The sequence below is a fragment of the Macrotis lagotis genome, chromosome 4 (assembly GCF_037893015.1).
Source record: "Macrotis lagotis isolate mMagLag1 chromosome 4, bilby.v1.9.chrom.fasta, whole genome shotgun sequence".
In the NCBI taxonomy this organism is placed as follows: domain Eukaryota; kingdom Metazoa; phylum Chordata; class Mammalia; order Peramelemorphia; family Peramelidae; genus Macrotis; species Macrotis lagotis.
Window position 1 is genome coordinate 200,777,716 of NC_133661.1, and position 288,358 is coordinate 201,066,073.

The 288,358-nt window shown below is 39.0% G+C and overlaps 10 protein-coding genes, 2 non-coding genes and 1 pseudogene across 16 annotated transcripts in view; 7 read left to right on the plus strand and 6 right to left on the minus strand.

Moving 5' to 3' along the window:
• Nucleotides 1-342, minus strand: part of CCDC32 (coiled-coil domain containing 32) — an 11,296-nt gene extending 10,954 nt beyond the window's left edge. Inside the window, exon 1 of one of the 2 annotated variants that reach the window (XM_074235107.1) lies at nucleotides 248-342. The gene's annotated coding sequence lies outside the window, so the exon portion shown is untranslated. The other variant, XM_074235106.1, reaches the window with a different exon arrangement.
• Nucleotides 343-10,549: 10,207 nt separating this feature from the next.
• Nucleotides 10,550-24,077, plus strand: RPUSD2 (RNA pseudouridine synthase domain containing 2). The gene is made up of 3 exons (XM_074235108.1): nucleotides 10,550-11,099; nucleotides 14,198-14,494; nucleotides 15,880-24,077. The coding sequence occupies exons 1-3, from the start codon at nucleotides 10,557-10,559 to the stop codon at nucleotides 16,603-16,605; spliced, it is 1,566 nt and encodes a 521-aa protein (XP_074091209.1). The 5' UTR covers nucleotides 10,550-10,556; the 3' UTR covers nucleotides 16,606-24,077.
• A 9,107-nt stretch (nucleotides 24,078-33,184) lies between these two features.
• On the minus strand, nucleotides 33,185-33,266 carry TRNAS-GCU (transfer RNA serine (anticodon GCU)). The gene has a single exon. It is a non-coding gene; the product is annotated as a tRNA-Ser (tRNA).
• A 496-nt stretch (nucleotides 33,267-33,762) lies between these two features.
• Nucleotides 33,763-143,345, plus strand: KNL1 (kinetochore scaffold 1). 2 transcript variants are annotated; one of them, XM_074235109.1, is made up of 26 exons: nucleotides 33,763-33,829; nucleotides 56,666-56,736; nucleotides 57,187-57,226; nucleotides 62,612-62,671; nucleotides 63,876-63,937; nucleotides 71,577-71,629; nucleotides 71,885-71,918; nucleotides 74,344-74,381; nucleotides 92,802-92,854; nucleotides 95,474-103,042; nucleotides 104,925-105,063; nucleotides 116,397-116,464; nucleotides 117,870-117,968; nucleotides 124,235-124,350; nucleotides 126,090-126,180; nucleotides 126,670-126,786; nucleotides 127,346-127,433; nucleotides 129,379-129,453; nucleotides 129,823-129,862; nucleotides 130,307-130,408; nucleotides 132,409-132,509; nucleotides 136,309-136,377; nucleotides 136,763-136,872; nucleotides 137,066-137,184; nucleotides 140,738-140,860; nucleotides 141,626-143,345. In XM_074235109.1, the coding sequence occupies exons 2-26, from the start codon at nucleotides 56,702-56,704 to the stop codon at nucleotides 141,723-141,725; spliced, it is 9,501 nt and encodes a 3,166-aa protein (XP_074091210.1). In that variant the 5' UTR covers nucleotides 33,763-33,829; nucleotides 56,666-56,701; the 3' UTR covers nucleotides 141,726-143,345. The 2 variants fall into 2 exon arrangements, with proteins under 2 accessions (XP_074091210.1, XP_074091211.1); XM_074235110.1 differs by having other exon boundaries at nucleotides 33,784-33,816.
• Nucleotides 120,948-123,029, plus strand: LOC141520272 (BCL2/adenovirus E1B 19 kDa protein-interacting protein 2 pseudogene; annotated as a pseudogene).
• Nucleotides 143,346-161,108: 17,763 nt separating the features above from the next.
• RAD51 (RAD51 recombinase) lies at nucleotides 161,109-201,868 on the plus strand. Of its 2 annotated transcripts, none has more exons than XM_074235113.1 (10): nucleotides 161,109-161,306; nucleotides 170,814-170,918; nucleotides 174,355-174,492; nucleotides 180,229-180,346; nucleotides 181,329-181,420; nucleotides 187,486-187,580; nucleotides 196,616-196,729; nucleotides 198,079-198,208; nucleotides 198,628-198,749; nucleotides 199,513-201,867. In XM_074235113.1, exons 2-10 carry the CDS (start codon nucleotides 170,832-170,834, stop codon nucleotides 199,634-199,636), a joined length of 1,020 nt encoding a protein of 339 aa, XP_074091214.1. In that variant the 5' UTR covers nucleotides 161,109-161,306; nucleotides 170,814-170,831; the 3' UTR covers nucleotides 199,637-201,867. The 2 variants fall into 2 exon arrangements, with proteins under 2 accessions (XP_074091214.1, XP_074091215.1); XM_074235114.1 differs by lacking the exon at nucleotides 161,109-161,306 and adding an exon at nucleotides 161,362-161,484 and having other exon boundaries at nucleotides 199,513-201,868.
• On the minus strand, nucleotides 162,453-162,580 carry LOC141523208 (U6atac minor spliceosomal RNA). The gene has a single exon (XR_012478399.1). It is a non-coding gene; the product is annotated as a U6atac minor spliceosomal RNA (small nuclear RNA).
• A 703-nt stretch (nucleotides 201,869-202,571) lies between the features above and the next one.
• RMDN3 (regulator of microtubule dynamics 3) lies at nucleotides 202,572-228,819 on the minus strand. Of its 2 annotated transcripts, XM_074235112.1 has the most exons (13): nucleotides 228,712-228,819; nucleotides 228,377-228,570; nucleotides 225,321-225,513; nucleotides 224,751-224,894; nucleotides 215,532-215,802; nucleotides 214,216-214,318; nucleotides 211,695-211,755; nucleotides 207,968-208,043; nucleotides 207,730-207,807; nucleotides 207,398-207,496; nucleotides 207,127-207,180; nucleotides 203,706-203,786; nucleotides 202,572-203,269 (listed from the first exon to the last, which is right to left on the minus strand). In XM_074235112.1, exons 2-13 carry the CDS (start codon nucleotides 228,561-228,563, stop codon nucleotides 203,216-203,218), a joined length of 1,401 nt encoding a protein of 466 aa, XP_074091213.1. In that variant the 5' UTR covers nucleotides 228,564-228,570; nucleotides 228,712-228,819; the 3' UTR covers nucleotides 202,572-203,215. The 2 variants fall into 2 exon arrangements, with proteins under 2 accessions (XP_074091213.1, XP_074091212.1); XM_074235111.1 differs by lacking the exon at nucleotides 228,377-228,570 and having other exon boundaries at nucleotides 228,712-228,732.
• An 8,919-nt stretch (nucleotides 228,820-237,738) lies between these two features.
• On the plus strand, nucleotides 237,739-241,639 carry GCHFR (GTP cyclohydrolase I feedback regulator). Its single transcript, XM_074235119.1, has 3 exons — nucleotides 237,739-237,896; nucleotides 239,492-239,586; nucleotides 240,457-241,639. The coding sequence occupies exons 1-3, from the start codon at nucleotides 237,861-237,863 to the stop codon at nucleotides 240,578-240,580; spliced, it is 255 nt and encodes an 84-aa protein (XP_074091220.1). The 5' UTR covers nucleotides 237,739-237,860; the 3' UTR covers nucleotides 240,581-241,639.
• DNAJC17 (DnaJ heat shock protein family (Hsp40) member C17) lies at nucleotides 241,631-274,919 on the minus strand. Its single transcript, XM_074235116.1, has 11 exons — nucleotides 274,774-274,919; nucleotides 257,818-257,887; nucleotides 256,202-256,260; nucleotides 253,600-253,687; nucleotides 252,097-252,182; nucleotides 251,878-251,974; nucleotides 251,228-251,271; nucleotides 250,694-250,771; nucleotides 249,860-249,940; nucleotides 248,892-249,011; nucleotides 241,631-241,906 (listed from the first exon to the last, which is right to left on the minus strand). Exons 1-11 carry the CDS (start codon nucleotides 274,849-274,851, stop codon nucleotides 241,784-241,786), a joined length of 924 nt encoding a protein of 307 aa, XP_074091217.1. The 5' UTR covers nucleotides 274,852-274,919; the 3' UTR covers nucleotides 241,631-241,783.
• Nucleotides 242,192-249,243, plus strand: C4H15orf62 (chromosome 4 C15orf62 homolog). Its single transcript, XM_074235117.1, has 2 exons — nucleotides 242,192-245,787; nucleotides 246,327-249,243. The coding sequence occupies exon 1, from the start codon at nucleotides 244,947-244,949 to the stop codon at nucleotides 245,469-245,471; it is 525 nt and encodes a 174-aa protein (XP_074091218.1). The 5' UTR covers nucleotides 242,192-244,946; the 3' UTR covers nucleotides 245,472-245,787; nucleotides 246,327-249,243.
• The window catches only part of ZFYVE19 (zinc finger FYVE-type containing 19), a 17,931-nt gene continuing 4,199 nt past the window's right edge, over nucleotides 274,627-288,358 (plus strand). Inside the window, exons 1-11 of the mRNA XM_074235115.1 lie at nucleotides 274,627-275,217; nucleotides 275,828-275,949; nucleotides 276,172-276,225; nucleotides 276,674-276,804; nucleotides 277,118-277,263; nucleotides 277,677-277,794; nucleotides 277,930-278,139; nucleotides 279,301-279,374; nucleotides 279,738-279,821; nucleotides 280,113-280,243; nucleotides 280,376-288,358. The exon at nucleotides 280,376-288,358 is cut by the window's right edge and continues 4,199 nt beyond it. Of these exons, the coding sequence (XP_074091216.1) occupies nucleotides 275,164-275,217; nucleotides 275,828-275,949; nucleotides 276,172-276,225; nucleotides 276,674-276,804; nucleotides 277,118-277,263; nucleotides 277,677-277,794; nucleotides 277,930-278,139; nucleotides 279,301-279,374; nucleotides 279,738-279,821; nucleotides 280,113-280,243; nucleotides 280,376-280,454 (1,203 nt within the window). The 5' untranslated portion in view covers nucleotides 274,627-275,163 and the 3' untranslated portion in view covers nucleotides 280,455-288,358. The remainder of the gene's footprint in view (nucleotides 275,218-275,827; nucleotides 275,950-276,171; nucleotides 276,226-276,673; nucleotides 276,805-277,117; nucleotides 277,264-277,676; nucleotides 277,795-277,929; nucleotides 278,140-279,300; nucleotides 279,375-279,737; nucleotides 279,822-280,112; nucleotides 280,244-280,375) is intronic.
• The window catches only part of PPP1R14D (protein phosphatase 1 regulatory inhibitor subunit 14D), an 18,942-nt gene continuing 12,136 nt past the window's right edge, over nucleotides 281,553-288,358 (minus strand). The window contains exons 2-4 of the mRNA XM_074235118.1: nucleotides 282,719-282,802; nucleotides 282,354-282,386; nucleotides 281,553-281,935 (exon numbers count right to left, since the gene is read on the minus strand). Coding sequence (XP_074091219.1) covers nucleotides 281,870-281,935; nucleotides 282,354-282,386; nucleotides 282,719-282,802 — 183 coding nt within the window. The 3' untranslated portion in view covers nucleotides 281,553-281,869. The remainder of the gene's footprint in view (nucleotides 281,936-282,353; nucleotides 282,387-282,718; nucleotides 282,803-288,358) is intronic.

Genomic DNA, 288,358 nt, shown 5'->3' on the forward strand with positions numbered 1-288,358 from the left:
GGCCTCCAGAGACCGGAAGCGTCATCCCCGAGATTCTGGCTCCAGGAACACGCGGACAAGCCGCGAGGGTGGGGAGGGGGCTAGGCCTGGGGCCCTCAGGCTGCCGGACCCGAGCCGGGAGCGGAGCCGAGAGTCCGGAGGCCGGCCACAGCCGCGGCTCCGCCCCCAGGCCCGGATGGAGCCGCGCCCCGGAGGACCAGGGCGGCCCGGGGCCGGGGCCCGGGCTCCCGGCCCCTCCCTCACCTACCCCAACGGCCCGCTCCGGTAGCCGCACAGTACTGGTCTCCACCTTCGCCTCCGCAGCCAAAATGACCCGACAGGCGGAGTCTCCCGCTGATGGGCACTGCGCTGCCTCCAATTGCCTCCAGGGCTGGTGACGTCGTGCTTGCGGATTGGCTGCAGGGAGAGGCCAAGGCGGGGCGGGGCTGAGATCGAAGGAGAGTCCGAGGTGGAGGGGGCGGGGATAACCGTTGCTCGGAGACGGAACGCACGTGTCCCGCCGCGGGTCCCTCCGGAAAGTGAGGCGTGAGGTTTGGGGCGGCGCAGTGGGATCCGGCGCGCATCCCCATAGCCGCGGGGCGTCCTTCTGTGGACCTGTGGACCTGCGCTAGGAAGGCGGGGTGCCCTGGATGAGCTCTGCTAACATTTCTTGTTATGGACACACGGACACACGCACACTATGCTTCTCTGCCTCTCTGCCTCGGTCTGTCTGTCTGTCTGTCTCTCTCTCTCTCCCCCTCCCCCTAGGACAGTTCTCGAAATTACTGGGGACTTAATAAATACTTGTTTGATCACTTGTACAAAAATATTTATAGCAGCCCTGTTTGTGGTGGCAAAGAATTGGAAATCCAGCGAATGTCCTTCAGTTGGGGAATGGCTTAGCAAACTGTGGTATATGTATGTCATGGAACGCTATTGTTTGTTCTATTAGAAACCAGAAGGGACGGGATTTCAGGGCAGCCTGGAGGGATTTGCATGAACTTTTGCTGAGTGAGATGAGCAGAACCAGAAGAACATCGTACACCCGCTCATTCCATCAGTGCAACAATCAGGGACAATTTTGGGCTGTCTGCAATGGAGAATACCATATGTATCCAGAGAAAGAACTTTGGTGTTTGAACAAAGAACAAAGACTTTTACCTTTAACTTAGGAAAAAAACAAGCTGATATCTTATTGTCTGATCTTACTATCTCTTATACTTTTTATTTTTTCCTCAAGGATATGATTTCTCTCTCATTACATTCAATTTGGATCAATGTATACCATGGAAACAATGTAAAGACTGACAGATTAGAGCTGTGAACTCATCCAAACCTTCTGGAGAGCTATTCAGAACTATGCCCAAAGGGCAACAAAAATGTGCATACCCTTGGACCCAGCAATGCCACTACTGGGTCTATATCCTTTAGAGATGATGAAAAAAGGTAAAAATATTACTTGTACAAAAATATTTATAGCAGCCCTGTTTGTGGTGGCAAAGAATTGGAAATCAAGTAAATGTCCTTCAATTGGGGAATGGCTTAGAAAACTGTGGTATATGTATGTCATGGAACACTATTGTTCTATTAGAAACAGGGGGGATGGGAATTCAAGGAAGTATGGAAGGATTTGCATGAACTGATTCTGAGTGAGATGAGCAGAACCAGAAAAACACTGCACACCCTAATAGCAACATAGGAGTGATGTTCAACCTTGAAGGACTCACTCATTCCATCAGTGCAACAATCGGGAGCAATTTTGGGCTGTCTGCAAAGGAGAGTGCCATCTGTATCCAGATAAGGAGCTGTGGAGTTTGAACAAAGTTGAAGGACTATCCCATGCAATTTAGAAAAACACAGATATTGTCTGATCTCTAAGGATAAGATTTCTCTCTCATCACACGCAATTTGGATCAAGGTACAACATGGAAACAAAGTAAAGACTGACAGATTGCTTTCCGTGGGGGAGTGGGGGGAGGGATGTAAGATTGGGGAGAAAATTGTAAAACTCAAATAATATCTTTAATAAAAATTAATTTAAAAAACTGACAGATTGTCTTCTTGGGGGTGAGGGAAGTAAGATTAGGGGAAAATTTGTAAAACTCTAAATAAAATTTTTAAGTACAATAAATAAATAAATGAATGCTTGTTTGAACATGATTAATATGAATATATGTTTAACATAAACATTAACTTAGATTGTTTTGAGGGAAAGGAAGGAGGGACAAAAATGTGAAACTCAAACCTTACCAAAAAATGATAGTTGAAAACTTCCTCTTATCAGGGAGGCATAATATAATAATAACTTCCTAACAACTCATGAATGCTATTGGAGTGTGCCTGTACTTTGTTTATAAACTTTCAGTCATGATGCAGTAGTCAGATGCTAATGCTTGTCAATTCCTTCTGAAAGAAAACCATGACATCAAGAAAGTGATGCTATGACAGGGGAGTGTATTGGATTTAAGTGAGGGGATGCTATGCTAAGTCACCAGCCTGACTTTCTCCTCCAGAGCTATCTGGGGTCAGTGACCAGATATGAATCAGGATGATCAGAGATGGCCATGGATATGAAGCAATCATTTCAGTGATTTGTTCAAGGTCATACAGCTAATTAAGTGTCAAATGTCTGAGGCCAGATTAGAACTCAAGTCTTCCTGACTCCAAAGTTGGTGTTCCATCCACTAGCTGTCCTTTAAAATGGCCTCCTGGAGTAGAGCTTGAATGGACAGAGATGTTGTAGATTCCTGTAACACGTAAGATCAGTACCTCTGAGGTCACTTCCAGCTTTGAAATGTCTCTCTAACCACTCTTCACATAGTTTTTTTTTTCAGCTTTGTTGAAAAGAAGGTTGTTTTGTACACTACTTGTAGTAGACTTTCAGACTTTCTTGTCTTCCTTTAGCATCATGAAAAACCCTGGTTTTTTATACCTCCTCCCTAACAATAAATATGCTTGTTGTATTTGTTTAGTAGCTGGAGTTGTGATCCTGTATGGGAAGCAAGGATGAGGCAAGTGAGGTCAGTTAAGTCATTCATCTTAGACTGAATTTAGGTCTCCTGATCATTTGTAGTCAGCATTCCCTGAACATCCTAAGAGAGGTAACTGTTATTGTTTGTCCTTCATTCTCAGAGGGCCATGATATCAGGGATGTTATACCATGTCATTCAAGTGAATTTAAGTGAGGGAGGGCTGTGCAAAGCCACCAACCTCACTTTCTTCTCTGAAGCCAATGGAGCAATATGACTGAGCATCTCTTGGGTGTCAGATTTGGCTTGGACTTGTTGGTTGGAGGTAAGGGAGTCTCGTGAAATGAACTGTAGACCAAAGGAAGGCAACTCTGTTGCTATGGAGATTGGTTGCTAATGGGAGGAGGTACCAAAAAAAACAAACCAAAAAAACCCCAAAAAACAAACCACCAAGGTTTTTTGACCAAAGTATAAATATGTTAATTCATTATGCCAAAGGAAAGTCTAAAAAAGCAACACCTGAGGGGGGTGGGGGATCAAGGGGGTAAAGGAATGTCTCAGGACATTGCACCAAGCCGGTGCATATTTGCTATCCTTTGACAGATGCCTACTTGGAATACTTTCCTTTCAGTTGTCTATGACCTACTTTTGAAATGACTCAGAGTACAAAGCTATGAAACAGTCCTTTCACTCAACTAATTCAAATAAAAAAAACAATCCTTTTGCCATATATATTTATATTTGCTGAATTATACATCCCTGTAGTAAGATAGCTCTGTGCCCTTTTTGTTTGTTCTGAGTTCTATGTTGGATTCTAAGAATCCCAAGGGCAAGAGCAATTTGTGTATGCATTTAAGTGTGTGTGTGTGAATATGTATATGTATGTATATACATATGTGATATCTCCTCATAGCATCTAGTATTTTCTACTCAGAAAAAAAAAATGAGTGATCAATAAATGTTGCAGACTGATACTGACTGACTTATCTACAGGTCTGCTTATCATTGCTATGGCAGCTTGCTTTTCAGGCAGAGAAACCTGGATTCTTCCTAAGAACTGTTTGCTTCTGTCATCTTGCTCTAAAGAGATAATCACCCAACCAGCAGCATGCCTAGGGCATGAAATCAGGTTAGCTGGCAGAGGAAAAGCCTGACATTTTACTCTAGATGTGAAAGCAGTTACCTGTAGGTACTCACTAAATACTTGTTGAATGAATGAAACCTACTCAGAAGCTGTCAAGAGAACTTAACTCCAGTACTTTTGCTAGAAGATCATGGAGGGAACAGAAGCAAAGTCTCTGCTTACTCTTTTTGGAGTCTCTTTCATATATTTTTTGAAGAGGTAGAGAATTTGATGTCTACATGAAAGGCCCTTCCAGTTGTACAATTTTATGATTCTATGCTTCCTTGATCTCTTAGTCAAGCTCCAAGGTTCCCCCCATCTCTAAAATTCTGATTGTAGTATGATTCCTCAATCTATTAATTCATTAACAGTAAGAGTATTAATCAGGCTGCCCAGTCATTTCAAAGAGTGAAATGTCACTAACATGAGAGTTAAGCCCTAGACAGTATTTCAAGACCTTCAGGCCAATTTCAAGAATTTTAAGTAACAATTGAAAATTAACTGGTTCTTTGAACATTTCTTAGATTCTAATAAAATGACAAACCTTACTTATGCTCACTGTGAAGTAGTTTGTTCCTTTTGACCACACCTACCCATATTTTAGATGAGATCAGACAATTCAACAAGCATTAATTAAACATCTACTGTGTACCAGGCTGGTTGGTTGTTTAAAATAAAGGAAAGAAAAGAAAAGGTAAAGTGACCCATTAAAAGCTATGTATAAGACAAATTGGAGATAATCTTAAAGGTAAGGCATAACTGAAACCTAGTTATTCTATGGATTCCTACCTCTCCATAAGGACAGAGATCTCCATGTTTTTCAAGTACTATATAATGAGCAGAATGCTATCTAATTTTAGAGGGAATATTATCCAGTTCTGGAAGGAAATCATGTACCTCTACTTTTAAATCTCTTTGGACCCTGCTTAACCACAATATTCTTTGCGCTTATAAATGATTGTTTATCATTGATTAAAAATTATATTGAGAGGCATAGCATTGAGAGAACTTTCCTCAAAAGGGGGAAAATTTTCAATTCCTTCAATCCTGGTTTTGAGCCTTTCCTCTGTCAAATACTGTCTGACCCTGGGCAAGTAACAACTCTCAGTGCTATAGGCAATTCTCTAAAAGTATAAATTGCAGAACTAATCTGGATTGGGAAGGAGGATGGTTTTTTGGGGGTAAGGGATGGTAGTGAGGGAGGTATACTAATGAAATCAGAAGTCCTATCCCTTTATGGGGCAGACACTGGGTTTAAGAGCTGAAGATGAAAAGAAAGGTTAAAAACTATCACATTCTAATGGAAGAGATATGTGTGTGTACATATATATATACATATATAAAGTTACATATGGAGTAGAAGGAGGGTAACTCTAGAGGAGAAGACTCTCATAATAATATCTGAGGGAAGAGGGTGCTAGAGGGTGGACTAGAGAAGGAAACCAAGGGTTCCAAGAGGTAGAAGTGAGGAAGGAGATCATTGCAGGGATAGGAAAGAACCAGTAACAATCACAAAGAGATGAGAGACAAAGTGATGTATGTGAAGAGCAGTCCCCTAGAGCTGGATCACGGAGTGGAGGGCAGTAGAGTTTAAGAAGACTAGGAAGGGAGAAAGAGGTCAAGTCTGTGAAGAACTTTTTTTCTTTTTCTTTTTTTTTTTTAAAGATTTTTCAAGGCAATGGGGTTAAGTGGCTTGCCCAAGGCCACACAGCTAGGTAATTATTAAGTGTCTGAGGTCAGATTTGAACCCAGGTACTCCAAGGCCAGTGCTCTATCTTTTGCACCACCTAGCCACCCGAAGAATTTTTTTTTGTTTAGGAAAGATTTTATTTATTTTGAGTTTTACAATTTTCTCCCCATTCTTGCTTCCCTCCCCCCACCCCCCCACAGAAGGCAGTCTGTTAGTCTTTACATTGGTTCTATGTTATACATTGATCTCAGTTGAATGTGATGACAGAGAAATCATATCCTTAAGGAAGAAAAATAAAGTATGAGATAGTAAAATTACTTAATAATATAACTTTTTTTTTTCTAATTTGATGGTAATAGTCTTTGGTCTTTGTTCAAAGTCCATAATTCTTTCGCTGGATACAGATGGTATTCTCCATTGCAGATGGCCCAAAATTGTCCCTGGTTGTTGCCCTGCAGAGATGAGCAAATCCATCAAGGTTGATCGTCAACCCCATGTTGCTGTTAGGGTGTACAATGTTTTTCTGGTTCTGCTAATTTTCCTCAGCATCAGTTCATGCAAATCCTTCCAGGCTTCCCTGAATTCCCATCCCTCCTGGTTACTAATAGAACAATAGTGCTCCATCACATACATATACCACAGTTTGTTAAGCCATTTTCCAATTGAAGGACATTCATTTAATTTTCAATTTTTTTGCCACCACAAACAGGGCTGCTATAAATATTTTTGTACAAGTGATGTTTTTACCCTTTTTCATAATCCAGTAGTGGTATTGCTGGGTCAAAGGGTATGCACATTTTTGTTGCCCTTTGGGCATAATCCCAAATTGCTCTCCAGAAAGGTTGGATGAGTTCACAGCTCCACCAACAATGTATTAGTGTCCCAGATTTCCCACATCCCTTCCAACATTGATCATTGTCCTTTCTGGACATATTGGCCAGTCTGAGAGGTGTGAGGTGGTATCTCAAAGATGCTTTAATTTGCATTTCTCTACTAATTAATGATTTAGAGAAATTTTTCATATGGCTATGGATCGCTTTGATTTCCTCAGCTGAACATTGCCTTTGCATATCCTTTGACTATTTGTCAATTGGGGAATGGCTTGTTTTTTTTGAAAATTTGGCTCAGTTCTCTGTATATTTTAGAAATGAATCCTTTGTCAGAAATACTAGTTGCAAAAATTGTTTCCCAATTCACTACATTTCTTTTGATCTTGGATGCAGTAGTTTTGTCTGTGCAAAAGCTTTTTAATTTAATGTAATCATAATTATCTAGTCTGTTTTGAATGTTCTCTATCTCTTCCTTGATCACAAACTCTTTCCCTTTCCATAGATCTGACAGATAAACTACTTCTTGATCTTCTAGTTTGCTTATAATATTGTTTTTTATGTCTAAGTCCTGTATCCATTTTGATCTTATCTTGGTATAGGGTTTGAGGTGTTGGTCTAATCTAAGTTTCTTCCATACTAACTTCCAATTTTCCCAACAGTTTTTATCGAAGAGAGAGTTTTTATCCCAATATCTGGACTCTTTGGGTTTATCAAAAGATTACTATAATCATTTCCTGCTATTACACCTAGTTTATTACACTGATCCACGACTCTATTTCTTAGCCAACACCAGACAGTTTTGAGGACTGATGCTTAATATAATTTTAGATCTGATAAGGCTAAGCCACCTCTGTGAAGAACTTTAAATGCAAAACAAGAGACTATATTTATCTTGGAGGGAATAAGGATGCAATGGGGGTTTTTTGGATGCTGAATGGAATGTGTTTGGCCAAACAAACTGTAAAGATTTAACCTTCAAGTCCATTTTGGTATAGATTTAGCATATTATCATGCTAGACTATAATAGTTTGTATAGTGTTTTTATTTTTTCTAAGCATGCTTTCATTTGCATCTCATCTGTTCTTTACAACAGCCCTATGAATCATAACATGCCCCTATTTTTATATGTATCTAATAGATAAGAAAATTGAGAAACAGAAATGTTAACTTTTTTAAAAAGAATCATTATTTTAACATTCATTTTAAGCTCCAAATTCTCTCCCTCTCTCCAATCCCTCTTCACCCAGAGAAAGACAAGCAATACTCATTATCTTGTAAATGTAATGCCCAGTATGATACTCATTATCAACCCAAAAGTGAAGTCATACAAAACATATTTCCATATTATCAATGTTGCAAAAAAGCAAGAAAATAGATATATAATAAAGTGGGGCGGGGCAAGTTTCCATCTGCACTCAGAGTTCATCAGTTCTCTCTCTAGAGATGGATACCACTTTTTAATCATTACTCTTTTGGAACTGTCTTACATCATTATATTGATCAGAGTTGCTAAGTCACAGTTGATCATGGGTACAATATTGCTATTATTATGTACATTGTTCTGGTTCTGCTCACTTCACTTTGAATCAGTTCATAAGTTTTTCTTTTTATTATTATTATTATTATTATTATTATTATTATTATTATTATTATACAAACATTTTATTTGTTTTCAAAATACATCCAACAGTTTTTTCTACCAATCTTTTTTTTGTGAGGTTTTGAGTTTTACAATTTTTCTACCTTCTTCCTTTCCCTCCCCCTCCCCCCAACAGAAGGCATTCTAATTTAGGTTTTACATTTATATACATGATAAAAGCATTGATTTAAATTGAACTTGCAAAAGACAACATAGTTTTCTCTAAAACCACTTCCTTTATCTTTTCTTGTAGCAATGTAAGTATTCCATTACATTCATGTAGCACAACTTGTGGTATAAACGTTCCTCAATGTTTGAGCTTCTATAAATATTTTGGTACATATAAGTCCTTTTCTCTATTTTCTTTGTTCTCTTTGGGGTTCAAACCTAGTAGTGTTATTACTGGGTCAAAGGGTGTGCTCCTTGGACATAGTTCACAGATCTACCAACAGTACCATATGAAGAGCTATATTTTCATATCCCTTCCATTAACTGACTTTTAAAAGTAAACTGATTCCCATTCCATTCCTTTAAAGAGGTGAGAGAACTATGGATATGAAACACATCATACAATATTCAGACTTTTCCAATAAATTGATTTTACTTACTTTTTTCTTTAACAGAATTTTTTTTCTCAAATACATGTAAAGACAATTTCAACATTTTAAAAAAAATTGGGGTTCCAAATTTTTACTCTCTTCTCCTAATTTACCCCCTCCCTGAGATAAGCAATTTGATAAAGGTTATACATGTGCAGTTAGCAAAACATATTTCCATATAAGTCATGCTTTTAAAAAAAAAAAAGCAAAAAATAGTATGTTTTGATCTGGATTCAAATTCCATCAGTACTTTCTCAGGAAATGGATAGCATTTTTAGGGGGATTCCTTTGGAATTGCTTGGATCATAATATTCCTGAGAGCTAAGTCAGTTACAGTTAATCATTGTACAATATTGTACAACATTCTCCTAGTTCTGCTCACTTAGTATCTGCATATATATATATATATATATATATATATATATATATATATATATATCTTTCCAATTTTTTTCTGGCACAATAAATGTTCCATTACAAGTATATACCATAGTCATTTTTTTTAAAGATTTTTTCAAGGCAATGGGGCTAAGCGGCTTGCCCAAGGCCACACGGCTACATAATTAGCGTCTGAGGTCAGATTTGAACCCAGGTACTCCTGACTCCAAGGCCGGTGCTCTATTCACTACACCACCTAGCCTCCCCTATACCATAGTCATTTCCCCAAGTGATGGACATCTCTTCAATTTCCATTTGAGTTTCACTTCTTTGCTGAAAAAGAAGCTGTAATAAATATTTTTGTATTTATAGATCTTTTCCCTATTTTCTTTGTTCTCTTTGGAGTACAGACCAAGTAGCTAGCTGTATTACTGGTTCAAAGGATAATCAGTTTGATGATCTTCAGACATGATTCCAAATCATTTTCTAGAATGGTTGGATGAGTTCACTCCAAGAGTCTATTTCCATATACCTTCCATTAACTGACTTTTTTTGGTTGTTTTTGCAAGGCAATGTAGTTAAGTGACTTACCCAAGGTCACACAGCTAGTTAATTATTGTCTCAGGTCCTCCTGACTCCAGGACCCCTATCCACTGTGCCACCTAACTTAGCCCCCCCTTTTCCATTAAATGACTCTTAAAAGTTAATTAGAATTAAAAATATATTAAAAATATAAAATTAAAAAAATATAAAAAAAAGTTAACTAGTTCCCCACTCCATTCCTTTAAAGAATGAGAATCCCATAGATAGGGCATATGCTATACATTTTCAGATCTTTCCATTATATCAATACGTTTACTGATTGTATCTCTTCATCTTTTTCTTTCTTCCTTTAAAAATATTGCTGTATACCATAGAAGCAATGTAAAGACTAACAGACTGCCTTCTGTGGAGGGGTGGGGAGGGAAGCGAGATTAGGGAAAAATTTTAAAATTCAAAATAAATAAATTTAAAAAAAGAAAAAAATTATTTGTTGTAAGAGGTGGAGTATTGGGAGAAATAAATATGTAAAAAAATACAACCCACATTTTTTTAAATGGAGAAAGCCTCCAACGTACTATCACGCTGCGATCTTAAAAGACCAAGACTGTCCTTACTCTAGCAGCAAAGGCCTTAACGACTTCCCAGGGCCCCTCCCTCAGTTGGCGCCCCTTACGTCACTGCGCCTGCGACAGCTCTCTTGGCGGCCTCCACATTCGGCCGTGGTGATTGGCCGGTGCGTAGGTGACGTCGTCTCCGCGAGCCGTAGAGAGCGGGCGCTTCCCACGTGGGCGAACCGCCGCCGGTCTATGTGGTCGCCAGGGTCCGGGCTTCTCTGCTCCCTGCTCGCCGCAGCTCGCCCTGCCGTGCGGACCTTGGCCTCGGCCGGCCTGCTGGGAAGCCCCCGCGGCTGCGGGGCGAGGATGGCGAGCTGTGGGAGCGAGGCTCCCGCCCGGAAGGACGGACCCTCCGCTTGCTCCGAGGCGCCGGAAGAGCCGGGCCGGCAGGAAGAGCAGGCCCCGGCGCCGGCCCCGGGCGGGCGGAAGAAGCGGCGCGGCCAGGTCGGGGAGCGCTTGGTGCCGGCCCCCAAGAAGCGGCGGGCCGGGGTCAGCTTCGGCGACCAGCACTTTGCCGAGACCAGCTATTACTTCGAGGGCGGGCTGCGCAAGGTGCGGCCTTACTACTTCGACTTCCAGACCTACTGCAAGGGCCGCTGGGTGGGCCGCAGCCTGCTCCACGTCTACAGCACCGAGTTCCGCGCCCACCCCCTCGCCTATTACGAGGCGGCCGCCAGGACCGGCCGCCTGCGCCTCAACGAGCAGCCAGTGCACGACCTCGGCGTTATCCTTAAGGTGGGGCCCCTGGGAGAGGAGGGGGAGACGGCGGGGACCCACGCAAATGACTCCCCAGCAAAGCCTCCACCCAGTGATCTCTCTGGCTCCATCTCCGATGGCTCCGGGGGATAGACCTGAGTTCACATGCAGCCCCAAACATTTAACTAACACTGTAGCCCCTGAATAAATCCCTTAATCTCTCAACTTTACCTTCCCTATGTGCATAACAAGGATAATGACACTGAGCTCACAAAGTGAGGGTTGTGAGGATGGCCTGAGACAGATATTTTCAAAGTTCCGTATAGATCCTAGCTATCATCATCATCATCATCATCATTATTATTATTACTTTTCATCCTTGTATACTTTTCCTATGTAAATGGGAGCAAGCTCCTTACAGACAGGGACTCTGCCTTTTTGTTCTAAATTAGCAGGAGCAATTTATCCGCTTAACTGGGTTAGGGAAGTAGTTAGCTTGACCTCTTTGAGAGTCCTTAACTGAGTTTCCCAGATTCCTAAAGGACAGACCATGGACAGATTGGCACTATTTTCCTAGTTCTTTTTGGTGTCGTTTTCCTTTCTAGTCAAGTCAGGAAGCACTGGGTGCTATGTGCTAATGAGCTAATTAATGCTAAATTTAGTTGGAAGATGTCTTCATTGTCCTTACCCAGTAGTTTCTAGCCACCAAACCCTAGCATCATGCTGGTACCCGATAATAATCTCATGAGTTTTAAAAGTAAGATTCATTTTTCTTGTTGAACATCCACCCTTTGATACCCCGTAATCGCCTGATTTGCACAATAACTAATATGTCTTGACTTTCTCTCCTTGCTTTTCTGCCCATTCTTTTTGAAGTCTTAATTATTCTTCACCCCTTCCTTTAAATGTGGCTGGTTATTCCCCATTGTCTGTCCTCAGCATCTCCTTTCTCTTCTCTATGCTTCTCCCATTGACTTCAGTCACAATCTCTATATGAATTACAGATGACCTCTAATCCATCTTGGGCATGTCACTTCCAAAATCAAGTCATTTCTTACTCTTCTCCTAAACTCACTTTTCTTCCCATCTCTGTTTCTGTCAGTAATACAACCAGTAATATAGGTTTGTCATATCAACCATTTTCATCCTTTGCTTCTTTCTTAGCTCCTACATTTAATTAGTGGTCAGGTTTTATTGATTTTATCACCAACATCCTATCTTTTCTGCCCTACCTTATCAGACCTACGAGTTAATATATACTTCCACTCTCCTTTATATCATTGCTAAAGTAATTTTCTGACTATGAAAGCCTGATCCTGCTCAAAAACCTTCATAGTGCCCCATTATCTACATAGGATAAGATACAAACTCCTTTTTCCCAGCATTATAAGGCTCACATGATCTTTTCCATTTTTACATTTTTTCCCTTTTTTGTATATTATTAGTACTACTACTACTTTTCTACTCTCTGTATATTGATACACAGTGTTCTTATACCTGAATAGCTTCTTATACCTTTGCCTGTAAAATACTCTCCTTCAGGGACTTGTTCAATTGCTGCCACCCAATCCTTCCTGACATCCCCACGTGGTGTGATTCTCTACCTTCTATGTACTTATGTACTTATGTACATAGTACTTATAAGTACTATGTACTTATCACTGTTAAATTTTACTATAACTTTCTGTACACATGTCATAACTCTGTTGTAAATTCCTTAAGTGCAAGAAGTGTTTTTTCCAACTCTGTCTCCTGGACACCTGAGACTACATATGTCTAATTTACTGACTGCCCAATTATATATGTGATTTATTAATCTCCATTCATAATGAGGATTGTAGTTATTCCTCATGAGCATAGCATTCTCCTTTTTTGAAAATGTTTTATTAAATAAGCATCACTGTCACTATCTACTTCTCATTTCTTCCCCCACTTTATTTAAAAAAAAAGACATTCAAAGAAGTCAGTTTAGGAGCCATGCCTCATGTTCCACCAAGAGGAAATAAGCTCTGTAAGAGCTGCCACTTCCTTATCTGAATGTTGTATAAATTTCTCTAGCACCTATCAGAGTTGTATTTAGATGGTTCAGTGAATAGAACACTGGGCCTAGAGTCAGGAAGACCTGAATTCAAATCTGACCTTAGACACCAGCTGTTTGACCTTTCACCCTGACTACCTCAGTTCCTCATCTATAAAAAAGAGCTGGAAAAGGAAATGGCAAACCAATCCAGCATGTTTGCCAAGAAAAACACAAATGGGTGATGAAGAATCAGATAACAACCAAAATAACTAAACAGCATCAAATACATGAGTGAGCAGTTTGAGGAATTCCCTTGAGTTTTAGGACCCATGATCAATTTCTGTGTGCTGTAATTTCAGAGGACTGATGATGAAACATACCCCTTGGCAAAGTGGTGGGTAGCACACTGTAGGTTTGAACATTTTCAGACATTGGTCAGTCAATCTTGCCTTTATGAAGTGCCTACTATATACCAAGCCCTATATATCCAGGAATACAAAAATAAAATATGAATTGGTCCTTGAACTCAAGAGGCTTACATTCTATTGGGGGGATGTGTGATATGGTTATAAATGTAAGATTTGTTTGAATGTCTTTAGCAAAAGTCCTGTGAAGAAATGGAAGGGCAAGAAGTCACTAGGAAATGAGCACTGTGTAAAAAAAAAAGCATTAAAAAAAAAACAGGGGCGGCTAGGTGGTGTAGTGGATAAAGCACCGGCCTTGGAGTCAGGAGTACCTGGGTTCAAATCTGGTCTCAGACACTTAATAATTGCCTAGCTGTGTGGCCTTAGGCAAGCCACGTAACCCCCTTTGCCTTGCAAAAACCTAAAACAACAACAACAACAAAACCTTGAGAGATGGTATTTCATAGTTGGAAGAGTTCTGAACTTGCAGTTGAGAAGACCCAGAGCCGAGCCCTTAATCAAACATTTATTGGTTTTGTGTCCTCAGCTAGGTCTCTTACTCTTTAGTCTCCTCATCTGTAAAATGTAAGGGTTAGATTCCAAGACTTGTCATTCTGACTCTTAACTCCCAAATGGTAGTGATTGTTCTTGTGTCCCTGATTGCTCCTTTCCCATTTGGGTATTGACTTATTGATGCTGTATTTCTCTGGCAGGACAACGATTTCCTCCGGAACACTGTCCACCGGCATGAACCCCCTGTGACAGCAGAGCCCATCCACCTGCTAGCTGAGAATGATGAAGTTGTGGTGGTAGACAAGCCCTCCTCCATGCCCGTTCATCCTTGTGGTCGCTTCCGCCATAATACTGTCATCTTTGTCCTGGGCAAGGAGCACCAGCTTAAGGAGCTGCATCCACTACATAGGCTAGATCGACTCACCTCAGGGGTGCTCATGTTTGCCAAGACAGCTGCTGTCTCTGAGCGGATTCATGAACAAGTTAGAGATCGGCAGGTAGGGCTAGGTGGGCAAGCAGGGCCCTTTCCACTTAAAGTTCTTCTCAAAGGTCAAGATAGTTTGAGCCCACAGATGACCTGTGTTGGGCTGGGAAGAGAGTCTTTGAATTCTAAATCTCACATCACCTAGTCAAGGTCAGACTGAAATCTTTATTGTTTTCAAATGACCAGTGTTGGGAAGAGAGTCTTTGAACTTTAAATCTCAAATCACCTGGTCAAGGTCAGACTGAAATCTCGATATTGTTTTCATAGGACTCAAGGATAGAGAGCATAGGCTTATAAAGATTTAAAGTTGGAAGAGACCTACTAGGGGATCTATTCTAACTCCTGATTTTACAAATGATAAGATTCATAGGAGTATAATAAATTGCTCAACATCACATAATAAGTAAGCCTCTTCATCTGAACTGAATACTATTATAATGAACAATTTTGACCTTGGAAAAGAGATGAGAAAATGTACCTCTCTCCCTTTTTTGCAAAAGTGGGGGACTGTGGATATGAAATATTGCATGTACATTCAGATTCATTTGATTGGTTGCTGAATTTTTTGGATATTTTTCTTTTTTTTCTTCATTGCAAAGTAACAGAAATGTTATAAATTTTTTGCTTTCTGGGTAATGATAGTTGCTAATGGAGCAAGAGAGAAGGATATGTTTTGAAATAAATATAAAAGAAAGCAAAAAAACTAAACTTATTAAAAATAAATATATATTTGCTTTTAACATTCTTTTTTAATTTTGAGTTTCGAATTCTCTCCCTCTCTACAGTCTCTCCCTTACCCATTGAGAAAGCAAACTATTTCAATTATATATATATGAAACATAATATCCATATTAGCCATGTTGCAAAAGCTGCTTCAGTCTGCACCCAGAGTTCCTCAGTTCTCCCTCTAGAGTTAGATAGTATTTTTTTTTTTATCATGAGTCCTTCAGAATTGTCTTGGACCATTGATTTATCAGAGACCTAATGTGTTAACTTAATTATTATGGAAATGTTTTGCATGATTCCACATGTATAGCCTATGTTAAATTGCTTGCCTTCTTGATGTGGGAGAGGGAGGGAGAGAATTTGGAACTCATAATTTTTAAAATGTTAAAAATTGTTTCGTCATGTACCTGGAGAAAAAAATACTAAATAGACTTTTTAAAAATTTTTAAAAATATATAATGTGTTATGGTGCAGATAAGCAGGTGGGGAAGGTGCTAATATTTAAGGGAGATGCCCTGTAAGAGGAATAGGGAAGCTTAGATGGTAAGAAAACTCCATGATTAGACTCCTGGGACTGTTGAATCTGGATGTGGGAGAAGTAGACCCAGAATACTTGGGGGTGGCAATCTAAGAGCTGGAACGTCTTTGCTGACTTAGTCTTCTCCTCTGTAGCTGGAGAAAGAATATGTGTGCCGTGTGGAAGGAGAGTTCCCTGCTGAAGAAGTCACCTGCAAGGAGCCCATCTTGGTGGTATCCTACAAGGTGGGGCTCTGCCGTGTAGACCCACGGGGCAAATCCTGTGAAACTGTGTTCCAGAGACTAAGTTACAATGGTCACTCTAGTGTGGTCCTCTGTCGGCCTCTTACTGGTCGTACCCACCAGATCCGGGTACATTTGCAGTTCCTGGGCCACCCTATAATCAATGACCCCATCTATAACACAGCAGCTTGGGGTCCTGCCCGGGGCCGAGGTGGCCATGTCCCTAAGACAGATGATGAGTTACTACGGGACCTGTTGGAGGAACACCGGGCCAAACAAAGCCTGAATGTTCTGGATCTCTTTGAAGGGGATCTACCCCCAGATCTTAAATCCTCCTCAGACCCAGTTTTCAAGCAGGACTTGAAAGAGCCACCTGTACCCACCAAAAACCCAGAGGAGCCAAACCAAGCAGTATCCATTGATTTAGACACAAGAGAACTGGCCCCTGAGAAGGCAGCTGACTCAGGACTTAAAGACAAAGAGATGGACCCTCTCTGTGAGGAGTGCCGTTTGGTGAGACAAGACCCCTTGCCTCAGGAGCTGGTGATGTATCTTCATGCCCTACGCTATAAAGGACCAGGTTTTGAGTACTCTTCACCCATGCCTGCCTGGGCACAGGATGACTGGAAGGAAGACTGAGGGGAATGGTTCCTGGATTGCCTTCTACATTAGAGACAAGTGTCTCACAGCTTCTATGGCTAGACCTCTCTTAATGAGGGAAAGTGGAAGTTCACTGTTGGCACTCAGGACTGGAAAGGAGGAGTCTTGGGCTTTGAAGTTTGCTCTTTTTTCTAGAGCAAAGGGGAAATTATATACCTCATTTGCCATCCTACCTCCAGCCAAAGTTTTGGCATCTCTTCATTCTGAAAATGTTCCTTGGGCGGCTAGATGGCACAGTGGATAGAGCACCGGCCTTGAGTTCAAATTCAGCCTCAGACACTTAATAATTACTTAGCTATGTGGCCTTGGGCAAGCCAATTAACCTCCCCAATATCTTTCTTTTGGGGGTTGTTCTCTGCGCTTTCTGGTGCTTCTGCTTGGTTCCAAACTCTGTGGTTGTAACTTATTCCCTTCAAACTTCTTTACTGTGCAAGTAGAGGTTTTCTCCCTGCTGCAGAACGTTTTTGTCTCTTCCACTGTGATTTGGTTCCTGTTTTCTCTAGGTCAAGGACAAGGAAGGTCAGCTTGTGGGCCATATAAGGCTGTCTGTCTGACACTGCCATGGCATCTGCAGGCAGGACTTGAAATTCAATACATCTAGGAGCTTTTTAGGGGGTGAATTAATTAAATCTTTGGCCAAATATAGCAGAGGAGTGATGTTACAAATATCAAATGACCCTTGGCAGAAAAATGTTTACCTATCCCTACCCTAGGTGTATACCATCTAAATGCTATTTTAGTCAAGTAGGTAATATTTTTAATAAGAAATTTGGTTTTTATATTGTGATCCCTTCCCAGTTATGTCTTTCGGTTCCCCCAACACCAACCAAAAAACTTAAGTATAACTGCAAGTGACAGATAGTGTGTAATGGTGCCCAGGCCCCACATTCTCCACCAAGAAGAGATATCCCAACTACAGGCATCAGAAATCCACATCATTCATTGTATTTGATTTAAATTTTGTTATTATTTACAGTGATATAACTATTACACCCGTGGTTCTTCTGATTCTGCTTTCTTTACATGTTATCAGTTCATACAGCAATTCCCATGAGCTCTGAATTCATCATTATTTATGGTATAATAATATTCCACATATATCACAGTTCATCTTTTCCATAATCATTGGGCCCCTACTGTTGTTTCCTGTTTTCGTTTCTGCAAATATTTTGATTTGCTTGGGACCTAGGTATGTTCCTGGTAGAGGATTCATGTGGTCCACATGACCATATGACAAAGTAGAAAAATCCATGGATTTAGAGACAGGACCCAAATTCCTACTGTACTCATAAGATCTTTTTTTTTCTCATAAGATCTTGTATCCTATAAGATCTTATAACATCTCATAAGATCCCCTTATTGGGACTCAGTTTCTTCAACTGCAAAATATAGGTATTGGACTAGACATTCCCTGAATTCCTTTCTTAGTTCTAAATCTTTGCACACTGACTTTTCTCTCAGAATCCCAAATTGATTTTCAGAATAGTTGTACCAATTCATAGTTCCATCAATAGTAGGTTGGACTGTTTCCCACAGCTTCTCCCAAACTGACTAGTTGGCTCTAGTATTGAGTGTTAGATGTGTGGGTGTAGTTCGAGTTGGTAAAAGAGGTTATTCTTTGCCTCCTTTTTTACTAACCTTAATCCCTGAATGGGTGTTATATCAGACAAACTGAGATCTGCGAAAGACCTTAGCTTATAAAGACCAAGGTCTCCCATTGCATCTGGGACCATTTCCAGTCATCCTGATCTCTATCTTAGCACTGGACCCAGATGGCTGTGGAGGGGAGAGTGAGCCTGGTGACTTTGTATAGCCCTATCTCACTTAAATCCAATTCACTTGCAAGTTATGACCTTACTTTGATGTTTGGTCCTTGTTGAGAGTCCTTAATTTCATCAAATGTGAGCTATCCTCCCCTAATGCAGATTGCTATTACTCTGTGACTTGAGACATCAACAGTGAATTGAGTTGCAAAAAAAAAACCTCAGCCTTTTGATGAGCCTCATGGCACTTAATGTAGACAAGCATTTATTAAGCCTCTAATAACAGCCTCTAATAATATACTTAGGAGGACCCTTCAGAGTTCATACTTTGTTAGACAGCTTTTGGGAACCCATGATTACTTCAGCATCACAATGTACTAGGAGATTGCCACCAACCTAACTCAGTCCCTTAACATTTGTAGCCTAGACAAGAAGTAATCAAGCCATATGCTACTCCCTAGTACAGACTGAACTAGATTAAAGTATGGTTAGAAGATATTTAACAAAATTAAAATGCAATGAAATAGATAATGTCAATATATGGATTTCTATGTCAATACATGGCCTGTAGGGCTTAATGGCCCCTGTTTTTATTTTAGTTTAACACTACTGACCTGAACTATTAATTAAACTATTTGATTTCCCTGCTTCCAACTCCTCCTCCAATCCATCTAAAATGATCTTCCCTACATCAGAACTTACTAGGTTATTTCTCTACTCGGGAGCCTTTTCTGGTTCCTCTTTACTTCTGGCATAATAAAATGCAAATAACCCTGGCATTTAAGACCCTCCAAGATCTGGCTCTGACCTACATTTTGAACTTTATATCACATTACTGCCCATCATTCAGTATGCTCCAGCATAATTGCAATGTCAGCGTTTTCTTAAACTTTTTTCCCTGCCTGCTTATATTCTAACCTATTCCCTATGTCTAGAATTCACTCATTTCTGCTTCTCAAAATGCCTATCTTCAAAACTTGGCTAGTTACCCTAGAAAACTATTGCTGTATGTGATGCTAAAAGCACTGTGCAAGGTTATGGTACCAAGTCAAAGTAATCATGTAGATAACACACACACACACACATATATATGTACTATAACATGCAAATAAGATAATTTTGGGGAAGTTGGCGCACTAATCCATGGGGAGAAGGTATCAAAAAAATCTCCATGTATGTGGTTGTACCCAAGCTATGTTGGATCCTAAAAGGGTTGGAAAAGAAGGAGAATGTAGAGTTGAAAATGACCCCAGGTTTGCCAACCTGAGTGACAGAAAGGTAAGTACACTTATTCACTGTTCCCCAATTTGCTGGGACTCGCTCTTTAAAATTATATATTCTCCTTAGCATGAGTGTTTGAAGAAAAGTAAATTCCAAACATGGAAGACAATTTGAACAAAGATAGAACAGTGGGAAATGGGAATATCAAGGATGAGAATAGTAAGTCTAATGTGGAACCCAGTGAATGAATGTACATAATGTAAAATCAAGAATGTTAACCTAGAGCCAAATTGTGGGAGGCTTCATTACATAAAGATAAGGAACTTCCATTTCATCCTACAGTCAGTGAGGAACCACCGAAAGTTCTTGAGAGGAATGATATGGTCAGACTTGTACTTTATAAAGATTGGCAATTGTGTGGAAATTTAATTCAGAGGATAAATTGTAAGCAAGAGTAAGTGAGAAAAGCAAAAGTTGGCTAGTGAATCTGCCTGCCTCAAGTGTTTCTCCTTTTCAATTTAGCTTAATTTAGCCTTCAAAGGAATTTTCCTAATGTTCTGATCCAACCCTTTCATCTTCCTACTCAGTAAATTCCAGTGGCTTCCTGTTACCCTTAGGGTCAAATGCAGGCTCCTCTGCTTAGTGTCCAGAACCCTTCATTTCCTAAGCCTTCTAACTTTCCAGTCTTCTTACACTCTTACTTCCCAATGCATGCTCTCCAGTCTAGTGACTCTGACTTCCTAGCAGTTTCACAACAAAAGGACCCCCCCCCCCCAACTTCAGGCATTCTCTCTGGGAATTTACTTTTCTGCTCTGATGATTGACCTCCCTGGCTTCCTTTAAATCCCAACTAAACTCCTGCCTTCTATTGGAAGACTTTCACAGTCCCTCTTAATCTCTTTATATTTGTCTTTGTGTTGTTTCCCTCATTGTAAGCTCTTTGAAGGCAGGGACTGTATTTTGTCTCATTTTGTATCTCTAGCTCTTAGCAGTGTCTGAACCGCAGGAGACACTTTAAAAAATATTGATCAAGGGGCAGCTAGGTGGCATAGTGAATAGAGTTCTGACCCTGGAGTCAAGAGGACCTGAATTCAAATGTGACTTCAGATGCTAATTACCTAGCTGTGTGATCTTGGGCAAGAAGTCATTTAACCCCATTGCCCTGCAAAAAAAAAATCCTAAAAAAAATATTGATCAATCTAGGCATTTATAGTAATCTAAGTGAAGTGCCATGAACCTAAAGTCTGTGGTAATGGTTTGACCAGAGAGAAGGAGACAGGTGCACTATGGACTTAGTCCTATGGGTGACAGAGTTGGGAAAGGATAATGTAGAGCTGAAAATTACTCCCATATTTGCCAGCCTGAGTGACAAAAAGGTAAGTGCTTTATACACTGTGCTCCTCACAGTTCCCCAATTTGCTGGGGCTCTTTCCTTAAAACTATATATTCTCCTTAAAAATTTTATATTTACTTGTCTGTGTCCTTCTTGTCCTGCCATTATAATGTAGACTTAATGGCAAGAAATAATTTATTTTTGTTTTTATAGGTCCCTAATATACTACTGGGTAGCTGTAAGGCTCATTGAATAAAGTTCTAGGACTGGAATCAGAAAGGCCTGTGTTCAAATCCAACCTCAGACACTAGTTTTATGACTTAATTGTCTTAATCCACTGAAGAAAAATGGCAAACCACTTTAGTAATTTTGCCTAGAAAATTCCATGAATAGCATTGGTGTGTAATGGTCCATGAAGTCAAGAAGAATCAGACACATCTGAAAAACAATAACAACAAAGTATAGTATTGCATAAGGTCTCCAATTTGATTCCAGTTCAACATATATCTCTTAAGCCCCTATTGGATGCTAGCAAAAAAAAAAAATTGTGCTAGTTGGCAAAATAAAAATGAGTTCCTGACCCAAAGGAGCTTAATTCAATTGAAAGGATACACATATCTTGATGACTTCAGTTTCTTTATATGTCAAATTAGGGGTTTGGCCTTGCCACCCTTCAAAATCCTTTCCAACTCAAGCTATGTTACTAGATATACAGATATAGTCATAGAATCGTGTAATTTAGAGCTGGGTGACATTTTTTTTTAGTTTTTTGGCAAGTTAAATGGGATTTAAGTGGCTTGCCCAAGGCCACACAGCCTAGGTAATTAAGTGTCTGAGGCCAGATTTGAACTCGGGTACTCCAGGGCCAGTGCTCTATCCACTGCACCACCTAGGTGTCCCTGGGTGAGATCTTGAAGGAGCTCAGTGTATTATTTTGTATAAACCACCTCATTCATTATAGATGTGGAAACTGAAGCCCAAAGAGGTATGTTTTAAGGAGAGGATTCTAACAACTATAGGCAGTTCAGGACAGTCTTCCTTGGAAAGTAGCACATCAGCTAAACCTTGAAGGATGCAAGGCTGAGGTGGAAGAAAGGAGAGATCCCTGCCTTTGCAAAGATGCTGAAGCAGGGAGTTAGACTATTGAGTTCCAGGAATAGCAAGAAACCCTGCTCCAGTGCAAAGTGAATGAAAGGACATAATATAAAATGAGGCTGGCAAGGTAAACTGGAGCTATGTTATGCAGTGCTTTAAATGCCAACCTGAAAAAGTTTATATCTTATTCTAGCGGAAATGGAGAGATTTGGTAAGAGTGGGACGTATCCCCCTTTGTACTTTAGAAACATTTGAGAGCTGGTTCAAGGGTAGATTAGAAAAGGGTAATGTTGGAAGCTAGCCTTCCAAGAAGCTGATTTAATAATCCAAAATTGAGATGATTAGGTCCCAGATTAGAAGTGTTGGTCATGTGTGTAGAGAAAAGAGCAACGACATATTTTGAAGATAGAATCAAAACAATTTGGCAACTGACTATATAGGGGAAGAGCTAGAGAAAAGGGACATCAGAGTCCTGGAGGAATCAGGGAATCCTAAGTAAGTGGTAGAACCTGAGCTTAATTTCAAAGGAAAGGGGCAGCTAGGTGGCGCAGTGGATAGAGCATCAGTCCTAGAGAGGACTTGAATTTTGAAGAAAGCATAGGATTCTAAAAAAAAGGAGAGATCAGGAGAGTGGAAATGTAGGATCTTTTCAGGAGAGGAAACTTACAGTTAATGAGATCAAGACCTTTTGTATTCCTGTACTGGGGGTGCAGATTTCTTTAAACACCAAATGAAATGCATTTCCATAGTCAAAGTAGAATAGAGAATGTGTAACCTGAGGTTGCCCTTGCCTCCTTGTTTGCTTCTGTGATGTCCATCTCCTTTTTACTAAGAATATCTGAACCTCTAGAGTTGTATATGTAGCCAGTCCTGTACATGACAAAATCATCCATGGACCAAAGACACACCCCAAAGCCTAGCAGTTTGTAGGATGATAAATAAAAGATGTCAGGAGGAATCCTTAGCCCTTTCTCTTACATCTTAGTTATTAACTCCTACATTCTTCTTTTACTCTTGCTTTACATTTACTTCCACTTCCTAATTCAATTCAATTCAGCATGCAATTTTTTTGGATATTTTATTTTTTTCCCCTTGATTATATGCAAAAACAAGTTTCAACATTCACTTCCAGAACCTTGCGTTCCAAATTTGCTCCCTTCATCCCACTCCACCCCCTCATTGAGAAAGCAAGTTATTTGATATAGGTTAAAAAGGTGTAATCATGAAAAATATCCCCATAAGTCATGTTATAAAAGTAAACAACCTGATCAATATTGGAAGGGATGTGGGAAATCTGGGACACTGATACATTGTTGCATCAGCTGTAAACTCATTCAACCTTTCTGGAGAGCAATTTGGAATTATGCCCAAACGGCAACAAAAATGTGTATACCCTTTGATCCAGCAATACCACTACTGGGTCTGTACCCTGAAGAGATGCTGAAAAAAGGTAAAAACATCACTTGTACAAAAATATTCATAGCAGCCCTGTTTGTGGTGGCAAAGAATTGGAAATTCAGTGAATGTCTATCAATTGGGGAATGCCTTAACAGACTGGTATATGTATATCATGGAACACTATTGTCCTATTAGAAACCAAGAGGGATGGAAATTCAGGGAAGCCTGGAAAGATTTGCATGAACTGATGCTGAGTGAGATGAACAGAACCAGGAAAAACACTGTACACTGTAACAGCAACATGGGGTTGATGATCAACCTTAATGGATTTACTCATTCCATCAGTGCAAGAATCAGGCACAATTTGGGGATATCTGTGATGGAGAAAGAATTATGGAGTTTGAACAAAGATCAAAGACTTACTTTTCATTTAAAACCCCCCATTATATTATTATGTAATTTTGCTATCTCTTATACTTTATTTTTTTTTAAGGATATGATCTCTCTCTCTCTCTCATCACATTCAGTTTAGATCAGTGTATACCATGGAAACAAAGTAAAGATTAACAGACTGCCTACTGGGAGTTGGGTGAGAGGGAAGCAAGATTAGGGGAAAAATTGTAAAATTCAAGATAAAAAATGTTTTAAAAAATAAACATAACCCACCCCCTCAAAAACAGAAATTTCAAGAAAAAGTGGGGGAAAAGTATGGTTCAATCTATATTCAGATACCATCATCTCTGTCTTTGGGATGGATAGATTATCTGTCATAATCCTTCAGAGTTTTTTTGGGTCACAACATTGATGAGAAAAGGTAGGTCATTCATAGATGATCATCTTGTAATATTGCTGTTACTTTGTATACAGTACATTTTCCATTCAGCATGCATCTATGAAGTGACTGCTCTGTGTCCAGGTAACCCATGCTTGACAAAAGGTGATTGCAGCAGTACAGCATAAGCTTTTGGAGTGTAGGAATTTTGTTTTTGTTTTGTTTTTAGCCTCCAGCCTTACTCCAGTGCAACTACTATGGGCTGGACACATTGTTAGAATGCCAGGCATAACACTTGCCAAAAAAAAATATGTAGAAAACTCACACAGGGCAAGCGCTCACAAGGGGGTCAGAAAAAGTGATACCAAGACACCCTAAAGGTCTCATTAAAGAACTTTAGAATTGATTGGGAGACAGTGGCACAGGGCCACCCAGTATGGCATGCCCTCATCAATGAGGGCGCTGCATTCTATGACGAAGGCAGAATTGAAGTAGCTCATAGGAAATGTGGCATACACAAGTCTAGAGTACCCAGTCCAGGTGTTCACATGGACTATTTGTGCACAACCTGTGGTAGAGCATTCCAAGCTCATATTTGTCTGATCAGCCAAAGTAGGACACACTGTAATTTATCTCATACAAAGTGATGTCATTTTGGTCTTCTTTGATAACAAAGGTCAAGAACCAACCAACTATCTCTGTGTCCAGGTTGGAGACTAAAAACAAAACAAAACAAAATCATTCCTACCCCTCAAAAGCTTATGCTGTACTGCCTCATCCTCCTTTAGTCAAGCATTATTAGTCTTCCAGTATGTGTTGAATACCTTATCGGGTAGGTGTTAAAAACATACAGAATATATAAAAGGAGTTTATTATCCTTATACCTAACAAGAACCATAGAATGTTAGAGCTATAAGGGTTACTTTAAGAAGAATATTGATATGAGAAAATATTTTCAAAGCTGGTACAGAATGGTAAACAGCCTTGGATCCATGTCATCTGAGGATTATTGGAAGAAACAAGTTGTTTAAGATGAGTTAACAGATCACTTAGCAGTAAAAAATACCAGGGTGCCCCAAACAAACAATTTGATAGAACCATAGAATTCATTGATTGAGTCTAAAAGCTAAAGTAATTATGTCCCAGGTAAATTAAGCTCAAAATCTCATAGGTAGGATGAATTTGAATTCAGATCCTATAAATCCTGTAATCCTGTTTACAGGATGCTTAGATAAGAGAAGATTTATGAGAATATGCTGACTGTGTAAAATAAGTTGTTAAAATGCAAACTTGTTCTGCTTGATTCCATAGGACAGAACCAGAAAGAAGGGGTAGAAGACAAAGAGAGACAAAGTTAGGTTTGTTGTCAGAAAAAAAATTTTCAAACAATTAGAACAATCCAAAAATGGAATGAGATGCCTTTGGAGATGAAAGATTCTCTTTCATTGGAGAACTTTGGACACAGACCCTATGACCACTTATTAGTTATGGGGTAATAGGAAATGCTTGTCAAGTGTGGGTTGGATTAAATGGCATCTGAGGTCCCTTCCAAATTTAAATTCTATGACCTTCTTTGAGCCTCCCCTGGCTTTTGACACTCTTCTCTTGATTCTGTCTGAATACTCCTTTGTCTTCTTTGGGTAGATCACATATCATCATGTTCCCATCCACTAAGCTTGGCGATTTTTCCAGGAATTGGATCTTTTTATGTGACTCCAGTCTTCTTCAGTAAACTCACTAATTCCCATGGGCCAGATGTCCAAATGAATACATCTAACCTCAAATTTGAGGTTCATGTCACCAGTTGCGCCCTGGACCTCTCTACCTGAAAGTGCCAATGGCTTCTCAAACTCAGTATGTCCAAAATGGAGCTTATGACATTTCCGCCCAAACCCCATGTAGCATGATCTTTCAAATCACCAGAGTTTATGATCTCAGGGTCGTCTTTGTCTCTTCATTCTCTTTAACCCACCATGTTAGGTGAAAGTTACCAAGTCTTGTTAATTCTACCTCCACAATATGTCACCTATCTCCTCTCCATAGAATATCTTTTTTTTAAAAAATTGATTTTTTAAAGACTGACAGAGTGCTTTCCGTGGGGGGGGGGGAAGCAAGATTGGGGGGGAGGGGAATTGTAAAACAAATAATATCTTTAATAAAAATAAATTTAAAAAAACACTATGAAGAAGAGACAGGATATAGAATTTTCCAGGCAAGTCAAATCACCAGCATTATCTGAACCATTATCTCCCCTCAGATCCCACTGGAGACAACCTGGGACCCCGAACCCAAGAGCCTCTGGAATAGCAATGTTTTGAGCCCAGTGCCTACAGTTGACATCCTAACTCTTATAGAGATACAGCCTGGCAAGTGCCTCCCATGAGGACTGCAGTCACATCTACTGAAGACCTAAAAAAGAATATTCTTGTCATCTTTGGTATTGTTACATGGTTCAGTATCAGACACTGATGTTAAAGAAGAGAAATCACCAGCTGTTCTGCTGCTGCAACCTAAGGATCACAGGGCTTTTCCACCTTACCTGAAAGTATTATCTCCCCCAATAGAATGTAGGCTCCTCTCAAATTATCTTCTACTTAATGACTATGTATATATTTGTTCTCTTTATTGTCTATGCTCTGTATTTCTTACATTGATGTACTGTCTCCTTCATTAGAATGTAAGTGTCTTGAGTACAGAGATATTTCATTCTCTGTATTTCTCTTCCTAGCACTCAGTATAGGGTCTAGCACATAGTTGTTGACAAAGCTCTAGCTTTAGTCTGAAGAATCATTTCCAACCTATTCTTGTAATGTTATTGGCCAATCTTACCCAAAGCAAACCCTCTGCTCCAAGATCTCTTTGGTGTCCTTTATTGCCTCCATTTTTGCTCATGCCTGAGATTTGTCAACCAATTTTAATTTGGACAAGGACAGTGATTTTTAAACAAATAGATGAAATAGTCAACTGTTTCAAGTCCTATTCCAGATCAACTTTTTTAATAAAACAATTCTTATTTCAAAAAAAATTGATTTTTTTATTGATATCTTTTTTTTAGATCCCCCTATTATCTCTCTCTCTACTCTCCTCCAAAACCATTATTTTTTTCAAGTTTAGGCTCTTGTTACCTCTTACCTAGACTATTGTAGCAGCCTCCTAATTGGTCTCCATGCTTTCAAACTGTTCCCTCTTGAATCTATGCAACACACAGCTGTCAAATTGATATTCTTTAAACACAAATCTGGTCCTGTCACTTCCCTAGTGAATAATTTTCTGTGGTTCCTGATTGCCTCCAGAATAAAATAAAGCCTCAGTGTGGTATTTAAAGCCTTCCACAATCTGTTTTTTTTTGTTTACCTTTGTAGTCATGTTTCACAGTACCCTCCCATTCCACACAATTCTCTGTATCAATAAAATAGGCACAATAGGTACAGTACATAATTTTCCCTCTCACTTAAAGACCTTTGTTCAAAGTGATCCATGTCTAGATTGCTCTTCTTCCTTTTTTGGAACAATCCTAACTTCAAAAAATATTAATACTTCTTATTTAGGTGAGTATAGATCACTTAACAGTAAAAGTACCAGGGTACCTAAGCAAACAATTTCATAGAATCATAGATATAGAGGGGACTTTAGAGTTCATTGATTCAGTCAAACAGTTAAAGTAATTGTGGTCTAGGTAAGTTAAGGTCAAGAGCTCAAAGGCAGTTAAAAAAAGAGGTAGGATCTGATCCCAACTCCTGTACATCCAAATTAGTACACTTTGAACTGCATTACACTTTATCTCCTGTTACTATCACGTCTATGCTCTCAGAAAACAAGCACTTAGCCTGACATTCCCTAACACTACCACCCTCTCCAGTGCTGAGAAAATTTAAAAGAAGAAAATAGTGCCAAATTGAGAAAAAATAAGCATGAAGAGAGGATAATGCAGATAATGGATAAGAAAATACCTTTTCCTTTTACTGGTGAAATCAATGAATAGGTAGCCAGGGTTTTAATCTTTTTATAAATGGGAGCACATTTTATATTCAAATTAGTAGGCTTGCTGGAAACCCTAGTTCATCCAAATGTTCCTGTGACCTATTTGTGCCCAACCTGTGGTAGGGCATTCTGAGCTTATATTGGTCTCATTAACTACAATTTGGACACACTGTAGCTTGACTCTTAACAGAGTGATGTCATTTTGTTCATTTTTTGAGAAAGAAGGACAACCAACCAACCAGATAGAGGGGTAGAAAAGACTATTAGCTCTGGAGTCAGAAAGACCTGAGTTCAAATGTAGTCTTAGACATTTAGAACTACTACTATTACTATGAGCCATCAATTTCTATGATGTTTGACAAATATCATCTCATTTTATTTTTACAACTATCCTGAGAGGGAGGTGCTAATATTATCCTTATTTTGTAGATAAGGTAAGTCAGACAAAGGTTAAATGACTTTTCCAGGGTCACACAACTAGTAGGTATCTAAGGATGGATTTGAACTCAGGTCTTCCTGACTCTATGTCTATACTCTTACCACTATTGTAACCCTGAGCAAATTATTTGTCTGCTTCAATTTTCTCATCTGGGAAATGGTAATAATAGCAGTACCCACCTCCTGGGGTTGTTTTGTGGATCAAATGAGATAATATTTTTTAAGCACTTTACAAACCAAAAAACACTATGTAAATATCAGGGAGGAAAGAGGTTTTTTTGAACTTCCTTTCTTAATTGCTAGTTGTCTTTCTCTCTTAAATTAACTTTGTATAACTTTTTTTATGGCTTGTATTTATTTGTCTGTGGGCATATCATATTTCCTCTAAGGTTCACAATGGAAGATAGGCTCTGTTTCTTCTTGTATCCTCAGCACTTTACACAAGATACCCAGAGTAATGGATTGATAAATGTTGGTTGCAATAATTTTCCTTGATTGACTTGGTTCATAGGTCTAAGGACTTTCCAGGGTTTGCCCTTCCTAGGAAAGTGCTGGTTTGAGCTTTGCCTATTATATGACAAGGACTGAACCAAAGCAATCTGGAGAATTCATTTGTGGTTCTATCCCCTTCTCCCTCAGAGTCCATGTCCTCTCCCATGACTTAACTCTCCAGTTCTTTGGGATTAGAACATTGCTTCTCACTTCCTCTGAGACAGACCAAAAAGCTTTTACTGCATCCCTGTCCATACTACCTGTGGGTAATTCTGAAATGCATCAGGACCTTTCCCTCTCATATGAATGACCTACACGAGGAAGGTGACTACAAGAATTACCTACCAGGTATGACAGAGCCCTTCTGATCATGACCTGTTTCTTAGTTCCAGTATAATATACTCCATAGATTATCAGACAAGTGCCTAAAAGTCCCCTGGAGAAGCCTAGCCATAGTGGTCCCCACCCGGAGCTTGATTCCTCTCTGACTTTCTTTAAGGAACTTTTTTGAAATTCATCTTAAATAGTCCTTCCTACTAAATAAAGAGTGCTTGTCTTCTTGTCTTTTGTCCTTATCTCTTTCTCTAGTTTTCCTAATTAATGTCATCCGTTCTCATGGCATTAATAAAATCATTTTATCTCCTGAATGTGTCTGTCTTCTATTTAATCAGTTTTGTGGAAGGAAAGAATTTCTATTTGTTTTACTCATGCTCTACATAATTTTGTAGTGCAAAAACATTGTTAGTTTTTTTTAAAGGATGTGGATTCAGTATAGTTTCAACCCTTTATTAGCTTTGTGATGTTAAGCAAGACAAATGACTGAGTCTCAGTTGTCTCATGACTCAAGTTCAGTGAACATTTATTAAGTGCCAAGTATGGACAAGATACAGTGATAGAACAGACTCCACTGTCAACTTTGAATTCCATAAGGAAAAGACACTAGAAAACACATAGGTACAGACACACACACACACACACACACACACACACACACACACAAACATTCAACACACACAAACATCTAAGAGAGGAGGGAAAAAACTAGAACAAAAAAATTTGCTGTGAGGAACAAGAGATAGAAATAACTCATTTGGATTGAGGCAATAATTACTTCATTTGGAGAAAATCTGGGGAAGACTAACTGGAGGAACTAACACTTGAAATGGACCTTGAATGAATGTAGGAATGAAAAATCATTTCAAACATTTTGTATGACCTAGATAGACCCCTTGGGAATACTAAAACAAAAGCTAAAGCAAATCCATGCCCTCAAGGAACTAACCCCTTAGGGAAGTTGATGGGATAGTAAAAGGGGCCTGAAAAAAGTAGATTGATACACACTCCATCCAAGAATGATGGCAGAATTGATTTGATCATAGTTCATGGTACAAGCTAGGAAGCACAGGGCAACTAGGTGGCATGATGGAGAATGCAGGACCTGGAGACAGGAGGACTCTTCCTCCTGAATTCAAATCTGACCCCAGACAGGAAGTAGCTTTGTGGCCCTAGACAAGTCACTTAACCCTGTATGCTTCAGGTTCTTCATGTGAAAAAAGAGTTAGAGAAGGAAATAGCAAATCACTTCAATATCTTGGCCAAGAAAATCCCATAAAGGGTCATGAAAAATCAGAAATTACTGAGTAACAACAACTGAGCTGGAATAAGAGAAGAAAGAGTAGATGAGGTGATTAGAAAGGAGGAAGAGGGAGAAGCTAGGTGGCACAATGGATAGAGCAGCACAGCCTCCTGGAATGTTTAAATCTAGCCTCAGACACTTAATAATTACCTAGCTGTGTGACCTTGAGCAAGTCACTTAACCCCATTTGCCTTGCAAAAAAAAAAAAGGAGGAAGAGAGGCTTGGCTGGAAGTTTCAGTCAATTAATCATCAAGGCATGGCTTGTTTCCACTATGTAAACACCATGTTCCAAGCACTCTGGCTAGGTCCTGGGATTACAAATACAAAAATGAAACAGTCATTGCCCTGCAGGAGCTTCCATTATATCAGAAACAACTACACAAATAAATATATCCCGTTGTTTCTTTTATCTGCCCCTTCTAGTCTACAATTAAATTGAGGGGGAGGTGGATCTCCAGATCATTATTCTAATTTAGCTTGAAGAGCAAGAGTAGGATAAATAAGAGGACCAAGGTGTGCAGTTTGGATTATCCAATGTGAGCTCCTTGAGTGTAGGGACTGTCTTATTTCTTTTTTGCATCCTAAGGGCTTAGCACAATACACACTGATAGTAGGCATATAATAAATGACTGACTGGTTGAAATGTAGACTACTAAATCACAGATTAAAGCTGGGAAGGAGCCCACTACTCTCATTTTATAGAAGAGGAAACCGAGAACAAGGAATATTGAGCGTCATCCATCATACTTGAGGTCACACTGGTAATGACGGAACTGGGATTCAAATGCAAGTTCCTTTACTCTAAGTCCTGTTTTCTTTCTTGTGTAAGGGAAAATACCAAGAAATTAAGCCAGTCGGTGCAGAAAAAAATTTGCATTACTCATCTCATCGGTTTGTTGTGAGGCCCAAACGAGTTAACATGTAACAGCTTAGAAAATCTAAAAGAGCTAAATAAATGTAAGTTATTGTCATTTCTATATTCTTTAGGGGCATGATACTATTCTCCTTTAAGGCATCAGGAGGAGGAATGGTTTTTCTCCAGTCGGAAGATGGTCTATTGATTTGCAGCTGAGGAGCTTCCTGTCCTCTCTTCTTCATTCTCTCCTTGCAGGCTATTGTGCCTGATTGTTGGAATCAATAGAGGCCTGCCCTCTGGGAAGAAAGCCCCTTGCTTAGGTTTCTGGGATGCATTTTTGTGGCTCTTGGTTTCAGCTGGGAATGCTGCTTTTGTTTCTACCGTTTGATTAATTATTCTTCTATATAGAGTGTTCTGTAAAAATTATCCAGCTGTCCTAATAACCATTCTATAAGGATGAGAATTATCCTTGTGTTACAGAGTGATCTGGAAAGCTTTGTGAGGTTAAATCATTAGACTCTGGATTAAAGTGCTAGCAAGTATCAATCTTTTTTTTTTGTACTTAAAGATTTTATTTATTTTGAGTTTTACAATTTCCCCCCAATCTTACTCCTCCCCATAGAGCAAGTATCAATCTTAACTAAAACGATATGATCTAGACTTAGAGATCTAGAGATTGTAACTCCTAAATTTAGAGACCATGGACTCCAGTTCCATCACATAGATGAGAAAACAGAGGCAGAAACAATATTTAAGGGATTTCCCCAGAGCCACACCACACTCTCAAAGGTAGGATTTGAACTTGAGGCTTCTCCCTACTGCCAATATATGCAGTTTTTCCTCTCCTGTTTCACCACTTGTTCCTAACATGGTTTCCACCTACTGCAACATGAAGGAAAGGACATGTATGATCGCAGCTGGCACACTTACCCCACTCAGAACTGTCAAATTGGGGCTGGAGAGGGATCCTGATGGTGCCTGAAATATGAAGCCCCATGGTTACCTATAACCCCCCCAAGAGCAGTCTGCAAAATGGTCCCAGTGACAGTAATGAAGACATTCTATGTGTTAAATTGCTTATTCTCTGCAAGGAAAAAAAGCGGAGGGGAAGGAATGAAAATCACAGATTTTCTCAATTCTAGCTTAACCTCTCCCCTTTTTTCTATCCCTGGGAGCTAAGAAGCATTTTAGAATTGTCATTATTTACTTATTTTGTTCAACAAAAATTATAGATTGCATAGGATGTATGTGACATTACCAGTAGGAAGAAAGTGAGATAAATTGTTTATTAAAATAGTAGAAAATACTGTTGGCAATTTATCTCTAAGATAGAATAAATTGTCTTTTATCTTTCCATGTTAAAGATCAGCCAAATATTTTTTTGATTGAAACTTGAATCAAAACTGCAACAAGATGACGATGGGAAAGCTAAATAACCTTTTTTTTAATCTTCCTGTGTTTAAAGTATGACAGATACCTTTTTTTTTTTACTTAAACTTGAGGCAAAACTGTAACAGGAAGTTAAATTGTCTTATTTTTCTGCTTTGCAGAGATTTAAAGCAAAATTGCGGTCGACGAGGATGGGATTCGAACCCACGCGTGCAGAGCACAATGGATTAGCAGTCCATCGCCTTAACCACTCGGCCACCTCGTCACAGAACTCTACGGCTTCCTGGCAGCTATAGGGAATATACGCAGCTGAGCGGTGACGCACTGCTGCGGGAGTCGCCATGCTGTACGGAGGAATACAAAGGGCCTCAACACTTCATTACAGCCCGCAAGCGACCCCGTTTAAAAAAGAATCCGAGGAGAGTAGCCGCCGCCATACTGTACGGACCCCGTGAAGGAGAGAATGCTGGGTAATCAGAGTGAACTAAGAAAAGAAGGAGAAAAATAGATGAGAAGCGACGGAAAGGGAGAATGAGAAAAAAAAAAGAGCCGCTAGGCTATATAGGAAGAGGAGGGGGACGCAAGGTCGGGTTGAATGCCCGGGGCGGGGAGGGGGGGAAGGGGGGCCAGCTGGGCGGGGCCTAGGTTGCGGCGCTTCCGGGCGCGCAGGCGTGGTTTGTGCGCCTGCGCGGCGCGAGGCGGTTAGATTTGAACCGTCGCGCTGAAAAGGCTGCGGAGCTGCATGGCCACACGGAGCGAGCGCCCGCCGAGACCGAGCCCGCGCGCGAGCCTTCCCCGCGGCCCCCGGACGATGAGTAGGTCGACAAGGTGGGCACCTGAGGGTCGGGGGGGTTTGAGTTCCGGGGGGGCTGCCTGGGGCGGAGCGCGGGAGGGCGGCGCCGCCTCCTCGGTCACCTCCCCGGGCCCGCCCCGGCCGCCTCGCCTCAGGTGGGCCCCGAGGCCGGCGCCGCTTGGAGCCCGGGCCGAGCCGGAGAGCCGAGGAGGAATCTGGGGGAGTATCCCAACCAACCCGCGCTGTGCCCGGCCTGATGGGGAAACTGAGGCCCGGGGCGCCGGACGCGGCGGCTCGTCCCCTCCCTCCCAGAAGACCTTGTTCTTAGCCACTTTGCATACCTCCTACTTTATTTATACTGTCTTGACACCGCTACCCGGGTAGAATGAAGCTTCTTAAATGCGTGCAGTTGGACGGGAAGAGGCAAATGCTTGATAGTGCAGGTTGAAGAGAGTACTACTGGGCAATACTATTCTGGGAGACACATTTTTATTTATTTTTTTATTTTTTTTCATGTTTTTGCAAGGCAAATGGGGTTAAGTGGCTAGCCCAAGGCCACACAGCTAGGTCATTATTAAGTGTCTGAGGCCGGATTTGAACTCAGGTACTCCAGACTCCAGGGCCGGTGCTCTATCCACTGCACCACCTAGCCACCCCAGGTTTTTTTTTTTTTTTTAAAGGATTTGAGCTGCTTAAGTTTTCTGCTTAAGTAGCATGGGTAAAAGTAGTCGAGGCAGATTTAGGCTGTAAGGAATGTAAGGAAAAAAAGCCTTGACTGTTAGAACTGACCAGAAGTGCAAGGAGCTGCCCCCAGAGGTGTGGTGGTTTCCCCTTGTTTTTCTGATCTCCAGAAAACAAAACAAGGAGTAAGCAGATTGAAATTGTAAAGACAAGATTTTTGGCATTGATGTAAAGAAAAACTTTATAACAGCAATCTAAAAGTGGAATTAATCTCTCTCTGGACAGTGGAGATTCAAAGTCAGTGTTGGATTTACATTTGTTTATACTAATTTGGACTTTTTTTTTTTTTTAGTTTTTTCAAGGCAATGGGGTTAAGTAGCTTGCCCAAGGCCACACATCTAGGTAATAATTAAGAGTCTGAGGTCAAATTTGAATTCAGGTCCTCCTGACTCTGGGCCGGTGTCTATCCATTGCGCCACCTAGCCACCCCATTTTGTAAAAATTCTGCACCACCTAACTGCCCCCTGTTTACAGTAATTTGGAAAGGATTCTTGTTTGGAATGTTGTTAAGGTATGAGCTCAATGAAAAGGCCTCTGAAATTTTTCTTGAAATATGTGAAGGTTTGATCAAGTTGCTTGGTTAGTTAGAACTAAGTTTTTGGTAGATCTAAACTTAGCCATAAAATAGTCTAGCCTATGCCCCTCCTTTACCCTGTAGATAGTTGGAAAGTCTGGAAGTAAGATAAATTGAGATAGCAAGGGGGTACATAAGATTTGATAATGTTTTTGGCTTATTGCTTTTTTAAATTGACAGTCAAAAAGCTCAACCTTGAAAGCATATTGGTCAATGTAGTCTAATATGAGAAATTCTGGTTCTTTATTGATTCTGGCACAGTTAAGAGGGCAACAGTAGTTGTACCATAATATAGTAAGACTTAATATTTGTGATAATTCTATAAAATTAAGATGATATATTTTGAGTACCATTCTTCTGTTAGGTGTGCACAGTTGATGCGAGTTTGTCATTTTATATTGTAATTTTTTGTTATCAGTTTCTTCAGTAATAATATTTATACCATCCATATTAACAACAGACTACAAATAGATCTGGATCTTTTGGACAATAGAAATACTCTGAATATGTATTTGCATTGAAGAGAGATTGCCTGGCATAGTGAATGGAAGTGGCTTTTACCCTGGATTCAAGTCCTGCCTTAGATATAAACTGGCATTGTGATCTCAGGCAAATCTCTTTACCTTTGATAACTTCCAAATATTTTAAGAGGAGACAGGGTCTGCATAATAGAGTTTCCTTACCAGAAATTTCCTATACCAATGAAAAACAACTAGATGTGCATGCCTGCTGTTTTTAAGCATGTTTCTATTGTGTGTATGTGTACTTGGAAAAGAATAAATACTTGAGGGCTATATCCTAGGTTTGTTGTTCACTCTTGACGGTTTTCTCTCTCCATTTTAACCTTATTGTTTTAATTATTATATTCAAAAGACATGACTTGAGCACCTAGTGAGAAGTTACCATACACTATTTTCTCTCATGTGAGTAACAAGGATTTTTTCTGATCCCTGAAATTTCTCAGGTCTTTCCAAAACTGAAATCATGCATTAAAGATAAAATGACTTAAGCTGTTTCCCTGGTCTGGGGTTTCCAGAATCCAAAAGAAACTTAAAAAATTCCCCCAAAACAAGGAAAATGAAGCTTAAAGAACTTGAACTTAATTAGCATCCCTCTTCCTCCTCCTCCCATGTACCATGTATTTGGTGTTTTGTTTGTTTGATTTGCTAGGCAAAAGTTAAGTGACTTGCCCAAGGTCACACAGCAAAGTAAATAGTGACTGAAGTGGGAGGCCTGGTGCTCTATCCACTGCATCGCCTACCTGACCCTCTCCCATGTACTTGTTGCCAGGATGGACTGATGGACCATGAACCTGAGACAAGCTTATATCAGAACACACTCCTAGTCCTCATTCTATTCTCCCTTTTTCTAGTGTCATAGATACACTTGACTAGGATAAGAAAATCTACTCAGTTTTTTTTTTCTTTTTCTTTTCTTTTTCTTTTCTTTTTCTTTTTTTTAGTTTTTGCAAGGCAATCTGGTTAAATGACTTGCCTAAGGTCATGAAGCTAGGTAATTATTAAGTGTCTGAGACTGAATTTGAACTCAGGTCCTCCTAACTCCAGAGGCAATGCTCTATTCACTGTGCCATCTATCCTCACCCTTCTTGCTATTTAAAAATGATTTTTTTTTAGTTTTCAACATTTTTTTGTTTTCTATTTTTTTATTTAAAAATTTTTCTTTTGAATTTTTACAATTTTTTTTCCTATCTCACTTTCCTCCCCCCCACCCCCACAGAAGGCAGTCTGATAGTTCTTACATTGTTTCCATGCTATACACTGATCAAAATTGGATGTGTTGAGAGAAAAATCATATCCTTAAGGAAAAAAAAACTGGAAGAGAAAGCAAACTTACTTAATACATAAGATAACTTTTTTTTTTTAATTAAAGGTGATAGTCTTTGGTCTTTGTTTAAACTACACAATTCTTTCTTTGGATACAGATGGTATTCTCCATCACAGATATGCTAAAATTGTCCCTGATTATTGCACTGATGAAATGAGCAAGTCCCTTAAGGTTGTTCATCACGCCCACATTGCTATTAGGGTGTATAATGTTCTTCTGATTCTGCTCATCACACTCAGCATCAGTTCATACATATATTTTTGGGCTTCTCTGAAATCCCATCCCTCTTGGTTTCTAATAGAACAATAGTGTTCATAGCGTACATTTGAAACATACGTTCTGTAATATACATAACTATGATTTGTTCAGCCATTTTCCAGTTGATGGACATTCACTCAATTTCCAACTCTTTGCTACCACAAACAGGGCTGCTATGAATGGTTTGTGTTTTTTTTTTTTTTTTTTTTTTTTTTAGATTTTTCAAGGCAATGGGATTAAGTGGTTTGCCCAAGGCCACACAGCTAGGTAATTATCAAGTGTCTGAGGTCAGATTTGAACCCAGGTACTTCTGACTCCAAGGCCGGTGCTCTATTCATTGCGCCACCTAGCCGCCCCATATGAATGTTTTTGTAAAAGTGAAGTTTTTACCCTTTTCCATGATCTCTTCAGGGTACAGACCCAGTAGTGGTATTGCTGGATCAAAGGGTATGCACATTTTTATTGCCCTTTGGGCATAATTCCAAATTGCTCTCCAGGAAGGTTGGATGAGTTCACAACTCCACCAACAATGTATTAGTGTCTCAGATTTCCCACATCCTTTCCAACATTGATCATTGTCCTTTCTGGCCATATTGGCCAATTTGAGAGGTGTGAGATAGTACTTCAGAGATGCTTTAATTTGCATTTCTCTAAATCAGTAATGATTTAGAGCAATTTTTCATATAACTATAGATTGCTTTGATTTCTGAACATTTATTTTTTTAGGTTTTTGCAAAGCAAGGGGCTAAGTGGAAAGTGGCCACACAGCTAGGTAATTATTAAGTGTCTGAGGCCAGATTTGAATTCAGGTCCTCCTGACTCCAGGGCCAGTGCTCTATCCACTGCACCACCTGGCCGCCCCTGAACATTTATTTATTTATTTATTTAGGCTCCTAGTTTTTAATTTTTATTAAAGATATTATTTGAGTTTTACAGTTTTCCCCCAATCTTGCTTCCCTCCCCCCACCCCCACCCCACAGATAGCACTCCGTCAGTCTTTACGTTGTTTCCATGTTGTACCTCCATCCAAATTGGGTGTGATGAGAGAGAAATCATATCCTTAAAGAGAACAGAATTCTCAGAGGTAACCAGATCAAACCATAAGACATCTGGGTTTTTTTTTTCCGAATTAAAGGGAATAGTCCTTGTACTTTGTTCAAACTCCACAGCTCCTTATCTGGATACAGATGGCACTCTCCCCTGCAGACAGCCAAAAATTGTTCCCAATTGTTGCGCTGATGGAATGAGCAAGTCCTTCAAGGTTGAACATCACTCCCATGTTGCTGTTAGGGTTTTTCTGGTTCTGCTCATCTCACTCAGCATCAGTTCATACAAATCCCTCCAGGTTTCCCTGAAATCCCTTCCCTCCTGGTTTCTAATAGAACAATAGTGTTCCATGACATACGTATACCACAGTTTGCTAAACCATTCCCCAATTGAAGGACATTTACTGGATTTCCAATTCTTTGCCACCACAAACAGGGCTGCTATGAATATTTTTGTACAAGTGGTGTTTTTACCCTTTTTCCTCATCTCTTCAGGGTATAGACCCAGTAGTGGTATTGCTGGGTCAAAGGGTATGCACATTTTTGTTGCCCTTTGGGCATAGTTCCAAGTAGCTCTCCAGAAGGGTTGGATGAGTTCACAGCTCCACCAACAGTGTAATAGTGTCCCAGATTTCCCACATCCCTTCCAACAATGATCATTATCCTTCCTGGTCATACTGGCCAATCTGAGAGGTGTGAGGTGGTACCTCAGAGAAGCTTTAATTTGAATTTCTCTAATAATTAATGATTTAGAGCATTTTTTCATATGGCTATGGATTGCTTTGATCTCCTCATCTGTAAATTGCCTTTGCATATCCTTTGACCATTTGTCAATTGGAGAATGGCTTTTTGTTTTATCTGTGCAAAAACTTTTTAATTTAATGTAATCGAAATCATCTAATTGGTTCTTAGTGATGTTCTCCAACTCTTCCTTAGTCCTAAACTGTTCCCCTTTCCATAGATCTGACAGGTAGACTAGTCCTTGATCTTCTAATTTGCTTATAGTATTGTTTTTTATGTCTATGTTCTGTAACCATTTGGATCTTATCTTGGTAAAGGATGTGAGGTGTTGGTCTAATCTAAGTTTTTTCCATACTAACTTCCAATTATCCCAGCAGTTTTTATCAAAGAGCGAGTTTTTATCCTGGTGGCCTGACTCTTTGGGTTTATCAAACAGCAGATTACTATAATCCTCTCCTGCTTTTACACCTAGTCTTTAATGAGCTAGAAAAAAATTGTAAGTAAATTCATATGGAGAAATAAAAAGTCAAGAATTGCCAGGAGCTTAATGAAAAAAAATGCAAACGAAGGTGGCTTAGCACTACCCAATCTAAAATTATATTATAAGGCATCAGTCATCAAAACTGGTATTGGCTAAGAAATAGAGTGGGGGACCAGTGAACATTTATTTTTGTAAAATTTTGAGTTCCAAATTTTTCTCCCTCTCTTCCTTCCCCCTGTCCCCAAGACAACAAGTAATCTGTTACAGGTATTACATGTACAATCATGTTAAACATATTTCCATATTACTAATGTTTTGAAAGAAGAATCAGAACAAAAGGGAAAAATCACAAGAAAGAAAAAACATGAAACAAAAAATATGAAAATAGAATGCTTATTCTGCATTCAGATTCCATAATTCTTTCACTGAACATAGATGAGATTTTTTTCCATCACAAGTCTTTGAGAATTATCTTTGATCACTATATTGCTGAGAAGTGCTAAGCTAATCATAGTTATATTATATTTATATATTCATATTGTCTATCATTATACAGTGTAGCTGCTACTCTGTACAATATTCTCCTGGTTTCTGCTCACTTCACTCAGCATCAGTTCATGTTAAGTTCCAGGTTTTTCAAAAATCTACCTGTTCATCATTTCTTTTAGCATAATAGTATTCCATAACATTCACATACCACAATTTATTCAACCTTTTCCAATTGATGAACATTCCCTCGATGTTCAATTCTTTACGATCACAAAAAGGGTACCATAGGTATTTTTGTACATATGGGTTCTTTTCCCTTTTTTTAATGATCTCTTCGGGATACAGACCTAGTAGTGGTATTCTGGTCAGGTCTTAATAGTTCACTTGGCCACAGCCCTTTTAGAGTAAAAGCCTGCCAGGGGCTAGAAATACTGTTGCTGGCATAGCAGGTTCTGCAGATTCCAAGGAAAGCAGGTTCTGAACTGGTGGTCCCAGGTCATAGAACTCAAAAACAAAGAGAATGAGATAGTTGCTGTTGTTGTGTTTTGTTTTTTTGTTTGTTTTTTTTTTTTAGTTTTTGCAAGGCAATGGGGTTAAGTGTCTTGCCCAAGGCTACACAGCTAGGTAATTACTAAGTGTCTGAGGTCTGAGTTGAACTCAGGTACTCCTGATTCCAGGGCCGGTGCTCTATCCACTGTGCCACCTAGCCGCTCCCAAGAATGAGATAGATTACCAGGAGAGGACATCATGTATGTGGAGAGCTAAACCTAAGGGAATAATATAACTAGAATCAACTGGTGCTAGTTTTGACCACCTAAAAGACACTCGTAACAGAGACCTGGGCTGGTGAACATGACATGCTCTCATGGAAGGAGAGTGAGTTATAGCTCCTAAGGAAACTGAAATCAGAGAGGAGGGAGTCAGGAAGTGAGTAATAAAAAAAATAAGGTGAGGGCCAGCTAGGTGGTGCAGTGGATAGAGCACCGGCCCTGGAGTCAGGAGGCCTGAGTTCAAATGTGACCTCAGATACCTAATAATTACCTAGCTGTGTGATCTTGGGCTAGTCACTTAACTCCATTGTCTTGCTAAAAAACAAACAAAAAATAAGGTGTGTGTGGGGGGAGATGGGACTAAAATTACCAAAGATTCCAGGAAAAATAAAATCCTGAATTTTCAGCAATAAAAAAACAGTAACACCAGAAAGAAATATGCCTCCAGATCTAGTAAATAAGTTCAGGCATCTATGAATAAATACTCTAAAACAAAGGAAAGTGATCTCACTTTGATGACATAGGGACCCGTGGAATTTGAGGAGACTATAGAACCACAAAAGTTTCTGAGTGGTTTAAAAGAGAAATGATAAATATGTAGATTTATATCCTATACAACAAAAAATAATGAACAGACTAAAACAACTTGAATCTGTAATGGCAAGCCTTACCAAAGAAATAAAAGAAAAAATAGATTAGGAATGTAAACATGCAGAACTGAAGAATACTCCAGAAGAGAAGCAAACAACAATAAAAGAAAATTTCACTATGCAAGCAAAATGTACTAACTTGAATCAATGATGTGAAGAGATAAACTAAGCATTATAGATCTCCCAGAAAAAGATGACAGGATAAAAAATCTTGACACCATAATGAGGGGAATAATAGAACTGCCCAGGACTTCTAAATGTAGAAAATTAAATTTTAATAAAAAGAATTGACAAATCACCTTTAACTAAGGCAGCAAACTAGTAGTTAGACATTCAGTTTAGAAACAAGTCCCTGGGACGGCTAGGTGGCGCAGTAGATAAAGCAGCAGTGGATAAAGCACCGTCCCTGGCGTCAGGAGTACCTGGGTTCAAATCTGGTCTCAGACACTTAATAATTACCTAGCTGTGTGGCCTTGGGCAAGCCACTTAACCCCATTTGCCTTGCAAAAACCTAAAAAACAAAAAAACAAACAGAAACAAGTTCCTGCTAGCCTTCAGGAGAAAGACTTTCAAATACAAAGGCAAAAACATTCAGATTACATAAAACTATTCATCCCCACTAGAAAAAGGAAGAAGGAGTGGAATAATAGAAATCAGGATGCAGACCAGAGTGACCTAGCCTAAACACACAGGATCAAAAAAAAGATGTTTTGTAACATTTTTAGAAAAACAACCAAAACTGAAGAAATTATTTTTCTTTTGATCACCCCAAAATTCAGAAATGCAGGAGGAATGAATATATCCATCCGGCAAGGACAGTAATAGATTGACAATGAAGGGCCAAAAAGAGGTTTCTCTTTACAGGAACACAAGTAGACAGGTGAAGGAAGAACTCTGGGAGAGGTGACAATGAAGTAAACAAAGCGCTTATTATGGTTAGAACCCTGCCTAGAGATAAATACTTATTTTGTGGAACTATGGCCTGAAAGAGTACATAAAAAGAAGGGGGAAGGAGAAATTGGGAAATACAGAGGAATAAGTGATAATAATGGGTCTAATCAGGGGCTAGCAAGGAGGGGAAGGTGACTTCTGTGGTGGAAAGAAGGATTGAAAAAGGACTGAAGGAAAGGAGACCTTATGTTGGAGATAATCAAGCTTTTTTGGTTTGAAGCAGGATAATAGTCTTCCAAAAAGTGACTGAGAAGGAGTTAAACAGATACAGAAGAATAAAGATAGTGTCATGGAAGCCAAGGACAAAAAGAGTACCTGGGAATGGTTAACATGGTTGAAAAACTGCAAGATGTAAAAGAATGAGGATTCTTAAAAAAGTCATTAGATTTAGTAGATAAAAGATTATTGTTAATCTTGAAGAGTTGAAGTCTTAGTGATATACTTAGAAGACAAATTGCAAAGTATTGTGAAATGAGTGGAAGGTGAGGAAATGTAAAGAATGTAGATAACTCAAGAGTTTGACTGTGAAAGGGAGAAAAGATAAAGGTTGGGAAGAAAGGAACAGATAAAAATTGTTTAAGGATAGGGGTGACATGGATATGTTGATTGCTGGAGGGGAGTGCAGGGATGGATAAAGAGATACTGAAAATGAGAGGAAATGATCCACATTTTATGGTCTATACTGGATGAGATAAGAGAATATGGGTTCAAGAGCTGCCAATAGAAATGGCATTGGAGTTGACCCAATTCTACATTAGAGATTGGAGCAAAGAAGAGAGAATGGGGATGATGAAAATGTGTTTTGAGTTTGGAGAAGAGAGTTTGCAAATGGTAGTAAACGAGGTCCTCTGATGAGAGACTGGAGCTAGTGTAACTACATAGGAGTCCTAAGGAGTGAAAAATATTTTAAAAACCTACTGTGAAGAATGTGATGGAGATTAAGCAAGAATGGGAAAAAAAAGATTATCTTGGGGCCTGGTTGTTTGTCCTTCTCAAAGAGGACTATGATATCAGTAAGGTGATTGATTACATGGCTTTCAGGTAAATTGTATTTAAGTGGGGGAGGGCTATGCAAAATCACCAGCCTCATTTTTCCAGAACCATCTGGGTCCAGTGGCAAGATATTGTTGGTGTTAACTGCAATAATATAAGTGCTTAACTTAGACTGTGTTGCAGATATTACATAGTTAAAATTCTGTGCCTTTCCAAAAGTAAACTGTTAAACCTGGTGCCTTAGCCATACTGACCTTGTGAAGAAAAGTTTTACTTTTAAAAGTTTTTTTTGAAACAAAAGACAATATATTTTGACTTACCATTTTAATAAAAGCTCTGTGGTAGCTTGGTTTCATTTCCTAAAGTATGTAGTAAACCTCAGGGGGCTGTATAATGTCCATTTTGGACAGCCCTGGACTATAGAAAATGCTTTTCTTTCACCCATGAGAAACTGCCTCCTTATTATAGATAACTTACCCATCTGTAACTCAGGAGAGGAAAGGGTGACCTAAGGGGGAGAATTGTGGATTCAGGCATGGGTACAAGTTGAACCTCTGCCTAGGAAAGTACCATCTCCCTTATCAATGATACCCAAGCTTGAGAAGACCATGGTCAGAGCCTCCTTGATTTCCCTCCTCCCTTTCCTCAAATTCCAACTTTGATAACTTCACAAATGGAAAATCCTCAAGTCTGTGGGTACCTGACTGACATCCCCTTCCTTGCGCAGTCAATAATTGTTCTGCTTTTTGACTCTGCTTATTTTCTAAGCATTAATAAAGGTCTTTTGACTCCTTTTGACTGAGAGATAGTTCCATATATGAGATTCTCTCACTGACTCTGAACAGGAATCTCAGTGCTCTGAGACACTTGACAGAGCTTGTGGAATTTTCCATGACAATAAAGATCAGGACAACTGGAGGGTGGCCCTGAATGCAATGGAAGACCTTTGCCTTTTTAACTTTTAATTTTGTCTTTTTTCCAGATCTCAATTTGACTGAGGCAGCACCCATTCAGTGATTAAGGCTAGCTAACAAATATGGTAAAGAATGGCATCTTTTACATAACTAAAAAGGAAAAAAAAAATTAGTCTGGGAGGGAGAAGAGGGCTCAGGGCTTCCTGCCCAAATAGGAACAATTGCTATTTACACTTAACTCTGAGCCATCACAAATGGCTCAGGTTGAGATTGGATAATAAACTAATAGTTTAGTACAAATGTGTTACTTTTTTCAGTAATGTTCAGAAGCATGTAAGTAGCAACAGAGGCCAAATGTAAGGTTATCCAGATTTGAGAATTGGCAAGGTATGACTGGCAGTAGGACAAGAGAACAGCGAATTCAAGCATAGCTTATAGTTTGTGGTTGAATGGATTGATCAAGACTGGAGGGAGACCAGAATTTGCATGCTAGGTTGCCTCTGAGGTTTTTTCCAGTTTTATTTTACTTTATTTTTTTTAATTTTTTAGAAAGATTTTATTTATTTTGAATTTTACAATTTTCCCCTAACCTTACCTCCCTCTCCCCACCCCACCCCCACAGAAGGCAGTTTGCTAGTCTTTATATTGTTTCCATGGTATACATTGATATAAGTTGACTGTGAAATCATATCCTTAATTAAGGAAGGAAAAATTAAATAAAAGAGATAGCAAAATTACATAATAAGATAACAGTTTTTCTTTTTTTAAATGAAAGGTGATAGTTTTTGGTCTCTGTTCAAACTCCACAATTCTTTCTCTGGATACAGTTGGTATTCTCCATCTCAGATACCCCAAAATTGTTCCTGATGGTTGCACTGATGAAATGAGCAAGTCCATTAAGGTTGATCATCATTCCCATGTTGTTGTTAGGGTGAACAGTGTTCCTCTGGTTCTACTCATCTCTCTCAGCATCAGTTCATGCAAGTCCTTCCAGGCTTCCCTGAATTCCCACTCCTTCTGGTTTCTTTTTTTTTATGATTTTATTTGAGTTTTACAATTTTTCTTCCAATCTTACCTCCCCCCCAAAAAATCAATCTATCAGTCTTTATTTTTTTTCCCCATGTTGTACATTGATCCAAATTGAGTGTGTTGAGAGAAATCATATTGTAGGGTTCTGGTTTTTAATCCACTCTGCTGTTCATTTACATTTTAAGGGAGAGTTCATGCTATTCACATTCAAAGTTATGATAATTTATTCTTTATTGCCCTCCATGCTATCTTCCCTCTGTTTGTATTTTTACCCGGCTTCCCCTCCCTTTATCCGTATTCCCCAGTATTTTGTTTCTGGATACCACCCCCTTCAGTGTGTTTGCCCTCCTATATCACTCCCTCCCCTTTCTTTCCCCTTTCCCTTTTCCCCTTCCCCTCCTTTTGTTAGTTCCCCTTTTCCCCCCTCCCCCTCCCTTTCTTTGTTCCCTACTCCCCTTTTCCCCTTTTAATACTTGAAAGGTTAGATGTTTTATAAGTTAACTGAGTATGTGTAAGTTGACTTTAAGCCAAGTCTGATGAGAAGAACATTCAGGTGTGTCTCATCTCCCTTCTTCCCCTCTATTACCATAGGTATTTTGTACCTCTTAATGTAATGAGATTTACCCCATTCAATCAATCCCCTCCCTCCTCCTGTCTCCTTCCTGTCCCCCTTTTTAAGGAGGTAGTATTTTTAAAAAATCATTCTATCTGAGTCATAGAAAATTCTGAGTATCTGTCACTTCTAGCTAAGTATATTCTATCTAATAGAGTTAAAATTCCTGAGAATTATTAGTCTTTCTCCCAAGTGGGGTTAAAGCCAATTACATCTCTTTAGATAGCAGTCTCATGGATAGGTCATGAATGTCCATCACTTCTGGCTAGGTATATTCTCTCTGTTAGGGTTACAGTTCTCAAGATTTATGAGAATCTTTTTCCCCATGCTGGGATATAGTCGATTTCAACTTGTTGGATAGCATGTTTTTTTCTTTTACTTTTATTGCCCCCCCCCCTTTATTTTACCTTTTCATGTGTCTCTTGAACCTCCTGTTTGATGTCTATTTAGCTCTGGTCTTTTCATCAGAAATTTTTGGAATTCTTCCATTTTGTTAAGTGTCCATCTTTTTCCCTGGAGGAGAAGGCTCAGTTTTACAGGATAGTGGATTCTTGGCTGCATTCCAAGCTCCCTTGCTCTTCTAAATATCTTGTTCCAGGCCCTTTGATCCCTTAAAGTTGATGCAGCCAGGTCCTGTGTAATCCTTACTGTGGCTCCTTGATATTTAAATTCTTTCTTTCTAGCTGCTTACAGGATTTTCTCTTTTATCTGATAGTTTTGGAATTTGGCCACAACATTCCATGGTGTTATCATTTTAGGATCATTTTCTGCAGGGGATGGATGTATTCTTTCAGTAATTACTTTGACATCTGGTTCCATCAGGGCAATTTTCCATCACTAAATCCTGTAATATTAAGTCCAGGCATTTTTTTCTCTTCAGTATTTTCAGGAAGTCCAATAATTTTCAGGTTGCCCCTTCTTGACCTATTTTCGAGGTCAGTGGTTTTGCTGATGAGGTATTTTATATTTTCTTTTATTTTTTTCTATTTTTTGATTTTGTTTGACAGGTTCTTGCTGTCTCATGAAGTCATTAGTTTCTGCAGAATCCATTCTTTTCCTTTTGCAATTCCTTTTCCAATTGGTCAATTATACTTTTGAAAGAGCTTTCCATTTGACCATTTGAGGTTTTGAGAGAATTATTTTCTTTTTAGCATTTGCCCAATTGAGGATCTGAGAGATTTAGTCTCGTTTTGTGTTTGTCCAATTGTATTTTCTAAGGATTAGTTTTCTTGTTGCAAGGTATTAATCTTCTCTTGGGTTTCTTTTCCCAAATTTTCCAATTGATTTTTAAACTCCTTCCTTAATTCTTCAAGGGAGTCTTTCTGTACTGGAAATCAGATCATATTCTCCTCAGAGGTTCTAGGTCTCTCTCTGAGTTAGGGTCTTTTCCTTCCAAGAATTTTTCTATGGATTCACCTTTCCGCTGACCCTTCTTCATTTTCCTAAGCCCTTGAGTTGGGGAGGGGCTGGTTCACAGGGATTTGGTATTGGGATCACTAGAGGCTTTACTCACTGAGTACAATTTCTCTGGCTGGCCAGTAGGAGGTGCTGGTTGCTTTCTCTGTAGTGTCCATGACCTTGATTGAGGCCTTCTCCCTTAGCTTGAAGGGAGGAGTTGGAGCTATTGAATTCTTTTGCCTTCAATCAATGGTGGGCTTTATCCTGGGGTGAGGTCAACCTTTTCCATATTGTCAGCCGGGCTGGTTCTTCTGCTTACACACCTGTGCCTGAGGCAGAAGTAGTCTGCTATTATTTGTTCTGGAAGAGGCCTCAACTGCAATGGAGGCATGGACTCAGAGAGTTCCTCAGACCTGAGGAGCCCAGGGATGGTGTCCACAGCTCTCCTGCAGCAACTCTGCTCCCTAGTTGACTCAAGCCCCCCCAGTCTAGCCCCACCCCTGATCCAGCAGGTCTATCTTTTGGGCCCTCAGACTCCCTGGCTCCAATTCAGCTGCTAATCTGGGTGATGGAGGGGGGGGAACTGATCCTCCCTCTGCCTGCCGGAACTCACCCAAAGCTGCTGCAGAAGACAAATCCAGAGGTAGATGTTCTTTCTCCTGGCTTTTCTTTCTGGGATTTGTGGGTTGGATTTCTGTTAAGAGGTTTGTTTCATATGATAGATGGGGAAAGATCAAGAGATTTTAGAACTGTGCCTGTCTTCTCTCCGCCATCTTGGCTGGAAGTCCTACTTTATTTTTTTTTTCATAATTAGCATGTGTCTTATTTATTTAAAGATTTTATTTTTTATTTACACATTACTAAAATATTCTTGTTTTAAGACTAAACATACTATCCCCTCCCCCATAAAAAATATAAAACCTGAGAAATAAAGTAAAAGAAAGAGAAAAAGATGTTTCAGTCTGTGTTCTGATACCATCAACTCTGTCTTGGGTGGATCACATTCTTTTTTTCCCCTTTTTTTAAAATTTAATATTTATTCTCATTTTGTACAAATAATGGGGTTTGGGGGGTTTTTTTTTTTTACTTTTTTTACAAGGCAAATGGGATTAAGTGGCTTGCCCAAGGCTACACAGCTAGGTAATTATTAAGTGTCTGAGGCCGGATTTGAACCCAGGTACTCCTGACTCCAGGACCTGTGCTTTATCCACTGTGCCACTTAGCTGCCCCTCAAATAATATTTTTTTAATACGTTAATAAAATATTCTTGTTTAAGAGTAAACAAAATACTCCCTCCCCCAAAAAACTATAGACTCACTTGAGCGATAGAGGGGAAAGAAAAAAAATTAAAATTAAAATTAAAAAAATAATAGTAATAATTGTAGGTATGGCCAGGTGGCACAGTGGACGAAGCCCCAGCCCTGCAGCCAGGAGCACCTGAGCCCATATCCAGCCCCGTACACCCAACAATCACACAGCTGTGTGACATGCAAGCCACCCAATCCCACTGCCCTGCAAAAACCAAATTAAAAAAAGAAAGACCCAAAATAAAATAAAATAAAATAGTAATAATAGTAGGGGCAGCCGGGTGGCAGACAGAGCACTGTCCCTTGATCCAGGAGCACCCAGGTCCAAATCTGGCCTCAGACACCCAAGGATCACTCTGCTATGCGGCCCTGGCAGGCCACCCAGCCCCATTTGCCCCCCCCCCCAAATAATAATAATAAAAAATGTGCTTCGGTCTGTGTTCCAACACCACCAATTCTGTCGTGGGTGGATCACATTCTTTATAAGTCCATCACAAAAGTTACTTCCATATTTTTCTACTGTTGCCATTGCTGATCGCATCCCCCTCCCTTCGTATTTCTCCACTACCATGTACTATATTTTCTCTCTCCTTTCACCCTGACTCTGCTGTAGGGTAGTTGAATGGCCCAGCAGACAGATCCCTGGTCCTGGGGCCAAGAGGCCCGAGGCCCCATACCACCCCTTACCCAGCATCCACCTGGCCCTATGGTCCTGGAAAGGCCATCCAATCCCAGCCCCTTGCAAGAAGTAAAAAAAAAAAATATGTTATATCTAACCACTCTCCCCCCATGGTCCATCCTCTCCTCCATCATTCACATCACGCCTCTTCCCCCTGTCCCCCCCCCTTACTACAGATGCCTATACCCCATTGAGTATATATGCTGTTTCTTCTCCTAGCCACCTCTGATGAGAGTGAAGATTCCCTCATTCCCCCTTGCTTCCCCCCTTCCATATCATTGCAATAGCTCATTGTAATAAAGAAAAATCTTATTATATGAACTATCTTGGCCTATTTCTCGTCTCCTTTTTCTGTCTCCCATTACATTTCCCTTTTTTCTATTGACTCCCATTTTTACACCATATTTTATCTTCAAATTCAGCTTTCTCTGTGCTTCATCTATGGAATCTCCTTCTATGTGCTCTGTTAATTGAGAAGGTTCATCTGAGTATTATCAGTGTCATTTTTCTATGCAGGAATACATGCAGTTCATCATCATTAAGTCCCTCATATTTTCCCCTTCTCTTCCACTCTCTATACTTCACCTGAGTCCTGTATCTGAAGATCAAACCTTCTGTTCAGCTCTGGCCATTCCAACAACAACATATGAAATTCCCCTGGTTCATTGAAAGTCCATCTTTTTCCCTGGAAGAGGACATTCAGCCTTGCTGGGTAGTTGATTCTCGGTTGCATTCTAAGCTCTTTTGCCTTCCGGTATATTATATTCCAAGCCCTACGAGCTTTTAATGTAGTTGCTGCCAAGTCCTGTGAGATCCTTATTCCATGGTATTTAAATTGTGTCCTTCTGGCTGCTAGTAATATTTTCACTTTGACTTGGGAGTTCTGGAACTTGGCTATAATATTCCTGGGGGTTGGTTTTTTGGGGTCTCTTTCTCAGGGGCATCGGTGGATTCTCTCCATTTCTATTTTTGCCCTCTGCTTCTAGGATATCAGGGCAATTTTCCTGTAGTAATTCTTTGAAAATGATGTCAAGGGTCTTGTTGTGGCTTGCTTCCTTTGGGCCCACAGCGGCGACCTCCCTTGAGAAGGGGAGCTGAGAATAAGGAGTCAAGCCACTACTGCCTTATGCCTCCAGCTCAATTTTATTATTGCTTAGCTATTACATATATACTGTTAGGTCTTCCAGGGTAGAACAAAGAATAATGAGGTAATTGGAGAGATGACAGCAGGGTATATGGGCAGCGTCTTGCATTACAGGATGGGGGGTTATGTTAGGGAGGAGATGATAAGGCACAGCTGTATCTAATGCCCTTGGTCAGTGGGGCGGAATGTCCAGCTCCCAAGGACTCCGGCTCACCTTATCTCTCAGGGCGGCATGCCAACTCCTGAGACTGTCCAGGTGGCAGTTTACTTGGGATGATTTGTGTCATGGCTGTTAGAATAGCCTGTGTACTCACGTGGTCTTTTTGTGATCATGACTTTCAGGTATTCCAATAATTTTTTAATTATCTTTCCTAAATATGTTTTCCATGTCAGTTGTTTTTTCAATGAGAGGTTTCACATTTTCTTCTAATTTTTCATTCTTTTGGTTTTGAAGTATTGAGTCCTGATTTCTCGTAAATTCAGCAATCTCCCTGAGTTCTATTCTTTGAGGGATTTGTTTTCTTCAGAGAGCTTTCTTATCTCTTTTTCCATCTGGCCAATTCTGCTTTTTAAAGCATTCTTCTCCTCAATAACTTTTTGAATTGTTTTATCCATTTGTCCTAAGCTGGTTTTTAGCATGCTTCAGCATTTTTTTTGGATTTCCTTGACTAAGCTGCTGATTTCATTTTCATGTTTTTCCTGCATCTCTCTCATTTCTTTTCCCAGTTTTTCTTCTTACTCCCTCAATTGATTTTTTTTTTTAGTTTTTTTGCAAGGCAAATGGAGTTAAGTGGCTTGCCCAAGGCCACACGGCTAGGTAATTATTAAGTGTCTAAGGCCGGATTTGAACTCAGGTACTCCTGACTCCAGGGCCAGTACTCTATCCACTGCGCCACCTAGCCGCCCCTCTCATTTGGTTTTCAAAGTCTCTTTTGAGCTCTGTCATAGCCTGAGCCCAATTTCTGTTTTCTTGGGGACTTTAGATGCAGGAGCTTGTGCTTCCTCATCTTCAGAATGGGTGTTTTGATCCTTCTTGGGCTCACAGGCAAAGTATTTCTCAATGGTGTTCCTCTTTTTTTCTCTGCTTGCTCATTTTCCCAGCCTAAGCCTGTTTTGGGGGTGCTTCCTGAGCTTTTGGGACACTCCCACAAGGGTCTCTGTGTGTTAGGCTCTGTCCTCCCTCCTGGTCTGTGAATGACCATAAGCGTCCCCCTCTGCTACGGGGCTGAGGTGGGGGGCCCTGCTGTTCTGGGGTGGGGGGCTAGACTGCAATCAGGATCTGAGTGTGGTCAGAGCCCCAGAGTCCTATTCCCTGGGCAGAGGACACAGAGCTCTGCAGTCTCTCTCTTCACTCCCCTCCCTAGGTTCAATGGCTCATGCCCTGGGGGCTCCTGCTTACCAGCTCCACCTGCTTCTGTTTCCTGGATATGGACTGTCTTGGCCACACTGCTTGCTGTGTGCCCTGATGGCTGGGCTTCATGTGATCGCTCTGGCAGAGGTCCCCCATTGTTTCCCCAAGTTGTGCCGGTGCTCCTTGGGACGTAGCTCAGGAAACTCCCCCTCTGCTGTGTGCGTGGCTCCCAGCACCCTAGGGCTGCCTCCGGGAGGCTGAAGTTCTTTCTCTCTGGGGGCAGCCCCTCTGACCCCAGGGTACAGAGCCTTTCTGCTCTTTTCCGGGTTACCTTGAGTAGGAAAACTGCCTCACTGGATCCTTCTGTGGGTTCTGTCTCTTGAAAATTTAGAGTCCTTAGTTTATAAGTTTTATGAGAGAGCGCCTAAGACAGCTCTCTTGTTGCTATCTTGGCTCTGTCCTCTCCTCAATCTGGATCACATTCTTTATCATAAGTCCATCATAGAAGTTACTTCCATATTTTTCCACAGTTGCTGTTGCTGATTGTAACTCCCTCCATCCAAAACTTCCCACTACCATCTCTTATATATTTTCTCTCCTTTCATTCTGTCCCTCTTCAAAAATGTACTGTGGGGCAGCCAAGTGGTTAAGCAGACAGAGCACCAGCCCTGAGGCCATGAGGCCCCCAAGCCCACATCCCACCCCAGGGCCCCAGCAACCACCACCCAGCCCCATGGCCCCGAAAAGGCCACCCAATCCCAGCACCATGCAAAAAGTAAAAAAAGAAAATGTGTTATATCTGACTACCCTCTCCTATGATCTACCCTTTTCTCTATCACCCACATCCCCTCTCCCCCTGTCCCCCTTCTCTCCTTTTCCTTTAGATGTCTATACCCTATTGAGTGTGTATGCAGTTTCCTGTCTGAGCCATTTCTGATGAGAATGAAGGTTCCCTCATTCCCCCTTGCCTTCCCCCCCTTCCAATTCCATATTGAAATATCTTAGCCTATTCTACATCTTCTTTCTCTTACTCCCAGTACATGTTCCTTTCACCCATTGGATTCCATTTTTACAATATATCTTCAAATTTAACTCTCTCCTGTGCTTCATCTATAAAAGCTCCTTCTACCTGCTCTATTAAATGAGAAGGTTCATGTGAGTATTATCAGTATCATCTTTCCATGCAGGAATTCATGCAGTTCATCGTCATTAAGTCCCTCCTAATTTTACCCTTCTCCTCCACTTTCTATGCTTCATCTCAGTCCTGTATTTGAAGGTCAAACTTTCTGTTCAGCTCTGGTCATTTCAAAAGGAATATTTGAAATTCCTGTTTCATTGAAAGTCCATATTTCCCCCTAGAAGAGGATGTTCAGTTTACTGGGAAGTTAATTCTCAGTTACATTCCAGGCTCTTTTGTCTATTGGAATATTATATTCCAAGCCCTATGAGCCCTTAATGTAGTTGCTGCTAAGTCCTGTGTGGTCTTGACTGCAGCCCCATGATATTTGAATTGTGTCCTTCTGGATGCTTGTAATATTTTCTCTTTGACTTGTGAGTTCTGGAACTTGGCTATAATATTCCTGGGGTTGTTTTTTTTGGATCACTTTCTGGGGGAGATCATTGAATTCTCTCAGTTTTTATTTTACCCTCTGCTTCTGGGATATCAGGACAATTTTCCTGTAGGAATTTTTTTTTTAGATTTTTTTTCCCAACGCAATGGGGTTAAGTGGCTTGCCCAAGGCCACATGGCTAGGTAATTATTAAGTGTCTGAGGTCAAATTTGAACCCAAATACTCCTGATTCCAAAGCTGGTGCTCTATTTACTGCACCACCTAGCCGCCCCTAGGAATTTTTTAAAAATGAGATCAAGAATCTTTTTCCTGATCATGACTTTCAGGTATCCCAATAATTTTTAAATTATCTTCCTGAATCTGTTTTCCAAAGCAGTTGTTTATTCAATGAGATATTTCAAATTTTCTTCTAATTTTTCATTCTTTTGGTGTTGAACTATTGTGTCTTGATTTCTTGCAAAGTCATGATCTTCCTTTAGCTCCATTCTACATCAGAAGGATTTATTTTCCTCAGAGAGCTTTCTTATCTCCTTTTCCATCTGACCAATTCTGCTTTTTAAAAGCATTCTTCTCTTCAATAACTTTTTTTTTTTAGGTTTTTGCAAGGCAAATGAGGTTAAGTGGCTTGCCCAAGGCCACACAGCTAGGTAATTATTAAGTGTCTGAGACTGGATTTGAATCCAGGGCCAGTGCTTTATCCACTGTGCCACCTAGCCCCCCCCCCCAATAACTTTTTGAATTGTTCTATCCATTTGACCTAAGCTGATTTTTAACATGTTATTTTCTTCAGCATTTTTTTGGATCTCCTTGACTAAGCTGCTTCCTTTGTTTTCATGGTTTTTTCCTTGCATCTCTATTTCTTTTCCCAATTTTTCTTCTATCTACCTTACTTGATTTTCAAAATCTTTTTTTGAGCTCTGTCATCACCTGAGCCCAACTTCTATTTTTCTTGGAGTCTTTAGATGCAGAAGCTTGGACTTTCTTATCTTCAGATTGAGTATTTTGGTACTCCTTGGGACCAAAGTAATTGTCTATGGTCAAGTTCCTTTTTTTTTCCCCTATTTACTCATTTCCCTAGTCTGTGCCCGATTTTGGGGTGATTCTTGAGCTTTTAAGTATTTTTGTGATACCCCCACAAATACTCAGTGTGTGAGGCTCTGACTGCTCTCTTGGTCTATGAATGATCACAAACTCACCCCTCTGCCATGGGGCTGTGGGGAGAGGAGGGAGGGGGGTCCTTGCTCTATGGCAGGCCTAGACTGCGACCAGGGTCTGAATGTGGTCAGAGTCCTATTCCAAGGACAAAGGACAGACCTTAGCAGTCTCCCTCCTATCCCTTACCCTCTGTGGGCTGAGCACTCAGGGCACAGCTGCCTGGAAGCTCTTACTGGGCAACTCCACAGGCTTACTTCCATTTCCTGGATCTGGGCTTCCACTGAGTGATGCAACTGCACTTAGGGCCTGGGCTTTGCACTCACTCTGGCAGAGGTCTCCCTGCTGATCTTCCAAGTTGTGCTTGGTGCTCCATAGTTAAAAACATGGGAGAAAGTATCTGGCAAATGATGTTGAAAAGTAATCAGAAGGATGATTTTTTTAAGCTTTTCTCCCTAATCTGGAAATTTTTGGCAACATGGTAGGAAAAGTTGACACTGAATTGGAGTGGTAGGGAATGAAGGAATTGAGCTGGGAAGATACATAAGAAAATTTATCATAGAAATAAATAGTATTAAAATTGTGACAGTAATACTTTAACACAAACCAAATTTTTCTGTCCCTTAATAAGAGCAAATCATAAGAAAATAAACCTATATTGGAAATATAATTTTTTAAAATAACAACTGCTAAGGTACTTTCTGAGATCAATATATTGACTATCTCTGTAACCTTCTACAAATCTATAATAGAAGGTATTAATCAATTTTTGCCTCTATTTTAAAAATAGCTTTCACTTATAATTTTTTTTAAAATAACAATCATTGGTGCAATACATCCCATTTAGTGAGCTCACTCTTCTTTTGTAATAAGGGGAATTTGAACAAAACTCGAATAACATAGCTATCAGATCTCATAAAAGAAGCATTTTACACTTGTGGTCTCCATCCTTTTTGAAAACAAAGGAAGAACAATGCCACCATCTTCTAACCAAGGCAAGGGAATTAGCACTCCTCTTTTCCTTCTCACTGAAAATGGTCATTGAATGAACTGATTCACATAATTATGATGGCAATACTTCAGGATAACAATCATCATGAAATTATTAAATAGTTTTCACATAAAGTTTTTTGTTCATTTGTTTAGATTCTAGGAAGTAATCATTTTAATTTAATATACATTCCTCGATATATATTATTGTCATAATTTGAGTTTATATGCTACATTACCATCTAATTGAATCCATTGAAATGGAAATATGAAAATGAGCAGAATTCCATTCCAGTTTAGAGATTGAGTTCTTTGTGTTAGATTGCTCAGATTTGATTTCCTGTTGATGATGATGATACTGTATATAGTAAGATTGTATCTTTTGCCTCTCTATTTTTCTTTTTGCTTAAAAAAAGCAAAAACACTAGCTGTCTGAAAATCTGTTTATTCAGTATTAGCCTATTGTTATAAGAAGAATGTCTAATGTGGTATAGGAAAAAAAAGCTCTAGATAGTATAGTATGTTCTGCTTTAAGAAAATGATACATCTAGGTCATGTTCTTCATTGAATTGTTTTATAACCCAAACAATAATCCTTCATATTAGGCTAAATTTTTCATCTTGAGCCAATAAAGTTCTTTTCATCTCAGTTGGAGTGATAATCAACTTTATTTGAAATTTTAAGAAATTTCCTAAGGGATTCATTCAGTTCATTCAGTAAAAGTTTATAAAGGATGTATGTTGTCCTGGGCTATTTATTGGGAATATGAACTTGAAATACAATGTACTTGTCCTCAACCAGCTTACAGTCTAATAAGAAGAGATAAGACATCCTCACAAATAAATATAATACAAATTAGACCGAGGTAAATTCATAAGTGGTAATAATTCAGTAACAGAAAATATCAGCTTTGAGTGAGAATGGAGAATCAGTAAGGGCTTTATGGAAATGATATTATTTGAGTTGGTTCTTGATGCCATAAACTCTACTACTTGAAATCATTATTACCAATCAGACAGCATATTAGTGTGTTAAGATTATTGTCTTTAACATAGACCTTCTCTTTAGGTTTTTCTATTCTTATATTTCTTCATATATTACCTTGAATTATAGTTTATAGTTATGTCCTTAATGTGTTTCTTTATCATCTTTTCTCTTCTTCCTCTCTGTTTATTTTTGTACAGGGCAAACCTGTTAACCTGAAAGGTAACTCTTCAAAAATGGATGGGTTTTGCTCAGAACCTGGTGAAGAAAAGTAAGTTCGCTTATCTGAAAATATGATAGTTACTTTTATCACTTTTTTTCTAGAAATAGATGTTTTTTTAAATTAGTTAGGACTGTTACTTTTGGAATCTTTTTTTCTTTCAATTTTAGAGGCAAGAAAGAAAAAATCATGAAATCACAACCTTTTTTTAATGCTGTAGTATTTTATGTATAGACTTGCCTGATCAAAATATATTATGTTATTACATTGTCTTGGGAAACAGTATGTATTTTATGAATTTGATCTCATAAATTCTTGGTATAAATTTCATAGAATAGTGAGGTTCTAGTGAGGGTGTTAAGTGCTGCTAAACTTTCTTAATTTTAAAGTAATGCTGATCAGTTTAGAAACATACTATAGATGCAGTGCTATCACATGTTGAAAACAGTCCCTTATTACAAATATATGCAATGAATATTTCTTTTATTTTTCCTCTTCCAGTAACCATAAGGAACAGGTTGGCCAAAGGCGGCATTCTTCAGTAAGTAAAACCAGCTTCAATCATTTCCCTGGTTTTTCAACACTGTACATAACCTATAGACTTAAAAAAAATTAATCTTAGTTTTATTGATATCATTTGATTTTAAATCACTTTTTTTTCTGAATATATTCCAGCCCCATCTCCAACCCAATAAATGTCCCTTGTAACAAAAACTTAAAAGAAAAAGAAAAAACAATTCACTAAAAATAAACACCACATTGGACTTATCTGATAGTCTATGCAAATTTCATACTCACTTTTGCTATTCTAGTGTCCTTTTTTAGTTTCCCATGCTAAATTTGGGCATTATAATTACGCAACATTCAGTTTTTTTTGTTTTATGTTTTTTTCATTTACATCATTAAAATCATGTGTCTTATATAACAACTCTTTTGCATCTGCTGTACTTCTCTTAATTCTTGATAATCATAATTACTTATGCAATATTCTATTTATAAGGCAGTTAAATGATCAGTGGAGAGAGTATAGGACTTGGAGTTAGGCAGACACCTGAGTTCAAAATAGATAGTTTCTGTCTGAGCAAATTACTTTACCTTTCTCAAAGTCAGTTTCTTCATCTGGAAAATGAAAATGATAATGACACCTATATTATAGGATTGTTGTGTCTTTTTTTCCTTTTTAAAAATTTTTTTATTTATTTAAAGCAATGGGGTTAAGAGTGATTTACCCAAGGTCACACAGCTAGGTAATTATTAAGTGTCTGAGGTCATATTTGAACTCAGGGCCTCCTGACTCCAGGGCCGATGCTCTATCCATTGTGCCACCTAGCTGCCCCATGGATTATTGTATCTAATGAGATAAAAAAATAACACATGTAAAATTCTTTGCAAACCATAAAGCATTATATAACACTAGTGATGATGATGATGATGATGATGATGATGATGATGATGATGATGATGATGTTGATATGCTGTCTACTGGAATGAAGAAAGAGAAACAGATACAGCAAACAAATAACCATAATAATAATAATAATGTTGATGATGATGACTATCATCATCATCATCATCATCATCATATTTTTTACCACAATTTGACTATTACAAATGGCAAATAGGGGTTAAGTGGCTTGCCCAGGATTATATAACTATTAAATGTCTGAGGCTGGATTTGAATTAAGATCTTCCTGACTCCAACATTTACTGATGGGCATTCTAGTTCTGCAGTATCAGAAAAAGTGCTGATATCACTTAGAGAGCTAACAAAACAAATATGTGTGCAAATTAGTATTTGCCACTTTAAAGTAGTAAAAAAAAATGCTCAATTGAATCTCTTATGAACTGGTTTAGAAGATAACTATTTAGATTATTTAGGAAAGTCAAAAAATCATTTTAATAGTATTAGTTTTTCCATATATTTTCAATAATGAATTGTAGATTAGGATAGTAGTTATGTGTATTAGAACACAGGATGTCAGAGCTTGGGAGGGCCCTAGAACAGTAGTTATATGTATTAGAACACAGGATGTCAGAGCTGGAAGGCTGTGTTTTACAGAAATATAGTGTATAAAGACAGCATTATTAAAATTTTGCTAGGGGCGGCTAGGTGGCGTAGTGGATAAAGCACCAGCCCTGGAGTCAGGAGTACCTGGGTTCAAATCCGGTCTCAGACACTTAATAATTACCTAGCTGTGTGGCCCTGGGCAAGCCACTTAACTCTCTTTGCCTTGCAAAAACCTAAAAAAAAAAAAATTGCCAACAACCAGAGTTGAATTTCTTGGAAAGTACTTAGCCAAATTACCAAAAATTTGAGAAAATGATTTATAATATCTCTGTGATTTAAATGCTATTATTCTGGGAAGAAAAATATATGGTAATATAAAGCAGGGATAGAAGGCAGAACTCTTAGCAACTTTCTGAAGATAGTGAATTTGCCAAACCAATGGAATTTTTCTCTTTTTTTCTTTTAGAGGTTATGTATTTCCTTCTTTCTGTGTTTTTGGCAGCCATATCTGATAGGTACCTGAGCAGCTAGGTGGTGCAGTGAATTAGTCAGGAAGATCTCAATTCAAATCTAGCTTTGTGACTTTGGGCAAGTCAATTAACCCCTATTTGCCATCTGTAAAAATGGGAATATATTGGTAAAGGAAGTGGCAAATCACTCTTAAGATTTTGCGAAGAAAACAGTCAGACATGACTGAACAACAACAACAACCAGAGACTAACTGTGTACAGCTGATTGATTAGCCAATACCTTATTGTATCTAGTATTGTTTTTCTTTTTTTTAGGCTTTTTTTTTGGCAAGGCAGTGGGGTTAAGTGACTTGCCCAAGATCACACAACTAAGTAATTATTAAGTGTCTGAGGCTGGATTTGAATTCAGATCCTCCTGATTCCAGAGCTGGTGCTCTATTGAATGTACCAACTAGCTGCTCCTTTAGGATCATTTTTGAAAAATCATGCAATGCATTTTAAGAACGCTATGAATTTCTAGAAGCTTTGGATAGTTGTGGGGATGAGTTTTTCTGACTCAACCTTGTTGCTGTCAACTTCAGCTCAGACTATTCTGATTCTTGTCTGGGATTTCCCTTCCCTGAATGGAGAGCAGTTGGTGAGAAAAAAAAAGTAGTTAATAGCATCTTCTTATGCACCTTAAAAAGTTCATCTTCATTTTTTTTTCAAGGCAGTGGGGTTAAGTGGCTTGCCCAAGGCCACACAGCTAGGTAATTATTAAGTGTCTGAGACTGGATTTGAACTCAGGTTACACAGGTAATTATGAAGAATCTGAGGCTGAATTTGAACTCAAGTCCTTCTGACTCCAGGGTGATTCTCAATCTACTGCACCATCTAGCTGCCCCATATCTTCTATTTTGAATGCTGTAAAGAAATTAGTTCATAGCTCTTTTTAGAGGAACAATGGTAGTATAGCATTGTCAGACTAAAGTGATTTATTAAGTGAAATATAGAGTATACCAACCTAGTTACTAGTCTCTTAGAATAAAGCTTCATATTTAATATAACTATTTTAAGCTCTTCCTAATTTTTTTTTAATATATACATTTAATTATTTTTCCAATTACATGCAAAGATGGTTTTCAACATTCAGTTTTTTGGTAAGATTTTGAGTACCGCATTTGTCTCCCTCCTATCCCTCCCTCCTTCACTTGACAGTGGGTGGTCTAATATAGGTTATACATGTTAAACATATTTCCATATTAGGCATGTTGTGAATTAAGAATCAGAACAAAAGGAAAAAATAATGAGAGGGAAAACAAAAACATAAAAGCATTTTAAAAATGGAAAATAGTATTTTTTGGTCTGCATTCAGACTCCATAGTTGTTTTTCTGAATGTGGATGTTTTCCATTACAAATTCTAGAGAATTATCTTTGATCTCTATGATGGACTTGCTCTTCTCAGTAGTACAATATCAGAGACAATTCTAAAGGACTTGTGATTATGTTTTATGTTTTTTTCCTCTATCATGGTTCTTTTCCTTTTTTGTTCTGATTTTTCTTTCACAACATGTATTAATGGAAATATGTTTGGCATAGTTATCCATGTATAACCTATATTAAATTACTCTGTGAAAGGGAGGAAAATAAAGAAGGGAGAAAAATGTGGAACTCAAACCTTATAAAAAAGAATTGTTGAAAACCACCTTTACATGTATTTGGAATAATAAATTAATTTTTCAAAAAATTGGTTTTGATCATTGTATGGCTAAGAAAAGCTAAGTCTATCATAGTTGATCATCATCCAGTGTTGCTACTGATGTGTACAATGTTCTCCTGGTTCTGCTCACTTCACTCAGCATCAGTTCCTGTAAGTCTTTCTAGGCTTTTCTGAAATCTATTCATTCATGATTTCTTACATAATAATAGTACTGTATCACATTCATATTCCACAATTTGTTCAGCCATTCCCCAATTGATTGGCATCACCTCAAGTTCCAATTCTTTGCCACAACAAAAAGAGCTGCTATAAATATTTTTTGTACATGTGGGTCTTTTCCTCTTATTGTTATATCAAAGGGTATGTACAGTTTTATTGCCCTTTCGTCATAGTTCCAAATTGCTCTCCAAAAAGGTTGAACCAATTTACAACTCCACTAACAATGCATCTGTGTCCTAGTTTTCCCACATCCCCTCCAACATTGATCATTTTCCTTTTTGTCATATTAGCCTATCTGATAGTTATGAACTTGATTTAATTTGCATTTCTCTAATCGATAATGATTTAGAGCAATTTTTCATATGGTATAGCTAGCTTTAATTTTTCATCTGAGAACTGCCTGTTCATACCCTCATCCTGGAAAATGACTTGTATTCTTAGAAATTTGACTCAATTCTCTATATATTTTGGAAATCAGTCCTTTATCAGAAACTCTAGCAGTAAAAATATTTATCGATTTTCTGCTTTCCTTTTTTCTTGGTTGCATTGGTTTTATTTATGCAAAACCTTTTAAGCTTAGTGTAATCAAAATTATTTATTTTGCATTTTGTAATGTTATCTATCTCTTATTTGTTCATAAATTCATTCCCTCTCCTTAGATCTGACACACATTTTGACCTTATCTTTGTATAAGATATGATATATTGGTCTATAACTAGTTTCTAACTTACTGTTTTCCAGTTTTCTCAGCAGTTTTTGATGATTTCTGCTTTATAATAAAATTTTAGATCTGGTATGGCTAGACCTTCTTCCTTGGCATTTTTCTCCATTAATTCTTTTGATATTCTTGATCTTTTGATAAATTTGATAAATTTTGATAAATTTTTTCTAGCTCTGTAAAAAATTTTTTTTTGGTCATCTGAATGGTATGGCACTAAGTAAGTAATTTAATTTAGTTAGAATTGCCATATTTATTATATTAGCTTGGCCTACCTATGAGCAATTGACATCTTTTGTGAAAAGGTTTTTGTAATTGTTTTCATATAGTTTCTGAATTTTTCTTGGAAATTAAACTCCCATGTATTATAGTATCTACAGTTACTTTAAATGGAATTTCTCTTGCTGTGTTTTGTTGATAATAAATATAAATATATATTTAAATGATGATAATTTAAATGAGTATTTTATTTCTGGTAACTGCTAAAGCTGTTAAATGTTTCAAGGAGTTTTTTTAGTTGATTTTCTAGGATTCTCTAAGTATACTATCAGCATTTTACTAATCCTTCAAATTTTTAATTAACTGCAGACTTCAGCAGTGATGAATCAGGTGGATCTGGGTGGTTATTGAATTTGTCACGGAATTGGTTTTTCTTTTGTTTTTTTAGTAATAATGCCTGACTGCTCTTTGGATTGATTTGGCCTCAAAGGCTTCCCTCAGCTCTAAATCTATGATCTTATAATGTTTTAAAATTAATTGAGTTCCAGTGGATACACTGAATAACTTGAATAATTGTAAATGTATCCCTTAGATTTTGAAACCCCCACGAAGTCCTCTTCAAGACATAAGAAATGGAAATGAAATTGGTCAGGTGGGTTTTCAATGGTAATGCCTTTAGAAATGTCCATGCATCAATTTAATCATTGAAAAATGTGAAGTAACTTTATTAGATAATATGGAAATAGAATTTCATAAGTTATTCTCAGGTGGACTTGTAAAAGAAAGTCAAAGTCCCTAGTTAATCAACAATGCAGAATCACAAATTACTGGTTTTGTGCTACCATAGGCCATACAACATCAACTACATTATCAGCCTCATTAATTTTGAACCTAGGATTACCTCACTATATCTTTTATGGCACTAGAACTATAAACTTTTAAATGCAAAAAGAAAAATTTCTGTTAGTTTTCCATTGTAGAAAGGTTTGTGCCCTTATATCAAGAAAAATCATATAGTAAAAATACCTTTGGATGTGTGTTTCTGTGTGGGTAAAGATTTTTATTCTTGTTAGGGAAGGACTTTTCTCTATCTTGAATGGTTCTTCCTTTTATGGTCAAACACACTTATTCATTTCAAAGAAGGGTAAATTTCATACTTTAATGTATCTTAATTGTCCTTATATATAAGTTAATATTCTATAGGGGCGGCTAGGTGGCGCAGTGGATAGAGCACCGGCCCTGGAGTCAGGAGTACCTGGGTTCAAATCCGGTCTCAGACACTTAATAATTACCCAGCTGTGTGGCCTTGGGCAAGCCACTTAACCCCATTGCCTTGAAAACAATCTAAAAAAAAAACTAAAAAAAAATAAGTTAATATTCTAAAATTTTTCCCTTCTACATTAGGAATGAGATTCAAGGAAATTTTAAACTTTCATACATGTGATGTTTTGCAGAGTAAATTTTATTTTTTTAATCTGGACTTCAGCATGTGTTAGAATCAGACATTGAATCCAGGTCTTTCTGATCCTGAGACTGACTCTTTTTTTTTTTAGGTTTTTTTTTTTTTGCAAGGCAAATGGGGTTAAGTGGCTTGCCCAAGGCCACACAGCTGGGTAATTATTAAGTGTCTGAGACCGGATTTGAACCCAGGTACTCCTGACTCCAGGGCCGGTGCTCTATCCACTACGCCACCTAGCCGCCCAAGAGACTGACTCTTTTGCCATTCACATGTCAACTCTCTTGCAATGTATTATGTTAAATTAATTAAAAATTAAGATTGGCTTATGTATATTGTACCCTTAAGTTCTAGTTTATGACTTGATCTTAACAATAATGCCACCTATTTTTGTCCTTAGGACTTTATCAACACAAGAAGTCGGAAAAGCTCTCGTCGAGTTAGCTTTGCAGAAACCATTAAGTAAGTTAAAAAAGGAGGTAAATAGGGTGTTAGAAATTATGGGGGGTTTTTATTTCCATATTAGTCATGTTGTGAAGGAAGAATCAGAATTAATGGGGAAAAACATTAAAAAGAATAAAAACATACAACATTTTTTAAAAAGTAAAAATAAGGGGCGGCTAGGTGGCTCAGTGGATAGAGCACCGGCCCTGGAGTCAGGAGTACCTGGGTTCAAATCCGGTCTCAGACACTTAATAATTACCCAGCTGTGTGGCCTTGGGCAAGCCACTTAACACTGTTTGCCTTGCAAAAACCTAAAAAAAAAATTATTTGAGTTTTACAATTTTCCCCAATCTTACTTCCCTCCCCCCCACCCCCACAGAAGGCAATTTTGCAGTCATTACATTGTTTCCATGCTATACATTGATCCAAATTGAATATGATGAGAGAGAAATCAGATCCTTAAGAAAGAAGCACGAAGTATAAGAGACAAAAAGATCAGACAATAAGATATCAGTTTTTTTTCCTAAATTAAAAGTAAGAGTCCTTGGTCTTTGTTCAAACGCCGAAATTCTTTCTCTGGATACAGATAATATTCTCCGTTGTAGACACCCCCAAATTGTCCTTGGTTGTTGCATTGATGGAACGAGCAAGTCCATCAAGGTTGATCATCACCCCCATGTTGCTGTTAGGATGTACAGTGTTTTTCTGGTTCTGCTCATCTCACTCAGCATCAGTTCATGCAAATCCCTCCAGGCTTCCCTGAATTCCCATTCCCTTCTTGTTTCTAATAGAACAATAGTGTTCCACGACATACATATACCACAGTTTGCTAAGCCATTCCCCAATTGAAGGACATTTACTTGATTTCCAATTCTTTGCCACCACAAACGGGGCTGCTATGAATATTTTTGTACAAGTGATGTTTTCACCCTTTTTCATCATCTCTTCAGGGTATAGACCCAGTAGTGGTATTGCTGGGTCAAAGAGTATGCTCATTTTTGTTGCCCTTTAGACATAGTTCCAAATTTCTCTCCATAAATGTTGGATGTGTTCATAGATCCACCAACAGTGTAATAGTGTCCCAGATTTCCCACAGCCCTTCCAACAATGATCATTATTCTTTCTGGTCATATTGGCTAGTCTGAGGTGTGAGGTGGTACCTCAGAGAAGAAATTATATTGATAATATGTCTAGCTCTGTGTGATAGTAAAAGAATTGAAGAGGACAGTGTCTGATTAGATTAAAACAACTGAAAATTTTAGTTTTAAAGAGTTAGTATTTAAGTTTATGTAAAGACTAAGAAGAATGATGTCTTGGATTGGATTGGACTAGATATTAAAACTGTTAATGTATCTAAATCTCATTAAAATGGAAGTCTATTAAAAATAGTATAAAATAGATTCAGTATACTTTATTTTCATAAGCAAAGATCTAGAGTGAAGGGACTTGGGCAAAATGGGAATGTTTTACTATTTTCTTTGTTTTTTATTGTTTTTTGAATTTTACACTTTTTTCTCCCCAGTCTTGCTTCTCAACCCCCAACCCCCCACAGAAGGCAGTCTTTACATTATTTCCATTCTATACATTGATCTTCTGGTTCTGCTCATCTCACTCAGCATCAGTTCATGCAAATCCTTCCAGGCTTTTGAGAATCCCCCTCCCTCCTGGTTTCTAATAGAACACTAGTGTTCCATAACATTCATATTCCACAATTTGTTCAGTCATCCCCAATTGATGGACACGCACTCTATTTCCAATTTTTTGCCACCAGGGCTGCTATGAATATTTTTTTGTGCAAGTGATGTTTTTACCCTTTTTCATGATCTCTTCAGGGTGGTAGTATTGCTGGATCAATTTTATTTATTGCCCTTTGGGGTGTAATTACAGATTGCTTTCCAGAAAGGTTGGATGAGTTCATTGTCTTTTCTGGTCATATTAGCCTGTCTGAGAGATGTGAGGTGGTACCTCAGAGATGCTTTAATTTGCATTTCTCTAATCAGTAATGATTTAGAGGAATTTTTCATATGACTATGGATTGCTTTCATTTCCTCGTCTGTAAATTGCCCCTGCATATCCTTTGACCATTTGACAATTGAGAAATGTCTTGTTTGTTTTAATATTTTCAAAACAACAATATCCTCCAAGGGTTGGTAATACATAACTTATTTTTATCCTTTCTGCTGTAATTATATTTGAGTCAAATATTACATGTTGTGTCAGTGATTTTGTGGAGATAACAATTTTTGATGATTCTATTCCTAGTTTGTATTATGTGGGTAAGCTTTTTGCAGATCATTTTGAAGATGAGAAAATTGAGACTCAGTTTTTTATTTTTTGTTTTTTGCAAGGCAGTGGGGTTAAGAGACTTGCCCAGGGTCACATAGCTAAGTAATTATTAAGTGTCTCAGGTCAAATTTGTACTCAGGTCCTCCTGACTCCAGAGCCAATGCTCTATCCACTGTGCCACCTGGCTGCCCTGAGACTCAGATAATTTGACTAATTTGTTCATTTACTGCCAGTGAATGTTGAATTTGGAATTTATCGTTTTAAATTTTTTTTACTTTAAGTCTAACATTACAACAGACTGCACTATTACCTGTTTTTTCAGAAAATTACTCTGTAAAGTACTATACTTAGACTAGAGGGTACCAGGGAATGTTGTGCTAATAAGCATATGGGAGGTATTCAGATACTTGTAGGTTGAATTGATTTGTTAATTTTTATAGTTCTCCACCTATCATTTCAACAAAACTGTTTCTTATAAGTGAAAGGCACTCAACTAGGTGCTTGGTAGAGAAAGACAAAACCAAAACAGTACCTGCCCTCAAACTATACTTTCTTTTTATTTGTAAGCCAATGTTATTAAGTGGTTTGCCCAAGGCCACACAGCTAGGTAATTATTAAGTATCTGAGACCGGATTTGAACCCAGGTACTCCTAACTCCAAGGCTGGTGCTTTATTCACTATGCCACCTAACCACCCCCCCAAACTATACTTTTGATTAGATAGTATAGCAAATAAAGTAATTTGAGGTTAGATAAGCTCTGAAATTTGGGAATATCTGAGAAAAGATTGTGGAGGAAACACCAACTGAATTGAATCTTGAAAGAAGATAAAAATTTTAAAAGATGGAGTGAATACATTTTAGGCATGAGAAACAGTTTGTGTAAAGGCATGATCTAGATGGAATACTGAATTCAGAAAATAGCTGGTAGCTCTTAAAGACAGATTACATAAAGAGGAGTAATAGGAAAGAAGATAGGAAAAGTAGGTTAAAGTCATGGAGGAAGACCTTCAAATACCAGCCAAGGAGTCTGAGTTTATTTTCAGTGCAAAAGCCATTGACTGTCTCTAAGCAGAGGAGTGGGGTGGTCAGATCAGTGCTTTAAGAAGATGATTTTGTCAGCTGTGATCAAGTGAAGAGGGGAAATAGTGGAAGCAGGAAAATCATTTAGAAATCTTTGAAAGTAGTACATCTGATTGATGTAATGGCCTTGAACTAGGGTATGGCAGTGTAAATGGACTAGGCCCAGATGTGAGACAAGAATCAATAGACCTTGGCAACTGATTGGAAATAATGGAAAAGGCAGAAGGAAAGGTCAAATCATTCATAGGTAATGAATTCTGTGATTGGGAAAATAAAAGTTGGTATGGATGGATAGATGGATGGATGATTGAATGTATATTTAAGCATTTACATAACAGTGTCAAACACTGCTCAGAAGTCTCTCTATTGTGCATTGTCATTTCACAACACAATATCTCCAGCACCTAGCCTTCTACTGCCACCTGCATAAGCTTTCATTCCTTTTGCTGTTGCTAATAAGATTGATATTATGTTTCTTAGTAGGACTGAGGAATATAGCTACATAAGAAGGAAGCAAGGTGGGGGGGGCAGAGTCAAGATGACAGAGAAAGGGCAGGGACATGTCTGAGTTCTCCAAACCCCTCCAAATTTTAAATAATTCCCCCAAAGAAATTCTGGAGGGGTGGAATTTACAAAAGGAGAGAGTGAAACAGTTCTCTAGCCCAGATCAGCTTAGGTGGTTGACAAGAAAGGTCTGTTGCACTGGGGTAAGAGTGGAGTACAGTCCAGCACAGGAACACTCCAGCCAATGAGCTGGGTTGCCTGAATCAGTGGTAGCAGTGACAGTTTCCAGACTTCCTGGTAAAGGGGGTTAGGCAGTTGGTCAGAAGGAAATTAGAGGGATCTCTTTTTTGATCAGAGAAATGCAAATTAAAACAACTCTTAGGTACCAACTCATAGGTTGACTAAAATGATTGACCATTTTGCTCTTTTGTCATTTTAGTCAATGTTGGAGAGGAGGTGGGAAAACTGGGACACTAATGCATTGTTGGTGGAGGTGTGAACTTATTCAACCATTTTGAGAGCAATTTGGAACTATACCTAAAGGGCAATAAAACTGTAAATTCTTGGATCCAGTAATACTACTACTAGTTTTATATCCCAAAAAGATCATAAAAATAGGGGAAAAGACTCAAATGTACAAAAATATTCGTAGTGACTCTTTTTGCCAAAGAATTGGAAACTGAGGGGATGCCCTCAATTGGAGAATAACTGAACAAATTAGGGTATATGAATGTGATAGAATACTACTGCTCTGTAAGAAATCAAGAGAGGCTGGACTGAAAAACCTGGAAAGTCTTGGATGAACTGATGCTGAGTGAAGTAAACAGAATCAGAACATTTGACATTAACAGCAACATTGTAAGATGATCAACAGTGATGGACTCAACTCTTCAGCAGTGCAATGATCAAGAATAATCCTAAAAGACTTCATATGGAAAATGCCATCCACATCCAGAAAAAGAACCTTAGAATCTGAATGCAGTGCAAAGCATACTATGTTAACTTTTAAAAACTTATTTTATGCTTTTTCTTTTCTTCTCATGATCTCCTCCCTACCCCCTGTTCTAATTCTTCTTTCACAAGACAAATATTGAAGTAGGTTAAACACGATTGTAGATGTACTACCTATATCAGATTGCTCACTGCCATGGGGAGGGGGGAGGTAAGAAATGGTGGTAGAAAAATACGAAGTTCAAAAGCTTGAATAAGGATGAATATTGAAAATTATCTTTGCATGATGTATTTGGGGCGGGGGCTGGGAAGGTATGCACAGTTTGAGATTGCCCTTTGGATCTAGTTCCAAATAGCTCTCCAGATTGGCTGAATCAATTTGAAGCTCCACCAATAATGCATTAATGTTCCAGAATTCCCACATTTCCAACATTTATCATTTTCCTTTTCTCCACATTAGTCAATCTTATAGGTGGTACTTGAGTTGTTTTAAATTTGTATTTCTCTAATCAGTAGTGATTTAGACTTTTTTCATGTGATTAGTTAGCTTTAATTTCTTCATCTGAAAATTGCCTGTTTATATCTTTTGATCGTTTTTAATTGAGAAATGTCTTATATTATAAATTTGACTCAGTTCTCTCTCTCTCTATATATATATATTTGAGAATTGATGATTTTATCAGACACTTGCTGGAAATAAAGATTGTTTCCCAGCTTCCTACTTTCCTTCTAATCTTGGTTGCATTGGTTTTATTTGTGAAAAAAAAATTTAATCTCATATAATCAAAATTATTCATTTTGCATTTTATTATTTCCTCTATTTCTTATTAGTATCAGTTGAAGCATTAAATTCTCCAGCCCTTTATTTTTGCTTTTCTATGTGTATCTATCATTCTAAAAATATGTCTCTTGTAAAAGCAGCATGTCAGATTCTAGTTTTTAATCCATTGTGTTATCTACTTATAGGCGAGTTCGTCCCATTCACATTCAAAGTTATAATTACTAGTTTTCCTCATCATTTATCCTTTTTTCTTTTACCCTATCCCTCCACAGATATCTAATTTACTTCTGACCATTCCCTTCTAAAATTAACTTTCTTGTCCTTTTCTCTTGCTCTTCTATTCCTTAATCTTCTCATCCTTCTAAGAGTTTCTCCCTTATCCTCTCCCCTTGTCCTCTTCTTTCTTAATTGCATGCCCTTTTTTTTTAAGGCAGTTGGGGTTAAGTGGCTTGCCCAAGGCCACATGGCCAGGTAATTATTAAGTGTCTGAGGCTAGATTTGAACTCAGGTACTCCTGACTCCAGGGTTGGTGCTCTATTCACTGTGCCACCTAGCTGCCCCAATTGCATGCCTTTCTGAGAGGAGTCTGTTATACTCTTCTGGATGTATATGTCATTTCTTCATTAACTCAGTTGTGATGAAATTAAGCTTCTGAAACTACTAGCCATCCACCCCTTCCTGTGTTCCACTGTAATAGTGATTCCTTGCACTACTCATAATTGCTACATTTTACTTTTCCCTACAAATTTCATTTTTTACAGCATTCTTAAGAGTTCTAGATAATGTTTTCCCATATAAGAAATAAAAAAAAAATTGACCTCATTAAATTTCTTAAAATTGGTTTTACGTGTTTGCCTTCCTAGGTTTCTCCTGATTCTAGGTCACATTTTTCATTTAGTTCTAGTCTTTTCCTCACAAATACCTGAAAGTTCTTTAATTCATTAAATATCAATTTTGCCATTCGGAATTATACTCAGCTTTGCTGGGTAAGTTATTCTTAAATTATTATTTGGATCTCTTTTTCTGGTTAATTGATTTTTCACAGTTTTTTTTATTTTCTTGCATTAAATCTTTTTCCTCCTAATTTTTCCTTAATCTCTCTTTTTTTTAATTTTTAAAGTCCTTTTAAATCTCTAAGAACTTTTTTGGGGGAACTTGTGTCCATTTTACTTTTTTTTTTTGATATATAATTAGCTGTTTTGACTTTGCTATCTTCTGAGTTTGAACCCAGTTCTCTATCACTATAGTAGCTGTCTGTGATTGGATTCTTAAGTGGCTTATTTCTTGACTATTAGCTTTTCTCTTAGCTTCTGGGTTTTGGTGCTGTTGTTTTCTGAGCTTGACCTCCTATTCCTATCTGCCCCTATTCCAGACCAGGGCCCTCTGATTTGTTGTCACCACAAACACTCTTAGTCTCTGTGGTTCCTCCTGCCTTGCAAACTTCAGCTTACCTCTCTGCCCTAGAACCAGAATCAGGTACTGTGCTCTCTTGCACCTGACTACAGCCAGTAGGGACCCCATCCTTCTTTGAGTACACTCACCAACCTGTGCGTCCTCCTTGTCCACAACCACAGACTTGGGCTATATTTGCCCCCACATGTTCAATGCCAACAGAGTTCTGTAATCTTGCCCTAATCAGCCCTCTGACCCCACCCCCTACTGTGTGTGTGTGTGTGTGTGTGTGTGTGTGTGTGTGTGTGTGTGTGTGTGTTCACATGTACACATATAAATACGCATTCTTAAAAATGAATACCATTCAAACAGGATCCTGTCTCTAATGGGAAGAATATCATGTCATTGAACTGGCAGTTCAAATGCAATTCGTTTTTATTGGTATTTCATTAGAAGACTACATTAACAAATTTAAGTGATGTATTTGAGATGTATTGTTTTGTGACAAATGAAGTTCTTTTAGCTTTTTCAGCTTACGGATAACATACAGTGGGATAAAAGTCAAAAGTATTATTCTTAGTTTAATCAAAACAGAATATATTATTAAAGTGCTCTTCATTTGAAATTTAAGATTTTTGATTAAGCTTGATTGACTCTTCCAGAGTATTCCAGACTGAAATTCCCACAGAAGTTAAGGAGCAGCCAAAAAACAAAGGTGATTATGTTATTATTTTTTTAATGCACTAAACCTAAATTAGGCCAATCTTTTCTGAATTGGGTTTTCCTTCTCTCAGCTTAAGTAGATGTGAATGTCTGAGAAATTGACAAAAGTTAATGAAGCTCTATAATTGAGGTCCAACTTGGCCTCTGCCAAAGTGCTTTTCTTCTATTTATGGATATTCTTATGCATTTTTCTTATTGCGTTATTAATTCATCCTTTAACACATTGTATTTTCTGGTTTATTTTTAGGAAAAGATGTAGGAGAAAAAAGTTCATTTAAACAGTAAGTTATTTATGCAAATAAAAGTATATTGTTTCCTAGTTTCTCTCAAATTGAAATTTGATTTGACTTTTTAAAGTAGTTCAACTCTGAGGTCATTCAAAATTTAAGATTTTGAAATTCCACAAAAATTCCCTTCAAAAGATAATCACGGTGGGCGGCTAGGTGGCGCAGTGGATAAGGCACTGGCCCTGGAGTCAGGAGTACCTGGGTTCAAATCCGGTCTCAGACACTTAATAATTACCTAGCTGTGTGGCCTTGGGCAAGCTACTTAATCCCATTTGCCTTGCAAAAAAAAAAACAACACCTAAAAAGATAATCACAAATTATCTTTTAAAAATTTCTTTCTTTTTAGTGTACTCAACAGTCATTTTTAAATATTTTATTAACGTATCTTGATTTTTATATTAGATTCACTTCACAGTAGTCACTCTTACCAAACAATATCCTCCCATATGACAGAAAAAGGAAATACTTAATTAAGCAAAATTTATTGAGGTAGAGTATGAAACATTCTCTATTTGTGGCTCCTCAAGATTCATCTAAAAAAACAGAGTAATTGTAAAGTAGGTCATAAATTCTTCACTTGTTCATAGATCTGACATGTAAAATTTTCCATGCTTCCCTAATTTTCTTATAATAATTTTTCTAATGCTATCCTTTATAGCATTTAGCAAATAATATCTGTATATAGATAGCTTGACTTAATTGCAGTTTAAATATAGAATAGCAAAAAACTTTAAAATATTTTACTCTAATACATGAAGGAAAATGCACTGGATTCACTTGATTGGAATAGTGATGAATCCTCAATTTTCTCAGGGAGATGTTCCACTTTACAATTTAACAAATGGTGCCTGATGGGTAACAAGAAAATGTTTTAGCTTTTCTACCTGCTTTTCCTTACCCTCGAGTGCATCTCAGCCTGCTTCACAGTCCCACTGAGCTCTGTGCCCCCATAGTGCTATAGTGCTGCTATTTCCCTCCATCTACTGCCGTTATGGTCTTCTGAGACCTCATTTGCCATGACCTGCAAGATGCTGGGGATCTTAATCACTCTGAATCTGGAGGTGAGAGGGAAGGTGACCACTAGGACAGAGTCATGTTCATTATTCACTTTTGGGAAGAAATGACTCTGCTGATGGTCCCGAGGGTGAACAAACAGAAATCACTGTAATCATTGGAGTTGACATGGGAATGAATTTCCATCTACAAGAAACTAGTTTCACAAAAAGCTCCTATAAAAAATATATCAAGAATTATATAAAATTAATCAAAGAGAAACTTGAAGAACAGAAACCAGAAAGACTAAAAGTGTTTTTGATGGGAGTTATAGAATTAAACATATCCTTGTTCATGTCAAAACATATTGGTGCTTAATGAGTAAAAACATGAATTCAGCTGGCATGGTGGGTTTATTAGATTTCTATGAGAATGGGGTAATTCAATTTTGATTTTATGTACAGTATAGAATGGAAAAATTTTAATAAATTTAGCTGATTATTTTGGATCACTTCTTTGGATAACTGACTTCTGCTTTTCATTACCAAGTCTTGGAGAAACTTTTAACTAATGGCATCTTTTTCTCTCTATTAATTTTTTTGAAGTGGAGGATTAATTTTTAAAAATTATATAGTTTGTCTAAAATAAAGTGCATTTTAACATGTTTGAGAAAATTCCTGTTGGTCTAATTTCTTAAAGCTCAAATTATAATAATTTGATACAAGTAGCATTCTTCAAAGATCATTGTTGAATTAATTCTGGATCGTTTATTTTCTGCATAATTGTCTTCAGATAGACCTTTATACAGCTGATTGCATATGAAACTATTAATCTAAATTCTAGCTCTAGTTAAATCTGAGCTGAGTATCAGGAGATAGCCACAAACATTTCAGTAATATGAAATGGATCTTTGTACATTTCATTTCAATATCTGTAAGCTAAAGTAGAGTCAAGCCTGGAAGATATAACCCAAATTGAATAAAAGGAGATAGATAGATAGATAGATAGATAGATAGATAGATAGATAGATAGATAGATAGATAGATATAAAATGTATTCTATAGTGGTTTTGAAATAAACAGCATCAGTTTAGGCTCCTTTCATTTCCTTTTCATGGACAGTAAATGTAGTAGAGATTCAGTGGTTCACTGTAGCAAAATTTTTCTATGATCATATACTGTAACTGCCAATAATGAGTCTTCTAAAGGAAACATACAGAATATGTGTGCATAAATAAATATGTGTGTGTGTGTAGATATATATATGCATATGTGTATCTGTTATATCCATACATGCATACTATATATACTCCTGGAAAGTTCTTTTACTGGCTTCTCTATGCTATTAATGTTTAATGCAAATTATAATTCTGTATAAATCTTTTTATGAAGTGTAAATTATTAAATTGCTTTTATTTCATTTTTAGAGCGAAAAGACCAGAAGATAATCAATGTGAGATTATTGGTGAGTATGAAAGAGTAGATTATTTATCTGACTATATTAAATGTAAAAGAAATTTGGAGTATTGGAATGAGACATGTTGAAAATCTTCTTTCTCCTTGTATTTAGTATGATGTGTAAGAATATTAATGATTATAAGCTATTAAATCAGTATGCACAATTAAGCTAGGAAAAGACATTTATTTATTTATTAGTTTTTGCAAGGCAATGGTTAAATGACTTGCCCAAGGCCACATGGCTAGGAAAAAGAAACTTTTAAGATATGTATTTAACCTATAGCTTTTCTTATTTACTTGAATAAATTGAAAAAGAATATTAGTTAATTATATTAGAAAGTTTAAGTCAAAAGGATCCTCAGGTCTCTTGTATCAAAAGTTACAGTTATCCCTTCCACATCATGAATTTCTCCATCGTGATTTCTATATATCATGAGTCAACATAAGAAATTAAAAGAGTATTTTTGGGAAGTTTTATGGAAGCCATAGACAACATGTGAAGGCTACTATATGTCACTGAAAATTTTTAGAAACTCAGAAATGCATAAAATATATGTATAGTATTGTATAATATCAAGAGGCTTCTTCACTGGTACGAAGGAAAGGTCAGAAAATTTTATGTGGATTTTCCAGATTGTGGGGGTACCATAACCATAATCCCTATAGTGTGGAAAGGACAGCTGTACTCATTTTTGCATTGTACTTTGAATTTTATAAATTGTTACATTCTTTAGAAAGAGGGAATAAACTTCAGAATCTAGCTTGCTTCGTAAATATATACCATTCTCTTTGAAATTTAAAGTTTAAGACTAATAGCAATATTATATTTAATTTCTAATTTTCTTTAATGACCTCTAGAGAGAAAGTCTACAGCAATTTAGTTTCTAAATCAAAAATTCTTTTTGCTGAGTTAAAATCATTACCCTGCATTACCTACCCTTTGAAACATTGTCAAGATCAACTGTAATGCATAGAAAGAATATGGCAGTTCACTAGGTTGGGAGCCAGAAGAACTGTGTTCTAGTCCCATTTTTGCCACTAATTAGTTTCATGAATTTGGATAAATTACATCATTTCTAAGTCTCAGTTTCATCATCTGTAAAATAAGAGGCTTCAGGGTCGGCTAGGTGGCACAGTGGATAGGCACTGGCCTTGGAGTCAGGAGTACTTGAGTTCAAATCCGGCCTCAGACATTTAATAATTACCTAGCTGTGTGGCCTTGGGCAGGCCAATTAACTCCCATTGCCTTGAAAAAAAAAATCTTAAAAAAAAATAAGAGGCTTCAGTTAACTGCATTGTCACTAATATTTTGGTTCTAATGGTCTTTGAATATGTTATTTTGTTTTGTTATAGCACATTTCCAAGAGGAAATAGGCTATTATGCTATTATGTCTACAATATTATTTAAGTGCTTTTTGAGAAAATCTTGTGTATGAAACAGTAAGAAGAATGCAAGATTTGGAGTCAAAAGAGCTGGGCTCAAATTCTGTCTCTCTCCTACTTAGTACCTTGCATGACATTGGGCTTAATTTCTTTGTGTTCTGTATGGATCTATATCTATGATCCCATATTTCTAGTGTATAAGTAATAAAGAAACATTCAAGTCATTCATCACTGCTTTTTTATCTCTCTATATATCTAAGTTTAGATTTTTTTATGAATACGTTGTTTTCAGTTAAGAAAAATTTCTTTTAACTACCTCCCACCTCACTGAAAATCAGCAAAACAAATTCCTTGTAAAAAATATACATAATTGAGCAGAAATTCCCACATAAGCTATGTCCAAAACTGTATATCTCATTATAAAATCTTGGTTCCATTATCTCTGTTGGGAATTAGAGAATATATTTCATTATAAATCCTTTGAATTTGTGTTTGGTCACTGTATTGACTACTCTTTCAAAGTTTTTGTTGTTGTTATTTTATAAATTATTATTTTGGTTCTGTTCATTTCATTGTGCCTATATATCCTCCCACATTTCTAGAAAATCTTTTAATCATTTAAATAATTTAATCATTTCTTATATTGAAATAATATTCTACTATATTAATATACCATATTTTGTTTAGCTATTCCTCAATTAATGTTTACCCTATTACTATAGGTCTTTTTTCTCTTTTTTAATCCCTTTGCACCTAGACCAGCCTAGTATTATTTCTTTTCAAAGGGTTTAGTGCCTTTTGGGTTATTCCAAATTGCTTTTATGAATGGCTAATCCAATCTAACTCAATCTGAGAAATATTAAGCACCTACTATGTGCCAGGCATTGTGCCAAGCAATGGAGATAACAATTAATTTTTTAAAAAAGACAGCCCCTTGCCCTCAAGGAGATTACTGTGGGGGTGGGGGAGAGACAACACACAAAAGGAGACAGGAAAATTGGAAATGGGAGTGGAAGAAGCGATACTGGGGGGGGGGGGGTACTTGACTCAGTGGCATCTTATTCCATGGTGTTGAAATCTGACAGAGTAAGAGATGCGATGCAAAAATGGAGTGGACTGGGAGTCAAGTTTTTATCCTATATAAAGGAAGGCATTGGAAGGAGTTTGGTACTCACCCTCCAGATCTTCAATCATAGGGAAGAGATGCTGAGGAATTGGTGTTAGGACTTTTGCGTTAGCAGCATAAGTGTTGAATTTAGAAATGATAAACTTAACCTAGCCAAGGGCATCTTTTTCCTTGGAGTTAAGATTCAGCAGAGAAGCAGATATAGAGTGACTAGACCAATTAGGTTCACCAGCAATTCATTAATATGCCTCTTTTCTGGAAGTCCCTACAATGTTTGTCATTTTTCTTTTTTGTCAGCTTTGTCAGTTTGATGAGAGTGAGTGAAACCTCAGAGCTTCTTTATTTTGCATTTCTCTGTGATTTGGAGGATGTTTTTCATTTGGATATTGGTAGCTTGGATTTATTCTTTTGAGAATTATATATTGTTATCCTTTGAGCAAATTTATCTACTGGGGAATGATTCTTATATATTTGAATCATTTCCTTCTATATCTTGGACATAAGACCTTTGTCAGAGAAATTTATCTGCAAAAATTCTTCCTGATTAACTATTTCCTCTTCTAATTTTACCTGCATTAATTTTGTTTGCACACAAATTTTATGTAATGAAAATTGTTCATTTTCTGTCTATCCTTTTTTGGTCATGAACTCTTCTGCCTATAGATCTTGATTTCTTATTTGATTCTATAATTTATGATGTGACTTTTTACATTTAATTTGTACATTTAGATTTATATAGGTAAAGATGTAAGATTTTACACTTAATTTCTGCCTATTTTCGTGTTTTTGCGCAGCTTTTCCTGAGAGAGAGAGAGAGAGAGAGAGAGAGAGAGAGAGAGAGAGAGAGAGAGAGAGAGGAAAAGACCTTTCTTTGGTCGTTGGATTTTCTAAACACAAGGCTATTGGAGGTTTACTTACTTTTGTATATTGGGTATTTAATCCATTCAATTGTCACAATCTTTCCATTTCTTAATCAGTACTAAATAGTTTGATGATAATTGTTTTGTAGTACAGTTTGAGATCTGATATAACTAGGAACCTTTCTCTTCCTTTTTTAAAAAATTTATTTCCCTTGAGATTCTTGACTTTTTATCATTCTAGATTAATTTTTCTTTGATTTTTTTTGGTTATATAAGTATGATTTATATATACTGAATAAGAAGATTCATCTAGATAGTATTGCCATTTTTGTATTGGTTCAGTATTTTTTTAATTGTAAATTAAGATTTCCTTAATTACTTAGGTCTGGTTTTTTTGAGGTATATTTTGTAGTTAATATTGTTCCTGTATGTCTTGATAGGTAGAGTTTCAAGTATTTTATATATCATAATGATTTTAAATGGAATTTCTTTTTTCTATTTATTCTTGTTCACATTTGTTGACAATGTATAGAAATGCTGAATATGGATTTATTTTTATATCCTACAACCTTGCTAAAGTTAATTTTTTCAATTAATGTTTAGTCTACTCTCTAGAGTAGACTAAAGTATCTAAAGTAGACTGAAGCATCATATTATCTGTAAAAAGTGATCATTTTGTTTCCTTTTTGCCTATTCAGTTACTTTTTCTTGTCATTCTTATAGCTAACAATTCCAGCTCTTTAGCAAATAATTAATGGTGATAATAGATATCTTTATTTTGCTCTAATATTGTTTATCCCCTCAATGTTATGGTTGATTCTTGGTTTATTTGGGTTTTTTTTAATTAAAGATTTTATTTGAGTTTTACAATTTTTCTCCCAGTCTTACCTCCCTCCCCCCATGGAAAGCAATCTGTCAATCTTTATTTTGTTTCCATGTTGTACATTGATCCAAACTGAGTATGTTTGAGAGAGAAATCATATTGTAGGGTTCTGGTTTTTAATCCACTCTGCTATTTGCTTATGTTTTAAAGGAGAGTTTATCCCATTCACATTCAAAGTTATGAGAACTAATTCTTTATTGCCCTCCATGCTATCTTCCCTCTGTTTGTATTCCCCCCCCTTTCTCTCCCTTTATCCGTATTCCCCAGTATTTTGTTTCTGAATATCACCCCCTTCAGTGTGTTTATCCTCCTATATCACTCCCTCCTCTTTCTTTCCCCTTTTCCCTTTTTCCCTTTTCCCTTGCCTTCATTTTGTTAGTTGCCCTTTTCCCCGTTTAATACTTGAAAGGTTAGATGTTTTTTAAGTTAACTAAGTATATGTAGACTTTAAGCCAAGTCTGAGAAGAAGATTCAGGTGTTTCTCATCTCCTCCCTTCTTCCCCTCTATTACCACAGGTATTTTGTACCTCTTAATATAATGAGATTTACCCCATTCAATCCCCTCCCTCCTCCTGTCTCCTTCCTGTCCCCCTTTTTAAGGAGGTAGTGTTTTTAAAAATCATTCTAGAAAATTCTGAGCATCTGTCACTTCTAGCTAAGTACATTCTATCAAATAGAGTTAAAATTCTTTAGAGTTATTAGAGTCTTTCTCCCAAGTGGGGTTAAAGTCAGTTACATCCCATTGGATAGCAGTCTCATAGATAGGTCATGAATGTCCATCACTTCTGGCTAGGTATATTCTCTCTGTTAGGGTTACAATTCTTAAGATTTATGAGAATCTTTTTCCCCATGCTGGGATATAGCCAATTTCAACTTGTTGGATAGCAGTTTTTTTTTCTTTTACTGCCTCCCCCCCTTTTTTTTTAACCTTTTCATTTGTCTCTTAAACCTCCTGTTTGTCCAAATTTTGTATTTAGCTCTGGTGTTTTCATCAGGAATTTTTGGAATTCTTCCATTTCGTTAAATTTCCATCTTTTTCCCTGGAAGAGTAGGCTCCGCTTTGTGGGATAGACTTTCAAACATTCCTGATGCAAAAAACCAATGATTTTTTGATTTTCCAATATGAAACTCAATAGAAGCATTTAAAAGGTAAATCATAAGGGATTCACTAAGTCATAAGGGATTACATCCCCACATGAGAAAATGATACTTGTAATTCCTAAGAACTCTATTAGTTATTTGGGCAATTAAGAGTATACATAGAGTATAATGTACAGTTACGAGTTGAATTCTAACTGATGTTTTAATTTTATTTTTTTTAAAAGGGTGAGAGAGATATGTACTGGGAAAGGGGGAAGGGAGAAGTAGAATAAGATAAATTATCTCACAAAGAAGAAACAAAAAAACTTTTATAGTGGAATGGAAGATACTTATGAGAACTGACTCAAAAAGAGAATGACATATGGACTCATTTGGGTTTAGAAATCTATCTTAACCCATAATAAAATAGAAGGGCAAGGGCCTGGGGGACATGGAGTTTGGAGCTGATAGAAGGAAGGAGAATTGGGAGAGGTTGTTGTCAAAAGCAGAACACTTTTAAGGATAGAAAGGATGAAAGGAGAAGAGGGTAGGATAAATGGGGAAAATTGGATTGAGGGAAATATACAGTAATCATAACTGTAAAGAAATTACACGATATTTCTCTGATAAATATCTCATTTCTCAGATACATTGAAACTGAGCTAACTTTATAAGAATATGAATTATTCCCAAATTGATAAACAATCAAAGGATATAAACATGCAGTTTTCAGATGAATCAAAGCTATCTATAGTCATGAAAAAATGCCAAATCATTATTTTTTAGAGAAATGCAAATTAAAACAACTCTGAGGTACCATCCTTCACTCATCAGATTGGCTAATATGACAAAAAAGGAAAATGACATGTTGGAGCGGATGTGGGGAAAGAGAGCCGAAAATGCAGTCTTGATGATGTTATGAAGTGATCTAACTATTGTGGAGAGCAATTTGGAACTAAATTCAAAAGGCTATAAAACTTTGACCCTGCAGTACTACTACTAGGTCTCTATTCCAAAGTGATAAAAAAGCAAAAAAGGAAAAGGAAATATATATATATAAATAATTATAGCAGCTCTTTTAGAAGTGCAAAGAATTGTAAATTGAGGGGCCATCAATCAATTAGGAAATTTTTGAACAAATTGTGGTGGATGATTGTGATAGCATACTGTTTTGTTATATAAGAAACAATAAGCAGAATGTTCTCAGAAAAACCTGGAAACTTAGAACTGATACAAAGTGAAATGAGAAGAATAAGGAAAATATTGTAGATGTAGTAACAGCAACATTGTATAATGATCAAGTAGGATAACTGAACTATTTTCAGCAATATAATGATCCAACACAATTCTGAGGAACTTGTGATAAAAAAAATGCTATCTCCAGAGAAAGAACTGATAAGAGACTGAATCCAAGTTGAATTAAAATTTTTCTTTTTTTGTCTGTTTTCTTTCATAACATGCCTAATATGGAATTATGTTTTGCATGACTGCACATGCAAATATCAGATTGCTTACTTACAGGGAGAGTATTTGGAACTCACAATTTTTAGAAATGAATGTTCAAAATTCTTTTTACACATAATTGGGGAAATTGTTAGAAAATAAAGAATTGACAGAGAGGTGGAAAAGGTGATGGCCTTTTCTTTATTTGGCAGTAAAATGGAGAATAGATATAAAACAATAGCTGGAGGGACTGACTGGACTAAATTAAGGTTTTTCAAGACTAGGAATGTCTTTGATGTTTATCCTTTTTTTTTAATTTTTAACGATTTTATTTGAGTTTTGAGTTTTACAATTTGTCTCCCAATCTTACTTCCCTACCCCCACCCCCCACGGAAAGCAATCTGTCAGTCTTTATTTTGTTTCCATGTTGTACATTGATCCAAATTGAGTGTGATGAGAGAGAAATCACATCCTTAAGGAAGAAACAAAAAGTGTAAGAGACAACAAGATCAGACAATAAGATATCTGTTGTTGTTTTTTTCTAAACTAAAGGGTCCTTGAAATTTGTTCAAACTCCACGGCTCTTTATCTGGATACAGATGGTATTCTCCATTGCAGATAGCCCAGAATTGTCCCTGGTTGTTGCACTGATGGAACAAGCAAGTCCATCAAGGTTGAATATCACCCCCAAGATGCTGTTAGGGTGTACAGTGTTTTTCTGGTTCTGCTCATCTCACTCAGCATCAGTTCATGCAAATCCCACCAGGTTTCCCTGAAATCCCATCCCTTCTGGTTTCTAATAGAACAATAGTGTTCCATGACATACATATACCACAGTTTGCTAAGCCATTCCCTATTTGAAGGACATTTACTTCATTTCCAATTCTTTGTCACCACAAACAGGGCTGCTATGAATATTTTTGTACAAGTGATGTTTTTACCCTTTTTCATCATCTCTTCAGGGTATAGATCCAGTAGTGGTATTGCTGGGTCAAAGGGTATACACATTTTTGTTGTCCTTTGGGTGTAGTTCCAAATAGCTCTCCAGAAAGGTTGGATTGAGTTCACAGCTCCACCAACAGTGGAATAGTGTCCCAGATTTCCCACAACCCTTCCAACAATGATCATTATCCTTTCTGGTCATATTAGCCAATCTGAGAGGTGTAAGGTGGTATCTCAGAGAAGCTTTAATTTGCATTTCTCTAATAATTAATGATTTAGAGCAATTTTTCATATGGCTGTGGATTGCTTTGATCTCCTCATCTGTAAATTGCCTTTGCATATCCTTTGACCATTTGTCAATTGGGGAATGGCTTTTTGTTTTAAAAATATGACTCACTTCTTTGTATATTTTAGACATGAGTCCTTTGTCAGAATCATTAGTTGTAAAGATTGTTTCCCAATTTACTACATTTCTTTTGATCTTGGTTACATTGGTTTTATCTGTGCAAAAGCTTTTTAATTTAATGTAATCGAAATCATCTAATTGGTTTTTGGAGATGTTCTCCAATTCTTCTGTAGTCATAAACTGCTCCCCTTTCCATAGATCTGACAGGTAAACTAGTCCTTGATCTTCTAATTTGCTTATAGTATTGTTTTTTTGTCTTTAAATCTTGTATCCATTTGGATCTTATCTTGTTAAAGGGTGTCAGGTGTTGGTCTTATCTAACTTTGTTCCATACTAACTTCCAACTTTCCCAGCAGTTTTTATCAAAGAGAGAGTTTTTATCCCAATAGCTGGACTCTGGGTTTATCAAACAGCAGATTACTATAATCATCTCCTGCTTTTGCACCTAATCTATTCCACTGATCTTCCACTCTATTTCTTAGCCAATACCAAACAGTTTTGATGACTGATGCTTTATAATATAATTTTTGATCAGGTAGGGCTAAGCCCCCTTCTTTTGCACTTTTTTTCCATTAAATTCCTGGAAATTTTTGACTTTATTTCTTTATATGAATTTACTTACAATTTTTTCTAACTCATTAAAGTCATTTTTTGCAATTTTGATTGGTACGGCACTAAACAGGTAGTTCAGTTTTGATAGAGTTGTCATTTTTATTATATTAGCTCTCCCTATCCATGAGCAGTTGATATTTGCCCAGTTATTTGAATCTGATTTAATTTATGTGAGAAGTGTTTTATAATTGCTTTCAAAAAGTTTCTGAGTCTGTCTTAGTAGATAGACTCCCAGGTATTTTATATTGTCTGAGGTTACTTTGAATGGGACTTCTCTTTCTAGCTCTTCCTGCTGTATCTTGCTAGACATATATAGAAAAGTTGAGGATTTATGAGGGTTTATTTTATAACTTGCAACTTTGTTAAAATCGCTAATTGTTTCCAGTAGTTTTTTGGATTATTTCTTGGGATTCTCTAGGTAGACCATCATGTCATCTGCAAAGAGTGAGAGTTTTGTCTCTTCCTTCCCAGTTCTAATTCCTTCAATTTCTTTTTCTTCTCTAATTGCAGAAACTAACATTTCTAATAAAATATTGAATAGTAGTGGTGATAATGGACATACTTGTTTCAGTCCTGATCTTATTGGGAATGCCTCTAGACTTTCTCCATTGAATATAATGCTTGTTGATGGTTTCAGATAGATACTGCTAATTATTCTAAGGAACAGTCCATTTATTCCTATACTCTCTAGTGTTTTTAGTAAGAATGGATGCTGTATTTTGTCAAAAGCTTTTTTCAGCATCTATTGATATGATCATATGATTTCTGATAGGTTTGTTGTTTTTCTTTTGTTTTTTGAAAGGCAAATGGGGTTAAGTAGCTTGCCCAAGGCCACACAGCTAGGTAATTATTAAGTGTCTGAGACCGGATTTGAACCCAGGTACTCCTGACTCCAAGGCTGGTGCTTGATACACTATGCCACCTAGCTGCCCCAAATTTTACAATTTTTCTCCCACCCTCTCTTCCCCCTCCCCACCACAGGAGGCAGTCTCATAAGCTTTACATTGTTTCCATGCTATGCATTGATCAAAATTGAATGTGATGACAGAAAAAACATATCCTTGAGGAAATAATAAAATATTAGAGAGAGCAAAATTATGTAGTACACAGGACTTCTTTTAATAATTGGAGGTAAATTTTTGGTCTTTGCTTAAACTCCACAGTTCTTTGTCTGAATACAGATGGTATTCTCTGTCGCAGATACCCTAAAATCATCCCTGATTATTGCACTGATGGAATGAGCAGGTCCATTAAGGTTGATCGACACCCCATGTTGCTTCACTTTCTTTCTTCTCTCATCAAGTTTCTGAGTCCTTTCAGCTGCCTGCTTCTTGGCTTTCCTGACCTTGTCTTAGGCTGCCCGGCAAGAACAAAAGAGAACAGAGTGGAATATCAGTCAGAGAAAAAGAATTCAGACTCACTTTTTTTTAAAATTTATTTTTATTAAAGATATTATCTGAGTTTTACAATTTCCCCCCCAATAGTACCTCCCTCCCCCCACCCCACCCCCAGGGAAAGCACTGTGTCAGTCTTTACTTTGTTTCCATGTTGTACCTTGATCCAAATTGGGTGTGATGAGAGAGAAATCATATCCTTAGAGAGGAGATAAGAATTCTAAGAGGTAACAAGATCAGACAATAAGATATCTGTTTTTTTTCTAAATTAAAGGGAATAGTCTTTGAACTTTGTTCAAACTCCATGGCTGTTTATCTGGATACAGATGGCACTCTCCTTTGCAGACAGCCCAAAATTGTCCCTGATTGTTGCACTGATGGAATGAGCAAGTCCTTCAAGGTTGATCATCACCCCATGTTGCTGTTAGGATATACAATGTTCTTCTGGTTCTGCTCATCTCACTCAGCATCAGTTCATGTAAATCCCTCCAGGCTTCCCTGAAATCCCATCCTTCCTGGTTTCTTTTTTTTTTTTAAGGTTTTTACAAGGCAAATGGGGTTAAGTGGCTTGCCCAAGGCCACACAGCTAGGTAAGTGTCTGAGACCGGATTTGAACCCAGGTACTCCTGATTCCATGGTCGGTGCTTTATCCACTGCGCCACCTAGCCGCCCCTAAGTTTGTTGTTGATATAATTGGGTATACTAATAGTTTTCCTAATATTGAACCAACCCTGCATTCCTGGAATAAATCCTACTTGATCATAACGTATTATCCTAGTGATAACTTGTAATTGTTTTGCTAAGATTTTAAGATTTTTGCATCTATATTCACCAGGGAGATAGGTCTATAATTTTCTTTCTCTGTTTTAACTCTTCCTGGTTTAGGTATCAGCACCATATTGGTTTCATAGAAAGTGTTAGGCAGAGTTCCGTCTTCACCTATTTTTCCAAAGAGTTTATATTGAATTGGAATCAGTTGTTCCACAAGTGTTTGATAGAATTCACTTGTGAATCCATCTGGCCCTGGAGATTTTTTCTTAGGGAGTTCAATGATGTCTTGTTGAATTTCTTTTTCTGAGATAGGGTTGTTTAGGTATTTAATCTCTTCATTTAACCTGGGCCACTTATTTTGGTAAATATTCATCCATTTCACTTAGATTATCAAATTTATTGGTATAGAGTTGGTCAAAATAATTTTGAATTATTACTTTAATTTCCTCTGGTGGTGAGTTCACCTTTTTCATTTATGATACTAGAAATTTGGTTCTCTTCTTTCTTTATTTTAGTCAAATTGACCATAGGCTTATCAATTTTATTGTTTTTTTTTTCATAAAACCAACTTTTGATTTTATTTATTAATTCAATAGTTTTTACTTTTAATTTTATTAATTTCTCCTTTGATTTTTAGAATTTCTAATTTGGTATTTTATTGGGGATTTTTTAATTTGTTCTTTCTCTAATTTTTTAATTGCATGTTTAGTTCATAGATTTCTTCTTTCTCTAATTTTTTCATGTAAGCATTTAAAGATATAATATATCCCCTGAGAACTGCTTTGAGTGAATCCCATTTTGGTATGTTGTTTCATTATTATCATTATCTAGGATAAATTGGTTAATCCTTTCCATAATTTGATTTTTGGTCCACTCATTCTTTAAAATGAGGTTATTCAGTTTTCAATTTGTTCTGGGTCTGTATCTCCTTGGCCAAGTATTGCATATGACTTTTATTGCATTGTGATCTGAGAAAAATGTATTCACTATTTCTGCCTTTCTGCAGTTGATCATCAGGTTTCTATGTCCTAGTACATGGTCAATTTTTGTATATGTTCCATGTACTGAAGAGAAAAGGTATATTCCTTTCAATCCCAATTCAGTTTCCTCTATAAGTCTAAGATATCTAGTTTTTCTAAGAATCTGTTTACCTCCTTAACTTCTTTCTTGTTTATTTTATGTTTGATTTTTCTAGATCCGATAGTGGGAGGTTGAGGTCTCCCACTAGTAGAGTTTTGTTGTCTATGTTTTCCTATAGTTCTTTCAGCTCCTCCTCTAAGAATTTGGATGCTATCCCATATTGGATGTGTGTGTGTGTGTGTGTGTGTGTTCAGTATTGAAATAACTTTGTTGTCTATGGTACCTTTTAGGAGGATAAAGTTTCCTTCTTTATCTCTTTTAACACTATATTTTTGCAGGTGCTTTGTCTGAGATAAGGATTGCTACCCCTGCTTTTTTGACTTCAGCTGAAGCAAAATATATTTTGCTCCAACCTTTTACCTTTACTCTGTATGTATCTCTGCTTCAAATGAGTTTCTTGTAAGCAGCATATTGTAGGATTCTGGTTTTTAATCCACTCTGCTGTTTGCTTATGTTTAAGGGAGAGTTCATCCCATTCACATTCAAAGTTATGATTACTAATTCTTTATTGCCCTCCATGCTATCTTCCCTCTGTTTGTATTTTCCCCCTTTCCCCCCTGCTTTATCCGTATTTCCCAGTATTTTGTTTCTGAATATCACCCCCTTCAGTGTTTACCCTCCTATATCCCCCCTCTTCTTTCTTTCCCCTTTCCCCTTTTCCCTTTTCCCTTCCTTTTGTTAGTTCCCTTTTTTTCCCACTCCCCCTCCCTTTCTCTGCTCCCCACTCCCCTTTTCCCCTTTTAATACTTGAAAGGTTAGATTTTTTTTTTTTTGTTAGCTAAGTATGTGTAAGTTGACTTTAAGCCATGTCTGATGAGAAGAAGATTCAGGTGTTTCTCATCTCCTCCCTTCTTCCCCTCTACTATCACAGGTATTTTGTACCACTTAGTTTAATGAGATTTACCCAATTCAATCCCCTCCCTCCTCCTGTCTCCTTCCTATCCCCCTTTTAAGGAGGTAGTGTTTCTTAGATCATTCCATCTGAGTCACAGAAAATTCTAAGTATCCATCAGTTCTAGCTAAGTACATACATACTGTCTAATAGAGTTAAAATTCTTGAGAGTTATTAGAGTCTTTCTCCCAAGTGGAGTTAAAGTCAGTTACATCTCTTTAGATAGCAGTGTCATGGATAGGTCATTAATGTTCATCACTTCTGGCTAGGTATATTTTCTCTGTTAGAGTTACATTTCTCAAGATTTATGTGAATCTTTTTCCCCATGCTAGGATATAGCCAGTTTCAACTTATTGGATAGCATCTTTTTTCCCCTTTTACTGCCCCCCCCCCTTTTTTTACCTTTTCATGTGTCTCTTGAACCTCCTGTTTGATGTCCAAATTTTGTATTTAGCTCTGGTGTTTTCATCAGGAATTTTTGGAATTCTTTCATTTTGTTTAATGTCCATCTTTTTCCCTGGAAGAGAAGGCTCAGCTTTGAGGGATAGTGGAATCTTGGCTGCATTCCAATCTCCCTTGCTCTTTCGAAATATCTTTTTCCACGTCCTTCAATCCCTCAATGTTGATGCAGCCAGGTCATCCTTACTGTGGCTCCTTGATATTTAAATTGTTTCTTTCTGGCTGCTTGCAGGATTTTCTGTTTTATCTGATAGTTCTGGATTTTGGCCACAACATTTCTCGGTGTTTTCATTTTAGGATCTCCTTCTGGAGGGAATTGATGTATTCTTTGAATGACTACTTTGCCCCCTGGTTCCATGATAATCAGGGCAATTTTCCATCACTAAATCCTGTAATATTAAGTCCAGGCTTTTTTTCTCTTCAGTGTTTTCAGGAATTCCGGTAATTCTTAGGTTGCCCCTCCTTGACCTTTTCTCAAGGTCAGTGGTTTTGCTGAGGAGGTATTTTACATTTTCTTCTATTTTTTCTATTTTTTGATTTTGTTTAACTGGCTCTTGCTGTCTCATAAAGTCATTAGTTTCTGCAGACTTCATTCTTTTTTTTTTTTAGGGAGGAGTTTTCTTCATTAACCTTTTGCAACTCTCCTTTACCAATTGGTCAATTCTGCTTTTGAAAGAGGTTTTCCATTTGACCAATTGAGGTTTTGAGAGAATCGTTTTCTTTTTGCATTTGCCCAATTGACGATCTGAGAGAATTATTCTTATTTTGTATTTGTCCAATTGATGTGAGAGATTTATTCTCATTTTGTATTTGTCCAATTGTATTTTCTAAGGATTTGTTTTCTTGTTGCAAGATATTAATTGTCTCTCCCAAATTTTCCAGTTGATTTTTAAATTCCTTCTTTATTTCTTCAAGGAAGTCTTTCTGTGCTGAAGACCAGATCATATTCTCCTTAGAGATTCTAGGTTTCTCTGAGTTAGGGTCTTTTCCTTCCAATATTTTTTCTATGGATCCACCTTTCCACCGACCCTTCTTCAATTTTCTAAGACCTGGATTTGGGGAGGGGCTGGTTCACAGGGGTTTGGTGTTGGGATCCCTAGAGGCTTTACTTACTCACTGAGTGCAGTTTCTCTGTATGGCCAGTAGGAGGTGCTGGTTGCTTTCTCTGTAGTGTCTGTGACCTTGATTGAGGCCTTCTCCCTTAGCTTGAAGGGAGGGGTTGGAGCTATTGAATCCTTTTGCCTTCAATCAAGGGTGGGTTTTACCCTGGGGTGAGGTCCTTCTGCTCACATCCCTGTGCCTGAGGCAGAAGTAGTCTGCTATTATTTGTTCTGGGAAGAGGCCTCAGCTGCAATGGAGGCGTGGACTCAGAGTTCCTCAGACCTGAGGAGCCCAGGGATGGTGTCCACAGCTCTCCTGCACTGGAACTCTCCCCCTCCCCCCCCCCCAGCCCTATTTCACAAGCTCCAGAGGGTCAGCGCTGACACCAGTCCCTCTGCTCCCTAGTTGACTCAAGCCCCCCACGGTCTAGCCCCACTGCTGATCTAGCAGGTCCCTCTCTCGGGCCCTCAGACTCCCAGACTCCAATTCAGCCACTAATCTAGCTGATCTGGGACTGATCCTCCTTCTGCACCCAGACTCACTCACCCAGATTCACCCAAGGCTGCTGAGGGAGACAAATCCTGCAGTAGATGTTCTTTGTCCTGGCTTTTATTTCTGGGTTTTGTGGGTCGGATTTCTGTTAAGAGGTTTGTTTAGTATGATAGATGGGGAAAGATAAGGAGACTTTAGAATTGTGCCTGTCTTCTCTCCACCATCTTGGCCAGAAGCCTGTCCTTTGTTTTTGAAGAAGACTATGACATCAGGAAGGTGATTGCTTGACCTGCACAGAATTGGATTTGAATGAGGAAGGTGCTGTGCCAGCTCACTAGCCTCCCTTTCTCCTGTGGAACCTTCTAAAACCAGTGGCCAGATATGAATCAAAACAACTAGAGATGGCCATGGATATAGGCATTCAGGGTTAAGCAAGGTCACACAACTAGTAAGTGACTGTCACTGGATTTGAACTCAGGTCATGCTTATTTCAGGGCCATTGCTCTGTGCACTGTGCCATCTGAGAAAGAGACAGTGAAGAAGAGCAGGAAGGAAGGAGTACTATCTGTTGTCATGGAAAGAATCAGTAGAGAAGGAAACATTGAAGATGAGAGAGAAAAGGGATTCTTAATGGAATAAGCTCTGGGAAGGGACATGGGGCTATGAGATCAAAAGCACTGTGAAAGAGTTATCCTTGCCAAGATTTCTTCCTCAGAGATTGAAGCAAACAATGGTCTGTACAGAGAAGTTCAAGGTGTAGAGAAGTGAAAAGAGGGAGCTTAGTATAGATGTTCTCTTTTCTGTGAAATCACAGAGAGAGGCATTTGGGGGGAGTATAGATTTATATTTCCACAATCAGAAGGTGGATCTTTAGTAAGAAAGATTTTTGGTATTTGTCCATCAAAGGAGTGTTCTCTCCCAGAAGAGAGTCATCTTGATTCAGGAAAAGTACTCCTTCTTGCTCTGAATCTTGGTGCTTTATCAGTTTTGCTAAAAGATCTTCACACTACATGAAAATCCTTCCAAATAGGTGTTACCTTGACTTTCAAAGATGCAAACTATCTTTTTTGCAGGCTGTCTTTCGTTTCTTAAATTGACATTTATGTTTGTCAATTTATAATCAAATTTATATCTACTTTCTAAAGACCAGGTTCACCTTTTACAATTGCTAATTTGTTTTTTCTACCTGGAGGCTCTTTATGTAAAAAAGTAACTTTCCAATCACTTCTTTTCTTATAGGCAAAGAAAAATAAGTCAGATATAGCTAGCTATCTTATCTATCTAAACATATACATATGTTTTATATATATATCTCTATATATATATATGTGTATGTATGTATTAAAAGGCAAAAGTCATTGTCCACAAAAGATAACTGCTTTTTCTAGGAACTTGGCAGTGAAATGGAGGAGAAATAGAAGGATTAGCTAAGAAAATAATTAGAACTGGGAGCAGCTAGGTGGATAGAACACTGGCCCAGGAGTTAGGAGGACCTGAGTTCAAATTCACTCTCAGGCACTTAATAATTGCCTCGCTGTTTGACCTTGGGCAAGTCACTTTAACCCCATTGCCTTGCAAAATAAAAATGGATTTTGAAAAAAAATATTTATAACAGCTCTTTTTGTAGTGGCAAAAAATTGCTAATTAAGGGGATACCATCAATTTGGGGAATGACTGAACAAATTAAAGTATATGAATGTGATGGAGTTCTATTATTCTATAAGAAATCATGAATGAGCGGACTTCAGAAAAGCTTGTAAAGATTTGCATGAATTAATGTCGACTGAAGTGAGCAGAACCAGAACATTACATTAACAGCAACATTATGTGATGATCAACTATGATGGCCTTAGCTCTTCTCAGCAGTTCAGTGATCAAAAACAATACTAAAAGACTTGTGGTGAAAAATGCCATTCACATCCAGAGAAGGAACCTATAGTCTGAATGCAGATCAAAGTATATTACTTTAAATTTTCAAAATTTGTTTTATGCTTTATAATTTTTACCCTCTTGTGATTTTTTTCCAACTTTTGTTTTGATTCTTCTTTCACAACACAACCAATATGTAAATCTATTTAACATAATTATGGATGTATAAACTATATCAGATTGCTCACTTGCCATAGGGAGAGGGGAAAGCAAAGTGATAGAAAAATATAGAACTCAAAATCTCACAAAAAGGTGAATGTTGAATTTGCATGTAATTGGAAAAATAAATTCAAAAAATTATTTTTTAAAAAACTGGGCCTGTTTCTGAAAACAAGGTTTTTGTGAAAGCTGATTGTTTATTTCTATGTAATGCTTTTAGTATCCAAATCAATATGTTAGCAACCAATAGAATCATCTCATTGACAAAGGCAAGACACAGCATCAATGACTAGTGATAAGATATCTTGGTTGGGGACCTTCCCATTATGGCATCTAATATTAACTAGAGAAGGCTCATTCTATCTAGAAAGATGAGATTTCCAGATCAAAACATGCAGAGGATCTAACTGCCTACTGTAAGATGTTGAGGGAATGAAAGGAGCAAGGAAGGATTTTTTTCTATAAAGTTAAGAGAAAACAAGAGAAATTTCAGAATATTCCTGCAGGAAACTGATTGTAGTATGTGAATAGGGAGTAGTTTTGGTTGTATGATAGTCTCCTTTGGAATTCAAAAGCTTAGGAATGAAGCTGATCTGGGGAAGAGTGTTGGCAGGGTGTGAATGATAATGGAAGTCATTGGGACCAAGAGAGTCCAGAGTGGAGGACAATGCTTCTTTGCATTGGAAAGGAAAGTAAGCCAAAATAGGGTAATGGTCTGGAAGAAGAGTGCCCAGAGGTTGTGGTAAGCTTGACATACAGGTTTTGGAACAGTAAGGGAGAGATTAAGAAAGGAAATTAAAAAGGAGAGAAATTTCAAACTACAAGATAATGAAGATGGCACAGTTGTGGGAGGTGAAAGATAATCCCAACCAATAGAAATGGCTTAATATCCTGGACTGGGCCTTATTCCATTTGCTTCCTGACTCCACCTCAACTCCTTCCTACCCTCCCATAATAGAAAATAGGGGGAAAAGAGACTGAATGGTAAGTGGAAAGAACCTGGATTTGGTGTCACAGGAATGAACTAGTTGAGTCCCATCCTGGACATTTACTAGCTGTGTGATTGTGGGCAAGTAGTTTCTTAATCCTTGAACTTCAGTTTTTACATCAGTAAAAGGAGGCTTAGGTGAGATGCCACCTTCTATGTGAAGCTTTCTCTGATCTCTCATTTGTTAAAGGCTTTCTCCCTCCTCAACTTGTACATTATCTGTATGTATATTATATCTGACCCAGTTACACTTAAACACTTTAAAGGCATAAACTGTCTTTATATTTGTAGTGTAGCATTTTTATTGAATTGAATTATTAGAACATGGGAGTCATTGACTAGTATTCCTTTCTATTTTTTTCTGTAGGAATGGAAACACTGCTTCGTGCTCCTCTTCAAGTCCAGGTGCAGCAACCAGAGGTATAAATGTGTGAAGATATTTTCGTATTTGAGATTTACTAAGATAGGGAACTTTTAACTGTACCACTTAGAATTTTAGGTGGCAAGAGGTAGGAGGGTTTCTTTCCTCCAAGGATAAAACAATTGTTAAGTGTTCTAGATTTGAAAAAGAAACCCCATAAAATTATAGAGCCATTAATTCATAATGTAGCATGTTATTTTATGGGAAATCATTGATCCATTATTTTAGTCTCTTCAACTATAAATATACATTTTAATGCAAGGATCTTTCTTAAATAGTTTTCTCCATATTAGATATACTTATTATATTAGTGACAAATTATTGGAGAAAAATAATAAAAAAATGTTGCCCACTTTGATGAGTATTCTTGTTGTAAAATCTACTAGTTCTTCATTAATATCTTATTTTGCAAAAATTCTTGTCTTCATTCTTGTTAACTGAAATTAATTAGTATTTAAAAATTTTTAAGAGGAATTAGTAAGGTATCACATATCATTTATTAAGATCATTTCAGACAGAATTATGTTGAAAAATAATAAGCAAAATATAACATATAGAAGTGGTAAGATTTAATGCTACAGATAGGATGAATTCTTACATTTTCCCAATTTTTCTTCCTCCGTATCATGTCACTCATTGATATTTTCAGTGTAGAAATTTGACTTTTGGGAGTTATTTTCAAAGACTCAAAAATAGAAAACCACACTGGCAAATTGCTTTGGTATAATCTCCATTCTCGGAGGATTTATTATGTTCTTTTCAGGTTTAGAGTATTATTTCATATTGAATAAAGAAAATTAAGCAAAAATTTTTCCTACCCTCTAGAGCTGTGGTGTTCATTTCTAATAGATGAAAATTCCTGCAAGCTACATAGAAAACCAAAAATTAACATTATCTGTGTTTTATTGTCTTTTCATTTTATTTGCTAAACATTTTCCAATACATTTGAATCTGGTTCTGGCCTAATTGGCAGGTTGACACCTCTGCTCCAGAGTAAGAAATGTCTCTGCTATTATATATGTGAATTTGATGCTATTGTAAAATGAATATAAGTCAAATTAACATGTTTATGTGTTGCTTTTTCTTTCCTCTCCTCCCATTTCTGCTTGCTTGGCTATTCTCCCAGTATCTATAAAATACTCTCTCTCATGACTTTGTATAATAGAGTACTTTAATGAGTTATAGGTTAGTAATTTTCATCATATAATTTTGAAGCAGTAATGTTCCTATATTTTTCACCTTTCTTTTGAAAATAATTTTACAAAACCAAGTTGATGGATTGTGTTTATGATTTTCCCTGAAGATTTTGTCATTTTCATTGACTATTTAACTAAGTATTAGGAAATGGAACAAATGAAGTGAAAAGTTGTTTGTGTTTTCTTGCAACCCCATAATCTACTTTAGTTTGGCTCTAGCCCCAGGAATGTGTGGATAGAATGATCTAGTATCGCTCAGATTGGATCCTTTCAAAAAGCACTTATAAGCACTTTGTGCCAGATTCTGTACTAAGTGCTAGGGATACAAATACATGCAAAAGAAAAAAACAGACAGTCTAGTGAGTTGAAGAAAATATACAAAAAGAAGATGAAAAGAAGGAAAGGATGTGAGAAAGAAAAGGTGGTCATGGTATCAAAGAATGAAAAGAGAAATAAAAGTTGGGTCCCTCCCCAAAATGGTGGCCTTGGGGGATACTCACTAATTTTTATTAAGTATCTTCTTTACCAGCTCTTTGCTAATCATTGTACAAATAATTGATTTGAGAGAAAAGAGAAAGAAACCAACAAGGTGGGTGAATGAATATTCCAAGGTTGAGGAGTCCTTAGGTACAAGGATACAGGTTGAGGCTATAGGTGAGGCATAATGTTCAAGTCCAGAAAGTCATAAGTAAAGCTAGGAGGAGAATGAAAATTGGTCTGCTTGAACCTCTCCCCCCAAATAGACTATAAATTGGATTGCTTTTTGTGGGTATATGGACGGGGCTCAGAATCAACTGGTGTTCATGTCACTGTGTTCAATACCTTATTGGACTTCTTATTCCAACTGATGCTTGAAAACATTTTGACATTCTTGTTAATAAATGGGATAAATATACTAATAAGAGACAAATATAAGAACATAGGATTTGGATTGGATTTCAAAGAGAAGATCCTTTAGGAAGATAAGATGCCATGTGACTAACAATTGCCATCTAATTTTAATCATTATTGAAAATTCTATTTGTTTATGGTACATGCCACGTGTTACAAATAATTTTATTTGTAATAATTCACTTCACAATTTCATTAGATTGTAAGTTCCTTAAGCGTAGGGAATTTCCTTTTATTTGTATTGCCAGCACATAGTGAGAGTACCTGACACATAGTAAGAACTTAATAAACGTTTTTTCCCTTCCTTTGTTCTTTGAGGCTTATAGATAAAAACAATACTGTGTACAAAAACCAAAAAATTAAAAAGGGGCAGCTAGGTGGTGCAGTGGATGGCTCACTGACCCTAGGAGGACCTAGCTGTGGGACCTTGGCCAAGTCACTTAACCCCATTGCCTTGCAAATATCTAAAATAAAAATCACCTTGGTATGTATAACCAAATAATAATTTGTTGCTTTTCACTTTTATTATAGGAATCAAATATAGAACCTATTAATGAAAAAAAATATGGAAATGATCAAACAGTAATCTTCTCGGATGAAAATCAAATGGACTTGACAGCTAGTCACACTGTGATGATTACAAAGGGCCTCTTAAATTGCCCTCAAATGGGAAAATCCTCCAAAATAGACACCAAATCCTTTCTGACCAATTTAAAGTCCCTCTCTGAAGATTTAACCATGAACAAAGAATTTAATTTGTCCACTGATCCTGAAAGGATGGGTGACAAATGTTTTCAGTCAAAGACAAGCACCTCTTCAGAAAATAAAGTAAATTTCAATGACTTCATAAAAAGATTGAAATTAGAAAAATCTGTTAGTTCCAGTATTGAAGGACCTGATAAGGAAAATATCTTTATAGCTGACATCCCTTCCCAAGAACCAAACAATGATGCCTTTTCTCTGCCAAAGAAGGATATATTTCCTGTTGCAAAAGAGAAAAGTCTTGGTGTCACCAGCTTTTTCAGAGGACAAGATGATGGAAAGGATATCACCTGCTGTCCTACAGACAATAGTCGGTACATGAATCCTATAGCCAGAAAGACTCTCTTGAGACCATCTGATGGAATTGATTTTACAGTATATGGCAATGATTTTTTGGATTTGACAGTTAACCCCACTACACAAATTTTCCTTCCTACAAATAATATATCTGGAACAGACAATCATATTCAGAGTGTCTCAGAAGATGTCACAAAAGGGGATTATAGTACTACCTGTTCTGACCTAGTATTTCAAGGTGATAAAACAATTTTCTTTTCTAGTAATGATGCTATGGAAATGACCAAATATCTTACATCCAAAAGAGATAATAAAAATTCACATGTCAGTAATTTAATTAAAATGTATCCAGATTCAGGGAATGCCATCTCTTGTCTTATCGATAAAACAGTTTATTCAGAAGAGGATGATATGGACATTACTAAGAGTAATACAGTTGCCATACATGATCAGATTATTGAGTTATGTCCAACGAATATACAGGTCCCTTCTCTACCAAATCTTGAAAATGAGGTATTATTTCAGGGTCAGGAGGTTGTTTCAGAGGATATAAAACAGAACAAAAGCTCTAGTTCAGTTTCTTTTGTTGAAACTAGAGGAAGATTACAGCAGGATCTAGCAAATCCTTTAAGTGTTTCATTTTCTGGAAACAAATCTGTTGTCTTCTCAGGTGAAGATATGGATTTGACCAAGTGTTGTACAGTCAAGATTGATAGCAGCAACTTAGGAACTCAGTTACCCCTGACCTCAGCTAATGTGCTAGCCCCTGTGAAAAGCAAAAAACCTCCCTCTTCCAGCAGGAGAGGTTCATCTGGTTTAGAGACATGGGGAGAAATGGAAATAACTAAAAGTCATACTGTTCCTATTAATCTTCACAACAATGAAATAGTCACTCAACAAAAACTAGGACCAAAGAATATCCAAACAAAGACCTTTACCAAAGATGAAAAAATCTTGGAACTTTCATCTTATCCTGATAAAGATATTCTTCATTCAAGTGTTTATAAAATGGATATGACAAAAAGCCATACTATAAGCGACTGTGGTGAGAGTCTTAATAGAAAAGTAGCATTGGGAAACATTGGAAAGGCACCTTTTCAAAAGCAGTCTTGGTTATCCAAGATAAAACCAATAACTTTTTCATCAGAAGATGACATGGAAAGGCACACTATTGACATTACCACCTGTACCCTGAAGAATACATTTGGACAGAATTCTAAACTCTGTGAATCACTGGAAAAAAATGAAAATACTTCACATGAAAAGACTGTTATGTTTTCAGAACAACAACAAAGTATGGATTTAACCACAAGTCACACTGCTATTATTGGATGTATGCCCTGTCCTTCAATACAGAAGTCTGGAGACTTGGTTCTGCAGAATACCATTTTAAAACAACAGTCTGAGTTGCAAAATAATGCCAATTTACTTTCTAACTTATCAGTTATGGATTCTATTAGAAATAATGCTGTGGCTCTGCAAACGGAAGAGCTGCCCAAGATAGATACCAAATCCTTTTTAAAGTCCCTCTCTGAAGATGTAACCATGAACAAAGAATTTAATTTGTCCACTGATCCTGAAAGGATAAGTGACAAATGTTCTTTTCAGTCAAAGACAAGCTCCTCTTCAGAAAATAAAATAAATTTCAATGACTTCATAAAAAGATTGAAATTAGAAAAATCTGTTAGTTCCAGTATTGAAGGACCTGATAAGGAAAATATCTTTATAGCTGACATCCCTTCCCAAGAACCAAACAATGATGCCTTTTCTCTGCCAAAGAAGGATATATTTCCTGTTGCAAAAGAGAACAGTCTTGGTGTCACTAGCCTTTTCAGAGGACAAGATGATGGAAAGGACACCCAGTGTCCCACAGACAATAGTCAGTCCATGGATCTTATAGCCAGAAAGACACTTTTGAGACCATCTGATGGAATTGATTTTACAGTATATGGCAATGATTTTATGGAGTTGACAGTTGACCCCAGTGTACAAATTTTCCTTCCTACAAATAATATATCTGGAACAGACAATCATATTCAGAGTGTCTCAGAAGATGTCACAAAAGGTAATTATAGCACTAAAAATCTAGGGACAAAGAATATCTGTAGAAACCAACAGAATGTTCCATGTCAAGAACCTTCAAGAAATCTTGAGAATGAAATAGACATTACTACAAGCCACACTGGGGTGACTCATCCAGCATTGCAGACTTTCAAGCAAGGCTCTGTGGCATTGACCTTGGCCCCAGAATCTACCTGTTCTGACCAAGTATTTCAAGGTGATAAAACAATTTTTTTTTCTAGTAATGATGATGCCATGGAAATGACCAAAAGTCTTACATCCAAGAGAGATAATAAAAATTCACATGTCAGTAACTTAATTGAAATATCTCCAGATCCAGGGAATGCCACCTTTAGCCTCATGGATAAAATTTCAGAAGAGGTTGATATGGACATTACTAAGAGTAATACAGTTGCCATACATGATCAGATTATTGAGTGTCCAACTAATGTACAGGTCCCTTCTCTACCAACTCTTGAAAATGAGGTATTATTTCAGGATCAGGAGGCTGTTTCACAGGATATAAAACAGAATAAAAGCTGTAGTTCAGTTTCTTGTGTAACTGGAGGAAGAATACAGCAGGATCTGGCAAATCCTTTAAGTGTTTCATTTTCTGGAAACAAGTCTGTTGTCTTTTTAGGTGAAGATATGGATTTGACCAAGTGTTGTACAGTCAAGATTGATAGCAGCAACTTAGGAACTCACTTACCTCTGACCTCAGTTAATGTGCTGGCCTCCATGAAAACCAAAAAACCTCCCTCTCCTACCAGTAGACCTACTTCTCAAATTATTCCATTTCCACTGAAAGAGGCATTTAATTCCTTCCTGCAAGACAAAGGTGATCTACAGTCTGAAAAACCATTTGGTAACTGCCAGAATTCATTATCCCAACCTGAGAATAACACAGTGACTAATACAGATGTGAGTCCAGAGTATGCTCATCAATCACTGCTAGCCATGAAATTAGTTTCGACCAATTCACTCTTGCCTTATCCTTCAGAAAGGACTATTATTTTTGCCCCTGAGCAAGATAATATGGACTTGACTGAAAACCATGAAGTAATTATTCAAACTGGCAACTCAAAGATACTTGCAAATGAACAGCAGAAGCAGAAATACAATGAGGCTTCTATGACACTTGAGAAATCATCAGGCTTACCTCTTTCATCTTTGAATAAGAAAAGAATGACAGAAATTATGGAGCATACTTTGGAGATCAATAAAGTCCATACAATTGCTGGAGACAAAGCAGATTTAGAAGGAGGAACAAGCAGGGCCACAGATAAAACAGTGGTGTTTCCAGATAATCAGGATGAGCTAGAAATGACTAAGTCCCACACTGTTGTCATTGATTACCAAACTCTTGAAGATGGGTCTCATCTTATGGACTCTAGAAGGAAAAGTCTAGGTCAATCAAAGTTGATGTTTGCTTCTAATGATCAGACTGTTTCCTTTTCAGAGGAAAGTGGGAATGATTTAGATCTCACTAAAAATCATACAATAGTAATAAACAGCCAGATCGTACCACAAGAAGATGGCCACAAGAATATTCCTGTGGATAAGACTATGTTTTTATCCAACAATGACATGGAATTAACTAAGTCAGTCTTTTGTATGACTGATAAAACTATAGAGAGACCCATATTGGAGAATGCACAGCTGTTGGACAATCCTGTGAGAAATAAAAGCATGAATGAAGTCTATAGTAATAAAACTGCTGTATTTCCAGCAGGTGATGAGAATAATATGGAATTTACCAATGTTCTTGCAAAAGAAATGAATTGTAAAAATTTTCCGGAAGGTGAACAGGACAGTTGCCTAGTATCTTTAGCCACAGCTTCCAAAACTGTTTTATATAGAGGTGAACAGGATGATATGGAGATCACTGACATCACCAAAAGCCACATTTTTGCAACAGACCATAAAGTTGATTTACAAGATATAAGATGCAGTAGGAAAATGGATAAAACAGTGGTTTTTGCAGATAATCAGAATGAGCTAGAAATTACCAAGTCCCATACTGTTGTCATTGATTACCAAACTACAGAGAAGACACAGGATATATCTAATCTTAAGAGGTCAGCAAGGAAAAGCTTAGGTGGACTAAAGATGACGTTTGCTCATAATGATCAGACTTTTCTTTTTTCAGAGGAAGATGGGAAAGCCACTAAAAGCCACACAACAGTAATAAACAGCCAGAAAGTGCCACACAGAGATGACCACAAGAGAATTCCTAAGGATAAGCCTATAATAGTTATATCCAATGATGATATTGAATTAACCCCTTGCATGACTGACAAAATTATAGAGGATTTTGGGTTGAAAACTGCACAGCTGTTAGACAAACCTGGAGGGAATAAAAATATAAATGTCCTTAATAGTGACAAAACTATTGTATTTTCAGCAGGTGATGAAAATGATATGGAAATCACTAATATTCCTACACAGGAAGTAAACCACAAAAATCTAGTAGAAGATGAACAGAACAGTTGTTTTGTACCTTTAGCTTCCAAAATTGTTTCACAAAGAAGTGAATATGATGACATGGAGATCACTAAGTTTGCTGAAAACCACACATTTGCAATGAACTGTGAAGATAATTTGCAAGACTTAAGAACCTGTCAACTTGTGGATAAAACAATGGTGTTTTCAGATAATCAGGATGAGCTAGAAATGACTAAATCCCACACTGTTGTCATTGATTACCAGACTATGGAAAAGACACAAGATAGGTCTTATCTTAAGGATTCTAGAAGGAAGAGTATTGGCTGGTCTAAGATGATGTCTGCCCCTAATGATCAAACTGTTTTCCTTTCAGAGGGAGGTGGGAATGATTTGGATCTCACTAAGAGTTACCCAACAGTAATAAATAGCCAGATAATGCCACAAGGAGATGACAACAGGAGTTTTCCTGTAGATAAGACTATATTGTTTACATCCAATAATGACATGAAATTAAGTAAGCCAATCTTTTGTATGACTGATAAAACTTTAGAGAGACCCAGATTGGAGAATACACAGCTGTTGGACAATCCTGTGGGAAATAAAAGCATGAATGAAGTCTACAGTAATGAAACTGTCATATCTCCAACAGATGATGGGAAAAATGTGGAAATTATCAGTGCTCTTACAAAAGAAATAAACTACAAAGATGTTCCAGAAGGTGAACAGGATAGTGATCTGATACCTTTACCTACAACTTCCAAAACTGTTTTGTATAGAGGTAAACAGGATGACATGGAAATCACTGACATCACTAAAAGTCACATTTTTGCAACAGATCATGAAGCTGATATTCAAGATTTAAGATCCAATAGGAAAATGGATAAAACAATGGTATTTGTAGATAATCAGAATGAGCTAGAAATTACCAAGTCCCATACTGTTGTCATTGATTACCAGACTATGGAGAACACACAAAACAAGTTTCCAGATAAAGCAAAACTTGATAACATTAAAAGGAATAGCCTAGTTGGAGCACAGCTAACATTTGTTCCTAATACTGAATCTATTTACCTTGCAGATGAAGAAATTAAGGACAGCAAGGTCACTAAAAAACAAAGAGATGCAATAGAAAACAGAAGTTTTCTTCAGAATGAACAGCAACAGTCTGCATTACCTTTCTTTCCTGCAGATAAAAATACTATATTTACAAATGATCAGGATATAATGAAAATAGACAGATCTCGAAGCACTGTTATTATTGAAAAAACATTGGAGAAAGTTGTTGATCAGGATCGTGCATTAGAAATGGCCAAAGAAGAAATATGTCCTCTTGATAGCACAGTTTTATTGGGAAAAATAACTGAAACTAAATCTGAAACAATTCCATTTAAGTTTCCAAAGCATCAAGTGAAAGCTTTAACTGATAATGGAGAGCAAAGACGAAGTGAGCTCTTCAGGGATGCTGTATTTGTTGACTCTCAAGCTCAGTTACTTACCCACTCGATTCCCTTACTAGAAAAGGAACAATATATTGAAAATAAAGATAAACTATTGCAGTCTGCAGCAGAAGATGGAAATTTGGAAGTTGCTACAGGAAACTTTTGCACATTTAACTATGAAAATAAGACCGAAAGATTTCATGATGATAGAAAACTTGTTCCAGCCTCAGAAAAGGAACTAAAGCAAAATGAACAAATATCTGAATGGGAAAAAATGGTGGGAATCCATGTTAACTTGGGCTCAGCTTCAGAAGTACATCAGCTCCATGCCACTCCTTCCAAACTGTCAGATCTTGTGATTTCATCCAAAGCTATTAGTATTGCTAATATTACATCAAATCTGAATAAACCAGTCAAGACATCTGAAATTTTTTCACAATCTCAGACTAGTTGTATAGCTAACCTTATAGAACGGTCACCCAAATTGGGAAAACAAGCAGAAGACAGCATGAATAAATCTCAAACCCCAGAAACACAAGACATAAACATAGAAACCAGTAATGCGAAGACTGAGGGAAAACCATATTCTTGGAATGGAAATGAATCTGATTCTGTACCTTTAAAGGTGACTGTAAAGGATAAAATTAAGGCAAAAAGGTATTCTTTGGGAATCTTCTTACCCAAACTGCCAAACAAAAGAAATTGTAGTGTCACTGGTATGGATGCTTTGGAGCATAACTTAGTAGATTTAACTGACTTAAACAATTTAGAAACTCAACCAATCAATAAGAAAAATTCAAATTTAATGTCTGCTTTGAAAGAACCACATCTGAGCCCCTCACTGTATATAAATGAGGAACATCTTCCTCTAGATCCAGAAGAGAGTAATTCATCTGAATCCATCAGCATTGAAACTGAGGGAAAGACTTTGATTGAGACTTGCCAACAAAAGATCCAACCACCTGAAAGTACAATGAAGGAAATCTTCAATAGTCAAAAAAGACTCTTAGTACAAGGAGAAGATGATAATGTTCCCAGTGAGAAGAAGGTTCGCAAGGTTGAAACCAGTCTTAGTGATTCAGCACCAACTCTCCAGGTGAGTTGACTTCTGTGCAGTAAATATGCTCAACTTGCATTTTAATCTTTGATGAAAGGGAATTCTCTTTTTACTCTATTCCAATTAACAATGCTGGAGAGGGGCAGCTAGGTGGCGCAGTGGATAGAGCACTGGCCCTGGAGTCAGAAGTACTTGAGTTCAAATCTGGCCTCAGACACTTAATAATTACCTAGCTGTGTGGCCTTGGGCAAGCCACTTAACCCCATTGCCTTGCAAAAACTAAAAAAAGCAAACAAACAAAAAAACTATGCTGGAGAAATACTTTCTTGTCAAAAGTGTCCCAGGCAGGCAGGCAATGAAGATAATTCTATGATAACAAATGGGAGCAGAAGATAGAAATGAGTAATGGTTTAAAAATAAACTGTATGAAATTGTTGCATTCTAAATTTTAAGTTAGTTTTAAATGATTTAGTCAGAATACATTTTCCTTCAAATTATAGTTTTTTTAGGTAGAGAACAGAAAACTTTAGAAATTCATAAAAGATTATGGGTATTCTTATAACAATTTTGAGGCTTATAATAAAAAAAGTAAGTCAGAAGTTACCAGAGGCAGTGGAACATAGTTTATATAGAGTCATGAAGACTAGGTTCAAGTTAGGCTTCTGATTCATACTGTCTGTGTGACCCTGGGAAAGTTACTTAATTTTTCAATATCTCAAGGCAACTCTTAAAAACTAGAATTGCAGAACAGTTTCCAACCTATGGATTTTCCTTACTGGGAGTTATGTACCAATGAAACACAAATGAACAGGGTGGGAAAAGCTATAAATTATGTCTTCACAGGAAATAAAAAAGGATTAATTCAGTTGAAGTTTTAGTTGAGGGCATGTGACTTCTAGGAAGCTTTCCATATATGCTACTTGGCCACCATCTAGATGTGTGCCTTTGAGCAAATTTGCTTCAAGGTTTCCCATCTATAAAATGAAATGGTCGAATGTTGCTATGTGAACACTAAGGTAACTTCTAATGTTAAACTTCTATAACTAGATGGCATGTAACACTTTGTAGTTTCCATTCAATTTGTGTTACTCTGTATTATAATTATTTGTATATATGCCATTATCATCATATCACTACCTTGCTGCTGTCTGCCCCTTTCCCCTATAAACAACCATCTACCCATACCAACGCTTCCACCCCACTCTCTGCAGCCATCATACCAAAAGATCTGTTAGGGTAGAATCTGTCTTCTGCAACCTTGGTTTCTTCCCCCAGCACCTGGCCTTAATACCCGTTCCTTTAATATAGTAGGGGCTTCATAAATATTGAATTAAATTAATTTTAAAACTGATAAGGAATCTTTACCTAAAATCACAAAATTGAAAATGCTGACTTTGGAATATTATGATTTGTTTGCCCTCTAGTCAGAAGTAGTTTAGTCTTTTATAAAGTTGGCTAAGTTTGGAAATAAAGCCCTTTCTTTTAACCCTGGTGAAATGCTAAATTGATGACTCAGATTAATGTTAGTAGGCAAAGTGGACCTGGTCTAATATAGAAATAACTGTTAAACAGAATTTATAAGGATTGAAATCCTGAATTTTTTTTAATAGACCTTAGTAAAATTATTTTTAAGTTCAAAACAAAAGACCCAAGTTCATGATACATTTTCTAATTTTTTAATTAGGGTATCCCCCCCAAAAAAAAGATGGGTTTATAGCAAATGATAATCTTATACCTAAGAGGTGCATCTTGTTTTAAAGTATACGTTATAGAATGATTCTCTGGGAGAATGGGAGGGAGAGGAATATAGGAAAAACCTAGGCAATGTAAAAACAAAAGATACTCAAAAAATCTTTTTTATAAAAGAAAGTATACCTTATACTGCCTTCCTGATAGTTTTTTCCTTAATTAATGTTTTCAGGCATCTGATCATCATGTAGAAGAGTATGTGGATAAAAATCCTAGTAGTTCATTGTTGAAAAGTCTCAATAGGACTCCATCTAGTTGTTCCAGCTCTTCAGACTCCGTCAAGGCTGATGGGACATCCATGAATTACAGCAGTAAGATCTCTATAACATCTTTTTTTGGGGGGGTATATTTGGAATTCCAAATTGTCTCCCTTTCTCCTTCCCATCCCCTCATTGGAGAAAGCCAACATTTGATATAGTATATATGTGGAACCTTGCAATACTTCCAATTTTTTTTTCCTCTGGAAGGGAATGGCACTTATCCTTCCTAAATCCTTCATAGTTGATTTGAATGATCATTTAATCCAGAATGGCCTAGTCATTCAGTTACTCTTCAAACAATATTGCTGTTATTCTTGATTCAGCTCATTTCATTCTACGTTATTTCTTGTAATTTTTGTTGTTGTTGTTTATTTGTTGGTTTTTTTCAAGGCAATGGGTTTAAGTGAACAGTGTCTTGAGGCCAGATTTGAATTCATGTTCTTCTGACTCCAAGACATAGTAGTATTCCATCACAATCATATACCACAACATATTCATCTGTTGATCATCCTCTCACTTTACAGTTTTTTGTCTCCACAAAAAGAGCTGCTATAAATATTTTAGAATATATAGGTTCTTTTCCTTTTAAGTTCAAAAAGTATACAGTTTTATGATTCTTTGGGCAAAATTCCAAATTGCTTCAAATAGATCAGTTCACAATTCTACCAACTGTAGAATTTATAATTGTTCTTTCAGTTGTTTCCAACTTTTTGTGACTCCATGGACAGTCAGACCTTTCTATTCGCTATCTGCCAAAAACTGTCCAAATTCTTGTTCCTTACTTCCAAGATACTATCTATACATCTCATCCTCTGCTTTCCCCTTTATCTTCTGTCTTCAGTCTTTTTAAATATCAGTCTTTTCCATTGAGCCCTGCCTTCTCATTAATTGAAAAAGTATTTAAGTTTCAACTCTTCAGTATTTGCCTTTCCAGTGAATAGTCTGAACTAATTTTTGTAAGTATTGACTGATTGGAAGTACTACCTCTCTCAGAAGTAGAGCTCAACTTTTTTTATAGTTCAGCTTTCATAGCCATATATTGCTATTAGAAAAACTAGTTTTTGACTAAACAGACCTTTACTGATAAGGTGATATCTCAGCTTTGTAGTTTTCTGCCCTGATTTACTATAGGTTTCTTTCTAGTGAGCAATTTCATGGCTACAGTGATCTTTGAGGCCAATCTGAAATTGTTTCTATTTCTTCTCCTCTTTGCTAGAAAGTGATAGGAACAGTTACCATGATATTTGGGTTTTTTGGGAAATTGAACTTCATGCCAGCTTTGACACTTTCCTCTTTACCCTCATCAAGAGATTTCTTAATTCTTCTCTTTCTGCCATCACAATTGTTATTGTTTCCATATCTGAGATTGTGGATACTTCTCCCCAGAATCTTAATTTCAGCTTTTAATTTGTCCAGCCTGGCATTTCATATGATGTTTTCTGTATCTAAGTTAAATAAATATGGTGTCTATAGCTTTGTTGTACTCCTTTTTCAATCTTAAACCAATCAATTGTTCTGTTTTCAGTTCTCACTGTTGCTTCTTGGCCTACATAAAAGTTACTCAAGAAACAAGTAAAATGAGTGTTGAACATTTATTGTATTTCATTGTGATCCACGTAGTCAAGGGCTTTAGTGTGGTCAGTGAAGCAGAAACAGTTGTTTCTTTCTGGAACTTCTTTGCTTTATCCAAAATCTAGGGATTGTTGGCAATTTGATCTCTAGTTCCTCTGCCTCTTTGAAAACTAGCCTACTCTTCTGATAATTTTCAGTTTATGTATTGCTGAAGCCTAACTTACAGAATCCCAAGCTTAACCTTGCTGATATATGAAATGAGTGAGGTTGTTTAGCATTTTGGACATTCTTTGACATTCCTCTTCTTTAGAATTGAAATGAAAAATGATCCTTTCCAATCCAGTGGCCACTGTTATTTTCTTTTTTTCCTTAAAACTCATTATTTCTAAATTTAAAAAACCACTTATTCATCCATTTATTTATTTATTTGTTCATTTGCACTTTACTAGAATGTCTTGTTGAAAAAGTAAAATTCCCCCTCCCCCACAAATATAGAGAAACCTCATGCAAAATAAAGTGAGAGAGAAAAAGAAAAAAGTTGTATTTCAGTTTGTGTTCAGATGCCATCAGCTCTGTCTCTGCGATAGAGTGCATTTCTTTATAAGACCATCAGAGAAATTGCTTTAATATTTTTTCCCACAGTTGCTATTGGTAATTATATTTGCCTCCATTTATTCCTTCCCATTCCTATTTATTCTGTTCTCTTTCTCTTTACACTGTCTTTCTACACTGTCTTTCTCCTCAAAAGTGTGTTGTAAGGGTGGCTAGGTGATGCAGTGGATAGAGCACCAGCCCTGAGTTCAAATCCGAACTCAGACACTTAATAATTACCTAACTCTGTGACCTTGGGCAAGTCACTTAACCCCATTGCCTATAAAAACAAAAAAATGCCTCTAAAAAGTGTGTTGTGAGGCAGCCAAGTGATGCAGTGGGCAGCATATCAACCCAGATAGCCAACAACCATTTAGCCCTATGACCCTGGGTGAGCCACCCAATCCCACTGCCTTGCCCGGGGTGGGGGGGTAGTGTGTTATATTTGACCACACTCTCTCCTGCATAACCTATCCCTCCTCCCCTGTCACCCCTTTCCCTTCCCCCACCTTCCCTTCTCTGTGGTAAGATAGATTTCTATACCCTATAGATTGTGTATATTGTTTCCTCTCTGAGCCATTTCCAATGAGAATGAAGGCATATTCATTCCCTCTCACCTTCTCCCTTCTACTCCATTGCAAAAGCTTTTTCTTGCCTCTTTACATGGAAATAATTTAGCCTTAGCCTCTCCCTTTCTTCCAGTACATTTGCCCAGTGACACCATATAAGCTTCATATTGAGCTCTCTCCCGTGCTTTTGTCTATTTTCCTAACTGCTCTATTAAATGAGAAGGTTCATATTAGTTTTAAGTATTGTCTTCCCATGCAGGAATATAAGTAGTTCAACATCATTAAATACCTCATAATTTGCCCTTCCTGTCCACCCTCTCTATGCTTCACCTGAGTCCTGTGCTTGGAGATCAGACTTTCTGATCTGCTCTGTTCATTTCAACAGGAAAGTTTGAAATTCCCCTATTTCGCTGAATGACCATCTTTTCCCCTGAAAGAAGATATTCAGTTTTGCTGGTTGGTTGATTCTCGGTTGTAATCCAAGCTCTTTTGCCTTCCAGAATACGTATTCTAAGCCCTATTAGCCCTTAATGTGGGCGCAGCTAAGTCCTGTGTATTCTTGACTGTAGTGCCATGATATTTGAATTGCTTCTTTCTAGCTGCTTGTAATATTTTCTCTTTGACTTGGGAGTTGTGTAATTTGGTTATAATATTCCTGGGAGATTTTGGGGGGGAAATCTCTTTCAGGAGGTGATTGATGGGTTCCCTCAATTTCTCTTTTACCCACTGCTTCTAGGATATCAGGGCAATTTTCCTGGAGAATTTCTTGAAAAATGAAGTATAGGCTCTTTTCCTGGTCATGACTTTTAGACAACTCAATAATTTTTAAAATTTTCTCTCCTGGATCTGTTTTTCAGGTCATTAGTTTTTCCAATAAGATTTCACATTTTCTTTCTTTTGGTTTTGTTTTATTGTTACTTGATTTCACACAAAGTCATTTGCTTCCTTTGGTTCCATTCTGCATTTGAGGGAATTGTTTTCTTCGAAGAGCTTTCTTTTCTCCATTTCCATGTGGCCAATTCTGTTTTTAAGGCATTCTTCTCATTCATTTTTGGACTGCTTTTTCCATTTGACTTATATTGTTTTATTTTTAATTACTTTTTTTAAAGTTTTTTTGCAAGGCAATGGGGTTAAGTGGCTTCCCGAGACTACACAACTAGATAATTATTAAGTGTCTGAGGCTGCATTTGAACTCAGGTACTCCTGACTCCAGGACTGGTGCTCTAAACACTGCTACCCAACTGCCCCTATACTGTTTTTTAGCATGTTGTTTTCTTTGGTATCTTATCTTCTTCACCAAGTTGCTGACTTGGTTTTCATGATTTTCCTGCATCGCTCTCATTTCTCTTCCCAATTTTTCCTCTCCTTCTCTTAGTTGATTTTCAAAATCTTTTTTGAGTTCTTCCATAGCCTGAAACCAATTTATATTTTTCTTGGAGGCTTTGGATACAGAAGCTTTGACTTTGTCATCTTCTGAATGTATAATTTTTTTATACTTTCTTAGGCAAAGGGGTTAGGTGACTTGCCGAAGGTCAAACAGCTAGGCAATTATCAAGTGTCTGAAGTCAGATTTGAACTCAGTTCCTACTGACTCCAGGACTGGTGCTCTATCCACTGCACCACCTAGCTGCTCCCTGAGTGTATGTTTTGATCCTCTGTGGGACCAAAGTAATTATCATCTATGATCAGATTCTTTTTTTTTCTGTTTACTCGTTTCCCCAGTTTATGACCTGGTTTTAATGTACTTCCCAAGCATTTGAGTGTTTTTGGGACACCCCTCCAAGGACCTCAATTCCTTCAAGGTCTGACTGCTCTCCTGGATTGTTCTCTGGTCTGTGGATGATCAAAAGCACTCCCCTCTACCCTGGAGCTATGAGGAGGGTCCCTGCTCTGCTGTGGCAATAGGTGACCCCAGACTGTGACCAGGGTCTGAGTATGAACAAAGCAATAGAGTCCTATCCAAGGGATAATGGAGGGACCTACCCCCCCCCCCCCACCCCCAGCATTGGTGGACAGAGCATTCTAGAAGGAGCTGCCAGGCTGCTCTCTGTTGGAGGGCTCTGCAGGCCTACTACTGGTTCCCAGGGCTGGGTCAGCACTGAGACCTGACTGACCCGAGCTCCACACTGAACTCTGGTACGGCAGAGTTTTCCCACCGACCCTCTTAAGTTGTCCTTGGTGATCCCTAGGTTGGAAGGTCTGGAAACTACTCCCACAAATACAGGTGCTCCCAGGGACCTCGGAGCCCCGTGGGCTGTTCCTAGAAAGCTGGAACTCATTCACTCTGGCATAGCTGTGCTGCAGCCCTTTCTAACCCCAGTGGAACAGAGAGTTCCTGCAGATATTCCTAGTTATCTTGGCCTGGAAAATTGTTTCACTCAGTCTTTCTGTGGGTTCTTCCACTCTAGAATTTGATGAGAGTCATAATTTTAAGGCATTTAAAGTGTTTTGGAAGAGAGCTTCTGGGAGTTCCTGCCTCTATGCTGCCATCTTGGTTCTGCTCCACCACTGTTATTTTCTAAATTTGCTGGAAGATTGAGTACAGCACCTTAACAGCATCATCTTTTAGGATTTTAAATAACTCACCAGGGATACTTTACCTTCACTAGCCTAATTGTTAGCAATACTTTTTTTTTTTTTAGATTTTTGCAAGGCAAATGGGGTTAAGTGGCTTGCCCAAGGCCACACAGCTAGGTAATTATTAAGTGTCTGAGACCAGATTTGAACCCAGGTACTCCTGACTCCAGGGCCGGTGCTTTATCCACTACGCCACCTAGCCGCCCCATTAGCAATACTTCTGGTGGCTTATATGACTTCATTTTTCAGTATGACAGGCTCTGCATCAATAACCACACCATAGAAGTTACCAGTGATGTTAAGATCTTGTCTAGTTCCTCAATTTATTTATGCCAACTTTTCTTAATCTCTTCTACTTCTGTTGAATCCCTACCATTTGATCTCTCCTTGCTATATTCTCTGGAATTCTGCATTTAGTTGGGTTTACCTTTCCCTTGTCTTCTTTTCTCAGCTATTTGTAAAGCCTGTCAGACAGACATTTTGCTTTCTGCTCTTCTTTAGATTCTTTTTTGTTGTTAACTTCTGTATGATACTGTTAAATTTAACCCAGTCTATCTACCAGATCTTAAACCTCAAATCTATTCATTACTTCCATTTCATAAGAGATGTTAATTAGGTCATGCTTACATTTATTCTGATAATTTTCCCTACTCTCTTCAATTTAAAAATGAATTTTGCACTAAGAAGGTTGGAGTCATAATCAGTTCTAGGATTTCTTTCAACTGACTATGTAGAGCTTTTCCATTTTGATTGCAAAATATTTAATCTAATTTTGATATTGACCATCTGGTGATATCCTTGAGTAGAATCACCTTTTGGCTTATTCAAAGGGACTTACCTTGAGTTACCTAGACAAAATTATTAATTTCTGCCCTGCTTCATTTTATACTCCAAGGTCAGACTTGTCCCTTATTCCAATTATCCTTTGATTTCCTACTTTAGTATTCTAACCTCTTTTGATGAATGTGATTTTGGGGGTGTGGGGTTTATTTCTAGAAGACATTGTATGTCTTCAATCCATTCAATTCTTTAAAATTAGGTTACTTAGTTTCCAATTAATTGTAATAGGTTTCCATGATCCCTTATTAAAACATAATTTTTATTGCATCATTATCTGAAAAAGATAAGTTTATTATTCCTGCTTTTTGGCATTTGACTGGGATTTTTTTTTTGTGGTCAGATTTTGAAAAGATGCTATGGACTAATGAGAAAAAAGACATATTCCTTTCTATTCCCCCTCAGTTCTCTCCAGTTGTCTAGCATATCTAGTTTATCTATGATTCTCTTTATCATTCTTCTTATTTTTTGGTTAGATTTATCTAGTCCTGAGAGGGACCACTATTATGGTTTTGCTGTCTATTTCCACCTGTAATTCATTTGGATACTATAGCATTTGGTAAATATGTTTAGTATTGATATTACTTCATTATCTATGATACCTTTTAAAATATAGTTTTCTTTCTTATTTCTTTTAATTAAATCTATTTTAGCTTTAACTTTGTCTAAGAGCATGATTTACTTCCTCTGCTTTTTTTAATTGAGCTGAAGCATTCTACTCTAGCCCTTTATTTCTGCTCTCTGTCTCACAAACTTAGTTTCAGATTCAGATTTTGCTATCCATTTTTATTTTATTGGTGAATTCATTCTATTCACAATTAATGTTATAATTACTATTTGTGTATTTCCCTCCATTTTTTATTCTCTCTCTCTCTCTCTCTCTCTCTCTCTCTCTCTCTCTCTCTCTCCCCTCTCCCCCCACCCCCCATGCCTCTTCAAAAGTATAGGTTACTTCCAACCATTACTTCTCTAATGTGCTCATAAGGGAGGGGATCTTTTCCTTTCCAGTGTCTTCCTATTTCTCTATAAGGTGGGGTATAGGGTATGATCAGGGAAGATTAGCAATATCTCAGTTGTGAGGGCTGCTGAGCCTTTTTCAGGACTATTTTCCCCCTTTTGGTGTCCACCTGATCCACCTAACCCTTTCACCTATGCTTCCAAGAAGCTATAGCATAGCCACACCCTGGTTAACCATTTTAGCTGATGGGCTAGACCAAATTGAGAGTAACTAAGGGGTCAAACTCATTGGTGCATTAGAGGGATGTCTATTCCAAGCATGGGAAGATTTCCCTGGTGGGACAGGCGGATGAGAACAATCTGTCCCATAACCATGTAAGTAACTGACACAGACTTTGTGAAGTGCTTAGAGCTTGGTTAAACATCAAAGATGCCAAGGTCAGTCACTGTTATCACAAACACTGTATCTCAGTCAACCTGACTCTGCCCTCTACTAGACTCACGTCTCTAGAAGAGAGTGTGGCTGATGACTTTGGTCATCTCTGCCTCACTTAAATTCAATTTATGCACAAATCAAGACATCACCCATATCATTTTACCTATCTCAAAGTTTTGTAGTGACAGGCAAATGACAAAGCAATAGGTACACTGGTAGCTGAAGTCACCTCACTGCACATAAGTGGCCCAGTCCAAAAGTTTGTCTCCTCACTGAAAGCAGCAGTGGAATTCATCAGCCTCCTGGATGTCTAAGCAGCCTTTTAAGGATCCCACTGCTCACCCTTAGGTGTGAGGAAGGGGCTAAAAAAAGTTGCCCTAAAAATTGTCTGCATACCCAAATTTGGCTTGTTTACTGTGGCAGGTGAGATTCCCACCCGGTAGTTGAAACACAAAAAAAAGTACAAAAAGACTCCACTCAGCATCAATACTTAGAGTGTACACACACTAGACCTGAAAGAGGAACAGCTCTTACTGCAAGAGAACTCAGCAGGTGTCACATCCAAAGAGTAACTTTGAAACAAGACTGGCAAATAAAGACCGCATTGATAAGGGATAGACCAAACACTACCCTAGAGTTCTCAACAGACCATCATCAACCAATACCACTGATACCCTCAGGTTGAAGTCATTCCTTTCAAACTGAAAAAGAGGTTTTAAATGTCATTAGAATCTTCTCCTATGGCAAAATACCTGATATTTATTTTCTTTCAGCTGAGATTTATAAGGTGGGGCATCCTTTTCTCATACAAAAGCTGATTGAAATTTTACCAGTTTTAAAGCAAGAAGAGATTATTCCCCCAAGAGATTAAGGACATCTCCCTTGTCTATTTCTATAAAAGCAAAAGAAATAGGCAATCACAAGGAGTGTCTCTTTTAATCATCACTGTATTTGTTGCCTGATAGCAGCAGAAATTCCGGAAGCAGAGTAGAGATCTACACAATGTTCACCAGTCTGACCAATACTGTTAGTCATGAGGGCTAATGGAAAAATTATGTCAAATTTCATTACCAGGAGAAGTTTATCAATTTTATGATAGACTGCTTACCCAGGTTCTGGATAATGGACAGTGCTCTCATGCTTTTTTTCCCTTTCTAAAAATTTTTTATTATATAAATATTTTATATTTTCCACTTATATACAATAGTAGTTTCTACTATTTTGTGGTAAGGTTTTGAATTTTTTTAGGTTTTTTTTTTGCAAGGCAAACGGGGTTAAGTGACTTGCCCAAGGCCACACAGCTAGGTAATTATTAAGTGACTGAGACTGGATTTGAACCCATGTACTCCTGACTCCAAGGCTGGTGCTTGATACACTACGCCACCTAGCCGCCCTGAATTTTACAATTTTTCTCCCACCCTCTCTTCCCCCTCCCCACCACAGGAGGCAATCTGATAATCTTTACATTGTTTCCATGCTATACATTGATCAAAATTGAATGTGATGACAGAAAAAACATCCTTGAGGAAATAATAAAATATTAGAGAGAGCAAAAGGACTTCTTTTAATAATTGGAGGTAAATTTTTGGTCTTTGCTTAAACTCCACAGTTCTTTGTCTGAATACAGATGGTATTCTCTGTCTCAGATACTCTAAAATTATCCCTGATTATTGCACTGATGGAATGAGCAGGTCCATTAAGGTTGATCCTCACCCCATATTGCTGTTTGGGTGTATAAAGTTCTTTGTTTCTGCTTATCTTGCATCAATTCATGCAAGTCTTTCCAGGCTTTTCTGAAATCCCATCCCTTTGGTTTTCTAATAGTGTTTCCATAACACACGTGTGTGTGCGTGTGTGTGTGTGTGTGTGTATCAAGTTGTTCAGCCATTCCCCAATTGATGGACATCCCCTCGATTTCCAATTCTTTGCCACCTCAAGCAGCTGCTATGAATATTTTTGTGCAAGTGATGTTTTCAACCTTTTTCGGGATCACTTCAGGATACAGATCCAGTAATGGTATTGCTGGATCAAAGGGTATGCACATTTTTATTGCCTTTTGGGCATAATTCTAAATTGCTCTCCAGAAGTCTCATGCTTTCTTAATCATCAATGGAGTGAAACAATACTCTCATTTTTTTAGCATAATGTTTTCAGCTCAATTGCCTTCAAAGAGGATGAACACAGCATCAAGGTCAGCTACCACACTGATGGTAAATTCTTCAACTTAAAAAGGATACAAGATTAAAGTGGAGGTAGTGTTGGCAGATGAATTTTTGGTTTGTAGCCTCTGAAGCTGAGATGTGACAAAATATGGATTGATTCTCTACGGCTTGTGCTAATTTTGACCTATCAACACCATGAAAACACGGGTATTTCATCAGTCAACACTACACTATCCATATATGGAACCATTGGTTATAGCAAATGGAGAAGTTTTTGAATACTGTGGTTAAGTTCCCTTATCTTGGCAATATACTTTCCAGGAATGTAGACATCAATAATGAGGTTTACACACCCATTGCCAAAGCTATCTCAATGTTTGGAAAGCTCTAAAGGAAGGTGTTGGTGAGAATAGGTAGACTACCAGACTGAAGGTCCACAGTCATTGTGCTGACCTCATTGTTGTATACCTGTGAAACCTGGCAGTATAACAGCACCATGCCAGCAAATTGAATCCCTACCATTTGAACTGTCTTAGGAAGATTCTGAAGATCACCTGGCAGGATAAGCTACCCGTCACTGAGATCCTTTCTTGAACTAAACTGTGAAACATTCAGACTCTACTATAGAGAACGCAACTCTGATGAACTGGCCACATTATTTGAATGCTAAATGTACACTGACCAAAAAAGGCTATTTTATGGAGAACTCAGAAAGAGGAAACCACTCACATGGTGGTCAGAAAGATCAATTCAAGGACACTCTCAAGCAATTGATTATGTGACATGGGAAACACTGGCACAGGACTTAGCATGGTGTGACTTCATTAGAGCATAAGCAAAGCATATGAGCATAATAGAAGCAGTTCTAAAGAAATGAGAGATGTGCAATTTTGGAAAATTCACCCCAAATATTCACCTGACTTATTTGTGCCTGACCTGTGATAGAGCCTTCCAAGCTCATATTATTCTGCTCAGCCACAGGTGGATGCACTGTAACTTGATTCTAATATACTGATGTCATTTCGGTTCTCTGAGAACAAGGGACAACCAACCAAGATAACTTTATTCCAACTTTTAATTTTTTTCTGCCCATCCAAAATTCTATTTGAATTTTGCATTATTCCACCATCTTTCCTATGTATCTGTCTTTAGCATCTAACAAAGTAATTGTTAAACTAACAAATGATAGCTTCTCAGTTTATGAATGAAGTATGTGAATAATGTTTTGGTTTTATTTGGTGCTCTAAAATTAATGTTTTGTGACTGTGGAATTTACCATTTATGTATTTTCAGTTTTTTCCTAAAGTAGGAAAGTTCTACAGAAATATAAAGTGATTTATTAGAAATAGACTCCTTAGGGGCAGCTAGGTGATGTAGTGGATACAGCACTGGTCCTAGAGTCAGGAAGAGCTGAGTTCAAATTCAGTGTCAGGTACTTAATAATTACCTAGCTATGTGACCTTGGCCAAGTTACTTAACCCCTTTGCCTTAAAAAATAGACTCCTTCTAAACAGTGGAGTTAAACTTTAATTGGAAATAAGCTTCCTTTTTATATGACCCTTGCAGAAAGATCTTCCTGGGTGATTTCAAGTTTAATTACATAAACACGAATGAGAACTAGAGTAGAATTTGCCAGTGATGTTCTTTCTAACTTATTTATCTCTTAACTTCTTTTATTCCTAGTGCAGCAGAGCAGTCAGATGGAATCACAATTTCTCATGGACCACGTTTGTGAAGAGAATTTGAAAGAGGTGTGTTAAAACATCTTAAAAAATGAAAATTGTATAGCTAATCCTATGACTCTATGTTTTCCTTTTAATGTCAGATAACACAGCTTAATATGCTCAGTATAACAGTAACTCTAAGGATATCTGGGCTATTTTCTCAGCTCTTTTCATATTGAATAGTAGCACTTTTGAAAGTATTTCCTTTGTTAAAAATAAGTTTTAAAACTTTTGTACATTTATAATCATCTTTATTTTCAAGTGTATCATTTCCTTACCCAGCAAGTCATCCATTGTAACAAAAATTGGTATAAGAAAAAGAAAAAGACATATTTCAGCAAAGCTTAAGTGAACATCACCTGAGCCTGGTTATATGCTAAATATTCCCACACATCACCCCAACTCTTCTAACTTACTTAGTTTTTATCATTACAGTGTTAATTTTGTGAATTTATTGTTATTATTTCCATTATATTATAGTCATGTATATTTTTATTTTACTCTGAACTACTTTTAAATCTTCCCATGCTTCTGTGAATTCTTTTTTTTAGATTTTTTTTTGCAAGGCAGTGGGGTTAAGTGGCTTGCCCAAGGCCACATAGCTAGGTAATTAAGTGTCTGAGGCCAGATTTGAACTCAGGTACTCCTGACTCCAGGGCCAGTTCTCTAGCCACTGTGCCACCCCCTCTTCATATTAGTTTCTTAAAACTTTTTAATTTTTAAGATTTTATTTTTTCCACATTCATCTTTTTTTCAAGGTTTTGAGTTCCACACTTCTCTCCTGTTTTCCCTCCTCCCCATCACAATGAGCATATATAGGTTGTACGTGTACAAGTGTGTTTAACATTCAGATTAATTTTTTATCATGCAGGAAAAATTACATTCACATAGAGAAATTTGTTTAGCTGACAAATTGATGAGCAGCATTTTGTGTCCGATGTTTCATCACTGTAAAAAAATGTTCCTGTGAATATTTTGATGTATATTCAACCTTTTTTCTTTGGCCTTCTTAGGGTATATGCCAGCAGTGAGGTCTTTAGGGACAGGGTATGGATGGTTTAGCTTTTTAGCATAATTTCAAATTGCTCTTTAGAATGTTATGGAGAATCTTAAATCAGGTTTTTTGCAGCATATTGTAGCAGAAAGAGTAATAAAGTGCGGTCAAAGGATTCTGATTCAATGCCTGGTTTTACAGATAAACATTGAGTGGTCTTGGGAAAGTCACATAACCCCCCTTAATTTCCAGTTTCCATTTCTTTAAGTTGATGTGTTTCTGCTCTGAAATTCTTTGTAATATGTGCTCCTTTACAGTATTCCCTGGGAAAATGGGAGTGACTATATTATATATTATTAACTTAATAAACATGATAAAGTGATTTCTTAAAGAGAACATATTTCAAATGATAATACACTATTTTCTTTTCTTACTCAGAAACTCCATGATGGTAGGATCACAGTAAGAGAGTTCTTTACACTTCTTCAGGTCCACATTCTAATTCAGAAACCCCGGCAGAGCAATCTTCCAGGCAATGTAAGTTGAAATCATTTTGTACCAGTATAGACAATGAACATTTTTTTTAACTAACTGTGACCTTGGGCATATCATTTAGTCTTTCTGAGCTCAGTTTCTTTATATGTCAATTGCAGTTGGAATAAATTAATTCTAAGATTTCTTCTATCTTTTATAAACCAAGTAGGCCAAACTTTGCGTAAAGATAAATTTCTTTCCTTTTTTAAAAAAAAATGTTGATTATGAACTTAATCACCAGCCATCAACAAATAAAAATATGTTAATATGAAAACAAAAACTATTGAAATTATAAACTTCTGTCGCTGTACAGGGGTTTAAGGTAGTAGTAAAAATTTACCTTGCTTATATGTCTCATTCTGTACTTCTGGTCCTCTACCTCTCTGTCAATAAATGGCTCCCATGCTTTACTCACTGCATTGAATAGAGTTTTGTAATCTTTCAGAATTGTTTTTCCATTGATTACTATGTTTATTGTGTAAGTTCTGATTCTACTCATTTCATTCTATCATTTTGTACAAATATTCCTAGGTTTCTCAGAATTTTATCATAACCACCATTTCTTTTAGTATAGCATTTTGTTATATTCATATTGCTACTGCCTGATGCATGAACACCTGGTTTTTTTTTTAATTTTTTACTATAACAAAGTGCTTCTTTAATTATTTTTGTACATATGGGTCTGTTTCTTCTATCTTTGACCTCTTTGGGATATGTGCAAGTAGTGCTTATATCACCTTTAAGTAAACCAATAAAACTGAAAATTAATTCTATTTTGAACAGAATAAAAGCTGTCAATTTTCAGTTAATTTATGCTTTTATTAATAATTCTGACCTTGGAAAAAGGTACATATATTTTTAAAGATACCTTAATCTCAACTATCAGAAAAGCTGAGGCTGCTTGATATGAACCCTGGATTTTTGGCTGCAGGTGGCTATACCAAACTGATGGCACCAAGTTCAGCATCAGTTTGATGAGCCCCTAGAAGTGGAGTACCACTGGATTGCCTAAGGTAGGGAGATCAGACCAATTTGAAATTGGATCAGGCCATAAATTTTGTACAGATCAGAAGGAGCAATGAGGGCCATCATGGTCTCTGCATGTCTAAATAAAGATAATTAATTATTTAAATAAAGATATAGGCCACTCTCCTTTATTAAAGGATTGGCAAATTTGTGTGTTATCTATCCATTAAGCTTGTTATCTCATTTTTAGCCTTTTTTATGTTTTCTTATGTACATTCACTGGAGAGTAAAAGGATTAACAAAAGTATTAAAAACAAATCAAATTTGTACTTTTTTAGTAGTTCAGATAAATGCTTTGCTGGAGCAAAAGAAAATTTGTCAAAAGCAGAGCCAGGATGGCAGAGTAAAGGCAGGGATCCTGAAAACCACTGCAAATCATTATACAATGATTCTAACCAAGTTCCAGAGTGGTAGAATTCACAAAAAGATGTAAAATCCTTGGTTTGTTAAACCAGGGTTAGAAAGGAACTGGGTTAGCTAGGTGGCGCAGTGAATAATTGAGCACTGGCCCTAGAGTGAGGAGGGCCTGAGTTCAAATGTGGTTTTCTTAGGCAAGTCACTTAACCCATTGCCAAACCCCCCCCCCCAAAAAAACATACAAAAACAAGCAAACAAAGGAACCAAAGCACAACCTTGGACCACTGTGCCAGAGCAAACTAGCTCCCACCATCCAGAAATAGACTACAGGACTTCTGTATCCTTGTTAGTGGTGGTGGTTTCTAGACCTCTCAGCCCAGACATAGCCAAGGACAATTTGGAAGGTTAGCAGGAAAAATGCCACACCAGAGTGAGAGTATAGCACAGCGCCCCCCCCCCCTCCCCAAGGGACCAGGAACAGACCTTAGGAACTACCCAGCAGCTGCTTCCAGTGTGCTCAATCCACATATGGTAAGGGGAGATTTGGAGAGATTGCAGAGGTGTCTTTGCTATCCCTGAGGTAGTACTATGTGGCTTTGCCCATACTCCAATCCAGATCACAGTTTGGGGCCCCAGTCTCAGGAAAAGGAGCAGAGGCACAACAGAGCTTCCTGCCTGCAGTAGACCAGGTACCTGTCCTCAGCTGTTTTAGAGCAGAAAGGAGTACCCACAGACCAGACCAAAGGCCAGGAAAGTAGTCACTACCTCTCAAAAGACTTTGGAGGAATTGGGAACTTTAAGCTCCCTAGGAGTATTTCTGAAAACACCTGCAGAACCCCACATTAACAAAGAATTAAAATCAAGTCATGGACTGGAGAAATGAGCATTCAACAGAAGAAAAAAATTGACCATAGACAATTACTTTGGTAATATTGGAGGATCAAAATACACTCTCAGAAGAAAACAAAGTCAAAGGTTCTGCATCCAAAGCCTCCAAAAAAATATCAATTGGTCTCAGGCCGTGGAAGAGTTTAAAAAAGATTTTGAAAATCAAGTAAGGGAGGTAGATGAAAAATTTGGAAGAGAAATGAGTGTGATGCAGGAAATCAAGAGTCAGCAACTTGAAGAAGACAGAAAAAATACTGAAGAAAACAACTTTAAAACCAGTTTGGGCCAAGTGGAAAAAAGTGGTTCAAAGGGCCAATGTGGTCCAAAGTGCTAATGTGGAGAAGAATGCCTTAAAAAGCAGAATTGGCCCATATGAAAATGGAGATATAAAAGCTCTCAAGAAAATAATTCCTTAAAATATAGAATAGAACTAAGAAAAGTTGATGACTTTGTAAGAAATCAAGAAACAGCAGGTCAGCGCTTGTGCTTCTGCCACTATGGCTAGAGGACCTGGCTGGGGTCTCCGTCGCCGACAGAGGGGCTCCGATGGAGCCCCGTGCAGGCCCCAGCTCTGGGCTGGTCTGCCCAACTCCACTGGCCTGGAGGAGCGAAGGAGCTGAGGCCCGAGTGACGGAGGCGGAAGCTTCCTCCCAGTTCAGTGGTTCTCTGAATTACCAGGAATTTGTAGTTGATATTGAGACCAGGCTAAGGATGGAAGGTGTGGAACTTAAAGAATAGTAACATGAAGACTTCCCAATACCTTTACCAGAGGATGACCTCACTGAAGCAGATGTATTAGCTGTAGCAGGATCAAAACACGAGCCAGACCCTCTAGAAGTAAATGGAAATAAAGGAAAAAGTTAATGGCTCCAGATATTAGCTTAACACTGGATCGGAGTGATGGTTCCATTTTATCAGATGATTTGGATGAAAGTGGAGAGATTGATTTGGATGGTTTAGATGTGCCATGTGAGAACAGCAATGAGTTTGAATGGGAAGATGATCTTCCAAAACCCAAAACTACTGAAGTAATTAGGAAAGGATCAATTACTGAATACACAGCAGCAGAAGAAAAGGAAGATGGATGACACTGGCGTATGTTCAGAATTGGAGAACAGGATCACAGGGTTGATATGAAGGCAATTGAACCCTATAAAAAAGTTATCAGTCATGGAGGTTATTATGGAGATGGATTAAATGCAATTGTTGTATTTGCTGTCTGCTTTATGCCTGAAAGTAGTCAACCTAATTATCACTATTTAATGGACAATCTGTTTAAATATGTTATTGGCACTTTGGAGTTATTAGTAACAGAGAACTACATGATAGTTTATTTAAATGGTTGGTGCTACATCACGAAGAAGAATGCCAAGTCTGGGATGGCTCAGGAAATGTTACCAGCAAATTGATAGAAGGTTATGAAAAAACCTGAGGTCTTTAATAATAGTTCACCCTTCTTGGTTTATCAGAACACTTCTAGCAATTTACAAGGCCTTTTATTAGCGCAAAATTCAGCCAGAAAATTAGATATGTCTTTAACCTGGCAGAACTAGCAGAACTTGTCCCCATGGAATATGTTGGAATATTTCACAGAATGCATAAAATAAGTTGATCAGGAATTGAATGGGAAACAAGAGCAGAAGAGTAAACAGTAAATTTGGAGTCCAAGAAGTCTAAGAGGTTATGTTCAGACAATAAGATATCTGGTTTTGTTTTCTAAATTAAAGGGAATAGTCCTTGAACTTTGTTCAAACTCCACAGCAAACTCCATGGCACTCTCCTTTGCAGATAGCCCAAAATTGTTCCTGATTGTTACACTGATGGAATGAGTAAGTCCTTCAAGGGTGAACATCACCCCCATGTTGCTATTAGGATATACAGTGTTTTTCTGGTTCTGCTCATCTCATTCAGCATTAGTTCATGCAGATCCCTCCAGGCTTCCCTGAAATCCCGTCCCTCCTGGTTTCTAATAGAACAGTAGTGTTCCATGACATACATATACCAGTTTGCTAAGCCATTCCCCAATTGAAGGACATTTACTTGATTTCCAGTTTTTTGCCACCACAAATAGGGCTGCTATAAATATTTTTGTACATGTGATGTTTTTACCCTTTTTCATCATAGTTCTCTATGTTTAAGAAATGAGGTCTTTATTAGAGAAATTTGTTTCAATATTTTTTTTCCTCGTAGTTACTACTGCTAACTGTATTTCCTTCCATCCTATTTCCCCCAATTCCCATTCTATTTTGTCTCCTTAAAAGTGTTTTGCATCACAGTGGTGCAGTGGTTAGAGTACCAGCCCTAGAGTCAGGAGTACCTGAGTTCAAAGCTAGCCTCAGAAACTCAACAATTACCTAGCTGTGTGGCCTTGGGCAAACCACTTAACCCCATTTGTCTTGCAAAAACCTTAAAAAAAAAAGTGACTTTCATGTATTCTACTGATTCTTAGCCTCTTCTCTCTTTTCCGGATCCATTGTTTTTATTTCTTATTTTGTCATTAGCTTCCATTTGGCCAGTTCTCATTTTCAGAGTTTTTTTCTTCAGTAGAGTTTTTGAGCCCCTTTTTCTAATCTGTTTATTCTTTTTCCATATATTCATTCCCTCTTCTACAGCATTCACTTGTTTGCTTTGTTTTTCTCAAAAAAAAAATTTAAATTTATTATTCCAACTACTTGCAAAGATAGTTTTCAACATTCATTTTTTTTAAGATTTTGAATTACACACTTTCCTCCCTTTCCCTCCTCCCCATGATAGCAAGTAATCTGATAAAGGCTATACATCTATAACTATGTTAAACATGTTTTCATATTAGTCATGTTGTTGAAAGAGGAATAAGAATTAAGGGGGTTTTTATAACATTTTTTGTTCTGTTTTTATTACTTAGTTCTTATTAGACTTGTGACATTCTCTTTTCCTTTGTATTTTTAGCTTCCCTATCACCATAATAATAGCTCTTTGTAATTGAGTTCTTTTTTATTTGTTTGTTCATTCTCCTAACCTACTTTCTGACTTGGGAATTTCTGGCAGTCCTGGGCTTTTGTTATTTTCCTAGCTCCAGCTGGGAGCTTTTCTGTGCTCCCAAAGTGGTTTGATCAATTGAGAGGTCTGCTTACTGTCCTCTTGGTCTAAATTTTGCAAGTTCTCTGCCCAAGTTTTGGTCTTAAGTTTTTTCTGGTTGGGAATTTCAGCAGACTGCTGATAGACACAGCAACTTTTCAACCGCTGAGGTTCAGGGTTACTGGACTGCCAGTGCCCCTTTGGTCTGTGGTTTTGTCCTCTGCTCCTGTGATCAGTCACCCCATATTCAATACACATCCAAGACCAGTGTTCACAACCACTCCTCTTCACATGGATCTATGTCAAGAACTGCCAGATGGCATCTGTACTTGTTCCTAGTGCCTTCTCAAGGTTCCTCTAGGATCTCTTTCTGGTGCCTTGTCTTGGCAGGAATGATTCTCTATGTCAGCATTACAATCTTGTGCACTCCTGGCCAGATCCTCCCCACCTACCTCAATATTCAGACTTCTCTGTTTTATCTCCCTATGCAAATTACTGTGACTTTCAGTGGCCTTCCTAATTAGAAGTCATTCTGTTGAATTCTTAAGATCTTTGTTTAAGGGCAGCTATATGGTTCAGTGGATAGAGCACCAGCCCTGAAATCAGAGTCTGAGACAATAATTGCCTGATTGTATGACCTTGGGCAAGACACTTAACCCCATTGCTTTAAATAAAATTTTAAAAGATCTTTATTTAAAAGGCATATGGAAAGAGCTAAACTCTTCTAATGCTTCCTCTCACTCCAGTATCTTTGAATTTTTACCTTGTTAATGGAGTGTATTAGGGTATGGGTGGTGTCATGTGTGTGTAATTGTGGTTTTTTCTTATGTTTTATAATTCATCAAATAAGAATTCAGGAACTTAGTTTCTGAACATGAATTCATCCCCAATTTTGCATTTCTGAAGTGCTATGGAACTTACCTTTTTGTTTTTTCCTTCAGTTTGCTACAAACGTGCCATCTACACCAAAAGATTTACTATTAAGCCAATATGTTTACCGGCCCAAAATACAGATTTATACAGAAGATTGCCAAGCTCTCCATCAAAAAATTGAAGAGTGAGAACACATTATTTGTTTTCTTGGATGTGGTAAAAGAGATGTTGTGATTTTTAAAATTAACTGTAATTAGTGGCAGAGTAAAAAAAATGATTTTTGAGTAGGTCCTCCACTTTTAGATTTAAGAAAACATAGCTTATAACACTGACCTATTACACTTCATATTACAGTTGAATTTGGAAGAACATCAAGAAGTAAAGCATTCTGGCCAACCAACTAGTTATTAAGTGCCTACTAGATAGTTGGGGAAACAAAGAAAGGCAAAACTAGTCTTCACCTTCACAGAGTTCACAGTCCAATGAGGGAGACAACATGCAAACTGTTTTTGTACAATTTACAGGATAAATTGGAGAGAATCTCAGAAGGAATGTCTCTATCACCCTTTTATTAACAGCTTGCCCTTGTGCAGAACTCTGTGATAGCCACTATGAAAATTAAATTCACTTCATTAAAATTAATGAATAATAAGATTTTTTAATCCATATATGGACCAGATGTCAGATTGATACTTCTATCTTTTTAAAATGCTGAAGTACAAATGCTATAGAAAAATTGAGCCATTGGTCACATCTAAAACACCCAAGTTATTTTTAAAATCTACAGGTTCCAAGTCACTTAATTTTTTTCATACCTGAGTGGGTTTGATTTGTCTGGGTATATTTGCATAATCAGCTTAAATTTGTTCTTTTGCCCATGACAGCATTAGAATTTGTTTAAAATGAGTAGGTAAATTTTAGTAGGATATCATTTTTGGATTTTGTCCATTGTCACAGGCTACACATTGTGCTACATCTGACAAAATTTTGTTTTTATTTATTGACAAAGGACTATCTCTGATGACAATTGAGTGGGATAAAGTTTGAGATTTCTTCAGTAAAATATTATAGATTGAATTTGGTTAACTATGTGCCCCTCCTCCTTTGACAAAGCAAACTTCTGGGATATTGTTGAAAAGTCAACTGACCTCACCTTATCTTTTGTTGTCCTGAGAATCATTCAATTCCTAGGGTTAAAGAGATATTCTATTTGAATTTTTTGCTGTTTTCCCCAGAGTAGCTTGCTGGTCTAGATTTTAAGACCACATTCCTCATTACCGAGGGTGGGTCATTGGGGGTGGGGGGCGGAATTGAGTTAGGATAAATGTCATTCTTGGGCCTTTTGCTTTTGCCTCAATCTCTCTAATTGATTGTGGCCCGTTTCTCGAGAAACGAAAAAAGCCTTCTCTTCATACCTTGAGAGATCCCTGAAATTTATTTAAGTGGCATTTGTCCCCACAACAATTAACCTCACTGAGCTGTTTTTAACAACTCCCAGTGAGATATGAGACATGGAGAAATGGATCTTGATTATGCATTCTTGATAAGAATATTCACAGTACTTTTGGAAAAAGCATAGTAATGAAATGGCTAGCTTCCAAAGATCTCAGTGTCACATTTCTAGGTTGGGATGTGAAATCAATTATTTTTTAAAAGAAATTTTTTAGATTTATCACATTCTGATGTCATTTTTCACTTTCTGAAGAGTGTTTAAACCAAGGAAGTTCACTATCCAGGGCTGTTTTTCTTACTGTATGAAGCAGAGTTCAGAATTGATTGATAGTGTTGGTTAAAGAAAAAAAGGAATTATTTCTTTTGCTTCCTAGCATATTTAAACATCCTTAATTTTAGAGAACAGGTATACAGCTCATTTTATGCTTTTCTGTCCCCTTATTCTCATGAACTCTTTTTTCATTGCTTTAGATTAAAACTCCATGCCTTGAAACAGGATAAACTATTGGTGGATGTGAATAGAAGCCTGTGGGAAGTAATGAAGGGTTGCTCTGATGAAGAGGTACTTTTATTCTGAATGTTGAAAATGTTTGAACTGATTCCCAACTCAAGATATGTAATTGTGATAAAAATTTTTCTTTTTGATTATGCTTTTATAGAAACAATTCAAAAATTCAAAATTTTGCTAATGTGTTGTGAAGTTTATCTATAATCAAGTTTTCTCCTTTTTACATCTCATAGTTGACTTAGCTTAGGTGAAGTCTGGATGTTTAGATGATTGAATAATAAGGAAACCACTTAGAATTAACTATTATGATAAATAGGCCATCCTCAATAGTTGGCTTTATGTTCATTTGATGTGGATCTCAGCCTGAGAGTGAAAATCAAAAGTCCTGTATTTGTATTCAAACCAAAAGAGAAGGAACCATAAAGAATTCGGCTTGAATGGCTAAAGGAAATTTTGTGATGTTTCCTACCTTCCATAGAGCAGCTGAGCCTACCCCACCCAAATAACTGTTTTGATGTATTTTGATGCATATCTTTCCTGCAGCTGAAGACATTTGGAGTCCATCTGAACAAAATGAAATCACGTTTTGCCAAGAAGACTAAAGTTTTTGCTCACCAAGGGAAAGTGGTTCTATACAGCAAACTGGTACAATCAGCAAAGGTAATCTTGGCACAGAAAGAGCAATTAGAAATACTTTTTATGGTTATACTCCTGAAATTAGTAAAAATGTTTGGAAATGTGTGAAGAAGGTTATGCTGGTTGGAAGTAGCTTCTAGGATATCTGGTCCAAGAATAAACTAGAACAGGTTTGCAAGTCTGGCATATTTTGGAAAATATTCCCATCCTTGTTGTGTGCTCAAAGGGATCAATATCCAGGTATCCAATATGAGTACCACTCTTTGGAATTGATTCTTCAAAGAAGATTCTGTTAAAAGTGCATCATGATGCTATATCAGTCAATCACTAGCATATATATTCAGTACTATGCACCAGACATTGTATTGGGCAAATACAAATATATGAGATACAAAGAATAGAATAATCTGTATTTACAAGCAGCTTACATTCTAATAAATCATCTTTACTTATTTTTAACAAATTCAGAAAAAGAAATATTCTCTTTTCATTCCAAGATGTGCTTTCCTATCCGTTGTGTCACATGAGTTAAAGTTTTTCACTTTAACTTGGACTACTCTCTTTGCATTTATTTTGTGCTTAGACTGAACTGGAGAAGCTTTTGACAAGGATGGAGAAGATGGATTCTGTACTCAAGGAAGCTGATATCTGTCTCGCTTCTCTGGACCTGGGTAAAATTTTCTGGACAATATTTCCAAGGTTGGGAGTTCAGGCAGTTCATATCTTCTCTCCTTGGAAACTTTCTTTTCACCTTATATAAGTACTGGATTGGAACAGTTTTATTTTGATGATTCATAACCTAGCCACTAAGAACAGTTCAGGCACTAGATTGCAGTGGATAAAGCACCAGCCCTGGAGTTAGGAGGACCTGAGTTTAAATGTGGCCTCAGATACTTAATTGCCTAGCTGTGTGACCTTGGAAAAGTCACTTAACCCCACTGCCTTAAATAAAAAAAAATATTTAAAAAGAGAGAGAGAGAAACTACTTTGTGCAAGATACTTATTATTGAGGACAGGAACATGTGAAAAAGAGACCCTGAACTCAAGGAAATTATCTTGTCTATACATTCCTAATTTAACAGATGATAAATCAGCAACTGGAAAACAACTCCCCCTATTATAGCCTTCTATGGCATTATTTTCCAAACTGTGACTTAAGAGTACGTGTGGCACTTAAAACACTCTCCCATTTACCCCTTCCTTTTTTATCCAGATTTTTGACATTCCCTTCTCTGCTAAATAGGATTTAGGATCAAAAAAATAAAAAAATGGGAAGGCAATACTAAGGTACTTCCAAAACCCTGAGATGCATCCTCTAGTGGTGCATATCGTACATCCTCTATCTTTGCAAAGGAAATAATGGAGAAATAAATTACTGCCTTCACAGAATATAATTAAATCTTTTTATATATATATTATTAAATCTTACCATGAAAATTATTACCCTCTCCAACCCCTCTCTCTCCCCCAGAAAAAAGGAAAGCTGCCCTAAAACTGACTGCACTTGCTCAAATAGTCAATATGGTCCTAAGAAACTCTCAGGATTGAGAGCTGGAAAGATCTGTAGAGATGAACTCCAACATTCTTATTTTATAGATGAAGAAATAGGTCCAAAAGGATTAAATGACCTTACCACAGTCAAATAATTATTAAGTAGCTACTAAGATAGCATTTACATCTAGGTCTTCTTCTCATTTCACATCTAATGCTCTTTCCACAAAATTGATCTATGAGTCAGGAAATCTCATTATATTAGTAATCATATATAATTAGGTTGATCACTTTGAAAAATATAAAGTTATATGAATGGCACCATGGTGTAGTGGATAGAATTGCCCATGAAGTCAGGAAGACCTAGGTTCAAGTTCTGCTTTTGTTACTCTAGATAAGTTACTTACCTTCTCAGTATTCTTGATAATAATCCAAAATTCAAATGATAAAGGTTAAAATAGAAAGGGAAGAGGACTGACACTACAAAACATCCTTGGGGACTAAAATTTCCTCTCCATATTTCCCACCCCTCCTCAACTGAATCTCTCCTCATTATGTCAGTCTTCTCGCCCTCCTTATGCCCCTTATCCCTACCATTTCCCCTCCAAACTACAGAGCATCTTTTTCTAATTGACCAAACAGGCCACCCTGTACTGAAGAAAGTATAAGACAGATTTACTAGGAACAGAGAAACAGTTATCATCCTCCATTGAAGTAGATTATATTAGCTATGTATCAGATCTCTCAGTATGGCCCTTGGAAAATTTTTATTGTACTGCTAATACAATTTAAAATGACATTTGGGGGTAGCTCAGGGTACAGTGGATAGAGCACTGGCCTTGGAGTCAGGAGGACCCGAGTTCAAATTTGGCCTCAGACACATACAATTACCTAGTTGTATGACCTTAGGAAAGTCAATTAACCACACTGCTTTGCAAAAAAAAAAAAATTACATTTGACTTTTTCTAGTATTCTTTATTAGCATAATCATCCAATAATCCTTGATTCTAAAGGACAGATTGTTCTTATGTATTATGTATGTAAAAGAGATACTTTTCTCTTGCTAGTTCTCAAGATTCTCAACTTAGTATCACAGTAAATGCTAATTCATGTTTTCTTCTTTAGAAATTAAGAAACTGGACAAGAATGAAGATATTCCTGTGACAGAGTGGGATTCTGAAATGTTAGCAGCAGAGAAAGGTAACTGTACCTATTAATAAGAAAATATAACTGAGAAAAGTTTTCTCAGTTAATATTTTCTTATTAATAATTTTATGATAGTGATTTTTATGTAGTACATTACAGCTTAAAAAAACTTTTATCATGATAATTTTTTGAAATAATAGATAAATGTCTATAAGTCCTAGTTGAACAGTGGTAGTTACCTGGGATTTTTCAATAAAATAGATTTATCATATAATAGAAAATTTCTGGGCAATTCCCTATTTCCGAAGAGGTAAAAGAGAGAGAAAATGCATTCTTTAGGAATGTAATTTCTCTCTCTCTCTCTCTCTCTCTCTCTCTCTCTCTCTCTCTTCCTCCCTCCCTCCCTCTCTCCCTCTCTTTCAGAATTAGAACAGTTACAAGCTGAAGAAAAGGAATTAAAGAGGTAAGACTTCAATTTTTGTTTTTTGGCGAAAGTCCATCAAACAAATGGCACCCTGCCTTCAGAAACTGGTTTAGTTCTACTTCAGTTTGGTGGTATAAGTCTTATTTACTCTACCTAGGTCAGGGCTTCTGTTTTATTCTGAAAATCATGCCAAAGGATCACTTGATTCAATTGATGACATTTTTTGAAATTGACCTTACATAGAGTATTGTTCTGGACCTGTTTCTAGAACAAGACCCAAACTTCTGTCAAGGATTCAAGAGTATCAATAATTACCCAGAGTAGCAACAAAGGCATTACATTAAAGACTTTTAAACTTTGTGAGGATAAGGATCAGGGCGATTAAGTATTTCTCTTCTTGTCCTATAGTCCATATCTATTGATAGATGCTGGAGTTTATCCTAAAGAATTTATCTTTTTCTGAATATCTGATTTCTTTTTCAGAAATATATCAGAATTGGAAATACAGAAGCAGCAGGCACTTGCCCAAATTAACTGTCTACAAAGAGAAGCAAATAGAACCAAGGAATGCCTGGAAAAATTCAAGTAAGGAAAAACATTTCATCTATTCAATTAAATTCAACAAATGCTTATTAAGTATTTCTTTTACCTCACTTTCCTCCATGTACTCCCTTCCATTTTCTGGAACCAAGAGCCACTATCAAAACAACTCTGCCCTTGTTTCCAAATGGGATATATTGAACTATTTCCTTTGGCCCCATTCATCCTCTCTGTAACTTTCCAGATTAAAGTGCCTCTCTGACTTACCTTTGAATTTCTTAAAGACAGGGATTTCCTTTGGTATCCCTGTGTTGGGTAGATAGTATACACTTGATAAAAGTTTTTCTTCATCCATTCATGGCATTGTGGTTGATACTAAAGGTACAGAGGGAAAAAATTGATATAGGTCCTTCCTTTGAGGAACTTGAATTCTATAGTAGGATACATGTAAACTCCTAATTAAATCCAAGGTAGTTTGAGACGGAGTAAACATTTAACAGAAATATAGGTGGAGCTACCTAAACTGAACCTTATGGAAAAATAAAGATTCTGAAAGGTCTTGGCAGGAATGTTCTTAGCAGAGGCATTGGGGGTTGGGGGGTGGAGCCCTCACTGCTGACTTTGGAGAAACTTGGTCTGGTTTGCCAGGAATTTAGAGTATATCAAAGAATCATGTAAAACAAGACCAGAAAGGTGGCTTAGGTGCAGACTTTGGGAAGCTTTAGATGCCAGGATGAGGAAATTTGTATTTACTTCTAGAAATAATGAGCTAAAGAAAAACATGGAAAGACTTGCATGAAATAACAAAGAATGAAATGATCAGAGCCAAGAGAACACTGTATACAGAAACTGCAATATCATTCAAAGAAAAAAATGTAAATAATTTAAATTTTCAGATTAACTACAAAGGACCTATAAAGGAAGATGCTATCATCTTCAGAGAAAGAACTGATAAACAGAAGTATATAAACTATAAGTTTCTTATAGTATGTATAAGAATATGTATAATATGTATCGTTTGTATGCGAGTATAATGATTTTACATACATATAAACACACCTGTGTTTAATGCTGGTCTTCTCTAGTATAGGGTGGGATGGAGGGAGAAAAAAAATACACAGCTGAGAAAAAAGAAAACTCAGGGTGGCTAGAACACCAGCCCTGGAGTCAGGAGAACCTGAGTTCAAATTCGGTCTCAGACTCTTAATAATTACCCAGCTGTGTGACCTTGGGCAAGTCATTTAACCCTATTGCCTTTCAAAAAAACTCAAAAAAAATAAATTTAAAAAAACTCAGAAGGAAGCTCAGAAAAGCAGGTTAGTTTTGAAAACAACATGTATTTTGTAATTTTTTAAAAGTAAACCTGAAACGGAAGTTCATGGTTTTATATTGAATCCTCTTTTGTGTAATGTACATGGAAATGTTGGGGGGGGGGTTCTTTATTTAAGTTCAAAATTTAAAATTTTTCAAAGAAAGTAAAAGGAGCCACAGAGAAAGCTTTTGCTCTTATTTTCAACAGCCTAAAGTTGTAGCATAACAATTTTTAATTTTTTCCCTTTTTTAATATGATCATGAAACTATTTTAATAGTTTTCAGCATTTACTTTTTGTTTTTGTTTTGTTTGCAAGACAATGGGGTTAAGTAACTTGCCCAAGGCCACACAGCTAGATAATTATTAAGTGTCTGAGGTCAGATTTGAACTCAGGTACTCCTGACTCCAGGGCTGGTGCTCTATCCACTGTGCCACCTAGCCACCCTGAGCATTCATTTTTTGTAAGATTTTGAATTCCATATTTTTCTCCCTCTTTTCTTCCTTTTCCCCTTCCCTTGATAGTGAGCAATCTGATATTGGTTATACATATACAACTATGTCAAAAAATATTTCAATACCAGTCAAGTTGTGAAAGAAGAATGAGAACAAAACAGAAAAAAACATGAGAGAAAAATAAGTAATTTGTTTTCCCTATACTAATAAAATGATTCCTGAAATTGATGGTGTTTTTTTGTTTTTTTTTGTTTTTTGTTTTTTTTTTGGTAAACTCTAGCTGCTCAGAATGGGAGATCATTGAATGGAGTGATAGCCAGGCTGTATTCACTTTCCTTTATGACTCAATAGAACTCACCATCACCTTTGGAGAGCCTGTGGGTAAGTAGCAAAAGCAATCTGATTTTATTTTATAACCATTTATATGTGAAGAGGAATACATCATAAAATCCCATGACTAAATTCATTCAGGATTCAAATCTTAATTTTAAATATAGAAAGGAATAAAAAGCAATATGGTAGCAACATGTGCTGATGCTGCAGGCTCACATAAAATAAAACATTTGATTGAAAATGTTGTTAATTCTAGAGCTTTCACAGGTGCTTACCTGTTGCTTACAGAGTATAAACTATGCAGGAATGGACAAAGAAATTGATTCCATAATTTTTAAAGCTTTTTTTATTACTATGAATTTGATAAATATCAACAAACTTGAGCATTTTCCTGTAAAAAAAAAACAGAAAAATCCTTCATGTGACATGATTGCTCCTTCATGTGACATGATTGCATATAGCTTTAAAAAGTATATTCTGTATCAAATTTAAAGGAGTATTTCCAACAGTGTTTATCTATATTCTCTCCTGGGACTTTTGTCCTTTTCTCTGGTATGTTTTTCTTAATGTTTTGTTGATAGTATTTCTTTTGAATATTATTATTACTAATCTCACACTATTAACTTTGAAAAAATGTAAGTACCTTCTTTCCCCCATAATAAACAATTATATACAGTCAAAATTCATACATTGACTATTTTGGTTATGTGTGTATCCTTTTGTGCCTCCCCTTTCTGCCAAGGTAGGAAACATGAATCATCACCAGTTAATTGCAAACACTTATCACAGCTCTTAATTCTGTCAGGTATTTTTCTTTTATAATAGGGGTAGGTAATATCTGGCTGATAGGCCTATAAGACCCACAAAATCACTTGGTCTGTTGCTGCCACAGCAACCCCAGGTGGAACTCGAAATTCAGTAAATCTAGGATTTTTTTTTTAAGCTTTTTGCAAGGCAATGGGATTAAGTGGCTTACCCATGGTCACACAGCTGGGTAATTATTAAATGTCTGAGACCAAATTTGAACTCAGGTACTCCTGACTCCAGGGCCAGTACTCTATCCACTGGGCCAGTGCTCTATCCACTGGGTCACCTAGCCACCCCAATCTAGGACTTTTTAGGGGTGTATTGTTTGACCAAATATAGCAGGATAATTTTTAAATTGATAATTTTGTGTGGCCCTCAAATGATGTTGTAAATATCTAAATGACCCTTGGCAAAAAAAGGTTCCTTTGCTTTAAAAATGTTGTAGTCATTGCATAAATTGTTCTCTTGCTTTCATTTAAAATTCCTAATATGCCATTAAATTAATATGTCATAATTTGTTGTCAGGCACCACCACTTAGCAAAGAAATGGAAATTATCAAAGCATTTCTTTGCCAAGTGGTGGTGCCTAAGACAAAAATGCTATTATAAATTTTTTGTGCATTGATTTCCTTTCTTTCAAGTCTATAGTCTGTATGTTCAGTAATTATATGTAGAATCCAAGTGTAGCCATAATTTAGTGACTTTTTCTGTATAATTTCAAATTGCTTTCCAGAATGATTGAATCAGTTCACAGCTCCACCACTAGGGCAGAAGATTTAGAAAGGAGAAAAATTCTGAGTCTTTATCTTCTAATATTTTTCAGCAAAATTCATTTCAGAACCAAATTGTAATGCTAACCAATTTAAAATCTCACCCTAAGGAAACAAGAGTGGTTATAGGAATAATTTTCCCATCTTGTGACATTGTTTCACTGAGTCAACCAGAATGATAAATTGGATTGATATTGAAATGTGAATATTTTTACAGAAGAATTATATTGTATTTTACTGAAATTCTTTATCTCAATTGTATTTGTGTTTGTGCTTTGTTTTTTGTATTTTGGTGAAATTTCATGAGAATGTTGATTCATTTTGTATATATTTTGAGACTATGAAGAGAAAGTATGAATAAAATTCTGGTCTTAGAGGCAGGAACACTTGTGTTAGAATCCTTCTCAGGTACTCCCTGTGACCATGTTCACTTAACCTTTCTGTGCCTCAGTTTCTTCTGTAAAATTGAATGAAACCCAGGGGCGGCTAGGTGGCGTAGAGGGGCGGCTAGGTGGTGTAGTGGATAAAGCACCGGCCCTGGAGTCAGGAGTACCTGGGTTCAAATCCGATCTCAAACACTTAATAATTACCTAGCTGTGTGGCCTTGGGCAAGCCATTTAACCCCGTTTGCCTTACAAAAAAAAACCTAAAAAAAATTGAATGAAACCCAAGTCACAGGGTTGTTAGGATTGAATGAGATAATATAAATTACTTTGCAAAGCAAAAAATTCTATTAAATGTCAATTATAATTCATAATCTCATAATACTAAAATTACATATTATTTGTATCTGGAAACTTGTTCATTTTCAATCATTAAAATACTTAGAAGATTTTGACTCTATAGGATTATCTGTTTGATTATCTGTTGATAATGATGTAGATAATGAAAGATTTGCAGACCTTTTGGTGCATAGTATGCTCTTGTCAATCATTCCAGCAGAAATTTCCTAAATAGTGAAGCATTAGTCTTTACTTTGCACCAGAAAATTTAGATTACACATTAGATGTAGCTACATATTACATGGAGCTAATAGGTGTTATAGTCCACTGTATAAAATTCATTAATAATGTTTTTAATGGTGCTGACAATAGAAAGCTAAAATAAGATGATTTTCTAGAGGATATATAAAACACTTTATAGAAAACTTGTTTTTGCTGAGTAATTTTGCAAATAGGCAAAAACATTCTTATGAGGTAATGAATATCTTTTATTTTACTTAAAAATAAAATGGCACTTTTTATTTATAACAAAGAAATAAAAATGAGATTGATGCTAAACTGTGGGGGGGCTAACTAAACAAATTATGATATATGAATGTAATAGAATAATATTGTGCCATAGAAAATAATGATTATAAACAATTCATAGAAGCTTGAAAGACTTTTGTATGAATTGATGCAGAATGAAGCAAGAAGAATCAGGAAGAAAGTGTACACAGTGATGCAACAATGTAAATAAAATAATAAATTGAAATAGCATACTATTTCATTAAAATACCAAACTTGGTCCCAGAGAAAAGCTGAAAAATTTCACCGACCATCCTTTACTGCACAGGCAAATGATGTCATATAATTGTAGAATATTGTATATATTGTCAGTTATGGTCAACATTTTGATTTTTTTTTTCTAAATTGCTTTTTCTTCTCATTCGTTTTTCAAGTGCTGGATAGGAACAGGGATATATGCAGAAATGAATGTGATGTAAAATAAAAGGTATTCCCCAAAAAGACATTGATTAAAAAATAAAAATAAGATATTATGTGTTCTTTACCAGTTAGGTAAAGTGCCATGAATGCTTATGTAGCAGCACCAATTTGCCTGTTCCTAGGCCACTTGTATTAAAATCTTCATGTCTTACTAATTGAATATTAATAATAATGCCCTTGAACAATTAGGGTTAAATTATTTTCAGTGTATTCTAAGAAGCCTTATGGTATATGTTAGGTTTCCCTTAATATGTTGTTGTTTTTAATTTCCCCAGTAAACATAGTCAAAATCAAAAATCTGGAGAAAAAGTAAAATTTGAAATCCAATTGTTTAATCTGATAGTTAATTTTGGTAGGGTCTGAACCTGTGATTTCATTGCTATAAACTCCCAGGTCTATCAAAGTTTTAAAAATTTTGTTACTAAATAGATTAACTCAGCTAGCTTCTCAAACTCCTCTATGTAAAGCTACTTATTTTATATAGTTACAATTATGTTGAATAATTTCAAGTTGGTTAGTTTGGGAGTTAGGAAATGACTTTTTCCTTCTTATTTTTCCTAGATGGTCTTCCTTTCCTGAGCAAGACTTGCAGAAAGATTATTGACGTAAATTTTAAAACTCTGCTGCATGGTATGACTTCAAACATTTGTTTCTAAAGTTAGGAATTTTCAAGTATACATTACTCCTTGAGGTCTATGCTTCAAGGGCATTTGCAAAGTTAATACAATTCGAAATTTCTGTGCTTGAATCATTGTATAGAGATCATCAATGTGGGTCTTTAAATAAAATATAACTTTATGATTGGGCCCAAGGAATGATTAGTTTTGAAATTTTTATGGTTAAGTTCTACATAAATATTCCTATATTATCCAAATAAATAGTTGGCAAGTTTTTTTTCACATGACCAAAAATCAAAATGAAGGGACACAAATTTTCATAGAACTCTGTTAGATTGCTATAAAGACCAAACTTATATGGAACATGAAAAATCACTCTACTTTATTTATTTTTGCAGAAAATAAAGCTCCCCCATCATCACTGTTAGTACATAGACTCATTTTTCAGTTCATTGAGGATCAGGGATCATGGAAGAATAAATGCATAACCCAGCATCATGTACCTAAGGTAAAGTCTAATTGCAAAATCCCAGGAAAAATAAGTAGTGTTATCTGCCCCTGAAGACTGACCTAAAACTGGATAAAGAATTGGAGCTTCTGAAATAGTAATCCAACTCGTTCAGGGTCTTTGAACTCCATGGAGAAAAGTCACTAAGGGCAAAAAAATATTTATAGTCTCATTTATCTTCCTATTTCTCCAGATGCTACAAGAGATTTCATTGGTTGTAAGCCGTTGCAGACTCCTAGGAGAAGAGATTGAATTTCTGAATAGATGGGGCCCAAACTATAACCTCATGAACATAGATGTGAATAATACTGAGTAAGTACTTATTAGAGAAACCTACTGTCATTATGATGATTGATTATAAAATTTATTATGCATCCAACCAAATATGCTTATATACTTAATTCTTATAAGGGAGTACCCCAGGTATATTTTTATGAATTAATACCTGCATAAGCATAAAATCATTGAATTTACTATGCTTTAAGAAGCCTCCTGAATCTATCCTATTTTAAAATAGGATGTCCCATAGGCAAACTATATATATATTCAATTTAAAATGGTCACTCTGCAGTTGATTGAAGCAAGGCTGACACTTGGGAGAGAAACTAGAGCTATATCTTTGAGGTTTGGGCAATCATCTTTATAAAGATAAGATAGGGGGTGGCTAGGTGGCCCAGTGGATAGAGCACCGGCCCTGGACACTTAATAATTACCTAGCTGTGTGGCCTTGGGCAAGCCACTTACCCCATTTCCTTGCAAAAACTTAAAAAATAATAATAATAATAATAATAATAAAGATAAACTAGCCAAATTAACCTATTTAGTACCAAAACTTTTAAAACTTTGATGGACCTAGGGTTTCCCTAGAGCAGTGAAATCACAAGTTCAGACCCTAACAAAATAACTATCAGATTAAACAATTAGATTTCAGTTTTTACTTTTTCTCCAGATTTTTGAATTTTGAGTATGTTTACTGGGGAAATTAAAAAACAACATATTGAGGAAAATCTAAATATACCATAAACTTCTTAGAATACACTGAAAATAATTTAACCTTTTCTTAATTGTTCAAGGGCATTCAATTAGCCATTAAAGGCTGGTGTACCACAGCTTCCATGAACACCAAAAAATCAACAAGAAATTAGGTTCTTGCTGGGAATCCAGCACTGTGCTTAAAGGCTAAAGGCAAAGACAGGCTGCTCCTATAATGGGGGGAGACAGCTTGTAAACACAACTTTGTACATAGAAGTTCTCCACAGGTCAAATGGAGTGGATCACAGAGGAAAGGCTCCTTCATCGAAAGGAACCAGTAAAGAAAGCCATTTGGCAGAACCTGGGTTTTGAGCCGAGACTTAAAGGAAGCCCAGAGGTGGAGACAGGGGAGAACATTCTAGGTGGAGGGGATGGCCAGTGGACATTCAAAGAACTGGGAAAATTGGGGTAGCAAGGTAGCATAGAGGATAGAGTACACCAGCCCCTGGAGTCAGGAGGACCTGAGTTCAAATTCAGCCTCAGAAACTTGATTCTAGTTGTGTGACATGGGCAAGTCATTTAACCCCATAGCTTCACAAAAACAAACAAAAAAAAAATTGTGAAATGGAGCATCATTTGGAGGAACAGTGAGGTGGCCAATGTTACTAGGAACATGGAATATGTTTATACCATCTCTTCCTGTTACAGTACACTTAGCTCTCAGGTTGTGTTTATCCTGCTTCACAAGGAACAAAACATGAAGTGATATAAATATATAACTAAGGTGAAAAAAAGATTTTATGTTTCATTTGTAGCTAACTTGGCAATCACTTGGTAATTTCTTGAAAGCAGTTTTCTTTGAGAATACTGTCTCTTTCCTGGGTGAAGTCATTCCTTTGGAATGGCTTTAGAATATATTGTGCTATTCAGCAACAGTCACAATAGAAACCTTGTTGAAGATGTTCTACCTTCTGTTCTTTCAAGTCCCTTCAAAGAAGCAAACATTGTGCATCTGCCAGTTCATTTTACTAATGAAATGGAGAGAAGTACTGCAAAGTATTACACTGTATCTTTTCTCCTATATCTCTCAACAGGCAATTTTTGGCTCCTTTAGCAGTGAGCTACTACTGATCCTATTGTGCTTCTTTCTTTTTCTTTTCCCCTATTTTCTCTTTGTCTTTTCCTTTTCTACTTTGCCCTGCACTGTCTTCTCCCTTACCTCATGTGTTTTTTTTTAAGGCCTGTCAAATGCCACTGGCAAATAATACTTAGTCCAACTCGGGCACTGTGGGTAAGGAGGATGCTGACTGGGCTTAAGAAGTGGGAATGGGGGGGCCGGCTAGGTGGCACAGTGGAGTCCTTGGGAGTCAGGAGTACCTGGGTTCAAATCTGACCTCAGACACTTAGTAATTACCTAGCTGTGTGGCCTTGGGCAAGCCACTTAACCCCATTGCCTTGAAAAATCTAAAAAAAAAAAGTGGGAATGGATGGATGGAGCTGGAACTAAGTATTTCCAAATACAATTCACCATTCCAAATACATTCAGTATGACTGGGGAGGCAACATTAACCTAATTTAGTTAGCCCAACATTTAATAAGTACTTTTGCAAGGTACTGGGGATATAATATAAAAATAGTACAGATAAGTAAATATAAATATATACTAAATTGAACAAAGTCATTTCAAGAGGGAGAGAACTCTAATAACTGAGGGGGAATCAGGAAAAGTCTGATATAAGAGTTGTCATTGGAAATCTACTTTAAAAGAAGTTGAGGTTTTAAGAGACTATATATTCCAGACAGTGAAAGATTATGTAAAGAGATGGAGATGGGAGATGTCTTTTTGTGTTCATGAGTAGCTGAGAAGCCAATTTGACTGGAACAGAATATGAATGAATGATGAATAATATTAAATTATGAAAAGGTAGGTAGGATCCAGATTGTGGGAGACTTTAAATGCCAGACTGAGGATTTTGTATTTTGACCTAGAGTCAATGGGGAACCACTGAAGATTTCTGGATAAGAGAATGACGTAACCAGATCTGTGTTTTAGGAAGATCTATTTGGTAGCTGTGAGGATTGAAGCAGGAATAATTTATAGGTCTTGGCTCTCACATTTATCAAATAAGGATGATAATTATTTTACTGCCTATCTTACCAGAATGATGACACATGAATATAAAAAATTAAATCAGGGGAAAAGGCAATATAAAAATTTAAGATGAAACTATAAAACTGATTTTACAAATTAATGACTAATTTTATCTTTTTTTTTTGCAAGGCAATGGGGTTAAGTGACTTGCCCAAGGCCACACAGCTAGGTAATTATTAAGTGTCTGAGGCTGGATTTGAATTCAGGTACTCCTGACTACAGGGCCTGTGCTCTATCCACTGTGCCACCTAGCTGCCCCATGGTTTTATCTTTTGTCAGATTACAGAATCTCAGAGTTAGGAGAAAAATCAGAGGTATTTTAGTCCAATCCTTACTTGAACTGGAATTTCTTTTACATCACCTTTATGGAGATCTCTAGTTAACTGCTAGTAATTGTAATTTTTTTAAAGCCAAATTCTGCCTCTCTAATACTTTCACTATTGTTAATAGTTCTACTTTGTAAATATAAGCAAAACACATATAATGTGATCAGTTAGTTACTTGACAGTAATAACATCCCCACTAAATCTTGTCCTCTTGTAATATTTCACTTTTCCTTATTTGGTTGAGATTAGAAAACCTTCTATGGAGATTATCTCTGAAAACTCATTGAGATCAAAGATTACTACTGAAAATTTAAGTAATTGTAAAAATAAGGAAATATTAGTGATTTCTGTAATCTTGAAGATTTGACCAGTATGTCTAATTTAGTGGGATCTTTGTGAATCTTGTCTTTTACAGAGTGAAGCTCTTATTCTCCAGCTCTGCTGCTTTTGCAAAGTTTGAATTGACACTGACCCTTTCAGCCTATTATCCATCTGTCCCATTATCTTTCACCATTCAGAACCTTATTGGGAATATTGCGTGAGTAAAACCAAAGGGGGGAAATATGATAAAACTCTGCTGCTAAATTCCCAACATTTCACTTGGAAAACCCTGAAATGGCTTCTTTACTTATCTCTAACTTCATTTTGAAGTGTTACATCTTTTAAGACCTGCTGTTATCTACATTGTGGTTACATAAGATGCTGCCCCTAATAACTCATTTTTAGTGAGGAGCTGGTGGACTCTTTTTGACTCTGGGCTTAAGAGTTGCACATTTTATAGATTTTTTTTAAAGATATCTGCTAGAGAAGGCACAGGTTTTTTATATTTCCAAACCACCCCAAATTCTCTCTTGTATCCCTTCCATTCTTTTGGATATCCCAATATAGTGTCTTCCTTGAAGCTGAATTAGACTGGTAGAGTCTGAAACTTTCTCTCACTCTTATGTCTGGTGGGGAATCTGGTGTGGATTTGGAAGAAATGAGATCAGATTACCATAAAACATAGAGCAAATATTAATAGTCCTAGAAACTGAACAATAGGCTCAGCTATCTGATGAAGCCAAACTTAAAATAAAGAGCCAATCTCAGACTCTGGAATCTTATAATTCTTTAAGCTAAGCCCTAATGAACTAAGAGCTGACAGACCCAAAAAGTACCCATAATTCTTCTAGTGGTTAGACACTTCACTTTTACCCAGCTAACTATCATTTGTGACTTCTAGTACTCTATTAAAAAAATTAATCCCTAGACTTGAGAATGTGAATTTCCAGAAAAATTGATTTTTTTTTTTTTTGTTTCCCAGCCAAGATAAAATTGCTGCCATTTTGTCTAACGTGCCACTGGATAACAACTACCTGAAGACAGCAGTCAAGTACATTTACCAAGATCTCCTCCAAGGCTAGCAACTTTAGTGTTAAATATTTTAAATTTAAGTTTTTTCCACCACTTGCTGTTCAGCTTTAACTCTGTATAGTGTTTTGGAAACAAACATGATAGAACTCTTGCTAATCCTATTATATTTTCATATACTTAGAGAATGGAATTTTGTTCTTTTTTGCTAAGGCAGTTAGATACCTGGAGCTCTGGTGAGCGATCTATTGGACATGAGAAGGAAAATCATCCCAGAGAATGTTGTCTTCTGCTTTACTTGTTTCTAGTATAGAAAAATTGCATTTCCCAACTAAGAACTACCAAGATCATTTCTTTCCATTTCAGGAATATTACTTTCAAAATGGAGAACAATTGAACTCACAGTTATTAAGATGGCTCAGTCTTTTTTTCCCCACAGGGATTGGCTTCCTCTAATTGTTATTGTATAGTAGTGTTAATTATCTTGACTATTTAAAGTATATTCTAGTGGAAGTTCATTTTTCACATAGGATTGTGTAAATATTAATTTGTGGTACTTAAATGATATCGGTAATACATAATTGGTGTCTTTCTTTAAGCCTGGGCTACTGACCTTTTTCCATTTTTCTGGAATTGCTTTTGACAAAAATTATCATCTTTTTACTCTTCATTTGAATACATATCATATCCATGACCTCTACTGAATTCTGAGACAGGTGGTAATAACAAAAGTTTCAGCTCTATGCCAAAAATCTTACCTATCACAAAATGAATAGTATTGGACTGTCAGGTGTACAAATTCAAAACTGAATAAATTACTTTTCTATCCATGCCTTTAATGAAATACTAAGGATTTCTTTCATTGTTAAGAAGAAGCAAATACAAATCTGGTCTCAGACACTTAATCATTATCTAGCTGTGTGGCCTTGGGCAAGCCACTTAACTCCATTTGCCTTGCAAAAATCTAAAAAAAAGAAGAAGAAATAAATATTACATTTTATTTTTACTGTCATCCATTAGAATTGAGATTTTTGCCCAGGTTAAAATCTTATATATTCCACATATAATTTTTTATTACCTTTTAAGTCATAAAACAAAGTTTAGTTTAAAGGCCAAGTGGTTTTATCTCTGCAAAAATCAAATTTTATCTTTTAAAATTTTATACAAAGACACAAAATTCATTTGCCATAAATATCACCATTTAAATTCATATTCTCTGTGGATTCCTTATAAAACTGCTCTAACATCATCCACAATATCATCTTGCTATATATGTTATCACCACCTGTTCTAAGTCTCAAATATTTTTGCTGAGTTTTCTGTAGCCTTAAATAATAGGGTTCTATCTTTTGTATAATAGTAATCGCTTATAAACAGCTAGCTTCAAAGGGAGAATAAATTGTGTTATAGTAATAGCCTCAGCTTTCCTAAACTCATTTGTTTTATCTGTATATTTATAAAAACTTAACAATTTTTCTGCAGTTGTATTTGTTGAAAGCTTTGGCTGTTTTTTGTTTATATATAATTATTTGGTATGTTTTCCTTCAATGATTGGAATAATTTTGTACCATTAAAAGTATTCTGTATTAAACAAATGATGAGAATTCTGAGAAGTCCTTTGGAGATAGAGATTAATAACGGGTCGTGTAGAAACACCAAACTAGGGGCTAAGCCAAGATTGTAACTAGAAGGAGTCATATAGAAACAAAGCTGTTTCAAGATACTAAGAAGAAATTATTCTATGATTCAAGTAAGTTCATTTTTCTGAGCTGAAATTAGAATAAGAAGGAAAGTCTCATTTGTTTTGAACAAAAGCTATATGCTCCAATTTAGACAGATTCTTTTTACTAATTTAATCACTCTCATTTTTATTCCTTAAAATTCACAAGTCAGTAGATATCATAAGGCATACAAGACCACAGAAAATGAAGAAGATCCCTCCTTTCAATGAGTTTGTACTAATTTGTATGGTAAAGACAATAAATAAAATAGGAATTTAAAGATGGAAGATTATTACTCTTCACTAAAGGAATTAGAAAATTTTTACTTTCACAGGAGATAGAACTTGGACTGGGAAGATGTTTTGAATAAAACCATGTGAATGAGAATAAACATTCTAAGATTATAATGATGATAACGATTAAACAACCTGTTGGCACAAAATCATTTCAGTAACCCAAAATAGATCTGAAATTACCTAGTTGATGAGTTTGTTTGTCCATAGTAACCAGCATTCCTATTTAATATGACTTAGAGCCAAAAGTACTCTGTTGGTGGCAATGTACCATAAGTGTTTAGGAAGAGACTTGTAGTTATTAGTTTAGTAATACACTGACCATCCTTCTGTACATTTTAGGGTGAAGTTTGGGGATTTAGCCCCTAGTTTGTTTTTCTTACAATTAAAATTAGATTCTACAAATGAATCTAGCCTTAAATGTACAATCACAGAATTTCAAAATTGGAAAAGACCTTATAGAAATGTAAGTCTTGTGAGAAACCTAAGATAACAAGCTCCTGGAATAAGGAATCCCCTTTTAATGGGAACTACTAGGAAAACTGGAAATTAGTTTTAACCAAAAATAGACCAGCATTGTATACCATATACTACTTATTGTAAGTTCTTGGGTACTTGACTTAAAGATCATTTTAAAAAATTGAGAGAACTATGGTATGGAAAAATTAATAAAGATAAGGAAAAAACTTTCAAATTCTTACAAGACTTAAAAGTTTTACATTAAAAAAACTAAGATTTCTAATATAGCATGAGAAATCTTTGCATTAAAATCTGAGAAGTCTAGATTCTAAGATACATGGAGATCTGACACAAATGGAAACGAACTGTAGATAAGTGGGCAAAGGTTTTCAGAGGAAATGAGAAATATCAGTAACCATGTGGGAAAATAATATGTAACATAAAAATAAAATCACTGACAATTTGTACATTAAAACAAATTGAAAATTTTATTCCACATCCATCAAATTGGCAAAGCTGATAAAGAGAAGGAAGCAGTGGAGCAGTAAAGAAAACACATAACTTTGAGTCAGGAAAAAAATCTCTGAGTTGAAATCATTTCAGATACTAGGTGTGTGCCCTGGGCAAGTCACTTTTTCTATCATGTACAATGGATTTACACATGTCTCCATATTAGTTATACTGTAAAAGAAGAATCCGAACAAAAAGGGAAAGTAGTAATATTCCATCATATTCATATACCACAACTTGTTCAGCCATTCCCCAATTGATGGGCATCCCTTCAATTTCCAGTTCTTTGCTGGATAAGTCACTTAAGACAGTTTGCCTTGGTTTTCTCATCTGTAAAACAGCTGGAGAAGGAAATGGCAAACTATTGCAATGCAATGCAGAAAACCCCAAATGGGATCACAAAGAGTCAAAGATGACTAAATAACAAAAGAACTGGAGGAATTTAGCTACACAAATACTCTGATGGTAGAACTAATTCAGTTCAGTTGTTCCCAGAAAAAAAAAATTAGATTTGAAAAAAGTTACTAATCCATATCCTTTGACTTATCCCTGATATTGGGTACACATCCCAAAGAAGTAAAAAAGCTTAAAGGACCTACAAATACCAAAGTTTAACAACCTATATTGCAGCAAAAAATTGAAAAGCAAAATGTGTGTTCATCATCAACTGGGAGAAGATCGAATTGAAATATATGTGATGTGGGGCAGCTAGGTGGTGCAGTGAATAAAGCACCGGCCCTGGAGTCAGGAGTACCTGGGTTCAAATCTGGTCTCAGACACTTAATAATTACCTAGCTGTGTGGCCTTAACCCCATTGCCTATGTGGAAAAACGTATAAACTGACAAAGAACTAGGGAAAACAATATTAAATGTTTTAAAACTAGACAAAAAGACAAAACTAAATGCAATGACCAAATTTAGACTCGGAGATCAGAATTCTATGGATATAGTATGTGGTAGGCATAGACACAGTTGCTATATTAGTTAATTATCTTTTGTCCTTGTCACATGGAACAGTAAGGATTGTGGAGAAAATTATAATGGGGAAAAAAGTACTAGAGGTTCAGAATGAGACCAAATTTTTAGGCTTGGATAATGTGTATTTGTTTTGCTCAACTAATTTGTTAGAAAGCTTTTATTATAAGTCAGGGAGATGAGGAAGCTGGTAGTGATAATGATTTAAAAAAATCAATGAAACATTTTTAAATACCCCCCAAAAAAACCAAAATGATAATCCAGAGGGATCATCAAAAAGCAAGGCAGTGTTGGAACTACAATGTCAAACTGTATATTTACAAAAAGACAAGCTATGCACTTTTAATAATCACTTTGTCATAGGAAATCCTCATAAATATATGCATATATATTACATAAATATATGAAAAAATTGATACTTGTTGAATTTTGACATGGTTTTGATAAAAAAAAATTAAGTAAAAACACAAAAGAAAAGGAAGCAGATGTAATATAGCTCAATCCATACCAGAATAGAAATCCCCATCAGTGTCACAAATGGTCATCCAATCTCTTAAGTGCTCAACTGGAATAAAATAGAAACTAGGAGGCAAATAATCACTATGCTTTACCTTTAATTTTTTTTATTCTGAAATTAATGAAATAATTTTTATGCATAGCAGAATACAGATGATTCTCCACAAAACTATAGACTGTCATATTTTATGTTGCTTGCTATTTAACTATATATAATAAATTGTACATATTACCTTCGAAGCTGCCCTCCTCATATTTCAGAATTTCCATTCCCGGTTCATTTTCAAAATCTTTCAATGACCTTTTGTGTGTGTGTGTGTGTCATAACAGTGCTCTGAGCAAATGAAGTGAACAGAACCTCAACTTTTGTATTAAATTAAGCACAGTAAAACAAAAGGAAACCATACATTTTGACCAAGTCTCTGGATACAATCTCCGCTCTATCAGGAACTGGGTACCATACTTTATCATAGGACTTCTGAAGTTATGGCTGGCCATGGCATTGATCAGAGTTTTGAATTCTTTTAAGTTATTTACCTTAACAGCACTGCTGTCCTTCTATAAATTGTTCTGATTCTTCTCACTTCACTCTGTGTCCAAACTACTCAATCTTCTCTGAAATCATCTTTGTAGTTTTCTACTGTTCAATAATGTTCTATTACATTCATGTACCTTAATGTGTTCAGTCATTACCCAGTAATCCAAGACAGTCTGAGGCACCCCCTTAGATTCTAGTTTTTTGTCCCCCCCCCCCCACAACCCATTCTACTTTAGGATCCAAGATCATTTTGCTTGTCACTACCCCCCCCCACTGTATTCTTTTCTATTTCGGCTTTCCCCCCTCATTATATTTGATATTTCTATGCCAAATTTTATGTGTGTGTGTGTGTGTCTTATTCAAGCCTCCTATGTCAATTTTCTTCTTTTCTTTTTCTTTTTTGCAAGGCAGTAGGGTAACTTGCCCAAGGTCACACAGGTAGGGTGTCTGAGGCTGGATTTGAACTCAGGTCCTCCTGACTCCAGAGCTGATACTCTATCCACTGCACCATCTAGCTGACCCCCTCCTATGTCTATGGCATCAACTGATGCTCATTTTCCTTACCCCAATTAGGAGAAGTAACAAGTTCCACCCTTTTATTCCTTTCTCTGCTACTATATTCCTTTTACCTTTCCTTCTCTTTCCCCTTTTCAAGTCCTCAGAATAGAATTGCTCTACCCCCATCCCAAACCCCTAAAACTTATTTAATTCTCAAAGTACCCTTGGAATACATTAAATTTCTGAAGGGTCACTTTTCCTCCTTTTTGAATGTTAACACCACATCATTATATACAGCTCCTTCTAATTATTCATAAATTTACCTTTTCAGACTTGACACATTTTTGTTTCAAAGTCCTCCATTACATTACTTTCTTTTTCCCTTGTAAAAATTCTATTCAGCTTTACAGGATGATACTTGGTTGTAAGTTTTTATTTTTTACTTTTTTGAAATATTGTATTTCAAGATATCTTCCTGTAGAAACTGCTAGGTGTGATCTTGACTAAAAACCCTTGGTAGTTGAACTGCTTTTTTCCTGTTGTTTACAGTGTTTTAATTTGACCTCTTAGTTTTTGCTATGACATTCCTGAGACTTTCTTTTGGAATACCTGTCAGGAGATAATAAGTTGTCCTAAAAGATCCAGGCAATTTTTATTTATGATTTTTTGAATCTTTTTAAATCATGTTTTTAGGAATCTAGTGATTTTTTTTAACGATTTTATTTATTTTGAAGAGCCTATAGTGATATTCTTAAATTATTTTTCCTTAATGTTTTCTAGTCCTTTGTTTTTGTTAATATCAGATTTTTTTTTCAATTACATGTAAAGATGGGTTTCAACCTTCATCTTTTTGCAAGCTTTTGAGTTTCACATTTTTTGACCATTCTCCTTTATTTACTCCTTCTCCCTGTTAGCAAAAAATCTGAAAGAGGTTGTACATTTGCAATTGTGTTTAATGGGGTTTGAGGGGTGGCTAGCCAGAGTGAAAGAACTTCAGCCTCCCGGAGGCAGCCCCAGGACGCTAGGAGCCACAGCTCACAGCAGGAACAGCAGGGGACCTCTGCCAGAGCCAGCACAGGAGCCCAGCCCTCAGGGTACACAGCAAGCAGTGTGGCCACCACAGTCCAGATCCAGGAACAGAAGCAGGTGGAGACAGTAAGCAGGAGCCCCCAGGGCATGAGCTCATTGAGCTGAGGAAGGGGAGTGAAGAGAGACTGCAGAGCTCTGTCCTCTGCCCCTGGAACAGGACTCTGGGGTTCTGACCACATTCAGATCCTGATTGCAGTCTAGGGCCCCCCCACCTCAGCCCCATGGCAGGGATGGGGCACATATGGTCATTCACAGACCAGGAGGGAGGACAGAGCCTCACACACTGAGACCCTTGTGGGAGTGTCCCAAAAGCTCAGGAAGCACCCCAAAAACAGGCTTAGGCTGGGGAAATGAGCAAGCAGAGAAAAAAGAGGAACACCATTGAGAAATATTTTGCATGTGAGCCCAAGAAGGATCAAAACACTCAGTCTGAAGATGAGGAAGCACAAGCTCCTGCATCTAAAGACTCCAAGAAAAACAGAAATTGGGCTCAGGCTATGACAGCTCAAAAAAGACCTTGAAAATCAATTGAGGGACATAGAAGAAAAACTGGGAAAAGAAATGAGAGAGATGCAGGAAAAACATGAAAATGAAGTCAGCAGCCTAGTCAAGGAAATAAAAAAAAAATGCTGAAGAAAATAGCATGCTAAAAACCAGCTTAGGTCAAATGGATAAAACAATTCAAAAAGTTATGGAGAAGAATGCTTTAAAAAGCAAAATTGGCCAGATGGAAAAAGAGATAAGAAAACTGAGGAGAACAAATCCTTCGGACAAAAGAATAGAATTCAGGGAGATTGATGAATTTACCAGAAATCAGGAATCAATACTTCAAAACCAAAAAAAATGAAAAATTAGAAGAAAATGTGAAATATCTCATTGAAAAAACAATTGACATGGAAAACAGACTTAGGAAAGATAATTTAAAAATTATTGGAATACCTGAAAGTCATGATCAGGAAAAGAGCCTTGACACCATTTTCAAAGAATTACTACAGGAAAATTGCCCTGATATCCTAGAAGCAGAGGGCAAAAATAGAAATGGAGAGAATCCACCAATCTCCCCAAGAAAGAGATCCCAAAAAAACTAACCCCTAGGAATATTATAGCCAAGTTCCAGAACTCCCAAGTCAAAGAGAAAATATTACAAGCAGCCAGAAGGACACAATTCAAATACCGTGGAGCTGCAGTCAGGATCATACAGGACTTAGCAGCAACTACAATGGAAGCTCGTAGGGCTTGGAATATAATATACCAGAAGGCAAAAGAGCTTAGAATGCAACCGAGAATCAACTACCCAGCAAGGCTGAATGTCCTCTTCCAGGGGAAAAGATGGACTTTCAATGAACCAGGGGAATTTTAGATGTTCCTGTTGGAATGGCCAGAGCTGAACAGAAGGTTTGATCTTCAGATACAGGACTCAGGTGAAGCATGGAGATTGGAGGAGAGGGGGGAAAATATGAAGGACTTAATGATGATGAACTGCATGTATTCCTGCATAGAAAAATGACACTGATAATACTCAGATGAACCTTCTCAGTTAATAGAGCAGGTAGAGGGAGCTTTTATAGTTGAAGCACAGGAGAAAGCTGAATTTGAAGATAAAATATGGTATAAAAATGGAGTCAGTAGAAAAAAGGGAAATGTAATGGGAGAAAGAAAAAGGAGAGGGGGAATAGGCCAAGATATTTCATATAATAAGATTTTTCTTTATTACAATGAGCTATTGCAATGATATGGAAGGGGAAAAGGCAAGGGGGAATGAGGGAATCTTCGCTCTCATCAGAGGTGGCTAGGAGAGGAAACAGCATATATACACAATGGGGTATAGACATCTGGAGTAAGAAGGAGGGGGGGGACGGGGAAGGGGGGGAATGTGAGTGATAGAGGAGAGGATGGACCATGGTGGGACAGTGGTCAGATATAATACATTTTCTTTTTTACTTCTTGCAAGGGACTGGGATTGGAAGGCCTGTCTGGGACCATAGGGCCAGGTGGATACTGGGCCTAAGGGGGGAGTTTTTTTTTGGTGTTTTTTATTTTTGTTTTTTTTTTTAGGTTTTTGCAAGGCGAACAGGGTTAAGTGGCTTGCCCAAGGCCACACAGCTAGGTAATTATTAAGTGTCTGAGACAGGATTTGAACCCAGGTACTCCTGACTCCAAGGCCAGTGCTTTATCCACTATGCCATCTAGCTGCCCCTCCTCAAAAGTTTTTATTTCATATTTCTTTATTTAATTTCCTTTACATATTCATGTACTTATGGAAAATCCATTTTTTCTTTTGAGTCTCTTATAATTGGGCAGCAAGGTGCCACAGTGGATGCAATGCTGTCTGAAAGTCAGTAAGACTCATTTTCCTGAGTTCAAATCCAGCCTCAGACACTTAACCCTGTTTGCCTCAATTTCCTCTTCCTCACTGAACAACTCTTGCAATTGTTGCATAATTAGTCTGATTTTTAATATGTCTCCAGACATAAAATGGTTGCTGTTTTCTCATCTCTCCAGCTTTGGTTCCTGAACTGGGACACTGCGAAGGCCAGGTTCCACCTTCTGTTCAATTTTTGGTAGGGGTGACTGACCCTGCTTGGCCTTGCCCTGAGTTCCCTGGGTACCTATGCTTACCTCTACCTCCTGAGATTAAAGGGGATCCTAGATCTACTATATCTTCAGGGCCTTTTCTGGCATCAGAACAATGACCCTCAGGGCCCCTGAAACTGGGGTATTCCATTAGAAGAGCTATGATGCCACCCTGGTAGCTGCCACTTTCTGACCACCCAGGGCCCTTTTTAGAGAGTCCTCTCCTCCCTCTGAACAAAGGGCTTTGCAAGCTACACATATCTTTGTCTTGTTGTATGTGCCTGTGCTAGGAGTAAGGGATAGAAATACAAGCAAAAAGAAAAGTTCCATTCTAATGGGGGAAGACTACACATAAAAAGAAACTTAAAAGCATGGGTTGGGAAAATGGGAGAGGCACATGCTTAGGAGCATGGTGTCAAAACTAGAGAAGCAGAGGCAGAGCAGAATGAAGATTTGCTTGGCCTGCAAAGAGTTCTGAGAGGAACTTGCCACAGGAAAAAAATGATCTGCAAAGATCTTCCAGAACAACTATGCCATGGGTTAGAAAGGAACTTCCAAGACAAAAAGGCCATCAAAATGACAGCAAGGTCTTGGAGGGTCAGAAATGGAGGCAAGAGAGAAATAAGGAGGCTCTCCTGGGCTGCCACTGGCTTTGCTTTGCTGTCAGACCCCTTTTTCTGTTGTCCTCTTCTTCTGGCTGGTCCCATATTCTCTTCTGGGGTACAAATCGTTATTTTAATTTTTCATTTGATTTCTTGATCTGTTTTTTCCATATGATTCACACTTCTGAGTTGTGAGACCTAAGCTGTCTAGACTGACTGCTGTTGGAGAAGCCATCTTTGTACTTTTCTGTGCTTTACTTTCAAGGCTTTTCAAGAGCTACAGGATTGATTTCTTATCTTCCTAGCTCTGGAGGAATATTTATAACAAGAGGAAAGTGACTTGTCCTACCTAACAGAGGACCCTAAGGGGTTCTGATTTAATAATGTACCACACTGCCTCTCTACAAGAAAATCTTTAAGGTGAAAGAGAGGATAAACCCTCTTAGTACATGGTGCTTAGACTTAATGGTCCTTTTTTTTTGTTTGTTTTTGTAAGGCAATGGGGTTAAATGACTTGCCCATAGTCACATAGCTAGGCAATTGTTGAGTGTCTGAAGCCAAATTTGAACTCAGATCCTCCTGACTCCAAGTCCAATACTTTATTCACTACACCATCTTAGGTTTATTTTAAAATATTCTTAATTTAGTATTTTATTTTTCCCCAGTTACATATAAAAACAATGTTTAATGTTCATTTTTAAAACTGAGTTCCAAATGCTTTCCCTTACTCCCTCCTGCCCAATTTGATATAGCTTATAAATGTGTAGTCATGCAAACATTTCCATAATAGTCATGTTGGGAAAGAAAACATAGACTACCCCCCCCAAAAAAAGAAAAAAGTATGCTTCAATTTGTATTCAAATATCATCACTTCTTTCTCTGGGGAAGTACAGCATTCTTCATAAATCCTTCAGAGTTGTCTTGTTTCACAATATTGCTGAGAAAAGCTAAGTCATTCCCTGCTGATCACCCTACAATCTTGCTGTTACTTTGATACACAGTACACTTCACTTTGCATCAGCTCATGTAAATCTTTCCAAGTTTTTCTGAGAGCAAATTGCGCATCATTTCTTATTGCAGAATAGCATTCCATCATACTCACCTACTACAATTTGCTTAGCCATTCCTCAACTGATGGGCATCTCTCAGTTTCCAATTTCTTGCTATAAGAAAAGAACTGCTATAAATATCCTTGTACATATAAAACCTCCTTTTTTGTTTTTCATCTCTTTGAGGATTCAATTTTAGTGGTGGCATTGCTAGGTTAAAGGGTAGTCATGGTTTTATAGCCCTTTGAGTATAGTTTGGAAGGGTTTCAAAGCAGTTCAGACTCAATCTCAGTAGAACATTCTTGCTGTCAGTTCCAACTGTTCCTGACCACAAACTTAGAATAGTCTTCTTGTCATAATTTCATTGCTTCATTTTGTTTCTTTTTTTATATTTATTACAAGTCTTTGTACATTTCATTTGCCTTGGAAAAAGTTAAATATTAGAGGGTCTTTGGTCATAAACAATGGCAGGGATCCAAAAATGAAGAGAATAAAGCCCCTAGGTTATAATCTAGTTAGGGAGATGAAATGAGTTACAGATCACTGTAATTCAACCTGAAGAGAAGTGTAGAATAGAAGTATTAAGTAAAAAGTCCAAGAACAGAGAGACAACTTTCACTTGCAGGAATTGGGAAGATTTTTCAAGGGGGCAGTGAGATATTGCAAAAGATGGAAAATGGGGAAAGGACATGCATTCCAGATGCTAAAGAGGAGTACAGTTGTACTGAAGTGGGTAGATTCTCTGTCAAGATAGCAGAGCAGCCCAGTACCCATATATATATATACATATACATATATATATGTATATGTATACACACACACACACACTCCAGAAAAAAAGAAAAACAAGCAAGGAGTAAGAAGCAAAGTGAGAAGTCAAGTAAGTTCCTTCATCCAGCTGTGGGTGGCAAAAAGAAACATCTATCAAACTGCAGCCAGGAGAGACATGCACAGCATTCAGAGACCCTCCAACTTAGCCCTGGAAGGCTCCAGACTGGAAGCTTTAGGAGAGTCAAGCCCACCTTCCTATGCTCACAGGAGAGTACCTAAAGGTTTCTGGGTTTTCATTTATGGGAAATGAAATCTCCTATAGCAAGAAGGCAGTGAAAATTTGTAACAAATTAACATGAGTTTCCCCTGATGATCTTGCAGAGTTGTATACCCAGAGGATATAAGTCACATTGAAACTTTCTCCCCTCATAGTTTTGATATATCGCAGGTTGGCATAAGAATTAAATGAGAATTTTTGAGGAATTTTGCAGAAATTGCAGATGTCACACAAAGGACAGTAGATGACATAGAAAAAGAAATGCATTTTATTTATATATAATAACATAATACCACATATATTCTACCTTTTAATACTAAAATTCAGACTTCTCTGATATGAAGAGAGGGCTAGAAAGTTTTATATAGATTTTCCAGATCAGGGAAGGAGTGAGGGGAACCCCTCCCTGAACCTCCATGATGTGGAAAGGATAACTGTAAATAACAGTCATCAGTAGATGGGAGGGCTAGCAACAGAAACCCAAACAATATAGATTGGGACCAAACAAGGATAGACCCATTCTATCTAAGTGTATAGAGAATTAGAGCCTGGCCCTACCCCCCCCCCAAAAAAAATTTTTTTTCTTTAATTCAAGATAGAAAACTGAAAATATAAACAGAAGTCCCCATGATAAAGGATTTTATGAATCTGCAGATGTCCTAGCCATTAAGCATAGCTGAAGAGAGTACTTCCACAATAAATATGACTAGTCATAAAAAGGTATATTTTGACCACAAGGTCTATTAGAATTCCAGGAAGAAATAAAACAAAAGAGGATTTCATAATTGACTCTATAAGTCTGTCCTAAACCTATTTTCCAGTCCTCCAACCTCCCACCCTACTTCCTTCCTTTCATTCAGTAGGGGGTATTATTTCATATTTCACAAGCTCCCACTTTTCCCTATTTCTACCTCTCAAAACCCTTTGATCAATTTCCCATTCTCTCCTTCATTTTTTTTTAACTTTCTGGTTTTAGGGGGTTTTCTTGCAAGGCAATGGGGTTAAGTGGCTTGCCTAAGGCCACACAGCTAGGTAATTATTAAGAGTCTGAGGCCGAATTTGAACTCAGGTACTCCTGACCCCAGGGTCGGTGCTCTATCCACTGCATCACCTAGCTGCCCCGCTTCATTGTAATCTCTAATAAACTAGCCCTCCAGATGAAGGTTAACCCTTTTACTTATTTTTAAATAGTTTTGTATTTATATATTTTGTTTTTGCATTGTCCTTACCTTGCCTCTACCAAAAAAACATCCCTCGTGACAAAAAAAAGGAAAAGAAAAAGATTGGATAAAAATTAATCAAAACATTGAAATCTCAAGTTATATATATTGTTGCAAACAAATAGACTGATCTCTGCAAAAAAGGGGTAAGGAAAATCATCTAATCCTGTCTCTACATTAGGGCTAATATTTTTTATTTTTTAATTTATTTTGAATTTTACCATTTTTCCCCCTAATCTCGCATTGTGGCCAATCTTTATCTCCATAAATTCATAACATTGTTTTCATTATTCTTTCTATTTACACTGTTGTTGCTATTGTTTTTCTGGTTCTCCTTAACATTACATAGAATATTTCATGTGTGTGTGTGTGTGTGTGTGTGTGTGTGTGTGTGTGTGTGTATGAACACCAGCTTCTCTACATTCATCTTTGCTTGCTTATGCAAAATGTTTCTAATGCAAAAGTCATATCCTATTATATTCATGAATCACAATTTGTTTAGCCATCCCACAGAGTAAAGGGCATCAACTTGGTTTCCTGTTTCTTTGCTATCATAAAAAGTACTACTGAAAATATTTTAGTATACATGGAAGCCTTGTTTTTGCCAAGGTCCTCTTTGGGGACTATTTGTGGTAGTGGGCTCTCTGGTCCAAATAAAGACATTTTAGTCACTTTATTTGTACAATTCCAAAATGCTTTCCACAAAGTGTCATTAATTCATACCCCTGTGACACTGATTATTTATTACCTTCTGATTTTTTGTGTTTTGGGTTTTTTTTTTTACTAATTTGCTAGGTGGGAGGTGAAGTCAGACTTCTTTTGCTTTATATTATTATTACTATTAGTCGTTTGGAGCATTCTTTCATATAGTTGCTATCTTTGGATATATTGTTACAATAAGGTTTTTAATTTTTTTAAGAATTGTTCATATCCTTTATCATTTCTTTATTGGAGAATAGTTTTTTATCTTATATATTCCTGTTATCGTCTACATATCTTGGCTATAAAGCTCTTAGCTCAGATAAAATAGTAAATAGTAACACTTATGTAATGCTTTGAGACTTGTAAAGGGTTTTAAAAATATTTCATTTTAACCTCTTTACAACCCTGAAAGAGAAGTGCTAATATTGTTACCCAATTTTTTTAGTAAGACAATGGGGTTAAGTGACTTGCCCAAGGTCACACAGCTAGATAATTATTAAATATCTGAGGCCAAATTTGAACTCAGGTCCTCCTGACTCCAGGGCCGGTGCTCTATCCAATGTATCACCTTGCTGCCCCTATTATTACCCATTTTACAGATGAAGATGAGGCTGACTTTTTCCTCTCCACTGACCACTTCCTTTTTATCCTAGATATGTTAATATGGTACAAAAACTTTTCACTTTCACACAATCAAAATGATCAATTGTAATTGGGTCTTATTTTCACCTATCAGGGCAAAAAGGTGGCAAAGTGGATAGAGCACTGACCTGGGAGTCAAGGAGGATGTGAGTTCAAATCCAGCCTGAAATACCTGACATTAGCTGTGTCCTTAACCCTGCTTGCCTCACATCCAGGATTATCCCGTCAACCTGATTCCTATCTGGCCCATGGACCCAGATGACTGGAGGAGAAAGTGAGGCTGGTGACTTAGCACAGCACCTGCTCACTCATATTCAATTCATGTGCTTGTTAATTTATGTCGTTCCTGATATCATCTTTGAAAATGAAGAAAAAAAATCATCATTTTTATATCTCAAATTACCCTCTCATCTCCAGCAGATGGTTCCTTCAATTATTCCCCTTCTCTAATCTTTAATCTCTCATTATAGACTTCTTTCCTTCTCTCTATACCTGTACCCAGGTCTCTGTGCAACTTAAAAACAACAGGAACCACCACCTTCCAATCCCTCAAACTGTTACTATCACCTTTCCATTCCCTCAAATTATTGTCCTAAATATCTTCACATCCATAATCCTAGCAAAACCCATCACTGGCCTCTCCTTCCTCCCTTCTCTCCACTTCAAATCCTTGTAATCTTTTATCTGACCTCATCAATCAATGGATATTATTCTTTTTCAAGTAGTCATTCATTCAACAAGTGTTTACTAAGCATCATAGATTATGTTCCATGCTCTGGTCTAGTAGGTGTAGATATAAAGACAAAAAGTAATATAATTCTAGAACTCAAGAACTTTGCATTCTTTCCAGAGGAAACAACATGAAAAATAAAATAAATACCAAATAATTATTACCACAGGAGTAGAATTAGCAAAGGAGAGGATTAGGATAGGTTTTCTGTAGGAGGTGGCAATGTCTTTGGCTTGTGGAGCCTGGGTTGGAAAGAACAGAAATCTGAGGCAGGGAGACCAGTTAAAAGGCTATTATCGGGGCGGCTAGGTGGTGCAGTGGATAGAGCACCAGCCCTGGAGTCAGGAGTACCTGAGTTCAAATCTGACCTCAAACACTTAATAATTAGCTGTGTGGCCTTGGGCAAGCCACTTTAACTCCATTTGCCTTGCAAAAACCTAAAAAAAAAAGGCTATTATCATAATCAAAATGGGAAGTAATGAAGGCCTAAGCCAGACTGCTGGCCTTGTGAGTAGAAAGGATATATAATCTATAAGTAGAATCAATAAAACTTAGCATTGAATTGGAGGGCTCAATGGGGGGGGAGGTTAAGAAGGAATCCAACAATGAAAAAATTTATTTAATAGGTAGAAGAGTGTTGTCCTCAACAGAGGAAGTTTGAAATATGAATAGGTCTGAGCAGAAAGATAAGGAGTGGCACTGTTGAGTTTAAGATGGATAGATTTGCGAGTTGTCTGCTTAGAGAACATTTGATTTCATAGGAGCTGATGAGACCACCAAGAGAGAAATATAAAAAGAGAAGAGGGACTGAAACAAAATAAGGCTTCAAGTATATATATATATATATATATATATATATATATATATATATATATACATATACTATACATATGGCTAAACATGGACAAGGATTCAGCAAAGGGGACTGAAGAAATCCCTGAATGGTAAAAGAAGCAAGAGTTCAGAAGGAGGGGATTATTAATAATGAAAAATCTATCAATATCATTAAAGATAAAGCCAATAGATTGGGCAATTAAGAGATCAGTAAGACTGAAGTTTCAATTGAATACAAATTCAAAGCCACACTGTAAGAATTTGAAAAGTGAAGAAAAGAGAAAGTGGAAATAATGCATGTAAGATATCTTTTTTTAGTTTTTTGCAAGGCAAATGGGGTTAAGTGGCTTAGCCAAGGCCACACAGGTAATTATTAAGTGTCTGAGACCAGATTTGAACCCAGGTACTCCTGACTCCAGGGCTGGTGCTTTATCCACTGCACCGCCTAGCCAGCCCCAGATATCTTTTTTTCTAGGGTAGTACCTAGGGAGGAGATATAGGACCAAGTGAAAATTTCCTAAAAATGGAAAAAAAACTGGGACATGTTTACAAAAGTAGGAAAGGAGTCTGTGAAAAACAAATTGAAAACTAAAGAGAGGTGATAAGAAATGGGCAAGCTTCCCCAGAAAACCAGAGAGAATTAAGATTCAAGATTAATCTCTGAAAGTCAGTGAAACCATCAAATTCAAGGGCCTTTTCTCAGTTCTCATCTTTAATGATCTTTCAGCTATGACTCTATTGATGATCCTCTCCAGAATACTCTCCCTTTTTCAAGATATCTCTTTTTTTTTAGGTTGTTTTTTTTTTTTTTTGCAAGGCAAATGGGGTTAAGTGGCTTACCCAAGGCCACACAGCTAGGTAATTAAGTTTCTGAGACCGGATTTCAACTCAGGTACTCCTGACTCCAGGGCCGGTGCTTTATCCACCATGCCACCTAGCCGCCCATATCTCTCTCTCTCTCTTGATTCTTCACTTAGCTGTCTGGTCATTCCTTCTCAATCCCTTCTGTGGAACCTTTCATCAATCAACAAGCATTCATGAAGTGTCCAAAATGTAACTGGGATTGGAGATACAAAGGCAGAAATAAAACAATCCCTGCCCTTAAGAAATTCCCAATCTAGTTAAAAGAGACAGACCTTTGCATATTTGCATGTATAGAAAAATACAAGATAATTTGGGGGAGGGGAGAAGAATGAGGAATGTATTCAAGTGGAAGATAGCCTCTGATCTGAGCCTTGAGGGAAATTCAGAGTTCTAAGAGGCAGAGGTGAAGAGGGTGTGTGTATCCTAGGCACAGAGGACAACCCATGCAAAAGCAAAAAGATGAAAGTTATAGTGTTATATGATTAATAAGAGTAGTTAAAGTGGACAAAATAGTGTGCTTGGCAGTAACACATAAAAAGGTTGGACAGGTTGTGAAAGTATTTAAATGTCAAAGGATTTGGGAAGTTATGGATGAATAAAGTTTTGAGGTATTATTGTTTGATAAACATTGTGCTAAGTATTGTTTGTCTTCATTCCCACAGAAGACCATGACATCAGGGAGATGATGATGCCATGACATGCAAGGGAATTGGATTTAAGTGAGGGAAGGCTGTGCAAAGTCACCAGCACTAACTTTCTCCTCTGGAGGCATCTGGGTCCAGGGACCTGATATGGATCAGGACTGGAGATGGCCAGGGATGCAATGGGAGACCTTGGCCTTTTTTTTTTCATTTAGTACTGGAGATACAAATAGAAAAGCAAGACAGTTGATACTTGCTCTCAAGGAGTACACATTTTAAGATTTTAATATCTATGGAAAGGTATAGCTGCAAATCATACTGAAAGCTCCTGTGCTGTTTGATCCTTATTCAGTTTGATTTCAGAACTAATGAGACACAGTAGTGCACAGAGCAGAGGAAAGAACAAACCTTCCCTTTTAGTCAAGTGTGAAAGAAGGATACCTCTGGGGAAATAAAGAAGACCTGCAACCAGGTGGGAAGTGATGAGACTCTGCAATGGGCTGGCCCAGATAGAGCATCTGGATAAGCTCTCCCATGTCAGCCCTCCCACAGATCAAATCAGCGGGAGGGAGGGCTCCTAGGGCCAGGGGGTGCTGAGTGGGAACTGAGGGGGTTGGGAATCACTGAAAACTGAAGTGATGACTTTCAGAGTTGATGCAGTCTTTTTCAGAAAGATGAGTTACTGGAGACAATGAGGAAGGCAGGAAATCAGCCAGATGGGAAATGATTTAGGGAAATCACTTTTAAAAGCTGTGAACTGTGTGTATATTTGGGGAAGTTCAGGTTCAATACACCTGGAAAAAGATAAGATAGAACTGGACTGTGAAGAGCTTTTAAAAGTCCTTTGAAGGTCCAATTTATATTTTGTCTTCAAAGGGGCTGCCACGGGGTTGGACAGGTTGTGCAAGTATTTAAATGCCAAACAAAGGATTTGGGAAGTTATGGAGGAAGGAATAAAATTTTGAGGGTTGGACAGGTTGTGAAAGTATTTTGGGGGGGTGGGGGGAGGGAAGTAAGATTAGGGGGAAAATTGTAAAACTCAAAAGAAAATGTAATTAAAAAAAAAGAAACTAAAGACTAGTACCTAAGCAAGGAAAGGATAAAGTAAAAAGAACTTCACTAATCAGTATCAGTTTAAAAGTTTTGAATAAAATCCTGGGCTCAAGTAAAAAAAAAGGGGGGGGCTACCACTAGTTTTTTGAACCAGGATCAGAAGAATAGACCCACATTTCACTGCATTCACTTTGGTATTTCTGTGGGGAATGGTTTTGAGAGCAAAGAGCCTTGAGTCAAAGGGATGCCGTAGTCCAGGTGAGGGGGCAGGCACCTGAAGGAGGGTGACGAGGGAAGGGAGCAGACATTAGGGAACGGGGAGAAAGAAGGGAGAAGCCGCATGGGGACCCCTTGACTGGGCTCTCCCCCCAGCCCTCCCCGCTTTTCCCCCTTGGCTGCCTCCTTCGGTGATGTCATCAGCTCCCTGGGGTTCAACGAGCATCTCTCGGAAGACGACTCAGGCCTAACGCGTGTCCCAAAACAGGCAGAGCCGCTCTAAGCGACTGAGCTGGCACGCGCACCCGGCCCTGGAAGGCACAAGGCGTGGGCACTGCCCGGCTGTGGGTCCGCGGCGCCGGGCCGCCCTTCGGACCTCCCTCGCTTCAGCCTCCGGACGGAGCGGCGGGGGCTCGGGGCGGGGAAGCGCTAAACCCGCAAAGGTGGCGCAATGCATGCTGGGCGTCGTAGTTCCGGGCGGGGCCCACTGCATGCTGGGAGCTGCAGTCCGCGCCTGCTTCGTGGCTGGGAGTTGTAGTCACGCGCTCCGGGAGGAGCATGCGGAAGTAGTAGAATCCCCCCCCCCCCCCCCCCCATTTTCCCAGCCCTGACTTGGGCTTCGGGTCTCCTCGTTAGGGGGGTGCAGGCGGCTGACGGTTGCGGTTTCATCTCTCTGGTTTTAAAAAACCGCCAAGGACGGCCGAAGCCGTGGGAGGGCGGGGCCGTGCGTCGCCTGCGTGACCCCGGCGTAACCTCGGCGTCCCGGCTTTCGCGGGACTTCCAAACGCGGACGCCTCGGGCCGAGTGAGCGGGAGGCCGCGCGCTGGGGCCGGAGTCGGGGTTCGCGGATTGTGGTCCAGGTGAGAGGACGAGGCGGCCCTGCCCCCCGGCCGGGACCCCCCGGGACCCCCCGGGACGAGCGGCCGGTAGTGCTGGGCCCCAGGCGGCTGTACCCGCACCCCCGAGGCCTGCTGCTGGCGGCGGCCCCGCCGACACCCCGTGCTGCCCGCGGCCTTGGGGGCCATGGCCCGGGAGACGGTAACGATGATGTCCGACGAAGCACGAGCGGGGGTGCGGCATTGGGCCCCCCGGGGCCCCCCGGCGCTGTAACTGGCGGTCAGGACTGGACGTCTGGCAGCTTCAGCGCCCCGCTCCGACCGGTTTTACAGCCTGACTTATCCGAAGGCGTTTTTGTGAGATAGTCCCATTTTCTCCCTCCGGGGATTGAGAAGTTGACGATGCTGCCACAAGCACTAACTAAGCAAATACTCTGTAGAACTTCGGTGCTGTGGCAGATGCAAAGTGTAGATCCCGCATTCGTGCACCTTACAGTCTAACCCTCTGGACCCGGGATCTCCCAAATGCAAATGCTCCCTCCAGTGGTCCGGTACATCTCCTTCCAACCATGTTGTTCACTTTCTGTAGGGTTCCTGTCGGAGTGTTTTCATAAATGGTTGAAGGCTTTAAAGAGCAAAAAAGGAAAAAGAAGGGGGAAAAATCAACATAACTGATCAATGCAAAAAAAAAAAAGGCTGAATATATGCACAATGTACAATACTTGTAGACATCCCACTCGTGCAGAGGAGTTGGGTGGAAATTTTGTCTTTAATTCTTTCAAGCCATACTTGTTCTTTTTAATTTTGCAATATATTTGTGTCTATGTAGTTCTTTCTATGTATATTGTTGTAGTCATTATGAATATTTTCTTGACTGCTTCATTTTGTACATCTTTATATTCTCTATATACTTCTCATCACACTTTATTTCTTATAGCATAGTAATATTCCATTACATTTATGTATCAACATTTTTTAGCCCTTTCCCCAACCTATGGGTAACTTTCTTCTCATCAGTGAACCTTTTTTTTTTAAGGTTTTTGCAAGGCAAATGGGGTTAAGTGGCTTGCCGAAGGCCACACAGCTAGGTAATTATTAAGTGTCAGAGGCCAGATTTGAACTCAGGTATTCTTGATTTCAGGAATGGTGCTCTATCCACTGCACCATCTAACCGCCCCATGGTTAGATGCCGCAGAGCAGGTGGCAATGCCTTAACCATATATGTGTTGTAAAGGCCACTAGGACCTGTTCCATCCTTATCAAGGGGAATGCTAACCTTCTCTCCTTTCATACAACACTCAGTAAACTTCTTGACATGAGGTATAAGTCTTGGAATAGAATCTCTAAGTTGAAAGGTATGGATATTCTATTCACTTTATTTGCATAATACCAAATTATTTCCAAAATGATTGTATTGATTCATAACTCCATCAGAATGCATTAGTATGACTGTGTTTCCATAATCCCTCCAACATTGTGGATAATTCTGTCTTTTGTCATTATCAGTTTTGCAAAGTTTGAGTTGAAACCTCAGCATCATTTTGATTTACATTCCTCTTATTTTATTTTTTTTAGTTTTTTGCAAGGCAGATGGGGTTAAGTGGCTTGCCCAAGGCCACACAGCTAGGTAATTATTAAGTGTCTGAGACCGGATTTGAACCCAGGTACTCCTGACTCCAAGGCCGGTGCTTTATCCACTAAGCCACCTAGCCACCCCCTACATTCCTCTTATTAGTGATTTGCATTATTTTTCTCTAGAGTTGTTAATAGTTTATGATTCTTTAGACTGTTTGCTCATGTCCTTTAACCATTTATCTACTGGGATCATATACGTATTTCTGTATTTGTTTGTCTCTATTGTTTATTTGTTTTGGATATCAGTCCCTTATCTGAGAAATTTGATTCAAAGATTTTTTTCCCATTTGATCTCTTATTCTAGGTGCATTCCTTTTATCTATACAAAAACTTTTCAGTTTCAAGTAATCAGTTATCTAATCTTTTGTAATTGCTTCATTCATTTATTGATTAAGGATACATTGCCTGCTTATACCTAAGAGAAATATATGATCTTCTCTTCTAATTTTAATATTTTAATATTCCTTAATATTAAGGAGTAGAAATGATTCTTTACAAAGGTGAAACAGGTGAAGAAATAGAGAAGATGATAACTTTCAAGAACTTGTTAGAAAGCGACACCTAGACATATTTGTAGGCATCAGGGAACCATATGTAGATAAAGAAACACATAGTGCTTAATGTTTAATTAAGTGCTGGTTGATGGTGTTTCAAAAGAGATATTTTAGAGGAATTTCCAAGTGTGGAAGTAAAAAAGAAAAAGGAAATTTAGATTGGATGTCCTCTATTCTTGGTAAAGAGGTAAACTACTCTGCGAAGATGCTAAGATAGGAAAGGAAAGGTAGTATATAGAGCTTGAGAGAAGAAAATGTTTGGTACAAACCTTTGGTATAGTGTGATAAAAAGACAACTTAGGAAGAATAAAGGATTATTTTGGTAAAGGCCCAGATGAGTTTAGATAGCAATAATTAATAGTTGACCTGGTTGGTACAGTTACTTGACAGCATTCAACAATATATTATACATATCCAGAGAAAATAAATGGTAGGAGTAATCCAGTGCTGGCTTTTTTTCAAACTTCAAAGCAATAGGCAAAGAGGGCAAAGAGAGTAGAATTACTGACATGGGAGTAGTGGAGGTAATAAAGGGACTGGAACTCACAGTGAAGATGGAAAATAAGATTAAGGAAGGAATGTAACCGGGTGAGAGAGTAAAGCTAGCTAGGAGGATGAGTGACAGTTTTTTTGTCCTTCATTCTCAAAGAAGACCATGATATCGAGAAGGTTTGTTGCCTTGACAAGCACAAGAATTGGATTTGAATAAGGGGGTGCTGGGCTAAGACACCAACCTCACTTTCTTCTCCAGAGCCATCTGGATCTAGTGGCCAGATATGAATCAGGACAACTGGAGATGATCCTGGGTTCAAAGCAATTAGAGTTAAGTGTCAAAGCTAGTGTTAAGTATCCGAGGCTGGATTCAAACTCCTATCCTTCTGATTCCAAGGCCAGTGCTCTATCTACTGGCCACCCAGCTGCCTCCCTGCTCCCCCTACAATGAGTGATTATGATCCAAAGGATTTCAGAGTTCATGGTCATGGTTATAGCATCATTTTGGATGACAATAGCTACCCTCATCCACAGATTGTTTCAGACAAAGTAAAATAGATAATTGCTCTATACACCTTAACAATGTTTGCATATTTTAAAAATAAGCAGCATCTCTTTTTTTCAAAAAATAAATATTTATTTTTCCAGCTACATTAAAAGATAGTTTTCAACATTCATTTTTTGGTAAGGTTTCGAGTTTCACATTTTTCTCCCTCCCTTCCTTCGCCTTCCCCTTGACAGCAAATAGTCTTTTATTGATTATATGTGTATAACTATGTTAAACATATTTTCATATTAATCACGGAGGGAAAGAAGAATTAGAACAAAAGGGGGGAAGCCATAAAACATTTTTTCTTTTTTTTTTCTGGTCTATTTATTTTATATTATTACAATAATCTTGTGAGAGTAAATATTACCCCCCCCCAAAAAAAAAAGATGAGAAACCTCAAGAATAGTGAGAGAGAGAAAAAATGTACTTCAGTCTGTGCTCAGATTCCAATAGCTCTGTCTCTGGAATGAGTGGCCTTCTTTACCATAAGTCCACCAAAGAGGTTGCTTCAATATTTTTCCTACACTTGATATTACTAGCTGTATTTCCCTCCACTCTCATTTATTTTATTCTCTCTCCTTTCACCCTGTCCCTGTTCAAAACCGTGTTGTATCTGAGTACCTTCTCCCATCCTTTCTTAATTTTCTCTAGGGTAAAATAGATTTCCTCACCCTATTAAGTATGTATGTTATTTCGTCTCTGAGCCATTTCTGATGAGAATGAAGGCTCACTCATTCCACCTTGCCTTCCCCCTTTCCACTCCATTGAAAAAGCTTTTTCTTAACTCTTATGTGAAATATCTTATCTTCTCCTTTCTCTTGCTCCCCGTACTTTCCTTTATCACCCATTGACTCCATCTTTTTACTATATTATGCCATTATATTTTGTTCCTTCCTGCGCCTTGTCTATATATGCTCCTTCTAACTGCTCTTATAAATGAGAAAGTTCATGAGTTATTAGTATCTTCTTCCCATGAAGGAATACAAACAGTTCAACATCATTAAATTCCTCATTTAGTTTTTCTTGTCCTCCCTTTCTATGGTTCACCTGAGTCCTGTACTTGGAGAGCAGATTTTCTGTTCAGCTCTGGTTGTTTCAGTAGGAAAGTTTGAAAGTCCCCTACTTCATTGAAAGTCCATCTTTCCCCTGAAAGAGGATGTTCAGTTTTGCTGGGTAATTGATTCTCAGTTGTAAATCAAGATTTTTTTGCTTTCTGAAATATCATATCCCAAGCCCTATGAGCCCTTAATGTAGATGCTGCCAGATCCTGTGTAATCCTGACTGTAGAACCACAGTTAGTTGAATTGTTTGTTTCTGGCGGCTTTGACTTGGTAGTTTTGGAATCAGGAATATTCCTGGAAGTTTCTCTTTTGGGATCTCCTTCAGGAAGTGATCAGTGAATTCCCTCAATTTCTATTTTACCCTCTGTTTCTAGGATCTCAGGACAATTTTGCTGTATTATTATTTCTTGAAAAATGAAGTCTAGGCTCTTTTCCTGGTCATGACTTTCAGGTAGCCCAATAATTTTTAAATTATCTCTTCTGAATTTGTTTTCAAGTTTGGTTGTTTTTCCAATGAAATATTTCACATTTTCTTCTAATTTTTTTTTTTTGGAATAGTTTTATATCTTCCTGAGTTCTTGCAAAGTCATCAGCTTCCTTTCCTTCCATTCTGCATTTTGAAGGAGTTATTTTCTTCAGCGAGTTTTTTTTTCTTAGGTTTTTGCAAGGCAAATGGGGTTAAGTGGCTTGCCCAAGGCCACACAGCTAGGTAATTATTAAGTGTCTGAGACTGTATTTGAACCCAGGTACTCCTGACTCCAGGGCCGGTGCTTTATCCACTGCGCCACCTAGTCGTCCCATCAGAGAGCTTTTTAAATCTCCTTTTCCAGCTGGCCAGTTCTGCTTTTTAAGGCATTCTTCTCCTCATTTACCTTTTGTGTTGCTTTTCTCCATTTGGCCTAAACTGGTTTTTAACATATTATTTTCTTCAGTATTTTTTGGTATTTCTTTCACCAAGCAGCTGATTTGGTTTTCATGATTTATCTGCATCGCTCTCATTTCTCCTCCCAATTTGGGATTGTGGTTGATGGTAGGCATAGCACAGGAGGATGCAACACTAAGCACAGATCAGCAAATATTTTTTAAAAATATTTTATTAGTTTTTTAATTATATACAATAGTAGTTTCTACCTATCATTTTTTGTAAGGTTTTGAATTTTATGATTTTTTTCCCCATCCTTCCCTCCCCCATCCCCCCACAGCCGGCAGTCTGATAATCTTTACGTTGTTTCCATGCTATACATTGAACGAAATTGAATGAGTTGAGAGAAATCATATCCTTGAGGAGAAAATAAAATATTAGAGCTAGCAAGATTATGTTGTACAAAAGATAATTTTTTTTTATTGAAACTAAAAGACTTTGGTCTTTGTTTAAACTTCACAGTTTTTTTTTTGCAAGGCAAATGGGGTTAAGTGGCTTGCCCAAAGCCACACAGCTAGGTAATTTAAGTGTAGGGCCAGTGCTTTATCTACTGTGCCACCTAGCCACCCCAAAACTTCACAATTCTTTCTCTGAATACAGGTGGTATTCTCCATTGCAGGTACTATAAAATTGTCCCTTATTATTGCATTGATGAAATGAGCAAGTCCATTAAGGTTGATCATCACCCCCATGTTGCTATTAAGAGTGTATAATGTTCAGAGTGACTCTGGCGTTGCAGTGGATAGAGCATGGACCCTGAAAGTCAGGAGTAACTGAGTTCAAATCCGGCCTCAGACACTTAATAATTACCTAGCTGTGTGGCCTTGGGCAAGCCACTTAACCCTATTTGCCTTACAAAAGCCTTTTAAAAAAAAAGATTGTATAATGTTCTTCTGGTTCTGCTCATCTCACTCAACATTGGTTCATGCAAGTCTTTCCAGGCTTCTCTGAATTCCCATCCCTCCTGGTTTCTAATAGAACAATCGTGTACCTTAACATACATATACCACAATTTGTTCAGCCATTCCCCAATTGATGAACATTCACTCGATTTCCTTTGCTACCACAAACAGGACTGCTATGAATATTTTTGTACAAGTGATGTTTTTACCCTTTTTCATGCAGATCAGCAAATATTAAATCATTTGAGAAAAGCACTAGTGAAAGGCTTCCCCTGAGCTAGGGTGGGGGCAATGTTTCTGAAAAGAAGAATGTAAGATATTATGGAAATAGAATCTATAAAACTTGGAAATGATTTGGAGGGTAAAGAATAGGGAAGAATCAAAGAAGACAGCAAAATTGAGCCTTGATTGACTAGGATAATGATACTATCATTAGCATAACTAAAGAAGTTAGAGAGAAAGACAGATTGGGAAGGAAGCTTATTGGATTTATTGAGCTTGAGTTTAGGACATGGAGATGAGGTAGCCTGAATATGGATATGTGGGGGGCTGGAATTCTAGGGAAAGAACAAGAATTAATATTGATTTGGAATGATAATTGAATCCTCTCAATCCACCTCTGAGAAAGTATAGAAGTAATAAAAGGACTGATGCTACAAGCTTCTATGTTTAAAGGGTGATGAGAGAGGATTGGAAGATAGTGAAAAAGACTAGAGACTGCTAGACTATCAATTACCCTGCATTTGTTAAGGAGTCTGGCAGTCAGTTTGAGTGGTGGAGAAACAAAATGAAAATGAAACAGTTCCTGCCTTCTAGGAATTTATATTCTAAGGGAGGAGCCAATCTAGACAAAGCTGATAATAGTAACAGTATTTACATAAAACTTCTAGGTTTGCTTTACTGTCCTGCAGAAGGTGACTCTTGAGCTGAATCTTATGTTGTTTCCAAGTGGTGGGGGTGAGAAGGAATTCCTGAGCAACAGCCAAATAAAAAACAGGGTCTAAAGAGAAAATGAGTTGTCTTGTGAGAAATAACATATAGACCAACATAGAGAATACTGTGCAAGGAGAATGGAATGGAAAGAAGGGGCCAGGTTATAAAGAGTTTAAAATGAAATAATAATATATTTAGCAAGTATTTTGCTTTTAAGTGCTGTATAAACATTTGTTACTACTAAATGTCAAGAATATGATTTTAGGGGCGGCTAGGTGGCATAGTGGATAAAGCACCGGCCCTGGAGTCAGGAGTACCTGGGTTCAAATCCGGTCTCAGACACTTAATAATTACCTAGCTGTGTGTCCTTGGGCAAGCCACTTAACCCCATTTGCTTTGCAAAAAAGAAAAACCCTAAAAAAAAAAGAATATGATTTTATATTTTATCCTATCAGTAATAGAGAGCCTGCAGAGTTTATTGAGTAGAAAGATGACTTGATCAGTCCTGTACTTTAAGAAAATTGGTTTGGCATCTTTGAGGTGGGTGGGAAAAGACAGGAAGACCAATGTTGTAGCCATTGCAATAATTATAGGATCTTATATTTAAAGCTGGAAGGGACTATAGAGGATTTTAAATCCAAGTGAGAGGTGATTAGGGCCTGAACAAGGGTTCTAACTGTGTGAGTAAAAAGAAGGGTATAGATGTGAAACATGTTGTGGAAGTAGAAATGACATTTGTCATCTTATTGAATGTGCTGGTGAGGGAGAATGAAAGACTGAGGATGATACAGAGGTTGTAAACCTGGGTGGTTGGGAAGGTGTTAATACTCCTAATAGTAATATGGAAATTTAGAATAGGAGTGAGTTTGGGGGGGGGTATTTATTAAGCTCTGTTATAGATATGTTGAGTTTGAGATGTCTTGGGATATCTAGTAAAAAAATGCCCAGTAGGCAGTTAGTGACATGGAACTTAAACTCAGGGGGATTTTTGGACTGGATATAATTGTGGAACTACAAGTCACTAGGTAGCTCAATGGGTAGAGTACTGGACTTGGAGATAGGAAGACTTGAGTTCAAATATGGCCTCAGACCATACTTAACTCCTGTTTGCTGTAATCCACTGGAGAAAGAAATATCAAACCACTCCAGTATCTTTGCTAAGAAAACCCCATGAGATATGATCTCTGAGATTCAGAATTGGACACTGAACAACAAAATTTGTAAATCTGGAAACTGTCTGCACAGAGATGTTAATTGAGCCTGTAAAAGCTGATGATGTCACCAAGTGAGAAAGTATAGGAAGAAAAAAAAAGAATCAGAACAGAACCCTGGGAAACTCAGCTGTTGATGACTGTGATCTGGATAATGATTTATTGGAACAGATTAAGAAAGGGCTCTGAGTCTAGTAGGAAGAGCACTATCTTAAAAACCAAAAGAATAAAAATGTCCAGAAGAAGTGGATTCAACAGTCAGCACTGTCAGATACTTCAGAGAAATCAAAAAGGCTGAACACTGACAAAAAGCTTTTTTAGTTTTCCCTCCCTTCCCCTTTTAAATTATAAACTTGGTAGAGGTCAATAAATATAATTGTTTCTATATATAAAGAACTGAAAAGAATTGCATACAAAACCAAATCTCACTTACATGCAGCTTACTGTTCTACTTGTTTGTCTTCATTTCTGTACTGTCTTCTGTTTTATTTTAATAAATATTTCTTTACTGTATTTTGGCATCACTATTATATCATAGTCTTTCCCAACCCCTTCCCAACAAATAAATGAATTCCTTCTTATAGCAAGTAAGTAGTCAAACAAAACAGGATACGTATATGGACTGTGTCAGAAAATGTATACCTCATTTTTCAGTTCTTCATTACCTTCTCAAGAAGTAAGAGGTCTGATTATAATACCATCTTCTGTCTTTTGGAGTTTTGGTTGAACATTGCATTGATCAGAGTTCCTAAGTCTTGTCTTTCAAAATTTCTTCTTTTATAATGTTATATAATTATAATATAAACTGTCTTCCTGATTCTAAAAAGCCTTGATGACTTTGGAGAGAGTAATTTCAGTTGAGTGATGAGACTGGAAGCAAGGTTGTAGTAGAATTAAAAAAGGGAGAAGAAAGAAAGTGGAGGCAGAAAGCATAAACTCTTTTGTTGAGAAATTTGACTGAGAAAGGGAGGAGAAAAACTGATATCTTGTGTTTGGATGATAAAACCCAGTGAGAATTTTTTTTAGGAAAATTGTTTCCTTCCTGTAAATAGTGTCCAGGAAGACATGGTCTTTAATAGTGTTGAATACCACAAAAAGGTACAGCTCTTCTTTATAAGAAATAGAAATAACTGAAGGAGCTGAGCCGAAGGGAGGAGAGATAGAGAGCAATGGCAGTTAGAAGGCTTTTGAAGAAGTCTTTTGTAGGTATCAAGGTATTGCAAATGATACTCCTTTATTATCTGTAATCTCATGATACTTATGTTTCTCAGCCCTGAACACTCAGGACAATGGCCATGCAGATGCAATTTGAAGCCAATGCAGACACTTCAGTTGAAGAAGAGAACATTGGCCCACAGCCCATTTCACGACTAGAGGTATTTAAAATTCTAGGAGCCTGCAATTGTATTGCTTGGTTATATCATGTTTATCTGATGAGAAAATCACAGCATTTATCTGTTCAACTGGTTATTAACCTCAGATCAATTACAGATTAGGGTTGCTGAGGGTCTATGGAAGGAACTTGAATGGTCTTCTCTACAGGCTTATAGAGGGAGTTTGTCTGTCCAGGACCATATCCCAGATTAGAGTTTGCATTGGATTGGCAATGACCTCTTTCCTTAAACCATTTATCCCTTTTTGGAATAGTAAAAAAGGAGCAGTAGTGATTATCCGCTGCAGAATCCCATATCTGAGCCTAGAGGCAAGAGGGAGCCACTGGAGTTTATTGCTCAGGCACAATTGTCACAGCACTTATCTGAGGATGGAATTAGGATTTCCTATTTTGCATAATTTGCACGCAAGTAAGAAAGCTGCTCTTCTAATAAAATATCCCTTCTCACCTCTCATACAAGTTTAAAAAACTAGAAATTATTTATTTTCCTTTTATGCTTTAGTATCAAAAAACATTATTAGGGTCAAAGGAAGAAAAAGTTACTTGTTGGGGCAGCTAGGTTATGCAGTGGATAGAGTACAGACTCGAGTCAGAAAGATTGAGTTTCAAATCATGCCTTAGGCACTTGATACTAGATATGACCTTGGGCAAATAACACCATTGCCTCATAAAAAAGAAAGAAAGAAAGAAAGAAAAAATTACTGGTTTAAAGCTAGTGTTGTTTTTAAAAATTATTTCTTGATGATGCAAAAAGGAGTTATATAATTTTCACTTGAAACTTTTAGTGAGGGACAACCTATAACTTTCTGTTTGTTTGTTTTGTGTGTGTGTGTTGGTTTTTTTGTTGGATTTTTTTAAGTTTTTGCAAGGCAGTGGGGTTAAGTGGCTTGCCCAAGGCCACACACTAGGTAATTATTAAAGTATCTGAGGCCAGATTTTAACTCAGGTACTCCTGACTCCAGGACACTGCACCACCTAGCCGCCCCAACCTATAACTTTCTGAAGCATTCCATTATAGTTTTGCATAGTTCTAATTACTAGGAAAACATTCCTTAAATTGAGCCTAAATCTATCTTTTTGTAATGTCCATTTGGCCCTCCCTAAGTAGATCAAGTCTAATTTCTCTTCTACATGACAGTCCTTTAGATACTGAAAGCCACCTGTCATGTCTCATAGGCATCACCTTCCTCCTTCCATTACTACCTCCAATGATGATTCTTGTTTTCTAGGTTAATCATCCCTAGTTCCTTTAATTAATGCTCATATCAGCATGCTATCCAGTCCCCTTCACCATCCTGGACACTGCCATCTATATCAATGGTCTCCAAACTCTTTTGATCCTTAATAGTATTAAAAAAAACTTTTGAGCACATACCATATATGTATACTTATTTATCAATAAATATATGCACATTGAGGATGGGGGATGTGCTCAGGTCTTTTTGTTTGTTTATAATAATTGTGACATAGTGGATAAAAGAAGGCCTTGGGTTCTGGCCCTGCCTTTGACTCATACTGGAAATTTAATTTCTTGGTGTTCTGAGTAATTCTCTAAGACTCAGGTACAGAAAAGGTACCAAACTGCATTGGTAGAGGGAGTTTCTTCGCTAGGGTTTACCACACCAATGTTGTAATATTGGAGGACCTTATGAAATAAAGGCAAAATAATATTTGATCCTAGAGTTATTAGGGAACCCCAAATTAATTGAGTACAAAAAGGAAATGATCTCATGTGCTATGAGGAAATCACACATTAGCAACTCTTAGCCCCACACAAAATTAAGAGGAAAACTGGGCTTTTACTCAGTTCCTGTTTCTGGGGAAGTAGGCCTCCTTTGTAGCATGCTGCAGCCACCAGATAACCTGGTAGCAGATGGTGGGTATGTCTGTGTTCCCTGTAAAGATGCCTCTGTGATTACTTAGCAATCAGATTATAACTACCCTGAGGAGTTCATAATCCAGTTCTGAAGAGATGGTAGAGAACATTGGAAATTTGCATGTAGATAGTCTGCATTCCAGCTTGTGAATGTCCTTCCTAAGGCGTGTCCAGAACTCAATGTAATATTCCAAATGTGGCCTAAATTGAGCAGAATACAGTTAAATGATGGCATATGCCCAGTATACATACCAATGGTATAAAACTCAAATAGAAATGGATCTTTATGTGCCATATATTGACTTAGGAAGCCACAAATTAATATTAGTTGCATTTTTATTTATTTTGTTAAACATTTTGCAATTAGTTTTTAATCTAGTTCCTGCCATAGGATTACCACCGCTGCTGTATACTAAGCCTCTTTTCATGAAGGCTACAATTGCTTTCACTTTCTGACTCTATTTTACTGCTTTCTTATTGAACTTACTTAGCCACTCCCCATATTTTAAAAATTTATTTATTTCTTTTGAATTTTACAAATTTTCCCCCTAATCTCGCTTCCCTCTCCCACCCCTCCACAGAAGGCAGTCTGTTAGTCTTTACATTGTTTCTATGGTATACATTGATCTAAGTTGAATGTGATGAGAGAGAAATCATATCCTTAAGGAAAAAAAATAAAGTATGAGATAGCAAAATTATATAATAATATAACAGGGTTGTTTTTTTTTTTTACTAAAGGTAATAGTCTTTGATCTTTGTTCAAACTCCGCAATTCTTTCTCTGGATACAGATGGTATTCTCCATTGTCCCTGATTGTTGCACTGATGGAATGAGCAAGTCCATTAAAGTTGATCATCACCCCCATGTTGCTTTTAGGGTTCACAGTGTTTTTCTGGTTCTGCTCATCTCACTCAGCATCAGTTCATGCAAATCCCTCCAGGCTTCCCTGAATTCCCATCCCTCCTGGTTTCTAATAGAACAATAGTCCCCACATTTTTTATGCAAACTTTATTTGGCTATCCATTCCCCATCTTATACTTGTGAAGTTGGTCTTTTTTATTCAAGTTCATTTATTCTATTTGACCTTTCTAGATTTCTGGATGCTGACTCCTTAACTCTAATAGTCAGATAAAGCAACTAAGCTCAGAGACTTTAGTGATTTGTTTGAGGTCACTGAAACTCAAAGCTCTGAACTTCCATCCTTGAGATGTTTTTTTGGTTTGGTTTTTCACTGTGCCCACAGCTTTTGTAAACAAACAGATATGCCTTTTAGTTATTAAGTACCAAGATTGTAAATAACATTCTAAGTTTTATTGTGACTGTATTGTTTATTCTCAGCTGGGAGCAGTATCTAACTTAAGATGTGCTTGTGGAACTAGTTCTCATTCCTTAATTGCTAATACTCTGTCTCAGCTTTCTTTCTGTGACTGTTTTGTGCTTTCTAAACTGATAATAAGGGCAAAATATTCAGTTTGCTCTGAAGAGGTGTCTGTTATAAAGGGTTAATGATAAGACTATTTTAAATGATTTTCTCCCCTTACAGCAATGTGGCATAAATGCCAATGATGTGAAGAAATTGGAAGAAGCTGGATACCACACAGTTGAGGCTGTTGCCTATGCACCAAAGAAGGAACTAATAAATATTAAAGGCATTAGTGAAGCCAAAGCTGATAAGATCCTGGTAAGCACTACTCAATTGAACCAGGGAGGCATTAATGGGCTTTTCATTTGTAATTCACTGTTGAATTTAAGGACTGAGTCAGTTGTTAAAGCTATCAATGGAGTAGATTGGTTAATTCTAACTTGTTATTAGTCCATGCTGGATAAGCTGTGCCCTCAGTCAACTTCCCCATTAGGAATTCTGATGACCTTCTTACTGCTTTCACATATCTGTTGATTTGGTTCTGAAAAAGCTTTCTCCTCCCTTTGGGGCTCATTGTAATTTGCTTTCTAAGTATAATACTCTAAGGATTATAGGCAGAGTTTGGTGACTGAGTTGTATAAAGCTCTCTAAGCCTCTAAGTGGGAAGAATACTGCAAAAATAATTATAATTCTTGCCTCTAATCTTCCCAGTGGCAAATAAAACATCAAATATATCTTATCTTTCTGGGTATTGTAACTTCACAGTTTAGAAAGCCATTTATTGATTTAATATCTGAATCGTGTATTCATTAAGCTCTGTATGGGTGTAATTCATCAACCTGGTCTTAGATCCTGCTCAGTTTCTTGATAGTGAAAGGTGAATGTGATCTAAATGTGCCTGCTTTCATTCACCTTAATAAACTATGACAAATGACACTCTTCCCTGACCAGCTGCATGTGAGGTGGTGACTTAATAATCCTTAACATTTATGTAGTATATTACATTTTAATACTTTTCACATCCATTATCTCTTGATCCTTACAATGAACCAGAGTAGAACTTTCTTTTTATTGAATGCTGGAACCATAATCCACTATGATTGAGTGGTTTATCTAAAGTCACAGTAACTGATAAACACAAGACTTGAGCTTATGTCTTTCTGTTGTCTGCTACAAATTGCACCTCAACATGGTTTTCATCTTCTCTGGCCCTGTTTCTACTGTTTTAAAATTTCAGTTGTAATGGTATATTTCAATATTGAGTAAAATAACATAGAAGCCAATGAAGAAGCATATGGTAGAAGTGAAGCAAGGTGAAATAAATGACAAAAAGGAGTGTGAAAGAAGAAATGGAATTTATATATATATAATATATATATATATTGCAAATATGTGACAAAAAAAGAAAATGGCATGCATGGTCTTGTGTGAGTAAAGGCTAATGGTGGACAAACTTGGTGTTCTGCTGATATCTTTGAGATGTCAAGAAAAATTGAAGAAGTCTCAAAGAATATGGATGCTTTTCCTGCTTCCCACCTGATGACACTGATAAAGTCATCCCGAATGGGTAGGGATGGTGGGTTGAAATCTGCTTTGTAAAAGAGAATTCTAAAATCTATAAGATCACAACTCCATTTGAGAAGTAATGACTCCAGGGGCGGCTAGGTGGCATAGTGAAAAGAGCACTGGCCCTGGAGTCAGGAGTACCTGAGTTCAAATCTGGCCTCAGACACTTAATAATTACCTAGCTGTGTGGCCTTGGGCAAGCCACTTAACCCCATTTGCCTTGCAAAAACTTTAAAAAAAGATAAGAAAAATAATGACTCCAGATAATTATGTTTTATTTAACTATATAGATCCCTTCAATATTTTACATCTACATAGCATAAAGCAAATCCATATTCTTGTAGTATTTTATGAAATTGAATTTTTCTGATGTCTACAGTTATAACTTAAGCATATTACTTTTCACCTTACAAAAAATTTCAGATATATAATTTATTCATTTAGTATTTTACTTTTCCCCAGTTACACATAAAAACAATTTTTAATATTTATTTTTAAAACTTTGAGTTCCAAATTCTCTCCCCTTCTCTCCTATTCCCCCCCCATTGAAAAAGCAAGCAACTTAATATTGGTCATAAATATGTAGTCATGTAAAAACATTTCCACAATATTCATGTTATGAAAGAAAACATACCCCCCAAAAAAATTCTCAAGAAAAATGAAGTTAAAAAGAAAATGTTTCAATTTTTATTCAGACACATCAGTTCTTTCTCTGTGGATGGATAGTATTCTTTATCATAAGTCCTTCAGAGTTGTCTTGCATAGAGCACTGACCCTGGAGTCAGGAGGACCTGAGTTCAAATTTGGACTCAGATACTTGATAATTACCTAGCTGTGTGACCTTGGGCAAGTCACTTAACCCCCATTGCCTTGCAAAAACCAAAAAGTAATTTAAAAATAAAATAAACAAAAGACAATAGGAATTCAGTGAAAGGAGATGGAAGGAAGACAATCTAGGCGTAAGTACATACAGGAAAGCATAGAACACATATTTGTAAAATTAATGCATGGTCCAATTTGGCTTAAACAAAGGGAGAGGAATATAAAAAGAAAAAAATTAGAAAGGGCATTTGCCAAAATATTGTGAATTGAACCTTCATTATAATGATTAATGACATTATGAAGGAGAAATGAAATTATATAACTCCCTTACCTCTTTGAGGAGCTGGGGATCTAGAGGTGTAGAACATTGAATATACTATCACATTTAGTTGATATTGGTATATTTTGCAGAATTGTTTATCTTTTCTCCTTTCCCCCATGGTCACCTTTGTTGTTGTTGTTTTTGTTGTTTAATTTTTTTCAGTTATATCTGACTCTTTGTGACCCCATTTTGATTTTTCTTGGTTTGCCATTTCCTTCTTTTAAATTTATTTTTCTAAATTTATTTTAAATGTTGATGGTGCATTGCTAGATTATATAGATCCTTAAAGACAGTGTTTGGATTTACTTGGTAGGCAATAATGAACCATGGAAGCAGAAAGAGGACATGACCAAATCAATATGTTTAAAAAAAAAACTTTAGCCTGGATTTGGATAGGAATGATGAATTGAAGAAGAAAAAGAGACTAGAGGTAGGAATCATTATTAGCATACTACTGCAGTGGTCCAGACTGGTACCTGAGTGGGTACAGTAGAAACAGAGAGAAAAATGTGAGAGAGTATTACAAAGGTAGAATCAAATGGTCTTGGCAGTCATTGCATAAGAGAAGGAAGAATCAGAAATAATTCTAAAGTCAAGGGAATGAGATTTAGGAAGATTTAGGTTTAGGATTGTTGAATTTGAAATTCATCTGAGTGAAGATTTTTTGCTTTGTAGTCAGAGCTAGAGTTCAGGAGAGGAGTCAGGACTAGAGAGATGGGTTAGAAGTGATCTGCAGAGATATGATAGTGGAAGATAGGATAGTAAATGAGGATACCAAAACAAGAAGATTATAGAAAGAGAAGTTGATCTAGGGAATCAAGGGAGGACCTTAAGAAGCTGGAAGAGGAGGAGGTACTTAAGGAACAATTGGGGTGGGGCAAAGGGGAGGATAGCTTTGAAGTCAAGGAGGAGAAGAGGGGAAAGTGCCATAGAACTAAAGCTTAGAGAAACTGCAGTCTTCCCCCCCCCCCCATTTTTACATATGAGGAAACTGAAATCAAGAGAGGGGAAATCATTTGCCCTAATTTTCAAGAGTAGTAAATGGCAGAATTGGGATTTGACTACAAGTTCATGGCCTCTAGGTGGCACAGTAAATAGAAGACTGGGCCTAGGTTAGGAAGATTTATCTTCCTGAGTTCAAATCTGGCTTCAAACGCTAGTTGTGTGACCCTGGGCAAGTCACTAAACCTTGTTTATCTCAGTTTTCTCATCTGTACAATGAACTGGAGAAGGAAATGTCAAACCACTCCAGTATCTTGCCAAGAAAAGTCCAAATGGGGATCCAAGGAGTTAAACACAAGTAAAATAACTGAACAACAGTGATAAGACTGTATTCCACCTGCTACTGATACCAAATCTAGCAAACACTTCAGATGTAGCAGTAGTCCTTTTAATTATTTAATGATCTTAAGGAAAATGAAGACTGAAAAAAGCAATTAGATTTGTCATTTGTTAAGTCATTGTGTCCTTCAAAAAGAAGGGTTTTCTACTTTGTGGAAATTTCTGTTTCTTGAGCCTTCAGTAATGAAGCATTTTCCCAGCTCTTACTCCAGTTATTTAATAAAACCTCATAGCTGGAGATACTGAGTAAAAGTATAGGTGATGTAAGTAATTTCTATTTTGAATTCTAAGTGTAAAGATGCTACTATCCCTTGAAATGTGGAATCAGTACTACTATCAAATAAAATGTTTGTTGAAATAATGCTAATTGAAAATAAAAAGGTTCTAAGTGCTTAGTGCCTCATTAAAAGAATATTTGTAGTATTGACTGGGCCAGCAGGGGTCTGCTAAAAGCGTTTGCTCCTTCTCTCTGGGCACCAGCTTCTGTCAGTGAGCAAATTTCAGCAGGGGAGCTTCAAATGTGCATTATAAGACCTCAGATGTGCAAATCAGATCACTGCTAAGCTTTATTAAATGCATAAATCCAAATCTCTACTAAATGAATATGTGCAAAATTATGGTGGTGTCAATATAGATTGAACTACATGTACTTGAAGATTCTTGTTTGCATTGTCAGCCATTTTATATTATAAATGACTAAAAGCAAGGAATCATGCTTCTCTTATTTGCTTTTGGGTTGTGATGATGGCTTGTCCATGCACAATTAAGACATCTGCCTTCTTAGGGTCTTTGGGTCCGAGTCTTTCAGAAGTAGTACTGTTATTGTGGTGTCAGTATGAAGAATGCATAATTATCAAAGAAATCTGGTTGCTTTTGCTACTACTTCCAAAATATAAAAACTTTAATTCAGAGTAGCTAAGAGAAATTTATTGGGGCAGCTAGGTGGCGTAGTTGATAAAGCACTGGCCTTCGAGTCAGGAGTACCTGGGTTCAGATCCGGTCTCAGACACTTAATGATTACCTAGCTGTCAGGAGTACCTGAGTTCAAATTTGACCTCAGACATTTAATAATTACCTAGCTGTGTGGCCTTGGGCAAGCCACTTAACCCCATTTGCCTTGCAAAAACCATTAGAGGGAGAGAGAGAGAGAGAGAGAGAGAAATTTATTAAAAACATCATGGAGTAGCTTCCAGATTCTTTTACAGAAAATTTATCTCCAAAATCTGACATTAATAATTTCCAGTTCTAGGGCGGCTAGGTGGTGTAGTGGATAAAGTACTGGCCCTGCAGTCAGGACTACCTGGGTTCAAATCCGGTCTCAGACACTTAATAATTACCTAGCTGTGTGGCCTTGGGCAAGCCACTTAAACCTGTTTGCCTTACAAAAACCAAAATAAATAAACAAACAAACACATAAATAAATAAATAAATTTCAGTTCAGAGCTAAATTAAATTTTCCTTAAATAATAATACTGATTGACTTAGCACAATAAAATTTCATGTATTTCAGTATGATTCTGCTGTGTCATTTATATCTATTATGTCCAAGATTTTGCAAGTCTTCTTATTAAAACTCCTACAACTTAAGGCTCAATACTTGAGTCTTCCTGCCTTGCAGAGGATAAGAAATAGATTTTGAAACTCAGAAACAAAAGAAGAAATTTGAGAGATACTCTCCCAGATGCATGTCTTCATTCTAATCTTCAATTTGAGGAGAGTATCTAGTCATTTGAAAGCTATAAGGAATCATAGAGGTTGAAATTAGAGGGAAGAAATGACTAAAATTCTCTCTGAGAAATTTATCTTAAAATTACTCTCCTGTGGTCCTTGAGATTAATTTGTTTTATTTGTGTGACTAATTCTAGTATTTGGGTGGGTCTTGGAGAAAACTCAGGAGTGATGTCCTGATTTGTTATCTTTCCCACCATGGTATCCCTGTTTGTCTTGTCCCCCATTCCTTGCTTTGGAATGACTTAATTTCCCATCTCCTCCATTTTTGCCAGGCTGAGGCAGCTAAATTGGTCCCAATGGGTTTCACCACTGCAACTGAATTTCATCAACAGCGGTCAGAAATGATACAGATCACCACTGGCTCCAAAGAGCTCGACAAACTACTCCAAGGTGGTAATCTCTTAGCAGTGTATATAGACTCTTGTGGGGGGAGGGGAATGACAGGTAGGACAAAAGGAGATCCTGGAAAGTACACTTTGGATTATTATCTGTTTTCCTGAGAACTATGGAGAGGACTTCTGTGGTTAAAGAATAAAGATGCTGGAAGGAAAACCTGATGTTCTACTTGAAACACAAGATGCTATCTGACTTTAGGGATTATATGAAAATCAGTCTTATCAGTCAACAATCATTTATTGAATTCCTGCTCTATGTCAAGCACCTTAGATACAAAGATAAGATGAAAAATAACTAACGAAATCAAGTGTTTGGTTTAATCGAAATTTAGAGGCAATAGGGGTAGGAAGGGAAAGAAGGAAGGTTTTTACTGTTTGGAAAAAAAGTTTAAAGTTTGAGTCACCTCCTCACTTTGAGTCAATATTTTCAAATAAAGCTGCTTACTATAATTTTAATTCCAAGGTTGAAATATGGCTGGTTAAAATCCTACCCATTTTTCCTGTCCTCATCTTGTGGTGCCTGGATTTGAATCCTGGCTTTTATTTACTGCCTACTTGAACAAGTCATTTCTTCAATTTCCTTCCTTCTAAGTTGAGGGGGATTTCATTGCATCATCTTTTCAGTTCCCTTTCACTATTAAGTCCTATGATGGTTATAGTTATTGAGGCACATGACAGTACAGTACAGAGGAAGTACAGAAAGTACAGAGAGCTTGTTTTTCCAAGTTACTGCCTGGTCATATCTGGCTTTTACCTTTTCCTTATCTACTCCATCAATCTTTTCTTTTATCATTCTTCATTTATATCATTTTTGATATTCAGCTGGATTTGTTACATACCAGTACCCCATAGGCTACAGTAGTATCCTGTAGGATGAATGCAGAATTTTCATTATTTCAATTTTATTTCTATCATCTAGAGACATAGCTAACTTAACTTTTAATGTAGTGTCTGTATGTTTTTTATTGCTCCTTTAGGTGGGATTGAGACTGGGTCCATCACAGAGATATTTGGGGAATTTCGAACTGGGAAGACACAAATTTGTCACACACTGGCTGTGACCTGTCAGGTGAGTAAGTGGGATTCTGGTAAGTCTTTGAATTTCAATCTTAAGTTTTATTTTGTAATATCTCTGAGTCTCAGTTTTCTTAACTTGTAAAATGATAGAGTTGAACTGAAAAATGCTATCTAAGATCCCTTACAATTCTAAAATCCTATGATTCTACAACCCTGAATAATTGGAAGGGGAAAGTAATGAAATATTTATTATTATTGGCATCGTACTTAGAGATATAAATTAATTATAAACCAATAGTAAATTCAGGACAAAGCAAGTAAAAGGAGAGTCAAATCTGTTAATATAAAAGTTGACTTTGATCTAAGGGAGCCAAGATGAACTTCTACTACATAAAGATTGTCCTTCAATTGTCCTGTTTTGTGGAGAATTGGGATAAAAATAGATTCAGCAAACGGGGGGGGGGGGGGGGGCTGAGACAGAGGAAAAGAGATTGAATGAGTACAAACTTTTCTTAAAAAAATAAACAACTGGGGTGGCTAGGTAGCGTAGTGGATAAAGCACCAGCCCTGGAGTCAGGAGTACTTGGGTTCAAATCAGGTCTCAGACACTTAATAATTACCTAGCTGTGTGGCCTTGGGCAAGCCACTTAGCCCCATTTGCCTAGCAAAAAAACTAAAAAAATAAAAAATAAACAACCAGGGTGGCTAGGTGGCACAGTGGACAGAGCACTGACCTTAGAGTCAGGAGTACCTGAGTTCAAATCTGGCCTCAGACACTTAATAATTACCTAGCCTAGCCATGTGGCCTTGGGCAAGTCACTTAACCCCATTGCCTTGAAAAATCTTTAAAAAAAAAGTACTGTTTGGGGCGGCTAGGTGGCGCAGTGGATAAAGCACTGGCCCTGGAGTCAGGAGTATCTGGATTCAAATCCAGTCTGGGACCCTTAATAATGTACCTAGCTGTGTGACCTTGGGCAAGCCACTTAACCCCATTTACCTTGCAAAAACACCTTTAAATGAATGAATGAATGAATGAATGAATGAATGAACAAACAAACATCCTGGGGCAGCTAGGTGGTGAAGTGGATAAAGCACCAAGCACTGGCTCTGGAGTCAGGAGTATCTGAGTTCAAATCCAGCCTCAGACACTTAATAATTACCTAACTGTGTGGCCTTGGGCAAGCCACTTAACCCCATTGCCTTTAAAACAAAAATAAACATCCACCAAGAAGTCAGCCTATGAAGATCAACAAGTCTGGAGATAATTTGCTTTAAAAATCTGCTTTCCCTTCCTTCCCAAACCTAATTCTTCATTTGTTAAATGAAGGCTTTTTTTCTTCCTTCAGTCTCACTCCTTCAGTGACAACATTTTTGGGTACATGTACAGGGCTGGGGAGTGTAGAAGAGTAGCTGTTGGCCTGTGGAGCTTAGGTTCCTTCTGTTAGGTTATAGAAAGCCATCTAGAGGAATATGGTTAGTGTACTTTGTTAAAAGGAAGTGATTTAGGCAGGAGTATTGAGTTCATTTCATTTCAACCATCATGCATTAATTGGTAATTTGCATCAGAAGCAAAATACTTGTGGAGCTCACACTGAATAGAACATATTAATCATTGACAAGTATTTATTAAATGCCTATCATGTGCCAGCTATTGCTGGGCCCTAGGGAGACAAGTACATGGGAAAATATATGTAGAATGCTGGCCTGGAGTCAGAAGGACCTGACACTTAATAATTACCTAGCTGGGTAACCTTGGGCAAATCACTTAACCCCATTGCCTTGCAAAAATAAAAAAAGAAAAAAAAAGAAAATATATGCAAGCTTAATATAAAGTATTTTGGGAGGGGGGACATAAATAAATATAAGATGATTTAAGAAGGGAGAGACCAATAATGGGGATGATCCAAAAGAGGTGTTCTTTAGCATCTGGGAAAAGAGATGCCAAAGCCACAGCTGGGTCAAGCCAAGTCTTGAGCTAGGAGGTAAAGTGCTTGGGAAATAGTAAGTGACCAGCTTGAATAGAATGGAATCTTCATAAAGAGGAGTCATACGGAATAATTTGGAAAAGGTAGATGGGAGCTAGATTATGAAGGTTTTTTGGGGGGGGGGGAAATTTAATACCACAGTCACTTCCCAATTAGAGAGACCTTCTTTGTTACAACAAAAAACCTGGAACCAGTCAGTGAGTCATTAAGCATCTATTAAGTGCTTACTGTGTGCCAAGTGATGGAATATAAAGAAAGGCAAACCTCATCTCTGCCCTCAAGGAACTTGCCAGAAAAAAAAATTGTATGGTCTAGAAATATACAGTGTAACTAGAAGGTAATCTTAGAAGGAATGTGGGGTGAGAGTAGGAGGCTATAAAAGGCCCACAGGAGGTGGAATTTGAGTTGAGTCTTGCAGGAGGCCAGAGAAGCCAGGAGAGGGGAGAACAAATAAGCTCGAAGGTCCTATATAAGGAAAAGCAAGGAGGTCTAACTGTTACTGGAGGAGAGTAAAGTAGGAGAAAACTAAAAAGACTGGAAAGGACTGGGTTGTCAAGGACTTTAATTGCCAAATAAAAGACTTGATCATTGATCCTGGAGCTAATGGAACCACTAGAATTTATTGAGTAGGTAAGTGCTAGGATCAGACCTCTGGAAGAGTAGCTGATTGGATAGACACTTGATGGATTACAAAACAGAAGATTATTGTAATAGTCCTGAGAGGCAGCAAGGATTTGCACTGAGGAATATTGTTTGTGGAAATAGGAAGAAGGGAATGTCTAAGACTGGTTGTGTGAAAATAGAGAGCCATCTTATAGAGGCTTTGGCAGAGAGCTTTAAATTCCAGATCTTGAGGAGTTACTGTCATATTTTTATTTTTTTTAGGGTTTTTTTTTTTTTGCAAGGCAAAGTTAAGTGGCTTGCCCAAGGCCACACAACTAGGTAATTATTAAGTGTGTGAGGCTGGATTTGAACTCAGGTACTCCTGACTCCAGGGCCAGTGCTCCATCCACTGCACCACGTAGCTGCCATCATATTTTAAAGTAAATAAAGAGACCCATTTGGACTTAAAACAACATTGTGAGATAGATGGAATTATTAATCCCATAAAACTTCTTTGTCATGGCTTTATTACTGGCAAATTAGGTCTCTGCTAATAGTCAGTACCCTAACTCTTACACCCACTCCCCCCCCAAAAAAAAACAAAAACAAAACTCCCAACCTCTACATCATCTTTTTTTTTTGATGGAGTAGCAGTATTTACTAAAAAAAAATATGCTGGGTAGAGGGAGTAGATAAAGAGATATGGAAGTTGAGGGAGAGTGCACATAATGAAACAGTGCCCCTTGAACACTGGTTCCTCCAGCAGGGAGACAGTATGATTGGGGGTATAAGTGAGAAAACTTGACAAAGAGCAAAAACTCTTGGAGACTAGAGAAAGGATAGAGGGAGAAGTATAAAGGACTTTTGAACCATAGAGTTGAAAAAATTACAAAATGTATGTCTTTGTATTTTCTTTGTAAAAGTACTCTGAAAGAAGAACTCATAATTATGATATCGTAGTTAACAAGACATTTTCCCTTGTTCCAGTGATACTTTGTATTGTCGTTAGAATTGGAATATGCCAGAGAATAGAGAAACAAATTCCAGAAGTATCCTGTTTTCATAAAATCCAATTTTAATACACTACACATCAGTATGTGATTAAAAGTTCAAGGCTACCAAAAAGTGTAGGTGGTATAAATATAATTTAATAAGATTGATTTCCAAAAACCACAGAAAGAAATTAAGTCCTCATCTCTTAATTTAGTTGTTTTTAGCTCACTTAAAAGTCATTTTGAAACTGGAATTTCCCTCATTGGTTGCTCCAATATTTTATTTGTTCCATAGAAAAAGTAGTTAATTTTCTCTAGGATGGCAGCAAAATGAGAATTTAGTGACAGCATGACCTTCACATTCACAATTTTATTTCAGAATTAACTTCTACTGTTCATCTGATGAGGAGGTTCTTCTTCAGTCCATTTTTAATTTTCTTTCATATATGATTCTGAGCAGGAAAGGGTTTGGGGAATGGAGGAAAGGAAAGCTGTAGGAAACCTTGAGAATAATTTAGATGGACTTGAGGAAAAGGAACAAAAGCAATAGACCCCTCCTGTCCTTGCCCAGGTGCCATTTGGAAATTGGCAACTGGGGGGAAATAAAGCCGTTTAAAATGACACCCTTAATACCAGAGTACCGTTTATAGGTCTTCTGGCATTATATGTGACCTTTTAAATAGTAGTGTTTTCCCCATGTTGTTTTGACAGGGATTCATGCAGAATAAATATTTAGAGTACAGTACACCCTGTCCGTGGTTGCCATGGCAACCAAGCATGTCATGCTGACGTTCTAAAGTTGTATAAACAGAATCCCAGGCTGGGAATGTTTACCGAATGGTCAACTCATGTCTGCCAACAATAAAATGAAGCAAAATTCTCATGTAAACATATCCTGTCTATAAAAATAACAAAATACTCACAGACAACTGAATACCTAATTTCAAGCCTTTGATTTTATCCAAAGAAAATTAATGCTGAGACCTTAGGTAAATAATAATAACTATTCACATTTTTGGAGTATTATAAGAATCATTATCCCCATTTAAGAAATAAGGGAAATGGAGCTTAGGTAGGGGAAGTGGCCTGGCCAAGGCCACAGTCATACAGCTGTCTCAGAGCCAGGAAGCTCCACAATGCCCTGGAGAGTGAGGATCTAGGTTCAAATCTCACTCCACACTTCCTCTGAGTAAATTTGGACAAATTGTTCTCCCTCCTCTTCCCTTTCCCATCTCTTAAATCTAAGGTCCTATGACTTTCAAGACCATATTGCTCCTGCCTTAACATTTGTTGTCCTGCCAATAATAGAGGACATAAATGCTTTTCCTTGGATCTTTGAGTGCATCTGAAATTTTTTTTTTTGTAAGGCAAATGGGGTTAAGTGGCTTGCCCAAGGCCACACAGCTGGGGTAATTATTAAGTGTCTGAGGCCAGATTGGAACCCAGGTACTCCTGACTCCAGGGCCGGTGCTCTATCCACTTGTGCCACCTAGCCACCCCACATCTGAATATTTTTTAATGCCTTTTTTGGTACTTTCCTTAGCAGTTTAGTGATAGGAGAACCCTTTGGGGCAGTGGACTCCTCTTAACTGTGGAATTGGATAAAAGTGATAAGTTCCAACTGAAGCAGTAGAATAGACAGATTGTTCTTATTTATTTATGCCAGTTGAGCTACTTCAGACTTCTTAGAGATTAGTTTTGTGTTTGGCACAACATTATAAGGCAGGTATAGAAAAATAAAGAGATGTAACCTGAATAACCCCCTAAGGAAGTCTTCATTGGTACCTTTGTGGTGCCTTTTCTCTGTTGTTCTCTTTTCTCTCACACTTTTACTCTGCCTATATTTTTAAGTGTTCTGTTATAGTTTTTTAGACATCTCTAAACTCTGCTGAGGACCCTTATTACCAGACTGTTTAGTGGGGTAGATATATATATTGTTTTACAGTTCATGACGTGTTAGACACATTCCTAAACTGCTGTGCATTAAACCAGTTATAACATGATTCAAGGATCCTCAAATCCCAAAAATGAATTTTAAAGAAATAGTCTAGGAGTAGATCATAGCTTGGCCCCAAACCTGGCCCAACTTTATGCCCATCTAAGAAATTTTGACTTAATTTCCTCTGCATTTATAACATTTATTCTTTACAAGATTTGTGATTTCAGTAAGTGAAAAAAATCTGTGATGTTTGCTTATACTTATCCTCCTTCCATTGACATAAAGTAAAACTAACCCACTTAATGCTTTAGGAGATGATTTCATAAGTTGCCATAGCTAAATAAAAATTAATCACTTGTTGCTGAGTCTGTCAGAACTTTGCCAGGCACAGGTTCTCAGATGACAGAGGTATCTATACACATATGAAAAAATGTTTCACTGTCACAGTCTTTTAAGAACTCAATTGTAGCTCCACCAGAAAGAGTTGTTTATGGTTCTTGACAATTATTAAGTCATTGGGCAATTTAGTCTCAAATATCAGAAATGCTTGACTTTTAGTAGTTCATTCTTACTGTTGTTTACTTTTCGTTTTGTTTAGCTCCCCATAGACCGAGGTGGTGGTGAAGGGAAGGCCATGTACATTGATACTGAAGGAACTTTCCGACCAGAGCGATTGCTGGCAGTGGCTGAAAGGTAGGCTAGTATTCTGAAGGTAAGGACTGTCTAACTATGATAATTAAATCTCATTAATCACTGGGTTTGATTCAGTTTATCAAGGTGACTAGGTCCTTTGACTTCCTTGACTTCTGTTCAGGTTCATTCTTGTTATGAGAGGATGACTACCTCTCAAAAGAGGTGGGTTTTGTTGTTTTTTTTTTTAAATCAGGACAGCTCTGCTTTTCAGCCTGAATCTTCAAATTATCTCACAAGCTTATTCTTTTTTTAATTTAAAATTTTATTTTTCCAATTACATGCAAACAAAGTTCACAGCATTCATTCATTTGCAAGTTTATGAGTTCCACAATTTTCCTACCACCCTCTCTTTCCTCCCCCCACTCTGTGGCTTTGAAAAATCTGTAAAAGTTGTACATGTACAATCATGTTTTACATATTTCCGTATTAGGCACATTCATAAGCTTATTCTACGTGTCACCTAGAATCTAATTTATAGTCACTTCTAGAATCTTTTTTTCTTGTCACCTGAAGCTTTGAAAATGAATTGAAATTCTTGTTACACAGCAATGAAACAGTTTCTCTAGCCATAGCCCCACATTGATATAAAACTGGTTGGTTACACCCTTGAAGCTGTGGGATCTATAGTGAAAAGGTGACTGAAATTTTCTCTGATTTAGGGAGGGTGGAGTTTTGGGCAATTTGTTTATTTTTTTCCCTCTTTGTCCCTTAGTCTGAGCCAAAGCCATAAAGCAGTATCACCAAGACACAAATTAACTGGGCTATTGTTGCATCATTGCAGACGCTTATCTCAGATCCCACAATTCTTTGCCAGGTCAAGAAACTAGGACAGATTTCTCCTTGGTGACTTTTGTTTTAAGGTGATATATATATTTCTGCACTAGTTCATCCCCTCCAAAAGTAACAGCATCCATTCAGAAAGATCCTGCTCAGAAATTATAGTTGGAGAACTTCGTTTTAGCCATCTGGAATTTCCCTTTAGCATATTGTAAGTTAGACTTTGGCTGATGTTCATAAATAGTGAATAAAGTGTAGAAAATTTGTTCACAAGATCCATTTTTGCAATTCTATTGTCTTATAAAATGATATTTAATTATGAGGAAAAGCTTGGAATTAGGCCAAAGACCTAAATGCTATTTGTATTTGTATCGCTTTGCCCATTTGAAAAAATGTTTCATTGCCACAGTTTTTTTTTTAGGTTTTTTTTTTTCAAGGCAATGGGGTTAAGTGGCTTGCCCAAGGCCACACGGCTAGGTGATTATTAAGTGTCTGAAGTCGGATTTGAACCCAGGTACTCCTGACTCCAAGGCCATTGCTCTATTCACTGCACCACCTAGCCGCCCCCATCGCCGCAGTCTTTAAGAAGTAGCTCCACCAGTAAGAGTTGTATGTGGTTCTTGACAATTAGTCATTATGAAGCCATTGGGCAATTTAGCTCAAATATCAGAAATACTTGACTTTAGTAGTTGGATTTGACTCCTGGTTCAGACACTTAATATCTACTTGATGCAGGTGAGCCACTCCAGCCCCAGTGAGCACCCATATACAGTCGGGGACATTTGTACTGGCCACTTTCCCACTCTGTTCACTCTGTCAGCCTTACAGTTCTGTTTAATGTGATCTGGTAGTGGTCATTCATATTTGTGTTATTATATTCGTTCCTGCTTGTTAGGAAAATTTTTCCTGTTTGAATTTCATGTGTTTGTGTTAATTGTAGACGTCTTGCCTCTATCAATAGTTGCTCAAAATAGGTTTTGCAAATAAGGTCCAGGGTCCAAGCAAGCTAATATATGATTATTTTTCACAGCAAAAGCTTTGAAAACGCCATAATTAATACATTTGCCAATACTGCTTAAGTATAGCCTATTATTTATGAACAACCCAATTCAGGCTATTATCGCATAATTTTCCTGTGTTGTATGACAACCTTTTCTCATGAAATCATTTAGATTTTTATCCAGGGAAAGAGCACCCTCTTGTGGTGGTAGAGAGTCAGCTTCTTTGCAAGAAGGCACTCCCAAGAGAAGTATATAAAAAAATAACTTGTGCCTGGAGCCCAAGATCCTGCAAAGGGTGTGAAAAGGAGAACCAAAAGAATGTTCTCCATTCCCAGTAAATCTTATGTGGCTCCTTTAAGGTGAGAACATCTTCCTTCTATTGATATCTCGAGTATTTTCTGAGCAACAAAGATTGCACATTGTTTTATAGTGAAGAAAGAAAAGTAGAAACCATCTAATTCATTTTTATCCACCTTACCTGTAGCTTAAATATGGAATATTTTATCTCTTCAAAAGAAGGCTTTAAAATTATTAGACTATAGCGAGGTAATGAAATAGAATGGTGTAGTTTAGCCAGAACCCCAAAGGGCCTCCCTAGTTCCTCAGACCTGGCAAATCTGACAGCTCCCCCCCCATTGTGTTAAGTACTTAGCATGGAAAGCCTGGAGTGGAGTTTAGCTCTCAGCTAGACTTCTTGATTAATGGCATTCGGTAGTATTAGAGCTCCATTGATATTCCAGCTACCTCATAGGATGCTAGAATATTCCTAGATTAATGAATAAACACAATGTTATTTGAAGAGAAAATAGGAATTTGGGAACCAGTGCTGTCAAAGACAAATTGTGACAATGGATGCCTCATTCTCAACCAGGGTTCCCTCCTAAAGGATAATCTGCTTGTCTCAGGTACTGGAAGAAGTAGGAATACAGAAGCTTTGCCCCAGTTCAGCATTTTGTAGAGATTCTTAAGTGGATCCATGATCTATGGGAGGGAGTGGAAAGACTCCTGAATTTGGAACCAGGTTAGAGAAATCTGGGTTCAAATTCTGCCTCTGGAAGTTACTAACCAGGTGACCATAGGCAAATTATTTAAATCTTTCAAGTTTATTTGAGACTCAATTTCCTCATTTTAAATGGACGTAATAATCTTGTGCCTAGGTCACAAGATACTTCTAAAGATCAAATGAGATGATGTATAAGGTTGCATTGCAACCTCAAAGTACCATATAGATGAATACTCACCATGTCCTAGGTACTTTGCTAAACCTTGAGAATGCAAATGAAAAAGTGAAACTGTTCTTGCCATTTAAAGAGATTATGTTCTTTATTGAAAAAAAATTTTCATATACAAAATCAAGCATTAAAAAGGATTCTATGGGGTGGCTAGGTGGAGCAATGGATAGAGCACCGGCCCTGGAGTCAGGAGTACCTGAGTTCAAATTTGGCCTCAGACACTTAATAATTACCTAGCTGTGTGGCCCTGGGCAAGCTACTTTAACCCTGTTGCCTTGCAAAAACTAAACGAAAGAAAGAAAGGAAGGAAGAAAGAAAGAAAGAAAGGCAGAAAGAAAGAAGATTCTAGGTAAAAATATGAATCTATTACATATGGTTTGTGCTTTAAAGAGTATTTATTAGCTCCAACATCTTAAACACCATCCTTAAAAAAGATTGTTAAGCAAAACAAGTCCAATGACATTTGTCAAAAATATTTATCTAAAATGTAATGACCTTTTGGGTCCATTATCCCTCTGTCAAGGGATAGCTAGCATGCTTCTCCATTGATTCTTTGGAATCACTATTAGTTAGACAGTGCATTGAAGAGAGTTCTTAAATTTTTCAAAAATTTTTTCTTCACAGTGATGACACTGTATAAAATATTCTCCTTGTTCTATTCTCTTCACTCTGTATTAGTTCAAATCAGTTCATCATATTTAATACCATAATTTAATCAGCCATAACCTAATTGATGGACATCCTATTTATCTCCACTTGTTTGCTTTAACAGAAAGAGCTGCTGTAAATATTTTTGTTCATATGTATGCTTATACCTCAGATCCCTTTGGTGGTATAAGCCTAGTAATGGTGTAACTAGGGCAAAATATATGCATAGTTTACTCACTCTTCAGAGGAAATTATATTGTAATGAATAGAAGAACACATACGGAAAAGGGAGTTTTGATTTGGAAAGTCACAGGAATGATATGTAGAACCAGAGAGTTATGCTTTTTCCAGAAGCAGTACTTCTATAGTAGAAAGCTGAAAGCAGAGCAACACCCCAGGTGTTTGGGGCAGAGAGATGGGTAGGGTGATGGGAAGAAGTCTGAGACTGCCTAGAAATTGGTCTGATTGAGTATGCACTCAACAATCAAGAAAATTATTACTTTATTAACATAGGTTCTCCAGGGGTATGAATGGCAACCCATTGGTGTGTGATTCTTCTTCATAGAAGAGCTGTCTTGTGTAAGGGACCCTCTCTGATTCTTTTCATATTACATGGATACCAGTGCAATACTTAGGTTGTCCATTTGGTACTAGTTACTCCGTGCCCAAAGGAGGTGGCCATCTCCTTTTCTTAAATGCCTTTTAAATTCTTTTACCACTTTCAAACAAATCGTAATTGGGAACCACCTTGTGTCTATCTATCCATTGCCATTTGAATCTTCTGGACTGTTTATTTTTCCATGAGTGATAGCAATATAGCTTAAATAGGAAAATATCAATTTTAAAAAGATATATTTTGGGGTGGCTAGGTGGCTGAGTGGATAAAGCACCGGCCCTGGAGTCAGGAGTACCTGGGTTCAAATCCGGTCTCAGACACTTAATGATTGCCTAGCTATGTGGTCTTGGGCAAGCCACTTAACCCCATTTGCCTTGCAAAAGCATCTGTTTGTTAACCATAGTTAAATAAGACTGTGGAGGACTCCATTATCAGTAAGAAATTCAAGCATTTGAGGTTTCCCTATCATATCCTTTATTTAGTATTGATAATCAGAGGATCATTAAACAAAGAGGATCATTATGTGTTATTATCCATCATCATTTGCAGTATCATTTTATTTTTTTTTCACTTTGATGGGTATAATTTTAAAATTTTCTTTTTTGTGTAAGCCTGAGCAAGCATGGTTCCTTATACAAAGGAAAAACAAAATGCTTCATGATACTTTGAATCTGTAATGTGTATTCAGCTTGTTATTGATGTTCTTTTGTTTTCTTTTGTATCAGTGTCATTATTCACTCCTCTCCCCCCCCAAGAAAAACTCTTTCTTAACAAGTATAAAAGATAGTCATCTCATTCTGTACCTTTAGTCCATCAGCCTCTGCCAAGAACTGGAAAGCCTACCTCCTCATCAGTCTTCTGGAGTCATAGCTGATCATTGTGTAAATGATTCCCCTTGTTCATCCCATTTCCATTGGTGGGATCTCGTAATTGCACTACTTCTCTTATCAGTTGTATGACAAGCTTTGACTTGCTAAAGGGAATTGCCTCAAAAACCTGCCTGTTATCTTCTTTCATTTTTCATCAAGGATACAACCTATGTATGTATGGGCTATTCTTATAAAGATTTCAAAGAAATGAAAAAGGATGTCAGTGGTTACTAATGTCATCAGTCAGTCAGCAGGCATTAAGTGCCTACTGTGTGCTAGCATCTGAAATAAAACTACTTCGTGCATGGTTCTGTATTTTGCTATTTTGTGATTTTAATTGGTGGTCTTAAAAAGTAAAGTACCGGGGTGGCTAGGTGGTGCAGTGGATAGAGCACCAGCCCTGGAATCAGGAGTACCTGAGTTCAAATTCGGCCTCAGTCACTTAATAATTACCTTGTTGTGTGGCCTTGGGCAAGCCACTTAACCCCAATTTGCCTTGCAAAAACCTTAAAAAAAAAAAAGTAAGTTACCACTTTGGGTGAATAAGCTCTTCAAGGAAATGATTCCCATTAAAACATCACATGTAAATGAATAGCTATTTCTATATCAGAAGAGAATTTGTTGGTTGTAGTAGCTCTTACAGCATATTTTTTACTGTCTAGAATGGAAATGATTATGGTAAAAGTGAGTATGATTTTAAAAAACAGAATGTGCCTAACTTCTCTGTTTAAAAGGAAGCAAGGGTGGGCTAACCATTTATTGAGCCCCAAACATGAACTTACAAGTGTCAGACTCATTTTTTCCAAAGACACTCAGAGGAGAGCCCTAAGTGTGGTAGAAGTCATACTCAAAAGTTACAAACTCTCAAGTGTCATTTGTGCTTCTGAAATGAAATAAAGTTGATTCATTCCCTGTAGTTATCCTCTTTCTCTTTGCTAATGATAGCTGGATTTCCTTCCAGCCAATGATAGCTTTAGCTTCTACCATGCTCAGGCTGTTCCTCTTCCACTTGGGTTTGAGAGCTCTCTAGTCTAAATTCTGAGAGGGCCCTTGGCTGCCATTGCTTTTGAGTGACTGCTTGATGGAGCCTAAGGTGTAGAGCAGTATCTCCAGATTCCCTTCTGGAGTAGTGGTTTAGGGATTTAGTCATGGATTTCAAAATTGTTTCTATTTCCATCTGTTGGAGGGGATTGGAATTTCCTGGCCTGAATTTCAAGCAAAACACAGCAGTAATTTTTGGCAGATACGTCTGGTTTTGAAAGTATGCCTTTGGGCGTAATTAGTCCAGGGAAAAAACTTTTCTGTGACCAGACAGAGGATGCAGCTTTTCAGACCAGCTGTAGAGTCAAAAAATCCTGACCTTCAAGAGCTCCAACACTCCATAGATGTATAATGCTTTATAGGAAGACAAAGTGCTTTACTGCATAGCCCCTCCCTCCTGAACCCCAGAGAGTAAGAAATTACAAGTATTATTTCCATTTGTCAAAAAAGGAAGCTGAGACTCAGGTAGAGGAAATAATCTGCCTAAGATTAAAATGTTAATGAGTGGCAGAACTAAGACTAGAATCTAGCTTTTCTAACCCCCAACTTGGGGTACTTTCTATATTTGTTTGGAGTTTGTACAGAAGTAGTGCGGTCAAAAACCAAAGGACTGAATTGTGGCTTTTTTTTTTTAAGATTTTATTTATTTTCAGTTTTACATTTTTTCCTCTAATCTTACTTCCCTACCCCCCCCCACAGAAGGCAATTTGCCAGTCTTTACATTGTTTCCATGGCATACGTTGATCCAAATTGAATGTGATGAGAGAGAAATGGTATCCTTAAGGAAGAATTGTGACTTTTTAAATGAGCTTTTGTAAATCAGTTCTGAGGTATCCAGTGTGAAGTATCCAGATAAAAATTCTTTGGCAGTTCAGGTCTAATTTTCTGAACTGTTGCAATCAGCAGTTTCTGCTTGTCCATTTTGATCATCTTCATGGACTTCTCAAAATTGAAGATTTCTCCAGGTTGCTATCTCTGATAGATTAATTTCCTTTCACATACTGGAGGAAAGAAGCAAAGGATGATAAAGATTGCATTATGAAAAATATCTTGACATGATATTGTAGATCTCTTACTTCATTCTTGGTTCAAATACCTGTGGGGGAATCCTCATTCTATAACATCTGAAAGGAACTATTTTACAGCATCCTGTATATATCATTTATTTTATAATCAAGTCAAATGATATAAGTGCCATGAGGGTATCTGACTAAATGATCTCTAAAGACCCTGAAGGTGTTGGGCCAAAAATAAGGTTGAACAAGCATCTGATCAGTTCTGTCTGCCACCCAGGACTACATCCTAGTTATTACAGAAGTTGGCACAACAAAAATTTCTGGATGCAGAACCAAAATGGTTCCCATTCACTAGACTTTATTTTAAATTTTATTGGTCTTTTATATTTGCATCACATTTATTTCTGATATATCTGTGCTTCCCCAAAAACTTTCCCATTGTAACATAGAATATATAAAGAGAAAGAGAACTGCAATTCCACTGACACAGACTGTATCCAAAGAGTTTATGAGAATGTTCTTCCTGACTTATGGAAGTCCATTGGATTTCTGTGTAAAGACAATTCAGGCACTTTGCGCCATTTGGGTTTATTATACAATAATCACTGCACAACTCCCAGCACCACATTCCTTTATAATTAAGAAAAACTATGAAGCAAAACTTACTGGTAGAGCAATCTTGTCTGATGGTATGTGCAATATAAGGAAGGGCACCTTAGTGTCCCCTCCCTCTGTCCAGAAATGGGCAGTGTGTTTCTTCCCTGTGGGACCATGTTATTTATGTATATAGGATATGGTTTTACTTGACTCTGTTATTAAATCTCATTTAATAAAGACTTTTCATGTTTTCCCAGAATTCCTCACATCTGTTGTTTCCTAGAGTGTACTAAAATTCCATTCTATTCCATTCATAAGTTTTTGGTTTATTTGGCTGTTTCCCAATTATTTTTGACACCTCTTTGTGGTCAGTTTTTTTGCTATAACTATTGGACCTGTTGGTCAGCAAACATTTAATAGCACCTACTATGTGTTCTCAAGGAGGTCACAGTTAATGGAAAGACAGAAGGCAAATTAGCTGGACAGACAAGATATATTCAGGAAAAACTGGAAGTAATCTCAGAGAGAAGGCCCTAAGATTAAGACCTGGGAAAAGCTTCTTGCAGAAGGTGGACTTTAGTTAAGCATTTAAAGAAAGCCAGGGGAGGCTTTTTTTTATTAGAATTGCTGGGTTAAACACTTTGAGGCAGCTAAGTGGTATAATCAGGTTTGGAATCAAGGAAACAAACCCTTGTTCAAATCCAACTTCAGACAGTAGTTTTGTGATTTTGGGTAATTTCATTAATCACTCTGCCTCAATTTCCTCAACTGTGAAATGGGCATAATAATATCTACCTCATGAGGTCATTATGATCAAATAAGAAAATTGCAAAGGGCTTAGCACAGTGCCAGGTCCATAGTAAGCACTATACAAATGTTAGCTAACTATATTATCATTATTATTATTATTATTATTATTATTATTATTATTATTATTATTACAGGATTCTGAATTCTTTTCCGGAATGGTTGTACCATGTTGTTTCAACATTGCCTTGCAATCCTTTCTTATCTTTGCCAATTTGATGACTTGAGGTAAAAGTCATTTCAAAAAATTCATAAAGTTAGATATTTAAAGCATTTTTATATGGTAGTTTGCATTTTTTCTTTTGGAAATACTTGTTCTTATCACTGGTGTAATTTGACACCTTCTAATCAAATGTTCCTAGAGGCAGAGCCTAGAGAATCATCTTTAGGATCTACTTAGCTTTTTAATCCTTTTGAAATGTTCTCACTAGGTATGGCCTATCTGGCAGTGATGTCCTAGATAATGTTGCATATGCTCGAGGCTTCAATACTGACCACCAAACCCAGCTCCTCTATCAGGCTTCAGCCATGATGGTCGAGTCCAGGTATGTTTGGAAGCAAATGGTAATGATGCTCTTTCCTGAGAAAATCCAATACTTTTTTTTCCCAATTGATATTTTATTTCATTCTTCTAATTACATGTTATGAAAGTTTTTCACCATCCATCCACATGCACAGGCATATTTATAAGTTACATAATTTCCTTCCACCCTCCCTTCCCACTCCCCTTCCCTCAGGAGCAAAAGTCTGGTGAACATTGTGCATAAACATCTATGTTAACATGTTTACAGATTAGTTATTTTCTGTATGAGGAATTAGGACTAAGGGAAAAGAAAGAAAACCATGAGATAACATAGTGGATTCAGGTTCTGTGGTTTGTTTTGTTTTTCTTCTGAATGTGGATGACATTGGCCATAACAGGTCTCCCATTGTTGTCCTAGCTCTCTGATCTGCTGGGAGGAGCTGCATCTATCAAAGTTGATCAACTCAGTGTTGTTAATGTGTACAATATTCTCTTGGTTCTGCTCAGCATCATTTCCTTCTCTAGAGTTCAACTATTCATGGTTTCTTATAAAAAAAATAGTACCTCATAACATTCATATACCACATAACTTGTTTTGCCATTCCTCAATTTCCAATTCTCTGCCACTATAAAAAGAGCTGCTATAGATATTTTGGAATGTGTGAGACTTCCCATTTTTTATGATTTCTTCTGGATATAGGTAAAGTATTGGTATCGCTGGGTGAAAGGGTATGGATCAGTTTTATTGCTCTTTAGCATAGTTTGAGGAAATCCAATACTAAGCAAGTTCAGACTGATCAGAGGTTAGCCATGGGAATGAGTAGTTTGGGCCTGGGGGCAGGAAGGAGGAGATCTAGACCCAGCTCTGCTGCTGACTTGCTGTGTGACCCACAACAAATTGTTATTTTTAAAAAGGAGACTAATACTGCTGAACTTATCAGGAGGAAGTTAGAAATTTAGGCAGCTATATGGCATAGTGGATAGAGTGCTGGGCCTGGAGTCAGGAAGACTCATCTGCCTGAGTTCAAATCCAGCTTACTAGCTTGTGTGATCCTGGACATGTCACTTAACCCTATCCATTCCTCATCCGTAAAATGAGCTGGAAAAAAAATGGATTACGGAAAGTTGGAGATGATCAAACAACTGAAACAGCTACATATTTACAGTAGTGAGCATCAGATGTTTGTTCAATGTAGGAGTCTTGTGCCACAACCATGAAGGCTATTTTTTGAAGCACATTTTTTCCTTCCAATTAAATATTTTATATTAAGGGATGAATATATGTTTGAAATTTTTAGGTAATGAGGAAGACTGAACCAGATTTAAGCAAAAAATATTTTCCATTGTATATCTCTGTTCCTTGCCCCTTAGGTATGCATTGTTAATTGTGGATAGTGCTACTGCTCTCTATCGGACGGATTACTCTGGACGAGGGGAGCTCTCGGCCAGACAGATGCACTTAGCCAGGTTCCTTCGGATGCTCCTACGACTTGCTGATGAGGTAGAGCTGTTGGGGCAATAGTGAGGGAGCGCCTTATTTCATTTTTAGTATATGTAGTAAGGGTTGCTAAGGGGGAGGAGAACTGCTACTACCACTGAAATGCAAATTCAGGCATTTGATAGCCTACCCGATGTAAGGCACTGTGCTAGATTCTCAAGATGAGTTATGATAAACTCTGTTCCCAAGAAGCTTATGATCCAATAGGCTGAAAGATCAGTTAAACAAGTAACTAGGAACCTAGTTTTTTATCCTCTTTTTTGAAGGGGAAAAACCAGAGAATATTAGTCATCAGTTTTTTATTGTTGTTACAGAAAGTTAAGAGTTAGAGCCAGTAGAATTTTCTGGGAAACAATAGGATAAGGTGCCTACTGATGTTTATGGTAATGAAAGAGACCTTGTGTTTGTCTTTCCCCCCTCAGTTTGGTGTGGCAGTGGTGATCACTAATCAGGTGGTAGCCCAAGTAGATGGTGCAGCTATGTTTGCTGCAGATCCCAAAAAGCCCATTGGAGGAAACATCATTGCACATGCCTCAACAACTAGGTATGGTAATGACTTACATATATTCATATACGATGCCTTTTTTTTTTTTAGTCTACTGTTTTCTGCCAGTTTCCTGTAAAGATAATTCTTAACATTCATTTTATTTATTTATTTTTTGGGGGGGGTTGAAAGGCAAATGGGGTCAAGTGGCTTGCCCAAGGCCACACAGCTAGTTAATTATTAAGTGTCTGAGGTCAGATTTGAACTTGGGTACTACTAACTCCAGGGCTGGTGCTCTATCCACTGCGCCACCTAGCTGCCCCCAAGGATGCCTCCTTTAAAAAGAAATTATGAACTTAGAAAAAATTAATTTGAAAAGCTACTTGGAAAAATTGCAGAAATATGAAAACTTACAAAAGACTTTTTAAACTCTTTTCCTTCTATTGTTTAGAAGTATTTTGAATCCACTATTAATTGCTCCCAACTCAGCAGTTAATTAATGGACTTTAATTGGTACGCAAGTACTTTTAAAGGAATGAAAGCCATTAAAATTAAAAACTATATGTAGATCTCTCATTCCCTTTCTAGTCAGAAACTGTTTTGCTAATAACCTCAGCAATATTTTGCTATCCTGATAATCTACTGAGGAGTGACTAGAAATGATTTTTCCCAAGTGAGGAATACAGAAAAAATTCTCGTTTTCTTTCCTCCAAAAGTATGCAAACCAGAAAAACTAAGACTTATTTAGAACTTAGAGATGGCCTTTGTAATTTGGAATGCAACTAATATAAGTGATTTGTGGTTTATTTATTTTTTCAATCAGGCTGTACTTGAGGAAAGGACGAGGAGAAACCAGGATTTGCAAGATCTATGACTCTCCCTGTCTTCCTGAGGCTGAAGCTATGTTTGCTATTAATGCCGATGGAGTAGGGGATGCCAAAGACTGATGCACTACTTTGAATTCACTTTTAAAACTTGAGTGTTTTCTTATGAAGAGGATTGTTCCCTGGGGTTCTTCACAGGGCCTTTTCCTGTTGTGATGGTCCCAGAAGAGACTTTCAGGAGACTTCCGTGAAAACAACCATTGTATTTGCCCATCTGAAGGTGTAAACAGGAGACAGGTCAGCAGTTAGAAACCCTACTTTGAATTGTTGATTCCTTTTGAGTTGATATCTCTGATTTTTATGGTCCTGGGGGGAGGGAGTTGCAGCTCTTCCCATAACAAAATATCTTCAAATGGGCATAAGATTTCCATTTGTCTGGAGTATCTTTTTTTTGTGTGTGGCCACAACTGGACTAAGAACTTGAAAAAACTGGGCTCTTTTCCCTGCCACTGTCTTTAATGATGAAAATTAAATGACCCAAAACTTTATAAAGCCAAGATGTGAAAGAATCCCCTACTCATCCCAAGCTTCTCACAGGGTCTTGTTTCTCTTGACAGTAAAATTCACCATAAAGTTATCATCAGCCATGTTAGTGTTGAGATTTTATATATTAAATATTTCTATCCATTGAAGGGAAGGAAGTTTTTTCTTTTAAGATAAATGATTCTTGAGTAGGAAGCCTCAATTTATTAGGCCACTTGATTAGTCCCAACTATTTACCTTTATTGCTTGCAGAGAAGTTCTGGGGTCTTGGGCATTTCAGGAGCCTTTGCAAAGAAATTTAAGCCCCAAAATGAAATATATAGTGGAAATAGGATTTTTGAAGCTAAGCATCCTACGCTAAGACCTTTTTTTAGCTAAATATTGTAAGTTTTCTCTACCCCTCCTTGCTGTTGATGTTATTTACTGCTTTGTTACGTTCAGTGGGGTGGGGCATATATTTAGACTCTTGGTATTATATAATATATAATGATGGAATCCTAATATCAGTAGCCATGAAGGGGTCTGTTAAAAGAGCAGAATCCTCATCATTATTTGGTAAATTGCCAGGGGTGCAGTAAAGGTAGAATGGAATGTGATCACGGCTATGGCTTTTCATTGGAGTGGTCTATGGCTGCCCCTCCCCCAAATCACAAAGCTTTTTCACTATTTTGAAACCAGTTTTTTCACTTTTCTTCTCAATTTAGAGCCCAATTTTTCTAATGTTAGTTTTAAAAGGATTGTAATATGAAGGGAAGGATATATTTAGAAATGAACATGATGTAGAACAAAATGCATCAATAAAGTAGCTTTAAGGACTACTTCCTTGTTGTCTAGCCTGGGACTAGCAAGGTAGAATGTCCTATTGGGAAGTGACAATCTACCTTTTCTCTAGAATGTAAGCCGCCCATTGTACAAATATACCATTAGGCCCTCCCTTTGCCTACAATATGATTGGACAGTAACCTTCATGGATCTCTTAGATTTTAACTTTTGCTCTCTAGTTGTCTCTTAAAGGACTGCTATATAAAAACAAAATGCAAAAATGAATCCAGTTCTCCCAGGATTCATGAGGACTTAATGAAGTCAGAATCCTAACTTCACAAAATTCCATTTTTGTTTTCTTTGGGTTAATGCTCAGGCCAATCTACTGCAGTAGGATGACTATAGGAAACTAGCTGGTTGACTTGAAACTTTTTTTTTATTAACTCTCGCCCCAAAGTTTTTTACACACGTGCAGAGACCAGCATGCCCTAGGTGACAATATCAACATGGAATCTAGGCTCCCTGAAAAGTAAGGAAAGAACACAGACTAGGGTGAAGGGAGGGACTATAGTGTTTCTGTCCATAATGATTTACGCTTCTCACCCTGGCTGGCCCTCTCAGATACCATTTTCTTGCTGACTTCTCTTATGTCTATTAAATAGATGAAACTACATTTTCTGGACCCTTTGGTATAAGAGGTCTACATTGTTGCTTTATCTGAACTTGCTGAATGCTCACCAAGTGTTTTGTAAAGGGATGTTCTCTGTAACTTCAGGGCTAATGTCTTTACTGCTACAGCTTTTCAAACATATAAAAATATTAAAATATTCTTGTGTCTGAAAACATTTGTGCCTAAAAATGTTTCTAAACTGTGCAACCCAAGTAGATGAAGCCAATTCAGATTTAGCTCAGAATCATGTATATCCCCTCACTGCATCAAAGTCTACACAGAAAATCTAGATAGTGAGAAATCTGCTCAGATCATGTACTTTTAAATTGGAGTTAAGTGACCTACCTAGGGTAGGATCCGAAGCGAGTTTTTCCAGACATGACTAGATCATGCTGCTAAAAGAGGATCCCATGAAAGAAGTAGGTAAAATATTTCCATTTGGAAGATAAATTTTCTGATAAAAGACCAGTGCATCTTTCTACCCATCCCTCCACTCCCCCTGGACCAAGGATTGTGTAGATAATGAATAGGGGCACTGCTTCTGCTCAGTTCTCTTTAACTAACATTGTGTTCCAGGATTGTCTGTGACTATTCAAAAAGCCAAGACAATAACCCTTCACAGACAGCTGAAACCGCACAAAGAGCAATAGAGCCCTCTTACACATACCTAGCATTTTGTATCTTTCTTAAAGAATGAAGCCTTGACAATCTTGCCAGTGCTCTGCCTTGTTCATAAAAAGGCTCTTATGTCTATCCCAGGATTTTGCTTCATGTCAGTGCCTTGACTTAACTTATCTGATGCTGCATGTGCCCAAGGGAAAATGAACTTAGAAGTAAAGAATTGAAGACGTACGAGGCCCATAATTATGTGTCAAAAGAAAGGGACAAGCTACTCCAGGGACTGAATTCAAGTTGACAGAAACCAATTTCTCTGCTTCTTGCTATCTGAAAATAATTTTTGCCCTGATATGTCAAATCAGATAAGCTTAGTGCATCGAGGGAGAAGTGTGCCCATTCAATGGCTACAGGGAAGATTGAGTCTACAAAACATGTAGAAAAAAGATAAACAATGACAGGATGACCTTGTTCTTATTGCCACTTAAGCTGATTTATTTCCATTTTGTACCACAATACAGACCAGGCAGCTATAAATACCATAGATTTATTAGTACCCTAAACAAGATAATGTGTCACTTAAAAAAAAATGTCAAGACCCAGCAGGGAGAAAATAGTTAGATCCCACCCCAAGCCTGAGTCCATGTTAGGGCAAGATAAAGGTAATGTCTAGTCTTCTCATACCCCCCCACCACCTTGATCAGGCAAGGTGGGATCCTAGGGGTATTTACAATGAAGTTAGGACTGGTCAGTGAAAAGGATGAAAAGAGCGTTCCATACTTTGTTTTGAAGGCTTTATAAAGTGCATTTACCTCCCCAACAACTAAAAAGTAGTGTCATCCTCCCACTACCCCCCAGCTGGCAGTTTTCAGTGCCACTGCCCTGACCAGGCCTGTGTTGACAGTCATAGGTACTTCCTTCTGCCACTTCGATCACAGAATTCATAGTTGAAAAAAGAAAAGCACATAAAACCAGAAATTTGGACTGATGAAAAAATCATTATAACTTTCCTCTTCTGGTTTCAGCCTCCATTCCAAGGAAAGAGGGAACTGCCTCTCTCCTACTACTGTATGTGGTGTTGCCCTTCTGGTGATGAAGACTAAGCCCTGTGCTTATTCTTCCAATGCTATTCTCAGCTCCTCCAGATCCTTGTGGCAGACAACATCCTAGAGTGAATGTGAGAAAGAAAATAAAAAGGAGTCAAAGGGGAGAGACTACAGGCTTGTCCCCTCCCCATCTCCCCTAAACCATGTTTTCATGCCTTATAGCTCAGCCTAAGGATGAAGAATACACTGTTAAATAGATTATCTTCCCCATATACAAGTGGCAACCTAGAAGGAACCTGCTACATTTTCTAGGAAAAGTATGGCATTGAAAAGGTACAGATTTGTTCAAAATCCTAATACCAGGCCAATAACTGAGTTAAGGTTAGAAGCTAGGAGAATATGCTATTTGACATTTGTGTTCTTGAGAGCTCAGGACAGTTTCCCAGTCCCTGTCTAAACAGATGAGGCTTGAGACATGAAGAACCCTTGGTGAAGGAACCTGAATGAACAGAGCTAGAGACACCAGAAAAAGCAAAGAAGATAGGAGGATGGTTACCTCATTAGTGACATCTGGCAGCTCCAGGGCCAACTTCATCCACTGCCCAGCCTCAGAGTTGTTCCCTAGCTCCCTGTAGCACTAGAAAGAAAAACACAGTAATGACCATCTTTTTTTTTTAATTATAAAGATTTTGTTTGAGTTTTACAATTTTTCCCCTAATCTTACTTCCTTCCCCCCACCCCACCCCCACAGGAGGCAATCTGCCAGTCTTTACATTGTTTCCATGGTATACATTGATCCAAATTGAATTGTGATGAGAGAAAAATCATATCCTTAAGGAATAAACTTAAAGTATAAGAGAGAGCAAGATCAGACAATAAGATAATCAGTTTTTTTTTCTAAATTAAAGGTAATAGTCCTGGGTCTTTGTTCAAACTCCACAGTTGTTTCTCTGGATACAGATGGTATTCTCCATTGCAGACAGCCCCAAACTGTCCCTGATTGTTTCACTGATGGAATGGAATGAGCATGCTGTTAGGGTGTACAGTGTTTTTCTGGTTCTGCTCATCTCACTCAGCATCAATTCATGCAAATCCCTCCAGGCTTCCCTGAAATCCCATCCCTCCTGGTTTCTAATAGAACAATAGTGTTCCATGACATACATATACCACAGTTTGCTAAGCCATTCCCCAATTGAAGGACATTTACTTGATTTCCAGTTCATTACCACCACAAATAGGGCTGCTATGAATATTTTTGTACAAGTGATGTTTTTACCCTTTTTCATCATCTCTTCAGAGTATAGACCCAGTAGTGGTATTGCTGGGTCAAAGGGTATGCACATTTTTGTTGCCCTTTGGGCGTAGTTCCAAATTTCTCTCCAGAAGGGTTGGATGAGTTCACAGCTCTACCAACAGTGTAATAGTGTCCCAGATTTCCCACAACCCTTCCAACAATGATCATTGTCCTTTCTGGTCATATTGGCCAGTCTGAGAGGTGTGAGGTGGTACCTCAGAGAAGCTTTAATTTGCATTTGTCTAATAAGCAATGATTTAGAGCAATTTTCCATATGACTGAATCATTTTGATTTCCTCATCTGTAAATTGCCTTTGCATATCCTTTGACCATTTGTCAATTGGGGAATTTTTTTTTTAATTTGACTCAGTTCTCTGTATATTTTAGAAATGACTCCTTTGTCAAAAATATTAGTTGTAAAGATTGTTTCCCAGTTTAAGTAGTGACCATCATTAAGAGAAGATGCTGAAGGGCAGCTAGATGCACAGTGGATAGAGCACCAGCTCTGGAATCCAGAAGACCTGAGTTCAAATCTGGCCTCAGACACTTAATAATTACCTAGCTGTGTTACCTTATCCCACTGCCTTGCAAAAACTTAGTCTGAACAGCATTATCTTTTTTTTTCCCAGTCATGTTTTAGTCCTCATGACCTCACTTGGGGTTTTCTTGGCAGAAATACTGGAGAATGTTTTTCCCATTTCCTTCTCCACCTAGCTGCCCCTCATAAAGAAACACTATTTCTTTATTTTGTTTTTTGCAAGGCAATGGGAGTTAAGTGACTTGCCTAAGGTCACACAGCTAGGTCATTATTAAGTGTCTGAGACTGGATTTGAACTGGGGTCCTCCTGTCTCTACTATGCCACCTAGCCACCCTGAAAAATTCTAGGAGGAGGAATAGAAAATGGTGAAAGAGACAGGGAAAAGACATACCACTGACTCAAATTGAAGGTTCAAATTAAGTATGCACAGAACACCATACCAAGTGATTAAGGATAAGATAAATAAGATATCATCAGAGGTGAAGCTGGGGGTAGGGGGTGAAGGTGAAATCTTATAGATGTTCTTACTGTAATGAAAAATAAATATTTCCCACATACGTGTAAAATGTCAGTTTTTTTAAATTTTTGACTTCTAAATTTGAAGGCATTATTAATAATAATAAAATAACAGCCTTCATTTAAAGCTTGAAAAATGCTGTTCTTATAATTTGATCTCACATGATATTAAGTGAATAAGAAAAGTAGAGAATTCAGAATTGAGATTGTCATGTCAGCTCTCCTTTGAACAAATGCACTCCTCAGAGTTACTTCCTGCCACACATATATGACATGTTCCTTAGATGCCCAATCACCAAAATGTACCAACCCTCCAACTCAGGAATAGGACTTCAGGGTATAAACTGGTCAAAGACAGAAACCAGAGTTCTAATATGCATGGAAATTATCATAGAGTACAAGTGGTAGACGAAAACCAAATAAACCTGTAAGATAAAACTTAAGAACTTCGAAGGTACTAAGATTTTTAGTCATTTACTTTGTTTTTCTTTTATGGTTTTTTTTATTAAGACATCTTAATAAATGGCACGCCTTTCTCTTAAGGGGTGAGGGAGCCTAATAATTTACTTTTGCTGAGATTCTGACCATCATCTTCTGTCCTTCCATGCTAATCCTTAAACATAATGCAGCTAAGAGAATTTGGGTTTTGGAGACCCAGGACCTCCAACTCTTTCACTTAATCTATTACCCAAAAGCACTTAATAAACATCCACTATCTTCCCAGCACTATGCTAAGTGCCAAGGACACCCATAAAAAGAAAAAAAAACAGTCTTTGTTGTCAGTGAGCACCCAGGAACAATACACAGTACACAGAAAATGACTATAAGGTAGTCTGAGGTGGGGGAGTACTAGCAGCTGTGTTCAGAATAGATAGTAATCAGGAAAGATTTTTATGTAGAAAGCAGTGCTTCTGCCAAGGCCTATAGGAAACCAGAGATTGTGAAGGGCAGAGGGAGTGCATGCCAGGCCTGGGGCAAAGGGTGAGGAAAAGGAGGGAGGGAAGTGTGCATGTTAAAGAGCTGGGCTGGATCTGGCTTGCAGCAGGCATCAGGAGGAGAAATGTGAATGAGTGAGTGCTCATATGAGGCAGGAAGGCAGTTCCCCAGGTGGGAAGCTCTCAATGCCAAACCAAAGGGTTTTATTTGGACTAGGAGGTAAAGGGGAGCATGGGAGCCACTGGACCTCAGCCACGCATTTTAACCTGCCTTGATCCAAAAGGGAATGAGGGATATTGGAATTAATGGGATATTTGGGCCAGATAATGTCAAAATTATGAAATTACAAACATAAAAGATTATTGTGAAATAAAAAATATGACCAGAAATTTGGAGACATGGAAAGATTAAGAATTGATATAATAAAAGAAGCAGAACCAAAAGAACAACATAAATGGCAATAATGCAAGGAAAAGATCACTAAACAGAAGCCAAAAATCTGAGTCACTGGAAAATGATGGAGAAGTGAAAATGAAACCTACTGACTTTGTCATGGCAAAGAAGCAAACTACTATTGGAATAGTTGTGTTTAACTGTTTCTGGTTGTAAGGAAAGGTTCCCTGCAAATTAGTGCAATGTGAAGACAGAAAGACATCAAATGTATTTTTAAAATAAAAAGGTCATTTTGTTACCTTGGAGATGAAAACCCTTCCAGCTTTGGAAAATCCAGGACTTAGTTCTTCTGCCTTAAAAAGAGAGACAATTGGGTCAATTAACAAGGTCAATTTTGGCCCTCCATAAGACAAGTAAAAGCCAAACCTCCATTATAAATCCCTTGAATTGAGCAGGAAGTCTTTTCATCCTTTGCCCTCTACCCCACTAAACTGAACAAGACAATCTGTTTCCATGCTAAGGTGGAATCTTCCACACCCACTGAAAGCCTTCTTGCCCCTCCCTTGATACCTTCAGAAAGCTCTGCAGAGCATCATGGACGGTGGCGCTGGGTGGGCTCTCAAATAGGGCTCCAGCAGTCTTCTTCTCTAGCCAAGTCAAATGAGATACCTGCCCCCAAAACAAATTACAACTATATGGGCAGGAAGAGGATTTTCAGATCCCACCCCACTGCAACCTGAGACATGCACACATAACTTCTTATGATGATGATGACGCCTTTTCATTCATTCAGTATTTGCTGCCATTCTAAAGACTCATGAGTTCCTCAGAAGAAAAAGCCAACTTAACTGGCCCAGGTTATGGCTTCTTAAGGTGACTGAAGGTCCTAGGAAGGCACTCACCTGGTAGCACCATCTTCCAAGGAGGAAGTGCGACTTGGGGTTGTCTGGCTGGAGGGCAATAGCTCTATCTATATGATCCTGGGGAGAAAAAGCAGTTGCAAATTAGATCTGAAGGGGCCAAACCCAGGAACGTAAGGAAAGATCACAAAAGACACAGGGTAAATACGTGAAGAGCCAGGGAAGCAGCCAGGTTCTCTCTGGGATATGATTTCCAGAGAAGAGAGAAGTTATTTCTCACCTTGAAAATATAGCCGCTCTGGATGCGCCTCTGGATGCCTTCATGCTCAGCCTGCTGACCACACAGCACCGCATACCTGCCAAGGAGGCAACAACAGCAAGCTTGGATCTGATGGTCAAGTTCAAATGAAAAGATGCCCTCAATTCAAGGGACCCAGGGCATTTCTCTGTGCCCTGCCTTTCTACTGACTCCAAGAGTCTCTACAGCTCCTCCTTCTGCCCAGCTTATACTCTGCCCTTGGCTTACATTATTCCAGGACAGGATAAAGGAAGAGAATGTTGATAAAAAGCAAGTACCCACTCAAGAAATCACTCAACTGTGTATAGCCTTTTTGTTTGTTTGTTTGTTTGTTTTGGGGGTTTTGTAAGACAGGTTAAGTGACTTGCCCAGGGCCACACAGCTAAGCAAGTATTAAGTATCTGAGGCCAAATTTGAACTAGGGTCATCCTCACTTCAGAGCTAATGCTCTGTCCACTCCACCACTTTGTTGCCCCTTTATATACCCTTTGATTCAGTAATTACCACTACTTGGTATAAATCCTGAAGGGCCTGAGACAAGGACACATATATACTAAAAAATTTACAGGTCTTTCTATTGTAGCAAAGAACTAGAAACAAAGTGGGTACCATAAATTAGGGAATGGCTGAACAAGCTTTGGCCATACTAAAAAAAAAGGAAAAGGACTTTGAAAGACTCAGCAGCTCTTATGAATGTAGTGACTAGTCATGACTCTAGCATATTTCCCACCTCTTAATAATGTTTGTCCTTCCTCATTTCTAAAATATACGGAGAACTGAATCAAATTTTCCAAAAAAAAAAAAGCCATTCCCCAATTGACAAATGGTCAAAGGATATGCAAAGGCAATTTACAGATGAGGAAATCAAAGCAATCCATAGTCATGAAAAAAATGCTCTAATCATTACTTATTAGAGAAATGCAAATTAAAGTGTCTCTGAGATACCACCTCACACTTCTCAGATTGGCCAATATGACCAGAAAGGACAATGATCAATGTTGGAAGGGACGTGGGAAATCTGGGACACTAATACAATGTTGGTAAAGCTGTGAACTCATCCAACCTTTCTGGAGAGCAATCTGGAATTATGCCCAAAGGACAACAAAAATGTGCATACCCTTTGATCCAGTAATACCACTACTGGGTCTATACCCTGAAGAGATGATGAAAAAGGGAAAAAACATCCTTTGTACAAAAATATTCATAGCAGCCCTGTCTGTGGTGGCAAAGAATTGGAAATTAAGTAAATGTCCTTCAATCAGGGAATGGCTTAGCAAACTATGGTATATGTATGTCATGGAACACTACTGTTCTACTAAAAACCAGGAGGGATGGAATTTCAGGGAAGCCTGGAGGGATTTGCATGAACTGATGCTGAGTGAGATGAGCAGAACCAGAAAAACACTGTACACCCTAACAGCAATATGGGGACAATGATCAAACTTGATGGACATGCTCATTCCATCAGTGCAACAATCAGGGATAATTTTGGGATGTCTGCAATGGAGAATACCATCTGTATCCAGAGAAAGAACTGTGGAGTTTGAACAAAGACCAAAGACTATTGCCTTAAAAGAAAATCTCATTATCTTATTATGTAATTTTACTATCTTTTATACTTTATTTTTCTTCCTTAAGGATATGATTTCTCTCTCATCACATTCAACTGAGATCAGTGTAAACCATGGCAACAATGTAAAGACTAAAAGAATGCCTTCTGTGGGGGGTGGGGGGAGGGAAGCAAGAATGGAGGGAAAATTGTAAAACTCAAAATTAATAAAATCTTTCTAAAGTAAAAAAGATAATTTTTGTCTTTCATTTTCTTTTTTTCTGTTTTGGTAAGGTAATGGGGTTAAGTAGCTTGCCCAAGGTCACACAACTAGGTAATTATTAAGTGTCTGAGGTCACATTTGAACTCAAGACCTCCTGACTCCAGGGCCAGTGCTCTATCTCCACTGCACCTGCTAGCTGTCCCTTCTCACCTCTCAGGAGATGACAGACAATTAATTATAAGTGCAGAGTGAGACATATATCTTCAGATATGACCAATTTAACATAACTTTGTTTTGATGTGACTGCTTATTTATAAGGGAGGGCATCTAAGACATAGAAAAAAACAAAAATTTTCATAAAACAAATTTTTAAAGAAATCAAAAGGTAGAATCAAGTTCAGAAGACAAAAAGGCAACCTGGGCAAAGTTGGATTTGTTATGTATCATGGTAAATTCAACAAAAGACTTTTTGGACATCCTTAAAATATTGTTTCATCTGTAATCCTCTTTTTCTTACATATATATAATATATATTATATATATGAAAATGTTTGTTGGCTCTCTTGCAATGCCAAGATATATATATATGTGTGTATATATATATATATATATATATATATATTTATATATATATATATATATATGTCTTACGATAGAAAATACCATCTATATCCAGAGAAGGAACTGGAGTTTAAATGAAGACCAAAGCTTTTTATCTTCAATTTTTTTTTTAGGTTTTTGTAGGGCAAATGGGGTTAAGTGGCTTGCCCAAGGCCACACAGCTAAGTAATTATTAAGTGTCTGAGACCGGATTTGAACCCAGGTACTCCTGACTCCAGGACTGGTGCTTTATCCACTACGCCACCTAGCTGCCCCTTTATCTTCAATTTTTTAAAAGTTGTTTTTTCTCTCTGTTTTCTTTCTTCCATATGGATTTGATTTTCCTCTCACAACATGATCAATATGGATCTATTGTTTAGTATGGTTATGAAAGCAATCTGATATAGGCTCTACATTTATAACCATAAATGGTTAACCTCCTCGGGGGAGGAAAGGGAGGGAGGGACAAAAATATAAAACTTAAAACCTTGTAAAAAAAATGATTGGTTAAAAACTACTGTTGCATGTAGTTGAAAAAACAAAATATTTTTTAAAAAGGGCAGGTAGGCCAAAGGGCCTGATACCTGAGAACCAGAGTAGATTGATATGAAGCTCCTAAGAACTGGTGAAATCCTGCCCTCTATCCTCCTTCCTAGACATATAGACAACTCAAGGGGTGAGAGCAAAAGCAAGAAACAAAACCTAGGACTCTGGTCCACGCCTTCCAGGACAGTGAACCTCTGACTAAGCTCTGCCCCAGGATAGCTCCAGGGCTATCCCACTAATCATCACACTTAGCAGTTCTATTCACTATCATAAAGTTCAAAGGCAGATTTCCCCACCCAAGCTAAGCAAAAGCCAAAGTCCATCAGTGAAGACTACACTCTGAAATCAAGGTGTCACAAGTCCCCTGCTCACCTCAACCTAACCCTCCCCATATCCATGCCAAAACAACTCATTTCTCTGAGCCTCAGTTACTGTGCTGAGTTTCTCTACCTCACCTCCAGATTTACCTCAGTCAAAACACTAACAATCTCACACACACACACACACACACACACACACACACACACACAAAATCCAGGCAATGTCCTGCACAAAAGCCTTGCTCCTCCAGCAGATCCTTCTGGTTTTACAAGGGGCCAAATAGGAAGCCAAATCAGAGCTCTCCTAAAATAAAATGCATAAGCAGAGCTGACTCTGGTCATTACAAAGAAAAAAAAAAATACAAGTCCCAAAATGAGTCATGGTGCAGTGAAATCTGACTAGGCCAAGGTACTAAATAAGCCTCGCCCTGCACCCATGGTTGTTTTTTCCCCATAGGATGCCTTTGTTACCACTGGTGAGACTCGGCGCTCTCATCCCCTTTCTCCAGGGCAGCCTCTGCTTCTTCTTTTCCTAAAAAAGACAGTGCCAGAAGTTAGTAATATGAAAAGGATTCTTTCTTCCTCGAATTCATCAAGATATGCTTCAAAAAAATGGGAGGGAAAGATGCCTGCTCTGATTCTCACTTTTCAATACTCAGTTGGAACCAGCTGAGAAGAGGCAGGTGATTTCTTACCTCCAAAGAAGTCATAAGAAATCTCTCAGACTCCTCCCCAGTCCCTAACACTTATCTATAATCCTCACTCCTCTGTACCATTGTCTTTCAGAGACCCAATAAGAGAAAATGCCTGTGAAGTGCCTGCTGGGCAAACTTTATAGCACTATTGGCTTCCTATTTGGCCCCTTGTAAAACCAGAAGGATCTGCTGGAGGAGCAAGGCTTTTTGTGCAGGACAAGTGCCTGGATTTTGAGTGTGTGTGTGTGTGTGTGTGATAGTTTGTTTTGACTGAGGTATCAGAATTAAAAGGGGACATAAATCCCAATGATTTTTAAATAGTGAAAGGTTTGAAGATAGTTTCTGAAATCAAAAGATACTAATTAATTAGAACTCTCAGGAGGTGAAATTTGGATTTGTCAATAGAAAGTCTCATCAAGGGGAGAAAGAAGCAAAGTATTTTTTGACGTTTTAATTTAACTTTAATTACAGTTTTCAAGATTTTTTTAATCCGAGGGCAATATAAATTCAGCCCAACCTCTCTACACTTATAGTAACATTTAAGAAGAATTAATATTCACGATGAGGCTTTTTAAAGACCTAGATTGTCAAAGAAAAGATACTAAGAAGCCTTTTCTTCTTACTACACAAGCATAAATAGGCCTGTCTAAAGGCAAGAGAACATAGCAATGTGATCTCTAAGGTTCCTTTAAGACCCAGGTTTTAGAGCAGTCTCACAAATGCCTAGCTTTAAAAGTGATCACCTCACAAGGAGTCATTCAGAACCCTTATTCTCCATGTGGAAGCACTCCTTCCTCCTAAGGACAAAGGTTTTTGTGATAAGGCTCGTTGGATGGATCATGGGAACACGGGCCAACAGCAAAGAATCACAAACCTTATGAGTTGAAATAGGTGAAGAGGTCACCTAATCCACACTAAATTTGAATCCCTCCACAACATCCTCAGCTAGCTAGCAGTCATCTGGCCTTCCTACCCCATCCCACCCATGACAAGAGAATGAATCCATTACCATTTAAGGCAACCAGTTCTACTTTGGAACAAATACAATTGTTAGAATTTTTTCCTTTATATTAAGCCAAAAATCTTCCTATAATTTCTACCCATTAATCCCAGTGCTGCTTTCTAACAAGTCTACTAGTTCCAGAATTGAGGTTATCAAGGCAGCAAAGTGGATAGTGCTGAACTTGGAAGAAGAAAGACCCAAGTTCAAATCCTATTTCAGACACATACTAATTGCATAACACTGGACAAGTCACTTAGCCATCCTCAGCCTCAGTTTCCCCATCTGTAAAATGAGAGGTTGGACTTGAGGGCCTCTACGGCCTCTTTCTAGCTTTAATATGTGATCCATAACTCCCTCACTAGGATACCATAATAGATTCTAAAGGTGACGAGGACAGTTACTTCCCTACCTTCTCTCTAAAAGTGGGACAACGCTTGTCTCAAGAGGTTGTGAGAAGGTCACTTTATAAACAATTAAGCGACTTCAAAACAAATCTTTAAATGCCTTCTTAGATAAGAGTTGGATCTGTCATCATAAAGTCCATTTGAAAGATAGAATTAACACCATTAGAGAACCATATGATACATAAAAAATACAAAAGTGAGTGATTTCTCTTGTGTCCCATAAGCCAAAAGGGAAGGGATACAGAGTATAAGGCAGAAGGGAGGAGGAAGTGGAAAAGGTTTCATGAGAATAACAATGGAATATGTTTCAATTCAGTTGGAATAAAAGTCTAGGGAGGCATTCAATAGGAGTACCTAAGGATAGAAGAGGCAATGGGATGGGAAAGAGAAAGAGAAAGCTAAGTATGTATTCAGAGAAGCTGATTCAGGTACTAGCTTGGCAGCCTCTGTAAAATGAGAGTTAGATAAGGCCAATTCCAGTTCTAGGCCCAGGATCATAGGCAAACCAGGATTGGTTTTAAAATCCTATTCTGGGTATGTCCGCCCCAGGGCTGCCACATCCAGATCCTGAAGATGCTCCCTACTCTCATCACCACAGCAAGAATGAGCAGGGCCCAGGGCGGTTAAGTGATCTGCCTTAGGGTAGTAGCCAAGACAACTCCCACCTAGCCTAGCCTTGTTCTAAGATACTAACCAGCTATGCCTGGTTAGACCTGCTGGCACATTGCATTTGGAATCAGAAAATCTGTGTAACCCTGGGCAAATGACGACTTCTGAGGATTTGTTTTCCTCTTGTATAAAATAAAGACATTAGACTAGAAGATTTTTCTACTTTAGAGCCACCCTACAGGGCCCTCTCTTCTTTCCCCTCCAACCAGGCAAGTTCTCACCACTTTGGGCATATGACTTTTTCTCATTTATCCCCTCGGAGATGTCACACATGTCACTGTAGGCCCGGGCCAGGCGCCACAGAAAGTCTTGGCGATTTCCATACTGCAAAGAAACAAAAGAGTTGAAAGCAGTTCTCAGCCTGTGTCCATCATGAGACACTCCCAAGTCTGTGTCACAACAACCCTTACCCAGGAGGACAATCCTCAATAGTGAATGGTGGGGGTGGCTAGGTGGCGCAGTGGATAGAGCACCAGCCCTGGAGTCAGGAGGACCTGGGTTCAAATCCGGCCTCAGACACATAATAATTACCTAGCTGCGTGGCCTTGGGAAAGCCACTTAACCCCATTGCCTTGAAATAAATAAATGAATGAATGAATAAATAAATAAATGAGTGAATGGTGGAATAATACTTAATGGGATGAACATGTAATATTAGATTCTAGTATGTACCTCGGAGGAGGTAACTTCCTCCTGATTGCTAAAAAAGGTGATTAAATGGAAGAAGCCTTCAGCTAAACATTTTGCTAATAATCCCAAAAGGTCAAATCTCACTTCCCTATCTACCCCCAAAATGGAAGCTCTCTTTGCAAACTTGTATGCTGCATGGAGAGATGGAAAATGGGGGGTCAGGAGGGGGGTTAGGGGGCAGAAGGGGCAACCTCCAGAGATCCAGACCTTAGCCAGGAATTGGAAAACCTAGACCCTCGCTGGGTGTAACTTAAGGATAGCACTGGAGTGGAATTTTGTCCTGATTTTCCTTTGAATAGTTTTAATTTCATCACTCTTCTCTTAACAGGTGGAAAACTGCTTCAGAACATACTCTCTAGCTCTTATTTCAGTCCTTCAAATGGGACAAAAAGGGAAGCTTGGGCACTAGGCACTGTGATAAGAGAGGGTCTAGGAGGAGGCAGAGAAGTAAGGGGAAAAGAAGCATGCCAGTTTCTTTACAATTTTCTCCACCTACTGAATGGTAGAAACTTTTCACTTATTTTTCCTCCTTTCCTCATTTTCAGTTTTTTTTTTTAAAGATCTATTTCCTTAGGAACAAATATTTGCCAGACTTGAAGATGTGAGAATTATCTCTTCTTTCAGAAGATTAAAGAGAAGGAACAGGCAGGCTCTGAGAGAAGGGAACATCAGTCTCATGTGTGTCCACCCTTTCTCTACCCCATTCCAACTCCAATCACCAAAACAAGCTCAGCCTGCTTGGATGTGGATTTTCTACTGTGACTCACAACTGATGTGGCACTGGCAATGCTTGCTACGACCCACACATGCTAGGCTGCCCCAGCAAGGATGAGGAGGGGAGCATTACCACCAGTTTGTTGTTGAGGAGCCGCTGAAAACCCTCCTGTTTGTTCTGCTGGTCTCCCTGGTGTAGCTCATCTGCCTGTTGCAGCAGCAGGAGCAGCTCTTCTCCACCCGCAGAGTCCACTGGCAGCAGAAAAGAATCCCCATCACCAGTCAGGTCCTGGGAGTCCCTTCGTCCTGTTTTCACTGTTTCACAGCTCACTTCATCTTCATCCTCCCCACTTTCCTTTTCTGTCTCCCAGTCATAGTCAGACTCTGCATTGGCTGTTGTGTACCTTTGGTAGAAAGCATATTGGACAACCTCCCTCAGACCCATAGAAATAGGTCCCCCACTGATTCTCCCCCAATCAAAAGGGGAAGTCAATGCACTCACAGCTAAGACCAACAAAGGGTCAGCCAAAAAGCCATTAAGAGTCCACTCCAGTGGACTTAGTCAAGTCCTTCTCTGAAAGGGCGCCCAATCTCCTGGGAAAGACAACATGTAAACAATTATATGCAAACAAGACAGGCAATGGATAAAGTAGACTGGTCTCAGAGGGAAGGGCTTCCTACAAAAGGCTTCACTTTAGCTGAGACCTGAAGAAAGTCAAGGGACAGAGTTCCAAACCAGATTAGACAGTCAATCAAAAAGGCCAGAGTCAGGAGATGGAATGTCACATGCACGGAACGAGACCAATGGCCCTAGACTGCAGAGTTTTTAGAAAAGACTGAAAAGGTAGGCAAGGATCAGGTTATGAAGATCTTTAAAGGACAAACAGAAAATTTTACATTTACTCCAGGGAACCACTGCAGTTTATAGAACTGGAAAGAGACTTTAGGCAAGCAGGCTCCTGCAGGAGTCCCACCATGAGATGAGAAAGGTCTGTACCAGGGAGGTGGCAAAGGAACATTTGAGAGATGTAGAAATGGCAGGTCTTGACGATTAACTAGAGAGAGGAAACAACTCATTGAGAGTCCATTCTCTTAGTCAGCAGATAAGAGACAGATAGGCTTCTAAAACTTAACACCTTAGTGGAAAAGGGAATAGTGGCCAGAAGAAAGCAGCTACACAAATATAATATAAAGAACTATATAAGGCAACTAGCTATTCCCTGTGAAACTCCTCTCAGAAGTATAGTTAGTAGGTTTGTTCAACTGCTTCCATAGTGGTTACCCCATAAACTAGGTACATTCAGCACTGGATTCTAGTCATTAAAACCATATGCTTTCTGCTTAGCTCAGGGATTGCAACCTCCCAATAACAAGATGGCTTCACCCAGCAGATGCACATCATATTTCCCCAAGTGCTAGGGGAATGAAGTTTATAGCCATTAACAGAATCTCAACAACTTTGACCCAGGAATTGACTTTCTCAAATTTAGGAAGTCATGAAATGCTACAATCCATTATGACTCCCTTCTTTGAAACCACAGGCTCCCAGGACAAAGACTATCCAAGGAAACAAGAGGTCAAGAAAGGCCTTAAGATTCTAACAATGCCAGAGATCCAAGAATATTCAGTTCCTTTCAAAGCTAGAATTGAGAGCACAGACCAGTCTGACTTTACGTATGAGTAAAAGCAGTTCAAGAAATCTATAACCCATTTTTTTCCATCAGAAGATTTTGAAAAGAGATTTTTTTTTTTTTAGAGTTTTGTTGAGCAGCAAAGTGCTGATACCATTCTCCATATGGACTCAAAGGCCAAGAACAGGATTGATATACTTGGAATAATCCTGTATTACTGATACAACAGACCACAATCATTCTCTTTTACAACTCAGTCAGCATCTTTCAAGTCAAAAGCAGGGAATTTCTGGCCCATGGATCATATTAGTCTGGTGTTACCAAAGCAACTTCAGTCAGGACTCGAAATTCAAAACATCTAGGTACTTTTTAGGGGGTGAATTAATTAAATATTTGACCAAATATAGCCCACAAATGTGTTACAAATATCCAAATGGCCCTTGACAGGAAAAAAAGGTTCCCCACCCCTGCTCTATGCCTTTATAACTCTTGAAATTGAGGAACTGACTGTACAATAAGGCTATAAATAATAGGCATTCCCTTACTCCTTCCTATGTCTACCCTCTTTTCCAGACTAATGTGACTACCTAGGAAATGAAGGGACTTACTTTGGAACAAAGCAGCATAATCTGAGTGTCTGGTCAAGTCGTGTGAAAATTAAAAATCTTTTCCAGACAGTCAGTCTCCATAATTTGTTTTCTTTGTGATGAAAACTTCTAAAATTTATGTTCTAAGGGGCTGAAGAAACCTCAGCATCAAAAAAAGAGTTCATTTAACAGATAATTACTACATGCTGGATGCCATATAGTTGAGTGACAGATGACTAAGACATGGTCCCTGCCCTCAAGAAACTTTCAATCTAATAGAGGAGAGAACATTAGTACAGAAATAACTAAAAACTAAATCAGTATGTGACTAGCATCATAAGAACAGTTTAAAGAGCTATAAAAATTCAAAGTGGGAGAGCATTTCAGGCCAGAATGATAATTCAATGGACAGAAGGACTTAAGCTATCTGTTGGTAGTATCCATGAATAGGAATTTACTGTTCACCATGAAGCCTACCTCCACCTCTCATATTTTACTGTTCATTCCTAAAACCCATAAAAGAATTCAAAGTTTTGAAGGATGAGAACTAAGACAGTTCAAATAAATCCTCTCAATTCTCTTAAAGAAAAAAATTATGTGTATTATCAAAAGCATAATCTTCCCTTGGTTCTCATTATTCAAAGTCATTCATGAGTTTGTGGTTTGTCCCAAAAAAGAAATTGCTCAATGGAGTCTCCTGTTCTGCCCAACTGTGGTGGAAGCACTCCCTGACCACTGACCTAGGTGTTGGGCCAAAAATCAAACCACATGGCTTCAAATGACCAATATATTCCATAAGCAAAGATTCAGCCATCTTGCTGACAAATCAAATTAATTCCAAAAGAGCCATATCTTCCCTCAATAGGGGGAAGACTGCCAATCTATTCCCTGGGGTAAATTTACTGCCGTAAAATACACCAGTTAATTCACCTGGACAGCTACCAAGGGATAAGTCACTGTAAATATATCCTTGGCCTTTGGTCATCTCTTTCCTATATTCTAATTTGTAAACCACAGCAACTTTTATTGACTTTAGAATAAACAACTATTTGTAAAGCTTTTTTACAATCATCATTAGGTGTGCCAAGTTTCATTTTCTGAACTTATGGCAAAGCTGTGCCCTCTTGGCATGTATCCAAGTGTCAACAAAATGCACAATATGAGTTCTCTGGCTTTGCCACTCTAGCTTCAGATTACTCATAACCATATGTTTCTTGGAACTAGTCTTCTGATCATCTGACTTTGTACCACTAATATATGTTATACTGAAAGTAAAGGACTCTGTTCTTCAATAGGCTGTCAGGATATTCTGCTAACTCTGGAACAGAAAACCTTTGATTATAAGTCTCAAATGGCTCAATTCTAGAAACTATCTACAATCTTCTTTTTTTCTTTTTTTTACAAGGCAATGGGGTTAAGTGCCTTGCCCAAGGCCACACAGCTAGGTAATTATTAAGTGTCTGAGGCCAGACTTGAACTGAGGTACTCCTGACTCCAAGGTCGGTGCTCTATCCACTGTGCCACCTAGCCACCCCCTACAAACTTCTAACCCTAGATATTCCCTCTCTTCATATTCTAGCTCCACTTCCATTATGCCTCCTTTCCTACCAAAACACATACATACCTAAGAAAAGTTTGGAAATTAACAATCATACATTATGTCAAACATATGACTTTATACAACAAAAATTAATCATGGCATTTGAATATTATTTTGTAGTTTATAATGTATTTAAAATATTTTATCCCATTTGATCAAACAATCCTATGAAGTAGGTAGCATAGGTATGATCCCATCTTTTAGATTTGGAAACAGAAAGAAAAGAAAGATTAAGTAACTTGCCTAAAACTTCACAGTTACACAAAGGACTTTCAACTCCAACTCTATTGCTCTTCTCTGTATAGCTTGTGTTTCGGAGAAAAAGAATTTTCTAACGTGAAGCATCTTCTGGTCTAGAAGTGTCAGGCAAAAACTACCAGAGCCAGTAGGGTCACCTCTCTAAACCTTCAAGACATAGTAAGAAGTATAGCTTGAGGGTAGCTAGGTGGCACAGAGGCTAGGGCACTGGCCTTGGAGTCAGGAGGATCTGAGTTTGAATACAGGCTCAGACACTTAATAATTGTCTAGCTGTGTGACCTTATGAAAGTCACTTAACCCCATTGCCTTAAATAAATAAAAAAATCAAAAATAAAGTATACCTTGGTCAAACCATAGCAACAAACAGAAAATAACAGGTGTCTGCCAAGACAATGGCAGACGGAGAAAAAAAATTCTTTTTAAATTGCCACAAATACCAATATCAGTATGACAAGAAAAAGAACAAAAGAAAGTTGGCATTTTCCTGTTGTCTCTTTTGTCCATCTGTGTGCTCCCAACAAATACGAGCTAAACAAAAAACATGCTTTTCTATAAATAAAAGTTTCTTCTACTCCTCAGAGAACAGTAGTCTTCATCATCACTACTTTTTTTCTCCAAGAGGGGACTGGTGAAATTTATTCCCCACATAGGCTCCAAAAGGGAAAAACTAGGTAATGGTTAAAGAAGCCACCAATATAGTGATAAAAGTCAAGCAAGTTAAGGAGTAAGAATGACAAAAAATGGAGTGCTTTGTTTAATTTTTATTTTACTCCTTCCATTAATTTCTTGGCAAAGTTTTTAAATTAAAGGTAGCAGGGTTTGCAAACCTTGGCTCAGAAAAAGTAAAGAAAATGAGTAGGTTTCTAGAAGTTCATAAGGTTGGTAGCAGTAAAAAATTAAAGGAAGGAACCCCATGGATGAGCTTTGAGAATCAATTGTAGATGTTCCAACCTTCTTAGGGGGAACTTTCTCTGCAGTTTTTACTAATATGGTAAAAACCACAGTGATTGTTTAGAAAACTCAGTAAGAAATACAGTATTAGGATAGCGGCTAGATGGCGCGGTGGACAGAGCACTGGCCCTAGAGTCAGGAGGACCTGAGTTCAAATCCGGCCTCAGACACTTAATAATTACCTAGCTGTGTGGCCTTGGGCAAGCCACTTAACCCCATTGTCTTACAAAAAAAAAAAAGAAATACAGTATTAGAAAACAAGGCCACAAAGCAGCTGAATAAATCAGTTGTTGTGATCCTGATTTAGTCTATTATTCAAACAAGGCCTGACTTTACCTGCATTATAATCCTTTCCTTAATGGAAAGATAATCTATAATGTAACTAAGATCAAGAAGTATAATATAGGGAAAAACATTAATAATGAAAAGCAAAACCAGAAGAGATTAAAAATAACTTCAATAACATAAGAAGAAAAGTAAATGGAAATCATAAGATTAGCAAAGTGTCAAAAATATAAAATGACAATTGCTGAAGTAGTTGCAAGAAAAAAGGTACAATAAAGCATTGTTGGAGCTGTGAATTGGTATAACCATTTTTGGAAACAATCTGAACCATGTCCACAAAGTCAATAAACTTTTTACCCAAGAAATCAAAGAAAGAGAGAAAAGACCCATATCCACAAAAAAGTTTACGGTAGCTCATTTTGTTATAGCAAATAACTGGAAACCAATACATGCCAACCATTTAGGGAATGGATGAATAAATTATATAAAGGTAATGGAATATTACTGTCATAAGGGAGACAAAAGGTTATAATATCAGAGAAACCTTGGAAGATTTGAGCAAATTGATGTAGTGAACTGAGAACTATCTATAAACAGCAGAACAATGTATATACAATAGTGTAAAGAAAAACAACTTTGAAAGATTTATAAATCTTTGTGTTGCCTTCTAAATCTTTATAGGTTTCTCTGATAAAGTTTTATAGGAACTGATTCAAAATTATAAAAATAAGAGACACTCCCTTATGGGAGTAGCTTTAAATAGTAAAGAAATATGTATAGGCCAGTTTTCAGAGAAAGAAATCTAAGCAATCAATAGCCATATTAAAAAATGCTCTAAGGGGTGGCTAGGTGGCGCAGTGGATAAAGCACCAGCCCTGGATTCAGGAGCACCTGGGTTCAAATCTGGTCTCAGACACTTAATAATTACCTAGCTGTGTGGCCTTGGGCAAGCCACTTAACCCCCTTTGCCTTGCAAAAAAAAAAAACAAAACTAAAAAAAGCTCTAAATCACTAATCAGAGAATTGAAAATTAAAACATCTCTGATGTTCTACTTCATACCTATTTGCTTGGTAAAGCTGAGGGAAAAAAAGGAAAAAAGAAAATGCTGGAGGCACCATGGGAAAAAAAGGTATATTAATGCATTGTTGATGGAACTATAAACTAGTGTGTCTAATGTGGGAAACATTTTAATTGTACCCAAAAAGTTATTAAATTGTGTATACTCTTTTAACCAGTGATAACAATACTGTCTATACCATTAAAAGTTCAAAGATAGGGGTGGCTAGGTGGCGTAGTGGATAAAGCACCGGCCTTGGAGTCAGGAGTACCTGGGTTCAAATCCGGTTTCAGACACTTAATAATTGCCTAGCTGTGTGGCCTTGGGCAAGCCACTTAACCCCATTTGCCTTGCAAAAAAAAAAACTAAAAAAAAAGTTCAAAGATAGAGGAAAAGGATCCATATATACAAAAGTATTTCTAACAACTTTTTTATGTTAACAAAGAATTGTCAACTGAGGGGGATGTCCTTAAATTGGGGAAATGGTTGAACAATTTATGATATATGAATGGGATAGATTACTGTTTTGTTGTGAGAGATAATAAAGGGGTTGGTTTCAGAGAAATCTAAGAAGACATACATAACACATATAAACTGATGAAGAGTGAAGTGAGCAGAACTAGAATAATGGTTTATACAATAGCAACAATATTGTAAAGACAACTTTGAAAGATCAGCACAATGACCAACCATAATTTCAGATAATTGATGATACATTCCATATCCTATATTATCAAGGGCACAGACTGGGAATAGACTAATGCTTTTTTTTGGGGGGGAGCATATGGTTAAGGTAGGAATTTGTTTTACTTGATGAAGCAAGTTCTTGTTTTCTGATTGGGGTAGGGTGGGAAAGAGAAAAGGAAGAATTTTATTAAAATAAATGATCAATCAATATTTTAGAAGAACAATAATGCAACATACTTCCCAATTTGTAACAGAACTAAGAACTAGAGGATTTTGCTTAACTATGCATATTTATTACAAGTGTTTTTTCTCTTTTTTTCTAGTTGGAGCGAGGTGAAGGAGAAAAACATGTTAACTAAAAAAAGGTAAAAATTATTTTTTTTAAAAAGTGAGTAGAACCAAGAAAACTATATAAAAACATTGTAAATGAAAAAACAATAACCTTAAAAGACTTAAGAACTCTAATCATTGCAATGACCAACTAAGATTACAAAAGAGAGATAATGAAGCATGCCCTCTACCTCCTTGGCTCAAGATGTGAAATTAGAAACACATTTCATCAGATTTCGAACTCCTTAAAACCAGGAGTTGTCTTTTATTTTTCTTTTTGTGTGGTACTTAGCAGGAGCTAATATGCTTAACTGACATATTCTGATAGCTAAAATAGGATTTTTTTTTTGCTTGGCTGCATATTTACTTTAAGGATTTTGTTTTTCTTCTTTCTCCAATTTATGTAAAACTGGGGGGAGGAGAATGAAAAGGAGAGAGAAATTAGGTATACATAATCCAAAAGAATAAAACAAAGGCATTGAAGCATTTTTAAGCACATAGAAGAGAAGGTCAGAAAGAATCACAAACAGGACAGTTTTGAAAGTTACATGTTGAATTTATTATATGTCATAAAAGAAAGGCAAATTGTACAGAAGAGATTTACCACCTCTTGTGCATTTCTCTTTTTCTATTCTGCTATGTATATGGAAATATCTATTTTCTTGGCATTTAAGTTCGAAAATTTTTAAAATTTTAAATGTAAAGGAATGAACAAAAAATTTGGAGTGACTAAAATATTACAATAGTTTATAAATCAGAATTCATTTAAATGTAAATACTTACAAAGCAAGAATAACTGATTGTATTGCGCATAAAGCTAAATTCCTTACATAATTAAAAGCCACAAAAGAAAAAAGGCTATGTCTTGAGACTAAACACAGGCCACTGAGACTACTAGATTTTGTGGGAGTCAAACATAGATATTACCATTAACCACATCAGGTCAAAGAAAAGAGAAAATAAAATTCAGACCTGGCCCTCAGGCCTGAAGTGTCTACATCATCATTAATTAAGATTTTAAAACCTTTGAAGTTTTAAACCACACAAAATTCAGGTCCAACCTTTAGGAGTAAAGCATCCATATAATCCTCATCCTCACTGTCATCATCATTTAAGGTTTAAAAACACTTTAAGTTTGCAGAGTACTTTACATGTGATCCCCACAACAACCCTGTGAGGTAGGTGCCTATTATTCCCCTTTTACAGATGAGGTAATAGAGTCTGAAAGAAGTTATGAAGTTTGCCCTGGCTCAAACAGTAAATGTCTGAGGCAAGAGTTGAATTCAGGTCTTCCTGACTCCAAATCTCATTTCTATCCACTATGACACCTGTACAAACCATGTGGTGGTTTGTCTTTTTTTTTTTTAATTAAGGCTTGAATGAATCAGGAGAAAGATCTGTTAACTACCCTGCTATTTTTCAAATGCATTATATTGGCTGTAATTTGGCTCAGTGAAGTGCAAGAACAAGCACTGCTGCTCCAGATTCCAATGGAATGAGTTTCTGTCACTTTTGTTGTTCAGTCATGTCTGACTCTTTGTGACCCCATTTGAGGTTGCCTTGGCAAAGATACTGGAATGGTTTGCCATTTCCTTCTCTAAATCATGAGGTAAACAGGGTTAAATAACTTGCTCAGGGTCATATAACAAGTAAGTGTTTGAGGTCACATTTGAACTCAGATCTGCTTGGGACCTCAACCTAGAGAAGTAACATAGTAAAGTCTTCAGTAATGGTCAATGCATTGATTTACTTTGCTTAACTAATTGTACTCTTTTGTTACAAAGGAGGTTTTGATGGAGAGAGTGGGAAAAGGAGTCATTGGAAAAGAGCATCAATAAAACTTTCCCCCCAAAAAAGTAAACTGAGAATTGTTTTTTTCTTACTTAAAACTCTAAACCCTGCTTTATGACCGAAATCACCAGCAGCCCATGGCTAGAATGCTCTGAACAGGAGCACATGACTCACCCTCCCTCGCTCTCTCCTTCAGTCAAAGGTGCTCCAGAGTTCGCACTAAAGTAGATGGAGCTGGAACCAGTGGAGTCTCTTCTTTCCCTGTTGAATGGATACCTTCTCCTCCGAGTCACTTTTTGGTTCTCTTCCATCTGAGACCTGAAAAGTAGAACCCATTCTGGAGGATCAAATTAGACCCTATCCATGTTTATCTACTCTTGAAGAAAGAGAGAAGAGCATCATCAACATACATTGACAGTAGGTCCCAAAGGCTCATGCTAATAAGAGAATAAGTTTATCAGTTTCCTTTTTCTCAAGGGTGGTCTATTCTGATGCCTCAAAGCTTAAAAGGGATAACCAAGGCTTGGTAGATGAAGGGGATTTTTGCCAAATGCCCTTTTGAAATTCAGTGTAAACCTATAAAAGGAAAACTGACCTAGGTCCCCAAATGCCCAACCAAGAGTGCCACCCTAATCCTGGATTAGAAGTTCTTTGAGAGGAAAAAAAAAGAAAGAAAAGAAACAAGCTCTAGCACAGCCAACAAAAGCCAAAGGAGTTGCCCAGTGTCAGTCATCCAGTACTCACTTGACCTCCCCCACAATCTCCCCAGCAAGACCCTGAAGACTATTTCTCAGTTCTTCCACTTCTTGCCGAAGCTCAGTGAGGCTGCTCAACACAAAGTCCAGGCGATCCAGCACCTCCTCTTGCTTCTCCCTCGGCATGCTGGGAACAGACATAGCATCACCAGCCTCCCCTGGTGCTGCTCGCATGAGCATCACTAGAGCATGGGAGATAGAAGATAAAGTTCACAGCCCAAAATGAGACAAGGAGGCCTTCACATTTTTTTTTTTAGGTTTTTGCTAGGCAATGGGGTTAAGTGGCTTGCCCAAGGCCACACAGCTAGGCAATTATTAAGTGTCTGAGACCGGATCTGAGCCCAGGTACTCCTGACTCCAGGGCCAGTGCTTTATCCACTGCACCACCTAGCCACCCCCTAGGCCTTCACATCTTCTTGCCCAAGTAAGACAATTTTGCTCCAACAAATCACGGGCCTTCACTAAAGTGAACCTAACTGTTTTGTATCTAATAGCAGTGACATAGATTCATGCTAAAATTAAGTCATCTGATGATCTGACAAGTGATATGCAAGAGAAAAATATTTTCTCAAACTATCAATAATCTGTCCTGTGCATTTCTAGTTATCACTCCATCCCTGGTCCATCTTCACAGTTAAAAAGTCTAATGAAACTAGCAAGAGAATGCCTGAAGGTGCAAATCATTTCTCCATGATAGAGGCCAACAAGCTAAAGAAAAAAGTGGCAGCTACTGAAAGAAAGATGTACTGAAAATATCCTTTGCCAATCCTATGGGTTAAAATGCTATCACAGAGCCCACCAAATTAACTTTTGGATTACACAAGAGGTCCATGCCAATTCTAAACTACTTAACATGATCTTAGATGAGTAAATGTATTGCCCTGACTGCTGAGATGCCAGATGCTAAAACAGGAAAGAAACCAGTATGGCAGGCACAACAGAGCTAGAAATAAATCCCCCAAGTTATTAGTAATCCAGGAAGCTTATAGGTTACACAACATGCTCAGCAATGCTCAGGAATGTTGGGCAACAAAGATACCTTGGCTATCAGCCACTGTTCCCTAAACCAGTGCACAGAAACAATGAATCCAGATGATTGAGCACAGGTTGCTGTGAGAGTTCCAAGATCCTGTACTAAGTCTAAGATTACCACTCTTTGATAATCTACCACAAAATGTACTGCAAGACTTATACTCTGAGGGCTTCTAATGCTTTTTCCCTACTTGATTCACCTAAAATGGCCATGCTTTTGTTAACAAAACACTTTTCACTAGTGTTCACAGAACATCAATGGGATATAAGGTACACTGAAAACTTAACTCTGTTATACCAGGATCATACCCTGTATTATATACTAGCACATTAGAGTGTGAGTGTGTGTGTGTGTGTGTGTGTATGTGTGTGTGTATATATCTATATCTATCTATCTATCTATCTATCTATCTATCTATATATACTCTGATGCTTTGCTAAGTAAGCAGCATTAACCTCTGATTTGAAATGTAATACCCTCATACCCCAGCAGAGGGAAGAGCATTCCAACCCAATGTTTACCCACAAGGAATGAATTTGCTGACTATGAAAAGCAAGCCATCTGGGGCAGAGTTCTAACATTCACAAGTCAGGGTTCCATTTATCAAAGTCAATCAGGACAGAATATTATCTAAACTTCAACAAAAAAAATTCAAACCAAGGTAGGAAATTTGACCTAATGTCTAAAAAGTCAAACTGACTCACAGTGAAACCTTAGAAAGTTCAATTAAGAACCTTGAAGGTGCCTTATAAATCATCTTGACCAGTCCCAAGCTTTTATAAGCAATAATTTTTAATGAGAAAACTAGCATTCAAAGAGAAGCAACAACAAGACTATGCAGCTAATGAGCTAGGATTTAACACAAGTGTCCTCTGACTCCAAGATGTGTTCTTTCCTAACCACACTTATATTGTCTTTAGAATCTTTATCTGAAAAGTGAACCAACCAATCAAACCTCAAAATGAGATCAGAGCTGAAATTAGGAAGAGAAATTCTCCTTAAACAAAGAGGTAGCACTGTGTAGTAGAGAGATCAATAATACCAGTCTAGGACCAGTCCTGCCACTAACCTGGCTAAGAAAGTTGAAATCTCTCTGAAACTCCAGAGCCCCATTTGTTGGATTGATCATTTTCAAAGTCTTATACAATAGTAACAATCTCTGATAAATTAAATAATCAGGACTGTCTTAATACCTACAAAATACCACTTTTCCTTTTGCATTTTTTCTGGCCTTCCTTTCTCAGGGTATAATATACACCCACAAAGCACCAATCTAGGACTTGCAATACTTAAATACTTACTGCCAAAACCAACAGTGAGAACTATGAATCTTTTCCTCATTTTCCTTCTATTCCGGAGTTACAAGGGAAAGAAGAAAAAAAGGTGAAGTCTTTCATCACCCCTTTCCACTTGAACAAGAAGGTGGGGGCCTGCAATCATATACCACTTTGAGGATGGGATTAAAAATCAGGGGACTTGCATCTGACACCACCTTTGCTGCCCACAGAGTGACTTCGGGTACCCTAAACCAATTGCGTCAAACACTCTTCTTTCCTGGCCTCTTTCTTTAATCTCGTAAAATGAGAATACATCCAGGAATTCCCTTCCTTTCCCTCATTTGTCTGATCTCAATAACAAAAGCAATTTAGATACATGAGTTCAATAATTTTGAGCTTTTTTAGTTTTTAGCTACAGAAAGAGGAAAATACACTTCTAGAGAAAGACCTGATGGCGTTTGAATGCAGACTGAAGGCCAATTCTGGATTAGTTTTTTTTTTTTGCAACATGATTAATATGGAAATAAATAACTGCTATCGCAATTCTTGCGTTCTCATCGAGCGAGGGCAGAATGGGACGAAGGGAAAATGTTCAAAGTAATTATTTAGCATTAAAATTCGTCAGGGCTCTTTCAGGCTTCGGGCCCCGGGGCCAGCCCGGGCCACAGGCCGGGTGACGGGAGGCCCGGGGCGGCCGAGGCCGAGGTGCGGGGCGGGGCGCGGCGCGGCGCCTACCCTGGCGACGAGGCTCCGGGCTGCGGCTGTAGGCCAGCGAGTCGGCCGCCTTCCAGTTCCCGCCATGGCTCTGGGTCCGCTTCCTCCGCTGCAGGTAGAAGGCACAGAGGAGCCCGAGGCCCGCGGCGGCCCCGAGCACCAAGCCGAGCCCCGCGCGAGCGCCGCCCGGGACCCCGGGTCTAGACATGCCGCACCTGCGGGGCGAGGGCGGGTCAGGGCGGCCCGCGGCGCCCCCCAGGCCGCGGGCCGCCCCGCCCCGCGGCTGCCCCGGCCCCGGTCCATCCCCCGGGGCCCCGCAGAGGATGGGCGCAGAGCCGGGGCCCCCGGACCCTTACCCGCTCTCCACACACCATAGCACCGCCGCGGGGACCGCGTCACGGGGCCCACGCGCCCCGACCCGCCAAGCCTTCCCCCTGACAGCCGAGCGGCGGCGGCGGCGGCGGCAACCGCGGCGCAGAGAGATGACGCGTCGAGAGGCCCCGCCCCGGCTCCCGTGGGGGGCGGGGCCTGCGGAGACGTCCCGGGGGCGGGGAGGAAGGGGCGGGGCGGGGCAGTGAGGGAGGAGCCTCAGCCGCTCTGTTTTCTCTGGCTCCTTTTTTTTTCTTTTTAACATGTTAAGCTCCAAATTCTCTTCCTGACAGAGCGACTTCACGTTTGCTAAACCAACAACCGTGTCGCGTCAAACACGCTTCTTTCCTGGCCTCTTTCTTTAATCTTGTAAAATGGGAATACATCCAGGAATTCCCTTCCTCTCCCTCATTTGTCAGATCTCAATCAACAGAAAAGCACTAATTCTGAGCTCCCTTAGCCCATTGCGAAAGCAAGCAATAGGCCATCGCTTCTGTGTAAAGACTTCTCCCTTTCTGTTTATCTCTCTTTTATTTTTCCCTGTCCCTTCTCAAAAGTCGGCTTGGGGTCTGCCTCCGGTTCCTGCTTGAGAAATCTGGCAAACGCTCCCAAACCCTGGAGTCGCAAGCCAGGCCTGGCCACCGAGGGCCTCCTTCTCTGAGCCTCCCTTTTCCCCCCCCCCCCATAAAATGGGAGTGCTAACATTCGCACCACTTGCCTTTTAGGATCTAAGCCTTTAGAGGATTAAATACCTTTTTTGCAAATCTTTGAAAACATCAGTGTATATGTGATCCTGACCAGCAAAGGTTGGGCAGTAAAGTTGGCTCTGGCCTCCTTGCCTCCCAGTGACCCAGGGGCAGCTCTGAGCGGATCCCTGCCCCGGAGAAGGTATGCCTTAGAGCATCTGGGTGCTGGCCCTCAGCCCGGCTTCCACCTGCCGCTGACCCTGAAATGCAGTTTCATCACTTAGATGAAGCTTCACTTGTGAGATCTCATTTGATCCTCCTGTGGCAAGAGCAGTTGACATTTTGACACCTTTGGCTCCTGGATGCCTCATCAAAAGATCTGGTTAACCTCCCCATTCAGTGGTCTCAGAGGGACTCACAAGTCTAGAGGAACAAAAGAAAAAAATTTTAATTTTTTTTTTTAGTTTCTGGACCAGAAAAAAAAGTTGATACCAGCAGCATATGCTGGGGTAAAAGGGGGAACATCAAACTGTAGATTTGCCCTGGTCCAGCCTAGAGTTACTAATGCAGAACTGTTCAAAGATGAATTCAGATTTGCGTTCCTAACATTAGAGGTTAGCACGAGAGAGACTTCAGAGCTTGGTCAGTTCTTGATGTTTGTACTACAATGTGACTAGTCTCTCTGCTCAGGAACAGAAATGATTTTCTTGGAAAATGGGGGAAAAAAAGGATCTAATGAACTCCACTAGCTGAATGCTGTGGAGAGCTATAGGCAGAGAGATAAATCGTTCTAAAGACTAGTTGACTGATCTTGCCTTCAGCTAGCAGTTGTGGAAAGCTGTAGGAGGAAGGGAATAAAGCACTACCTGCCGGAAGGTGTGGAGAGCTGTGGTAGGCACCACGCCGAAGCTCTAGAAAGTGTATTGCTTTTGAGAAGCCCTGCTCAAGTGCAGAACTGTAAGATGAGGCTGTTGGAGTCTCTGGGCAAAAGTTCCTTCACTGGCAAATGGCAATATTTTCCATGAGTTCTCACTGTTCCATTTATTTCTCTTAACTTGTAAAGAACCTTTTTATTCCTTGGATCTTTGTTCTTGTAATATATAATAAATAATTATATGTAATCTATAATTATAATATAGTGAGGATCCCTAATTTTCTGAGTGGGGGCAATGAACCAACTAGAGAGGAGAGAAATTCCCTGAAGTATGCCCAAGTTTTAACTGAGAGTCTCTATCATAGGAATTACACTTCCAAGAATCTTGATTAGATAAAACACTATAGGGAGAATGACTCAACAACTTTTGTGGTATCTGATGATGAAATACTATTGTGCTATAAGAAATGACAAGCAGACTGATTTCAAAAAAACTGGAAAACTCTTATATGAACTGATACAAGGTGAAGTGAGCAGAATCGGGAGAACATTGTACACAGTTACAGCAATATTATACAATGATCAACTATGAATGACTTAGCTATTCTTAGTAATTTGATGATCCAAACACTCATGATGAAAAATTTTGCTCCAGAGAAAGAACTCATGACATCTGAATGCAAATTGAAGAACTTTTTTTATTTATTAAAAACAATTTACTGAATAAGACAAATTAATTAAAATAAACCAACCAACTAGGAAACAAAATCAGATAATCTGATTTTTAATTGGAGGAAAGATTGAGACTTTCCAAGTTCAGAAAGGGAGGGCAAATAAATACAATTGCCTGAAAGCAGAAGAGTTGTCCCTCTCTTCCCAAGTGTTTGTAAACAATCAAGGTAATGGAAACAATAAATGACTTATCAGTATGGGGCCAGTTTTCAAACAAGAGTCTTGAGCTTCTTAGAATATATATAATTGTGAGTAAACTCTGCATCAATCTTTTCTTTTTCTTTTGCAAGGCAATGGGGTTAAGTGACTTGCCCAAGGTCACACAGCTAAGTAAGTATTACTTACTGAGACTGAATTTGAACTCAGGTCCTCCTGACTCCAAGACTGGCACACTATCCACTTCATCACCTAGTTGCCCCTTTGCATCAATCTTCTAATCTGATTGGGTCAGCAGTTCTAAGATGGTTCAGCTTCCCAACCATAAAAGTTCAAACAATATAATTAAGTTTTCTTATAACTCCCACCATTGAATAAAGTTTTGAAGAACTTTTTTTAACCCTTTTTAAAAGTCTGTTTCTTCTTCCTCAACATGACTAATCTGGAAATATGTTTTACATAATTGAACCTATGTCAAATTGTTTTCTGTTCTAGAGAGGGAGAGGGTAAAGAAGGGAAGGAGAAAATTAGGAACTCAAAATTTTTTAAAATTAAATACTATAAATTAACTTTACATGTAACTGGGAAAAATAAAATATTATTTTTTAAAAAGGTAAGCAGTACTACGGGCAGATCACACAACAAGTAAGTGGCAAGGCCAGAATGGGGTCCAAGTCCTATATCCTTTCTACCAGTCACAAGACCAGATCTCCACTATTTACTAGCTGGTTAAGTCATATAAACCTCTGAATCACATCTATAAAATGGAGAGGAGACCTGCCCTACCCCACTTTCTTCCCAGAGCTCTTATGAGACTCAGATGAGGAGATATAACTAAAAGTAGTTACAAGATATAAAATATAAGGTAATATTTTTATGGTATGGAAGAAGAATCAGGAGCCAACTTGCACTCTTTGCTATTTCTACCCCAACTGGAGAAGATGATGTAGCCTCACAAAATGGCACTTACCAGGGAATCTGATCAAAGCAGGAATGTGTGTGGATTATTCCTTCTCACCCCACATGAACAGCCTCTGAGTTCCCTGATTCTATGTAATTCTTTCTGTTCTCAAGGCGATGCCAGATGGGCAGACAGAGCAGGGGAATTCATTTCTCCCCCGGATATTAAAGATGTTATCTGGCAGCATCAGACCTACTGCAGCTGAAATGAGCAGGGGTGATTCGCAATGGGGAGTGCAGGATGGTGCTGAACAAAGCCTTTTATCTGGTTCTTCATCTGTAGATTTTCTCTGGCAAAATTATCAAAGCCAGCTGCCTGGAGGTAAAAACTATCTGCAAGCATGATGGCAGTTCCCCTGTCTCCCACCTTGGGTTTTTGGAGGAGTTTTCTTTCCATTTTTCCAAAAATCAGCTATAGACAAGAATTTTAGTGCTTCTATAAACCAATGGATAGTGAGAACAAAACTCTACCTGCTCCCTGGATTCTGATGCCAGGAGCTTGGAATCTCATCTCTTTAGCTGTTTCTGGGAAAAACAATACAATCTCCCAGTACAGGAGCCATCGTTCATTTCCTTGTATCCTTTTCCTCTTCCCAATATTTACTTCTTTGTACCAATATGGAGAAGGAGGTATTTATCTTCATTTTTGTCTTTTTATCCCCAACAGCCCAGATTTGATCACAGCACTCTTCTACTCAAATTCCAGTGGCTCCCTATCACTTCAAGAATCAAATATAAAACTCTGGTGTTTTTAAAGCCCTTCATAAAATTGCCCCACCTCCCAGTCTTTTCAGTCTTCTTATATCTTTCACCTTTTCCCTTTACATTCTATATATCCCTGGTTCCAGTGACACTGGCCTCCTTGCTATTCCTGGAACAAAATAATGTTTGTTTGTCCTTCATTTTCAAAGAAGACCACAACATCAGGGAGGTGATGCCATGATAAGTATATGAATTGGATGAGTGGGGTGCTAAATCATCAGCCTCACTTTCTCCTCCAGAGCCACCTGGGTCCAGTGGCTATATATGAATCAGGACTAGTGGGGATAGCCCTGGATATGAGGCAATCAGGGTTAAGTGATTTGCCCAGGGTCACATAGTAAGAGTCAAGTGTCTAAGGCAGTATTTGAACTCTTTTTCTCCTGACCCCAAGGCCAGTGTTCTATCGATTGTGCCACTTCCTGTGGCATTTTCACTAGCTGTCTTTCATGTCTGAAATTCTGTCCCTTCTCATCTTTGCTTCCTGACTTCCCTGACTTTCTTCAAGTCCCAGTTAAAATCCTACCTTTACACAGAAAGGTTTTCCTGATCACTCATAATTCTCATGTCTTCTTTTGATTATTTCCAGTTTATCTTGTATGTGTCTTGTGTGTATGTAACTGTTTTCATATTAGACTGTGAAGTCCTTGAGAGCAAGGAGCTGGTTTTTATCTTTTTTTTTTTTTTTTTGGTAACCCCAGGTAACTACCAGTAGGCATTTTATGAATATCTATCCACTGACAGACCAAAACTAACACAATTCCTGGCACAGGTAGGGTAGACAGTTAATACTTTGAATTGATTCAATCCAACAAGACTATATACTCCTTGAGGACAGGCATCTTTTCATATTTATTTTCTTATCTCATCTAATACCTAACATTTTACTTCCACACAGTAAGGGTTTTTTGTGTCTAGTTGTTTCAAGTATACACCTTATCTCCCCAATTATATTTACTTGCTTTTTTTTTAGGTTTTTGCAAGGCAATGGGGTTAAGTGACTTGCCCAAGGCCACACAGCTAGGTAATTACTACTAAGTGTCTGAGGTCACATTTGAACTCAGTTACTCCTGACTCCAGGGTTGTTGTTGCTGCTCTATCCACTTTGCCATCTAGCTGCCCCTTGCACCACCTGGCCACCCCCCCCCAATTACATTTTTTAAAAAAGCTCCTTACAACAAAAATGGGACTTAACTTTGTATTCATAAAAAAATTGTATTTGTTGTTTTGTGTAAACACACACGACAGAGGGCAGCCAATTTCTTCAAAGGTGAAAGGAAAAAAAGATTGTGGGGAAAATGTGTTTAAACAACCAGTCAGATTTAAATAGCCTTAGGTAAAGTTAAGTAGGTGGGTGTTTGGTGACTGGTCTAGAAATTAGTATGATAAGGGGTTCAATAAGTGGTGAAGTGAGCACCAGCCTTGGAGTCAGGAAGGACTTGAATTCAAATCCACCTCAGACACTTAATAATTACCTAGCTGTGTGACCTTGGCCAAGTCACTTAACCCTACTGCCTTGGAAAAACAAAAACAAAAAAGAAATTAGTATGATTAAAAAAAACAGGCTTATTTATAGTACATACTTTATAAAAAGAGTCATCATTTGGAATTTCTATACTGCCTTGTATTGTTAGAACAGATACATATCCAATCTATTACCAAGGCCTGATTTCACCTTTGTGGCATTTTTCAAATACGCTCCCTTCTCTCTCTGATTTTGCACCCTTCTAGTGCAGGCCCCTATCCCCTCTTGCTAGGATTACTGCAATAGTCTGCTGGGTGTGTGTGAGGGGGGCAGCCTGCCCCAAGTCTCTCCCTGCTCCAATCTATTATCCTCCATTCAGCCACTAAAGTGATTTTCCCTAAGTGCAGGTCTGACCCAATAAACTCCAGAAAACTCTATATACATCAAATGCTCTCTTGATATTCAAGGCAATCATAATCTAGCCCCTCCTTCTTTTCCAGCCTTTTTACCCCTCACACCCTACCCCACTCCCATCCACTGGCCTACTTGTTCCTCAAACAAGAGACTCTGGTCTCCCAAATCCATACATTTTCACTGACTGTCCCCATACCTGGAATGCTCTTTCTCATCTCTGCCTTCTGGCTTCTCTGACTTCTTTCAAGATTCGGCAAAATCCTACCTTTCACAGGAATGCTCACCTGATTCCACTTAATTCTAGTGCCTTCCCTGTATTGATTATCACCAATATATCCTGTATAGAGTTTGTACATAGTTGTTTGCATGTTGTCTCCTGCTTCATTAGACTAAACCAGCATTGCCTTTTTTTTTTTTTTTGGCTTTTTGCAAGGCAAACGGAGTTCAGTGGCTTGCCCAAGCCACACAGCTAGGTAATTATGAAGCGTCTGAGACCTGATTTGAACCCAGGTATTCCTGACTCCGTGGCCGGTGCTTTATCCACTACATCACCTAGCTGCCCCGAAATCAGCATTGTCTTGTCTTTCTTTGTATCCCCAGTGTTTAGCATATATATAGTGAACTTAAAATGTTTATTGAGGGGCAGCTAGGTGGCTCAATGGATAGAGCACTAGCCCTGGAGTCAGGAGTATCTGAATTCAAATCCAGCCTTAGACACTTCATAATTAACTAGCTGTGTGTCCTTGGGCAAGTCACTTAACCACATTTGCCTTGCAAAAAAACTAAAAAAAAAAGTTTGACTTGCTATGCATCTGTGGTTCTTAATCTGACCCTTTAGCAATCAGATGAAACCTAGGAGCCTTTTTTAGAAATGTTTTGAAATGGGGCAGCTAGGTGGATTACCTAGCTGTGTGGCCTTGGGCAAGCCACTTAACCCCGTTTGCCTTGCAAAAAAAAAAAAAAGAAATGTTTTGAAATGTACAAAATAAGACATAGGATTACAATAGAAACCAAAGGTTGGTAAAAATAAAGATGTAATTCCTGCTGGTGAAACCCAAAATCTAAGCTTGTTGTAGACCTTAAGTTAAGAATCCCTACTATAAATATATTTTAATATAAATATTTGAATATCTGAATATATTTGAATAATGCTATCTTGTCAAATAGATTTCCCCATCATTGACTAGAACAGAGCTTCGCACATAGTAAGAAACAGAGTAAATAAATATCTAGTCAATTGAGTTCTCCACCCAAAGAAATAGGGGGAAAAAATCATCTCTGAACTGAGAACTTTTATTAACAGAGATCAAAATAGGATAATGTCATTAGAGAAATGCATGAGTCCTAACAAGGTAAAACTATATCCCTACTAATATAAATAACATAGAAAAGAGGATTGATTAATAAATTGAACATTCAATAACAAAAGCACCTAGAAAATAAATCCAAAATAAGCACAAATGGGGAAACCTTGATAAGGAAGAAATAGATGAATGGAATAAAAGACTATGTTACTGATAAGACTAAAAGCTGATTCTTTTTTTCTTTTTTTTAATTTAAATTTATTTTTATTAAAGATATTATTTGAGTTTTACATTTTCCCCCAATCTTGCTTTCCTCCCCCCTCCCCCCCACAGAGAGCACTCTTGTCAGTCTTTACTTTGTTTCCATGTTGTACCTTGATCCAAATTGGGTATGATGAGAGAGAAATCATATCCTTAAAGAGAAGAGAAGTCTAAGAGGTAACAAGATCAGACAATAAGCTATCTGGTTTTTTTTTTTTTCTAAATTAAAGGGAATAGTCCTTGCACTTTGTTCAAACTCCACAGCTCCTTATCTGGATACAGATGGCACTCTCCTTTGCAGAAAGCCCAGAATTGTTCCTGATTGTTGCACTGATAGAATGAGCAAGTCCTTCAAGGTTGAACATCACCCCCATGTTGCTGTTAGGGTGTTTTTTCTGGTTCTGCTCATCTCACTCAGCATCAGTTCATGCAAATCCCTCCAGGTTTCCCTGAAATCCCGTCCCACCTGGTTTCTAATAGAACAATAGTGTTCCATAAAAGCTGATTCTTTAAAAAAGAATTTTTTAAGAAACTAGGAAAGGTTTTAACTTTCCAGGAAAATAAATGAACAAAATAAAAAAGCAAACAGGGTAAAATCAAACAGATGATTAGAAAAGAAGGTGGTCCTCTCCTGTGGTGAGAAGAGATAATCAACTGGGGAGAAGAGATAATCAAGTGCCACACTTCCCATCCCCATAGCCATACAATCAACAAGAGATTTAAAGGAAAGTTGATTCAAGAAACATTTATTAAGCTTCTACTGTATGTTCTTTTTCAAGCACTAGGTTAAAGTGCTGAGGATACAAGAAAAAGCAAAAACAGCCCGGGACCTTAAGGAACATCCTAAGGAGGGAGATAACATAAAAGCAACTCTGTACCTACAAGACCAAGTGTAGGATAAACTGGAGGGAAGCTCCCCACACAGGAGAGGTTACATGACCAAAAACCATGAGGGGTTTCACAGATGGGAAGGCTCTGGAGGCTTTCCATTTGCAATCCTGCAGAAACTACCTACAATTAGTATAATCGGAAAATTAATCGGTGAAGTATCCTAATCTCCCTCTGAAATATTAAGCTCCATTGATCTGAAATTGAATATTTGAAACTGAAATTGAATATTTGAAAAATATTCACCGAATGCCTGTTTAGGCGGAAAAAGGTGGCGGGGGTGGCGGGGCTTAAGACCTTCAGGGAGAAACAGTTCACAAGCGGGTCTGGAGCTCGGGAGCTGGAGCAGGCGGGGCCGCTCCGGAGGGAGGTCCGGCCCGGGCCGCCCCGCAGCCCCCTCTGTCACTCGGACACTTGGGGAGCGGGGGGCCCGCGTCACAGCCCGGCCGGCCTCCGATTGGCCAGCCGGGCAGCGGACGGGCTTCCTGGGATTCGTGCCCCCCGGTGGCAGAGCGGGTGCAGCTAACGGGAGCGCAGGAGCCCCCGAGGCGAGGTAGGCGTCCGTCGGGAGGCCCGGAGCACCCCAAGCTGTGGGGAGAGCCAAGGCGCCGGCTCCGCCGGGGAGGCACCTGGGGCCATGCCGTACCTGCTCATCAGCACCCAAATCCGCATGGTGAGTAGCGGGTCCCGGAATGTGGGGCGCGGGCGGACGGCGCCCCCCGGGCTCCGGAGTCCGGGCTGGCGGGCGGGGCGGCGTCCCGGGGTCCGCGGCGCACCTTTCCTCCGGGGCGCCCTCCACATCGCGGGGCTCCTTCCAGCCCGTAGAGGGGGGCTCGCACCCGCGGCTGCCACCCTCGGTCCCGCCCCATGGCACTCCTTGCCCTCACTCCCTCCTCCCCTCCTGCCCCCTGCCCGCCCCGTCCCCCGAACCCTCCCCCCACCCCGGCCTTGAGTCGGATTGCCCCCTCCGGCGGCAGGGCAGCCACGCGGGCCATTCTGACCCAGTGGACCCGGGGCCATCCAACCCGACCTGGCCTGTTGGGCAGGACTTTTCTGGGCATCAGGCCCACCCACCCCAGGGACGGCCAGGAAGTCTCTTGATCCTGCCCCAGCTAAACCTGCTTGGGAAGCAAAGAATCACGAACTCACAGGCTTCGCAGACACCCAACACCTCCTGTCTTCCCCAAGAATCGTAGCCATGAGTAAAAGTGAAATGATACCCACATCCGTACAAGTCATTTAGGGGAGAGCTGATCCAACTGCAAGGAATTGTCAGGTACACAAAGGTCCACACAAACCATTACTCACTGAACACTGGAGGACATGCAGTTACAGCTGAGGACGCAGGCACACACCCTTCTCCTGAGCTGATCTCACACACACGTAGTCAATTAGACACACACAGCCAGAGCTATAGATTCATCCATACAAAACACCAGACCTCCTAGTCCGAATTATAGATACACACATACTCAACACCAGTCACAATCAGACACTCAGAGCTATAGACACATAACACACATAACAACCAGACAATCATAGTCAAAGTTATAGATATACACATAACACCAGTCATAATCACACAGTCAGAGCTATAGACACGCGTGCACAACACCGGACAGTCACACTCAGACATAGAGCTATAGATATACTTACACAACACTAAATAGTCACAGAGCTATAGAAATACACATACCCAATACAAGGCAGTCAGTCAGTCAGACACACACACACATACAATAGCACTACAAGTGAGGCACTAGCTACCGTTATGGGAAAGCATAAACACGATTTGCTCCTTGAGGGGTCCCACAGGGAATGTTTCTCCAGCAGAGGAAAGGAAGCAGCTTGGTACTGAGTCCTTGATTCCCCCCACTAGGGGGTAGAAGTCCCTTGGAAAGATAAGGACAAGGGGGTGATAAAGACAAGGTCTTACAGCAGGGAAAAGCCCTGGCCATGCCCTAGGGTGAGATAGTTAATTATCTGACTGTGCCAGGCTGGTGAGGTTGAGATCAAAGAGGCCGGGGAGGGCCAGTCACTAGCCTGTTACCTAATCTGGTCATTCCTGCCCCCTCTTTGATCATCTTCCTCCCTCCCAGTTTATTGTGGGTCTGAAAACTCCTTAGGGCATTAACTCCATCCTTCCAGCTTTTGTAAAGTCCACTCAGCATTCTGACCATGGGCTTAGCTAAGAAGTACATAAGGGTGGAGGAAGAGGGGGTGACCACCTTTTGACCTCTGAGCTTTCCCCGATTTCCTGTATTGCAGGAGGTGGGTCCAACAATGGTGGGAGATGAGTTCTCTGACCAGGAGCTGATGATGTTCTTGGGAGCAGTTAAAAGGAATATGCTGGGAAACCACTTGTAAGTAGAAAGGACAACCCAGGGTCCTCTGGTTCTCACCATCTTCTCACTTTCTTTTCCTTGGGTAGCTCTAACCTTTCAGAGAATTTAGTATCTTTTACAGCAATCTTTCAAGTACTGCTCCTGCCTGGCCCCAGGGCTCACAAAACCCCACTACTAGCCCGACAGAAGGAAAAATCAATGCTTTCTACAGTAACTGATTTCTGAAAACCACATCGTTTCTGCATAGACCTAGTTCCTTTTCTGGGCTTCCTCACCAGCCTTACTCTAAACCTGACCTTTTAGGTAATAGGTGGAAACTAGAGGGAAGAAGTCCTTTCCTGAAGAGAGAGGTAATTAATTCAAAGAATGAATCTCACAGACTGGGAAGTCAGGAGGCAGAGGGTAAAGCTACTGTTTTGCTGCTGCACCTTCCTCTACACTTTGCATATTGTAATCTACCCTGTCGTTAGCTTCCTTTCCACTGGCTTTGCATCAGTTTATTGGTCAGAGCTATTAGGAAGGATCTGCCTAAGATGGGTTCTTTGCTCCTGATCATAGAGACGTCATATTGAGGGGATGACAAAGCAACAGGCTGTTGAGAGGAGAGAGGTTGAGTGATGATCCCAGTAATGGCTCGAGGGCTTTGGGGGCTGCTGTAATGATTCCCTTATCCTGAGTTACCAACACAAGAGTTCTTTAATTAACTTAATGGCCTTATGGCCCCACCAAACTTGATTGATGGGGAGTTAAGCATTCTCACTGCCAAGATGCAGAAAACAAACCCTGGTACATCAACCCGGTCAGGTAGGTCTGTCTTAAAACTGGGGGCAGAGGGAATCAGCCCTTTTCCTGCCTGGCCTCACGTTTCCCTCACCTGTCTCTCCACAGTTGGGAATACTATGTCAACGACCCTCCTCGAATCGTTCTGAATAAACTGGAAGCCCGGGGCTATCGTGTGGTGAGCATGACAGGCGTGGGCCAGACACTTGTGTGGTGCCTCCACAAGGAGTAGCCATCTCCCAAGCAATCTTCAGCCTCCTCTCAGGCTCACACCTATCTGGAGAGGTGCCTGTGTACCAGCTGCCCCCTCCTCCCAAACCCTTGTCTAGGACAGCCAAGATCCCAGTTTGTGTGGAGTATTCCTCTCTTCTTCACCTGTCGGTCTCCCTAGTCAGCATCTACAGCCTTCCCAGCCAGGGCCCAAGGGCTATCTGCTGAGGCAGATAGAAACCCTGAAACCCCTTCCTGCTCCCCTCATCCTCACAGCTGCCCTGCCTTCTTTGTCCCTGATTCAGTGGTACTGTGTAGGCCCTGACATAGTCAGTAGGAAAGTTTTCCTAGAGGGAGAAGGAATCTTAACCAGCTAGAGAACCCAAGCTAATGCTAAATGTCCCCAGCTATGAAACTGAGCAGTCTGAAGACGTCCCCAGGTCAAACTAGGAGCTAATCCAGGACAATAAAGAACTGTGTTGCTTTTCCTGTCCTGTTCAGGGCTCTCTCTCTTTCACTCACTCACTTGGAACTTCCTAGTTGTCAGAAACTATAGTCAGATACCTCAGATTTGGCCCTCATCACATCATCAGTAAAATGAGGGGTTTGAATTCAGTGACCTCTGAGTTTTTTCCTAGTTCTAAATGTAAGCTGCCATCATTAGAGGCTGAGCTGAATCAGCTTCTTCCCCATGCCTTGGCTGACCTTTTTTTTTTGAAATGGTTCTTAGCAAAGGCAGGTAGCATTATCATGTCAAATGACCTAAAAAGTGGAAACTTTCTGGAGACTGTGAGAAGGGCACCACTAGGGCAGAGGATGTTGGGGTGGGGGAGTATGGGATTGACTTTAGGTGGGACACTCAGTGGGCTCTGGATGAGATACAGCAGGGCTGTCCAAGATGCAGCCCGCAGAGCAATTTTATGTGGCCTGCCTGTGGGTTTACCAAATGCTTTAGTAAATGAAGCCGAGCTACTGCAGAGCTCTCACTAAAGTGGCAAATCAAAATATACTGTCTATTGTTTCAATTAAAAACTTTTAAAAATAAGGTTGGACAACTCTGAGGCGGAGTACAGAAATAAAGAGAGGTTCTGGATTATACCATCTTTCTGTCAGTCACAAATGTTTAATACAATCAGTTACTTTCTTTCTAAAAAAATTTATTGTAGGCATTAATTTAAGAAAAGGGAGCAGGAAGGAGGGGAGAAGGTAAGAGGGTTCGGTGGGGCTATGTGGGCATGCCCTCCTCATCCTCCCTCTGCATCTGTTCAATCAGCTGTTGCCGTTCTGCTGCCTGACGCATGCGCATCATGACGAGGCTCTCATAGTCCCTCTCTGACAACACGGAGTCCTGTGGGACACAGAGGAGAAGGGTTAGGGACAGTGACTACCAGGCCCCACACAATCCCTCCTTTCAAGAAAGGACCAAGGCTGAGTCTAGAGGTGGAGAGGGGGTCACTTAAGTTCTACAAAAGGACTTGCTTCTGGGGCAGCTAGGTGGCATAGAGGATAAAGCACTGGCCATCAGAAGTACCTGGGTTCAAATCCAGTCTCAGACACTTAATAATTACCTAGTTGTGTGGCCTTGGGCAAGCCACCTAACACCATTTGCCTTGCAAAAACCTAAAAAAAAAAAAAAAAAAAAAGACTTGCTTCCCTAGGTGAAAAAGAAAAAAAGGGAATCCAGGATGCCTGTGAAATGAGAAAACTGGGTCTTCTGCTGAGCCTCAGGAGTTTTTCCAGAGTCCACTAACCACCATTCATAACAGCCAGGACCTCAGCTGATATTTCAGAGAAGTTTGGCATCTATACCAAATTGGGGGGGACAAGTTTCCTGCTGAAACATCATGTGCCCAATGATCTTCCTTAGTTATTTCCTTCCTTTCACCTTATCACTATATTCAGTGACCTCTGAGTTTTCCTAGTTCAATTCCAATTTCTCTTTTTAATGGGAAGAATTCTCCCATATTTATCTCAGCCTTTACCACCTTCTGCTCCCATAATATACTAATTCATTTTATTCATCCCTTCCCTCTGCTGCCTCTGCTACAGTTTTCCTCTTAGTAATTTATTAGGGTACACTGTCAAGAGAGCTTCTCTGAATGTGGTGAAATCCCCTCCCAATTATCTGTGGATTAAGGAGTACCTGAGTGGGCTCTGGGGATGGGGGACCTGGTATCTCCTGGACTGCCCAGCCTCCTGCTTCATTCCACATTTTTCTCAAAGTTACCCTTCTACCCAAGAGGATTTCATTCATTCAAGCCTTGTAGACTAGTGCACTGGTGAGGATGAAGGGGCAAAAAAGCTGGAGAAGGTTCACTCTTGTCTTAAATAAGCCCTACCCAAGAGACAAAAACAAATGTGGGTCTGGTACATCTCCTAACAGTGGAGGGCAGGGCTCTCTTATGGTTTGGGGTTTAATGAATGCCAGGTTAATAATAGTCAACCATCTCAATGAACAAAATTGTGCAAAGCACAATGTAAATCACCTCCCTCCCTTGGTGAGGCTGAAGCTATGTTCCTGCTTCCAGCAGGTGGTGGGAGGAATCTGTTGATCCCAATTGCCTCTTTGGGGATTGACACTGTACCTCTATACTAAAGACTGCCAAAGCTAAGAGCTCTGGGGGCTCTACAGTCCCCTGGGAGGAGATGCTGTCAAGATAGCATTCTGTGGAACATCAGGAATGAGATTCTCACTGAATGAGAAACTGTGAGAAAGTCTAGGGAACAATGCTCAATGGGAAATGGAAGAAGGTCCTGGTTTAGTGCTGGAAGATTTGGGGGAAGTGAACCTTAGCCAGCTCCTAGGCTTCTGAGAGTCAAGCCTGGAAAGCTGCACCTCGATCTTCCCCTCCTGTTACAGAAGCTCCAAGGAGAGCTGCCATCTTGACCAGGCTTTCTACCACTCATTTTCCAATCCTGGTGTCCTGCAGTCCACATCCAGTAGACAGTAACATGGAGTTAAACACGGGGCCAATGACATGCTGCCCAGTGAGACCATAAGGCCCAACACACACACCAGAGGCCATATGCAAAACAAATGACATCTTGGTTTCTAGGCCCAGACAGCTAGAGGAGAAAGACTTGAAAATGTTTGGGTTGTTTCAGAGTCCAAAATTCTAATTTGGGATCTTGTCCATTCATTTCAGGAAGTCACCTTTGAAACCTTCTTTAGTAAAATGAGGGGGAAGGATCCTCCTTCGAAGAATGCTGACAGAACCTGTCCTGTCAGTGGGGTTGGTGACACGCTCAAGTTAAGCCCAGGGCAGGATGTTAGGCTGAAGACACGGCCAGGTCACATCCTTAACTCTGTCTCTTCTGTCCCCTGCTTCCCTCAGTTTGGGAAGTCACCATGTGCATGAACTGAGCTCATCTCCAATCAAAGCCAGCTCCTTTTCTTGGCGTAAGACTGCTTCTCACACACCTTCTGGCTTCCTTCCCACCATTCATGTCTGCGGGTCTGGGTTAATGAATGCTTGCCATCAGGTTATGGAGGGGTGAGTCACCAGGCCCTCCCCCTATGACAATCAGACCACACTTCTTCCTTTTGGTAAACCTCCACTTTCCTTGTACTCCTTCATCCTGCTGGGCCCCAGAAGTCAGGTCATTCCAATATTAAGCCACTGGTCAATAGTGAAAATAGGAAGAAACACAGTGATGTGTGTGCATAAAGCAGGACTGCCTCAAGACTCAGCTGCTGGGAGGCCCCCAGAGGAATTTCCAACTCCCCACTACTGGCCCTGGGCGTTGGTGGGAGCGGTTGCCCCAATCCCAGCATGCGGATGCTGCAATTACCAAAAAGCATGAAACCCAGCTTCCTACGTGACTGAGTCAGCTGAAAACAAAAACACACCAAGGCTGCCACACACCTGCCCAAGCAGCCAAACCACTAATCAGAAGCTGGGAGGCACGGCCTCAGAGAGGGAGCAGCCCACACCTGGCAAGTAGGAGAAGAGGCCCGAATAGTTGAGCAGGGACCTGAACCTGAGGCTCCAGCCCACAGTGAGGGGCCTCATGAGGCTGGCCCTGTCCAGACCCCAAGCTCACATCTGATCTGCACTTCACCCCACAGCCTCTCACTCCAGTAAGTGCTTCCCCCCCCCATTGGCTCCCTGCCCCAGGCTCCCAGCGTGGCCTTCTCCTCGGGGGGACAACTTCCACAACTTTCAGTGTCTTTCTTGTCTGCTATCAGAGCACTGGCGAGGGCACTGGGCTGGATAGAGCCCCCCGGGCTGGGAGCAGGAGACCCAGGTGGCCCATGCCCTCAGCCCCTGGGTGTCTCCCTGCGCCTCCCTAGCATTAACCAGCTGCCTCTCCCTCTGAGAAGCCGACTATCTCTGGGTCAAGAGGCCTCCCAAAGGCAGCCAAGGTGGCCTGCTTTCTGTGGTTCCATGGAGACATGGAGGAAAGGATCTTTCCGCAAGAATTCTTTCTTCAAACGACTGAGCCTCGGGAGACCCTGCCGACTCAGACGGCAAGGGAGTGTGCTCAGCCAAGCCAGCACTGCAGAGGGAGACCATGAGGAGTACAGCAATCGGGAAGTCATCAGGGAGCTTCGGGGAAGGCCGGATGGTCGCCGCCTGCCTTTGTGGGGGGATGAGCAGCCCAGATCCACACTGCTGGCCCCACCCAAACCCCCACGCCTCTACCGCGAGAGCTCCAGCTGTCCCAACATCCTAGAGCCCTCGCCTGCCTACGCTGCTGCCTACTCAGCCACACTCCCTTCAGCCATCTCCCTGGCTGGAACACTCCATGAGTATTCTGAGGAAGATTCCCTAGATGCCACACCCCTCCAGGGGAACCCTGCTGATGTGACTGACCCCCTTTTTTCCTTCAAAGTAGATCTAGGGATTTCACTTCTTGAGGAAGTTCTACAGATGCTGAAAGAGCAGTTTCCCAGGGACCCATGGGTCTGAATGGAAAGAGGGTGGGGGTGGGGCTGGAAGAGGCGAGACTAAGGGGAGATGGCTGAATTGTTGACCACATCTGTGCTTTAACCCCACTTGGTGGAGCCAGGGGAAAAGGGCAGGGGAGGGATAGGAACCAGCCCGAGCCTCATCACAGACCTGAGGAACTGGTTGTCCTCCTCCCACAGGGTGCAGTGGGACAGGTAAGAAATGACTTCCTGGACAAGAGATTGGAGGGAAGAAAGGATAGAGAAGGAGCTCCTTACGACCACAAGATCAGACAAAGCAAAACAGAAGATGGCAAAGGAAGCAAACAGAAAATCAGGTGGGGAGAACACAGACAAAAGTTATCAGGGGCTGGGTGGTCCAAGACCAACTAAGGTGAATGGGCAGGGTAACAAGCCAAGGACTGTGCCACGTCCTGTCCAGGACAAGACAAGGAAAAGGTACAGAACTGAACAAAGGGAGACACAGTATTAAAAAAAAAAATCATGGTATGTGTATGCAGGGGAGAAAAAGGGGGCTCTGAAGCTGGAGGTGAAGGAGGGGCAGGAATGGAGGTGGGAACAAAGAAAAGGAGACCCAGCAGGGATTTTTCATAAAAAAAAAAAACACCAGTGTAAGTGTGGAGCAGAAGAGGGGATCCTGGAAGAGAGAGAGCCTAATTATAGTGATGAACTTTAGTGACTAAATGGTGAGATGGAAAGATCTGGGCAGTGATACCAAAGACAACTAATCAAACAGGCAATCCTCAGAATTATGAGCCTGGGTCAGTGGCTACAGACACTAGAGCTCAAGATGCTTGGCATAAATAAGGCTTCCTGGAAGTATCAGTGAAACTAAGAGCTTTCTTCCTGGGCCCAGACAAGACAAGAGGAGAAGGAAGAACTTGACACAGCCTGAATGGAGCAGATGATGACAGACTCTTGGTTGGGACTTGGCAGGACTATCACAGATCTCATGGTGCCCAAATATGATTGAGGAGCTGCCAGCACCTGTCCTGCCTAGAGCCATCACCAGAAAAACTCTCCAGGAGGACCCCTGCCAGCTTAAAACAGGGTCCCTGGACTTGGGCCACAAGACAAAGCCGAGGAACTGGAACCAGAGTTGGTAGGACAACCCCCCTCTAAAGCTAGACTTTCCTGTGCTACACCCCCAAACTGACTTGTGGAAGAAAGCCAAAGAAAACTTAAATCCAAGTGACTCCTCTCTTCTTGTTATCTTTCTTACCATACTAGGTTGAGGGGCCCTCTGTGTTTGCCAGAAACAATAAAAATGGACATGCCACATCAAGGCTTTATGGCCAGGCAGTGATGTCTCTTGGTGGAAGGATTCTAGGGATGTTTTGAAAACCAATCCTTTTCTCCTTCCATTTCTCTCTGGGTGCTTGAGACTGCACAGAACCTCAATGCTGGGTTGTATGGGACAAGTAGAGGTAACAAATCTGAGGGCTGCCTAAGGAAGAACCACCTTGAGACAAACATGTTGAGAGGCCCTATCCATCCATTCAGCATGGTATAAGCCCAGGGGATATGAAAGATTGGCTACAACCTTTCTCTTCTTCTTACTAGCTCCTAGCCTATCCTTAGTGTTTCCTGGTTTAGATATTCCAACCCTAGCGTCTGATGGACAGGTTTCATCCCCTTTACTAAATGTATGGGAGGGGACAGCTAGGTGGCACAGTGAATAGAGCACCAGCCCTGGAGTCAGGAGGACCTAAATGTGTGGGAGGGAAGCAGTGAATTTCTAGGACAAGAGGGTCATGACACCATTTCCTTTATTCAAAGCAAGAAATATTACTGCAATCACAGGAGCTCAATGAATGTCCTTTGGCCTCTTCCCAAGAGTAAGAGTTAGGGAAACTGAAGAGCCACTGGACTTCCCTCCTGGATCACTTGCACATCTGTTCAGTGGGGCAGCCAAAGGCATCATTCCAGGGGAAGGAACCTAGTTTCTTTCATAGATATTAATTTATTCCTCTAAGGCAGTTTTTACCTTGAAGCAAAAATATTTTCATAATCATACTAAGTTGTTTTAAATCCTAATATGGTGAATATCAGTAGCTAACTTAAGTTCTTTGGTCCTGTGACCAAAAAGTTTGAAGTGTTACTTTATGAGAGTCAAGGAGGCACGTGGAAAAGAATGCAGAGAAGAGTGTCCCAAGACTTCTATACTCCCTCCCAGAAGTACTCCATCTGTCCCTCTGATGCTGCCATACACTTGATGAGCCAGAGAGGAGCATCCCTGGGTATTGATACCAGGATCCCCAGAAGGTTGATTAGTGGCTTCTAAAGCAACCCTGAACAAACCACATGTATCCCAGCTTTACCCTCTACCTCCATTAGGAAAGGTTACAACTTTCCCCTCTGAGCAGGGAGTTAGCCCTTCAGGACAGTTATAACCTAACTGCTTCTCATGCCCCTAAACCAGCTCCTGCCCCTGGGAAATCTCTCTCTCTCTCTCCCCAGCAGACCCACTCCTGCCCCTAGGTCACCTGGTGGCTGTGACAGGCACTCCTATGACTGTGGGCATCCATCCAGGGCAGGGAACAATAAGTACCTTTGTGCCCCGCTTTTCATTTTGGGTTGCAAGGATGAATTGGCACAAAATGGGTATCATCTTCATAAAGAATTAAGTTACATGTTACACCTAAACCAGGTTTCTTCCAAATTTCCCCATCCTGCAGTCATCCAGGTTCATAACCTTAGGGTTATCTTCAAATCTTCATCCCAATCACTTGTTACATCTTATTATTTCTCCCCCCCCACTGCATCTTTCATATCTGTCCCACTCTCTGTACTTACTCAGCCACCAACTTAGTTCAGACCCTCCCTCCCCCCCACCTCTCCTCTGGACTTCTACTACTCCAAAAGTCTCCTAATTGGTTTTTCTGTCTCAATTATCTCCCCTCTAATTCATCTTCCTCACAACTTTCTAAAGGATTTTCTAAAAGTGCAGATCTCAAATATCCATTACCCACTCAATAAACTCCAGTGGCTCACTATTGCCTCTAGATATATTATTTCATTGTATATCTCATCCTTTTTAAATTTCAATTTTATGTTTTATAAGAATGTGTGTGTATAGCTATCAGTACAGTGATACATGTATTTAACTTAAAGTAAACTAACAGAATAAAGCACCCTTAATAATATTTATGTATCAAAGACATACAACTGTCCTAAAAATTATTTACACTATAAAACACACAAAAATAAAAATCCAATCTTTTGGAAAACCACAAGAGAAAAAAGTTAAGCACTGAAAGATTCCAGTCCCAGTCTATTTTGCTCCTCCTGAGAGAACATTATTCTGAAATGAAGGGACTCTGGGAAAGGCTCAAGCAGCCACTTAGTTTTTCTCTGCTAAGTTTCCCAATCCATGGGAAGTGGACTTCCCAGTCCTGAATGGCCTCTGGTGCCTTCCTACCTGTGACATTCCTGATTGGCTGCTGCCATCACTGCTCGCTGCCCCTTGGGGCTGACCCTCCAGCCAGGAGATCTTCAGAGGGTTATTGACGAGGCCCACTTCATTCTTGACAGCCAGTACCTGCCAAAGACAATAGTTTGACTTTGTCTTTGTGCCACCTGACCAACTCTGGGATGGGTATCAGAGTGGGATCTCATGCTACTATTTGAGCCCAAAGTCTATAGCAAGAGCTGACAACTTTTAACAAGTGGTGGACCAAGGTCCCAACCCTTTTTTCCAGAGATCTGAACCTATTGACCCTCAAAGAGAGTAAAACAAATTTTAGCTGAGCCCGAGGAAAGAAGTGGTACTAATTATCTAAAGCAGATAGACAGCAAGCGTCTCAAAGTGAAGATGTTTGGGGTGGGAAGGATGGGCTGGAGAGAGAACATGACAGGCAGTGGCTTTCATAAATAATAAAAGGAAGGTGCAGCTTCCAGTAGCATGCTGATAAAAATTGTCTCATTTGTCATTTGTCATACTTATGCTATCAGTTACAAACCTGATTAAGAATATTCTCATAGATGGGAGCGTCTAGGTGGCATAGTGGATAAAGCACCAGCCTTGGAGTCAGGAGTACCTGGGTTCAAATTGCTCTGAGATACTTAACAATTACCTAGCTGTGTGGCCTTGGGCCAGCCACTTAACCCCGTTTGCCTTGCAAAAAAAAAACAAAACAAAACCCTAAAAAAAAAGAATATTCTCATAGCTCTGTTGCACATAGAGCTGACTACCTCCTACCAGCCAAGAAGAGAAGTTCACTGAAGCAGAAGTTACTCCTGCAATGAACCTGAGTATTATTCTGTACTATCCTGGCTGGTTTGGTCTTCATTTCAGTTTCCAGGGTCCACAAGGTCATATCAGTCTATCCCAAAATGACTGCCATGTCCCAAATGATCTAATTTCACCTCCAAGGCCCTGGTACTCACCGCAGCCTTGACTGAAGCAAATTCCACCACAGCACTTCCTGTCTTCTTACTGGAGATGACCAAGTTGAGCACTTCACCATACTGTGGGGGGAAAAAGGGAGCATGAGTTCCCCACTAGCTCATACCCCAGGTCATGCTGTTTCAATAGAAGAGACAAGTTAGAGTCACTGCCTGCTAGGGTAAAATTGAGATTCATCCCTCCAATGAGAAACTGGAGAGAAAGGGACAACGACTATGTTCTGGTGAAGGCCACTGGGCTGGAGTGACATTGGGAGATGCTCGACTACGGGGTGGCAATGACAAAGAACACATGATGTTGGGAAAGAACAGGAGGGAGATGAGGAAAGAATGACAAGGACAAGAAGGGCCACAGGACAATGGAGATGCAGGTTTGCTTTCAAGCACACGTAATAAAAAGTTGCCTTGGGATGAAAAGACTGAATTGTAATTCAGGCAAGTCAGCAAAATGTATCCTGATAGTTCATTTTGACATCAACAAACTTCCTCCAGTCAGCACTACCTCAGCAGGCAAAGACAATAACATCCTCTCTCCCACGGCATTTGACCAGTTCCCTTCTCTTCAGAAAAGAAAGCAAGGACGGAGGATGGGCAGAGAGAGAGAGAGAGAGAGAGAGAGAGAAGGACAAGTGCACACAGAGACCAATGAGGCAGAGGGGTCACAGAAACAGGAAATGTAGGGATGACAGGGGGAGGGGTCTCCAAAGAGTGCCAAGACCACCAGAGACCACAGGGGAGGAGATGCTGGGAGGTCAAGCTTGGACCAGACAGCAGTTGTGGATTGAGGGGAAGAGGAATAGAGCCCAAGGGACAGACCTTCTGTAGAATCTTCAAGAGGACATCCTTGGAGTAACCGCCTTTGGTCTCGTCCTCTTTTTTACACTTCCATTTTAGCTGCAAGGAGAGTGAATGTCAGACACTAAAGTCCCCACCGGATGTAGTGCCGCACTAGACATCCTGGGGTCTGCCACACTTTAGTAAATACTACCACTGCTTTCAGTAACCTGCAATCGAGCAGGGGTGTGGCCTACACTACAAAGGGGGGAAATGCCAAGAAAGGTCTATCCAGAAGCAGGGGATTTTCCAGGCCAGAGAAAAACCCTTCTGGACAGCTCTCTGCCCACCTGTCCCTATCCCCCTGGGCTGAGAGCAGTGTTTCAAGGGCAGAACTAAGAGAAGTGGCACAAAACTTCAGGGAGAAGGCAACTGTTATAATGTCAACAGGAGATCCCACTCTCTGAAATGCTCCAACTTCCCCAAGCCAGAGCTCCCTTAAGCTGTGGGTACATTTTCTCATACTAGCAAGTACCTGACAAGTGATGATGCCCGGGGGTTCCAGCAGGGTCTCACCTTCAGTTTAGGTGTTCCTTTGCCTTCAGGATTTTCTGTCTTTCCTAGCAGAGAGGCAAAGGAGAGAGGGGAGAGAGTCAGGGGAGAAGGAGTTCTTTCTGCAGAGGATAAAACCTTAATTAAGCTAATCTTGGGGCTGACTTAGGCCAGCAACTATTCTACAAGAGGGTCCTGAAGCAAATCCATCCTCCCAGAGATACTAGCCACTGCAAGGGGAAAAACAAGGAGAACAGGAGGACCTGTTTTTCAATTTGTTGGCAGTCACCCAACAGAGGTCTCTGTTTCAGGCAGCAGGGGACTGTGTACAAAAAAAACCACACAATTCCTCTATAGCAGAGGGAAAGCTCCCTAGGAACCCAAGAGCCCTAGAGTGCATTGATATCCCCTCCCCGAGTGTTTGGCTGTCGGCACAAAGCCACTTCTGTTCAGGGCTGGGATGGCAGAGACGGGGAAAAATCAGAGGCAGAGAACTGGTGATGGATGGGGTTTTGTTGTGTGGAAAGGTCAAAAGCCACCATGTTCACAGTCTCATTCTCTCTCCTATCTCTTCCTCCCCAAATTTATCCCAGATGTTTCAATTCTCTGATGGTGTAATCCAACAAAGCAGGTAGACTAGGGCCCTTCCTGAAGATCTGGAACACTTTTTTCACCTCTTAATCTCTGTTCCCGATCTTGGCGTATCTGCTCCTGGATCAGCCTCTGTTGTTCTTCCAGCTGCCGGGAGCCCTCTTCTCGTAGGCGTGCAATCTGCCAAGCAGGACAGAAATGAGAGGTCACATTACAATTGCAAAGCAAACATGACAATGCAAATCAGATTAGAGTTGACCCACACTCTGAACTTTGGCAATAGGCAGTCCTAGGAAGCTTACCTCTTGTTCTAAAGTCCTAGTACTTCGACTGTCCTCTTCCACCTCACTCCCTTGGGCCTGGGCTTGCCTCTCCCGGGCTTCAAGATCTGGGGAGAGATAGGCCAACCTTACAATGCAGCCTAGGCTTATGTGTTATTGACCCATTCTGTGGGTCCCGGCTAGCCTGATATGGGGCCTCTCTCTCCCACTCCAAAAACCCCAAAGAAAGACTCAGATCAAAAGGGATATCTATTTAGACTATGTTTTCCCCCAAAATGGGGACTGATTTTATTTCCAATCCAATTCTGGACAACAAACTTTTACTAAGCCCTTTTGGGGAATCCTGTTTTGATTTTCTAGATTCAAGAGTACTGAAATAATGTTAGACAAAAAAAGTCTAAAAAACTCACATCAAACAGGCTGGTTCCATAGCATCGGGGACAAAGGGTACACATGGGGGTGTGTGTTAATACAATAACAGCTCAGCCAAGATGGCAAAGGTTGGCAGTGGGGGGGACCCTTGGTCTTTGCCCTTGTGCTTTGGTGCAAGAGACTAACTTGGGAACCTGACCCTGATTCTATTTTCTCCTCTCCCCTGGGCTCACTCTCATTTCCTTCCTAGAATTCAATTTATATTATCTGAGTACCCATGGGGAGCCTGGTCCTACACTGCTATACAGTATTGAAAGATTTTTTGAATATGACATTAACCTTGTCCCCACAATCTTCCTACTGCCGTAAAAGTAGGGTTACCAGCTTTATACCTCTCAGACCTGATGATTACTCCTACCCTTCCTACACCATAATCATCTAGCACCTACTATTTGACTTAAGAGACTGAGAATGCAGGGAATTTACTTTCTAAAACCTGCTAATCCCAAATAACAGAGAAAATCCCAAAGTCAGGAATCATAACTCCCAAACTGCTGATTCTCAAGATAAGAATGAAAATGATGAAGGTGATACAACATGAGGGTTCCAAACCAGTGTCTCCCTACTTCATAAAATGGGCAGAAAGGAAGGTTAAAGGATGTCTATCTACTAGGGCTTGTTCAGGGTGAAACAACCCACTAGAAACTTTTTTTTTAGGTTTTTTTTTTTTTTTTTTGCAGTAGCTTGCCCAAGGCCACACAGCTAGGTAATTATTAAGTGTCTGAGCCCAGATTTGAACCCAGGTACTCCTGACTCCAAGGCCGGTGCTTTATCCACTACGCCACCTAGCCACCCCACACTGGAAACTTTCTGGGAATAGCTAAATGCAAAGAAGGAAGAGATACAGGTTTCTAGGATAAATTCAGGACAAGCCCCTGCTTGGACATTTAGCTAAGTGACTTTGAGTCAATGACCACTTGCCAGGCAGTTTGAGAAGGGATTTTTGGCTCAAGTATGGGCTAAACTAGATGACCTCAAGTAAGAAACAATCTGCATTGTTGAAACTGGAGCTCCTCATGAACAGTGATTCCAGGGAAACAAAACCCTGAGCTGGACATTGCTCCCTTCTGCCCCCCCACCCCCACCCCGTACCAAGCTTCACTTTCTTTCTTCTCTCATCAAGTTTCTGAGTCCTTTCAGCTGCCTGCTTCTTGGCTTTCCTGACCTTGTCATATGCTGCCTGGCAAGAACAAAAGAGAACAGAGTGGAATATCAGTCAGAGAAAAAGAACTCAGACTCACTTTTTTTTTTAAATTTATTTTTATTAAAGATATTATTTGAGTTTTACAATTCCCCCCCCCCCCAATCTTACCTCCCTCCCCCTACCTCACCCCCACGGAAAGCACTGTCAGTCTTTACTTTGTTTCCATGTTGTACCTTGATCCAAATTGGGTGTGATGAGAGAGAAATCATATCCTTAGAGAAGAGACAAGAATTCTAAGAGGTAACAAGATCAGACAATAAGATATCTGTTTTTTCCTAAATTAAAGGAAATAGTCCTTGAACTTTGTTCAAACTCCATGGCTGTTTATCTGGATACAGATGGCACTCTCCTTTGTAGACAGCCCAAAATTGTCCCTGATTGTTGCACTGATGGAATGATCAAGTCCTTCAAGGCTGATCATCACCCCATGTTGCTGTTAGGATATACAATGTTCTTCTGGTTCTGCTCATCTCACTCAGCATCAGTTCATGCAAATCTCTCCAGGCTTCCCTGAAATCCCATCCTTCCTGGTTTCTTTTTTGTTTTTTAGGTTTTTATAAGGCAAATGGGGTTAAGTGGCTTGCCCAAGGCCACACAGCTAGGTAAGTGTCTGAGACCGGATTTGAGCCCAGGTACTCCTGATTCCATGGCCGGTGCTTTATCCACTGTGCCACCTAGCCGCCCCTAAGTTTGTTGTTGATATAACTGGGTATACTAACAGTTTTCCTAATATTGAACCAACCCTGCATTCCTGGAATAAATCCTACTTGATCATAATGTATTATCATAGTGATAACTTGTAATTGTTTTGCTAAGATTTTATTTAAGATTTTTGAGTCTATATTCATCAGGGAGATAGGTCTATAATTTTCTTTCTCTGTTTTAACTCTTCCTGGTTTAGGTATCAGCACCATATTGGTTTCATAGAAAGAGTTAGGCAGAGTTCCGTCTTCACCTATTTTTCCAAAGAGTTTATATTGAATTGGAATCAATTGTTCCTCAAGTACTTGATAGAATTCACTTGTGAATCCATCTGGCCCTGGAGATTTTTTCTTAGGGAGTTCAATGATGGCTTGTTGAATTTCTTTTTCTGAGATAGTGCTTAGGTATTTAATCTCCTCTTCATTTAACTTGGGCAACTTATATTTTTGTAAATGTTCATCCATTTCACTTAGATTATCAAATTTATTGGCATAGAATTGGACAAAACAATTTTGAATTATTACTTTAATTTCCTCCTCATTGGTGGTGAGTTCACTTTTTTTCATTTGACAATAGAAATTTGGTTTTCTTCTCTCTTCATTTTAATCAAATTGACCAGAGGCTTATCAATTTTATTGGTTTTTTCATAAAACCAACTTTTGGTTTTATTTATTAATTCAATAGTTTTTTTGCTTTCAATTTTATTAATTTCTCCTTTAATTTTTAGAATTTCTAATTTGGTATTTAATTGGGGATTTCAGATTTGTTCTTTCTCTAATTTTTTTAATTGCATGTTTAGTTCATTGATTTCCTCTTTCTCCAATTTATTCATGTAAGCATTTAAAGCTATACTATATCCCCTGAGAGTTGCTTTGAATGAATCCCATAGGTTTTAGTATGTTTCATTATTATCATTATCTAGGATAAAATGGTTAATTCTTTCTATAATTTGTTTTTTGGTCCACTCGTTTTTTAAAATGAGGTTATTCAGTTTCCAATTTGTTCTGGGTCTATATCTCCTTGGCCCAGTATTGCATATGACTTTTATTGCATTGTGATCTGAAAAAGATGTATTCACTATTTCTGCCTTTCTGCAGTTGATCATTAGGTTTTTATGTCCTAGTACGTGGTCAATTTTTGTATAAGTTCCATGTACTGCAGAGAAAAAGGTATATTCCTTTCTATCCCTGTTCAGTTTCCTCCATAAGAATACCATATCTAATTTTTCTAACAATCTATTTACCTCCTTAACTTCTTTCTTGTTTATTTTATGATTCTATTTATCTAGATCCGAGAGCAGGAGGTTGAGGTCTCCCACTAGTAGAGTTTTGCTGTCTATGTCTTCCTATAGTTTTTTCAGCTTCTCCTCTAAGAATTTGGATGCTGTCCCACTGGGTGCATATATATTCAGTATTGAAATAACTTTATTGTCTATGATACCTTTTAGGAGAATAAAGTTTCCTTTCTTATCTCTCAGACTCACTTTTAAGATGGCCATGATGATCTCCAAAATTTCACTGAGGATTCTTCCAGGTCAAAGATTTTTGTAACTCCCCTGTCCCATTTCTCCCCCCACTCCACCCCCCAATACAACATGGCTGAAATACCTTAATTCCCTCAGCCTTGGATACCCCAAGTGCAAGGTGCTTGGGTCTCAAGCAAGTAGAGAGGAGACTATACATATGGGGATAAGACTATGGGTGACAGCATGTCAGGGAGGGTATATGAGAAGAGAAGTAAAGAAGAAAGTGAACCTAACTGAGAATAACTTTTAAAAAATATCCTTACTCGGGCTGCAACATCTGTCAGCACCTCCAAGGCCTGAGAAAGCTGGTGGAAGAGCTCAGCTGGAGAGAGGAATAAAAAAAGAGAGAGAAACTGAAGTTAGATTAGGTAATGATATCCTCCATCACACCACAGGTATACCAGCATCATAAGCAGTGGAAGGGCCCGCCCAGTCTGAACACCTACTTTTCCATCCTTAAACACCTTCACAATCCTTTGCCTACCATCCTTTTAAGCTATCATCCCTCTCAATCTTTCCCAACCAAAGACCTCATAAACGCCCTTTACCCCCTCCACCTCTATTTCCTCCTCTCTTCTTCCTCACTCTTCAAGCCTTTGTAATCTAGCTCCTTGACTCAGCTGAAAATGCCAATGATCTCTTAACTACCAAATCTGCGGATCTTTGTTCTGGTTTGCTCCTTCTCAATCCCTCTGCTGCATCTGACCAAGCTGACAACCCTGCCTCTCTCCCTGGAGAGTCTCACTGCTCTGAATTTGACAAGACACCCTGCTTGTTCTCCTCCTTGCTGGACCACTCCAGGGTCTTCTCCATTGCTCCATGGTTGTATAAAATCTCCTCTGAGCTTTAGGCCCACATTTCTAATTAGATGTCATACTGACATCTTAATGTGTCCAAAACTCACATTATTACCCCTCCTCAAAATACACCCAACATCCCTTTCCTTCTCCCTGTTGAAAGCACCATCCTCCTTCCAGTCTCCCAGTTTCCTAATTTCAATATTATCAATAAATGGAAATGTATTCAATACTTCTCACTCTCCTTCACCACATATACATCCAACTAGTTGTCAAACATTACCCTTCTACCAGCACACCTTTCAAATTCCAACCCATCTCTTTACTCACACAGCTACTACTTTAGTTCAAGTTCTCATATCTCTGGCCTGGTCTAAGGCAACAGTCTCCCAAGCTGTCTCTCAATTTTCTCACCACTCTATCCTATATGCTTTGACCAAGTAATTTCCCTTAAAACATAGACCTTGTCATTTTTCTTATTTAACCAAGTTCAAGTTTTGCTGTCTCTAAGAATAAACCTAACTTCTTCTGTGATAGGTTAGGTTTCTACCAAATCTGGCCTTACTACCCTTCCCCAACTCTTCAATCCAGTTGAACTGGCTTCCACTCTTTTCATCCTATACAACTCTTCATCTCCCAACTCCACCTTTGGAATGGCCTTCCTCCTTCCCTCTATCAGAGTTCTTTGCTTCCTTTAAGAGGAAGCCTGACTACTTACTATCAGCCATGAAGCCTCTCCCAATTCCCCCAAACACCAGTGCCCTCCCTTCCCTCCCAAGTAATCTTGTAGTTAGCTCTATATTTTTATGTCATTAGTAGCTCCCTTCTACTTGTCTCCCCAGTGCCTAACCCCATGCCTGGACACTTACAAAGTAAATACTAGCCAACTGACTGATTCCTTGACCAGAGATTGAAGAAAAAAATGGGAGGATAACCAAAAGTTCCTAACCTAGAAAAGACATCTATAGTACTAGAGAAATGCTACACCCAGCAGCCCACACAATATGCAGTATTCTTGCTCTATGCTCCCCTATTTCCAAGTGGCAAGGCTGAAGACATTTGTTCTCCCTTTTCCTTCTCACCTGCTTGGGGATTATCTGGATTTTTGTCTGGATGGCAGGTGAGGGCCTTTTGTCGATATGCCTTCTTTACCTGAAAGAGCCAAAAGACAGTTATTCGTTCGCAGAGTTACCTTACACTCCAGGGCATCCTGATCAATTTATGGTTCTGTGAAGGTTTGTGGAAGCAAACTTGAGGAATCTCCCTCCACCCACAAAAGAAGGTTCTGGTTTCTGTACAAAGAGCTGATATCAACTCATTGGCACCACAAAAACCTAAACTCAGAAAGGCAAACCCTACAGAGAAAACTTGGTTCAGGCTTCAGCCACTACAAACCAGAAGAGTCTCCCTAGAGTCACAAAAATCAAAACATACAAGAGTCCCATGGCTTAATATTTCCCTAATAAATAAGCTTCTCTTTTACATGCTAACTTCATAGGTACTTTATCCCAGGAAAGCATAAAATGTTAGCAGTGGGCCCTCACATCCTTGACCTCAATCCCTCTTCTATTCATTCCATCACCTCTTGGGAAAGTGTAATCTTGGGCCCTTAGAAGACCTCAATGAGGAGGGAAGACTTTCTAGGTGGTTGGCTAGGTAGAGTGGCCTTCCAGAGAGATGAATTACCAGTGCACCAATGCATTTTATATGACTCAGTCCAAGTAGGGGTATATGGACAGGCCCAAGAAAGAAATGGCTGTGAAATACATTTAACTTGACTGCACATGTATAACCCACATCAGGTGGCTTGCTGTCTTGGGGAAAGGGGAAGGAGAAAAATGTACAACTCAAAAGCTTACAAAAAATGAATGTTGAAAGCTATCTAAATTTGAAAATGACAAAGAAATTAATTATTATTCAAAAAAAATAAATGTGACAAGGGTCAGCTCTCCTCTGCAGGTTTTGGTGTATAGAATTCTATATACAACTCATTTGTTAAAAAGGAAGTCAAAAGGGCATTGAAGGGAGAGCTTGGGGTTTTGGTGCCATCTGCTGGGCTATAGGGAGTAGCACTCTACTTGGTCACATCTGATGGGAATTTAAGCCAAGAACATTTATTTATCTTTGTGTCCCTCCAGGAACAAGAACACTTGTTTAAGTAACAAGTCTTAGAGAGCCATTCTGGAGGAAGGTGAACACACAAGTAAATATGTGCTTAGAAAGGGTTCCTGTGACCCAGAGAATGAAAGAACAAATAATAACAAAAATCTAATCCCTTAACCCAATACTATATTAACAAGGATGACCAACTGGGTCCTTAAGATATTAGAAAATGCACCTCCTTTGCAGATGGAAGTTGAGGACTATGGGTGCGCAATACTGGCCATACTATAGACTTGCTTAATTTATCAGTTAGTTTTTCAAAATTTTTTTCCTCTTCTTTTTTATTCTCTATGACAGAAGACAGCTCTGAGTAGAAGAGAGGAAAAGGATACAGTTGGAAATTAATGATATAAAATAAAAGATAGCAATAAATATTTTTTAAAAGAAGGGAGTCCACAGACTCTCAGGGTTCCTGTTTCAATTCAAAGTAGTTGCTTCATTAGCTATCTTTCCTGCCAGTTAGATCTTGAGAAATTAGCCCTCAAAGAACTGAGGGAATTCTGATACTTATTGCCACATAATGGACTGATTGGTCCCACCCTCTAGAAGGGAAAGATTTCTGAGAGATAATTTAGGACTAAGCCTCAGTTCCTTTAGCAAGCCTCTAGTTCACACTGACTCACTTTTGTCCCCAATCTACACTTCAATATACCTTTTCCCTGTCCCCTTCTTTCCCTCCTCTCATATAGAACCTTCCTCCTTTCTCCCTCCCTCTGAAAAAAAGACCCTAACTCAACCCCCATTAATCTTTCTGCAAATTTCACACCAGGAAACCTTTTCCTAGGGAGCAGAAACACAGTACTACATTAATGGAGTAAAGAATAATTTCCTAGCTGTCTATGCTTTGCCCTTGGGTAGATTAGATACAAAATCTCATTAGTGTAGGTACTTCCTCCAATTTTGGAGTACTCACATCCAGTCAGCCAAACCTTCTCATCCTCCATGATTTTTTTTTTTGGCAAGGCAAATGGGGTTGAGTGGTTTGCCCAAGGTCACACAGCTAGGTAATTACTAAGTGTCTGAGACCGGATTTGAACCCAGGTACTCCTGCCTCTCAGGGCCGGTGCTTTATCCACTATGCCACCTAGCCTCCCATCCTCCATGATTCTTGCCCATGACCCATAAATCCTCCAGAGGGTCTTCTCAGCATCCTGGAAACCTTCCTGGAGGTCTCGAATAGCTCAAGGATGCAATGCCCACAGAGGCTGCCCATTATTTGTAATCCTTCACTCTTAAATGTTAATGTAATGGAATACTAATTGGAATACTGGGGGGGAAGGCCCCCATGTCTGATGCTTGAGACATTTACTAGCTTAAAGGAAAGCAGCTAATGAACTCATTGATTGTATGACATTCCTCCATCTTGAGTGTAATATTTCCTCTTAAGAATTAATATTCCTAGTGAAGTCCTCTCAGGGTTAAAAATCATTAAAACGCAGACTATTACTCTTAGGCTATTCTTAGAAGAAAGGGAGAGAAAATATTGGAATACTACCAGAGAAGAGACCTTGCATTCTTAGTTAGCCAACTATTTGATGATAGACGAGAGAACAGTAGACTACCTTCTCTTGTTTTGTGATAAGTACTAAACTAATCAGAGTAGTTTCTTAAAAGACCTTGCATACTCAGACATTAATTCATTTAGATAGACAACAAAAGGTCATTAGAAATCTTCTTCTGATATCCTCACCATCTGGATGGTGAGGTAATATTCTATGAAAACATTTTATTCTTCTCTTTGTTACCAGGCAGATTTTTCGCATAAAGATTGTAACTCTGAAAATCTTAACCAATCAGGTTGGAAAATAGGGGGATCATGCCAGGTCACATAATCTTGCTTGACTGTCACCTGGGGCAGTTCCTTGATCTTCACAACCTTTGTGAGACTTGGAGTGTGCTCTCATCTCTAGAAAAGCCAAAATAAACTTTCTTTTTTGCTCAGAGGAGTCTCTATATTTTTAAAGTGGATTTTTATCCTACACAATCTGAAAGGCAGTGGGGTGTGGTAAGAGGGGAAAAAAAAACACATTACATTTGGAGTCAGAAGAGTTCAGAGCCCGACCTGACCATTTACCAGTTGTATTATTGCAAGTTTCTCCATCTGTAAAATATTTGTACAGCCTATGTCACTAGGTCCCTATATTATATAAATATGAATCACTTTTTTCTTGGCCCAGTTGAGCATTCACTTGGGGGATTAATCTGTACCACTGACATTTTTCTAAAGCCTATGTCTAAAAGCCAGGCCCAGATATTTGAGAATGAAGGACAAACAACAGTAACAACTGAGAAAGAGGCCTCCTAACAACCCACTGCAAGTCAGTCAAACAGTCAACAGAAAAGCAAAACCAGTCTTGACCCTCTAGGAACTTGTGTTCTAAAGGGGGGGGCGGGGATAATCTGTAAGTAACTACAAATTAAGAGGATGCCTCCAAGTAGATGTGAGGTCATTGTGGCGGGGGCGGCAGCAGTGACATGGCAGGGACCACAGCCAGGCCTCCGAGCAGCTCTGGCACTGGCACTAACCTGGGAGCCTTCTGTTCCCTCAGAATTCAAAAGGGAGCTTTTTTCTCAGAAATCAGACAAGATGAATATTGAGGAGGCAAACAGTGACACTCCCCCTACCCCAGGGGGATTTGATATCTGATCAGAAGCTTTCAAGTCAACAAAAGGTCGGTCAAGTCATAGCTCTGGACTGACCTGGCCCCAAGGGATCCCTATCCAACAGTGCAGACAGGGTTGGTTTCAATTTTGCTCCAGAATTGGCTCCAAAAGTCAAGAACAAAATGAAAACCTCCCCTGCCGCCCAAACCCCCATCAAAAAATCCAGTGACTTATGAGGGTGGGCATATGGGGTTGCTTGCGGCTCTACGCAAGTTAGTTCCATAATAAGCCACTGCCCCTGCCCTGGCTGAGGGCCAGGCAGTGGTCCTGGCCTCCCAAGGTCGGTTCATGCTTCCAGCCAGGTGGCCTGGGGTTTGATGCTTTGTGTGGCAAACTGGATGCCCGGCTTCAGCCAGCCCTCCCACAGTGACGGCTGCTCTCAATTAGTATTTCTCATCGGGTAAACATAACTCTCCACAATGGCCTTCATTAAGCACAGGCCCTTTGAGAGGCTTCCGGAGTCTGGTACAGTTTATAATCAAGGCTCCTACTCCGATTAGCATTTCAATAGCCTGCTCTGCTAGAAACATTCTTGACAATCTTTCCTATTAGTTATGATTTAAGGACCTTTTGGAGCACACCAAATGAGAAAGGAACCTAAAAATGTGGAACCACAAGAATGTCCAAGGCTAAGAACTTGAAAATTGGCAGGAAAGTCGGCGGTCATTTACTCCACTAAATGCCAGCATTTGACCTTAGTGGCTATCCAAAGGAGAGAGAAGCCGCCACAGTAAAACGCCAAAGGCTATGAATTTTTCTTAACATAAGAAGGATTCCTCCCTATCCTCAGGTTTTCTTTAGAGAGGACCCTGAAAATCTCAGGACTTTTTTTTCTCCTTTGCCACTTGTAGCTCTAGGAAGCTTTTCCAACAACAGTTCTGAGACATAAGCCCCAACTCTTCTTTTTAAATTTAGGAATTCAATTATTTTCAAAGAAATCCTAAAAATTCTTACCTCACAGAAGAGACTGCCTGACAAAGGTCTTATAGCAGGTTCCTTAGACAATATCACATCTCCACTCTCACAATCTATCTGGAATTCCCACCCTCCCCTTCCTCACTTTAGCTTCTTAAAATCTCTGGTTTCCTTCAAAGCCCAGCTAAAGCACCAATTTAGTATAAAGCCTTCCCTTCCCTGTTAGCACCTCTTCCCTCCCAAAAAGAAATGATGTATTTATTTTTTATATATTTCTATCCGTAAATAATAATAATATCTAACATTTATTCAGTACTTTAAGATGTATAAAGTATTTTACATGCTATCTTATATCCCCAAGACACATGGATTCAAACTGGAGTCTTCCTACCTCCAGGTCCAATATCTACTCACTAGCCAATAACCTTAGAGGTATTCCCCAATGTCTGACACAGAAAGGGAGCTTAATAAACCAAAATACCCCATGCACACACATTCATTTTTTAAATATGCATTTGTTTGTTTCGTCTTGTTTTTATTAAAGATTTTATTTTGAGTTTTACAACTTTCCCCCTAATCTTACTTCCCTCCCCCCGACAGAAGGCAATTTGTTTCCATGTTGTACATCAATCCAAACTGAGTGTGATGAGAGAGAAATCATGTCCTTAAGGAAGAAACATAAAGTATAAGAGATAGCAAGATCAGACAATAAGATATCAGGGTTCTTTTCTTTTCTAAATTAAGGCAATGGGGAGGCTAGGTGTCGCAGTGGATAGAGCACTGGCCCTGGAGTCAGGAATACCTGAGTTCAAATCCCACCTCAGACACTTAATAATTACCTAGCTGTGTGGCCTTGGGCAAGCCACTTAACCCCATTTGCCTTGCAAAACTCTAAAGAAATAAAAAAATAAAAAATAAATAAATTAAAGGGAATAGTCCTTGAACTTTGTTCAAACTCCACAGTTCTTTCTCTGGATACAGATGGTATTCTTCATTGCAGACAGCCCCAAATTGTCCCTGTTACACTGATGGAATGAGTGAGTCCATCAAGGTTGATTATTGCTCCCATGTTGCTGTTAGGGTATACAGTGTTTTTCTGGTTCTGCTCATCTCACTCAGCATCAGTTCATGCAAATCCCTCCAGGCTTCCCTGAATTCCCATCCCTCCTGGTTTCTAATAGAACAGTAGAGTTCCATGACATACATATACCACAGTTTACTAAGCCATTCCCCAACTGAAGGACATTTACTGGATTTCCAATTCTTTGCCAGCACAAACAGGGCTACTATGAACATTTTTGTACAAGCGGTGTTTTTACCCCTTTTCATCATCTCTTCAGGGTACAGACCCAGTAGTGGTATTGCTGGATCAAAGGGTATGCACATTTTTGTTGCCCTTTGGGCATAATTCCAGATTGTTCTCCAGAAAGGTTGGATGAGTTCACAGCTCCACCAAAAATGTATTAGTGTCCCAGATTTCCCACATCCCTTCCAACATTGATCGTTATCTTTTCTGGTCATATTGGCCAGTCTGAGAGGTGTGAAGTAGGTATCTCAGAAATATTTTAATTTGCATTTCTCTAATAAGTAATGATTTAGAGCAATTTTTCATATGACTATGGATTGCTTTGATCTCCTCATCTGTAAGTTGCCTTTGCATATCCTTTGACTATTCAATTGGGGAATGGCTTTTTTTTTAATATGACTCAGTTCTCCACATATTAGAAATGAGTCCTTTGTCAGAAACATTAGTTGTAAAGATTGTTTCCTAGTTTACTACATTTCTTTTGATCTTGGTTACAGTGGTTTTTAATATAAATTTGTTGAGCACACTTTATTGAAATGCTCTGAGCACTTTTTGTGAGCGGTCCTTGGAGAGGCAGGCTGGAGGCAGAGTGGAGAAAGAGATGAACCTGGAGTCCTAGAGCTGAGCTCAAATTGGGCCTCAGCTCCTTCTTACTGGCTGTGTGATCCAGCCAGAGTCACTTCACCTATTTGTCTCAGGTTCCTCATCTAGAAAATGGGGGTAATGATAAAACCTACCTCTCAGGGTTGTTGTGAGGTCCAAATGAGATAACCTGTATAAAGTGCTCTGCCAGCATAAGAGCACTAAATGCAATTATTATTATTTTGAGAAAGAAATGCCAAGCATTTCTTTCTAACCTGGTGAGGTAGGAATAACATACCTGAGGAAACTGAAGGTCAGAGGTTAGGGGACTTGCTGGCAAGTGTCGGGGTGGGGGAGGGGGAGTAGGGTCCAATGCTCTCCACTCTCCTTTACCGCTGAGAGAGAGGGGTCGGAGGGGTCTACTAAGGACTCTGCTAGAGTGACATGGAGTAAATTACCTGAATTCCCCGGTCTCAGTTTCCCCATCTGTGTTCTGAGGGCATTCAACTGGATGATCTCAAAGGTCTCCACCTCTAAATCCAGAGATGGATGTCCTATGAACCTCAGGGGTACTGAGTTCACTACATGGCTCCAGCCTCCTTGGGAGGTTCAGGTGGCCCAACGAGACCCACAACTGTGGGCTATGGAGTCTCAGCTCCTGAGGGTTTGACGGATGTCATCTTGGGCTTGGTCCCAGGCCCACAGCAATGTCTTTGATACTTCACTTGCTCAGTTTCACCTCCTACAGCTAACTCACCCTCAAAAGCAAAGTGCTAAGGGCTTCCAAAATATATATATATAAAACAGCCATCACTAAATTCTGGCTCCTCCAAGGAAAGGCATTCTAAAAATATAAGACATTATTGTTTATGGACAGGCTTGCTGGTTTCCCTTGCAATAAAAGTGGTGACAGTAAGTAAGCAGTCAAAATAACTAGTTTCAGTTGTAAAACACCAGACAGATTGGGAGCAGATAAGGAAAATATGCTCAGGGCCTGCTCTTATTTTATGACAGGTAATAGATGAACCATGCCTTGATGAATCAGCACCAAGGGGGAAAAAAATTAGCAGACCAGGGTCAAGAAATTAGTAATCATGACCCTCTGTGACTTTCCAGGTTGATTTTTTTCCCCTTAAGACTGACAGGGGGGTGGCGGCTAGGTGGCATAGTGGATAAAGCACCAGGAGTACCTGGGTTCAAATCTGGTCTCAGACACAATATTAAATTACCTAGCTGTGTGGCCTTGGGCAAGCCACTTAATCTCATTTGCCTTGCAAAAACCTAAAAAACAAACAAAAACAACAACAACAAAAAAAACAACTGACAGGGAATAAGCCACAAAGATTCAGAAGCCAGGGCTTGGCAAAATTGATGACAGTGAAACCCCCAGATGTCTTTGTATTGATCAAGAATGTTGGCTGTTAGTAAAGCCAGCTCAACAGTAAGACAGGCCTCTGCTCTCCAGTTGAAACATAATCCACACTCAACAAATACTAGTATATCTAATTATCAACAGAATCCTTGAAAGCCAGACCCTACCATGGGCCAAGCACCATGTGAGACAAGGGGGAATAAAAATACAGAGAAAAAAATGATCCTTTCACACCATAAGCTTATATTCTCATAGGGGAAACAAATAACTATCTAGAGGCTAAAATTAATATCTAGAAAGACTGCCACAGGATGAGGCTATAATTAATAACCACAATAATTATTTAGTGTCTCTTCTGAGCTATCTTCCCAGGGAACAGTGAAAATCCTTAAAGTTCAAGGGGGAAGACTTATGGATTTATGGTTCTGGTTTAGATCCAAGTTTGGATACAGGTTATCAAAGAAGAATTATTTGGCTCCTGGATTCTGGATTGGCTTTCTGATTTCACCAGTGTCTAACTTGCAGTGGAGACACTCCTTCCACCAATGCAGTCCCATGCTGCTCCTCAACCTCTATGTCAAAATTAAGAGATTTGCCAACATTACACACTCAGTATGTGTCAAAGGCAGATCTCAAACTCAAGTCTTCACTCTATCCATTGTACCATGATGCTTCTCATCAGGTGCGAATAAGAGTTTAGAAAAGTAGCTTCTTATTTCACATTTATATTCACATACACACACAAACACGTATGAAACTAAAGTATTTCTTCCTCCCCCCATTTGAGCTCAAATGAGTTAGATAATATTTGTTAGAAAAAGAGGCGGAGCCTGGCACAAAATACAAATGCTTATTCCCTTTCCTTCCTTTTCTTCAGAGGGGAAAGTGGAGGAGGGAAAGTTCACAAGTGGGGAATATTAAATATATCAGATTTTATGGAGGGCAGTCAGGTGGCCCAGGAGATAGAGCCCCATCCCTAGAGGCAGAAGGACCTGAGTTCAAATTTGACCTCATTACACGTCTAAGCTGTGTGACGTTGGGCGCGCGTCACTTGACCCTGATTGCCTTTTATCCAGGGCCATCTCCAGTTATCCTGATTCATAGCTGACCACTGGACCCAGATGGCTCTGGTGGAGAAAGTGAGGCAAGTGACTTAGCACAGGAACCCCTTGCTCAAATCCAGTTCATGTTCATGGCATGGCATCACCCCCCCTCATGCCTTGGTCTTCTTCAAGAACAAAGGACAAACATGTCAGACTTTAAAATTCTTTGTGATAGCTCTCTGGGAGGGAATATCAGAGATGAAGAAACCAAAGCTAAATATCTTATAAAAATTAAAATGAAGTGTGATTCACACCTATTTTGAAAGCAAAACAAGTATAAAAAAAGCAGAATATCTTTGGGGACACAGGGGCATACATCAAAAATTATACTTCTATTTGGTAAGAGACAACAGGATATTATAGAAAGATCACTGAACTAGAGCAGATGATACGAGACCCTATTAAGTACACACTGTGCTCAGAGGATATATTTATGTTTCAAGGGGCTCAGCAGCCACAATTAATTATAATTCACATTATTACATGGCTTGCTATATTAAACAGTTACGAAATAAAGCACTTGCTATGTAGGGTCTAATAAGCAATGTCATTAGCAACCAGGAAGATCAAGGAAGGCTTCATGGAAGAGGAGGCATTTGAGTTGAGGAAGGATGGGCAGGAATTCAAAAACTGAAGAGAGACATAGGCCATGCAGGAGAGGGCAGCATGAGCATGTTTCCAGAATAGGGAATAGTCCAGTTTGGTGAAAGGTAGAGTACTTGGAAGAGAAAAGCAGCTGATTGGTCCATTGAGGAAGACCTCGAATCTATGGCAGAAGAATCTGGACTTTACGAAATAAGTAACAGGGAACTGCTGCAGTTTTCTGAACAAGAAGAGTTACATGAATAATTATGCCTTACTTTTTTCATCTGTGAAAGGAGGGGGATTGGACTGTATAGATTCTGAGGTCAACAATCAATCAACAAGCTTATTAACTTGTCTACTAAAGTTTTGGGACTAGGGAGACAAAAGAAGAATTAGTCCTTGCCTTTAAGAGGCTTACACTCTATTGATCCCTTTCAATTCTAAATCTATGATCTCTTTGAATTAAAAGCTTAATCTGACAGCAGCATGAAAAATGGATTAGAAGACAGAGAATTCCTATAAGGTTTTCTGCTTATGTTTGAGAAATCAAAAGATCTGAGTTTCAGTCCATGTTCTAGCCACAGTAATGCACAAGGTTCTTTGAATCTTAGTTTTCTTATCTTTAAAATCAGATAATAGTCCCTCCTTTGAAAAGTTATGAAACACTATACAAATATAAAGTATTATTACAGTACTTCCTTCAAGAAGAAACTTCCTAGGACTCATTGCTAAAATATACAGAGAACTAAGTCAATTTAAAAAAAAAAAGCCATTCCCCAATTGACAAATGGTCAAAAGATATGCAAAGGCAATTTACAATCTCCAGATGAGGAAATCAAAGCAACCCATAGTCATCTGAAAAATTACTCTAAATCATTACTCATTAGAGAAATACAAATTAAAGCTTCTCTGAAGTACCACCTCACCCACACCTCTCAGATTAACCAATATGACCAGAAAGGATAATGATCGTTGTTGGAAGGGTTCTGGGAAATCTGGGACACCATTACATTGTTGGTGGAGCTGTGAACTCATCCAGCCTTTCTGGAGAGAAATTTGGAACTACACCCAAAGGGCAACAAAAATGTGCATACCCTTTGATCCAGCAATACCACCACTGGGTCTATACTCTGAAGACATGATGAAAAAGGGTAAAAACATCACTTGTACAAAAATATTCATAGCAGCCCTATTTGTGGTGGCAAAAAATTGGAAATCAAGTAAACGTCCTTCAATTGGGGAATGGCTTAGTAAACTGTGGTATATGTATGTCATGGAACACTACTGTTCTATTAGAAACCTGGAGGAATGGGAATTCAGGGAAGCCTGGAAGGATTTACATGAACTGATGAACTGATGCTGAATGAGATGAGCAGAACCAGAAAAACACTGTACACCTTAACAGCAACATGGGGGCAATGATCAACCTTGATGGACTTGTTCATTCCATCAGTGCAACAATTGGGAACAATTTGGGACTATCTGCAATGGAGAATACCATCTGTATCCAGAGAAACAACTGTAGAATTTGAACAAAGACCAAGGACTATTACCTTTAATTTAGAAAAAAAAAACCCTGATATCTTATTGTCAGATCTTGCTATCTCTTATACTTTATGTTTCTTCCTTAAGGATATGATTTCTCTCTCATCACACTCAATTTGGATCAATGTATACCATGGAAACGATGTAAAGACTGACAGATTGCCTTCTGTGGGGGGTGGGGGGAGGGAAGTGAGATTAGGAGAAAAATTGTAAAACAAAATAAATAAAATCTTAAAAAAAAAAAAAAGAAGACGGGACGGCTAGGTGGCACAGTGGATAGAGCACTGGCCCTGGAGTCAGAAGTACCTGAGTTCAAATCCAGTCTCAAACACTAAATAATTACCTAGCTGTATGGCCTTTGGCAAGTCACTTAACCCTGCTGCCATGCAAAAACTAAAAAAAGCAAAAAGCAAAAAAAAAAACCCAACTTCCTGGGACGCCAGCACTAGGTTAAACTCTAGGTTATAAAATGAAAAACCCCCAGAGTTATTCTAATCTCTACATTTCAAAAGCATAGCCCACTTTGGGGGTGGGGAGGGAGTGCAAATAGGACTGGAAGTGGGGACTATTGACCTAAGTCTGAGAAACCTATGGATAAGTACAAAGAACATTTTAAAAGGGCAAGCTATGTCACTTTCAAGAGTCAACAGGTGCTGGCTGAAATGAGTAGAACATTGTACACATTAACAACAGTACTGTGAGATGATCAACTCTGATGGATGCAGTTCCTCTCAGCATTTCAAGGATCAAAGACAACCCTGAGAGACCAGCTATAGATAATGCCATCCACATGGGGGGGGGGGGGGCGGAACTATGAAATCTGAATGCAGAGCCAAACATACTAAACTTCTATTATGTTATTATGGTTTTTTTTTCTTTCCCCTTAGGTCTAATTCCTCTTTCACAACATGACCAATTCGTAAATATGTTAAACACAAATGTATGTGTACAACTTTAATCAGGCTGTTTACCACTATGGGAAAGGGAGGAGAGGTAGAAAAATGTGGAATTTATAAATTTGCAAATGGATAAATATTAAAAAACTACCACTGCAAGCAATTAGAAAAATAAATTAAAATTTCTATTAAAAAAATTAACAGGGGGGCGGCTAGGTGGTGCAGTGGATAGAGCACTGGCCCTGGAGTCAGGAGGACCTGAGTTCAAATGCGACCTCAGACACTTAATAATTACCTAGCTGTGTGGTCTTGGGCAAGCCACTTAACCCCACTGCCTTGCAAAAACTAAAAAAAAAAAATAAAATAAAATAAAATAAATTAACAAGGGGCAGCTAGGTGGCCCAGCAGATAGAGCACGGGCCCTGGAATCAGGAGGACCTGAGTTCAAATCTAGCTTCAGACACTTAATAATTATGTAGCTGTGTGACCTTGGGCAAGTCACTTAACCCCCACTGCCTTAAAATAAAGAAAAATTAACACATACTAAGAAGGCTTAAAAAAAGAGAGTAAATCCGGACAAATGAGGTAAAATTATAATTTTAAAAAAATGTGAAAACTCGAGAAAGAGCAGGGAAAGATGCTGCCAAAAAGGTTGAGGGCTTCTGGCAAAATCTTTGGCTCCCAGGACTGACTCAGGAACATTTCCACCCCAAACCTTAACCCAATGAGCCCTGAGCCACCCTTTACCCCAATTGTTAATTCTGAAAAACACACCTTTAAAAAAAAACCTCAATAATCTTAAGGATTATGTTTGAAAGCAAGAAGCAAAAATGACCTTAACTCAGGATGGGCCAAACCTTTCTGGGATCTGGTATTTTGTCTAGTTCTGGGACAATCAGGTCAATAACAATAAACTTTGAACCTCCAGGTTCCCCCCCACCACATCTTATCACTCTCTTGGGGCTTCCAAGTCCCACTAGCCAGATTCAAGACAATCATGTGATGATATTTGGAAAGCTCTCTGCATATTGGCAAACACACACACACACACACACACACACACACACACACACAGTAAGTACAATATAAAGGCTAGTTTCCTTCTAAATGCTTTTGAGAGGATTAAGATTCCATCACATTTAAAGTTTGTAAAGCAATTTACCAACAAATTAAGGAATGAAAAAAGCATGTATTAAACACAGAAAGTGTGACCCTGGGCAAGTCATTTCACCTTGTTTGCCTCAGTTTACTCAACTGTAAAATGAGCTGGAGAAGGAAATGGCAAACCACTCCAGTGTCTTTAACAATAAGACTATAGATGGGGTCATGACATGATTAAAAGGACTGAACAACAAGCACACACACACAAAATGGGACAGCCTTGGCTCTCAAAGAATTTATATTCTCATCAGGAGAGGTAGTATACAAAACAAAGTTGAACTGCAGTGTGAACCATAAGGCCCACAAGTTCTGGGGGTATTGCAGCTGGGCAGAGGAGAAAGTCCATCATGGGTTTTAGGTTTCATCTATATTTCAGATGATCACATCAAGGATCCAGAGGGTGGAGAGGCAAAGAAGATGGTATATAAGGTTTATGAGGCCATAGCTAAGAAGATGGCAAGGCTCTGTTATTCTCCATCTCACCAGAATAAACAGTTGATGATTCCTGTTTCATCCACACTAATGACATGAACAATCAGACAGCCTGGATGGGTGATCCAGGGAGGGGAGAGGGTGAAGGGAATAGCAAAGAAAAGGGGGTCCCAATGGTGCTTAGGAGGTCTGCCCTCTGCCCAGACATTCCAGATGGATTGTGAACAATTACAATCCCAGTTCAGTAATGAGGAAATTGAGACTCAGGGAGGTGAGTGTAGTTAATTTGCCAGTGGAATCAGAAATAGGATTTGAACTCAATTTTCTCCTGACTCTAGGTCCATTGTTCCTTCTTCTACACACCTCCTGTGCTTCTTCTCCACTCTCATGATGATGATCTACTAAGTTATCATATTCTTCATCATCATCATCATCATCATCATCACTACCATTTTATAGTGTCTATTATGTACACTAAACACTTTGGAGATAAATGCTATTATTATCTCTATTTACAGATGAGGAAACAAAGGTTAAATGATACATCCAAGGTCACACAACCAGTAAAGGGTCTGAGGACAGATTCGAAGTCAAGCCTCCCAGACTCCAAGGCAGAATTTCATCCATATTGGGATTTCAAGATTAGGCATATATATCAACCAAAAAGCATTTTTTTAAGTGCCTACTATGTGGCTGTACTGTGTTAGTCATCAGGGGTACAAAATCAGGAATCAAGTAATCCTTGACCTTTAAAGAACTTATATTCTCTTTCAGGGAACGCCGTACAATATATGAGAAAATTAAAAGTATGTCCAAAATAACAGGGGGTGGGGGTCTAATAGCTGGCCTCCTAGCAGATATGGCCCTTAAGTTGTTGTCTGGATGAACTTGGAGATGTTAAAGTGGCAAATGTGAAGGGGTCTATTCCAGACACAGAGGTCAGGAAAGCATGCACATGAGAGACAGAACATCTTGGAGAAGGAACAACTGCAAGTAAACCAATCTGAACAGAAGCCAAACTGTACGAAGGAAAGTCATGTGTTTAAAAGAGCTTAGTTGGAGTTTGTATATTTATCCTAGAGACAATAAATAGGAAACTGCTGGATCTTTATTAAAAAGAGGAGTGACAAGCTCAGACCTGGGCTTTAGGAAGATCACTTCAGAAGCTATAGGGAAGAAGGCTTGGGAAAAGGGGCAAGCCTGAAGCCTGGAGATCGATCAGTTTGGGGGTGAGTAAAGAGACCAGATGATAAGGGTCTAAACTGCAGGGTGAGATGGGGGAGTAGGCAGCCCTAAGAGTGGAGGGGAGGAAAGTTAGAGAAGCTGTGGAGGTAGAGTCATCAAGACTTTTTTATGAGTGACAAGTCAAAGAGTGCCCTCAACAGAAATAAGGAATTTAGGAGGAAGAGGTGCTTTAGGAGGACAGAATGCATTCTTGTCTGGGACTTGTCAAGTTTGAGCGTGGCTCAAGAAAGATATTAGGACTGCATAACTAGATCTGGAACTCATCAGCACAGAGATATTATAGAATAAAGAAAACACAAAAAACAGTTATAAATGGATATTATACTAAGCCTGTGATCAAGCACCTCTCACCATTATTATAAACTCTATTATTACCTCTAGGACTCAGAACAAAAGTACAAAAATGCAGAGAATGGGCTCCGTGCATCCTAACAGCCTTCTCACCATCAGCAACTGGAATCTACGTCCTATCCCAACTGGCTCCCTCTACCCTCCCAAAAGCTTCCTCTTAGGACCAGCCCCTTCTGGAAATCACATTCACCAGGCCCTGTAGGAGCTGATCAATCCAGCTTTGAAATTCCTGCCCTGGGGCAGCTAGGAGGCGAAGTGGATACAGCACCCGCCCAGGAGTGAGGGGGACCTGAGTTCAAGTATGACCTGAGATGCTTAATAATGACCTAGCTGTGTGGCCTTGGGCAAGCCACTGAACCCCACTGTCATGCAAAAACCTAAAAAAAAAATTCCTGCCCTGAGGCTGATCCAGCTTGATTGAAGGGAAGGGGTCAAGGACATCTAGCCAACCTGAGAGCAGACCACGAATCCCATCCCATTCCGATGGACACCAGTCTAGCTCCTTTGACATAGTAATCAAATCAATACTACCATTCTGAGAAGGGCACGGCCCTGGGCTCTTTGTACCTGTTGTCACCCCAGCCTGAAATGCTTTCCGTAAGGGCCCTCTCCCGGTCCAATCCCCCAGCCTCAGACAATGTCTGAGGGTACTTTGTCCTTTCTTCACTTCTTCAGACTGGCACCGACCAATGGCTTAATGAAAGGTTGCTGACTCGGTGCTTTGGGTCATGTTATAAACAGGAAAAAGACCCCCAAAATGCCCTGCCCTTCTAAGAATATCTCCAGGTAGATGAGGAAGGAGGAAAGCTGAAGAGGGGAAGGAGAGAAAGCTGGAGAGAGGGGTCCTGGGGATGAGGGAAGTGGGAGGAAGGAGGAAGAAGAAGAAAAGAGGAGCCAGAGAGGGAGGAGGAAGAAAAGAGGGGGTGAAGGAGGAGGAGGAAGAGGAGACCTGGGGGTGAGGAAAGTGGGAGGAGGAAGGAGGGAGAAGAAGAAAAGAGGGGCCAGAGAGGGAGGAGGAAGAAAAGAGGGGGTGAAGGAGGAGGAGGAAGAGGAGACCTGGGGGTGAGGAAAGTGGGAGGAGGAAGGAGGGAGAAGAAGAAAAGAGGGGCCAGAGAGGGAGGAGGAAGAAAGAGAGGGGGTGAAGGAGGAGGAGGAGGAAGAGGAGACCTGGGGGTGAGGAAAGTGGGAGGAGGAAGGAGGGAGAAGAAGAAAAGAGGGGCCAGAGAGGGAGGAGGAAGAAAAGAGGGGGTGAAGGAGGAGGAGGGAGAGGAGACCTAGGGGTGAGGAAGGAGGAGGAGGAGGGAGAAAGGAAGAAAAGGAGGGGAGGAGAGTGGCTGGAGGAAGAGAGAAGGGGAAGAGGAGGGGAAATGGAAGCGGGAGAAGGGCGGGGGAGGGGAGACGAATAAAGCATTAGTGGGGGATGGGAGAGGAGGGGGAGGCGGAAGAGGGAGCGGGCAGGGGAGGGGGAGGCGGAAGAAGGGGAGAGCCGGGGAAGGGGGGAAGAGGAGGGCGCAGGGCCAAGGGGGCCGTTCCCGGGGTCCCCGGAGACGGCGGCCCCCGGGCGCAAGGGGCTCCCGCGCCTCGGAGGGGCCTCAGCGCCGCTCGGGGCGCCCGGACCGCGGGCCCAGGCCCAGGGCGGCAGGCCAGGAAACGCCGGCAGGCCGCGGGCCCGCCAGCAGCCGGGGCGCCGCCGGTCCACCCGGGCCGCAGCCTCTCACCTCCTTGGCCGCCGCCTTCTCCCCTATGCCCAGGAGAGCGTACAGGTCCATTTGCAACAACTCCTTGGTCACCGCCATGGTCCCGACCCCCGAAACCGGCGTCTTCCTCCGCGAACTACAAGTCCCAGGGGCCTAAGCGCGGGCCCTCGCAGTCCGGAAGACTCTGAACCCGGCTGTTCGGGCTGAAGGCGCTTTGCCCCCTGGGAATTGAAGTTTTCTTGTAGCTCGCCGACAGCCGCCCGCCCGAGGAAAAGAACTACTCTTCCCATCAGGCACCGCTCTGGACTCGGCCGGACTCTGCTGTTGCGGCGCGGGGGCGGCGCGGGGGCGGCGGCGGGGAGCTGGCGGGTGCAGTAGCTGTCCTGCAGGCCCAGCCGGGCTGGCCTGGAGATGGAGGGCAGGTGCTATGGCTGCGCGCTCAAGTTCACGCTCTTCCGAAAGGAGGCAGGTCTCCCCTCTCCCCCCCGCTGCAACCACCTTCCCCGCGTCCGCGCCCCCCGAGACGCCCCCGGCTGCCCAGCAAGGATTCCTGGCCAGCCCGGGGCACGCGGCCCGCTGCCCGCAGGAAGAAGAAGGGATACAAGTATGCCGGGGCGCCCCTGGGCCAGGGACAGCCACTGCTCTGCAGAAGAGGCGCGAGAACGTGCCCCGTCCCTGGGGGCACTGAGAGCTGGGAAAGACCAAGGGGCTTGGCACAGCAATCTATTTTCTCCGGCCTCCTGGCTCCATCACTAGCTGCAGGGTTTACAGACCACCTTCCTCTTCCCATCTTCCCGCCTATGGAAGTGATTTCCCACTGCTTCCTTTTTTTTTAAGTTTTTTGCAAGGAAATGGGGTTAAGTGGCTTGCCCAAGGCCACACAGCTAGGTCATTATTAAGTGTCTGTGGTCAGATTTGAACTCAGGTCCTCCTGACTCCAGGGCCGGTGCGCTATCCATTGTTTCTAAGAATATCGTATGTTCTGCATCCTGAGAGATCCCTGCGGGAAAAGTACCCCCGGGAAAACCGGATGAAATCTTAAGTGTGGGTTTTCTCCCTCTTGTTTCTTGTGTAGTGTGGTTGTAAGAACTGTGGCCGAGCCTTCTGTTCCAACTGCCTCTCCTTCGGTGCAGCCGTACCCCGCTTTGGAAATACCCAGCAGAAGGTCTGCAAGCCATGCCATGAGATGCTGACCAGGTGAGCCATATGATGATTAAGCAAAAACAGAGGTGCTTGATCGTAAATTAGTGAACGGAAGGGGAGAAAAGCATCATTAAATGTAATGCTTTTGCGGCACCCCATATTTACCTATATAAGTTTCTAAGTCTGTAATATACAGTAAGGCTCAGTATATGCTGGCAAGGTGCTCTCTAGAATAGTGGCAATGACCACACATGTCTCTGATCTTTCTCCCTACAGAGGGCCTTCGGAGGCCAGTGTCTCCAAATGGTCACCACCTGAGAACTACAAGAAGTAAGTGATGGAGGGGTAAGGATAGGGATGAGCATGAAGTCACAGAAACTCTCTCCATGGAGATCATCTTGTAATCCAAATGAGTATAGAATGTCACAAAAAGATTCCTCTTTTCTTCATTGCTTGATCCAACAGCCTACCCTCTGACACCTATTGTGATAGAGAACTTACACCCATGGGACTGGCCTCTCTGTTACAACCTCCAGCTGGGTTAGATGCAGGGAGGACATAAACCAAGGCCCACAGCTAGATACTCTCTTGAGGTGACAACTTTTCTAGTTGGGACACTTCTTTCCTATGTAGACTTTAAAGTCCTTTCCTTACCTCTCTCTTACCCTTTCTGAAACCCAGGAAGTAGGCTCTTTCTCCTTTCATCCCTTTGCCTGTACCATCTACTGGTTCCAGTGGTCCTTGGTTTTCAAGCCTCTCCCTTCCCTCTCTGTAACAGGCGTGTTGCTACATTGGAGGCAAAACAGAAGTTCATTACTCCTCAGGGCATGGTTCGACCACAGCTGCTGTCTCAAGAAGACCAAATCATAGCCAAGAGACTTGAAAAACTCCGCCAGGAGACAAAGCCTAGTGAGTAGAATTTGGGGTGGGTCTAGCTGAAAGCTGATACAGTAGAAAGAGCATTGGATTTGGTCATCAGGTTCAAAACCCACCTATTTCACTCCCTCTGACTTTTGGGGCCTCAGTTTCCTCACCTATCAAATAAGAGGGTTGGACTAAATAATCTCTAAAGCCCCTTCTAGGTCTAAATCTAAGAGGTATGAGTCCTCTCAATTTGACAGGAAAACCTCAATATCTAAGGGCTTATACCTAGAGAGCTGGGCACTAAAAATCCTGAAGTAATTCTAGGACCTGACTTGTGGCTTCTCTGGGTGTGCTACAGAGGTGGTGCCTTCCCAGGCAGAGATTGAGGCCAGGCTGGCTGCTCTTCGGGATGAGCCTCGAGGCCCCATCCCTTCCACTGAAGAGATGGAGGATCGACTAGCTGTGCTGCAGGGCAGGGTCCCCCCATCTCAGGCTCCCCGGCTGGTAAGAGCTGTAGTCCACCACATGGGAGCATTTGGCCTACCCAAATAAACATGGCGATGAGTTGAAGAATAGGGAGGGAGAGAGCAACAGAGTCCATATTTTGTAAACTGGGAGAGTTCCTATATTGATTCTTACCACCTCACCCCCTATGTAATATCTGCTGCCAGACCAGGTACCTTAATGGGAGTTTTAGAAGGGCATCCAAGGATTCATAGAGCAAATCTTTAGGTCCCTTGGTGGAAGCCACAAAGTTGATTGTCGAGTCCTAGTGTCTCTGTTGCTGTTTGTCACCATAGATAGTGTATTATTTCTGGACAGGGACTGTGTTCCAAATGCTTGTAACCCCATTCCCTCCTCTGGACTCCATGCCTTTTGGGTATCTCTTCTTGAATGGGGTTCTCTCACTGATCCAGATCCACCAACCTCCTGACACTAGGACACAGGCCCAACAAGCCGAGGATCTTTTGACACAGCTAGCAGCTGAAGTAGCGATCGATGAAAGCTATGATCAAAAAAAACCTTCACCACCAGGTAATCTCTCCCTCATGCTGTCTATTCCCTCAGGGATGATTTACTATGGCCTCCTGACAAGGGAAAATGGAACCATTCTCCTCCCCATTCTTCAACCCCCCCCCTTCCAACTTAATCTCATATGGTTTCTTCCAGGCATGTCTCTGCAAAATGACCTTAACCGAGACAGCCCGAGGGGTTGGAATATTGGCCCTGCTGAATTGGCCCGCCAGCAGCTCGAAGGAGAGAAGGGCAGGCTTCTGGCAGAGGCAGCAACTGAGCTAAGGGAGGAGAACACGAGGCAGGAGAGGATCCTGGCCCTTGCTAAGCGACTTGCTGTACTTCGGGGCCTGGATCCTGAAGGAGGTAGGGAGCTGGGCTGGGGAACATGGGAATTTGGCCTGTGGCAAAAGGGGCTGCTTCTATCCTACTACAAGGTGGGTGGTGGGAAGAATTGCCCCTGCACCTTCTATCAAGCTGAACAAGTTCCAGGGCAGCCAGGTGGCACAGTGGATAAAGCACCAGCCCTGGAGTTGGGAGGACCTGAGTTCAAATTCGGCCTCAGACATTTAATACTTGCTTAGTTGTATGACGTGGGCAAGTCAGTTAATCCCATTGCCTTGCAAAAAACAAAAAAAAAAGATGAGCAGGTTCCATTTTGGAGTCAGCAGAACTTCATTGCCCACCAGAGCAGTCCCTATTCCCCCACAGGCACAAGGCTCACCTGGGATGGACAAGCCAAAGGACCTAGCTCTGATCTTCCTTATGTTGTCCTTCCCTTTCCCTAGAGCCTAATGTGAAGAGAACTCCTCTGAGCAAATGCTTAGGAGGAACAGGAGGAATGCAGTCTCTCTCTCACTGGTCAGTCCCTAAGACTGGTCTGATTAGATAGCCTAGCAGACATACCCTGTCAGGCCACTAGAGAAATTGAGCAAAGTCAGAGTCCTCCTAAACCTTTCCCCCATCAATATCTCAGGCAGCCAAAATGACATTATTAAATCAGTTTGACCCCCTCCTCCCCAGCCACCTCCTATTCAAATTTCAGTGGCTTTCTGACCTCCAGAATCAAATAGAAAATTCTCACAAGGCCCTTCCTACATTTCTGGGCATCTTCCATGTCCTCTAAGATCTACCCACACTGGGTTCCTGGCTATTCCTCACTCCCAGTGCTTTATATGTTCAGTCATTGTCCCACCAGGCTAATGATGCTCCCCTTTCTGCCTCAGACCCACCTTCTCCAAGAGGCTTTCCCTAGCTTCCATCCCTCCTCCCCCAGACTCTTCCAAGGATTATCTCTCCTTCACTCCCTCTGTCTTGACCATACATAGTCTACCCCAGTAAACTGTGCTCTTGCAGGCCATGACCTTTCTCTGTATCCCAGCATTTATTTACCACATAGTTCTTAATAAATGCTTGTTTGATTGACTGACTGACCTAAACTGAGCCAGGCTGGGAAGGGAGGTTGATATTTCCCCAAGAGAAAACCAGTCAGTGTTCATTCTTACCCCCTCTCCCCGCCACCTCTAGTGACCTTGCAGAATTATCACTTCCCTGACAGCGATGAGGATGAAGAAGAGGCTATCCAGAGAGTCCTTCAGCAAGTAAGACCTTGCCAACCCAGACTCAAGTTCCCTGCCTTCTTTCTGTCTCCTGTTTCTCCCACACTACCAGACTGTTCACCCTAGAATGCACATGTGCACACTCCCCCAGGGCTGAGGGGGATTTGCTATCCAGGCCTCTCATCCAATCCCCAGTTATGTTTTGTGTTCCCTGACGACAGTGGGGAAGTAGCATGGAGGGAAAAGGGAAGGAGAGGTGAAACCTGGTGGTGGGGAGGATATTAGGGGTGTGGCAAGATGGGGACTGAGTGTCAAAGACTGCTGGGAGACCAACTAGAAGAGAAGGACCCTTAGAATTGTAGAGAAAAGGCTACTCCTAGAACCCTCTTCTCTTCCTGTTTGCAGCTTACAGAGGAAGCTGCCCTAGACTCGGCGAGTGGCTTCAACATCCCCGCAAATCAGGTGCCTCCACCCCGAGCCCAGTCTAAGGTTAGTGAGGTGCCTTGGCCTCTGGACCCTCAAATATGATACAGTAGGCATGGATTCCTGGATTTGAATCCTCACTCTCCTACTTTAAAGCTGTATGACCTTGAGTAAGTCATTTAACTTCTTTGGGACTCAACTTGCTCATCTGTAAAATGAGGAGATTGGGTTAGAAGACTTCTAAGGTTCCTTCTAGCTCAAAGCTTTAATCCTGTCCATCTTTGTTACTGGATATTGTCCCCATCCTAACAGTACCTTAGGGGCTAACTTTCTACCTATGATCCTTCCCTTTTCCAGGCCCTGGCTATGGCCCCCAACACTGAATCTGAGGTGGAGGAGGAGCTGCCCTGGTGCTGCATCTGCAATGAAGATGCCTCTGTTCGCTGCTATGGCTGTGATGGTGACCTCTACTGCTCACGTTGCTTCCGGTGGGCAAAGGGGACCTTGTGCAGGGGCTACCAGAATCATTGGAGAGGGGGTGAGGGGCAGGGACCCTGAGAGCAGGGGACACACACCTTCACTGGATTAGTGCTGCTCACCATTGCCCCTTCTGCCTGCAGGGAGGGCCATGATGCCTTTGAACGGAAAGAGCATAGGACATCTGTCTACCGGCCACCCTGCACAGGACGAGAGCACTAACCCTGACCTGGGGCTCTTCCAGGGTTCATCCTGCTGGAAAGGCAACCCTTTAGTTTGTTCCTTGAGGTGCTGGGGAAGGGCCTAAGTGTAATGGTTCTGCCTGCATCTCAGAAGATGTTGCTTGTGGGTGCTACTCAGAGGGTGGAGCTGATGCATGAGAAAGCTCTCCTCTGCAGCCTTTGGCTTCCCAAGGAGGAGGCAGGATCCTCTTTCTTAAGATGGTAACTTAGCAAGGGGAAGAGACTGGGAGGCTGGTGAATGATACCCCCAAGTCAGAGCCACTGCTGGAGGGGAGGGAATGTGTAAGTGAAGGGAAAAAGAGGTCATCTGAACATTATGATTCTTACTATACTAATAAATCAGGCTTAAAACCTGATCCAGAGAGTTGTTCTCTCTCCTGGTCCCCTGGAAAATACACAGTACCTCATTAACCTTCAATAAAATCTATTCATTCTCCAAAACATGTGTCCTCTCTTCCCTAAGGCCACAGGAGACATGAATGTGAGGCACCAGGTGGAAGGGGCAGGAGCAGAGCAGGGGCTACTTCTGGACCTGTAGGCCAGACCAAGGCCTTGGACCTAGGCAGGAATCTGACTTCTCGTCCCCAGCCTTCAGCATCCTGATACAGCTTCCTCAATTTCCTCAATGCCTCTGGTGCTAGACTTGAGAGCAGGAGGGATGCCTGGGTCTTGGGGCAAGGCCCATCTTGGAATTCCCATTGCCTTTTGTATCCAAGATCCTTCCAGAGGCAGCAAGGTGATATGGTGGCTACAGCATCAGTCCTGGAGTCAGAAAGACTTGAATTCAAATCTGACCTCTTACACTTACTAACTAGGTGATTCTGGACAAGTCACTTCACCCTGTTTATCCCAGTTTCCTTATCTGTAAAATGGGGATAATCATTACTTCTACCTCACAGGATTGTTGGGAAGATCAAGTGATAGAGTAATTATAAAGCTGTGGCAATAATGGAAGTGGCCCTGAGCCATCCTTCTGCACTCCTTTCCTCACCCCCTACCTATGACTTTTGCTACAGTCAATAATCTTTCACCCCATTTCCCTCTGGACAATTAAAACTCCACACTGATATCTTTTCCAAAGGCTTTACTCTTCAAGATTCAAGACATGAGTTGGGGTCTTGCCAAGGAACCCTAGAGGTGGTGACCCAGGGTCCCTCGTCCAGTCACTAGTGATCATAGCAGGCTGAAGCTATATGTGTCCCATATCCTCAGGGCAGTGTTCACACATCTCTAATCCTCCAATTCCCTGGTCCTTGTATCCTGAGGGAACTTGCTGCTCATCTCCACACACAAGACCACAAGGAGGAGGGATAGCTCTGGAAGGCAGGAAGGGGGAAGGCCTACAGGATCCATAGTCAGCGGAAGTCTAGGGTGCATAAGGTGGCACATAAGATTTTATTTCTGAGGTCGACTGAGCCTCCGGAGTTTCTTGAGACGGCTGAGCAGCTCAGAGATAAAGGGCTTGAAAAGAAAAAGATACTGGAATTACATACACAAGTCATTATAGTCAAGGCCACCCCCTATTTCTGCCTTGCCCCACAACACAACTCTGCCTCTGGGAGGTGCTGCTCTCTATCCATACTCTGGAGAGCTTCTACCCACCTCTCCCAATCCACCTCCCTGAAAGGAACTCAGTTAAACTACTCCTCAATGGTCCCTTCTGAGATGACCTTCTAACCTCACATATGTCATATGTGTACAGTTATTTACAACTTGTTTTCTCCCTTAGAATGTCAGCTTCATGAGGACAGGGACTATTTTTGCCCTTATATCCCCAGTCCAACACAGAGTAAGCACCTAATAAATGCTTGTTGACTGATAGACACCTAACACCTGCTCTGACTTCCTCTCAATCCCTGAGCAAACAGGACCCACTCACCTCTGTAGGTCTGACACACTCTTGGAGTATTACCTAAAAAGAAGAGAGCCAAGGATGAATCACCCCATGGCAAACCTTTCCCAGAAACCTATAATCTATGCCCCCCCACCCCAACTCATTGTTCATAGGGAAAGAACTCCAAATCTTTCCCCAGTGAGAGCCTAAAGGCTCTTCCATAGGAGGTTCAATTAGCCATCTCTCCCCATTACCCTGATCGCTATCACTTTAGAACAAGGCTTCAGAGGATTGTCTGATCCTCTTTTTCCTAAAAAGCCTTCAGACTTCCTTCCATAGACCCCTTCAATGTTAAGCTTCCTGTTTCCATGTAGTATAAAGTAATCTGGAGTTGAGCCTCCTAATCCCACCTGCAATTTGGTTTTCTGTTCTTCTGTGGAGAGTTCAATGAAGTCTTCTAGGTCAAACTCTGGTATGGAAGACAATGATTGCTCCTGTAATGAATCAGATAGGCAATTTGGCATAATAGGGAGAGCAATGATCTTAAAAGTCATTTAAAATAAATAGAAGAATTCCCAATAAGATCAGGGGTAAAACAAGGCTGCCCTTTTATCACCACTATTATTTAATGTTGTACTAGAAATGTTAACATTAGCAATTGGAGAAGAAAAAGAAATGGAAGAAATTAGGCAATGAGAAAACAAGTTAGCTCCCATATTTAGTGGCAGTGAGACCCTGAGTAAGTCAATCCCTCTGAGAAATTTGGACACAAATGAGATCATGAATGTAAAAATATTTTGGAAAAATCTTAAAATTGATATATAAATGCCATTTGTTATCATCTTCATTATTATTATTCTACACTGATCAGGTCTCTAGCCTGTTGATCACTTCATTCCCTGAACCTTTTACTGGTAACCTCAGTTAACAGTTTTGAGCAGATATACTAGTAAATGTTGACTAACCAAGACTCTGAGGGGGAAAAAAAATTATGTCATCTTTTTTAGACATGTTTTCATGACCCCATTTGGGGTTTTCTTGGCAGAGATATTGAAGTAGTTTGCCATTTCCTTCTCCAAGTCATTATAGATAAAAAAAAAAAAACTGAGGCAAATAGAGTGAAATGATTTGCCCAGTGTCACACAACTAGGAAGTATCTGAGGTTAGATATGAACTGGGGAAGATGAACTTTCTGACTCCAGAATTGGCACTATTGAACCACTTAGCTTCCTTACTTTTATCACTAATAATTTTTTTTAGGTTTTTGCAAGGCAAATGGGGTTAAGTGACTTACCCAAGGCCACACAGCTAGGTAATTATCAAGTGTCTGAGACCAGATTTGAACCCAAGTACTCCTGACTCCAGGGCCAGTGCTTTATCCACTGTGCCATCTAGCTGCCCCATTTTCCTTACTTTTAAATTTAATCGGCATTACTAACATTTTCTCTATTATTTTCTTACATCTAGACTAGTGATGTCAAACTGCTATAGAAATGGAGCCACTAACTCATATAAGAACCCGAATAATTGTATACTGACTTGGAAGACTACATATGAGCATTGTCTATGTCCTGCTGTGGGAAGGTAAGTGGTGCTATGGATAAAGTGCCAGGCCTAACTCAATCTGGCATCAGACACTTGCTGATCATATAATCCTGGGCAAATCACTTAACCCTGTTTGCTTAGTTTCCTCATCCCTGAAATGAACTGGAGTAGGAAATGGCAACCTACTCTAGTGTCTTTGCCAAGAAAACCCTACACTGGGTCAGAAAAGTCAGACAAGACTGAATAACAACAATATTTTCATTTATTTTGTTAAATATTTCCCATTTACATTTTAATCTAGTTCAGGACCACTTTGATACCTGTGACCTTAAAAATCAGCAAAGCAACAAATCAAAAATACCTACTCTGAAATTTAATGTTAGGATCTAGCCAGATATAGCTGGTTCCAGTACATCTCTGCTTGTACTCCCGCCCCCCCCCATCAATAGATGAGCTTTTGGCCTTCTCTAGCCAGGAACCAGGCCTCCATATATGCCCCCAGCATCCTTTATATGTTGTTTGCTCCCATAAGAATATAAGCTCCTTGTGGGAATGGACAGCCCTGTTTACTTTTAATTTTTAGTCCTAATGCTTAACGTGGCCACTGCCACATAATAAATTGTTTAATAAATAACCTGTCTATTCATCCATCCAACCATCTGTCCATCTATCCATCTATCTAATCTATCTTTTCATCTAGACATCCATCCATCCATTTATATATCTACCTATCTATCCATCTCAATTGCCTTATCTATAAAATGGATATAAAAATAATTGTATTACCTACTTGAGAAACTTTTAAGTGTTTTTAATCTTGCCTTTTTTTTTTGTAAAAGAAAGATTTTATTTTGAATTTTACAATTTTCCCCCTAATCTTGCTTCCCTCCTTCCCCATAGAAGGCAGTCCATTTATCTTTACTTTGTTTCCATGGTGTACATTGATCTAAGTTGAATATGATGAGAGAGAAATCATATCCTTAAGGAAGAAAAATAAAATATAAGAGATAGCAAAATTACATAATAAGATAACATTGTGGTTTTTTTTAATTATAGGTGATAGTCTTTGGTCTTTGTTCAAACTCTACAATTATTTCTCTGGATACAGATGGTATTCTCCATTGCAGAAAGTCCATTAAGGTTCATCATCACTCCCATGTTGCTGTTAGGGTGTACAGTGCTCTTCTGGTTTTGCTCATCTCATTCAGCATCAGTTTATGCAAATCCTTCTAGGTTTTCCTGAATTCCCATCCCTCCTGGTTTCTAATAGAACAATAGTATTCCCTCACATACCACAGTTTGTTAAGCCATTCCCCAGTTGAAGGACATTCACTTAATTTCCAATTCTTTGCCACCACCAACAGAGCTGCTATGAATATTTTCGTACAAGTGATGTTTTGACCTTTTTTCATAATCTCTTCAGGATAGTAGTGGTATTGCTGGATCAAAGGGTATACACATTTTTGTTGCTCTTTGGGTATAATTACAAATTGCTCTCCAGAAAGGCTGGATGAGTTTACAGCTCCACCAACAATGTATTCGTGACCTAGATTTCCTACACCCCTTCCAACATTGATCATTGTCCTTTCTGGTCATATTGGCCAGTCTGAGAGGTGTGAGGTGGTACCTCAGAGATGCTTTAATTTGCATTTCTCTAATAAGTAGTGATTTAGAACAATTTTTCATATGACTATGGATTGCTTTGATTTCCTCATCTGTAAGTTGCCTTTGCATATCCTTTAACCATTTGTCAATTGGGGAATGAAATCTTTCCTTTTCTAACCCCACACCTTTCTCTCTCTACTCCTAAAGCTACCAGCCATAGTTTTTGGTTCCTATTACCCCTCACCTTGACTAGTGCAGTAGCCTCCTCATTTGTTCCCCTGCTACATGTGCCCCTGTCTCCAATTCATATAACTACCAAAGTGATTTTTTTTTTCCCCAAGTGCAGATCTGATTCATCCTTAGAAGCTCCCTATTGCCTCTGGACAACCTCTATAAATGTTAATTCAACCTGACTCTAGCCTATAATTCCTGCCTCATTATACATCGTGTTCATCCTGAAAGCCATGTTCCAACCAAACTGTCTTTCCTTATGCTCCTTACCTAAGACACTATCACCTCTCTCCATGCAAAAATTTGCACTGACCATCTGGAATGTACTCCCTTCTAAATATCTCATTCATAGAATTTTTCACTTCCTGAAAGATGTAACTCAAAGGCAACCTTACACAAAGTAATTTTTATCTCCTCCCCCTCCAAACCCTAGTTCCAATGACAAACTTCTTTCATTTATTTCATATATTTCCTGGTTATTTTAAAATTTTAATTTTAATTTTCAAATTCTCTCCCTCCTTCCTACACCTCCTCCACCCATTAAGAAGGCAAGTAACATGGTACCATTATACATGTGAAATCATGTAAATCATATTTGCATATGAACCATCTTTATGCATATATTTATTATTTTTTTTAAAGGAAATCAGAATTAAGTGACTTGCCTAGGGTAATACAATTAGAAGGTGTGAGAGGTAAGATTTGAGCTCAGATCCTCCTGACTCCAAGGCTGCTGCGCTATCCACTGTACTACCTAGCTGCCCTACTGCATATACTTATATAGGTGCATATTATCTCCCCCCAAAAGAATGTAAGCCCACTGAAAGTAGGAACTGTTTGCCTTTATATCTGATGGCTATACATAATGGGTGATTGAGTGATTATTTTAGATTAGGAGATTAGAATGGGGACTCTACTATGATGAGTGAAATCTGAAATAATTGAAGAAACAATGGTTCATGCTGAATTATTGTGAGAAAATGGTTGGAAAACTCCTTGCATCTATCATTGCAACTGACAGGGTTTCTGGCCAGCATAACTTACGTCCTTAATTAAGGGTCTATAAGCAATAGGTGGAGGTGGTCCAGCGTCCCAGCCACACAAGGCTAGGTTCAAACAATGCAACAAAGTTTTCTCACAATTCCCATAATTGTGCAGTTTTCTCACAAGACAGAAATTGGACTAGACCCATAACTGAACTGAAAGAGAACTGAGGGGCAGCTAGGTGGCGTAGTAGATAAAGCACCAGCCCTGGAGTCAGGAGTACCTGGGTTCAAATCCAGTCTCAGACACTCAGACACACCTAGCTGTGTGGCCTTGGGCAAGCCACTTAACCCTGTTTGCCTTGCAAAAACCTAAAAAAAAAAAAGAGAGAGAGAGAACTGAGCTAGATCTGGAATTGAGTCACAATGTGGTCCACTGGATTCCTGTAATTCCCACATTCCTGTGAACCTTCCCCCAAATTTAGAGCTTCTGCTTAGGTCCTGTATCCCTATCTCCAGTTACACTTTTAGACATGTATCTGGCTTTCCAGAAGGAAATCAAAAGAACTAAATTCAAATTCTACCCCTTACACCAACTATGCATCTATGAGTTTCAGTTTCCTTCTCTGTAAAATGAAATTATCAGATGCCTTAAATGCCCTTTAAGGTCCCTTCCAACTTTAAATCAAGGATCCTATGACCTCTTATCCATGTTCACAGCTAGAAGGTAAGGTTATATTCTCTTTCAGGTTAACAAAAACTCTGGGAGTGATGTTGAGTCTCCTCTTTTTTTGTTTTGTTTTTGGATTTTTTTTTTTTTTGCCAGGCAATGGAGTTAAGTGACTTGCCCAAGGTCATATGACTAGGTAAGTGCTAAGTGTCTGACACCGAATTTGAACTCAGGTTTTTCTGACTCCAAGGCTGGTGCTCTGCCCCAAGATTCTCCTCTTGTGAGATTCTAGTGCAAATCTAGGCTTTCATTCATCTAGGTTGTCTTAGGAAGCCCTTAGGGAGCTGGGTAGAGTCTAAACCAAAAGAAGGTAGAAGAACCTACCTTCAAGGGTAGGACACTTGCCCAGACTAAGAGAGACAAGTCCTGGGTTCCATAAAATCAATTAGGAAGGTAAAGTGAGAAGTGACTTCCAGATAATGAGAATATGGTCTGGGAGTAATGGATCAATTGACAAGTGTACTTATGTACAAAGTATTATGCATGCAAAGACAAAAGGGATGGTACAGAGCAATGGATCAAAAATCAGAGGCACTGGCTTTACTTCTCCAGCTTGAACTTGTACTTGAAAAAGACCTTGATCTGCTCTGAACTGCTATCTCCTCATTTATGAAACAAATTGATCTCAAGTTCCACCCAGTTCTCAATCTATGAACCTAGGCTCCTGATTCCAAGGAGCTCATCTAGCAGATGGGGAAGAGGGAATGAGAACATTCATGGGGGAATGGATGAGGTCCCATGATGGCCTTGACCTCTGTCCAATGACCAACTGGCCAGGATTTCCCCAGTTCTAGTCCTCCTTTCTGCTGAAATGACTGAGGATTGGGAGTCATGCCAACTCTTGGCACTTTGGACAGTTGCCACAGTAACCTTGTGTCCAATTCCCGACAGTGCTTAGGAGTGGTATTCTGGCATACCTGAGTGTTTTTCTCCTTATCTTGGACTCTATAGCTTAA

Excerpts from the sequence above, each read along its gene's own strand:
- DNAJC17 (XM_074235116.1), bottom strand. The coding sequence starts at position 274,851 with ATGGCGGTGACCAAGGAGTTGTTGCAAATGGACCTGTACGCTCTCCTG. Across the intron at positions 256,261-257,817 it reads TCCAGATAATCCCCAAGCAG|CTGAGCTCTTCCACCAGCTT; the intron begins GTGAGAAGGAAA and ends TCCTCTCTCCAG. Across the intron at positions 251,975-252,096 it reads CTAGGACTTTAGAACAAGAG|ATTGCACGCCTACGAGAAGA; the intron begins GTAAGCTTCCTA and ends CCTGCTTGGCAG.
- GCHFR (XM_074235119.1), top strand. The coding sequence starts at position 237,861 with ATGCCGTACCTGCTCATCAGCACCCAAATCCGCATG. Across the intron at positions 237,897-239,491 it reads TCAGCACCCAAATCCGCATG|GAGGTGGGTCCAACAATGGT; the intron begins GTGAGTAGCGGG and ends CCTGTATTGCAG. Across the intron at positions 239,587-240,456 it reads AATATGCTGGGAAACCACTT|TTGGGAATACTATGTCAACG; the intron begins GTAAGTAGAAAG and ends GTCTCTCCACAG.
- RPUSD2 (XM_074235108.1), top strand. The coding sequence starts at position 10,557 with ATGTGGTCGCCAGGGTCCGGGCTTCTCTGCTCCCTGCTCGCCGCAGCT. Across the intron at positions 11,100-14,197 it reads ACCTCGGCGTTATCCTTAAG|GACAACGATTTCCTCCGGAA; the intron begins GTGGGGCCCCTG and ends TTTCTCTGGCAG. Across the intron at positions 14,495-15,879 it reads AACAAGTTAGAGATCGGCAG|CTGGAGAAAGAATATGTGTG; the intron begins GTAGGGCTAGGT and ends TCTCCTCTGTAG.
- KNL1 (XM_074235109.1), top strand. The coding sequence starts at position 56,702 with ATGGATGGGTTTTGCTCAGAACCTGGTGAAGAAAA. Across the intron at positions 71,630-71,884 it reads GGAGCAGCCAAAAAACAAAG|GAAAAGATGTAGGAGAAAAA; the intron begins GTGATTATGTTA and ends GTTTATTTTTAG. Across the intron at positions 130,409-132,408 it reads GAATGCCTGGAAAAATTCAA|CTGCTCAGAATGGGAGATCA; the intron begins GTAAGGAAAAAC and ends GGTAAACTCTAG.
- RMDN3 (XM_074235112.1), bottom strand. The coding sequence starts at position 228,563 with ATGTCTAGACCCGGGGTCCCGGGCGGCGCTCGCGCGGGGCTCGGCTTG. Across the intron at positions 211,756-214,215 it reads AAAGTCATATGCCCAAAGTG|GAAAAGAAGAAGCAGAGGCT; the intron begins GTGAGAACTTGC and ends TGTCTTTTTTAG. Across the intron at positions 208,044-211,694 it reads AGCGCCGAGTCTCACCAGTG|GTATGCGGTGCTGTGTGGTC; the intron begins GTAACAAAGGCA and ends CCTCCTTGGCAG.
- C4H15orf62 (XM_074235117.1), top strand. The coding sequence starts at position 244,947 with ATGGAGACATGGAGGAAAGGATCTTTCCGCAAGAATTCTTTCTTCAAA.
- RAD51 (XM_074235113.1), top strand. The coding sequence starts at position 170,832 with ATGGCCATGCAGATGCAATTTGAAGCCAATGCAGACACTTCAGTTGAA. Across the intron at positions 174,493-180,228 it reads CCAAAGCTGATAAGATCCTG|GCTGAGGCAGCTAAATTGGT; the intron begins GTAAGCACTACT and ends CATTTTTGCCAG. Across the intron at positions 198,750-199,512 it reads GCACATGCCTCAACAACTAG|GCTGTACTTGAGGAAAGGAC; the intron begins GTATGGTAATGA and ends TTTTTCAATCAG.